We start from the raw sequence: 288358 nt of genomic DNA on the forward strand, positions 1-288358 counted from the left end.
TGAGCCTCCAAGTCCCTATCTGAAAATAGGAATGATATCTACTTCACAGGATTATGGAAAGGATGAAATAAGATTGTGTGAAAGAGCTTTTAAAATGTAGGAATACTATTTCAAGATTAATTATTTTTATTCTGTCTCTCTGTAGTTATGGCTGATTGGACTAGAGTACACACTGGAATCTGAGGTAGTAAGGAAAAATCAGGAAGTTATAGTTGCCAGAACCCAAATGCTGCAGTGAGCTAAGAGCAAATGGTAGAAAAATACCAGTGTGAATGTGTGCAAAGGGCAACAGGAGCTTATGGAATGGGACAAAAGAGAAGTTTATTCAAGAGAGATAGCTTTATAACAACAAGACAAAAATATGAAATGCTAGAGATGGCCAAAGAGTACTTGAAAGAACTGAGGAAGAACAGGCCATTATTTGTAGTGTATTCAATCAATGATATTTTGGGAGCATCTACTTTGTGCCATGAAGTGTTCCAGAAGCTCATTTAATGCTGACACGTGGGTCAAAATTCCTGCCCTCATCAAGCTCCTTCTTGTCAAATCTGCTCCTGCCCACAGCCGCTATGACCTCACCGTCACTGCCTCCCCACAACCCTGAGACCTGACCATGCCCCACCAGATCAAAGGTGAGCATCAGAAGCAAACCAGGCTAATCATGTCCCCTTCCCACATAACTAAAATAAGACTTCATGAAACCAAGTCAGGTGGTAACCATACAGAGGGGAAGCAGACTTTTATTACACTTGTCTGTATTTGTGAAGAATATGCTACCTCCATAGCTGTGTCATGTATATGGTAGAACCTAGACTGAAGAGAATGAACTTCTGTCACTCAAAGCCATGGATCTATCCAGTTTCTGCACTTGTTTTTTATCCTCACCCGAGGACATGATCATTGATTTTAGAGAAGGGGGAGAGAGGGAGAAATAGAAGGAGAGAAACATCTATGTGAGAAACATCAATCGATTGCCTCTTGTGTGCATCCCAACCAGGGACAAAACCTGCAACCCAGGCATGTGTCCTGACCAGGAGTTGAGTCTGCCATGACCTTTCAGTTCATGGGATGGCACTCCAACCACCTGAGCCATACCAGCCAGTGCTAGTTCCTACACTTTGTAAAGGCTGCCACTTCAGCTTTTCTTCGGGTTTGATGATACCTGAACCTTAAAACATCTTTTGACTTGAGCTGGCTCTGGTCACGTAGATGTTGAATAGTTTCCCCTAAAGTTTTATGTTCACCCAGAACCTCAGAATGTGACCTTATTTGGAAATGTGTTCTTTGCAAATGTAACTAGTTAAGAGGTCATACTGGGTGAGGGTTTAGATGTAGTAAATCTAAATACTGGTGTCTCTAACAGAAAAGGAAAGGACACCAAGTGACACACAGAAGGAAGATAGCCATGTGAAGACGGAGGCAGAAATTGGAGTTATGCTGCCACACACCAAGGGACACCTGGGCCACCAGGAGCCTGTAGAGGCAAGGAAGGATTCTTCTGTGGCATCAGAGGGATTCTACAGAAGGGATTTCAGAGGGAGCATGGCCCTTGAGACAGTGGTGAACATCTTGATTTCAGACTTCGAGTATCCAGAACTGTGAGAAAATAAATTTCTGTTGTTTTAAGCCACCTAGGTGAATTTCCATTTCTTGCAAGCAAGTATTTGTGACTAGGATGTATTTGTGATGATAGATTATATTTGAAAAGTCTAGACCAAGTCTAGACCTTGAAACTGGAAAAGTTGGCATTCGTGTTGCCTGTCACTGTCAGAACCAATAAGTAGAGACAAGGATTGAATCTTGATGGGCACTCTATTTAGATGCCAGCCATCTGAGAAGATGGCAGGTTATGTACCTTGAAAACCATCTTAACACCTCATCTCAAGCCAACCTTTTTATAAGGAGAAGAAAGGGTAGGTAAAGAATGGAGAAAAGGTTAATCAGTTAAGAGTTGCAGTCCAGAGGCGATTTTCCTAGTACTTCTTTATCTGTTCAACAATATTTTTTTATCTGTTCCCTCCTTGGAACACAATGGCTCACGTACCATCTCCATCGCTTGCAGACCCACCTTCCCTCCGCAGTACAGAAATGGTGAATTGCTTGTCAACTTCTTGGAGCCTTGTGGTCATGCATTCCAGTTCCTGGAATAACAACCTTCCACCTGTGTTAATCACTTAGGCCTATCAACTATGACTGAAGCTAAAATCTTTAACTCTTGAGTTCCAAGTTCCCCTATCACAATCACTCTCCCAATATCATCCATGGTGCACTGTTGGAACCCAAGGATCTTCTTATGGGCCATTAAATGATACAAGCAAGCAAGTCATTTCTTCAGTTCCCATGAAAAAATATGTAACTCACAATTTTATGTTTTTATTGTCACATAGAACTAAGGCTTGTGTATTAGGGAACTATGAAGTAAGATATTAGGGATTACTAATGTTTAGAATTCATAAATTAAAATTAGCACCTTTTTCAAGTTCATCAAGACTGATTATTCATAATTTCTATGCACAACATTGCAAAGCTCCTGTTATATATACTTGAAAATAATGAAATTTCTAATTTTGGGAGAAGGATGTTAATAGTGATAAAATAACAAGTTTTTTGAAAAATGTATAAGGTAGTATTTGGAATATAAAAATCATATGAATGAGATCAAATTCTTCCCTTGAAGGTAAGTTTAATAAGCAATTCCCAGTGTTCCTTTCCATTTATTTACTGTTACTGAGTTACTTTTTCCCTACCACCCTCCCCCCACAAAAAGGAGGGATTTGGGAATGAAATACATGTGACATGGTAGGTCTTTTGCAAACTCTTTGTCTTTAGCCAAAAGAGTGTGAGAACAAATTGCCTAGGTTTAATATTGAAGATTTTCAATCACAAGGTTTTTAATCAGAAAACCAGTGAATGCTATTAGAAGCAGTGACAACAACCATGTGATAAAAATACAAATCTGCAAGAATTATTTGAACCCTGGCTGGGTAGTTCAGTTGTCCTGATACACCAAGGTTCCAGGTTTGATCCCCAGTCAGGGCACATGCAGGAATCAAATGGTGAATGCATGGATAAGTGGAAATAGATTGATGTCTCTCTCTCTCTCTCTCTCTCTCTCTCTCTCTCTCTCTCTCTCTCTCTCTCTCTCTCTCTCTCTAAATCAATAAATAACATTGAAGAAAAAAATATATTTTAACTTGAAATGCAGAACCTCCCAAAGGCCACTCCACTTATGTTTCTTGAAACACTCAATAGATTACAGAAAAGGAAGTACCCAAAATGAGATTTTAAATTAGTGTACATTTCATTTTTTCTTATTTTTAAGGATTTTATTTATTCATTTTTAGAGAGGGGAAGAGAGAGAGAAAGAGAAAGAGAGAAACATCAATGTCAGAGAGAAACATAGATCAGTTGCCTCTTGAACCAGGGACTGAACCCACAAACCTGGCATGTGCCCTCACCAGGAATCGAACCAGCGACCCTTCACTTTGTGGGACGATGTCCAATCAACTGAACCACACGTCAGGGCAAATTGGTGTATATTTTTAAAGCTTAGATAACACATTCAATGCATATTGACGAAATACAACAAAATGTAATCATACCACTCATAAAGCTACTACAGGACTTATTTAAAATGTTAATGGATTTGAAAACTAAGATAGTATAGTCCAGTAATGGATATACATTTAAAGTTGTTTGATGTTCTTCTGTCTTAGGTCAGGTTCCTAGAAGTGAACCTTGGGATGAAAATTTGAGCACCAATGATCGACTAAGGAAGGGCTTCCTGGAGAAAGCTGCCAGGGAGGGAGAAGGTCAGGGAAGAGCGAGAGGCACTGCAGGGCTGTGCTTTGGAGGAAATGCCCACCCGCCCCAGCCTGATTCACAGGGAGCTGTGGAGTGGGTCAGGCTGGAGCCAAGGAGCTGAGCTTTCCCGCTCCTGTACCAGTGATGGTGGCAGAGAAGGGGAGGAGGGGCAATCACAGGCGCTTCTGGCTTTGAAGGGCTCAAAGCAGCAACCCTAGCCTCAGGCAACCTCAGAATAAACAATCACTGTGCAGGTAGTTAGAAGCAAAATGCATAGACACCAACAGAAGAGCACACACATATGGTTCAAGGACCCAGCGGGGTCTGGGCACAGCTGCAGTATCCCCCTACATCTGTGTTTGCCACCCTTTGATCTTGTCAGAGTATCTCTGCAGATGATATTAAACATCTACTTTTGAGGCTCTTCATGAAGGTGAGGGTTCATGCAGCTCCTCCAAGTGACCATGCCTAGTCCTAGCACTTTGGAAACTAGAACGACGAAGAGGATCCCACCACATTCTGTGCATTCAGGGAAACCGCCAAGAGTTAGTAAAGCAGCAATCTTCCTAAAAATCTTTTGACACATCCCAGTTTCACCACCAAACTTTTTTTAAATTAAAGTTTCTACTTTAAGAAAATTGTAGATTCACACGCAGTTATAAGAAATAATACATAGAAATCTCCTGTATGCTTTACCCAGCTTCTACCAATGATAACATCTTGAAAAACTGGTCCAAGATCACATCTAGGATATCCACATTGATGCAGTCAAGATTTGAAACAACCCCATCACGAAAGGACCCCTTGTGTTGCCCTTTTCTCATTGTATCCACTTCCCTCCTTCCTCCTACTCCCTCCTTAACCCCAATCTGTTCTCCATTTTTATAATTTTATCATTTCGACAATGTTATACAAATGTAGTTCTAGTCCTGACTGGTGTGACTCAGTTGGTTGGACATCGTCCTGCAAGCCAAAAGTTTGCAGGATTGACTCCTGGTCAGGGCACATGGTTGCCTTGTGGGTTTGGTCCCTGGTCAGGGCACATAGGAGGGGCAACCAATCAGTGTTTATTTCCCTCTCTCTCTCTTTCCCCCTTCCCATCTCCCCCTTCCCTCCCCCCCCAAAAAAAAGCAGTGAAAAAATGTCCTTGAGTGATGCAGACACTGGCCCACAGTGTCCGAGGCATTATGGATGAGATGAGATAAATTCACACAGACTATAGAAGTCCTGTGGAGAAACAGGGATGACACGGCGGCTCTCTCCGTGAAAGAGGGCTGGCCTTGTCCTTGTCTGGACAGGCTGTTATTGCTTTTCTGGGCACATTACATTGAGGACGGTCCTCATCTACTATGCATAGGTTCACTTTAGGTGGTTACCTATTACAGAAAATAAAGGAGAGGATGTTGCTAATTACATCAAAAAAGAAGGGGATTTGCAAATGTAAAGGGAAAAGTGGTTGAACTGGTTACACTCATCCTTGGAAGGTTTAGCACAGATTTTAGGAAGTTACTTTAAAGATACGCAGTAAATGTTTGCTGCCTCAATTCAGGGTGAGAGAGTTTTGGCAAAAAAGCAAGTCTCAAAGCAGCCTAGGTACAATGCAGGCCTGATTCCCCACAGGAGAACCTATCTGTGGGCGTGAGTCCTATGTGCCGGACCTCGCTCCCCACTGGCCTTTCCGAATGGGAGCTGGGCTACATTTCCCACGCGACGCAGAACAGTCTCCTATACTTAGGTGAGAGTAAAAAGATGTAGGTCGAAAGTATGTAAATTTTTAAGATTAGCATTTTTTGCTCTGCATAAATCTCTGGAGATTTGCCCAAGTTACTGGGTGTATCTGTATCTCATTCCTTTTTATTGCTGAGTAGTACTCCGCAGTATAGATGTACCACAGTTTGTTTAACCATTCACCTGGGAACATCTGGGTTGTTTCCAGTTTTAGGTAGTTAAAAACAAAGCTACCATGGACATTCCTGTAGAAGTTTTGTGTGAACATAAATTTCCACTTCTCTGTGATCAATGCCGGAAGTACAATTGCTTGGTTGAGTATTAGCTGCATGTGTAGCTTTGTAGTAAACCACCAAATTCCTTTCCAGAGTAGCTGTACTGTTTCACATTCTCACCAGGAATGTGTGTTTGATCCATTTACACCACATCCTAACCAGCAGTTAGTGTTGTTACTAATTTTTCATTCTATCCATTCCGATAGGTATGTAGTACTATCTCCTTGTGATTTTAATCTGCATCACCCTACTGGCTAAAGATGTTGAACATATTTTCCTGTGCTTATTTGCCATCTCTCTGTCTTCAGAGGAATGTCTGTGGGGTTTTTCTTTTTTTTTTTTTTGGTCCATTTTCTAATCAGACTTTCTACTCTTAAGTTTTAAAGTTTTTTTAATATATTCTAGATATTAGCCCTTATTCAGACATGTGGTTTGCAAGTATTCTCAGCCAGTCTATTGCTTGTCTTTCATCCTCTGAGCAATCTCTCATAGAGCAAAAATTTATCATTTTGATAAAGTGCAATATACCAATTTTTTTCCTCTTTTTTCCAGCTTTTTAAAAATAGATCATGTAAAGTCTAAGAACTCTTTGCCTAGCCCTATATCCTGAAGATATGTTTGGCCCCTATGTTTTTCTTTCTTAAAGTTTCATAGCTTTACATTTTACATTCAAGTCCATAATGCATTTGAGTTTGTGTTTATGCAAAGTGTGAGGTCCGTTTTTTTGCCCAGATGTCCAGTTGCTCCAGCACCATTTGCCCAATGGCCCGGCATCCCACTTTGGGAGCCGCCATGACTGGCTGAGTCCCTCCACCGTAGGCCGAGGCTCCGGAAAAGCAGCCCTTCCACACAGCTCGCTCACCTTCTGTTACTGTCCTCCTCTCACCCTTCACCGCCCGCACTGTGCCCTCCCCTGTGGTCTCCCACACTCTGCCCACACCTTTGCAAAACAGAGTCCCTTTATTAAAATATCAAGTTACTCAGTTTAAGGGAGCCATCTGTTTCCTGCCAGGACCCCGACACATCCTACAGATGACGAATTTTCCCAGTCCCAAACAGCAGACACGTACTGTCAATTGTCACAAAGTAATACTCATTTATTTTTTGAAAAGTCATTTACAGGTATTTATAGGCAAAACAATTTCCACTTGAAGACCAATGAAGATAAGAGTGTGTCATTAAAATAGCATGCAATCCAACAATTCCCTTGTTGTTTCTTTTTGTTCTAACTGGGTCTGTGGCATTTGTAAGTGCAGTATTTGCTCATCCAAGTACTGTACAATACAGCCAAATGCAGACTATCTGCATGTACTGCTCTCGGCATTTACACTCCCCGAATCTATTTGCATCAGGAATTCTTTCTTGCCCTCCAGTTTCCACCACTCAGCCAGACCAAGACCATAGCCTCTTCTGTCTCTGATAAAGGTGATTAGATCGCCCATGAGTTTCTATGATCTATTACTCTCCTAAAGTATATGGAAAATTGATGAAAAATACATTATTTCCTAGTTGTACAAAAGGAAACAGACCTGTCTAAGAAATTAATAGCAGAAGGAATAAAATCATAAACCTTTTCATAAAAATATTAGAGTTCAGTATGCTAGATTTCTGGTTACTCCTATCCAAAAGAATATTCCCATATCTTATTCAAAACGTAGCAAATATATCACAGTTACAAATGTTAAGTTGTGTCTACATAGCCAAAATGAAGTGGAGTTAAGGCTGTAGTCCAGGCAGCTCAGGATAAAAAAGCTCTCTACAGCAGTGGCCGTATCTCTGTATGCAAAGGCAAGTAAAGGGCTGAAGTGGTTTTCTGCTGCTCGAAACCACCAAACCCATGTCTACCATGTTTACTTATATTCTTCCAAAGTGTCAACGTTTTTGACCGAAAGACTTGGGGTGCCTGCTACCTGAATGTTGATCTCAGCTGTGCCCTTCATTTTGAGCACAGACACAGACTAAAGGAAAATACTCAAGTTTTCACCTCAACTATACAGACTGGTAATCAACACTGACCCCTACTGAACAGAAATTTTGCTGTTTACAGACTCTTACCACGTTAGGGCTGAAAGGGACCCCTGAATCCACCCAGCCCAGCTCTCTCTTCTGGTAGAGGAGGAAGCTGCAGTGCAGACAGCATCAGCTCCCTCCGCACGGGGACACTGCTGACAGCCAGCCCGGGGCTTCTCCCTGCACAACGCGGCACTGAGCCTCCTGCCGGTGTGTCTCCAGGTGGCGACCTTTCCAAATGTTTCATTTCCTGTTTCTCCCTCCTGCATTTTGTATGTTCATATTCTAGAGAAGGTGATACGGATTCATGTAGGTGAGGGAGTATCATTCCGTCGCAGCCAACCAGAAGGGGATCTCCACATATTTTCAAATAAATTCAGTAGTAATTTTTAATAGTAATGAACCAATTTGGATATTAAATATGAAGAACACTGGTTTGTTTTCCATCTTTTAAATGCCTGTACTCTAGCTATTTTTGGTGGGGAAGAGGGAAGAGGGAGAAATATGACGGAATCAGAAATGGCTGACAGATTTGGCCTCTTCAGCTGGTCACATGCTGCTTACAGTCCAAGGAGCAAAAACTGAGAAATACTGGGCCAGACAACTTGGGCCGCGACCGTTTAGCCAGCAGCAAATGGGACAGGCCAATGAAACAGACCAACGCTTTCAGTGGCTTCTGATTCGATTCCATTGGCAGACACAGTCCAAATTCAATGTTAAATTTATTTTAACATTGCAGTGAAAGTGCTACTGAACAGAAAATACAATAAAGTCAAGCAAATTGCTTCTAATTTTTGTAACAATGAAAAACATTTTTTGGCAAATGGTTCTGTAGTTATAGAACATGAAGACTCATAACTAATCTCCCCAATATGAAAATGTCCCCAAATTATCAAGTTAAAAGGCACATACCACTGCCCCAGCAGTTCGTCAAAGTTGTCTTTAGCATGTGAAATTTTAATTGTGCTTTTAGCTTGTTATTAATGCAATATGGCCTTAAAAAGTGACATCCGTGCACATGTATAATCTGTTTTCAAATGGACCAATCCTCTTCCCCTTTTCTGATGATCAAGTTTTGTTAGTCCATGATGGTCTCGAAGAGATGCACTTCAAAGTTTGTGTTCTATTTCATCTGGAAACCACGTTTGAATTATCCTTGTGTCCTACCACAAAACGGATTTTCTTGAATTATCAGCATGATGGTATTTTATGTTATCATTTGTTTAAATGCAAAAGTCCTGGAATATTATCTTTTCTCACTGGTTGTTTAAGGCTTACTTCACTTCCAGAAGAGATAATTGGCAAACTATTATCCATGTGGTATCTGATGAGGTGGCCAACGTTATCAAATACGTGATCCTTGGTCCTCACCTTGAAAAGGAAGATGAAAGGATTTAGGTTAAATGATAACAGTTCTCCTGACAGGGGAAAAACCAGGGGGGGAAAACAGACATATCCCTGAAGGAGACAAGGGAGATGAGAGAGGTGGGAGAGAGAGGGAGGGAGAGAGAGTGAGAGGAGGGAGAAGGAGAGAAACAGGGAAAGAGGAGGAGGAGAGGGAGAGATAGAGAGAGAGGAAGAGGGAGAGGGCAGGGAGAGGGAGGGAAGAAGAGAGGGAGGGAGGAGGAAAAGGTACTTCTTAACTTGGTATCTTCAGCAAACAATTTTTCATTCCCCCAAACCTTTTAAAGCTAGTATCCCTCCCAGTTGGGGAAATGATAAGCACTTGTCACCCAATCCAAATCTGCAGTCAACTTCTTTCCCACATTACTGTTGGACATATTTGTGTCACCATTCCTGTAAATATTTAAGTGGGTTGTATACAAGTATGAATCTCAGAATTACAATCAAATCCCATCAAGCAGAGTGCTTTCATAATATCCTGTCTGTGTAGGAAGGAGGCCCTTCTGGAAAATTCCCACCTCTCTGTGGAGACTCAACACAAACCCTGTGTCCTCCAAGAAGCCTCCTCAGACCTTTCTAATTGGTATCTATGTCTCTTTCTTGCAGACTTCCTGGTCGTAATTCATAAATATTTGTTACATAGAATTTCTGGTCTGTATGCCAAAGACACTCAGTTGCCATAGGCCTGGCTTCTCCTGAGAACTTTCCTCCCTAGGATTATTATATCCTCACCCTAGGCCTGGGCACAAGACATTGCTTTCCATTATGGCTCCACTGGCTCAGTAGCCTGGCCTAACACACTCCTGTTTGGAGGTGGCTGGGAACTGCCCAGGACAGGGAAGGCGTGCAGTCAGGTGTTCTACCACCTCCCGACAAGGGATTCTGAGTGCTGTCTAGATACTGGTTTTCAGAATGTTAAATACACACACTTATTGGAATAACTGGCCAGATTTCAGTATGGACTGTGAATAACAAAATGGTATTGTATCAATGTTTTAATTTCTTGATTTTGGTCAATGTACTATGGCTATGTAAGAGAACATCCCTATTCTTAGAAAACACACACTGGAGAATTCAAAGAAAAAGGGCACGATGTCTCCAACTTACTGTCGAAAGGCTCCACACCTGGCAGAGGTTCTGTCTCTTCCGTCTCATCCCCGACCCAAGTCAAATTAGTTGATCAGTCCTGCCAGTCTGCGTTGGCAGTACCGCAACCTGGCCTCTCCTCCGTATTTCCCCTGCCTCCATCTGGTTCAAACTTTCACTAGTTTTCACCTAGAATCCCCCAATTACTTCCTCCACCCCTGATCTTTCCCCTTCTCTCTCATTAATCCTGCATACAAATGCCAAATTAATTTTCCTACGTCAAGGATTATAAACTAACCACTCTGGCCAAACACCCCAGGAGATGTTTTAGTTTCCTGGGAAGTAAGGTGGAAGGTGCCCAATAAGTTCTTAAGTGAAAAATGGGGACATTCCATATACAATCTGGTTTTGGGGTTTCTTTGGAAAAACCAGATCTGGCTCTACTGGCCCCTACTCCAAGTGGCAGCAACTGACTGGAGCCGAGCTGTGACTGTCCCCCTTACACGGGACATGCACTTTCCAGTGCGTTACAGCCCTCCACCTGCTACACTCACCCCATGACTTGCCCAGCTTTATGCACTTAGTGTACTCTCCAGGCCCTGCAGGTATTAGCTGCTGTGACTCCAGACACACAGGCTTTATGGGTGTGTGTGGTGACAAACAGGTGACAGAATTACCTTCTTAACAAAATTGTAAGTGTACACTGTACAGAAACATCTCATTTTACTGCACTTCACTGAGCTTTACGCATATTGCATTTTTTATACATTGAAGTTTTGTGGCAATCCTGTGTCAAACAATTCTACCGCCACCATTTTTCCAACAGCATTTGCTCACTTCATATCTCTGTATAACATTTTGGGAATTCGCACAATATTTCAAACGTTTTGTTATTATTTTATCTGCTATGGTGACCTTTGATGTTACTTTTGTTGTCTGGGGGCAACATGAGCCAGACCCATATAAAACAGAGAACCTAATCGATAAATGTTGTGTGTGGTCTGTCTGCTCCCCGGAAAGGCCATTCCCCTGGGGAATGGGTAAATACCCAGAAATGGGATATTGGAATCATTTGGGAGTAGTATTTTTTTTTTATTTTTTGAGGAAACTAGACTGTTTTCCATAGCAGCTGCACCACTTTATACTCCCATTGACAGTGCACAAAGGCTCCAATTTCTGCCACTGACCCTTGTTCTTTCCTGGTTTTCAGCCAATGGCCATCCTAACAGATGTGAGATGATATTTTACCGTGAATTTGATTTACACTTCTCTAATGACAGTGTGGTTGATGATATACCTGTTGCCATTTGCACATCTTCTTTGGATAAATGTCTTACTCTAGTTGTCTGCTATTTTTAAATCAAGTTACTTGTGTTTTTGTTTTGCTTTTGCTATTGACTTGTAGGAGTTCCCTATATATTTTGAAAACTAATCCCTTATCAGATATATGGCTTGCAAATATTTTCTCTCATTCTGTAGGTTGCCTTTTCACTCTGTTGATTGTTTCCTGTGCTGTGTAGAAACTTTTTAGTGCCATTTGTTATTCTTTGTTTTTGCTTTTTGCAATTGTTTTCTGTGTTTTGGGTGTCATATCCAAGAAATCACTGCCAAGACCAATGTTATGAGACATTTCCCTTATGCTTTCTTGTCAGAATTTTAGAATTTCAGGTGTTACAGTTTAAGTCTTTGACCTATGTTAAGTTGATTTTTGTGTATGGCATAAAGATAAAGGCCTCATTTCATTCTTTTGCATGTGGATATCCAGGGTTTCCAACACCTTTACTGAAGAGACTGTCTTTTCTCCATTGTGTATTCTTGACAACCTTGCCAAAGATTATTTGACCACATATACATAGGTTCATTTCTCGGCTCTCTGTCCTGTTCCATTGGTCTATATGTCTGTCTTTATGCCGGTATGATACTGTTTTCATTTCTGTAGCTTTGTAATATGGTGTGAAATCAGTAAGTGTGATGTCTCCAGTTTTGGCCTCCTTTCAAGATTATTGTGGTTTGGGGAAGTCTTCTGTAGTTTAAAATGAATTTTAGCATTGCTTTTCTATTTCTGTAAAAAAATGTATTGGGGTTTTAATATAGACTGCATTAAATCTATAGATAGTTTTGGGTAGTACAGACATTTCAAGAATATTAAATCTTCCAATCCCAGATAACATGGGTCATCTTTCCATTTATTTGTATCTTCATTCATTTCTTTCAGCAATATTTTGTACTTTTCAGTGTATAAACCTGTTGTATCCTTGGTTAAATTCATTGTTAAGTATTTGATTCTTTTTCAGTGCTACTGTAAATGGGATTGTTTCCTTAGTTTCCTTTTATGATTGCTCTCCATGTACAGAAATCCAACTGGTTGTTGTATGCTGATTTTCTATTATGCAACTTTGCTGAAATTGCTTATTAGTTCTAAGTTTTTAATGGAAACTTTAGGGTTTTCTTCATACAATATCATGTCATCTAAGATCATTTTATTTTTCTTACCTAATTGCTCTGGGTAGTACTTCTAATACTATGATAAAAAAAAAAGAGGTAAGAGTGGGCATCCTTGCCTTGTTCCTGATATTAGAGGGAAAGCTTTTCGTTTTTCACCATTGAATATGATATTAGTTGTGTGTATTATGTTATGGCCTTTACTGGTCTTTGTCCGTTGAGTATTTTTTAATCATGAAAGGGTATTGAATTTTGTCAAGTGATTTTTCTTCATCTATTGAGGTCATCGTGTGATTTTTATCCTTCATTCTGTTAATGTGACGTGTCATGTTGATTTTTATATGTTAAGCCATCCTTGCAATCTAGGGATAAATCCCACTTGGTCATGGTGTATGATCCTCTAAGCACACTGTTGAATTGAGTTTGCTGGTGTTTTCTTGAGGATTTTTGCACCTATGTTTATCACAGATATTACCCTATAGTTTTCTTATCTTGTAGTATCTTTTTTTACTTTTTTAATATCAGGGTAATGCTAGCCCCATAAAAGGAGTTTGAAAGTGTTTCCTCCTCTTCCATTTTTTTGGAAAAGTTTAAGAAGGATTGGCATTAGGTCTTCCTTAAATGTTTGACAGAATCCACAAACATGCCATCTGGTCATGGACTTTCCATTATTGGAAAGTTTTTGATTACTGATTCAATCTCCTTCTTAGTAACTCATCTGTTCAGATTTTCTATTTCTTTAGAATTCCATCTCAGTGGGCAGTGTTTTTATGATTTATCTATTTCTTCTAAGTTATCCAATTTCTTGGCATATAATTCTTCTTGATAATCCTTCATAATGATTACATTTATATGGCATCATTTGTTTGTTCATTTGTTGCTTTTTGTTTTATAGCCCACACATAAGTTAAATCATCCAGTTCTTATTCTTTTCCATTTGACTTCTTTTACTTAATATGATACTCTCAAGATTCATCCATGCTGTTGCCAATTGCCATCAGCTGTAATGTTTCCTCTTTCAGTTCTGATTTTATTTGTTTGGGTCTTCCCTCTGGTTTTCTTAGCTAACTGAGCTAAAGGCTTGTCAATTTTGTTTGCCTTTCAAAAAACCAGCTCAAAGTTTTGTAGGTTCTTTTCTATTGTTTTGCTATTCTCTTTCATTTATTTCTGCTTGAATCTGAATTATTTTCTTTCTTCTGCTAATTTTAGGCTTAGTTTGCTCTTCTTTTTCTAGTTCCTTGATGTGTAAAATGAGGTTTTTTATTTGAGATCTTTGTTTTTTAATGTTGGCATTTATCACTATCAACTTTCCTTCATATTGCTTTTGCTGCATCCCATAGTTTTAATATCATGTGTTTTCATTTTAGTTTGTCTTCAGATATTTTCAAACTTCTCTTTTCACTTCTTCTTTGACTCATTGTTTGTTCAAGAGTATGCTGTTTAACTTAGACATATTTGTAAATATAAAAATTTTCTTTCCATCATTAATTTCTAGTTTCATCCCACTGTGATTGGAAAAGATAGTTTGTAGGATTTCAATCTTCTTAAACTTACTAAGACTTGCCCTAATCTGGTAGCTTAGTTGGTTACATTGTCCCAATACTCTAAGGTTGTGGGTTTTATCATGGTCAGGGCACATACAAGTGTCAACCAATGAATGTCTAAATAAGTGGAATAACACATCAGTGTTTCTCTTTCTCCTTTCCTCTCTCTCTCTAAAATCAATATTTTTTTAAATTTAGTAAGAATTATTTTGTGATCTAACATAGAATCTATCCCAGGTTTTGTGGCCTAACATTAATGTTCCAAGGGTGCTTGAGAAGAATGCGTATTTTGCTGCTTTGGGTAGAATGTTCTGTATATTAGTTTCATCTGGTCTATAGTGTTGTTCAAGTCTTTGGTTTCTTTGCTGATCTTCTATGTGTATGTTCTATCCATTATTGAAAGTGGGGTATTGAAATTCCCTACTAGTGTGATTTGTCCGTCTATTTCTCCCTTCAGTTGTGTTAATGTTTGTGTCGTACATTTGGGTGCTCTGATGTTAGGTGCATATATATTGATAAATGCCATATCTTCCTAGTGAATTAATTCTTTTATCATTATATAATGTCATTCTTTGTCTCATTTGACAGTTTTTGACTTAGAGTCTGTTTTGTCTGATATAAATATAGCCACCCCTGCTTTCTTTTGGTCATCATTTGCATGGAATGTCTTTATTCATCCTTTCATTTTCAACCTATGTGTGTCTTTAAATCTAAACTGAGCCTCTTATAGAAAGCATACAGTTAAGTCTTCTTTTTTATCCATTGAACTGTTCTACAGCTTTTGATTGGAGAGCTTAAACTATTTACACTTAAAGTAATTACTGATAAGAACTTACTATTACCATTTTGGGTGTTTTTTTTTTTTAGTCCAGGATCATTTCTGTCTACAGGCATCCTTTGCCCCAGTCACACATCTTTTATCGGCTTAATGCCATTCCACTGCTCTGTCTGCTCCTGTGGTTCCTTTCCTACACTCCAAATCTGTCCCCCTGTTGTAAGATTTTGCCCTCTTTCAAGGTTCATTTTACATGTCAGACCCTGCAAGAAGCATTTAATTTGTTTAATCTACAGCACTCCTCTATCCTGAGAAACACTGTTATGCTTTGGTTGAACCATCCTTATGTCATTCATTCATATAACTCTTTAAGCATCTATTTTATGAAATTATAAACACCCTGACAGCAAGGACGAAGTATGTAATACTGAGCAACAGTCAACTGTGAATCCCTGTACTTCCACGTAAGTATTTATTTAATTCACTGAATTGAATTGAGAGGAGCAGAAAGAGGTTGTACCCTACTTTACCCCCACAGGGTGGCTCCCACTCACACCCCTCTACTAACCTCTATTTAGGATTTGCTGCTCCAGTTGGAGGGTTCAAGAAAAAGTAAACCCTTAGCCTTGAACACTCTTTAACAAGATCAGATTTGGGGTCTATCATTCAGAGTAATCACAACACCCTGTAAAGACTCTAATGAGAAGTCAGTACCTTGCCTTCAGGATCCACCAGAAGAAGATGTTTGGCCTGGCCTCCCTGTAGTCCACTCAGCACATATTGGCCAGGAGATGTTGCACTCTCTCGAACCAAAAAGTCCCCATCCTTTACTAAGAGGCTCTCTGCCGCCTTCCTGCTCAACTTGCCATGGTAGCAGTCTTCATCCCGCAGCTGCTGATTAATGTGTGGCAAAGGAAGCGAGCTGGCAGGCTGCGCTGTGGCACCTGGCTGCACAGTTTCTGGTGCTTCTGAAGTCAAAATACAAAGAGACATCACCAAGTCACCTCCTCATCCATCCATTTATTCAATCACTTATTCACTCAGCAAATATAACTTGAGGCCCTACTATGTGCCAGGCACTATTTAAATAATACTGTTGCTGGAACAAATTGGGTTTTTGTTTTCTGAACTTCCAACAGCCTCTAATTTAACGGTACATCCAAACATTGCCTTTGGCTTCTGTTACCAGGAAATGAAAGGCTTATCCAGGTGCAGTAGTTTTTCTTTCAGATGAGACATGGAACTGACCCATGAGAACTGCTTTTATAACCATGGCCAGAGGCTCCTTATGTCCCAGGGGCTGTATGTTGAAGAGAACGAGGCTTATGCTTTATTTGGATTATAGATAACTTCTAAGACTTTCCCAAGCTCTTTGAAAATGCCTAATTTGGGCTGTGCCAATTTTTTAGCATTTAACTTTAAAAATAAACCAAATTACTAATCTGCTTCATAGATGCTTCTAACCAAATACTTCAAAGCTATGCTGAACTCCATAGTATTCCTAGTAAAGGACTACTCCGCTGTTTGTGTCATTCACTTGCCTGGACAAAACAGAGTCAATCAGGTAAAAGAAGGCAAAATGCAGGAAAGCATGGACTGAGCAGCTCCCCAAGGCTCTGCAAAGTAAATGTTACCCAGAGTTGAGAGCACTGGGGGATGACAAGGTACATCCAGGTAGCATTTAAGAATACTAATGATGCTCAGTGATGCTCATTGTTGTATACTTCCCCATTTATTGAGTATGACAAGTACTGCTCAATGCTTTCACATATTATTTTGTTTGACTCTCAAAATTAGATAGGCAAGGAAATGGATCTTTAAAAAAGATTAAATGACTTACCCAAAGCATAGGACTTGCTCCTATGTTGTAGATCTGAGATTTGAAATAAGATAGGACCTCAATGCCAGGTTATTAATCACTACATTCTAAGACCCTTCCTTACCTTGGATGTGAAAATCTTTCCATTTTTACAACTGGCCTAGCCACTCTACTTCTGTAGTACCCACAAAGGTCCTTAGAAGAGAATAAAGCTATCAGGATGACATACAGCATCTCCAGAAGTAAAAATAAAACTTTTATGTCTAAACCCAGGTAAAAGTCATATGTTTATCATGGAAAACTTACAAAAAAAAAACACAGAAATCGGACTTTGTCTTGTCAAATGCAAAGCACCTTTTCCAAAAAAATATTACCTTTCAACTTTATAAATTCAAAGGGCTGTTTACATGTCCTTATGCAAGGGTCTCACAGATGAAAAACCCATGGATTCTGAGTTTACAATTTACACATGACAGTTCTGCAAAGTCACCGACACTGGAAACCAATGCTCTGCAGACATAATCCAGTTCTCTTGTTAATATGTTATAGTTCTGTCCCTGCTTAAGAACTTCTTTCCACATAATACAATTATACTGCAGCATTCACAAATATATCTTTAAAAATATCTTTAGTCTATATTTAGTGTCTATAAATATTCTCCCCTACAATCAAGTCTTTCTATCAGTGCTGGAAAAAGCCTGCAATAATGTGTCTAGATTTGATAAATAACACTTGTGGTTGATCTTAGTGCTGCCTGCTTTCAGGCATAGTGGGGAGCTTCTGATGAGTGGCTGCGTGTGTGTTATGTACGGGAGAGAGAAAGTGTTTGCGTAAGTGTGAGGGAGAAACATGCATGTGTGTGGCACACACCTCTTAGTGCACGATGGCTTTTGGTTTATTCTGATATGATGATGGAGAGCTTTTGGACAAGGACACAACAAAAGAAGAGACAATATATCATCTTGAAAAGAGGTAACAGATCATGGGCCAGCCAAGGATCTGGACAATATTTTCCTAACACAGTTCCCCAAATTAGCAAAAGGACAAGATGCACTGTGCTAGATTTCAATCAACCAAAAATTGGCTGAAAATCTAATTCTACTAAGAGAGAATACCTCACAGGCTTGTGTAAATCTTTGTTTTCATTTAAAAAGTTACACAGGCTGATTCTTTTAAATCTTGGAAAAACAAAGAAAATTAATTACCTATGGTCCTATCACCAAAAATAACCACTCTTAACACGGTGGTGTGTTATCTATTATCTTGGTCCTTTCCTTACAAAAGGTTACTTGGGAAAAGATAATCATAACTGAAATATAGTTATTATATGTAATACCCATACAATATTTAATATCATAATTTGCAATGTATAATGTGCATGTTTTTGCCCAAATTTTTGAGGAAAAAATAAGGATAAACATTATACATGGTTAGTACTAATTCCATATCTATATAAATGTCTTAATTCTTTTATTTGCTTATGTGGTAAAAGTGTAACTCTAGAAAGCAATAATGATAATGATATCCATATGTTCAAAAATAAATGCTAAAATTCCTTTATAATGCAAAAAACAAGTATCTAAATATAAATAAATTATATTAAATTGAATTAAATAAATTGAATTAAAAATTAAAATGAAAGATTTTTTCCTAAAAGTTTGGGCAAAGATCATGGGTGAGCATTATACATGGCAAAATACAGTAAATTATTGACTTGACATTTTCTCAGAAGTAGAGAAGGTTAAAGAGGCAATAAGGAAAGCCACTCTAGATTTAACTAAGAGCCAAAAAGACAAAAGTGATAAGAATCATGGAAGAAAGTAATCATGTCATCTTAGAGTTCCCATTAGCAACTGAAGACAAATTGTTCATAAGGAAAACTGCAGGAAAGCACAAGATAGATATGAACATCCACACCCATATGCATCTGATGGGCAAAACCTCTGAGAAAGATAATATAGCTTAAGAAACAGAAAAAAATAAAATCTAGATTAAACTATTGCAAATAGTACCAATGAGAAAGGAAGGATGAGACAATTTAAAAAAGAAAACCAGTGTGAACTGTTAAGGCAGCATTCAGATCGAGTACATCCAAGGCGGCAGAAGAGTAAGTGGAAGCTACCACTAACCTCGTCCCAGGACCAATCTGCAATTACAAATAAATTGTAGAGAAGTCATCCTGGATAACCATCTGAACAATAGCTGGAGAGAAGCCTTATAACCACAGATAGATGGAAGAAAACACTTCACCACAATATGACTGGTACAGAGTGTGGAGCTGACGTGAGAGGGCTGGCCGGGTTCCCATGGCTGGCAGCTGAAGTGCCAGAAGAATATCTCAGTGGCTGGGGGTTTCCCTTTGAGAAATGTGGGGTCTAAACCCCAAGCTTGACTCTCTAGCCTATAGCACCAGAGCACAAAAGGAACCCAGAGAACCCAGAGAACATTCAGCTGTGAAAAGTGGAGGGCTTTCTGTCTGCCAAAGAGAGAGACAGAGAGCCTCCTTTTTTCTTCTTTTTTTAAAAGTATATTTTATTGATTGTGCTATTATAGTTCTCCCATTTTTTCTCCCCTTTATTCTCCTCCACCCTGTACCTCCCCTCCCACCATCATTCCCCCACCTTAGTTCATGTCCATGGGTCATACCTATAAGTTCTTTGGCTTCTCCATTTCCCATACTATTCTTAACCTCCCCCTGTCTATTTTGTGCCTACAATTTATGCTTCTTAGTTCCCTGTACCTTTTCCCCAATTCTCCCCCCTCCCCTTCCCTGCTGATAGCCTTCTATATAATCTCTATTTCTGTGAATCTGTTCCTGTTGTTCTAGTTGTTTGCTTAGTTCATTTTGTTTTTTTTAGGTTTGGTTGTTGATAGTTTTGAGTTTGTTGTCATTTTACTGTTCATATTTTTTATCATCTTATTTTTCTTAGATAAGTCCCTTTAACATTTCATATAATAAGAGCTTGGTGATGATGAACTCCTTTAACTTGACCTTATCTGGGAAGCACCTTATCTGCCCTTCAATTCTAAATGATAGCTTTGCTAGATAGAACAATCTTGGATGTAGGCTTTTGCCTTTCATGACTTCTAATTCTTCTTTTCAGCCCCTTCTTGCCTGCAAGATGTCTTTTGAGAAATCAGCTGATGGTCTTATGGGAACTCCTTTGGAGGTAACTCTTCTTTTTTCTTGCTGCTTTTAAGATTCTCTCCTTACCTTTAATCTTGGGTAATGTAATTATGATGTGCCTTTGTGTGTGCTTCCTTGGGTCCAACTTCTTTGGGACTCTCTGAGCTTCCTGGACTTCCTGGAAGTCTATTTCCTTTGCCAGATTGGGGAAGTTCTCTTTTGTGATTTTTTCAAGTAAGTTTTCAATTTCTTACTCTTCCTCTTCTTCTGCCACCCTGATGATTCAGATGTTGGAACGTTTATAGTTGTCCAAGAGGTTCCTAAGCCTCTCCTCATCTTTTTGAATTGTTTCTTCATTCAGTTCTGGTTGGTTGATTATTTCTTCCTTCTGCTCCAACTGTTGATTTGAGTCCCAGTTTCCTTCCCCTCACTGTTGGTTCCCTGTACATTTTTCTTTATTTCACTTTGTGTAGGCTTCACTCCTTCCTCTATTTTGTGACCATACTCAACCATTTTGGTAAGCATTATGATTCCCAGTCTTTTGAACTCTACATCTGATAGGTTGGCTATCTCTTCATTGCTTAGTTGCATTTTTTCTGGAGCTTTGATCTGTTCTTTCATTTGGGCCATATTTCTTTGTCTTGGCACACCTGTTATGTTGTAAGGGTCAGAGCCTTAGGTATTGGCCAGGGTGGGGCAACCCACTTGGTTATGTTGTAGTGCTGTATGTGGGGGGAGGGATCTGATAGGGAACAGTGCTGCTTGCTCAGCTCTTGCTGTCTTTCAGTCACTTCTCCCGATACACAAAAGCAAATTGGGCCCTTCTGGTACTGGTTCTCAGGTGGGTGGGTTTGTGTACATTCTAGGACCCTGTGGGTCTTTCCAATGAGCTCTCCTGTGAGGTTGGAAGTTTCTCCTGCCACCTCAACCCCCACAGGTTTTTTCAGTCAGAGGTTTTGAGGCTTATTTCCCCACGCTAGAACCCTAGGTTCCTCGGTCTGTCTCATTCCCTAGTTGTTCCTCCCAGTTTATCCACACACAATGTGGGACCACTAATTCCACCAGCGTCTCCCTTGCCATGTGTCCTCTCTACCCTAGCTACCTGTCTCTGTCTCTCCTACCTATCTGGATGAATATTTATTCTTTAACTCCTTGGTTGTTGGACTTCTATACAGTTTGATTTTCTGGCAGTTGCGGTTATTTTTTGTTTTTAAATGTGTGTTGTTCTTCTTTTGGTTGTGCAAGGAGGCAAAGTGTATCTATCTACACCTCCATCTTGGCCAGAAGTCTCAAAACCCATAATCAACTATATATTGTTCATCATTATAGATTACTGGGTGTGTGAAAATTATAAAATACTAATTTATTGCATTATTAAGGGGAAAATATGTTCACTCTATAAGATGTCTAGGTCTGGCTGGTAGGGCTCAGTGGATTAAGCACTAGCCTGCGAACCGAAAGGTCACCACTTCAATTCCCTGTTAGGGCACATGCCTGGGTTGCAGGCCAGGTTCCCTGTTGGGGGTGTGCGAGAGGCAACCAACTCATGTTTTTCCCACACATCACTGTTTCCCTACCTCTCTTTCTCCCTCCCTTCCCCTCTTTATGAAAATAAATAAATAATTTTTATAAAAACAAGATATCTAAAAGTTGGTAGTAAAAAATATTAACATAAAATGTTAGGCATAAATGAAGGGCTGACATGCTGCTCAGAAAAACTATCTATAATGTACAGGAAGAATTACATGTTTAGTAAGATATGTTACAAAGCCATACTAATTACTATACTATTATAGAACAAATGGGCCAATAGAAAAAATAGTGACATATACAAAAGGCTCAGAAACATATTTACATACCAGAGAAATCTAGTATAATAGAGATTGGCATTAAACAAAAAGGAGATTATGTAGTCAATTGTGTTTTGAAAATTAAATCCTTTACTCAGATAACATTGTTGGACCCCTGTCCACCTCATGTAAAATATAAAGCTCAAGTGGAATAAATATTTTATTATAGAAATAAGACAATAAAGCTGATAGAAGAAAATGTAGAAGTTGTATAAAGAACAAAAAATTTCATCCAAAACAAATAGAAGGGACATATAGTAAAAAATACAAGGAAGATATAGATAAAAATTGAAATCAATACAACAGAAAACAAGAAAAATGGAGAAAAAGGAAGCAAAACCTGGGTAACACTAGAAAGATAAATTAAATTAATAAATCTCAATGAACATTGACCAAGAAAAGAAGAGAGAAGATAGAAGATACCAATAACAACCAAGAAAGATGTCACCCTTCAGGCAATAGGGGATATATATTTTTTTAATTTTATTTTAATCATTGTTCAAGTACAGTTTTCTCCCTTTTACTCCCATTCCAGCCCACCCACCCAACCATCCCCAACCCCCTCCCATTACCGCCCTCCCCCTAGCTTTTGTCCATGTGTCCTTTAAATTTGTTGCTGTAAACCCTTCCCATTCTCCCCTGAAATTCCCTCTTCTCTCCCCTTTGGTCACTTTCAGCCTGTCCTCTATTTCAGTGTCTTTGGTTATATTTTGCTTGTTTCTTTGTTTTGTTGTTTAGGTTCCTGTTAAAGGTGAGATCATATGGTATTTGTCTTTCACTGCCTGGCTTGTTTCACTTAGCATAATGCGCAATGGGATATTAAGAAAATATTTTGGAAATTTCATGCAGAACTGACTCTTCAGTGAATAAAGCAAAATCCTACTAAGTTTTTTGGTAAACTTCATTGCCAAAAAAATAACAATTTCTTCTGGTCTCTGGCTGTTTGGCTTCCAAAGCAAACTCCAATCTTTCAAGCCCATACCAACAAGAAACAGGCTGTAAAAGTTGGGAAGCCCCCAGGAAAGACACATTCTCCAACATCTACTTTAAATGTACACATGCAGGATAACGGCAGGAACATCCCAGAAGGCACAGTTTCAGCCCACGGATAACAACAGACAAAGAGGTCTTCTCCCAAAGCAGAACCAGAGTCCAAGTAAATCACCTTCTCCTATTTCCAGCTTGGGGAGCCTGCACATTTACTGCCTGGCAGGATTTGGTAATCACCAGAAACCAGTGACCACTGTGTGTTCTGCATGCTTCCCTTTTGTAAATGTCAGTTTGTACTGCGTTTATCTTATTGGTTGTGGAGGAGGGCAGACAGCTTGTTAAATTATAAGAATCCCTATCCGATCTTGATGGAGAGGATTCACATCACTCAAATGTCATGAACTTTTAACCTGGATGCTGTAATCATATGGGGTATTTGCAATGTCTTCCTTTGGGAGAGGACAAATACGTTCTACATGAAAAAGAAGAGCTCATGAATATTTGGGTGGCAGAAAGGGAGCAGAGATAGTTGTTCACCAGTGTCTACTCTCCCTCTCATTACATGATAGTTTAGCTGGGTTCATGGCTATGCAGCTACAACAACTTTTTTAGCCCCTTTGAAGCTAGGTATGGCCACATGACTAAGTTCCATGATAAGAGAGGCTAAGTATGCCTAAAGAAGCTATAAAGGAATAGAAGGAACCATTAGGAGTTTATTTAAGATATTTTGCAGAAAAGTATGTACAAAGTTATCCCTACTTTATATATACTAAATTTTCTTAAGTCAACATCATTTATACTTTTGGAGCTAGATTTCAATTTTTGGAAGGAGTAATGATAGGTTAAAATTAACCTTGAGGTGGGTAGCAAGAAGCCCAGGAGAGCTACAGTATATTAAATCCTAGTAAGAAATAAAGACTGAAAGAGTACTAGAGACCTAAGTTATTAAACTTGTTTCTACTAAGTCAGGGAGAGGGAGAAGGATGACAAAGAAGGCTGGAGTCAGTGAAGGTACATGCTGACATTACTGTTTTGGACAGAGCAGGACTGACTTACTTTCCACCAATGGCAGGAATGATGTTATGGATTAATTTTGCCTTTTCACATTATTAAATTGTTTAAGACAAAAGGCAAAGCTCCTTTGCTTGAGTTATGAACATTTTTCACCTTCAAGACTTGATTATAAAGAAACAGCAGCTGAGAATGAAGGAGTAGATCAGATCACCTAATTTGGGCCATATTTCTTTTTTTAAATGTATTTTATTGATTATGCTATTACAGTTGTCCCATTTCCCCCCTTTATTCCCCTCTGCCATGCACACTCCCTTCCACCCACATTCCCCTGTTTTAGTTCATGTCCATGGGTTGTACATATAAGTTCTCTGGCTTCTACATTTCCTACACTATTCTTAACCTCACCTTGTCTATTTTGTACCTACCATTTATGCTACTTATTCTCTGTATCTTTTCCCCATCTCTCCCCGTCCCACTCCCCCACTAATAATCTTCCATGTGATCTCCATTCCTGTGATTCTGTTCCTGTTCTAGGAGGTCCTTGCCTGTCATGACTTGGAATACTTCTTTCCAGCCCCTTCTTGCCTGCAAGGTTTCTTTTGAGAAATCAGCTGATGGTCTTATGGGAACTCCTTTGGAGGCAACTGTTTCCTTTTCTCTTGCTGCTTTTAAGATTCTCTCCTTATCTTTAATCTTGGGTAATGTAATTATGATGTGCCTTTGTGTGTGCTTCCTTGGGTCCAACTTCTTTGGGACTCTTTCAGCTTCTGGACTTCCTGGAAGTCCTTTGCCAGACTGGGAAAGTGCTCCTTCATTATTTTTTCAAATAAGTTTTCAATTTCTTGCTCTTCTTCCTCTTTTGGCACCCCTGTGATTCAGATGTTGGAACATTTACAGTTGTCCAAGAGGTTCCTAAACCTGTCATCTTTTTGAATTCTTGTTTCTTCATTCAGTTCTGGTTGGTTGATTATTTCTTCCTTCTGCTCCAAACTGTTGATTTGAGTCCCTGTTTCCTTCCCTTCACTGTTGGTTCCCTGCATATTTTCCTCTATTTCACTTTGTGTAGGCTTCACTTCTTCTTCTATTTTGTGACCATACTCAACTATTTCTGTGAGCATTATGATTACCAGTGTTCTGAACTCTGCATCTGATAGGTTGGCTATCTCTTCATCACTTAGTTCTATTTTTGAAGATTTGATCTGTTCTTTCATTTGGGCCATATTTCTGTCTCAGTGCACCTGTTGAGCAGTAATGTGCGGAGCCTTAGGTATTCACCATGGTGGGGCCACCCATGTGGCTGCGTGGTGGCACTGTATATGGGGGAGGGGTCCTAGAGGGAGCAATGCTGCTTGCTTGGCTCTCAGTTGGCTTTCAGTCACTTTCCCTGCTACCCACAAGCAAATTGGGCCCTTCTGGTGCTGATTTCCAGGTGGGTAGGTTTGTGTACACTCTAGGACCTGATGGGTCTCTCCAACGAACTCTCCTCTGAGGCTGGGAGTTTCTCCCACTGCCACAACCCCTACATATTTTTTCAGCCAGAGGTTTTGAGGCTTTAGTTTCCTGAACTGGAACCCTGCGTCCCAATAAATATCTTGCAGGACAAGCCCCAACCCAGCATCTACTTCCAGAGAACCCTACGGGGATGTTTGGGAGCCAAAAGTGACCTCAGAACCCTGGCAAGAAGATAGCCCATTTGCCACCTGGCTGGCAATGAGGATCTTTGTTTCTTAGTCTGGACAGTTAGGGTGATCTGGCTAAGGCAAGGCTCAGCAAAATCTCTTTTTAAATTTCATCTTGCTGTCTGGCATGCTAGCTGTAAAGTTGCCCTTGGCAGTTCTGGAGAGGCTTCCTGGGCTAGTAAAAAGACTTGTTCAGTGATGGGTTCTCCATCTTTGTAATAAACCAAATTTGACATCTCAGCCAATCTCTGAATCCAACACGCTTCAATGTGTTATGAAAATCATGTTTTGTTTATTTATTTTTCAGTTGATTGTAGGCTTTGGCTTGTTTTTCCTTTTATTTACATTCCTGTTTCTGCATTTATACCTGGAAGCAATTTGGCAAGCAAGTGATATATTTTAAGATTAAGTAAGATCTTACTGTTTTTACTCACAGAATATGGTCTTTAAAAGGAGCTATCTTATTTTAGTCTATATGAAAGACTTATCAATGGGTTTTGAAATGAGTAAAATTAACACTCTCAATAAACAGAACCAAAATCATGGCCATTGGTCCTCATGCAAACAAATTCGAAAGTATCTCCTGGCTTTGACAGTCCTTCCTTCAGCAAGAGCACAGAGCAGGACCCAAAATCTGGGAGTCAATTTAAGGTATTTGCAAAGATTGTTCAAAGTCCAAGTTCCCAAACTCTGAAATCCATTAACATCACCACAAAGTTCTGTTAATAACTGTTAGTAACAGTTATTGTGGTGAAGGATTGAGGTAAGAAAAAATCCTTTCAGCTCCCTGAAAATGAGCTTTCTGTACAATGTAGTAAGTTGAATAGTAAACCCAAAAGGACAGGTTCAAATCCTAACTCCCCATATCTGTGAATGTGACCTAATTTGGGAAAAGGGTAATTTCAGATGTCATTAATGATCTTGAGATGAGCTCTACCTGGATTTAGGAGGACCCTAAATTCAGAGACTGTTGTCTTATACGAGAAAGAAAATGGCGATTTGAGACACTGGGGTGAAGCCCATGTGAAGACTGAGGCAGAGATTGGAGTGATATGTCTACAAGCCAAGGAACTAGGAAAGATATGGAACAGATTCTTCTTCAGAGCTTTCAGAAGGAACCAACCCAGCTAACACCTTGATTTAGGATTTCCAGCCTCCTAAACTGTGAACTAATAAATACTTGTTATTTTAAGACACCCAGTTTGCATTAATGGGTTTGTGGTAATTTGTTATAGCACCCACAAGAAACTAATATAGACAGAAAGTTGCTACTTACTTTCACGGTGCCACAGGCTGCCTGTTGGCTGAGCTGAGCTTTGATTTCGGGCAGGACTGAGTGTACTTTGAAGAGCCTGTGTATTAATGTAGCAGGGGTCATCGAAGAGATCCACTCGACATGTGTGCTTCAACAGTGAGGTGTCTATTTGGGACTGCACCCCTCTCTCATGGGCATTACCTGTAGCGATTGGTCATGATCAGTGCATGATGCTTTGCTTTATAAATAATAAATAAAATCATCTTTGAGTCTAGAATTGATAGGAAGCAAAAAGCCACCCCCACCCCCTAAAAGGATCAAATATTGACCTTTGGATTTGACCTGTAAAAATAAGATAAGCCCTGGTCTTTGAGGGAAAGCTCCCTCTCCTTGGTCTCCCTGCCCCACTGCTTCAACGACAGACAGAACAGGACCCAGAAGATCACAAAGAAGAACACCCTGGCAGGAAAAGGCCAACTGCCCAGCAAACAGCACCAACCTGCAGACACACTGCTCAGAGCTGCAACCCAGGAAGCAAGAAAGCACACATGCCACGTGGAACTTGAATATCAATTTACATTCCTTGTCAAAAAACTGAATACTTGATTTAAAATGATTAAGAGTGGGAAGTCTCTCTTCTCTCTATGCCCAAAGTTTTGTCCTGCCCAGCTCAGCCTTGCAGCAACTCCTGAGGTTCACTCTGTTATTTAACAAGGATTCAGTCTTCAGGTTATCTCCTCCTCCCACTTACTCTGTCCTCTCCTCCTCCACTTTCTACATATTATGGCCAAATGACTGTTTTACATTTTATTTTATTTTTTATTTTAGAGAGAGGGGAAGGGAGGAAAAGAGGGCAAGAAACACAGATGTTGAGAGAGAAACATCTATTGGTTGCCTTCCATACACACCCCCAGGATGTGACCTTTTTCAACAGAGGGGCAGGGAGGAAGAAAGAGAAGGAAACATCAACATGTGAGAGATACACTGACTGGTTGCCTCTTTCACGCCCCCAACTGGGGATCTGGTCCGCAACCAGATTTGTGCCCTGACTGGGAATTGAACTGGCGACCTTTTGGTTCACAGGGTAGTGTTCAGTCCACTGAGCCACAACAGCCAGGGTGAAAAATGACTATGTTAGAACTGAAAATTTGATCATATTTTTCAGAGGTTCAAAACCCTTTAATTCCTTTCCATTGCATCTTCAAATAAAGCTCAAAATCATCAACAAGCCCTAGGCCCTACTCCTGGCCACCTGCCTTCCCTTGTAACCCTTCTCCCCCCTAGTGTCTGCCAGGGCTCACATTGGTCTTCTTGCAGTATAATATTCACCTCAAGACCATCTTCTATGATTGACATGCTCTTCTCTCCCCTTCTCCATCATCCTCACCCTTCAGGTGTCAGTTTAAACATCACTTTCTCAAGAGAGCCTTCTCTCACCTTCTCAGATAAGACTAAGTCTCTCTGCTTTCTGAGAAGTTTGTACTTGACCTTTGAAGCCCATGTCACAAGTGTAGTAAGTTCTGTTGCTTATGTTATTATTTTTTAACATGTGTGCTACATCTACACTGCATGTTCCATGAAGAGAGGGATCCTGTCTCTCCTGTTCATGGCTGCAGACTCCTGCTCCTAGCTCATGCCTGCACAGAAAGTGGCATCAACAAATAGTTACTGGATGAATGGATATTAGCACCATATTTCACTACCTGATGGCAGGTAGTTAAAGTGCTTTGTACTATCCAGATGGTTCTGTCCTGAGAATGCCAGGATAGAATATTTTTGCTTTTCTGTTGTAACTAGTACATTTATAGTTGTGGCTGTCTGTGCTACAGGATGACCAGGAGGTTGCACATGAAGTGGTGGCATTGACATTCCATTATCTCACCATAAAGCAACATCTGTCCTTCTATTGTTTCAGTTACGAAACCCCTTCCATATGGTCCACACAGGACTGACCTCATATTGAATTTCACATGGTGCAATGACTCTTGTAACATATAGAATGGCAACCCGAGAGTACAGCCGCAAGGGGAAGCCCAATCAGAAGACAATAGTTCTTACTACCTGCTCCTCCTTCACACCTTGTCTGTCTATCAGCATTCTGTGTCACCTATGGCATGTCATAGTCTGTTTATGGGATATCCTGAGAAAGGACCGGGTTTTCTACTGAGGAAGGAGTTGAGTAGGCATCTCATTTTTGCAGGATTTTACAACATATGACAGTTTCCATTTGCTTGGTTAAGTTACTTCATGAAATGTATTATTTAATTTAAACTAAACTTACTTTCGCAAATAAATACATGATCACTGCAAAGAAATCAAGGACTGAAGATTATTTTTCTTAGTATGATCTCCTCCTTAGATGTATTAGAACATATAAATAAGAATAATCTAATCTGATCCAAACTTTGACCTACCAAAAGTTAAAATTATTAAGATTTGAATGTAGATTTATATCAATTTTCTTTATCGATAAATGCTTTAAATGTATATCAAGCCTTGAGATATTATCTAATGATAGTGTTCAGCCAATGTAATTAGCAAGACTTTAAAAAATGTTTATCATTAACTTTAACTTTGAAACTTTCTATTTTTGTGTTTTGTAATTCATGCATATATATTAGAATATGTATTGATAACTTATACATAATTGAATGATCACTTATTTAGGAGTGCCTGCTCATAAAAATTTACTGAAAGTGCTGCTATGAACATTGGGGTGCAAAGGTTCTTTTGTATTGGTGTTTTAGTGTTCTTAGGATATAGTCCCAACAGTGGAATTGCAGGGTCAAAAGGCAGATCCATATAGCTAGGTGCTGGAAGCAACCTAACTGCCCATCAGTACATGAATGGATCAAAAAACTATGGTACATTTACACAATGGAATTCTATGTAGCAGAAAGAAAGAAGGAGTTCCTACCCTTTGCAACAGCATGGATGGAGCTGGAAAGCATTATGCTAAGCAAAACAAGCCAGGCAGTGAAAGACAAATACTATATGATCTCACCTTTAACAGGAACCTAAACAACAAAACAAAGAAACAAGCAAAATATAACCAAAGACAATGAAATAGGGGACAGACTGACAGTGACCAGAGGGGAGAGAAGAGGGAATTTCAGGGGAGAATGGGAAGGGTTTACAGGAACAAATTTAAAGGACACATGGACAAAAGCTAGGGGGAGGGTGGTAATGGGAGGGAAGTGGGGAGGGTTGGGTGGGTGGGCTGGAATGGGAGTAAAAGGGAGAAAACTGTACTTGAACAATGATTAAAATAAAATTAAAAAAAATAAAAAATAAATAAAATGGCATTATGCCCTAAAAAAAATTTACTGAAAGTGGAATATGATCTAAAGGGTTTGCAAGCAGTGTGCATCTAAATTAACATGAACCTGACTTCAGATCCCTATGTTATTTGTGTGGCCTGAAGCATGTTACTTAACCTAAGTGTCAGTTTTCATCTATGTAAAATGGGGGTGCCTAGCTTAAAATACAGCTGTGAGGATTAAATGAAAGAATGTGGGTGAGACACCCACTAAGCATAGTGCAAGGGTGTCAAACTCATTTTCACCAGGGGCCACACCAGCCTCGTGGTTGCTTTCAAAGGGCTGGATGTAACTTTAGTACTGTATGAATGCAACTACTCCTTAACTAGGGGTAAGGAGCTCTACACGAGGCTGATGTAGCACCCGGTGAAGATGACTCTGATGTCCCTGGCATAGTGCCTGCCTCATAGCAGGCATTCAGTAACTACTTCCTATCAAAGCTCAGTTGTGTATTTATGCATTGATGCTGGACCTCTGCACCTGATGCGTATCTGTGACTGTCATATTCTCCCATTCCTTTCTTTACCTAACTTCAACTTATCTTCTAAGGTTCTGCTCTGCCCTGGCCAGGTGGCTTAGTTGGTAGGAGCACCGCCCTGTACACCAAAAGCTTGCAGGTTCCATTCCCAATCAGGGTACATATAGGTTGCAGGTTCAATCCCCAGACAGGGAGCATTTGGGAGGCAACCAATCAATGTCTGTCTGTCTCTCTTTCTCTCCCTTCTTCTCTCTTTAAAATCAATAAACATATCTTCAGGTAAGAATTTTTTTAAAAATATTCTTCTCTGACCCACCTCCTCCAGGAAGGCTTCCCCTAAGTTCCTCCTCCCCCCAGGCTGGTCAAGGTGCTGGTCTCTGACGTGCTGTAGGTATCTGTTTACTTGTCTGTCTTGCTCTTGAGATTACAAACTCCCTGAGTCCTTGAGGAGAGACTAGAATCGACTCACCCATGTATCTCCTTCATCTACAATGCCTGGTCAAAATCAGATGCCCAGAAGGAAAACATGTGCCAGCTGAGTGAACAGATGACGAGTGTCTCCCCATTTCGACCCCAGCATGTTTGTTCTAAACACCCCAAGCCAGCCTTCAGCACCGGGCGCTGACCCGCCTGCCCCTCTCGGGGCGCTGACATGAGCTGACCACATCAAGCCTGCCGTCCCACGGGGCTGCACAGAAGTGCCAATGTCAACACCTGGTCTGTCTTGAAAACTACCCTTCTTTTTTTTTTTTCCAAATGTGCCACTATATTTAAGTCAACAGTCTTGTCTTAAATTTAAAAAATAAAAAAGAGATATCTCACCCTGTACCCAAACTTAAAATCTTTCCAGGGTGAAGTGTGTGGTGGATGAGGCTTAACCACACACGCCACCCATTACGCATTCCAAAAGTTCTTTGTGCCAAGCATTACTCTGAGAACCCATCCAACCAGCCTACAAGAAGATTTGTGGCAGAAAATAAATACACGCACAGTGTATATATTGTAAGTACCAATGTTTTTAAGTGCCAGCCCTTAGGGTTTGTGGGAATTTAACATCTTTCTGATTAAAAATATCAACATTTCCATTTTAACTTGAAAGCTGGGAAACATTATTCTATTTTGCTAATTATTTTTTCCATAAGGGAATTTGTTACTAAGGATAGGTATATTTTTATATAGCTGGCAATAAATACCATTAACTCCTTCAACAACCAGAAGCCTATTGCTTCTGGAATTCAAGTGTGGGAGGAAATGTCTTGGGAGGAAAAAGCAAAACCTCATTGAAAATATTTGTATAGGTGTCTCTCAAATGCTTATGTATGAATCTCTGGGAAAAGACATAAAATATCTATTTGCTATTCTAGCAACTGCTATGAATTTGCTCATTGGTCAAGAGGTTCAGATCACTGTTTAAACATATGCCCAAGCAATCACAGGTGGGCCCCAAGGCAGGACACCTGGTTTCTGGGTGTCTGCAGATGAAAGGACATGGAGGTAGGAAAGTCCTTCCTGCCACAATGGGAAAAGCCACACAGGTGTCGTGGCCCCTGGAGCAGGGCCTCAGTCTTTCTATCCCTCAGAGCCTCAGTGACTGAGGTCAGGGAAAGGGTTTCCAGCATTCTGGTTCCCATTAGAAGTGGGGGACCTGCTTGTTTAAAGAAACAGTGTTGTAGCTCAGTGCTTGACCCACTGGACAACAGTCACTGGGTGAACTATTGAATAAATGAAGACTATAAAATGAGATAAAAACAAGGCATGGGGTCGACTCCAAGAGCGCTTCAGCACCTGCAGATGTTACGATACAATAAGGCACGTGTGCTGTGCTCCTGGCTGCTGGGTCCTTGGGTGAGGGATTCTGGAGTAAGGAAAAGGAGGGAGGGAGGGAGGGAGGGAGAAATGATGCCTCCTGGGGAGCATAGTTTTAAAAAGACATTTACATTTACCGTCAATTTACTTTGCTTTAGTCATATTATTAAGAATTAGTTTAAAATTGTATATGACTTTAAAGAATGGCATGAAGTTTTCACTCCATCAAAAGAAGCCATGTTTTTAAAGAATTTTAAATACTGCATTAGCTCACTACTCCTATTATTTTTGCAGGTTGGATGAAACTGGTAATTATAGCTGTACCAAAAAATAATAAATCCTCATGTTCCCCTACTGTATAAAAATTTAAAAAATTAATAGATTACATTGGCATAATTCCTTAAGAAATACAAAAGTATCCTTGGAAGCAGCTACCTTCTACATGGCCAGTTCCTGCTAGTTTAATTAGCATCCTTAAGTGTGGTTATCCAACTCTACCCTCCTCTGTATTATTTGCACTGCCCAGTTAACTCCCCCTGTAAAGCTGCAAAACTTTTCTTCCCGAATAAATAAATATTTCCAATGATTTATAAGACTGCAAGGACTCCTTGTCAGTATGCCTTGTTTTTATGAAAATATATTTCCAATCTGATAGTTGCTGCCTTGCATTGGGTGTTGCTGCCTTGCACTGTGGAAAAGCAAGCCTGAGGGGGGCGGGCGGAAACCATAATTGGGACTCTCACATTTCAGATTTCTTTTTGTTGCCTTTGCTAAGCAGAAATAAACGTTTTCTACTGATCCTAATGGCTTTGACAAGCATTAATTTTCACATTAGCCTACTGTCTCATTTTTGAAGTGGGGGGTCCCTGAAGTTTTGAGTAAAGAAAGCACCTTTTCAGTGAGAGCTTTCATGATGTGACGGCAGTGAAAGACCCCACAAGGCAGGAGAATGGTGTGGTAGAAGGAGGAACCCACGCCTCCAAGTGACACACATGTGGCATTCAGTGTCTCTCAGCACGTGGGAAGCCTGCTGCGGAAGTAGTGTGTGTTCAGTTACATGCACCTGCCTTTCCCATGAAGTGTTTAAAAGGAGGGTCCACATATGACCACGTGACTTAAAGGGAATAAGGAGATGCCCTGGCTGGTGTGGGTCGGTTGGTTGGAACACCATCCTGTAGACCAAAAGGTCATAGGTTCAATTCTCCATCAGACACACATCTAGGTTTCAGGTTCAGTCTCGGTCAGGGCACGTACAAGAAGGCAACCGATCAATGTTTCCCTTTCACATCTCTGTCTCTGTCTATCTGTCTCTCTCTCTCTCTCTCAGCAATGAAAACGAACAAGAAGGCACCAGTTGATGTTTCTCTTTCACATTTCTCTCTCTCAGCAATGAAAAGAAAAAAAAAATATCCTCAGGTGAGGATAAAAGAAAAGGAGTAAGGAGAGTGGCAGCCAGGGAGGAGTGACTGCACCTACCTGTTGCCCCGCTTTGTTCCAAACAGTTCTCATACACGCTGCTGCACTTGGAGTTCCCAGGCTGTGCAAACGACAGATCATGAAACATTTACAAACATAGCATATGTTCCTAAACTTCAAAAACAAACACAACTCCCAGCAGCATATAGCAGACAACTTCACTTTCTGATACAGGAAGTGTCTGATAATAAAAAAAAAAAAAAGGGAGGGTGAGGTTTGGGGTGGGGAAAGGGTAGACTCCTTTCAACAGTGCATTGTTTTGGAGCTGCGGAGAAGAGTCATCCAGGTTGCCACTGTAGGGCTCATGTCCTGAGGGACATTGCTTCTGCTTGGGAGGTCATATTCCAGGACACAATCCAAGCCTCAGCAAGAAAGTGTGACTTCCAGGACAGTTGTATAAGCACTGGACAGTTAGCAAACCTCTTTCCAACCATAAAGTGGCAGATTGGAGCTCTACTCTGTGGAGGTTTGTGCCAGGCTCACTCTTCATACTTAAAAATCTCATGCTCTTTTCAGTAATGGAATGGGATCCACTGATGCTTTTAAGAAGGAGTGTCTTTGCTTTGGAATGATTAATCTGACAGTTTTGTGCAGGACCATTTGGGGAAGTGAAATTAGACATAAGGAAGGGGCTTTCAGAATCATCTGGGCAAGTGAGGACCAAAACTTAGAAAGATGCAATAGGAATGCAAAAGGTTAGATATACTCAAAAGACATTTTCAGGATAGAACCCTAGGTCTGGAGGATTGTTGATATGGCGCTCAAAGTGGGAGAAACACAAAAGACTGTATAGATTACACAAAAAGCAGCAATGCTGTTATTTAACGTGAGTGAATCAGTAGAGAAATCTGGTTTGGAGGCAAGGACAAAATGCTCAGTTCAATACTGACATAAACAAGCAATGTAATGTTTGAGGCATGACAGCGGGAGAGAGAGGCAGCAGCTGGAAACAGAGAAGCTGCAGGAGTATACACATAGGTGGCAGGCCTCAGGAGAAGTCAGGGCCAAGGGCAGGGCACTGGAGTGTGCTTTCTTATTGGTGAAGCAGGGGCTTGGATTCCCAGAAGAGGGGTTGGATGCAAGAATACAAGATACAAAAAGAAAAGATGCAACATACTTTGAAACGCATCAAAAATAAGATGGACTGATGGATGATACATGACTACATAGGATAACATAGTAATTATAGTAAAATGTTCATTGTAGAATCTAGATGGTGAGTATATGAGTGTTCACTGTAAATTTTTTTCAACTTTTCTGTATGTTTGAAAATTTTCATAATAAAATTTGGAAAATATGACAAAAAAAGAAAAACAGCAACTTGAGATGCAAGATCAGTATCACACAATGAAAACATTTTAGAGGCTAACAGGAGAGGTCTAAAAAAAGAATAAGAAGAAAGCAACAGGTATCAAGTGCTGGAGATAAATTCAAAATATTGAGGAAAGAAATATATTTAGCAATTAAATCATTGATGATCACTGTCAAAGTAATTTCTATCAAGTTGTTAAGTAGAGTTCAGATCTTGAAAGTGTAACACAGATTTGAACACAGAGGTAAAGACAGTTTTTTTCTAGAAGTTTGTGGGTAGAAGACAGATGAGCGGGTGGGGCACTATTAGCTGGCTTGGAGGAGTCCAATTATTTGTAGACAGAAGGGAAAGAACTGGTAGACAGAGGGAGAACAAGGATTGAGACAGAGGTTGATGGACAGAACAAGAGCACAGAAGTGGCAGGAAGGGATGGGATTAGGAGCTCAGGGGAAAGAGTAGTTGTGGAGACAGTAACTAAGGAAAAGAAGCAAAGAGGACACAGGAAGACTTGGAGATGGGAAAGCGTGAAGTTGAGGATAACACGTTGGACTGCCCTATGGTTCCCAGTGAACTGAGCGGTGAGGTCAGCTGCTAGGGCTGAGGTTGGGGAATTAGGAGTCAAAATGATCTACTCCAGGCTTCATCAATGATTCACCCTCTGGCTCTGTACTGAGGAAGATGATACTTTCTCTAAACTAGCATTTGGAAACCCTCAAATTAAGCTCTCTAATGATAAAAACAGAATCTCATTGCTAGTTCCAATAATAATAAAACATTCACTTACCAAATAGCACAATTTTTCACACCGTATTGGGCAGTAAGCCATTTGTTCTGGGGCTTGAACTTTGATCCGCACATCTGAAATGCCACCCACAGGTGGCTGCTTTCCTGGTATTTCATTGTAATACTCATGATCTTCTCTCTCCTCCACATGGTCGTCAATATGCACCTCCTCGCTGTAAGGGAAAAAAAGAATCCCCAAGAGGCTGGGCGGGAATTCAAATGCTGTAGGGGATGCAGAGGGATCAGAACCATGCAAATCATCCTGAAAAACTAGGCATTCATGTTGTAAGTTTACAGATGTGCTTAAGTAATGTCGAACATCTGGGTGGAAGCAACCAGATGGCTGAATTGTTTAGATTTCTGCAGACAATTAAAGTGGGGTAAGCCAACCAAAATGCCAAGGGTGATGTTTTTGCGTTTTTCCCCCTCCAGTAACTAAAAAAATATATACATACACACATTTATGAACTCCTTGAATGTAAGGCATTTTGCCAATAGCATACAAAAATGCTAAGTTTTCCTGGGTATCTGCAGCATGCTTTGTACCATTGTATGAATGCTTTATTTAAAGGAAATGTAGATATTAGGCAGAGGACCTGGCTCAGTTTTTTAAACCAAGATGAAAAAAATTAAAAAGTTATGGCCAGCTATCTCGTCTGCGCAGATCTAGAGGAGAATACAGGATTCATGAAGAAGTACTACAACCATATGTGGCAAGAAGATAGATTTATGTAAACATGCATTGTTTTTAAAATTGAAACAGGGCAAAAAAATAAATGTACTTGTCGTCCAAACTGGAATTAGTAAAAGTTTCGTATGAAAAGGAGCAAATCAAGTCCTTTTGGCTCAACCGACTCGGCCGACGACACACGCAGTTTCGCTGGGCTCCTTACCCGCCCACGAAGGCGCAGCACTGAGATGTGAGCGCTGCCTGGGGGCGAGTCAATGACCAGTCCTCCCGGTAACCACCGCTCCTTCACTACGCCCGACCACCTCATAAAGGGCGCCTCCAAATCCAGTGTTTTTTGATACACAAAGTGACAAATTATTGGGAGAAATGTATTTAAAAGTGCCCAAGAGTTCAATTTCTCAGGTGTGAATTCTGCTAGCCAGGGGCCTCACTGCATCCCACTGGCCTGAAAGCGTCCAGCGGCAGCCCGTCTGCACCTCAGAACGACTGGGACCTCGGGCCGCACTGCTTGGGCCCACGGTTTGGCTGGGGCTGATCTGTTTACACTGCAAACCAGCAAACTAACGGGAATTCTTGAAATAGACTCATTATTTTGCTCTTCATTCTTGATTTTTTTTATTGCTATGCTAAGGATTTGGGGTTGAAATAAATCTGAGATATTTATTGATGCTTATTACTTTATGATGCTATTTAATGAATTCACAGTTCTGTATAACATGGCTGAAACATGGCTGACCCCTTCTCACTTTCAGTGTCTCTTTTAAATTTGTTACAGATCAAAAGGAACTATCTGGACAAATATGAATGGAACAAAAATATTAAATGTTATAATGACTTTGTACTGAAACTGCCTATTTATAAGAAAAAATTACTCATTTTGTTAGTCAACTTTAAAATGCCGTATTAATTTTAAAATTAAACAAAATATAGTAAGTCAAATAATTATAGAACTCTTGGCTGACCTTTCACAAGAAGCATTCAAAGAAGGATTTTTCAAATATTGTTTAAACCGGAGCTCAAAAGCCTGCCCTATGGTACTTATGACATCCTGGGCCATTCCGTTGTGGCACTCCAGTATGTGGCAGGCTGCAAAAGGACACACGAAAAAATTAAAACAGGTTTTTAGTGAGAGCAGATTATATGAAATCAAAATCCTTCCAGAGCATGAACTGGTGGTTGAAGAAAAGGGTGAGGTTTACAAGCTCTATTCAACAATTAAATGACATAATAGTACTTCACATTCCACATGCATCAAAGAGAAGACACACTCACATTTTATATCTAAATATCTCAAAACACAAATTTTGCTCTCACGGCAGGTATTTTGGGCCTATGTGTTTATAAAAGTAGGATGATTTTGACTAATACTCAAGTTCAGTGTTAGCTCTCAAATTCAATGCAAGAAATGCTTAGGACAGCAACCTTTAGGGAAGATCAGGTTTTCAGTCTGGTCCTTGCATGGTACTCTACAGAAGATTGAAAAAAGGTAACTTTCCATACCTCTCCTCTCCCCCCTAAAGGGGTGTGACCTGCTAGTGAAGACTGAGGCTTCAGAAGACCCCTCCTCTAGCCATCCCTCTGCCCTCTCACCACCGGCAGTGATGCGATGGTAATCCCCATCCTTGAAACCCTATGAAACATCTGTCTCCAATAAGCATCAAAATCAAGATTTTGTGATGCTGACATTACCAGAAGATACCACTATTTTATTAGACACTTTCTCTGAAAAGCAATTACTGGGAAGGGCTAGTTTTCACAAGCAAATGAGAGAAATAAATTGTGAAGGGGACAGCTGACAGAATATCACAAACAAATGAGCAGATCTGCTGTTGTATGTAAAACTGGGAGCTTGTGTTTGGGAACTGTGAGATAATCTCCCCACCATGAGGAATATCCTTCTTGCCTTGAACAGAGTGTGGGAGTATGGTGTCATGCTCAGGGCCTTGCAATATGAAGGTTTAGTTGTATCTGAGGTTTCATAACAATGACTTAGAAAGAGTCCTGAGGATGACTTCAAAGTAGAAGCAATGTCTCATGAGAGATGTTAAAAATATATACACAGGTTTGCATAGCCTGAGCAATTGTGGGATGAGGAAGAGCTTAATAATGCTCTTAACTAAGTGTGCCTCCCAAGAGAGGGATGAGAGAACAAGGATGTTTAAAAGAACTCTGTGAAAAGGCTCAGATCTAAGTTCAGGTTCCAATGACACCACAATCCGTGTGACCCCAAACAGGTTGCTCGACAGCAAGGTCCTCACCTGCCGAGACAGGGCACTGGATGATCTTTGAAGTGCCTTGTTTTATAGAAATCTTATCCTTCCTCTGTCACAGGACCTTAAACCCTCTGAGGAGCAGGGTCCCCCCTCTGAGGGACCTTAAACCCTCACAGGAGTGAATGAATCAACTAAGCCCACAGCTGTGGCTACCTCTCCTCATACACTCCTAATACGTTTTGTTTCTCTCAATTTTCCTGATTCTGATACTTGAGGTTTAGGTCCTGTACCTGGGGTGATGCCTCCAACATAATTTCCTGCGTTGTTTTGGATAACCTTGCTACAGCCATATTACTTTTTTGAAGACTAAACAGTAAGAAAAACAAGTGATGCCTGTCTCCACAAAAGAAACACCACTGGATGAAAGGCTGGCCCTGTGCAGATGTTCAGTGCAGCCTCCCCACCTGCAGAGGGCGCGAGCATCTGACAGTGCTGCTGCCGCTCACACGCTGCTCTGCCACGCGGCCTTGGTTCTTTTTTAAGGTTGTCAAGGGCCAGAATAGGACAGGCTCTAAATCACATACAAATATGCCTGTTTTCTTAACACACCTCCAAAAACTCAGATAAGCAGCCAGTTTGGCCAAGAATTGTCCAACCTTTAGCTAATGGAAAGGAAATGGAAAGACAAGTATATAAAAAGTCCCAGTTCCCAAAAGAATGTGACTTTCTAGTGATATAACAACTTTGCATGGGGGCCTGAGCTTTGACCTCCATGTCTAGAATCGGATGCACGTCTGAGTTCTTTTCGTTCATCCTGGTAGCCAGACAGATCCACACTTAAGCCCTTGGGTATCAGGCACTACTATACTAAGTAGGATTTAAGAGAACCTTAGATTCAAATTCTTCCATCTTTTACATTTGGTTTCCTAATGAGATAATCATGAACAAGAGGCGGAGACTATTCTTACAGGATAATAGGCTCTTCTTTACTGTTATATTTATTTTTTAAACTTTTAAAAAAGGTTTTATTTATTTTATGTTAGACAGAGGGGAAAGGAGGGAGGGAAACATCATTGTGTGGCCACCTCTTACACACCCCCTACTGATGACCTGGCCCACAACCCAGGCACACGCCCTGGCTGGGAATTGAAGTGGCCACGTTTTGATTCGCAGGCCAGCACTCAATTCTCTGAGCCACAGCAGCCAGGGCTGTTTTTTAATAGACTTTTTTTTTTTAATTTTGTTTCTGGTTTTGTTGTTAACGTTACTAGAAAATAAGAAATTTAAAAATGCAGTTCCGCAGATTAACCACCAGATGGTGCTGTGGGACCAAAGTATGGAGTCCACCACCCCTTAAAAAGTCAGTCCACAGTTAACTAATGTAACCAAGCACACTAGTTAATGTATTTTATAACTATAAACATAAATCTAAATAAATGGGCTAATTTAAATTGGTTTAACAGTATTTTATATTTATTTTTTAACTTTCTTCAGAGACTTAGAACCATGGCCTTCCTGTATCCAGGTAGTCCAGGTAAACCAGGTCCTCTTAACAGATTAGGTTCAGAGCAAACATTTAAACCTTTCTGGACTGCTACACATTTGGAGTAAGAGGTGAAGAGATTTCCTCATTTGTGGCAGTTACAGGGGCAGGCTGTATTAGTCACTAAGTAAACTCGAAACATTCTTACTGGAACTTACCCTTTTCTACAGAAAAGGCCTCTTATAAAGTGAGGAGCTCGCTAAAGGGTCCCAGCCAAAATGGAAAAAAGTGGCAACTGTGCTGACTTGAACGCACTAATGCTAAAAGTGAATCAGGCAAGCAGGAGACAGTGGGAACATTCAGGATCATCAGCACGAAGCCTGGTCTCCCCTGCCCGTCTTCACCTCCTGTGAGCCAGGCCTCCTCATCCCTGAGGTCCGGCTCCCGCCTCTACCAGTCCACTGACCACCTGCTTCCCAAGGTGACCGATAGCCTGTCAACTGCTGGACTGAATGGCATTTTCCACTTTCATTCCCCTTAACTCCTTTTCTAGTATGGGACATTCTAGGGTGTCTTCTAGAGAAACCTGCTCTTCTTCCTCCTTAGGTGCTCAATTCATCTCTTGGTTTTCTCCCCTCGCCCTGACTACCCCTCTGGCTCCACAGTCTCCCCTGACTTCTTCCGCTCCCTGAGCCCTCAGCCCTCTTCCTTCTGTGCTCCTCCTTAAGTTATCTCACTCACCCTAGGGCTAAGAAGTTATAGTTTTTCCAACACTGCCACAAAAGACCTGATCTAACATGTTTCCATTTGTTCATTCTCTCTCACTGCCTCTGCCTACCACCATCACCCTCTCACTCCCACACTTCTCCTGCCTGCTGAACATTTCCTCCTGAATAAATCAAACTCACCAAGGAGATTTTATACCATCGTCTTTCTGTTTTCATTATCTTTTGTATTTATTCAAAGATTTAGAATAACTTTCCTTTTAGAAATGTGACAGTTATTCATTGTAGGAGTTTTAGACAAAAAGACCCCAAGAAGAAATTAAAATTACACAAGTTTCACTCTCCACAGATAGCTACAACTAACATTTTGGCATGTGCCATTTCAGCCTTTATCCCATGTATACCTACTTTCAAAAAATTACCTGGGATCATACTACATATACTGTCTCATAATCTGCTGCCTGCATTTAATAATGCTGTGAATATTTTCCCCATGTCATTATTTATTCTTCTAGAATACTAGCTTCAATGGTTGTGTAGCATTGTACAGTCTATGGATTTATTTAAATACTTTGTTATTCATGAATATTGAATTAATTTTATTTTTCCATTACATAAATAATATATGACAATCATCTTTACTGCTTAATCTTTGTTCATGCCCTAATTATTTCCTTAAAAGTGAAATTGCTGGTCCAAAAGTATTTACTTTTTTTTAAAGTTTTGGTACAAATTGTCAGATTGCTCTCCAAAACATTTGGAGCACACTCCCACTAGAAGTGTTTGGAAATACTACTCTAAACCACATTTCACCTTTGTCCATGTTTGAGATTTGACAATGAAATATGATATCTAATTGTAATTTATATTTCTTTGAATGTGGTAAGGTTAAACTTTAAAAGAATGTAAATACTTCTCGGTGCCTTGTAATGCTCTTCTGTAAACGTGTGCGCAGGGTCTGGAGTGGGCCCAGGTGCTCACCGGCTGGACGAGCTTCGGAGAGCCACCTCATTGTTCCCAACTCCAGCATTTGCATCTGTAAAAAGGAACAATATTCATACCTACCCTCTAGGGCTGCTGTGAAGATGAAATGAGACAATGCAGACAAAATACTCTTGGCATGTAAGAGTATACAGTAAATGGTAGCTATTTCTTTTTTATGGGAATGGGGGGCTAGATTTCTATAGGGTTTTTGTCTTTTTCCTATTTGTAAAACTCCCTGTTCCAAATCACACAAGATAATAATAGCTACCACTCACTGAATACTTACTATAAGCCTGACACTGAGCTATTTGCACTGCATACAGTATCCCATTAAATACTCAGGACTGATTTCTATTTCTTCCCCAACCTTCATATCTAAGCAGTTCCCACGTACTGTTAGGTTACAAATTTGTCCAAACAGTCCCTTCCTCCCCCAAGGCAGTTCAGAACTAATGAGGTGTCCTCTGAACTGGACTGTATAATTCCAGACTCCTTCTCTGCCCAATTTCACTTTTACAGATACAAATGCCAGAAAAATGATCACTTTACAATTGCAATGGTATGACCAAAACCAGAATAATTTTTATGAAGTTCAGAATTTGCAAAGGTTCCCAATGACCATTTGACCAGCATTCAAAATGCTCCACAGTCCATTTCCGGCCTGTCTGGTCAGCCACAGCTCCCCTACTTCTACCCCCTCCCTCTACATAACCCCACTCTTACACACACACATGCATGCACACACACAGCACAGGCACACGTGCACATGCACATCGCCCACACAGCCTGGAACTTTCGTCACATGGCTCTGCGACCTGTGTCTTCCTTCATTTCTCCCACACATCCTGACAGCGCTGGCTGTGTCCCAGGCACAGTTCTCGGGGTTCCCCGTCCCTGTGCACATCCTATGGATCATGTTTCTCTCTGCTGCTAAATGATGAGCCCACGGTGGCCACCAGGAGTTGTTCTTTTTGCACAGCGATTAGCTCAGTTTCTTGTATACTGGTATGTAATTAATTGTTTGTAAACTTGAAAGCTGTGTCAGTACCTCTGTGCTGAAATTCAGGCTCAGAGGTTTGTAACAGGAAAGGATTTAAACCTAGAGGGGTGTGCAAGCAGGGGTATGTTGACAATAGAGTGGCTACTCACAGAGGTTTTAATAGACGAGATAAGAGAAGGGAGGAGGGGACAGGAAAAGGGGCAATAAGTAATAGGGAGGTACGAACTTTTTAATCCAAGAAAATTACGCCATGTCTTTAAGTCATCTGTCTGCTAGATAGACCTGCGTCCTTAAAGAAGAAAGATGAGATGAGAGAGGAAAGAAACTGATGCTTGCTGTGTTCTCTCAGTTACTCCTTCCAACGCCACCAGCAGGGAGTTGCTGTCAGTCCCACTTAAAGAAACTGGGGTTCAAGGATGGAAAACAACTTGACTCAGGCCGTATGGTGAGATGCTGGGAGAACTAGGATTCCTACCCAGTCTGTCTGGCTCCAGCATCTTTCTTATTTTCTCTTCGGTCTGAGGCTAGAGGGAAAAAAACCCTGAAACCTATTTGAACTATTTCTGTCTCTCAAATCCCATCCACAAACTCAGTCCACAGTTTTCATAAATGTTGTCTCAGGATCCCTGTGTCAGGTCCCCATGGATCCCATTTAAGCAGCTTAGCTCTGAAGAATTACTCTAACTCCAACACATGACCTTTCAAAGTGAATGAGCTACACCATTTTCTCTGCTTCTCGAGTTTCGCTTAAGCAAAGGGGATATTCGCAAGCATGCAGATCCTCTTTGGCCATTACCCTCAGCAACCTGCCTTAACTTTGAACTTCTCACCACCACTTACTGAAGGGCAATGACATGCCCAGAGATAGTCAGTGATTGGTGGCAGAGTTACTAAACATCTAGATTTCCTGATTTGTTCTTTTTACCTTGTCCTTTTCAGGATAAGATAAAAGACTTTGTTGTTCAGAGGCCTTCCTAAAAATAGCATGCAGTTATTCTTCGGGGAGGCTCAGGCTTATTTAAAAGAGGTTGCTTTTTTCTGGCATCCTTTGTTCCAGTCCCACACCCCCGCCCCCCCCTTCACTAGTTCCTGTCTCTCTACCCACTCTGACCATAACCCATTCTTAAGAGTGAGTCAATTTCAATGAAGTATTGCCTAGTAGTCACACCTGTTCCTTCCTCTCCACCTTGTCAGGGCCATGATCTTTTGGCAAGCATTTACTGGGCACCTAGTATGTGCCAGGTTCTGTGCAAGCAACTGGTCCTCATAATTTGATTTCCAGCCATCACCAGAGTTCCTGCTGTTGGATCTCCCAGTGTTAAGGCTTCCCTCTGAATCCATCTTCTGTATCCTGCTTTGTGAACAGATGCTCCACCCATTTGCGCACAGGATCATGTGCCCTCTAGATGCCTTTTGGACTCTGTCCTCTGCATGCAATCTGCACTCTACTACGTTCCACTCATTTGCTCCCCAGCATGCCATACACATTTCAACCTCTGTGTCTTACAGCTTTTTGAATTTCCAAACTCCACTCCATATATACTCAATAAATGTCCTGGGGCAAACTTTATTCCTGGGATGGCAGAGGAGGCTGCCCAGCTAATAGGTTCTAGTTAAGGAGGAGAATTGTCCTAACACTCATGCCTAAGAGGAGTCCAAATGACCCAGAATTAGGGATGAGAAGCAGTTATAACCATGTCTGTGCAGAGAAGTCCAATGACCTAAGAAACTTATGGTTCTTGACCCAAAGTGCTGCTAGGAGATGAGTTTCTTGGGCTACCTTGCTAAATCCTGAGATGAGAAATCCAATCAACTCACTCTCCCATTCATTCAGCCATTCAAAGGGATAGTTATTGGGTACCACCTACGTGCCAAGCATTGTGATGAGAGCCTGAGGAAAAATAGTGAAAAAGGTAAACACTTCCTGCCTTCCTGGAGCCTTTTAGTGAGTAAACACATCAATAAGTGAGCGGATAAAATAAAAACACGGGAGAAGTGTTAATAAAAAGAAAAACAAAGGGCTATGATGACGCAGAGTGGGATATGGAAATTGGAGATAGGAGGCGCTCTCAACCAAAGACGGTCTCTCTGGAGAAGAGACATTCACACTGAGATCAAAATGCCGAGAAGCCAAACACTCAAAGTGACATGCCAGGCCCTTGCAAGTGCATAAGCTACACCCCCGCCCCAGTGGAGGCCTATGCAGGCCAATAACCCCACACGCTTGCGTCTCATCCGTAGTTCATTTGTCCACTGAAAATGTCCAGCCCTTTCTATCAGAGCCAAAACAGGTTTCCTTTTGATTAAACAAACAGGTAAGACTTTTGGTTTATGGGCCTCTCGAGTGATTGGAATTTAAACCCCACCTATATATTTTTTCCACTGTGCTCTGTGATTTATTTCCAATTCAAATTTACATAATATTTCCAGAACCCAATACAGCACTCTGGTGATCTTTATCATTCTGTCTATTGAAAATAATTGTTTGTTACTTTTTAAAGTTGGTATATATCAGCTCTTAAGAAAATCTAGAAGTTGCTTTCCATACCTCGTTGATTAACTGGATCTTTAGCTACGTAGGCAACATAGTCTGTAGTATCCTATAAAAAAGGGAAAATGATTGCATTTAAAATGAATGGATTGTACTGTTGAAAGATAAGAGTACATTTGACATAATACTGAGGCAAGTGAGGCAAGGATTTAAATATTAATGTTAAGAGAAAAGAAAAGCATCTTAGGAGGAAACATAAACAAATATACACCATATAATTTAGTACTTGTGGGGTCCATGTTCTCTGCCCTTGAGCAGGGAATCTGAAGGTTAAAGATTAGAGGCAGACCATGTCATTAAGTTTAAAAGAGAACCCAGACAGGAAATATGTTAGGATATATGTGCTTTAAAAACTGTTAAGGGGCTGTGATTCTCTCCTGTGCTGAAAGGTGAAATACCAGGGGTTATGCCATCACAAAGGTTCATAAACAAGGATGTGGAATCATGATTTCCCAGTTGTCCAAGTAGACACCATGTACATCAGAAAGCAGAATAAAGAAAAACTTTTGGTTTTGTGGTAAATAGCTTGCTTTTATACAGTGCAAGTTAACTTAAGGAACAATAAAGCAAAAATACAAGCATTTATTTCATCAAGATAAAGAAAAATCATTTTTTTTAATAAACCCCCCCAAAACCTGAACAGTTAAAAAAAAGTACCCTGGCTGGTGTGGCCCAGTGGATTAAGTGCTGGCCTGTGAACCAAAAGGTCACTGGTTCGATTCCCAGTCAGGGCACAAGCCTGGGTTGTGGGCCAGGTCACCAGTGGGGTGTGTGAGAGGCAACCACATATTGATGTTTCTGTCCCTTTCTCCCTTCTCTCTAAAAAATAAATAAATAAAATCTTTTAAAAAATGTTTTTTAAAGACATTGTTTTTTTAAAAAACATTTTAACATTTTAAAAGAAATGTTTTTTTAAAAAACATTTAAAAAATGTTTTTTTTAAAAGATGTGTTGCTAACTTCGGAAAAACTAACAAATAAAAAGCCCCTTGGTAACTAATTTGTATTGAAAAGAGTAGGCTGATGGATGAATGATAAGATTTTAATAATTAAAGATGCTTTTTCTTATCTCAGTTCTCAGGAAAAAATACACACTGGCATTTGAAAATTAGAGTATAATTCTCCAGAGGGAAGGCACAATCAACTGGCAGGAAATAGAAGCCCATGTTCGTGACACCCTCAAAGACATCACTTAATAATCCACAACAAACCACACAGGAATGGGGACTCGGGATCAGCACAACTTCTCTTGACTTATTTAAAAAATAACACACATTTAAGTGAATTTCTGTTATGCAAAATGATAAAAGGTTTGAAATATCTTGTATATAATTAAGTTCATATCTATAGGCTTTGTTTTATATTAATTTAGAAGGAAAGCCACAATTTCTGGGGACTTGGTTGCTATTTTTAAAGTTACAGGAGTGGGGTGCTGCCCGCGATGTTGTCTGGTGTATTAGAGCCAGGAAAGAGGCCACGGGACCTCTCCAGACCTTGGTTTCCACATCTTCAAAGGAGTGTCCAACAGTCTTACAGTTCTAAAATTCTATTATCTGTAGATATCTGGGAGAGTTTAAAGAATGTTAAAAGTAAAGCACAAATAGTGGGGGAAACTCTATGAAAATGCATTTAATATGGTCATACTCATTAATGCATTTTGAGATGAACAAGGTGTATGTAGATACAGAAGCATTACCAAGAACTGTCTTCAGGGCTGATAGAAGGAAGACAAGTAAACTGTTTTTGAGAAGAGAGTAAAGGTGAGGATGAGTAAAGGTCATGAAAAGTAAGGAAGAATACCCAGCATTCTTTAGACTTTGGAGAAAATAGGGTAGAAAGAAGGGCTCTACATTAGGCCATGGAGACTTAGCTTCTGACCCCTTGTGCCCAGTTAGCTGTGAAGCTGCAAATCATCTCAGGGAGTGTCCTACAAATATATGGGCATGTGTTAGCAACACTGGTGATAGCTGTCCCTTATCACTCTGTGCCAGGCAGGATCAGTTTACACACATCATTTCACTCAATTCTCACAACACTGAGAGGCAAGGGTAATCCTTCCAAATTTTACAGGTGAGGACCCTGCAGCCTAGACAGGATAAATAAGTACAGTCTACTGGACTCCAAAGCTTGGCACTCTGCCCTACTACCTCCCTGACCTGAGAGTGAAACTTCACTGGGAGACCTCCACTGCTAAGGTTGTGGTGGCTCCAGTTTTAATTTCAAATCAGCAGGCTGTTGCCCCAGCTGTAGGAAGCACGGAAGTCCCACCCCATTCAGTATGAAAAACTTTCCCACAGGGACTACAAATTCTTTCCAGTTGTTTTTTGGTAGGGGCAATGCTTTTGTGGGTTGAAAGAACTGCAGAACTAAAGGCACATGAAGATAGTCTCAAAATAATTCAGATTCTGGGGAACTACGATAGACATCATGCAGGGCATACTTGTGAGAAATGCTTATGGTAAATAAAAGGATTTGCATACTAATCCTATGTATGACAGTAACCCTTGAAACTTGAAAGGGGAAATTTAAGGCAAACAGCAACAATTATTTTCCACACTACATTTATAGGACTCATTACTCGAAGTATCTTAAGGAAAATATTTTTGTTCCTTCATGGATGAATGAACCATAATGGGTTAGAAAGAGAAAAGAAAAGAAAATTCAGGCTGGATTCAGTCAGCTCTCTCTGCTACCAAACATGTCCCTTGGTGTCGCCGTGGGGCCCGATTACAGAGATGCAGGATTGGACGCAGATTCAGTCCTGGGCTCACACTGCAGCTGCTAACTGGCAGGCACCTTACATGTGCCATTTGCTAGTGAATTCACAATTAGTCATTTGTGAAATCTCTTAGAGAAAAGGTGGAACTCTAAAATTTGGTTTATTTTTAAGTGGTGGCACCATGAAACTAAAACATTCATTTGAAAATAACCATACCCAAAGCGGAAGGTGAGGAAGTAGTGAAGCCTAAAGGGAAAATTAAGTATCCATTAATAAAAGAAACAAAAAAAACAATGATTTAAAATCCTTTAAAGGTTGCTTCTCTCCCACAGTTTTCAAGGAAGCTCTAAAGGCAGGTTGTCAGGTTTGACGACATGGTTAAGTGCTGTGAGTCACTGGTAGCCAATAGAGAGGCCAGTACTTACTGAAATGTTTTAAAGAATGACTTGATTTAAATAGCGTTTAACTTCTTTTTTATATGTATTCCACATACATCCAAGTGGAGGAACTTGCTTAAACATTAGAAGCCAGTAAAGGAAGCAATGTTTACACAGAGAAACTTTAGAACTTTATTTGCTTTTAGGATACATTTATTTTTCCTTTAAATATTTAGCCTTGAGATCAAAATCAATCAAAACCCTGCAGTGACACCAGCTGCCAGATTTAGCTTTTACTACCATTCCATACCTCTCTTGGGATTCTAAGTTATGTGTCCTATCATTTATGACCCTAAATTTTATTCCTCATTTGGAAGAAAGAAACTAAATGTGGAGAGAAAAAATGAACTGTTAAAGTGAATTTCACTCCCTCATTTCTGAAGGACATACTCTTTAATAGTAAGTGCAGAGAAGGCAACAGGTTGTCCATAATGACAAGGACTTCCTTTGCTCCCCATGTTTTCCTGATGTTACTGATGTTTGATCGTTACAAAAGGCAGACCCTGCCCTCCTCTAACCTTCTCTATGTCCACGGGTACAAAGATATCACGATGTCACGATGTCATGGAGGAGCAAAGTCCTCCTTCTACTCCCTCAGTTTAAACAGGCTTCTCAGCTTTAACACCCCTCCGCTTTTGCTCTGGTCCAGAAACAATGCTGTACCAAATCAGGGAATGACCGTCCACTCTGCCAAGTAGGCTTGCAGAGAGAGTACCATTCATGGGAAATGAGTGCCACGTGGCCTCTTGGTAGAGACAAACCACTGTTCTCTCCCCACCTGAGTGTTACCTCCATGGGTTTCTGCAGACCTGCTAGCTCATTCTAGATTAGACTAAGTTGCCACATATGGTAGAGCAGCTTCCCCTCATATGCCAAATCCAACTGATCAGTAGCATCTGCCTGCAACTCCACATGGAGGAGAATTCTGAGCAAGGACTGGCAACACATGTATGACACACTTGTTTTTCCTGATTTTGATGTTATCTACAAAAAACTTCTCAGATTATAACTCTGTAGCTACTACCACAATGGAATATTATTAGCTTACCTACTAATCCAAATATTTTAAAAATCAGTGACAGGACATATTTTGTCAAAACCAAATTTTTGATTACCTGCTACATGTAACTTTTCACAAATTCTAATAAGAGATTTGGAAAGGACATGTAGTGGCTAATACACTTTACATGGAAGTTCTTTTACCTCTTATAAAAAGAACTTTTATGAATCCATACTTACAGGATCCCCTCCAGAGGCAAATGAAATAGACTGCATATGATGATTTGCAATAATCTGGAAAACATAACAAATTAAACATGTATGATGCTATAAATTAATTAGTCCTGGTTACACACAATCTAACAGTAACAGATGTACATGTTTCATTTTGGCTCGGACAGAGTCCTTTGAAACCCCTCCACCCACATTCTATAATCGACTCACTTTGACCCTGAGATGCAGGTGGGTTTGACATGCCCATCTCATTGGCCCTCTCCTTGCAGGTGGACACATGATCCAGCCCTAGCCAATTAGAAAATATTTGAATACATCACGGCCAATCAGTATCTTTGGGGAGAAACTGACAGGGACAAAAGGAAAGGATACCTCTCTCTCTGCCATTAAAGACCATGTAAGCCCAGAATTTCTGTGAGCCATCTTTTGCTGGCATGCGGAAAAACCTCACTGGAAAAATGATGCTTTACCTCTGGAGAAAATCAGCTGAGAATTAAAAATAGAATGAAGTCTGGTGGAAACATTGTTTCATCATTTCAACCAATATGATTCCTATCTTCCTTTATCTTTTTCTTTTTATTAACTAACTTATCTTTATATAAATTAGTTTGAATTGGGTTTCAGTCATTTGCCATGAGAAGTATCCTAGAGAACTAACATTAAGATTTCCAATATGAACTAACATTATGTAAGTGAACTGCATTACTTAGCCAAGAACACTATCTTTTTTACATGAGATTCTAGGATTACTTGTTTGCAATACCCACAGTGTAACAACCAATTTGCAGAGATGTATTTATCATACTGTATTTGTCATACAGTTGAAAGTTCATTGAAATACCAACTGTGTACCTATTAACTAATCTCATCTTCACAGGTGTTTAACAGAATATACTAAAGTAGCTTATAGAAAATGACCAGGCAATTCTACTCCTAAATGTATGTATATCCAACAGAACTGTGTATATATGTGCACCGAAGGCATGCTAAAGAAAGACAATCACTGCCCTCTTCATAATAGAGTGCAACTGTAATGATATTCAAACAATGAACTACCACATAGCAACACTGTTTCTTCAGCAAAAGTAGCCAGACACAGAAAAAAAATACAGGCTGTGTGGTTTCATTTACACAAAGTTCAAAAACAGGCAAAACTATTTTATTCTGCTTGAAGTCAGGACAGTGGTTACTTCCGGGCAAAGAAGAGACAGCAAGAGGTTTTCTGGGAAGAAATGGTGTTGCTTCGTCTGGGTAGTAGTTACACAAGTATGTTCACTTTGTGATAATCTTCACGTGTGCACTTTTCTCTATTTACATTTCAGTTAAATTGATTACTAAAAACAAATCAATACAGAAAGATCAATGTCATTCCTATATATGAGCAATAGCCTATTAGACACTGTATTTTGGAGGGTAGAGGGAGGCACATTTTACAAAAGTACCTATATATAAGTCTTGGAGGAATTGTTCAAACATTTTTGGAAAACCTCGTCAAAGGGTGTAAATATTACCTGAACAAGTAAAAAGATATATATCCCCTTTATGGATTAGAAGATAATATTGTAAAGATGTCAATTTTCCCCTAAATTAATGTGTAATTTCCATGCAATTCCAATAAAAATTCCACCAATGTCTTCAGGGAACTTTTCATGCTGTTCTAAAATTCACATGGAAGAATACATGTGCAAAAAAAGCTAAAGAAATTTTTTTTGAAGAACAAAAAGACTAGACTCTCCTTATTAGCAAAGCATATTATAAAACTAGAAATTCCTTAGAATATGAAGTCTAAAAACAGACTCACATAGTCATGGATTTTTAGTCTATGATAAATGTTGCACCAGACAAAAGTACAAGTGATTAAATTAGTGGAACTGGACACACACACACACACACACACACACACACACACAAATGGGAAAAAAATATAAATAAACCCTGTCTTCATATGATCTGTATAAATGTTTGATTCATAAAAGGTTTATAAATATACCAGGAGACTGATAAAAGATTATGCGTGTGATCTTTGAGACAGGAAAAACCCATCTTAGTAGACAGAAAAAGGCATACAAAAAACCTCTTAAATTAGATTATATAAAGACTCTTTTTAAAACTTTTTATAAGACCCCTAAAGAGGACAAACAACAGTAGAGTACATTTGCAACATGTAAAACAAAGTATTCATATAAGAGTTTATAAGAAATTTGTATGCATCAATAAGAAAAAAATAAACTCAATGTAAGACCAGTTAATTTTCAGAAGTAATACAAATGTTCAATAAATATATTGAAAAATAATCTCCAAGAAGTGAAGACTATTCAAAATAAAGCAAGATACATTAAATTGATAAAACTGTCGAGTTCAATGCAATCATGTGTGGCAAGGGTGTGGATATTCTCAAACACCGTTAGCTAGAACTTAAATTTGCACAGCAACTTTGGAAAGCAATTTGACGGTATTTACTACAACTAAAGTGTTTATACCCAGACTCTACCTTTCTGCTTCTAGGTATTTATTCTAGAGAAATACTGGCACACGTGGACATTCATTTAGCCAGTTTTAGTATCAGTAAATCAGAAATTATTTTTACACAGACAGGTCAACCATGGCATAGGTGTACAAAAGGAATGGTATGAAAAAATACATATACTAACAAAGCTAAATCTTCAAGACAATGCTGAGGTGTTTGTTTTACAAGTTGAAGACAGTTACATGAGACATAATAAAAAACCAAGATTTTTCAGTGAGAATTTAATATCCATGTAAATGCAAAGAAAAAGGATTTAAAGAATACACAACAAACTGATAATAATGGAAAATTGCCTCTTGCGAAAAGAAATGGAACCAAGTGTTTTCTCACTTTTTTTAAAAGAGCACAGATAATATGCTTAGAAATGAGTTTAACTTTTTCTAATGAGGATCCGTTCTTAACATGTTGATTTGTGGTTGAGAACACTGTGGGATTTGGAAGTGTGGACTTGGAAGCTACTACTACCAGACAACAGGTAGTTAAAATCGCGGAGCAGATCGCCAGACGTGGAGGGAGGAAGGAAACGGGAAGGAGGACAACATAGCGAGTTACAGCAAGCCCCTATTTCCCCGTTTTGTAGCATCGAGGGTTAAGGAAAAGGGAAACGAAGTGACGCTCTTCCATACACAGTCTTAAGATACGAATTCGATCGAACAAAATATACACCACCAAGCCAAGCTGACAATTTCCTGCGAAGGAGCAAGCCACTCCCCTCCCGAGCAGCACGCCGAGTGGGCGGTGGAATATGGGGGTCACGCAAACGCCGAGGGTCGCGCACGCTCTTTGCGCACACCGTTTGCGCACGCGCACAATCGCGAGGCAGCATCGCTCGGATCCTGCAGAAAACGCCTTGCAAGAGGTTGAGCCGCTGGTATCATGTCGGAAATGCAGCGGTTGTCCGAGCTCTATGAAGAAAGCAATGACCTGCAGATGGATGTGATGCCTGGCGAGAGTAACCTTCCACGGATGGAGGTAGGCCGTGCGAGCCGGGCGACGTCCGAGAACTCTTCCCGCAACCGGGCCCCGCCACAGCTCGAGGAGGACGGCCTAATGGAGGAGGAGGGGACCCTGCCAATGGCGAGGCCAGAGGGCGACCGAGGCCTTGCCAAGCGGCCCAGCCCCGGGGAGCAGCCAGGCCAGGCTGCTGGCCTTGACTTCGATGAGAGCGAGGGTGAGGAATTTGATGACTGGGAAGATGACTACGATTATCCAGAAGAGGAGCAGCTGAATGGTGCAGGTTACAGAGTATCCACGGCCCTTGAAGGAGCCAACAAGATGTTTCTGGGAACGTCCAGAGCAAGAGAAGCAGCTCTGGATGGTGGTTTTCAGATGCATCAAGAGAAGACCCCATTTGATCAGTTGGCTTTTATTGAAGAGCTTTTTTCACTTATGGTTGTCAATCGTCTGACCGAAGAACTGGGATGTGATGAGATTATTGATAGAGAATAGTTAAATGCAGTTAAAGAGGAGGAAACTACTTGAGGAAGGACCCAAAATTCCAGTGTCTCGGGTTTATTCCAGATAGTTCTGTGCCAACGAAAAAGTTGATCTTCAAAAAAAAATGTTTTTCTGTTTTGCAGAATAGACTGGGTAGTGACTGTACAGTTGTGGAAAAAAAAAACTGTTAAAGAAAAAGGATGTTAGGACTGTTGAAACTTGTTTTCAAGAATATCCTGAAACACCTATGGCTTTGACTTTGTTATTGATCCAGATTTTCTTTGCATTGGGGAAAATTCCATATATCACTGTAAGGAATGATTTTGCAAGAATAAGTCAAGACCAAGACAAATTGCCAGTACAAGAGCTAATTACTGATACTAAGTACAAGAGGAAAAGTAGTATGTCCAACTTAAAACACCAGATGTCTTTGAGTTACTTGGACAGGAAGCCTATTGAGAAAACTTTGAAGGTTCCACTTCGTGATCTGTCCAAGCTATAGTTATCAAAGGCTAAATTTTTAGTGTATGACAATTGAACCACCTTAGTATTGCAGAAGGGTAAGCAAACCCAGAAAGAAATATGTTTCATGTGTAATGTATCTTAACATGTTTCCAAGGGCATCTGAAATTGTATTTGTACATATATCTTGATCAATAATAAAGCTACTGTGATCTGTAATTCAAGAAAATTCATTATCTTGATCATTTTTTAAAAGTCAGAAATGAAATCTTAAATTTTCACATTCAGACATTAAAAATATGTGTAAAAGTACAAAGAAAACTATTTCTAATACTCTCATATCTTAGGGAAATTTTGTTTTATCTCTCTGGTTTTCATTGAACTTTACAGGGAAAAGACTGGTTGAACTTCATAATAAAAGAAGTATTAAGTGGAAGTTGTCAAGTAAAGGAAGGCCCTACATTGAAAAAAGATGTTATGAACAATTATGCCATCAACCTTTAAAGGTTTTAAACCTGTCCAGAAATTTCTGAAGTTTCCTTCTGTCTCCTCCTCTAATTAAGCTTGTTATTGGTTATGCACCAGCATTTGAGACAATAAAATTTCTTGGTCTGTGTATTTTATTTGCCTAATAGTTACTATTGTATACATACTTTATATACTATTTTTATTGTATCCTGCTTTTTAAGTGTTATTGCAACCACATTATGATTTAAATTTAACCACTATAAGGTAAAGTGTTCCAGCTTCAAATACATGATTTGCAACTTAATTTGTGGAAACTAAATTTAGTAAGTTCCTATAAGAGAATTTGCTAACCTGGGAAAATTAGTGAGCATATTGCTGTGGTTATTTTATTAGTGTTCTAAAGTTCTCTGATAATTATGTCATAAGGCTATGAGCAGTAAAACTGAGTATATCAGCAGGTCTTATGATCAATAAAAAGGTACTAGGTGTTCCTGCCCCATTATGGTAGCAAAAGACACATCTGATACAACACAACTTGGAACCTTACAGAGGGGATTTGTTTTCTGTAAAACATGAGGACTGACAAGGATGAGCATAATCACTAACACTAGTTTGGTGGGGAGGAAGAGAGAGATGGGGGGACTAGATAGGAAGTAACAAACTTAATCCTGTCTCACTTCTTTGGCTACACTTTCAGACAGCCTGTAACTGCAGTGACATGAGTCTGTGGATGAAGAGTCAGTTGCCTGTGTGATGTGAATTAATGGTACTCTGAGAAGAAAAAGAGGATGCCAGTATACAATGAACTGACCAGCTACATTTACCTCCAGATAAAGATGACAGGAAAGAGGCTCAGAAAAATCAGGTCTGCACACCTGGAGGTGGGACAGAAGCAAGAGAAGGGGAAAAGAAAACCACTCCCTGTTGGGTTTGAAGGCTTGTTTTGCAGAAAAAGAACTGCATTCTGCAATTGACACTGAATGGTTGATTGTTGGTCTTAAAAATAGGCAGTGAACTGAGAGACTACTGAAATTAATACTTGGTAATTTACTGAAGGTAGAAAATGGTAACATATTTAACACCCCTGTTAAGGGTATAAAATCACTTGTATTTCTATTATATATTAAAGTTATCACGGACTGGAACCAACCTACCTGATTCAAATCTAGGCTCCACTACTTACTAGCTTTGTAACTAGGTATATTACCTAATATTTCTTCCTTATGGTCCTGAATTGAAAACAGGGATAATTAGATATGTGTATATCTTCATTAAATGGGAACTAAGGAAAGGATTTTCAGGAAATTCTGTTTCTGATTTTGTGATGTGGGGAGAGGGAACTTAAAGAAGTTTATGAGTATGTCGTGATTTTGGGAGCATTTTCTGGATCTATTCATAAATATTACAGATGTTTGGTTAAATCAGATATCCTACATCAGCTGCCCTAAGGACACAAGTCTTTTGTTTGGCTCATACCTCTAATTTTAATTTTTTTTAAGATTTTATTTAGTTATTTTTAGAGAGAGGGGGAGGGAGGGAGAAAGGAGAGAAACACAGTGTGTGGATGCCTCTTGCACACCCCCTACTGGGTACCTGGCCTGCAACCCAGGCATTGCCCTGACTAGAATCAAATCGGCAACCCTTTGATTTGCAGGCCAGCACTCAATCCACTGAGCCACACCAGTGAGGGCTAATTTTAATTTTTTAATAATTTTTAATTATTTGTTATTTTATTGTTTATGCTATTATAGTTGTCCCACTTTTTGCCCCATTGCCCCCCTCCACCCTACCTGCCCTCACTTTCATAGTCAGTCCCCTCACCATTGTCCATGTCCATTCGTCCGTCATACATGTTCTTTGACTAGTCCCTTCACCTTCTTTCAGTCAGTCCCTGCTTCCCCCTTTTACTGCTGTCAGTCTGTTCCATAATTCTGTGCCTCTGGTTCTGTTTTGCTTATTAGATTCCTCTTACATGTGAGATCATATGGTATTTGTCTTTCACCAACTGACTTATTTCACTTAGCATAATAGTCTGCAGTTCTGTCCATGCTGTTGCAAAAGGCAGGAGTTCCTTTCTTTGTACTGCATATTATTCCATTGTGTAAATGTACCATTTTTTTTTATCTACTCATCTACTGATGGGCACTTAGGCTGTTTCAAAATCTTGGCTATTGTAAATAGTGCTGGCATGAACATTTGGATGCATATATTATTTTGAATCAATGTTTCAGGGTTCTTCAGGTATGTTCCCAGCAGTGGAATTACTAGATCAAAAGGCAGTTCCATCTTTAATTTTTTTTAGGAAATTCCATACTGTTCATCTTAGTGGCTGCACCAGTCTACATTCCCACCAACAGTGCACTAAGGTTCCCCTTTCTTCACAACCTCACCAACACTTGTTTGTTGATTTTTTTAACAATGGCCATTCTGACTGGTGTAAGGTGGTATCTCACTGTGGTTTTAATTTGCATCTCCCTGATGGCTAGTGATGTTTAGCATTTTTTTTTCATATGTCTCTGGGCCCTCTGTATGTCCTCCTTAGACAATGTCCTCCTCAGGTCCTTTGTCCACTTTTTAATTGTATTATTTGTCTTCCTGGTGTTGAGTCTTATAATTCTTTATATATTTTTGAGATTAAACCATTGTTCAATGTATCATTGGCCAATATGTTCTCCCGTGCAGTCAGTTCCTCTTTCATTTTGATGATGGCTTCTTTAGCTGTGCAGAAGCTTTTTAATTTGATGTAGTCCCATTCATTTATTTTTTTCCTTTTATTTCCCTTGCCCTAGGAGATATATTGGCAGAAATACTGCTACACAAGATATCTGAAATTTCACTGCCTATGTTTTTCTCTAGGATTTTTATGACATATTTAAATCTTTCATCCGTTTTGATAATTTTAATTTCTTAATTAAAAACCAACACTTAAGAAAGCAGTAAAACTCACAAGTTCCCATCTTTCCCCATCTTCTCCCCTGCCCCCAAAAGTGGAAGATCTGGCAGTGCTTGACCTATACTGACATGGGAAAAAGCATCTGATTCACTTTTACGTAGGGAAGGTCTGTTTGCCATGTTCCCCAACATTGTCTTGGTGGTATGGAGTCCAAGTGACACTCAGCATTTATCACTGCGCCTGCGCCACTGTTTTTTCTTGTACCTGAACACTGCATTACCTGCCTGGCCTCTGTAAATATGTGAGACTAAAGGATGTCTCTATTTTCTGCTTGTTTTACCCTCCTTATCTTCTCAGTTTCAGTAGCTGTTAGAGTTGGTGGTAGAAGATGTAGAAATGAATAAAGAAATAGTAACTGGAAGCTACTGAGACTGACAGTGTTGCTTAAGGCCCTAAAATACTATATTAAAGTATGTCAAGGAATCCTGTTACTTGAATTTTTATAACAAGGAGTATACAATAAGAAAAAAACCCTGTAGCTTTTCCAAAATGTATTTTGCCATCCCCAAATATAGTAAGTTTTTAAAACTGTAAGCATTAAGTGTTTAGTTTTATTTCCTGCCTCTGAGGTTCTATCAGACATTTTCTGGAAGTGAACGGTTACATTTTCAAAGTTTTCAGTGGCTGAAAATAAACATGAACCATCTGACCCATAAATCTAGATGGATACATTGATGATCCATATCATCAGTGTATCTATAAACTCGAACCTGTTTATGTTTTCAGTCCAGAGTATATCTTAGAAGTGAAAGGGCGGGAAGCATTAGTATATCTTTGTGTTTATCTTAGAACTTCAAAAGGTTGCTTTTTTAAAGAAGAATATAATTAATAAATCCTTTGCTCATGCTGCATCATAAAGTCGCCTTCATCCTTCAAACCCTTTGGTTGCCCTTTTGATGGAACATATAAAGCTTCTTGAGTTTAAGTATCTGGAGTGTGGCACATCGTTTTGTACGCCTCCCCACAAGCCATTTCTCCCAGGCCTGCAGAATACTTTCAAATTATTTGAACTATTAGGTATCAGTGAGATCCTAATTTTAGTCCCCATTCCATGCAGTGAGCTGATCACATCCCCATTCCATGCCACCAGTGAAGAAAAGGTGTGATCCACTCCCAGAGGCACCTCATTGTTACAACTATCGGTAGCAGAAGGCACCCAAGCCCACTGCCCCTCCTTCTGTCCTGCCAGAACGATTATGGGTTTGTGGCAATTCTACCTCCAATTGCAGTGACCTGGGGGGAAAAGGTAGTGGAGGAGAAAGAAATTCTGAAAGTAAACTATACCCACCACAACCCTATTATTCCTAAATTCCCGATTCTTCAAGCACACTGTGAAAAAAAGCCACTTTTTGGAATGCTCATTAGATTCTACATGTAAGGCTGTCACCATATTGGCTCCTGCTCTGCCTGCTTCCCTACAATACTCAAATAATTCAAGGGCTCCCATGTTCAATGACATCTCATAACTAAAAGCATTAAGCATGGCTGGAACCATATGCATGGATGAAAACTAAAAATAAATTTTAAATCTATGAATGACTTGAAGGTAAAGCATATGAAATACTGAAGGAATGTTTTACCTTCCACCCCGATATGTTGCATCTTTTAAGTACAGCCCAAATGTTCTGCTGTCAATATACCAATGGTATCCCCTCTCTGGAATAACCAATGAGGACCCAGCTGGACAGAAATCTATTTTGATCTGTTTCATGTTAAGCACTTTCCTCTATGATGATTTATACTACCGTGAAACCAATATATTTTATTCTGCTTTTGAAGTTAGAAAATAAAACAGCCCTCAAAACTGCAAATGAATTTTTTGGCAAAAAATGAAAGTTAAAATGTATATAACTATACTTATATGTTAAAGACAATTCTATAACTTTATATAGTATGTTTCCCTTGTTAAGTACTGAGTATATGAAAAGGTATCAAAGAATGTTGGGGTAAATAATAATAATAATGGGTATCATATGACTGGCACTGTGTTAAGTGATTCACATCCATGATCTTACCTCATCCCCTGAATAACCCTGTGAGACATACAGTTGCTAAATCCATCCCCTCAGAGACTCTATGAATAGGTCCTGTAGCCCTCGTTTCACTGATGAGGAAAATTCAGTGGTAGGGTAGCTTGCTCATTCATAGCAAAGCCAAGATTTCAACCCATGTATGACCTCAAAATCTCTTTAACTGTTTTATCACTGGCAAGTACACATTAAATCTTCCATGAGTCCCTGATTAACAGCACTCTGTACAGTAAAACTTAAATGTTAAAAATCTCAAATCACTACAAATTAGATAAAAACTGGACTAACCCACATAAGTAAGCTGATACAAGGAAGTTAGTTTCAAAAGTAAAAATCAAGTCAAAACATGTCCTATTTTAAGGTACACAGTTAGCCCAATGCCTGTATATTTCAGCAATGCTGTTCTTTGAGAAATAAGGTTAACAGTGAAAACTCAGGCACACCGTAGTATCATAAATCATCAAAGATAAGAAAATTATGTTTTTACAATAACATTTTAGAAAGCTTTCAACCTCAAGGGTTGTAGGAAAATGTTTTCTGCTTAAATTTCATTTAGCTAGAACATTAACCCTAATATCACTCCTCTTCTGTCCTTAATTCTGATAATGAAATTGCTTTTTCTTCAGAGAGGGTTGGTGGAGAGGAATAAATGACTGATTCAAGGACAGAAGTTACCAAATGCTGTTTGCTATATTCTTTGCACCTTGGTTCTTATTACAAAATTAGTTAGGTAAAGGGAAAGTATGCAAGCAGTCAAATGGCCCTGTGATGGGTTAGAAATGCTGTTCTAATTTTTGTTATGTATAAATCCTTCGCAGGTTTTTTCCCCTCTGCCTTAGTAAATTAGGTACAGTCTGTCTGAAACTTTATTTTCTTTATTATGCCCAGGCTCCCCCAGAGAAATAGATAATATGTTAATCTATAAATGACATCCATGATCTTACCTGTTGGTTGTCAAGATTCATCAGTGTGAGGCTGCATGTTGAGATGGTCAGTTTTATATTCATTCCCGAAAACTGAAGATTACTTTTGCCAAGAACTGTTGATAGGAACTTAACTGGAGGCTTTAAAAAGAACAAATGACACTCTTTAAGTTTGAATTTTTGTTACAGAATGAATGTTCTTTTGTTAAAAAAAGTGAAATGAGAGGAAATGATTATTTATTAAAAACATTTTAAAAATTAGAATACTGTAAATTCTTTAGTGAAATCTGAGCCCTCAGAACTTTTCTCATACATTCCTTTCTCCCCAAGTATTGGGACTAGGGATCTGGTTTACATAAAAGGAATTCCTGTGACAATTTGGACTAGCTGAACTCTCAAGTCCTTTTGGACACCACAAGTATTAGAAAAAGAAAAAGTTGCTGCCTAGGTTTCTTGTGATGACCAAGAATATGAAAAACAATATACAAAAACTTGTAGGATGCAGCAGTGCTTACGCAGAGAATTTATAGCTATAAACACATCAAAAAAGAAGAAAGATCCTAAATAAGCAACCTAGCTTTACAACTGAAAGAACTTGAAAAAATAAACCAAACCTAAAGCTAGCAGACGGAAAGAACAAAAATGGAGACTGGAGCACAAATGATAGAAAGATTAGAAAAAAAAAGAGAAAATCAACAAAACCAAAAGTTGGTCCTTCACAAAGGTCAAAATTGACAAAGCTTTAGTTAGATGGACTAATAAAAAGAGAAGATTTACATAACCAAGATCAGAAATGAAAGTGGGGATTTTACTGCTGATTCAACAGAAATAAAAAGAATTAAGAGTATTATAAACAATTGGATGCCAACAAGTTGGATTACCTAGATGAGATGAACATATTCCTAGAAACATTAAACCTACCAAGACTAAATCATGAACACACAGAAAATCTGGATAGACCTATAACTGGTCAAAACAAACAAGTGTTGACAAGGAGATGGGCAAACAGAAATCCTGTGCACTATTGGTATGAATGTAAAATGGTGCAACCACTATAGAAAACGATATGGCAGTTCCTCAAAAAAACTAAAAACAGAATTACTATATGACCTAGCAATTGCACCTCTTGTTATACACCCCAAAAACTGAAAGCAGAGACTTGAACCAATATTTGGATCTCTGTATTCCTAGCAGCATGATTCATATTAGCTAAAATGTAGAAGCAACCCAAGTGTGCATCAATAAATAAATGTATAAACAAAATGCATTATGTACATACAATGGTATATTCAGTCTTAAAAAGAAATTCTGATACATGCTACAACATGGATGAACTCTGAGGACATTATGCTAAGTGAAAAAGATAAATACAGTGTGAGTCCACTTACATGAAGTACTCATAGTCAAAATCACAGAGACAGGAAGTAGAATGGTGGATGAAGTGCAATTCCTATTGCCTGTTTTCTTTATCCCAATAAAGCAGAGTTCCTTTCTCTCTCATTCTCTCCTCCCTCCCCCCCAACACATGCACACGCACGGTGGAATGGAGAAGAGAGGAATGGGAAGTTATTGTTTACTGGGCATAGAGTTGTGGTTTTACAAGATGAAAAGAGGTCTGGAGATGGTGATGTTGATTGTGCAACAACATGAAAGTACTTTATGTCACTAAACTGTACACTTAAAAATGGTTAATAGGTAAACTTTATATTACATATATTTTAGCACAGTTTAGACCCAGGCCTGGGTTTTTATTTTCCTTTGAACATGGTCTTTCCTCTCTCTGAGACTCCATTCTTGTTCCTGTAGGTACGGTGCTGAACCAGATGGGCAGTTCGGTGCAAAAGAAAGTATAAAAAATAAAAAGTGATTGGAAGAGTCTGTGGCATGTATTATTCAATAAATGATAGCTTATAAAAATTAAAAATTTTTTTTATTCTTTAAAGGTGTACTTTTTGGAACAGTAACAGCTTGGTTTGTTTTGTCTTATGTTTTGGCGTGTAGGCTCCCTACTCCTGAAGTGAGAAAGTCTTAAATGAATGAGCTTGTTTCTTGGGATCATCCAGTTGACGCGTCCTGTTCATAGAGGTTCTGAGAAGAAGGAGGATGCTGAAGGCTACTTGGTGGCCATGGGTTCCATCAAAGAAACTAGCAATAGGCAGTTCTAATTCAAAGGACATCTGTCAGAGTTTTCCATACCATGTGGCTCATCTGAGTCATTCTGAGTTACTCTAGGTTCAGCTCTATGCAAAATGATGAGGAATGATGATGAACGAGGCAGGGTGGCATGGAGATAGAGCACAAAGATGGGAATCTGAAGACCTGGCTCTACCGCACGCTCTGATCTTCATCATCCTGTGGCACAAGGCAAATCCCTGCTCGGGACCACAGCTTAGAAGCTGCCAAAATGAGACGGTTGGACTGGAAAATACCTAAAAATTCTTCCCTCTTAAACAGTTCACATTTCTATGATTTATATAGTTATCTTAAGAGCCTTTACATCCCTTTTGGACTTTTCAAAGCAACTAAACATTCTAGGTTTAAGAGCTTAATGACAATAATTCTAATTACCATTGCTGTTGAAAGTCTAAAATGTGTCAGACACTGTGTTAGGTACTCTGTAGACATCATTTCATTGAACTCTTACACAACTCTATAAAGTAAGTGCTATTTCCCCCAATTTTACAGATGAGGAAACCAAGGACCCAAAGCGTAAAGTGACGAAGTGACTTATCCAAGTTCACACAGTTAGTTAGTAGTGTTAAAGAGAAAAACCACAGGCCCCAAATGGAGTCACTTGTGCTAAAGCCCATGACACTGAACCTAAAGGTAATGCCTGGCCTCACTGCAGTTTCAGCTTCTCCAGGAATGCAGTCTTAACCTGTCAATCTGGAATTTTCTGGTCAGAACCAATGAGATAATCTCTCATATGGGCCCTCAGCATCCTGAAAAGGAAACTGAGGCAATCTGCCTGATGAGAGCCCCACTTTTCCCTAATGGAAGGTAACCTTGCCTAAAATAGTACTTTCTTTTGGTCTTTTTTGCTAATAACTTTCTCGTCCGGCACAGTTTCTGTCTATAAAATCCTTCTAAATTGCACAGCTTCTTGGAGCATCTCTCTGTTTATCAGATGGGGTGCTGCCCGACTCATGAATCACTCAGTAAGGCCAATTTGATCTTCAAATTTACTTGATTGAGTTTTTGTTCTTTAAAAGGAGGAGGCAGAGGCAGGATTTAAACCCAAGTCTAACTTCAAAACTTGTGCTCTTTTGTCATGAAAAGCTCCTTCTATGTGTGTCTTATCATCTCACCTGTACCAGCACCCAAGTTTCCATTTGAAAATAGGACAAGGAACTGAAAAGTCTAAAATGTGAAAATGCAGAATACATACATTATGTAATACTCAAATTGGAAGGCACCGAACTGGCCATCTGATTCAGCACCGTAGCTACAGGAACAAGAATGGAGTCTCAGAGAGAGGAAAGACCATGTTCAAAGGAAAATAAAGACCCAGGCCTGGACCCCAGATTTTCTGGTTCGAAACCCAAGTGCTTCCTCCGCTGCCACTCTAGGCACCACCATTTAAGACAGTGTCAGGCACATCAGGAAGATTGTAGGGAGGAGCGCAACTTTGAGTTGCATCTCTAAGATTACGCCAACTAATGAAGGCCATCCTGGACCTTACCTCATATGGTGGAATGGACTAACAACTATTTTGATATCATCTTTCCCATAGTTGGGAGAATATAAAATAAGAAACCCACACCAATATTTACCTTTCGCTTTTTTATGGCTCCATGTGCCCCAGGGACAGCTTCACACAGGCGACTTATTGCTTCCCTATGGGACGAAAACCATATAAAGACTTAGCGCACTATCTGTCGTGCAGTAAATGTTCAGTAAATGTTAGCAAGCATTATGAATAAAATGTACACACATATAACGGTGATCCTGAAGTAAACAATTTTCCCCTGCCCTCATAGGAGATAATAATCATGCTTAGTACTTCTGCAGTTCAAACCTAAGAAAACCCAGCAATGCCCTAATACTGAAAAATTGCTTTACAAGAAGCAGTTCCACCATTCACCTTCATCTCTTGTTTTTCCCTTATATTTTCAGGTTTGGTTTTAGTGTTGTTGATTTGTAAACAAAAAGGAAGGGCAGGATTTGACTGGGAATATTTTGCAGTTTACCTTTAGCATCATCCTCTCTGTGGCATTATGAATAAAAAGCTTCACAGTATCTCAGCACCAAAGACAATTAAATAGAAAAGAACCTGACACTAGAGGAAGTTGGAAAGGATAGGGAGAGAGGTGAACTTCTAGGTGGTCTCAAATGGAGCCTTATTGACTAAATTACTACAACAAGCCATTGAGCTTTCATGTAATTTCACAGAAGAAAAGAAAATCAATAACAAATTTCCTCCTTTGCTTATTTTTCTGCCTTACTATATATTGGACTTCCTGAGAGAAAGGCACCACTAAAATAAGCAGTCGTTCCTTAATGGAGGTGGTGAACGAGCTGGCGCCCTCCTCTCCAGAAATGCAGTTAGGACTAAGAGCTTTTGTCTCTGGGACTCAGCATTCATAACCACCCGAGCTTTCACTCGCGTAACACGAACCCTCATCATGTGGCTTTCAATGCATATATTAAACTTTTCACAAAACAAATGGAAATCTCTAAGCTCTTTTCCAGATCCCCTAGAGGTCATTGTTTAAATTAGTAAACTATATTAACACACACACTATGTTTTTATATATATATATATTGTATTTCATCAAAATATTTTCTATGAGATGTTTTAGAAGGGAGGAGCAGTCAGAGGAGAGAGAGAGACAGAGGTAGAGATAGAGGTAGAGAGACAGAGATGAGCAGAATTCCCAAAAATTCTAGGCATCATTCTGATTTCTAATGTATGTTTTAGTTCCAATTCTTTTTTTTTTCTGGATAAATGAAACTCTTCTCAAGGTATTATCTTGTCAGCTTTTTTCAAAAGTACCTGCAACCAAAAGATAGAATAACTTTATGGTTTAGCATATGTTCTTGGGATTTTATATTTATTGTTTCTCTAGAATTCCAAACTTTGTCTCTGCAGTCAAACAGAAAGATAATAGACAGGGTTGGACTGTTTTCTATGGTTGGTTGATGTTTTCAGTCATCTTAATGATTAATCAATAATGGATGAGGCATATATAATTGATCCAAATTGAGCTCTGGTAGTACCAAAGTAACTAGTGCAGGCACCCCACTACGTTTTTGGTGTTTAATAAAGAAGTATTTATAAGAATGGTATTATCGGGCCCTTTACTCCACGAGAGCCTACTGGTCTACTGGAGTGCTTTGGTCTAAAAGGCTCCTTATAAATGGTTTGCAATAAAGGTAGAAACAAAGGTGGACATTGATGCTGCTAAGTATAATAATAGTTATTATTAGAAGTTGTTACTTTTTACTTTTTATATAGTACCCTGTGGTTTTATAGAGTGCTTCCCAGACATTGTTTTTTTTAATTCTCATACCAATAGTCAATATGCTCTAACAAAAAGTAAAGCTGAGAATTTGAATTAAAGCGAGTGCTTTATAGCATGAGTAGCTCTCGAGTGTTTGGAAGGATGGACCTTCCTGGCAGAGTGGAGTTTGGGAATTCTGCACAGAAGGAAGATTCTGTGCAAGGATACCAAAACATAATGATCACAATACGAGGGAAACTACAAGTCCTCTGTGACTTGCTAGAGCATAAAGTGAGGTAGAGCGAGAGTGAATAAGGGCTCACTGGAGTCTGAAAACTTCTTTGGTAAAGGACGAGACAGGATGTATTTTAGAGTTTACTTGTTGCAGCTACTCATCTCTGCCATCATAACTCAAATTCTCTTGATAGACAACTTTGCTCAGAAGAAAAAAGGAAACTTGTGCTTATGAACTTGCTTTTAAAAAATGGTTACAGTGTACACCATGTTCCTAACAGCACTATTCACAATAGCTAAAACATAGAAGCAGCCCAAGTGTCCATGTGTAGATGAATGGATAAGCAAATTGTGGTACCGTACATATAGACAGTGGAATATTACTCAGCCTTAAAAAGGAAGGATATTCTGCAATATGCTACAATGTGGATAAACCTTGAGGACACTATGTTAAGTGAAAAAAGCCTGTCACAAAAGGACAAACTGCACATGATTCCACTTACAGGAGGTATGTGGAGTGGTCGAAATCATAAAGACAGAGAGGAGACTGGTGGTGCTGGGGCCGGGGGGGAGGGGAGAATTGGGAGTTACTGTTGAATGGGTACAGGCTTTCAGTTTTATAAGGTGAAGAGAATGATGGGGTTGGATGATAATGATGGCTGCAAAACAATAAGAATTTATTTAATAGCACTGACTATACACTTACAAATGTGTTAAGATGGTAAATTTTACATTGTGTGTATTTTACCACAATGAACAAAGAAAAAATATCAAAAAGTAGTTATTAATTTGAGACTCTGAAGAGAGTCACAAACTCTCTCTCCAGTAAAAGGCCTGTTCGTACAAACTTTTCGATCAGAGGGCCCAGCCCCCACCCCCCCACCATCACCCCCAGAAAACCATTTGTGGGCCTCTCGGGAATCTACAGATCCCTGGTTAAGAACCACCGCTTTAAAATAACTTCTCAAATTCTGCTTTCTTTGCTGATATCAGTGTTAACACATCTCCTGAAACTCCAGCCGGGAAGACAGATACATGCCTGCATTTTGTTGCCTTTCTTTACAAAGGTCTTTTCTTCCCCTGACACCAGGACCAAGAGGTTGACTGTAATATTTTCAAGAACAAACAGTACTTTCAATGCTTTTATGAAGTTTCAGCTACCCCCTCCGACCTAAAGCACTGACTTTACAAATGCTGAGGAAAAAGAAAACAGAGAACCCCACGCACGGATTTCTCGCAGTACTGGGGGTGCCCCCGCCACCCCCAGCTGCCCAAGCAGCCTGCATTTCTGCATCACCCTTTTTCGGAGCTGACCTACTCTGAAATATTCTCCAGCTAGCAAACCTGCAGCAAACATCTTCCCTTAGAGGAGCAGAACTTTTGGAGTTTAAAGGACTAAAGATTTCCACCCTGGGAGCCTGTGCTGGAGGGAAGGCGGGAGGAACGCCCACGGCACCAACAGTGGCCACTTTGTTTATTGTTTTGCCACAGGAGCGGGAAGGGAAAAAGTGGGCTGATGTAAGAGAATGAGAATGCAATTGAAGATTGGCTTTTAAGCATATAAAACCCGGCCTACGCCATAAGACCAAAAAAAGATATTTTGTCTGTCTTAACAGAGTCCAAACTAATCATGCAAACAAAGCCACCTTTCTTCATCAACCCACGGTCGCTACAGTACTGAAGTTACAATTTTTCTGTGTCTTTAACCCTTAAACAGTTAAGCTCCTGTGGAAGCAATGGTGCCTAAATCCTCCCCCCTCCCCTTTATTTTTAAGTTTGGAAGGCAGTATCACAATCCAAGACAAAGTGGAGCATTTACTGGGGGGTGGGGCTGTGGGACAAATTGTTTCTAGTGAATGTCAAAATGCACTTCTTCAGTAAATAGGAAAGCCAGAAAATGTGTAACACGAAACCAGGCAAATAGCCCACTGGAGTGGTTACAGGCAGCTCTCCCACCTTCCACCACACACATACACACACACACACACACACACACACACACCCGAGTGAAGGAGCAGCTTCAGTTTTGTCCAGGCCAACAGAAATGAGAATAAATTTTAATTATAGTCAGACCCTTTCCAAAACAAGGATCAAAAAGACTTAGGCAGACAAAGCCTAAATTTTCCCAATTTCACCCGTATTTCCCAGGGCACTTTCCTTTCCTTATCATTCCAACGTGAATCCTTAAGGAAATCGGTGACCAATATGGAAGGGACAACTGTCACTTGAAGGCCTCAAACAGCCTTCATATTGATAAATGAGGGGATGTGTAATTCAGACTGCACATCAGTGTGGTATTATGTTGTTCTGATTGTTCTAGGGAAACTAGGACCTTTTTAAAAAATCTCTGCCTTTAGAACATGAAGGCTCAGTGATCCACGTGTTCAATTTCATTCAGCTTGGTGAAACTGAAGTCGCCCCAGAACTTGTGCGAGCCCTCAGACAGGACACTTTAGAACAGGAGCCGGCCTCCATGGCGATAAGCACACAATGAATTCAGTCAATGCCCAGAGAACAGCTGAAAACCGAAAGCTTCAAACTCCCTTTGTGGTGCTATCAAAGGCATCGCCCAGGCACTCTAGGAGGGTAGACTCAGCCCATAAAGTACATCCTCTCACTTTAGAAAGGGGTGCTTCGGTCCCAGGGTGGTCAAATAAAACCCTCCAGTATGGCCCACAGCATCTATTCTCACACTGACTTATCACACTGCTCCATTCAGCCTGAATCATATTTAAAATCTGATTCTAAAGTACATTTGCAATTCTACCCTGCTCCAGCAACCACAAAACACAGGTTGCTCTGTCCACTCCGTCATTCTGCCCTTTGGCTCTGATGCAAATGTTGACGCATCTATTGCACTTTAACGAAGCAAAAAGACCATCCTGTCCCCACCATGGCACCTCCCCTACAAGTCTCCCCTTAGTGAACAGAAGTCATTTTCTCCTATCCTGACAACGATTTCCTGTTGTCACATATTTCAAAATGCAAACACATGTAACTGCAAACTGATGACTTACACACCTTCAAACTATTTAAGCCCTATGAAAATGACGCCAGAGAAATGGGGTTGATTTCATATGAAACACACTGGAATTTGTAAATCCAAAAGACTCTTCTCCTTTACCTTAAGATAAACTGGATTTTTCTAAAACTACTCTGTCTTAGATAAAGCATTCAAAATGCTATGAAAGGACATCTTTTGGAGCTGGAGAATGTACTAATCATTCAGTGTGGTCACTTAAGAATCAAAGCTCATTTTTTGGTTTGCAGGCCGGTGCTCAATCCACTGAGCTACACCAGCCAGGGCTTCTAATTTTTCAAAGCTCATTTTTTGAAAAAACAAAACTGGTCCAAGTTAGTCACTCACTGTATACACCACATTTCACTACAAATAATGTTGATCAACTTACAAAAATTAGGCCTATTGTCAAAAAAGAAAGACTGGAGCTATTTGGATATTTAAAACAGTTTTCCATGGAGGTATAATACTGAGGAAGGCAGAAGTCAGTGGAATGAGTGTACAACTGCCACCAGTGTTTAAAAAAAAAAACTTCTTAAGGGCCTTTTGGCATACACACACACACACGACTTTATTTGAGAATTCCATCATTTTTTAATGTTTGTGTGCACCTCGGGAAGGAATCAGTAACAGGCCTACCCAGCTGCGTCCACTGAGGGAAATAACGGTCCGACAGCTGCGGCCCACACACCTGCTAGGCATTCACTGGTGTAAGCACTTAGGTAAGTGGTGATCAAACTTTAAAGTTCTGAAGAATCAACTAGGATGCTGGTTAAAATGCAGATTCCTGGAATTGATTCTACAGATTCTAATTCTATACATCTGGGTTGGGGCCTAAGAATCTGTAGTTTAACAAGCCTCCCAGGTGACGCTGAAGCTGATCAATTCATGGACCACACAGCTGATGAAAACGTCTACTTGGACTCATTGCCCAGGAGGCCTGGTGCTGTGCTCTACAGCTCCAGCCAGATGGTTGCTTTAGTGGGTGCTAAAGAATTAGGTCACCTGTTTCTAGTGGCTAGGGTAAGGGAGGAAGGCCACACCACCCATATATTGGATGATGTTCCATTTGGGCACAAATCTGTCTTCAACTTAGTCACTCAATATGCTGGGATAAATATTTGATATAATCCACCCTTTCCTCTTCCCTTGGTTCCCTTCGTCCCTGCCATCTCCTCATTGGGAAGATTAACCATCTGGAGGTCTTGAACCTCTTTGCTCACATCACCCCCCAGCACACTCAGGTCGTGATGAGTGACCTGCATTTTCTCTCCCATCTGGCAGCCTGGATGGTGAGAGGCCTAGTCCATCTGCCCCTCAAAATACATTTATGCTCTAGGCAGTGGCTCTGGACCTTGGCTGGACACTGGGGAAACATGGAGGAGATTTAACAAACCCTGAAGACTAGGTCTCATCTCTGCACACACTGACTTAACTGTTACAGGGTGGGGCTTGGGGACTGGGAGTTCTAAAAGCTCCCGCAAGTGTTTCCAACAGAGCTAAGGCTGTGAACCACTCAACAGCAGCACTCGACAAGCCTTTGTTGTAAAGGGCTAGGTAGCAAAAATGTTAGGCTTTGTGCGCCATACAGTCTCCATTGCAGCTATTCAACTCTGCAGTTGTAGTTCCAAAAGCAGCCACAAACAATATATAAATGGGTGTACTTGTGTGCCAATAACACGTATAGATACTGACGTTTGAATTTCATATAATTTCCACATTCACAAAATATTCTCCTTTTGATTTTTTCCCCAACAATTAAAAAACATCAAGAGCCATTCTTGGCTCAAAAGGTGGCAAAACAAAAAATCAGGCAGCAGGCCGGATTTGGCCGGCAGGTTGTGGCTTGCTGGCTCTTCTTCTGGAAAGACGAGAAATGAATGTAAGAGGCTTTGGGGTCAGGTCTGCTGTTCGCTTGTGCATGGCAGGAAACCTGTTAGAATGCAACCTTCCAGTCTTTACAGGTGAAGGTTATTCACACGTCTTTTGGACGTGGTCTTGTTCAGTTTCTTGGTACAGGAAGCTAGACTGTATAAGAGATGAGTCTTGTACTGTGCAAATAGAAGGGTTATGGAACTCCTTTTACAAACTGTAAATTATTATCTTTCTTTCTTTTTCCCTCCTACCAGCATGCAGTGGAAGGAGAGAGGGGGGAGCTAAACTTCTTTTTTTAAAACATCAAATAAGGTTCATTATGTGACACGATGTGCATAATCCAGTACAAAGTGCTTGGGGAAATACAAAATAAACAAAAGTGCAAAATTACAGGAAATGATAAAAGGAAAGAAGTCAGGGGCTTTAATTTATCTGTAACTCCTCTAGAATAATAGAGAGCAGGAAAGCTGGTTAAGTGCCTCTGCCATCGAACAGCCATTGTTAAAAATCTAGCTGTTTCTTATAAACTCTGTGAGCTTGAGCAAGTTTTTGAAGCTCTTTATGTCTCCATTTCTTTAATATATAAAGTAGCAATAATAATAGTGCTTTAAACAAGGCCTCCATAAATGCTAGCCATTATCATTGCTTTATCCTTATAATTTCTGCCTGCTTAAGAACTGGGTCTAGGGGTGGGGGGAGGTAGAAGAAGGTAAGGCGGGGATTAGTGATGATGGAAGGAGACTTCACCTTGGGTGGTGAACACACAATACAACATACAGATGATGTATTATAGAATTGCACACCAGAAACCTCTATAATTTTATCAACCAATGTCACCCCAATACATTCAATAAAAAAGTAGAGAAAATAATAACTTTGTCTAACCTGCTTTTTACAACACCTCATACCCAGCAGAGTATTCTTATGTGTTATAACCGGAATGCTTCAGATACTATGTTGTACAAGAGGCCTGACTCTGTCTGTTGTACAAATGGTAGTGGGTAGTACAAGTTTCAAGAAAGGTAGAAGGCCTATCTGATTTTCTTTAGGTAACCTGTGGCATGCAGCAGGCTTCCTTGGACATACCATGTGTTCAGTACATAAATGTTTAGACAGCTCTATGGCATGAAAATCCATACGATCCTTGTCCTCCTATATAACCCACACTTCACTCAGAAGAGAGGTTCTCATTCCCAGTTGTTGGAGTGTTCAGTGCTAGCAGCTCACAGCTGAGTTCCTGGAAAGTGTCCTCTCTCTGAGGCAGTTACCTTGTCTACAGATATGTCCCCTTCCCAGAGGCAGGAGGCAACCAGTGGCTAGTCAATACGGGGTTCTAAGGCCTGGTCTGTTTGCCCACCAGATCTGCTGAAGCCTTTGTTGAGTCAGCATCACCATTCGACCTGCCCCCTGCCCAGTCTTGCACCCCTCACTCCCGAGGGATTTTGAGAGCCCTCCCAGTAAACTTTTTGCATTTAACTCTCCATCTAAAGTCTGTTTCTAGGTCCAGCCTAACTCTTGCTAATGAGCTGCTGCCTGAATTATGCTACTTCACATTGGCACATACGCTTAATTAAAGGACATCTTTTTTTTTGTAGTTCAACTTCAGCAGGTAAGTTTAATGATCAAAACTTTCTTTTTAAGAATCTGTGTTGTCACAGATGACAGTGTAAAAATCATTTGCAGAGAAATTTCATAAGCGGTTCAAATGATCTGGATCAAAAAGATCCACCTTCTTACTATGCAAACATATGTGAACATACACATTTTCCTAGAGTAGGTGCAGCTCTCACAAGGCACAACTCATGTGTAATTAAAGGAGTCAGAGCTGAGCATTACTCCATCAGGCCTTCCTCAGCTTTGCTAAGGAGAATGCCAACAGGAAACGAAACATCTGCGTGGCAGGTGAAGACACGCACCAATTGTCCTACATTTTTCTTTGGCCACAAAGCTCTCTTTTTATCGAAGGCTCTCTCAGGCTGAGATTAGCCTTTAATAAATTTTGAGTGCCTTCCATCTAGCTCGCTCTTCCCCAAAAAAACTGTATCCTGATTTTTCTGGCTACATATACATATACATATACATATACATATACATATACATATAGCAAAATTAAAACTCGCTGCTCTGGGATTCCCTAGGCTTCACCCTTGTCCTCTCAAAAACAAAATAAAAACCTTGTGCTGTTTGGGATTTTCTGGGGAACCACCTTTCCAAAACTAGGGGTTTCCATATGATTTGTGGTCCAACTGGAAACCTCATTTTGAAACCACAAGGTGGGCTTCCCTTACACCTGGGGCCTCAAAGTGTGGCAACATCTGGGAACTTGTCAGACATACAAATTCTTGAAACAAAAACTGGGAGTGGGGCCCAACATTCCACTTTAACGAGCCCTCCAAGTGACTGATTTTCTTGCAGGCCAAAATTTGAGAACCACCGTCTGACATGATCTCTTTTTTTCCTCAGCAGAGATCAGAAAAGGACACTGACAGTACCCACACCTACAGATTTATGAGCCTCTGTATGAGAAGTCTCCCAGAGGGAACTCACAAACCAGGAATCTGGCTTCTTGAATCAGGCCAATTTCCTGCCTGAGGAATGAGTGTTTCCTTATTCTGTCTCTTCTGGCTTTCAGCATTTCCCTGAATTTTGTCCCTTAGTATTCTCATTCTGATTGAGGCATAATACACGAGGGTCAGATGGATATGATTTCTGGTTCCACCACGTATTAACTTGCTAGGTGACCTTGGTGCGTTCTGCAATGTCTCAGTATCCTCAGGGGCACAATACGTTTAATAGGAACATCTATTTTATAAATGTTAACTTCTGTGATGATGACTATGCTGATGATGGTAGCTATTAATTAATAATAAACTTCTCTATACAGTTTTTGCTAATAACTGCAAATCATGTTTGAGTCCCTGAACTAGAAAGTAGTAGAAGTTTAGCCAGTTCTATGTGAATTGAGAAATCCTACTCTTCATCTGAATCAACTCCTTGGACCCCCAAGGCTCTCTGAACTAAAATGAGCATCTTCAGTGAATTTAATTTTAGTCCTTTGTTCAGTAATATATACAAATGGTACCCATGTGCCAGACAGTCTATCATGGAACCAGGGACCTGACCCAGTTGCCTAAGAGCTCCTTATTCTGGAATTTGGCCTAATTAAGGATACCAGATTCCATGTTTATTGATTGTCTAGTTCTTTTCTCTGACTACCAGCAGTGACCATGGAGCCTTCAAAACCCATGGGTCATGTCAATATCTGGGAGAAGCCCTGAAGCCTCTCTGTTAATAAATATTTATTAATCTGACTATGCCCCAGGGACTGTGGCTCTGACAACTGCCAGACCATGGACTAGGCCCACAGATCAGGGAACCTTCAAGCCCAAAGATGATGCATGATGGAGCCCTCATGATTGCTCCATTGAAACAGAACCACAGGGGACCCAAACCCTTCTCGGCCAAACACAATCTGGGAAACACTCTCTGAGTTTCCTCAAGAGGATCCCATGCAACTGCAGCATGAGCATCTCCAGAACAATGCTTCCAAAGGCCTATTCTTCTTGCACTGTAAAATGAATCTGACCAGAAGGTGAGCACTGGCAAAATCAAAATTAGAAATTCACTTTCTTGCTCCTGGAGAATGTTTTCAGGGTACAATTGAGACTGCTTGATGTGCTACAAATATTCAGTACTAACTCCCAAACAAAGCCAAAATAGACCATGAAAGGGAGAGAGATACTTGAATGCATTCTCATCCGGCTCTACATGTTATAAAGACGGTCTGGGCCGGGGGGGGTAGTGGAGGGAATCACTGGATAAAGCTATTTCATTCTGCAGTCAGATCTAAAAATAATGAGGTTTCCCCAAAATGCATAGGCTTTAACATTCATGCATTTTAAGCACTGAGTTAATTTGCTTCTCCTCAAACACTTGAGGCCATTCACTGCCATCCATACTTGGACAGGGACAGGCAGCTAACTATTCTCACTTGGGTCAGCGAATGTATGTGTGTATATCATCTATTTGAGAATGTGTGTTTGTAGCATATGCATATGTGTGGTAATATCTACACATCTGTGAGTTTTTATATATTCATATGGATAAAATAGCAGGCCCTGATTTTAGCTGCAACATATTTTTAGAAACCATTCCATAAAGTACATCATATTTTCCATGGAAAAGATGCTATAATTGGGAATTTCATTCTTGACCAATGGCTTTTTGGCAAATAAAATATAGAAACTGTAAACAGTCTGTCATGGAACAAAAAATAATAACCATTTTACAAACCTATATAAATAACTCAAATATTAAAACAGTGCCCTACATCCTAAAAAAAGGGTGAGAACAAATACAATGCCTACCCATGTGGTCTCAAAGTGTTCTTCACCACAGAGAACACGGCTCCTTCGAATCATGTTCTAACATTAGTGCACTAGCTATAATAAAATGAGACATTTGATTAACAACTTTACCAACTTTAAATTTTAGTCCCAGTCCCAATGACTGGGGATGATTTAAAGAGTCCCAGTCCCAATGACTGGGGATGACTTAAATAGTCCCAGTCCCAATATCTCCCCACTCCCACTCTCTATCTTTCTCTTGTCCAAAGAAATTGATCTAATGCCTTCATTTCCCTTTGAGGTAGAAATCCATTTTGAACTGCATCTACTACCTCCACTTGACAAGCTTCTTTTTCCTCCTGCTTTTTCCCTCTCCCCCACCTCCTTCTCCCTCAGCCAGTCCCCTTCTTAGGACATGACTTAGGGAATTACCATATTCCCGCAGTGCAATTCTGTCCTGGCCAAAGATGACTGACCCAGGATTAAACCTGATCAACAGTTACCTGATCATTTGATATTTGGAGCTGAGAAAACCAGAGATGGGGAGTCTCTGTGCTCTGGCTGCTGAGGCCTCAGGGAGCCCAGACCCCTGTCCTTCCACAGGATCCCATAAGCCTCCCCAATATCCTTCCAAGAAATCCCCCTTTTGGTGTAAGCTAGTCTTCAAGATTTGCTATGATCTGAATGTTTGAGTCTCCCCAAAACTTGTATGTTGAAATATGAACCCCAAAAGGAATTAGTTGGTGGGTCTTAGGAGCTCATGAATGAGACTAGTGCTCTCATAAAACAGAACTCCTCAGCCCCCTCTGCCACATGAGAACACGACCAGACAAGACGTGTGCAGCTGGGGCAAGGGCAGCTCAATCACAGACATTCTGGCTTCCAGAACTGTGAGAAATAAATTCTGCTGTTTGTAAGCCACCCGGTCTGTGGCATTTTGTTGTAGCAGCACAAACGGAGTAAGACAACAAGGTTCATCCATACTGTAGCAGGTGTCAGGATTTCCTTCCCCCTTTCCCCAGCTTTATTGAGGAATATTTGACAAAACTGAAAAATATTTAAAATGTACAAGGTGATGACTTGATGTACATACACATTATGAAAAAATTCCCACAAGTCAGGTTAATTAACAAACACCATCGCCTTTTTACCGTTTTTTTGTGTGAAAACACTTAAGATTTAGCATCTTAGCAACTTTCAGTTATACAACACAAATTACCAACCACAGTCACCACGCTTCACATGGGCTCCTCAGACCTCCACTACCATGTCACTGAAAGTCATGCCATTCTACCAACGTCTCCCCGTTTCCCCCCACCCTCAGCCCTGGCAACTGCCATGCAACTCTGTTGCTACATGTTAAACTTTATTGTTTTCTTGTCCAGTGTTTTTTTTAGATTCCACATGTAAGTAATACCATGCATTGTCTGGCTTACTTCACTTAGCATAATACCCTACAGTTTCACTCATGTCACAATTGGCATAATTTCCTTTTTTAAGGCTAATATTCCAGTACATGTGTATGTGTGTCCACCACATTTTCTTTTCTTTTTTTTTTTAAGATTTTATTTATTTATTTTTAGAGAAGGGAGGGAGGGAGGGAGGGGAGAGAGAGAGAGAGAGAGAGAGAGAGAGAGAGAAACATCAATGTGCGGTTGCTGGGGGTTATGGTCTGCAACCCAGGAATGTACCCTGGCTGGGAATCGAACGTGGGACACTTTGGTTCCCAGCCCGCGCTCAATCCACTGAGCTGTGCCAGCCAGGGCTCACATTTTCTTTTTTATATATATATTTTTATTTATTTTTAGAAGGGAGGGGAGGCAGAAAGAGAGGGAGAGAAACATCAATGTGTGGTTGCCTCCCCTGTGTCCCACACTGGGAATCTGGCCTGCAATCCAGGCATGCACCCTGACTGGGAATCGAACTGACAACCCCTTGGTTCACAGGCCTACACTCAATCCACTGAGCTACACCAGCCAGGGCCACCACATTTTATTCATCCATTCATTTGCCAATCAGTACTTAGGCTGTTTCCATCTATGATTGTTGTGAATAATGCTTTTATTGTATGAACATAGGTATACAAATATCTAATCAAGTTCTTGTTTTCAATTCTTTTAGGTATATACCCAGAAGCAGAATTTCTGGATAATACAGCAATTCTATTTTTAATTTTTTGAGGAAATCCCATACTGTTTTTCACAGTGGCTATACCATTTTACATTGCTACCAGTAATGCTCAAGAGTTCCCAGCACCTCCACATCCTCTTAAACATTTGTTATTTTCTGTTTCTTTTTTTAAATAGCCATTCTAATGAGTGTGAAATCCTATCTCATTGTGGTTTTGACTTGCATTTCCCTGATGATTAGTGATGTTGAGCATCTTATCATGTACTTATTGCCCATGTGTATGTCGTCTTTAGAGAAATGTCCATACAAGTCCTTTGCTCAATTTTTAATAGGGTTTTTGTTTTTGTTGCTGAGTAGTAATAATTCCTTATATATTCTGCATACTAATTCTTGATCATATATATGGTTTGCAAATATTTTTCACATTCTATGCGTTGCTTTAGGAACTATACTCTTGGCCTTAGACCTGTCCATTCACACAGTAACTGTGCACTACCTGTATGTGAAACGTGTGCGAAGTGACTGAAGAGAAGGGTACTGTTGATGTTCATGCCCTCTCTTTCTTCACCTGACTCTGTCATGCTCTTGAAACTCTTCCCAATTGCTTGGAAATATTTGTTACTACTAGATCTTTGAAGTCTTCTAAAAGGACTTTAATTGGCAATTTCACCTCAGATATGTAAGAAGTGAGAACCCAGTCCTAAACACATGGTGAGGAACTGCGGAGCAGCAGAGCATGAAGCTAGGAGAGGTGGTTATTGTACACACACACACACACACACACACACACACACACACACAAAACCTCCAGCAAGGGCTTCCTGACATCTACTCTCATGTGAAAGGAAGTTCTTCCACTAACACCGGTGTTTGCTTAGGAGTATTTGACTATTACGTTTTGTTGTACGAGGGGAGAGCCCCCAAAACTGGAATTTATTATAAAAAATTGTGTTTTTATTCTTACATATTTAAACTTCAGTCACCTTCAAAGTACTCTCCATTTGAGGCAATATACCTATCAAGATGTTGTTTCCACTGCTCAAAACAGTTTTCCAACTTGTCAATTTTGATGCCTCTTCATGCTTCTGCCATTTTTTGTTTCACTTCTTCCACACTGGCAAAACTTTTCCCTTTGAGGACTTTTTTAATCCAGGGAAACAAAAAACAATGTCACTCAGGGTGAGACCAGGTGAACAGGGAGGGTGGGGCGTGAGGGTCATGCTGTTTTTGGTCAAAAACTGCTGAACACCCAGCACAATGTGGGCAGGTGTGCTTGAATATCACCCATCATGAAATGGGCAAATGCACTGAAAGATTCTTCAAAAAACATTCACTGAAGCTGAACGCAGCCTCTCACAACAGCACCAACTGGTAAACTGATATAGATGGTTTCCTAGAACACTCATGTAGTTGGAGAAGCCTGTATTACAAGGACCTGCCTTCCAGGAGGTAATTCTGTTTTTTTTGGGGGGTCCCCCTTTTTCATTTGTTCTCACTAGCTGATAAAGGTCATAAACCTTGACCCCAGAACACAAGACCTTTACTGGTGTCTTAACATTCTTTCCTGACCAATCAACAGTGAAACTTTTTTTCATCCAACCAGGTATATCCCGTCTCAGCCAGAGTACATGTTTTTCCATCCTTAGCATGAATACTATGAATTAGAACTTTAAAACTCCTCAGCTTTTTTATCCTTACCACTCTTGTCAGTAAAGTTTTCACTGGGGAGCTTTCCCCTGCCTGGCAAGTTAACAGACTCAGTCTTTTATCCCCACTCTGATGGTCTTCATTTTGCAGGCCATGTGGGCAGCAATCCTACTCCCATCTCCGTGGCCTCCTCACAAGTCAACACACACACCAGACCCCATACAGTTCCTCCAAGTTTAAGGTACACTTACCTATGTGTAGCTGCGACTAATCCCATTACTACAATTCTCAGGTTTAGATAAATACCAGCCTGTACTCAAATGATTTATTAATGTAGCTAACTTACACGAACATATTTGACCTCTATAGAATACTTTCTAATGTTCACATATCTTAGAAACCACAGGCACAGGTCTTTGGGTAAACATTTAGCTGCATCCTGGACCTGCTTTGCATCTATCTAATGGTTGTTCATACACACACAGAAGTAATACGCATTTGTCTCTGAAGTACTGCCTTTAATGTCCTGTTGAAGCCAAAGAATCACAACTTCAAGCTCATAAACTAAATTTGCAGAATCACTGCTCAGGAGCAATAACATTTCAAACAGGAAATTAGTCCAATTACAATATCCTCTGAATTATGGTCTCTGAGTCCTTGCTGTTTTACCTAGTACAAAATCGCCTAAACAGCTTGCGGCATCTACAGCAGCAGTACAAAAAAACGCTAGCCAGGATTTTTGTCCCCCATGGAATGGATGCAATAAATGGTCCATGCAGTCCCTGAAGATCAGCTAGAGAAAATGAATCTTACGCCAGGACTCCGAAAATGAGCATTCACTACCCATTCTCTAACTGCTCTCCATTTTTCTTCAGAGATGTCTGGGGACAATCGCAGGAGGTGAGTCCCGTGCCAGCTGCATCTTCCCAGCTATCCTGCAGCATGGTGTGGACATGGTGAGGCACCCTGTGGTGGATGCCTCACACTTTGCCTGATTTTTTTTTACCTAATAAGAGTTACAGATATAAGGCAAAAAATGCAGGAGGATGATAGAGTAGTAAGCTGGTGACCTGGAGGCCCCTCCCACCAGCAGTGTGCTTTACCCCTTGTGGCATACAGAGTGGGGCGAAAGGAGGTTCAGTTGTGAGTACGCAGAACACAGAGTTTATTTTTGTATTATTTTATTGTTTAGTATTATTTATTAGCCATTGTATTATTTTCCCTACAAGCAACCAGAAACCAATTTTTGCCCCATCCTGTGTAATGCCCTGTGGTGATGAACTAAACGTCCCCATTGACAGTTTGCTATGAAGTTATGTTCTTCAAGGTTGGAAGCCAAGCCTATCCTACCAGCTCCACCTACAGTGTTTGCCTTTGATGGGTTTATTCCTCCTTCAGTACCTGAGGCAGGTCCCCACATAAACACAAAGAAGGAGGCATCCTTAGGGGGAGGGAGACTTCTTCCTTGCATGACATGGATGCTTACTCAAGGGAGGGTAGTCAGGCTTTAGGTTTTAGACACCTGATGTCTTGCACATGTGCATGTTTCAGATCAAATGAGGGGGTTTCTTTTTGTTTTCTTTAGCTTTGTTTTTAAACTCACGATGAGATTTTTATAGGAGAGTACAAATGACTGTATCATCCTTAGCATGATTTTCATCTTCCCCCTTTCCTCATTTCCTTTCAGTATTGTTTTCCAGTCATTTTGAAGACAACTGCGGCTGTGAACCTTTGCTTTCCTAATGTTTCTTGCTTCTCTTTACTATCAAGAAAAACCTCCTGCTTTGCCCTTTTGCATGAATACTCAGTTACTAAAAATTGAGATCTGGTCCTAAGTCAGTCAAGAAGATAAACGCCTGGGAGAGAATCGAGGGCAGAATGACAGTAACGGCCACTCCAGGGCTGTCCCAGGACTAAATCTGGACTGAGGTACGAAAGTGCAGTGGGAGCTTTGACAGTGAGTGGCCTCTTGTCTTTTTTATTTCCTGTGCTGCTCTGTTGGAGTGCTTTCTGTGTCCTAGATGCTGCGGATCCAGCCCTCAAACCAGTGGCAGACAGGTCCCTTGTGAAGACAATAACTGTACTCTACCCTTCTGCTCTGCTTCCCACGCTGAGTCACCTTGGCGGGTCTTAGTCATAGCTCCTCCCCTCTTATCGAGAACTTCACGCTGTGTCTCCCTGTTATCTGGAAAAATGTGTGAACTAGGATAGGGATGGTAAGACCATTTACCAGTGTGTGACACTGGCCTGAATAAGTTGTTTGAATGTTAGAGTGGCAATTCATTACACAGTTTTATCAGCATCGACGCCTGACCGACCTTATGTTGAACAGTAAATGTCAGGAGATACCTGTGGTCACATGGAACAAAGTTCCTTCTCTCAGAACTCTAGTCCCCTGAAATGTTTTTTTCTTGCACTAAGTAAAATTATGAGCAAAATGAAACCTAGTCAATATGTGAAAATTAAACTTGAAATCACTTGAAATTTGATTCAACAGTAATGTTTTAATGGTAACATTTAAGATAACTGGTAATCAAGCAACTTGAGTAGTGGGTAAATGTCAAAATACATAAAAGTTGAGAGAGGAAAGGAAAACGAGATAAAGAAGGAAACATTAAAAGACAGAAGAAGAATAAATACTTGGGAAGCAGGGTAGAAATGAGAAGTTTGGGGGAAATTGAACCATTTTCTTACACTGATCACATTGTTCTCACACATATGGCAACACACACACGGCTTTGAGGCACATCCGTCACTGACCGCACCAGTCTAGTATCGAGAGGCGAGGGGGGCCTAAAGAAAAGATCCTGATCCCCCAAAATGTTCCCACCCGGGTAACATATAGGAAGGCTAATTGTTGTGCACTAACACCTAAGCTTATACCCACTTGTAGAAGGTCCTACAAGACCTAGAGTCTCCAAGACTTTCAAAGATCACTCCCAATGTCAGCAGTATGTGTGTGAGCTCCTGTGGGAAAAAAGTATAAAACTTTCTTTTGTACGTTGAATTTTCTGTGAAATACCAGCATGGAATTTATTACTTAAAGAAACTCAGAGGTGAATTCTGCATGATCACTGTTCTGCTCAGTAAGTTTCCATTTTTGTTAATTCCTTAAAGTGGGTCATACTTATTTTATATCTTCTTTGTCTTCTCTCTTTCCTTGGTGGTTTTTCTCCTTCCCCCATCTGGGTCAGGGAATCTTAGGTCTGCTACTGAGTCCAAGTAGCTACCAGATACAGTACCTCAGACTCAGCCTGCTCCAGAGAAGGGGGTCAGGAGCTGAGAGTGGATCACCTAGAACATACTATTCTGAAGCAGGGAGACTGACGTTTAGCCCTGATATGTGGAAATCAGCTTCACTGCTTTCTAGCCCTGCCAGAGACAAGGCCCCTGGGCTAATGGGGCTGGAGTCTGCTGACTTTAGGTCAAGCCACTTGCACCACAGGGCATCTTGACCTATGAATCTCCCATCTAGACAGCCTCTCCCTCCTCTGACTTGGAGCCAAACTGGACATTTTTTTGTATCCATTCCTGGGAGAAAATGTGCGTTCTTCACACTTTTACCAAACCGCCTGCCCAGGTTTGAGGCCACGTCAGTGCTGATGCTATGGACCAATGGGGCATGTGGCTGTCTCTCCTCTGCCTGCCCTCTGTTCTCCAAACACTGCTGTGGCTGGATCCGTCACTGTATTCAGGGATTAGGTCAAACGGCTTCTCCTCAGAGAGGCCTTCCCCACCACCAAATTAAAAAAAGAGACCACCAACCTCAGGCTTCTACAAACCTGACCAGAGCACAGTCAGCAGAGCCCAAATCACGTATAGACACATCTACAAAGAACAATATCCAGAAACAACGCCAGACGCCTTCCCTCGGGTGTGAACCTACTTCACACACTGAAAATTCATGGCATAGAAAGCGCCTTTCACCATTTACTAAACCATATGAAAATGCAGACTTAAAAGTTTATAACGATAAAAAAAATGGATCCTAACAAAAATAAGTGCATGGCTGGGAGCGGGGAGAATCCTCTAGTACAGTTCTTCTGTAGAACAACCTAGCGGTATACATCAACAGGCTTCAAAATATTCATATTGTTTGGCTCAATGGTGAGCACTGAGGCCATTATGCTATGTGAAATAAGCCAATCAAAACAGACAAATGTTGTATGATTCCACCTCCATGAGGTACCTAGAGTAGTCAAACTCACAGACATAAAGTAGAATGGTGGTTGCCAGGCGCTGGAGATGGGGCAGGGAATGGGGAGTTATTGTTAAATTAATGTCATTTTCAAAATGGGAAGATGAGAAACAGTTCTGCGCTTCTTGTCAGCTATTTCTTCAACAGGTCAACAGGACCTTCTGTAAAGTCCAATCTCTAGGCCTAATTTTAAATACTTTTAAAATCTCAGAGTTCCTAATTTTAAATACTTTTGGTATCTGGGAAAGCAGCTGTTTCTATGACTATACCATCTTATCAGTTCTCACATAAAATTCAGGTGCTCTGCCACAGAACTGGAAAATCTTTCACATTACGAGATACAGCCACTTATCCAAAGTCACTGGACTATGTTCTACCTTCCAGTCACTCTTGTGACTTTAATAAAAAAAATAGTGTTCTTCTGACTCTGTAACTTGCTTTCCTGAGCCCACACAGCCCAGCTAGCTCACTTTTTCTATCTCTGTGACTTTCTAAATAAACTTTCTCCTATAATTAAAAATAAAAATAAAAAACAGTCCTTAAAGTCTCTCCCATTTTTGTTCTCTTACCTTGTAACTTGAGTTCTCTTCCCAAAATCCAGTGACCTCATTGACTGCAGCACTTCAATACAGCCCATGTACTGGAATAAGAAAAAAAGAGACCAGGTGAGGGGAAAGTAGCACAAAGATGTCTCAGCTTTAGAGCTATTTCCTGAGAAATACCTTTAATCAGTTCCTGCTATCAAGTTACATTTACAAACCCTGCCTACCATCGATATTTCTGACCATTCATGGGCATGTCTTAAACTTCAGCTCAGTTATACAACATCAGCAAAAGCCAAACTATGATATTAAGAATGCAGGTAACAACGACAAATATGAATGCAATGGTTAAGATATTGAGCTCCGGGGTCCAACCCTGTGAATTAGAAACCAGGCTCTGCCACTTGTTATGGAACCTCAGTAAGGTATTCTACATCTCTGTATCTCAGCTCTGTCACCAGTAAAATGCAGATACAATTAGAATATTTGTGAGAGTAAATTATTTCTTACAGGGGTCCTAAGAGCGGCGCCTGGTATGTAAAACTATTAGAGGAAGTAAAAATAAATGTGAGACTAATAACACAGAAACATTGCATCTTCTAAGGAGATAAAACAAGCATATAAATGCAGATAATATAGGATTTAGTAACATAAGATTTTTTTTTTGCAAAATCATGTTCAAGAAAAGATAAACATTATATCCTACACCAGGAATGAGTGAATTGAACTTGAACATGAAGTATTAGAAAAAGAATGGTCACTTATAAAGCTCAAAGACGGTTGATACTTAATGCAGCAGCAGTGGGAGGCACATCAGGCTGCTGGTAAGGGAAGGGTGTGATCAGTCGGGGTTGGAGGAGCCTGATGCGCACAGTGTGAAGGTGGGTGAGTAGCGAGGGAGTAAGTGAGGACATGCCTGCCCAGAGGGAAGAAGTACTGGCAGCCCGCACCGAAAGGGGCTGGCGGCAGTAGGAAGGAGGGGACAGATTCAAGCGGCATCTCGGAAATAGATACTACGTGATTCGGTAGTTGATTTGATGTAGAGAGTAAGAGAAGGATGAGTCAAGGATGACTCAGACATTTCCAGCCAGGGTAGCAGAGGGAACAGTGATTCCACTAACAGAGACAGGAAAGTCAGGGCAGGGGAAGATGAGCTGGTTTGGGACCCATTGACTGAAAGACACTGGTGGAGTATCCAGGAAGTAACAAGCTGGCGGTTTAAAATTGGATTCTGGGCTGGTGGAGAGGACTTAAGCCTGGGGATGCAGACTTAGTCGCCTGTGCAGCTTTGCCAGGTGAGGCTGTGGGCGGAAATCCTCTTAGCAGATCCTTGGTTGATGAGGAAGAGCGTTTCTCAGAGAATGAGCTCAGAAGCATTATGAGAGCCAAGCTGTCTGATTGAAAGTGATCTGTTGGCTCCTTGAAAATTACATATTTACTGTTTGGAAGCCGTCCAGCCTCCCTCTGCTTGGAATGGCAGAAGCACTGTGAAAAGATGGCAGGAGCCAGGGGGCGCCTCCCCAGACACTTGGTGTAGTATTTCTGAACAAATTCCGTAGATTTAGCAAACTAAGAGCCCACTGGTCCCCCAAGGACTGGCTGGAGCCTAGGGCTGGGGAGAGTTCACTGGCCAGGACAACCACCTGGTGATTCTCAGCCAGGTTCCTGTTCATCACACTCCTCTTGGGTCTCTGGTATTGACACAAAAAAGTTGTTTGAATGTCCTGTTCTGTCTTCCTTGAGTAACTCAGGGAAGTAAGTGACGCATGGAGATTTCTGTTCAGGGAAGCATAAGACTTAGTAGGGCAGGAAAGTTAGATTTAGGGGCTATGGTAGAACTCCTGTCTCAAAATTGTCAAGATATGAGATTCCAATGGCCCAAGCTCCATGTCAAGGTGGATTGAAAGGATGGTTTTCCTAACCTCCCCGGCTGCTCTGGCTTTTCCTGTCTTTCAGTGTCTTCTTCCATTCCAGCATTTACCTCCTGCTTCCCTATTTCTGTGCCCCTCCTGCTGGAAAGAATGGGCTTCCCGCACGGGTGGGGATACAGGTCTCAGCTACACCTCCAAGTCCTTGTCAGTGCACAGAAGGCTGTCATTTTTTCCCTTCAGTGTAAATCATCGATTTAAGATGAGGTGACTCAGCCTACCAGGGCACATTTTTTGAAAATGTGACCAAGCACCTGCATTTTTCATACTCTGCCAGAGTGCTTTTTCCAAAATGAATACCAGAATGTGCTCTCATTGCTTAAAATTCCTGGCATGTATCAAAACAAATACAATACTATAAACCTAGGCCCTATGTTTCCTGGCCCCTGCTCGCCCCCTTCCACTCCCTCTGTGTCACTCTCCCCCATGCACTTTGCTGCCACATGGGCCTTCTTTCTACTCTTCGAATATTTCCAGCTCTTTCCAAACACAGGACCTTTGTACTTGCTGCTCCTCTCCCCCCACTGCCGGCTCTGCCTAGCTCTTCCCCTGCTGCTCTGCAGAACTGACTCCTCTTCATCCTTCAGGTTTTAATTCAAATGTCACTGCCTCAGAATCTCCCCACTGTCACCTTCATCGCCACTGACAGATTATCAGGTTTGCTTGTTAATTTGCTGTTACCTGTATTCTTTCCTTAGCTGTAAGCACTATTAGGGTAAAGACCATGATCACCCCTGTTTTCCCATCACTTGGGACAGTGCCTGGGTCATGGAAATCTAATGAAAGAATGAATACAGCTTCTATGGTTCAACTCTGACAGTATCTTTTAAAGAGCAGAGGAAGGGAGAAGAAACAAAGGGAAGGGCAGGTTGGACTGGGAATAAGTGAGAAGTACAGAACTGGGGACTCAGAGGGAGACTCAGGAATTACAGACCAGGAAGGTAACTTTCGGAAGGTTTCTAGATTTCTTTGTTATTTCCTCCATGTTTATTGTTTTCCCATCTTAGAGACTGGCAACAAACGACCTAAACAGAGAGGGCTTTGCAGTCAAATGGGCAGAGGGAAAAACACCGCACTACTCCTCTAGTGCTGTGGGGAGAAGCCCAGAATGACAACGAACCCTCCCACGTGAGGGGCAGTGTCTAAGCCGGGCGATTCTCAGCCCACTCAGTGACTCCCAAAGGTGGGATTTTCAGTGGAGAGTGAGCGGAGGACTGAGAGAGAGGGGATCTTCCAAAGGTTTTGTTCTCAATCACATTTCATGGTGCTAACCCCCTCACGCCTTTCCTTCTAAGGCAGAATGCAGCATTGCCTCTGATCCCCCCTTCCCTTCCCTGAAACCTCTGTTTTGCTTCACATGCTTGTCTGTCAGGCACAGGTCACAGCCTCATGAGAAAAACTGAAGTTTCTGAAGAAACATGAGTCGTGAGGTGGTGAACGGGAAGGTTGTCTGAGCACTGTGCCTCTGCTTTCTCACCCTGCCACCCGTAGCAAAGCCTGAGGTCATGGTGACAATGCATACATGTCCCCTTCCACCCTGTGCATGCCTGATGAAGCCACTCTGAGCAGACTGAAGTGGGGGGATCAAGGCCTGCCCGTTGCCACAATTACCCCCAATACCAGAATCAGCATGGCCTCCCCGTCGACTCACACAGTCCACTTCGCTCAGAAACCACTGCTATGAGGAGGCAGGGACCGGGCAACATATAACAACAATCTGTCCACTTCTTCCCACCTGCAAGAGCGGGCAGTGGCTGAATGTCAAGGCCTGAGGGAGAAGTCGGGTTTGTTGATTTAGATATAAACTGGGGGTGACAATACCTTTCATTCATTTACTAAACACAGATCTATGTAAGACATGGTCTGTGTTCTTAAACAGCCCATCCCCATAAGGACAAGGCAACTGTGAAAGAGATGACTTTTCTCTCTGTGGGGTTAGTCATTGTTGTTAATTCCATTTAATAGATGAGGAAATTAAGGCCTATTAAAGGAAGGATGCCTGGCTCAGTTTTGTTTCTTCAGTGAGACTAACTCAGGGTTTATTCTAGAGTCCATAGTGCATCTGGGAGGCTCAGTGTGGAAGTCTTGAATAACAGAAACATCAAAAACAGAAGGGGCCATCCAGCTGGCTCCCAGTGGCTCTCCTTTGTGCCACCTGGGGGGCTAAGAGGGCAGCGGGCTTGAGGGCTACCTGGTAAGAACAGACATCCACGCAGGCTCTTCTGGGGATGGCGGGAGGTGGCACATGAGACAGCCAACACTCCCTAATTCCTTACCATGGGACAAGGAGAGGACACTGGAGATTCTCATTAGAGACACACGCGGTGGTGAGAAAGTGGCGGAGCTCCGAAGTGCTCACACAACCTCCCCATTCAGCACCGGGCGGCGCACTTCACACTCCCTCATGCCCCAAGGCAGTAATAATATTTTTGTGCTGTCTGAGCGCCAAGCACTTGCTCCCAGGGAGAGGTGAACGCCTATATTCATGGCCAAACGTATTGTGAGCTTTGCATTCCAGAAAAGAAATTACTGGAGGTTTTCAGAGAAAAGGAGTGACGTGGAAACTTCTCATTCTGACTCTTATACAGAATGATATATTCTTACATCCTCAGAAAGAATGTCTGAAGGATACAGAAGGATACATGTTAATGGTGGCTACCTCTGGGGATGGGAGAGAAGCAGACTTTCACTTTCTACTTCACATTTTGTATTGTTTATATTTTTAAAAATAAGTAGGTAGTATTATTTAGAGTTAAAAATTAAATAAAGCCTACCACTTAACCTCTAAGAACCACAGTTCATTATTCACTAAGTAGGGTTAGTTCCCTTTTTCTTCAAGGCATATGGCCTCCCTGAGAATGTGCCTGGCTCTGCACCAAGAGAACGAAGAAGTTGTTCAGGAGGCGGTGTGAGGCACAAGCCCTGCGCATGCTCAGACAAGGAGGAACCGCGCTTTGAAACAATCAGAACGCTGAGAACGGTCTGTGAGCAAAGACGGAATGACGAGGGCCTGACCTTCAAGCAATAACGCTCAACAATGATAGAGGCCACCAAGGTGGCCTGAAGACACTGCAAGATTTTTCTGCCACCTTTAAATAACTTTCAGTCTTTCCCATATTAAAAAAAAAAAAAGGCAGGGAGAAGGAAGAGAACATTCTTCATAATTTTGAGACATGGTCACTACGTTCTACTCATGCTTGAACTTACGACAGTGGTGTCTGGACTCTGGGCTCCACTGAAACTGCCCGAGCAAACCAGCCACCTCCTCACAGTCCACTCCAGCGAACCAGCCGCTCCCCCAACGAGGGCGTCCGCCACTGCCAGCCTCCAGCCACCTTCTCTTCACTTTGAACCTCTCTTTCCTTGGCTTTCCTGAGAGCGTTTTCTCATTCCTCATGCTTACCCTCTGGCTATTCTGTCTCAGTCTCCTTTGCTGAGAGAAAAAATTTGCAAATTACATATCTGAAAAAGGACTTTCACCTAGAATATATAAAAACACTTTTACAACTCAATAATAAAGACAAATAACCTAATTTTTCAATGGGCAAATGATCTGAATAGACATTCTCCAAAGAAGATATACAAATAGCCAATAAGCACATAAAAAACCTGTTCAATACTGTTCATCACTAGGGCATTGCACATCAAAACCACAGGGAGATATTAATTCACACCCTGTGGGTGGCTATAATTTAAAAAACAAACAAACGAACTGAAAATAGCAAGTGTTGGCAAAAATGTGGAGGAACTACAACCCTCATAGATTGCTGATGGGAATGTAAAATGGTGCGGTCACTGGGAAAAACAGGTTGGCAGTTCCTCAAAAGGTGAAACTCGGAATTCTGCTCCTATATATACACCCATGACAACTGAAAACATAGGCCCAACCCAAAACTTGCATGCACATGTTCATAGCAGCATTATTCATAGTAGCCAAAAAGTAGAAACAACCCAAATATCCACCAACTGATAGATGGATCAATAAAAAGTGGTACATCACACAATGGAATAGTATTTGCCAACAGAAAGAAATGAAGTACTGATACATGCTATCACATGGATGACTCCTGAAAATATTATTCTAAGGGAAAGAAGGCAGTCACAAAATGCCACATATTGTACGATTTCATTTATATAAGTGCCCACAATCAACAAATCTATAGAACTAGAAAGGAGGGCAGGAAAGTTGCGGGGATGAGGTAAGACTGCTAAAGGGTACAGGACTGCTTTGGGCATTGATAAAAGTATTCTAATATTGGGGGCGGTCGCGCAACTCTGTGAATACACTAAAAGGCATTGAATTGTACACTTTCAATGGGCAAATTGTATGGTACGTGAATTATCTCTCAATAGAGTTATTACCAAGCACCCATGAAAGCAACAATAACAGGTCACACAAACAATATCTGCTGGCGGTGTGTGGCCCTGATGGAAATGATTCAGGAAATACGTGTGAGTGGATGAGTGATGAATACATGAGTAAGACATCAGAAATCATCACAGTTGTGTGAAATCTCCTTCAGCACCCTTGGGGCAGAGCTCATTGCTCTTCCTTTGGGCTCCCAGAGCGCCTCTGTCATACCCCAAGGTGGCACTCACCCAGTGGTGCTGCTTTTTATCTGTTTAAATGTCTACACCCACTGCTGGACTGTGTGGGCTTCTCAAGGGCAGGGAGTGAGACTTAGTCATCATTATCCCCAGAACCTCCTTCAGGGCAATAAATGATTTATTTGAATGAAGTAGCCAAGAAATGATGTTCAGGAAGTCTTAAAATAACCCGCATCCTAACTGGACCATCTGTAATGTGTTCCTTTTTAAAGGGTATATTGCCAGTTGAAATGGCCCTGACGTTAAGTTGGTCAAAGCTCTCCTTATGCTAGGTTTGAGTCAAAAGATGCATCATGGGGGAAAGGAATGGAAAGTCCTTTCCCCTTTTAGTGCAGCACCAGTCTAATGAAGACCTGGGCAGGCAGACACTGGGGATGAGGGACCCCGCCTCTGGAATGGGAGGTCTCTGGGAGAGTGGGTTTAGAGGGAGTTCAGGGAGACAGGTCTCAGTGGAAGAGGCACAGATGATCTTGCGAAACGCTGACTTTCCTTAGAGTGATTTTATAGCACCTTTGAAAGTTCCATCCAAATGCCCAAGGCTGCTGACACCTTCCCTCTGTCCGCTATTCTCTGCCCTCTTGTGTTTTTCTTCAGAGCTCTCAATGCTGGCAGTACCGTGTGTGTGTGTGTGTGTGTGTGTGTGTGTGTGTGTGTGTGGTCTCCCCTGCGAGAAGTTTAGCAGCAGTGAGCTGGATTGCTCTATCCCCATCACATAGAATACTGTGTGACACACAGTAGCCCCTCAAAATAAACTTTGGTTGATTGAATTCAACATTTCTTTAAAAAATCCAAACATCTACTCTGCTGAAAGCTCCTTCTTCTGTTCCAGGTTCAAAAGCCTGAAAATCTGGATTCGTTCATTCATTCATAGTTGAGGTCTTGGCAACCTTTTGAGTCCTTAATGTTCACAAAGATGGAATCTTCTAAAAGTAAGTTGGGCATTCTGCTTGTTCTTCCAAAAGCAAGATCTCCCCCTTCCAATTTCCTGACTGAACCAAAGCAGGGCTGTGCAGGGAGCAAAGCCTGTCGCTCGCGCCCAAACCCGCACCTTGCTGTGCTTTCCCTGCTAAGCAGACTCCATCGCCCACAGCAGATGGAGAGAGTGCCCCCTTTTTTTTGAAGTCCATTCCTAGTCCCTGCAAGGCAAACAGAACTAATAACATCTGAGTATAACATCCTGAGGGATTTTGATATTAAAGAAGGTAAATTTTAAGTTGACTTGGAAGAAAGGTTTCTTTTTGACAATGAGCGCCTCAGGATCTTGCACATAGAATGTCTTGAGGGCCAGAAGCCCAGATAAACAATAAAAATCTTGGTCTGGTTGACACCTTAGTGGCACTCCAATATACTACAGGTGTCTGAAACAACCTTCTAATTCATCCGAAAAAAAGTACTGGGTGTCTGTGGGCACAGAAACTATGACAACCATCTGCGTCACATGAGGCGGTCCTGTGGCAGCTCATACCAACAGTCCTATTCCCACTGAGAGAGGCTTCTTCTCCACCTGCAGCCCTGAGCAGACCCACAGGCACTCAGACGGAGGTCATTTCCTTGGCAAAAACCACCCTGAAAGCATTTGGAAGACTGTGACCTCTCCTAGGAATAACTTTACACCTTTGTGTTGGGAGACAAGAGTGGCTCTTGCTGTCGCTGGGCACAGCCAGAGAGGCAATCCTCTGTGACCCTGTGCTTCTGCACAGAGATTTACACTGTGCCTATTCTCATCAGTGTTGGCACAGTACGGTACCCCTTTCACAGACAGGAAAACTGATTCTCGAGATGCTGTGGTCTGCTCAGTGGCCTGCTCAGGGGCCACAGGGCTGGCTGATGGAGAAGAACACAGATGGTTTTGAGGCTGACACTTATGCTCTTCAGTGTCGTCTGCCTGGCCTGGAGAAGTTCACCATCTAGGGGAGATGCCAAGTCCTGCCTCTATGAAGAATACAAGATAGGAGACAGAGATGCTGAACCCTGGCTTAGCAGATTCAAGTGTGTTTCATCCTATGGATGGGACATCTGCTGACAGCAATTCCCTCACGGTACCTGGGTCAGTAGAAGTCTCCCCATGATGCTTACACCCTGCAGTGCCTTATACTCCACAATGGGTAGGGATGGTAGAGATATTTAAAATGAAAATAAGCCCTGACCAGTGTGGTTCAGTGGGTTAGGTGTCATCCCACATAGCGAAAGGTCTCCAGTTCAATTCCCAGTCAGGGCGCAGGCCTGGGTTGTGGATTTGATCCCCAGTCAGGGTGCATACAAGAGGCAAGGAATCAACGTTTCTCTCTCACATCAATGTTTCTCTCCTTCTCTTTCTCCCTTCCTTCCCCTCACTCTAAAATTTTTTTAAAAATCTTCTTTTAAATAAAGAATTCAAGAAAATAAAAACTTCTGCACTGAATATACTACACTGTATCTCTCCTCCATCCACCCAATCTCTCTCTCCCCTCCATATATAAAACTATTTGTCCATGAAGGGAAGGAACAGCAGCGTGGTAAAGCCAGGCACCCTCCCTAGGCAGCAGATGTCTTCTATTCTGTATGAACTGGGAGTGACCTGAAGAATGACTGCTGCCCCCACCACCTCAGACAGTAAGTACTGCACTCATTCCACACCATGTCTATCACCCTTCGTGTTCTCGAAAAACAGGAATCGTGTGGTACAAGGGTCAATTCTCCTTGTCCAGGTGTGCTTTTTGCAGAAACTCCTTGAGGGCCTTGTATCTTATATTCAATTTTAATGTTGAGTTTCAAAAGCCACAGCCAACAGCTTCAAGCTAAGCCCTTGGTGAGAAGCAGCAAGTGTAGGCAGTACATCCCAGCCTACTGAGAAACGTGTAAGAGATTTTCGTCCCTCTGTAGGCATAACCCCAGAAGACCAGCAATGCTGCTTTGTGTTGCTCTTGGAGAAAGCCTCTGACCGGGTGGAACTGGCTCCCCAAAATGGAAGTGAGAACTGGAAGACAGGCCTACTCAGATTAAGCTGCATTTGTAATAGCAATGGACTACTCTCTCCTGATGGAGCTAGCAAAATCTCAGGTTGTGTCAGAGCATTAATGCATTCCGGGGAGGGGAAGCCTTAACACTGCTGCTTACAGGAAGAGCAACTGAATAATTGATCCCAACAACTGTTTAACTAGACACCTAGGAGTCAAAGGGCAAGTTTTCTCTTATTCCCCAGAAGGCCCTCCTTCCTCTATACACTTTATTTTTCTCTTTTGTTTTCATTTGCATACTTCTCCTAGTCCTATATTTATATAATACAATGTGGGCATTTTTAGTGCTGTTCCACAAATATTTCCAATGTTTCACCTTCCCACCACATGGTAAGACTGCACTTCTATTGTCCATTTGAGGTTGGGAGTGGCTCCTGATTTATCAGGGATACTCAAGTGGACTCTCGCAGTGGGGGAGTGGTTTTTCACATTTCTTTTCTCTTGCAACTGGGAAGCATAGAGACAGAACCTCCCTCAGCTCACTCCGAAGGGAGAATGACACAGATTAGACACCCCCAGACAATTTGCTGTGGGCAGATAGCATAAACAAGAAATAAGCCTTATTTGTCTAAGCCACTGAGCTGCTGGGGGACCTAGTCCACCCTGACTGATACAGCCACCATGAAAGGGAAGAAAGACGATGCCACAATCTAGCAGCGCAGGCTCTGAGAGGCAGGCCTGGCTCTGAATCTCTGCTTTGCCTGCCCCAGCTGAGAAACCCTGGGCAAATAACTTGACATCTCAAGGCCTCAGTGCCCTCATCTATAAAATAGGAACGATAACTTATCTGCTTCATTAGGGCTATTATGAGGCTCAAAAAAGTCAATGTGTGTGTGGTGCTGAGCACAGCACTGGCACATGGGAAGGGCTCAGCCAATGGCAGTGACGACACTGAGATGACAATGTTTCTCTCCCAATCCTCTTCAGTTTCACCTGGCTCCCAGTTTGGAGAGCTGATAGATAAGCCTCTACTGTGAAGGGACCAGAATCCAGAGCACTATATAGGAGCGTGATAAACCCTGGGATGCGAGGTGTATAGAAGGGTCTCTGACCCAGCCTCTGGGAATCAGTTAAGATTTTTCAGAAGAAGGGATGCTGCTGTGAGTCATAAAGGGCAACTAAGGAGAGACTGGGGTGGGGGAGAGGGGGCAGGGTACTTCCAGGCAATGAGCACAGCATGTGCAAGAGGTAAGGGCAAGAATAAAGGGTGCTCCAAAAACACCCAGTTCTTCAACATGACTGGAGTCCAAAGACATAGCTGGGGTTATAGGCAGCAGTTACAGTTCATCAGTTACCTAGTTAATTGTCTGCCCACACAATTCAAAGGGCTCTTGGGGGGCTGGAAGCTGGGTGCCATTTACTTTGCATCCTTAGAGTTGGCACAGTATGTGGCACACAGTAGGCTCTCAATAAATGTTCACAGAATGTCATATGACTATAACCACATTTCAGGGTACCTCAGCTTAAGTATGATGCCAATTTCTCCTCATCTTTCCATAAGTTTCCAAACAACACTTCCATCCAGCCCACTTCTCAGACCCAAATAAATACAAGCTAAAAATATAGCCCAGGTCATGAATCATAAATGAGATGGAAAAGCAGTGACTCACAGAAGTTAATCTGCTTCCCAAGAGAGTGTTGCTGGATGTCCTTTGCTCTGGAAGGTGAGGCAAAACGCCAGCACCATTGCTGTGCAGATAAAGTTAATGCCATTCCCAGGCCTGCCATTGGGTGCCCACCTGGCATTCTAAGGCTCCCATTCAGAGGGGCCAAGAGGCAGCAGCCCTGTGCATCCCCACAGAAGCTAACAAGGGTGTGTTGGGTGTGTGCTCAAGATTATGGCATAGGACCCTCCCTACTGTCTCAGTGGTCCAACGTATCCACCATCTTGTTAACTATGGCCTTAATTAGGTTGCTGCTGTAGCCAAGGCAACACCTTTGCAGAATGGCTTAGCAGATGACCTACCAATTATATTTTGTATCCTTGTCCAATTAAGTTGGAAAAGTGAGCCAACCTTATAGCTATGGGGTGTGTATGTGGTCTCTCCTACCAACCCGTAACGCAATTAAAATCTTACATCTTTGGGTTTTCATGATTTTATTTCTCAGTTCTGATCTCCTCAAAAATATTAAATAAATTATACCCTCCACCCCAAAATAACATAAATCTGACCCAGCCTTCGGTGCCTAGAGTATTTGGTTGTACCAGGACCTCGAGTTTTTGGTTGAATCAAACACTATTGGAGGAACAATACACACCACAAATGAGGGCACGTGCAAGCACTAACACAAGGGAAACAACCTTTAGCAGCTCCATCAACCTGTGTCTTCTATTCCCTTTTCCCCACCCAGCAGTGTCTGCACCCACCCCACTTTAGAAATGGAAATACCCTTAAACATTTGCTCCTATCCCTGTCCATCAAATTAAACCCTGTCCTCAGGGAATAACGTGAAATCTTGAATAGTACTACATATAAGTAAATTATTAAAGACTGGGTGCTATTTAACTGTCACTGAAATAGCTCAATGGAAAAGGTCAACATCTTTGTCATCAGTTGCCATGCTTAGTCAAACATTATATCCCAGTAGAAGCACTGTGTGATGATGGTTTCAGCCTCCCCAGCTCTCTGGGACTATAACTATGCCCAGTGTGTGGTCGTGTCTGGAGGTCATGGTGGCCAAAGAACCTCATTCACACCAGCCCCCTCCAAGTCACAGTGCTGAAGTTGGACATGAATGGTCAGTTGTTCTGTTATGCTGAAACCACAACTCGCATTAGTCAGTCTCCCACATGGTGATAAACTGCTGAGTGATGTCGTACTGGTTTTCAGCTTTTATGACTTCTCTGAAAGAATCCGCCAACAATATGCCTCTGCAGAATCGCAGCCCAAATGTTAATCATCTCTCATTACACTTCTTTTTACATGAAACACAAGAGTTTTCTGTAGCTAAAGTCAGTGAATTCCGACTCCTGATAATATGGCTTAAAAGGATATCAGAGCTTGGAGGGACCTTAAGAGATTATCCGTTCCAACCTCTCAACTTTTCATAGATAAAAAAAAAATCAAGTGGCTTATCGGATGTCACTTAGCATTTAAAGGACACATGGAGTAGACCCCACTAAAGACATTAAACGGGAGTCAGAATGTACAAGGAGAACCAGAAGACTATGATGCGATGAAAGTCAAGGGCACACACGGCTTCCTGGAGGAACAGGCTGTTAACTAAGTTGAGGGCAACAGACAGGACCAATATACTGAGGGGCTACAAGATGTCCGCTGGAATGTGGCAACTGCTGGCTTTACCTGTTGGCATCAGTGGAGCAGTAAGAGTAGATCAGGGCAGCAGAAGCCAGAGAAGAGGGGATTTAGCATGTGCTACAGAGGTGAGGAGGTAAACCAGTGAGCACAGTGATTTTGTTTTTATTTTTCTTCTGAGAGATTTATATTTTAACAAAAGATGAAAGATAAGCTAAGGGAAGGAGGTTATTTAAAGGATGGAACAGACTTGCACTTTCTATAGGGCAGAAAGGTTGACAATGGCAGGGGGGAGAGAACGGAAAGATCGCAGAGGAAGCAGAGGTGGACACTGTCCATGAAGTATGAAGGCCTGATTTCAAATAAATTCTTTTAATCATGAGTCAGATACTCCCAAGCACCCAAATCAAAAAACCTTCAACACTGGAAGAAATTTTTGCCCTCTTCATATGTCTGGATAATATTTGGAAATTCCTAAATATTTGTAAAAATAATCAGTTTGTGTAAATGGAAATGTTATGGTGGAATGGCAACAAAATCCAATGGTTTCAGGAACCCACAGGGTTGGTTGCTTCAGAACTAAATCACAGAAGCATAATGATCAGAGCTAGAAAGAAGTGACCTGTTAGTCAATATTTCAAAAGAAAACCCTAGATATATAAAATCTTTGCGTTGAGAAAGGCAGTCTGCCCCAACCCCCTTATTTTTGAAGCATTTACATCACTTCAACAAGTTCATGCAACATTACAAAGCTCTAAACAAGTATAGAAAATTGCTAACCTGTTCCCTCTATCACAGATATAAGTTCTCAACAAATTCTAATGCAGATTTGTGAATCAAACTCAAATGATGACTGTAGATTACTTAAAGTGATACCTTCAGAAAACAACTCAAATAGAATCTCAAGTTTATTTTTCTTATTTTGTAGCTTGAACTTTTTTCAAAATCTCAGCAGTTTTAGTTGACTACAAAGAAAAGAATACAAAGAAGACCTCTATTTTCTTTAGAGTCTATTTGCTTGAGGTAGATTATTAGTATTCTTGGTTAAGTAATAACTTTCCACAAGGACATGTAGTTCAGTGTAAGCACTCAGAAAGATAGGAATGTGAAGAAAGCTTCTAGAGGTAGGAAGAGGTCAATTGGTGGTAATAGCTAATAATGGGAGTATAGTTAGATTTGAGATTCTATGGAAATCAATAAGCTTCTTTCCTGTCCTAGCCACTGCCTACACTCCGAACTTCCAACCACTGCCCTGAATACCCCTGACTGATGGCATTCAGTGAGTACGCAAATGGAAACCAAGAATAGGCGGCACCATGCAGATGGCTCTAGACCAGCCATTCCCATCAGGTCTGTGTTCATAGCATCATTCCCTTTAACATCCTTCTGAAATTCCACATCCTCCAGAAAGTCCTCTGCTACTCCCACTGAAGAAATGAGATGGACAATTCAACCATCACCAAAAATCATCTTTTTCAACAACCTAGGCCCACAGACCTTGAAGTGGTCCAGGGACAGGCTGTTGTAAAGCTCTGCACAGCCCTGGGCACCACACTGTGCGATGGCCTGCGTTTATCTCATCCATCTTGAACCATGAGCTCCTAGGAGCTCAGAGCAGAGACTCTGGACTGCCTGTCTATATCCTTTCTCTGTTTTTCCTTGCCTCTTTTCTTCCTTACTAACAGAACCCCCAATATACCTAGCCTAAAAACCACCATTTCCCAGCTTCCCTTAAAGCCAAGAGCCCAATGAGATGTAAGAGAATGTCATGGGGTTCAAGGAAAGCTGCTTAAAAGGGCCATCTCAGTCCTGAGGGGCACCATTTTTGTTCTTGCCCTTACTTCCTGCTGTCTGAGAAACGAGTGTGATGGGCATGCAGTCTGAGTGAGCCCAAGGGTGGGATCCATGTGTTCCGGGTGGCCAGACAAAAGGGTGGAAGGGGCCTGAGTTACTGAAGACCGCGGGACCACGACGTAGCCCTGGCCTACCTACCTACAGCCTTCTTGAATGTGTGCCAAAAAGTAAGCCTCTGTCTTGTGTGAACTCCAGTTATTTGAGTCTTTATAATAACCTAATCCGCAGTCACCCAGAGGTCCTTTAACCTGTTCTGCAGATGGCAGCCCAGGAGTCAGGGTTCCCCTGCAGCTTCCTTCCTACCACACAAGGGTTTTGTGAAAAGGTTTGGGCCTGGAATCAGTTCAGCAGTCCTGAAATTGGTTTTCCTATGTTCTGGCAAAAATTATATTTTAAAAGTAACAATCAAGCCCTAGCTGGCGTAGCTCAGTGGATTGAGCGCAGGCTGCGAACCAAAGTGTCGCAGGTTTGATTCCCAGTCAGGGTACATGCCTGGGTTGCAGGCCATAACCCCCAGCAACTGCACATTGATGTTTCTCTCTCTCTCTCTTTCTCCCTCCCTTCCCTCTCTAAAAATAAATAAATAAAATCTTTTTTAAAAAGTAGCAATCAAAGGTAATAATCCCTATTATCTGAAAGTGGAGACTTGATACAATAACACCTTAACCGGACGTTCCATATTTGACAACTTCAAGTGTCCTAAACATGACTGAGAGTACAGAAGTAGCTTCCCAAATAGAATTTTTTAATTAAGTCAACACTAAAGCTTGTGCATGTGTTTTTTCCCTCAGAAGAGCACCTCAATACTTCATTCAGAGTCCATTTACTCTCGACTTAGCTACATTTTTAATAGGTTGTCTGCTCTGGAGCTCAGAAGCCCAAATTAAACCTTTGGGTTCTCCTGGAGACAGGCTCAGTGTCAAAAGCAAAGAGTGACAGCTGACTAAGCAGAGGAAAACCTGAAAAATTGTAAAAATATAGACATATAAGTTTTAAAGTCTCCTCTATCTGAGGACTTGGAGTTCAGGGGCAGCTAACCCACGGCCCTCTTTCACTTCCGAGAGTGCTCCCAGGCCCTGGCACAGGACGATACCATATGGATCGGAAGCTCCTCCCAGCTGTGTCCACTCACAGGTGGTTCTCGGACCCAAGAAAGTTTAGAAAACACACGTCCCCACGAAAACGTATACCTGAACGTTCATAGCAGCACAATTTATAAAAACCAAACAGGGGAAACAACTGAAATGTCTATCAACTAATGAATGGATCAACAAAACGTGGTGTATCCACGCGATGGAATATTATTTGGCTACCAAAAGAAATGAAGCACTGGCATGTGCTACAACACATAAATCTTGACAAGATTGTGCTAAGTGAAAGAAGCTAGACACAAAGGACGACATATTATATAATTCCATTTACATAAATGTCCCAAATGGGAGAATCCATAGAGACAAAAGGTTGATCAGTGGCTGCCAGGGGCTGGAGGGGGTCATAGGGAGTGACTGCTAATAGGCACATGGTTTCTTTTTGGAGTGATGAAAACATTCTGTAATTAGCGGTATGGTTGCACTATTGTAACAAATACTTAAAACCAGTAAACTGTACACTTAAAGTGTGAATTTTATGATATGTGAATTATATCTCAATAAAAGTTACAAAAACAGCCCTGGCTGGTGTGGCTCAGTGGACTGAGTGCCAGCCTGTGAACCAAAAGGTTGCTGGTTCAATTCCCAGTCAGGGCACATGACTGGGTTTCAGGTCAGGTCTCCTGTGTGGGGTGTGCAAGAGGCAACCACACATTGATGTTTCTCTCCCTTTCTTTCTCCCTCCCTTCCCCTCTCTAAAGTAAATAAATAAAATCTTTTTTTAAGTTACAAAAATAAAACATATATCTAGAGAAAAATATGGCATTTCTCTCTCAAAGGAATTTTTTTCAATCAGTTATCAAGCAGCTTGGAAGAGAAAGAAGTATATCATCCTCATTATACATTGGTTTCCATGTAAAATATTTTAAGCTGAAGAAGACTTCTAAAGGGAGAAGTTTCCATTACCTGAAAAATTCAATAATTTCCTGGCGATGTCAACTAAACAGGCTTGACTGTCTCAGGATTCCTACCAGAGGATGCTGACAGCAACTGTGGGCATCTCATTCAGAGAAAACAGCCCCCACCTTAGCTCACTTAAACAGGCGGGCAATGACTCAGAGAGTTTCTGCCCTTTCACTTTCCCAGAGTTGCTCAGTGTGTGTAGGAAGCATTAACTCACTAGTAGGTGAGCCACATCGAAAGCTTTCTGGAAGTCAGCAGGCTATAAATCATAAATAAATATATTATCCGTGAGTGTGCACATTGCGCTTCCTGGAGGCCTCCAGGATCAATACTCACTCCCTGCCAAGGCCCAAGGGCCTTCGTGGCAGAGCTGACATCCCACCTCAGCCATCCTCCCTCCTCCTTCTCCTGCCATTCCCTCTCCTCCCCCTTTCCTCCTCAGAATCGCTTTCCTTTGTTCCACCTTGGGGTTCGCTGCCTGGCTCTCTCCCCCTCCTTAGTGATCATCGTTGCTCTCTGTTCGAAATGTTCTGAACGTTCCCTCCTCAAACTCCCATCACTGAACACTGATAGGGTGGTTGCAGTCTGTCTTTATGTTCACAGAACTTTGCAACTAATTACTGTTTGACATAAGAGATAAAGAATTGAAGATCTGGTACTGAATAAGGATATTTTTGTTTTTGAGTGAACAGCTTGTAGCTGCTCCTGATAGGTTAACATATTTTTAAAAACTCATCTCTGTATTTGAAGGGATTGAGAAGACACCCTTGAAATAACTGAGGTTCCCAGAGTGCAGCATGATGCAGGTGGCATGTGTTGGCTCCCGGGGGCTGTGTATCCGTAATGCGTACGGTGGGGAGTTGGGGTGCAGAGAAGTTAAAACTGCTCTAAGAAGTTTTAGTATTTGTTTCAAACTTTCAGCACTTCTAAGATATATTCAAATCAAAAACTCTTTCCAAGCATCTCTTCATCTAGCCAGAATGAGTATCTTTAGCATCATTTCAGAAACCAAAAGAAAACTAGAATAAAAATAGATGAGCCTCTGGTCAGAGTTCTCCTCCATCCCACCCACGGATTCCATTCTTGGCTGAAGCATGAAGCCTGCATCCTCTCCAGCAAAGCCACTCAGGTCAGTGGGCAGGAAACAGAGCACCCCGCCAGCCTGGGAATATTCTTCCTCGGTCTGCACCTTCTCTCATTTGTTCAAGGGGGAGTTCTATTCACATATGACTAGTTTTGACTTCTAGAACCTGAGCTGAAGTGTAATAGTGAAAGAGAAACCCAGAGCCTAAAAAGATGCCATCCTTCCTGGCCCTAAATAAGCTAGTCTGTACACTAGACTGAACCAGTCAGCAGCCAAAAATGCACACCAGAATGCATTTAATTCCAGTGCTGTTCTCCAATAGAAACACATCAGACAAAAGTATAGGTTGTGTTTTCTGAAATCACAAACATGCTCACATTTATAGACCGGCACCCACTCATAAGGTGGCTAATCTTAGTTGAGATTCCCTTACCTTCCTTGAGGAAATGGTCTGTCTTGCTGGACCTCAGCCACTTGAGGCTACCCAATAAGTGGGAGAGCATGCTCCCAGACTGAGGACCAGGAGCCCCTTGTTCTGTTGGCAACAGTGGGGGGAACTCAAACACCACCCGCTTTGGGTTCTCTTTGTAAAGGAAAAGGATTAGGGGCATAGATGAGTTTCTAAATTTAAACCTCCATCCCCAGAGATACCGTTCTATTTGCAGATTTAGTTTCATCTTCTGAAAACAGGATCTTAGACAGGATTCTGCAGGGCAGCCAGGATATCTGTTGTATCCCTAGTTGTGTTTTTCATTTTCTGGTTTGCCTTGGGACACCCTGTGTATCACTCTCCTGGAACAGACACTGTGTGGAGACGAAGCACAACAGCATTCCTTCAACACTGTCTGCTCTTCAAGGACAGACTGTTGTTGTTGAGTTAAGTATTGGGGAACTTGCAGAATGTAAAAATACCCACTGATTGCAGTTATGCAACAGTGTTTAAAAGCATTTATATGCGATGACAAAACTCCATGTATTGTGAGCCGTATCAACAAATCAACTTGGTGAGCTGTTAACACACAGTACTACAATAAAACTGCTAAGGGGTGGCCACTTAACCAATTTGCTGTGGCCACCAGTGACCAGGCTGCTAGAATGTCCACACCTTCTGCTGCCACCATTTGAATTGTGGACTTACCAAGAATTCCATTGCATTGGTGCCACACCTATAAATGGCAATTGTAATAGCCAGTGAAATCACATCATTTAAGTAGATATTAAGCATACTGATAAAAATAAGAGGAAGGACCAGAAAAAAAAAACGCCAAGGAATTATCTTTTGCAGGCTGGGTCACCTGTAGTACAGGCTTCCCTGGCTAGGTGAGTGTTCTAGGAACCCATCTGTACCACTGTACCAGCTGGCGTTTTTGTGAGAGTCTGTGTGTGAATTTGTTTAAAGGTAGTCATTTCTATGAAAATTAAGTCAAAAGCTTTGGAAAGACTTTATGAAGGTAAGTTGCTTTTAAAAAATAATGTTAGATGTGCATAAGACAACTCTAAATGATTTTTAAATAAAACTGATTCTGCACTCAGGTTGCGTTGAAGATGTCTCTAAGATTTCACTTTAAAGAAACTAAAAGGAGGAAGGTGGAGAAGAAACTATGGGGAGAATTCATGCGAAAAACAGTGAAGGGGGATATTAATCATTGTATTTATAAAACTGAGAGTAAAACCTTGACTCCACAAAACAAAAGCACATTTATGTAAGTTTAACTTAAGTGTCAAAAGAACATATGAAACATTTTCATCAGAAAAGAGGACTTCTACAATGTAATATTAAGAAACACTCTGTTCTTCCACCCTCAAAAATCACCTAAAATCTGTCTGCTGTAAGATGCCAATTGTCCAGTAAGGAAGGACGCCCGGTCACCTGGCTTGATCCACAAAGTGCACACAAGGCCCGAGGCTTTCCCTACCTCTGCCCACCTGCTGGACACCATGCTCTCTTCTAGATGACTTTCAGTGACTTCAAGTTCAATGTCACAGAAATCAAACCTCTTGCCTTCTCAATACTGTCCCCCTCCTGTGTTCCTTCGTCTCTTTAACTGGCAAGTCTTTTCAACCCACCCCAGGCCTTGCTACCCCAAAACGTCAGGTGTGCTGTGCTGGAATCTGCCAGCACATCCTTAACTTCACGTCCTCTATTAAGACTCTGATATGGACACTTCTCTCTGTGGCCATTGCTAGAACAGCCTTTGAACAGGGTCCCCCACCTCCAGCCACTCCCTTCTCTACACAGATGAATCTTGGTGCCTCTGCTCAAACATCTCTTCATAGCCTGATATATAAGGCCTGCTCTAACCTGCCTTAAATCTCAGTTTATCCACCAGTTTTTTCCAAGCAGCTTCTATTCTAACCAAACTGACACCAGTGCTCTCCCCTGTATCTAACCCATATTTCCTCACCTATGCCCCATCCATTTGTAATCCCCTCTTTAAAATTTACATTTCCTGTGGTTAAGCTTCTATCCATTCTTAGGGACCATCTCAAATGCCACAATCTTCCCTAGAAGCCTTTTATGATCACCCACCTAGAAGTTGTCTCTGCCTCTCAGAGTTTGTTACACTAATGTATTTGACTATTTTCTGTGGGTATATAGCATTTTCTACCATGTGTTATGACTAGTCACCTCCTGGTTTCAACTGAGAGTTTCACAAACTGTGTTTGACTAGAGTAGTTCCAGAAAGAAGCTGAACAAAAAGTTTGAAAATGTATATTGTAATCCCCACCTTAGGAATCCCAGTGTGGATGGAGAAAAATGAATGTCTGTGACCAATGTCATAAAGGAGGAATTGACCGGAGACCACATGGAGTAAGACAGAGACAGTGGTCTAGAATGACTGGGATTTCTGACTTGAACAACTGGCGGAAGCCACTCACTGAGAATGCAAGAGGAGAGAGTGGGGGTGCCAGTATCCAATAATGTTTGGTTTGTGACCATTGTATTTAATGTCTTAGTGGAGACAGGCAGTAAGAAAGCCAAATCCATGGCTCTCGGTTCTCATCTCCCTTGAATTCCCCATGGGTCCTAACATAGTTTGGTCCCATCTTTCTCCTTGAAACCCTCCTCCTTCCCTCCCTCCCTAGATGACTGTCCTCTCTCCATCCTGCTCCTCACGCTGCAAGTTCTGTCACTGATGCCTTTCCTTCCTCTGCCTCTAAAAAATATCTACATGGCTCTCTCAAAGCCCTCTCCTCTTCTTGCTCCACACTCTCCTTTTGGTAGCCTCGTCCATTCCTTGTGTCTTGATGATACCAGCAGCAAAAATAATTTCTCCTCAGTTCTAACATTTCTATTTTCTGCTGGAGAGTCCTACCTACATGCTTTGAGGTCACCTTGAATGCAGCACATGCAAAATGGAATATACCCCAAATGCTTCCTGCTTCCCCACTTCCTCTGCTAATGGGTCCTACATCTTTCCTTATTTCTATTCCCACTGCCTTTGTTCCCAAACTGCTGCTCACCTGAGCTCCCTTTTTCCAGTCCCCCTTCTTTTGGATCCTCTCTGAGCATTGCAGCCTATATAATCTTTCTAAAACATGCCTCTGAGTTTGTCACTCCCCTATTTAAAAAATATTCAATGGTTTTCTGTTGGAAAACCCAACTTTTCAGATATTATACAACTTTGTCGTAGTATCAGTCCATCTTATTTTCCCTCAGAGCTCCTAGATATACTTCACACCCTCTCCAAACAAATCAAATTTCTATTTCCCAAATGCATCCTCCACTTTTGCAGCTCCATGCCTCCCCTCCTGCCATTCTCTCTTTAGCTTTAACCTTTGGAATTTTAATAATGATGTGTCTTGGAGTGGGCCTCTTTGCATCCATCTTTTTGGGACTCTCTGTGCTTCCTGGACTTGTATGTCTATTCCCTTTACCAAATTAATCCTAGTACATGCACAGCATTTTAATCAAGTAGACACATTTGGCATAGCACATTCAGTTTGGGCCGTGAGGGACAGTAAAGCAAGATACAGGTAGAAAATAGAGCATTGTCACAGAACTTGGAGTTCTCGTCTGGGTTCCACCACTAAATTGCTGTGTGGCATGGGACAAGTCACTTCACATCTCTGAGCCTCTGTTTTCTCAACTGTAAATAAAGTATTGAACTTAGTCATCTCTAAGGCTCTTTCTTCTGGTTAATGCTCTAGTGAACACGGTGGTCAAGGACTAGACAGACGAGCCATGTGTGAGGGTTTAAAGAGAATAACAGGAACAACCAATCAAATCTGCCAGGATTTTCTTAAGCTCTAGCAGAATCTTCTTCTACATCTACTCCGAGAAACAAACAGGAAGGAAAATATAATACCTTCAATGCCAAATTGTCAGTTTGAGCAGGAATTATTTCCTCTCACCCATTCTACCTCCTTTTTAACCACCAATAACTCAGAAAACAGGTGAAGTGTCAGAGGCAGAAAGCCACCTCTGTTAGCTGTGAGTACCTGGCCTCCACCTCTCAGGTCCACCTTTATTTTGCGTAAACATTGGGACTATCTTTTCAGGAGTTTCCTGGAGAGTTACCAGACTCTTTATGTGAGTGACAAGGCCTTTCCTCTTAGCACTTTGTAGGAAATAGAAAAGAATTAACTAATTCTGCTGGCCCTACAGTCCTCGGCTTGGACAACAAGCTGCAGCCTGGCCTGGCTAGACTAGACCACATGATGGAGGCCAAGTTCTCAGTATCCCAACCACCATCATTCACCCTGGCCTACCCTGTCGACCAGCCTGCCTTCTGCCCTCCTACAACCCTACCTTCACCTGCTGTTCCACACCCTAACTCCCCTCTCCCATATTAAGGAAACCTGGAAAAGGAGACCTGGAGTCTCAAAATCTCAGACAGCATTTTGTTCAAATTTCTAGTTTTAAATCTGAGAAAATGAGGACCAGAGAAATAAAGTGACTTGCTCAGTTTCACAGAGCTATTTAATGTGAGAGCAGTGACTCTAGCCCAGATCTAACCACTCCTAGACCTGTGCTGTCCTGCAGAAAAGATACTTGGGGCAGACAGAACATTGCAACTCTGTGGACCGAGTTTAATCTAGATAATAGAGAATGCTAATCTATTGGCTTGATATTAAGACATGGCATTAGACACGGGAGGATAGACAGTAAGAGTACACTGTGAGATTTACAAAGGAAGCAAAGAAAACACCTCAACACAAATTCATACATGCATAAAAAGCTGAGGAGCCCAATACCCAAGAATGTCTATGTGGGCAAATTCATGGCAATAAATGTTCTGGAGGGTTATTATGGATTGAATTACATTGCCCAGAAAGGCAGGTTAAAGTCTTAACCCCCAGAACCTATGAATGTGACCTTATTAGGAGGTAGAGTCTTTGCAGATATAATCAAGTTAAGATGTAGTCACACTGAATTAATATGGGCCCTAATCCAGTGACTAGTGTCCTCATAAGAAGAGGGAAATTTGAACATGGACACACAGGAAAGTAAGCCATGAAGATGGAGACAGAGATTAGTCAAGTGTCTACCAGGCAAGGAATGCCAAGGACTGCTGGCACCCACAGGAAGCTAGAAGAGGCAAAAAAAGATCCTCTCCTAGAGCCTTCAGAGAGAGCATGGCCGTGCAAATAGCTTGATATCAGAGTTCTAGTCTCCAGAATTGCAAGAGAAGAAATATCTGCTGTCATAAGCCACCCAGTTTGTGGTGTTTGTTACAGCAGCCCTAGGAAACTCATACAGTCTGAGCAAGTGGTTGGGCTGGGATGGGATGAAGTGAGGAGACCAAAATCATGCAAGTGAATGCAACACAGCAAGTTCTGGGCTGTCCTGTCATAAAGCTATCCTGTACAGCATGGTCCTGTGTGTGCACTACTCCATTCACAAACTTCAGGACTGCCTGGAAGAAGATGAGCAGTGGAGGGAGACGAACCTGGACTTGAATTCCGTCTGCTACTTACATGGTAAAGTGCAGGGTAGATAACCGATTTTTGAGGGTCTCAATGTCTTCATGTGGAGAACACAGCCTCCCTCAGAGGGTTAGTGTGAGAACTACTACATCTACCTGTCGCAGCAGCTCGGTCAGGGTAAATTTCTTTGTCTCTGCTTTATTTAGTCTTTGAACTACATCACAGACAATTTGGGGATAGGAAAGTTTAAATACTTCCCATGTGGAGAAAGGAGTCATTAAATGCTTCTCATTTTAGAGACGAGCACACCGGTCACACGGTACGTTTTCCACACTCACTGCAGGCTGTGTGGGGCACCTGGGAGACGTCCAAGTGGGTGTCTGTTGATGGATGAAGTGACTTGGGAAGACCTCATAAAGAAACAAGCCTTAATCTTATGGCGATAATAAACCATTTGGCATTACTGAACAGACTTCATCCACCTCACGACTTTGCTCAGGCCTGGCTGTCCATTTCTGGCCCAGTATGTATCAAAGAACGAGTAGCTAGCCCACCTTCCCTGAGACCTTCAGGGGGTTCAAAGCCTGAGCTTAAATGAAAGTGACTCAAAAATAGGTGCTCAGGATTCATGAAGTGTCTTCAGCTGGACCCAAAGAAGAGTCATTGTAAAATAGCATGTTTAACTCAAAGCCAATGCTAAGTTAGAGTAGATGACAAACACAGTTGCTATTGTGAAGGTAAAACAAGCAAGAAAACAAAATGAACCATGCCATTTTTAAGTCCCCAAAATATAACACCCACCACTGCCTTCCTGACTCCCCCTGCTGTACGGCTCTCCTAGCACTTCCCACACATGGCATGTTAAACTGGCTCGTTTATTCCGTCAGAGCCCGTCTCTGCTCACTGGGGTGCACGTTCCATCAGGGCTCAGGCCTGGTCTCTGTTATTCACTTACGCATCCCCAGGGCCTGGAACAGCTCCTGTCATGTGATCGGTTCACAATACATGGTTGTTGAACAAATGAGTGAATGAATGAACAAGTTCGGGCAGGGAGGGGAGCAGTCATATGATGTGGGTAAGAAAGTAGAATATGCGGCTGCCTTTTGCCCACAAAGTTTTGCCCTTATGCTCTGCCCACCCCCGGCCCCACCATTAAGGACATCTCTCTCCCTTCTCTGCCCTGATTCCATCATCACCAAGTAACCTTTGGTTTCAGTCTTGCTGTGTGTGCGTTCCTATACAGGATCACAATTTTGGTTCGGTGGTTTTTTTTCCCACTGTAAATTACTGGGTTGGCATTTCAGTTTTTAAAAAATTGGTTCACCTCTCAAGTCTGAGGAAGAGAATCTCAGCCAGGATGAAAGCTTGTGGTGAAAGAGCAAAGAATGGCACGAAGGGGCTTGGGCTCTAGATCTAACTGTCCTCTGGGCTTCTGTGTGGCCTTAAAAAATCACTTGTCTGGGCTTCAGTTTCCCCACAGAGGCATTGAACTTGATCACTTCTGAGACCCTTCCATCCTTCAAAATTAGCATTCTATGAGAATTGCCAAAGTAGGCTCCTCCGTGTATTCCGACATCCTGAGAGAGCTGTTATCTGCTATCTTGTGTCACTAACAGCAAAATGGTGTGGTTCACTTGGGTCATGGGTCAGGGGTCAGTTAGCACCGCCGGGAAAAGACAGATGGGATTCTCATTACACACGTAAAATGCCAGTGGAGGCATTCCCCAGGGACAGTGGGGATCACAGAGCAACTCTCTCCACATTTGAAATTGTGCAGGTGCATGGGTGTGGGGTGGTGGAAAGCGGTACAGGAGAGAAGGAGATGCAGAACAGAAGGCAGAGGATGGTCTAGGTGATGGGAAGGCAGGCGCAGAGACCACGGGTTTGGAGAGTCACTCATTTTCCTGTTAGGACCTAGCAGACACTGAAGCTTGACCAACAATAACGTGCCCATGAACTTTCTTTTTAGTAGATACATAAAACTATTTCCACTATGAGCCATGTCATTGTGGTGGAGGGCAAGAGCTGAGTGTGCCATAAATGTATCTTCCTTAGAGGTTTTAGTTCTCCATTTGCCAAGGCTGCTCCAAGCCTGCTTTCTTTGTAAACCTTCCAATGTTCATTATTGGTCTTCCTAGAGATCTTGATTGCCTGTCTGTAATACAGTTATTGGGCCAGCTCTCAAATTTACACCTTCAGATGAGACTTCTCACCTGAGTGCTAGTCTTATATGACTGCCAACCTACAGATGAGTACCACTTAGATATCATTGCTTTAAATGTAACATGTCAAGAGCAAACAGCACAAGTCTCCCCCAATTCACTCAGTTTCTATCACTGGCATCACTAATCTTGTTCTGAGGCTTAAGGTTGAAGGTACTTTTTAATTCTTCACAACCTCCTTCATCAGTAGTCATCCACAACTTCCATAAACAGCACTAACAAACTCACCAGTCTGCCCACTGCTGCATCAGTGTTGTCTCTTCTGTCATTTGTATTATGACCTGAAATGACTGAACCATCCCCACAAACTGTGAGCCTTCTCAGAGTCTCTCTTGTTCATCTCCTTTCTTGCACCTCCACCTTCATCCATGTCTTCATTCTTCTTGCCCAAATTTCCAGAGCATCTTTCTTACTGGCCTTCCAATCTCTAATGTTTCCTTGCTTCAGTCCATCTCAAACAAATCCACAGGTTGATCTCTTTTTTTAAGATTTTATTTATTTATTTTTAGAGAGGGGAAGAGAGAGAGAGAAATATTGATGTGCCAGAGGTACATCGACTGGTTGCTTCTCCCTCGACCCCAGCTGGGGACTTATTCAGCAACCCAGGCCTATATCCTGACCAGGAGGGACTCAAACCTGCAATTCTTTGGTCCATAGGCCGGTACTCAGTCCAGGAGCCACACCAGCCACAGTAGGTTGATCTTTTTGAAACCACTTTCATCAAGTCACAGTTTGCCAATCAGTATTTAAAAACTCATAAGCATTTAAGAGCTTCCATCAAGCAGTCCCTCCTCCCCAAGGCCTATCCATGGTTTTATTCAACTCGTATTTGTTTGAGCACCAACTATGAACCAGCCACTCTCTCTCTCTGCCACCCCCAGCATTCCCCCTTCTCTTCAGTTAAGCCCAGCTTAAGTGATGTTCTCCTACAGCCACCACAGTGATATCTGCCCTTTGGGCTGTGCTCAAACCCTTGCCCTGCCTGGAATCTCTGCCTTTCTGCCAACCCATTTTTGTTCTCTCTTCCAAGATGCACCTTCTCCTAAGGGTTTCTAGTGTGAATGAATGCCAGACCACAACATTTCCCTGTTTCTGAATTTCTAGATATCTATTGCTAAGTATATTTCTCTCATTATTTCACACGCATTCATTGGTTTCAACATAACAATTGATACGTGAGCTCCAGAAGGGCAGGGGCCAAATCTTCTTCTTTTCTTTTACCAGGAACTGGGATGGGCAAGACCAGATGCAAAGCCTGCAAGGACCTTGATTTTGCACACAGCTCATGGACAAGGCCTACTTGTCACAAATAGGCACCAAAGACCTCGGACTAGCTCCTCATACAAGGCTACAGACTTGGCCTTGAGAAGCATTTGTTAAATGCTGAATTAACATTTTTAAATAATTCAGGTTCCTTACACACCATGTATTCCTCTAGCACAAAAATACAATGGCCGGTATTACCTACCAGTTCTCAGTCACTACTCAGATTTGAAATTCTTGACCCTTTCTGGCCAGAATGCTAGGTCCAGGGTGAACAAGAAGGCCCCAACTCTGCTGTCCTTATAAGAAGTTGCCCCTATACCTGGCAACTACCCACAAGTTAACACCAGTTCATGCCCTTGAACCAAAGTTGTCCGACCCAGTACAAGCCAGGCATTTGCAGAACCTGAAGGCCCAGCTCCCCTCCTTCCTTCCGTCCAGCTGCACAGCGTCTTGTCCAAAGCTAGTCCATAGCCTAATGATGAGCAGCCCGTGCAGAAAGCAGAGAAGCTGCCCCTTTCCCCAGGAGTTCTTAGGAGTGCGGAGAAAGGAATAGAAATGGACTTACCTTCACATAGTAGTTCATGCCCATGCCCAACAGGTGCTGCAGGAAGTGCTTGTCCTGCTTGCTCCCCGGGGTTGGCGCCCCAGGGCCCGGAAGGGGGCGAGCATCGGGAGTCACAGCGGTTGCCCTGTGCCTCACCACGTCCTGCTGCGGTGGGGGTGCAGACCCGGACCTATTTAGACTGGTTTCGGGGGAAGCCGGGCTGCTGGGAGCCGGATCTTGGCTTTCCTGGAGCTTCAGGCGGGGTACCTCTTTGGTACCCAAGCAAAAGTTTTTCAGACTCAGCAAGGTAGCTGGGTTGGCTAGCTTCACGCTGGCCATACGCGGGATCAAGGTGCACAGTGGGGTGGGGCTCTCTTGGGACGCCAAGGTGGCATCTTCAGTCGGCAAGTGAGGTGCCAGAGCGGGGTAAGGAGGCTGAGGCGATCCCTTGCTCCCGACGGAGCCTCCGGAACTGCCTTCGTCCAAGGACGTGATGGACTCGTTCCGAAAGCGGCTGTATTTGGCCCTGTGCAGCATCCCTGGGTGCCCGAAGAGTCCTACATACAGCACGAGACCTGCCAAGCTGTCCTGACCGCGTTCTCGCATAGCCTTGGCAGTGTTGAAACAGGATACTGTTGCATAAATCGTCTCGTAGTCTGCTAGATAAACGGTCCAGAAAACAAATGCCTCAACGCCCCATGCAACTCTCGGAGGCCACCTCTCCAGCGCTGCTCCCGAGCCCTTCGGGATGACAGCGGAGAGGGAAAACGCCTCCCCAGCCTTCAGTCCCTCCCTGGCCCAGGCAGCAGCACCCGGTGTTCTCGCCTCGGATTCCTTCCTGGGAGAGCCTGTGTCCAGGCTCGTGGAGGCGGGGATCACCCAAGGCCAACTCTTAGGCACAGAACTGGCCGAGCACCGGCCACCCGGTCCCGCCGCATCTCCAGTGGTGCGGGAGCGAGCACAATTATTTAGCGCCCCCCACCTCCAGCCACCCCTCTGCGCACAGGAACTTTCAAACCTGCTCCCTCCGGTTCCCACAGGGCGGGGCAATGACTGGCCTATTAACCCTTTATTTGTTCCAACGATTGTTCATTTGAAAAAAAAAATGAAAGAAAAGATGTACAGGAGCCGAGGGCCTTCTGCCTGAGTTCGTTGATTCTGATGGCTGCCCTCTCTTGAAAGATTTCGTCTTGCATCCTGTCCAGGCCACAAGCCAGCAATACTAGTGACCGGAGCTGCTCGGCATTATTTCAAGGACTTGCGACAGCTCGGTGTTCCTCAGACCCCCTCCCAGCCCGCCCGCCCTCGCTCAGAGCGCCCCTCCTTCCTGCACAGTCTCAGAGCCTCTGTCAGCAGCGGGAGCGCTTTGGCAGCAGAAGGCTGAGATGTGCGGGATGATACGCAGAGTGTTGAAATTTTTATGAATGAACCTTGCTGAATGAATTTCTGTCTGTGTGTGCAAGCTAATAAATCTGTGAATGAAGCTGAGAATAGCTGTAATTGACTGATGGGCTCAGGGGTGCTTGGTTTTTATCCAATCAGGCAGCAGCGTGGTGACTCATGCACCATAAATACACTAAGCTAGTAGCCAGGAGAAATAAAGCTGGAGGGAGAGGAGGGAGAGATTCTGTTTTGTGATATCCGATGAAGGGGTTAAAAGGAAAGGCGAACATTTACTATAAATCATCAGTCAGCTGGGCAGCAGCAGGTTAAAAGGTCTATTTCCTTCTTTGCGGAGATGGCCAGGAAAGCCAAGCAGAAGAGCTGAAAATTAGATCCATTGTTCTACAGATATTAGGACATATGGTACATAACTCCTGTGGGAAGCCAGTGATGCATTTTTCTTAGAAACATAGTTCTTTTTTTATTGATTGCTGGTTTCATCTCCCATCTGGTGCAACTTCCTGTACCTATCAAATGCATTCTGAAGACGTGATGACAACTGCAAGAGGCTTAGCACACAGGAAGCCAGGAAGGAAGCCAGGAGGGGGAAATGCAGGTTCTTTCAGGAATGAAAGAGGAAACTGCTGAATTCTGGGAGGATGTGCAGATCGCTTATCGGAAGAAACAAGAAAAATCTCTGCTGAAGGTTACATTTCTTGGTGGGCCAAGGCCCTTGTGTCTGAAATTGTTCAATGAAAAATTGACCACCACAGGAATCAGGGATGCCACCTTCATTGTCTTATTGCCCATAAGGCTCCAATCAGCTCCTGTGTATTCATGACATTCGTGGCCTGAGCTCCTTTGGGATCCAAACACAGGTTCTGGATTAAGTGGTTGCTTATGACCGGCCAAAAAGGCGTCCACGCTGGCTTCCTGCTCCCCCACAGAAATGACGTGCCTCTTCACATCTTGTCTGCCAAACCTGTCAGGATGTGTTTTCCCTTGGGCAGGCCCTTTTGCATCTTCAGAAACCTTGCCTTTAATCCTTGCTGACCTCCTCTCCCAGCCCCAACACCTCCTCCTGGCAAAGCTGAGGGGTGTAGTTAAATCTGCTGTAAGTCACATCCTCGGGGTTAAACAGACAGGCTCTGGACAAGGTTGGGAAGTGATCTTCCTCTTTTTCGTTTTTCCCCTTCTCTCTCCTCCCCTCCCAGGGACCCTTTCCTTGCTATCACAAGCCCCACACTATGCTGCTTGAGAAAGTTACTTTACCACTCTGCTCCTGAATGCCCTCATGTGTTAGGAGTAGCTCTCTATTGGACATATTATGAGGGTTCACGAGCTCATTCCAATTCTGGTAAAGCACTTGGCACCATGCTCCACATAGTGCCTGGCTCATAAGTACCTGTCAGGCAGTGTAAAGGAAGGCCATTTGAATGAGGGCCACCTGCCCCGGAAGCTGGTACTCTTACCCCCTACAGTCTATGTACACCTGTCTAGGCTATTAAGAGAGAAATCTGCACAAATTAGAACCCAAGAATGTCAACACTGTCCAAAACAGAAATTTTTTTGTAAAATTTTGTGGGCCTGGAACAATAGAAGCCCACCTGGCTGGTGTAAATCCTTGCTGAGGTCTTTATGGCTGGAGGGGAGGGCGTCTGATGGGTGAGGGTGCCCAAGGGAGCCGGGTACCCAAGTGCGCACCTCACCAGCCACATTCCAGGGGCTCTGACCGGCCCACATTCCTCAGGTGGAGTAAGTCCTAGGAGGGTGGGAGCGGAGGGGAACCAGGTGGGGCCAGATAAGTTAAGAAAGCAGCCACAGCCACCACCACAGGCTGCTGCTGTCCCTGGGAAAACTAGAGACCTTGGCTGTCCTAGGCAGCTCTGCCAGGGCCTTTTATGGGGGTGAGAGAACCCAGAGCTGCAACTGGGGAGCTGGGAAACAGCCTCAAGGCCACGCCAGCCCAGCAGAGCAGCTATCAGCACAAAGGCCGGGGCTAAAACGCTGCCCGCAGTCCAGGAAAAGGCTCCTTCATTGTGTGGATTTTTATTCCAGGTAGGTGGGTGGGCAAAGCAAAAGGTTCTCTTTTTTCCAGGACATTAGAATATCGTTTTCAAATAGTAATGATGAAAATAACATTAATAAAAGCTACTAGTTATGGAGTGCAAGTCAGTTTACCTGTGTTCAAAAAAATTCAGCCAAATAATCTGAAGATCTGATTGATTTTATTAAACAATTTGGTCAGCATCCCAACCTGCAGCTAGCAAGGTCTCCCACGGGTTGTACAAAATGGAGGTCTTTCCGGGAAGCAGGGTGAGACAAGGGATTTATCAGCCAGGAAGAAAAGAAAGGATTGTTTGGGGACAGGGACATATTTTCTTGGAGGAAATGGAAGGGGATGGGTTTTTATTATGTAGGTTGCCCCTTCTTTCTGTGGGGGATGGAGAAGGCCAGTGAGACCGATTTCTTTACTAGGGCTTGACCAGAAAATTCTGTACTGGTTGATTAAGATTCTGTTTCTGGGAAAGGTTGAAACTGCAAATAGATCAGGTATGAAATCTAGGTTTGGTATCATGGGCTTTTACACAAGTGATGCTATTTGGGGCCTGTGGGGGGTTTTTTCTTTAACACCTGCATTCTTGTTTAATAACCATTATAATCGCTTTTGGAGGCTGGGACTGTTTTCATCACGGCCTTACACGTGTGGAAAGAGACTCAGAGCAAGTTCAGTGACTTGGCCCAAGTCCCCTGGTGGCTGAGCGATGATGCTGGGGCCCCTCCAGCAGCTCTGCCTGGCTGCCAAGCCTGAGCTGCAACCACTGTGCTCTGCTGCCTCCCAGGGCACCAAAGAGGTCAAGTCCAGATCCCAGGACTGTCCTCTCCACGCTGCAGGATAGCCCACAGTTGAGGCTGAGTTCACAGTAAGCCACCAGGTTTACTGGCTTGTCTCAGCCCCACAGCCAGTCAGGGGCGGGTCTAGGGTAGAACCAAGCGTCGATTCACTCTAACCACATGTCCTGTCCACTGGGATACCAGCCAGCACATGCAAGAACCTAACTCACACTTGGCGCTCACTAACTGTTAGTGCTTGCTCTCTCTCAGACTCCTTGGAGATCATATCTATACCATTCACCCTAAATACCTTACAGGATTGCCAGGAGTAAGAGCATGAATAATTGATAAGAAAAGCATTATTGTCATTAAACCATCAGAGCCCCATTAACCCCCTCACATCATTTCCTTGGAAGCAAGGCTCTGTTTAGACCATTGTGGTATATGCCTCCTTTGCTTCGAGACATCCCTACTCCAAGGACACCTGCTATGAACCAAAATGCCAATTTTTAAGGACCAGCCGGCTGTGACCAGGCTTCCTGGAAGGAATGGGCAGGTTCAAGGAAGACCTGGGTCAGGCTGGGACATAACACAATAGTATTAGCCGGGTCCCGCCAGGATCCCTTAGAGGAGTTGGGGAGAAGGGGACCTAGGCAAAAACGCCTGCCCAACTTTGGAAGATAACCCAATGTGGGATTTGGGGTGGAGGAAGGGTGTGCTAGGGAGCATAGGGAAGTGGAAACAGAACAAGACAGAAATAACTCTGGGGGAATGTAGGCCGATTGCTACTTTGGAACAAAAATGGAGCAGGTGGCATCAGAGTGCCACAGCACCAGACACCGAATACCATTTCTATCACAAAGCAGAGCTACTCCTGAAGAAGTTTCCTGAGGATGAGTCCAACAGCCCGTCAGTGAGGGTGGAAAACACTGTGGAAGCTGTATTTCAGGAAAAAAAATCTACAAGACAATATGTATATGAAGCTCTTATCAGAGAACAAAATAGCATTTTGAGGATGGGAGAGTGACAAGTATGGAAGGGGTGAGTCTCTGAGAGTCAGAGCTGCGCATCATAGCAATGGAGGCAGCTCCATGTCCCCGAGCGCTGCCATTAAAGCAACACTTCCCTTTCCCTTCTGATCGAAACATTTATGGTTGTTTCAGTCTTCCACCTTTGCAGGTAAACAGCTCTCTGATGGCTGCTGTTGGTCTGAACTGGCTCTCCTGGAACCAGGACCAGCTAGAAATAGATGTTTTCCCATCTGGGAAAATGAGATAATGTCCTAGGAAGTGCTATGTAAAGAGTTAGACATCATGTGGATAAAGAGTAGATGAGTTACTTTGGGTTAGGTTCAGTTGCAAATAACATAAAAATTCAAAAGAACAGTGGTTTAAACAAAAAATTTACTTCCCTGGAAGTGGAAAGTTTAGTCATAGTATCAGCTCTTGGCCATCCTTAAAGTATCTCTCTTCTCCTCATAGTCCAAAAGGGCTGATGGAGCTCCAGCCATTTAAGCTGCATTCCAGGCAGCACAAAGGATGAAAGGACACAGAAGGACATGCCTACTCTCTTTAAAGCAACATCCTGGAAGCCCAACAGAATGTTTCCAGTGACAACACATTAGCCAGAACTTACTCATATGGCTGCACCAAGCTGTAGGTGAAAACAAAGTGTTCATCTGAGGGTCGAGCTTTTCGTCTGAGTACATGGCTGCCGCACATCAAACCAGAGTCTGTTACTAGGGAAGGAGCAAGGAATGGGCACTATGGGAGACAACAGCATCTCTGCTGTCATATTATTTTCAGAAGACCATCCACCTAGATGGATTGTAACACTAGGATAGGATATTGCTTCTCAGCTTTTTGGCTAAGCTCAAGTGTGGTAAAGGTAGCACAGGAGAAAAATATTCTTGGTCAGTGTGGCCCATTCTTCTCTTTTATTATACACACACACATGAAGCTTAAAAATGAGCCATGGAGCCCTGGCTGGTGTTGACCAGTGGACTGAGTGCTGGCCTGCAAACAGAGAGGTTGAGGGTTCAATTCCCTATCTGGGTATATGCTTGGGTTGCCGGCCAGGTCCCCTGTTAGGACGTGGGATAGGCAGCCAATTGATGGACCTCTTGAGCATCGATGTTTCTATCCCTCTCTTTCTCCCTCCCTTCCCGTCTCTCTAAAAACAAACAAACAAACAAACATTTTTTTAAAAATGAACCATGGGAAAACATGAGCTGTCAGAACAGAAGCTTTCCTCTGCATGAGACTGGTAGGGTGTATAGGCCTCTGAGAAGTGACCAGGTGCTTCTTCGGCCAGCATCAGGCAGCGACAGGAAGTGCATCCGGGCCGCCGCTGATGGCAGTCTGAGTGGTTCATGGGCTCGGGGTACCTCACAGGAAAAAGTGAGTGGGTGCTGAACATGGGGTCAAAGTACAGTCATCAGGGGGCGTCTGACTCAGGAGTGGGATCCAATTCTAATTACGGACTGGCAAGAGAAAAAGGCAGAGGCCAGGCCCTGGACAGATTTAAACTCTTATGAGTTGGCTAACCCAAACTTCATTTCCAACCCTTCTTTTTCCTTTGCCCACCTCTACTAGGAAAAACTAAACACTTAATTTCTCAGGCTTCCTTGCAACTGCAGGGAGAAGTAAAATGTGAGAGGAAAGAGAGAAACTGAGGAAACAACCATTGCACAAAAAAAGAACCAGGGTTTGATAGTTTTGAAAACTCTCAGACTATCTGGATTTCAAAAGATGCTAAAATTAAGATTCGCTGTCAGGAATACGTGTTCTGCAGGAAAAGCCAAGGGCACGACACCTCTGACAGATCAGAAGGTTGGAGTATAAAATCATTATGAAGGGCTCTTAGACGAAGTGTGTGCCTCACAAATACCCTCCGTCACACTCGAGAGCTTAAGGCCTGTTCTCTCAGCCATGGCAGCAAAAGCCAAAAATAGAGGTGGGATTATCTCTCAAAGGTCTGGGAATGAGACTCTTGTCTAATGAAGTAAATCCCCATGACATAAATGAGGGACACACCAGGTTCTTGAGAATGTCCTGCCAGCAGAAACACTGCCCAGGGGATGGAGCCACAGGTCCAAAGGATTATTCCAAGACCTTTAAACCTAGTGGAATTTGTTCAGCTGTATTCAGAAATTACTTGAGAAGAATGTCTCTTTTTTTGCTTTCAATTTTCTTCCTGTTTGAACTGTAATACCTCTAACTGTTATCCTATGCCTGCCCCACCATTATATTTTGCGAGCAGACAGTTTGTTCCCTCAGTTCACAGGTCCCCAGGATGGCTCCTTCCCAGAACTTCACCCACACCTGATATAGTCGATGGATTTGGGTCTTTTCAGCTGATGAGATTTTGGACTCTGAGTTGATGCTATAATAGGTTGACACCTTGGGGACCTTGGCATGAGGTGAATGTATTTTTGCATGTGGGACAGATGTGAACCTAAGTGGCCTGAGGATGGACTTACCTAAAGGAAGTTAAAATATTAAATCTGTGCTGTTTAATCTACTAAGTTTGTGGTTTTATTTTTGTTTGTTTTTGGCAGCCACAGAAACAAATACAGATACTTTGTACTGAGTGGGAGGGGGAAGAATTTTTGCACCCTGAGATAAATAAGCCTCAGCGGCAACCAAAATAAATCAGTAAATATATAAACGGGAAGAAAGCTTGCCCCCCTTTAACTCTAGCCCCCCAAATAAATGATATCTGAAGCCCGTCTTGCACCTTACGGACTCCCTAACCAGACGGTTGTGCAGGCTGTGGAGTGAAGCTGTGGGCCGGCCTCTGCGCAGGCGACGCTCAGGGCGGAGCAGCGTTGCTGTTCCTCCTCCGCGAACAGACTAACTGCAGACTCGGCGATCTTGCGTTTCTCCGTTTCAGTAGCGCTGTATTTTACATTTTGCACGCCAGTCTTTCTAAAGCTTGGGTTCCCTGCAGAACCTCCTTATACAGTAAACAATTTTTCCATTCAAAATGTGTCTCTGAATGTTCTTTTCACACAGTCTACGCCATTTGGGCAGATGACTTCACCTCGCAAAGCCCTGGTCTCTCTTCAACTGCTCAAAAATTATAATAATGCTACCTGATACGTGGCATTACCATAAGGACTAAATGGATGTGTGGCACACAGCAGGCCATCATATGAGATAATCATTATTACTGTATTAGAGCAGAGGCCCAAAGGAGGAGCAGAACTAAATAATAGCGAGGTTGAATGGATAATGAGCCCATACGTTCTAATCTGGAGCTCTTAAAAATTTCTCTAAATTAGTCCTGGCTGGTGTGGCTCCGCGGATTGAGTACCAGCTTGCAAACCAAAGGGTCACTGGTTCTATTCTTAGGGCACATGTCTGGGTTTCAGGCCAGGGTCCCCGTTGGGGGCGTGTGAGAGGCAACTACACATTGATGTTTCTCTCCCTCTCTTTCTCCCTCCCTTCCCCTCTGTCTAAAAATAAATAAGTAAAATCTTAAAAAAATTTTTTCTAAATTGTGTTTTCAAAAGAGTTCTTCTCTTTTAGAGATACATATGGAAATACTGAATGAAGCAGTAATATGAGTATTGAAATCTACTTTAAAATAATCTGGCAGAGAAGAAAAAGTGGCGGACGTGGGGCGCGAATGAAGCAAAATTGGCTGCATGTTGGTAATGGTTGAAGCCGGGTGATGGATACATGGGGATTAACGGCACTCTACATTTGCAGAGCCTGGAATAACGTTGCTCCTACAGCTGAAGCACGGATGTCCCTGCAAAAAGCGGGGCTGGGGAAGGGCACAAAAGAGGGTAGACAAACTATCCCATACTCTCTGCTCACATGGGGCTTCTCAGGAGAGAGCAGGACATGAGCACTGTGAAGTGTGGGCCAGGTCATCTGTGCTTCTCAGGACTGTAGGGTTAATGCTAGGAGGTGTTTCCAGTCTGATGTTCCACTCCTGAAACAGGTATTTAAGAAATGTGCTGCCCTGGCTGGTGTGGCTCAGTGGATGGAGCACCAGCCTGTGAACCAAAGGGTCAGTGGTTCAATTCCCAATCAGGGCACATGCCTGGGTTGTGGGCCAGGTTCTTGGTTGGGAGGGTGTGAGAAGCAACCAGTCAATACACCTCTTATACATTGATGTTCTTCTGCCTCTCTTTCTCCCTCCCTTCCCATCTCTCTAAAAATAAAATCCTAAAATCTTTAAAAAAGAAAAATTAAAAAAACAAGAAATTTGCTTTATCTTCCTGATCCTCCATTTCTACAAAGTAAAATAAGTGTGAGGAATGTATATTCTTTGCCATAGTCTTGGGCAGTTGGCCGTTCACGGCTCTAAAAAGCCATGGCCCGCTCACTGCTCTGTGGGCTGCTCGTGGCAGTGGCATATTGTAATTGAAGAGGGGGCCTGCGGGTGAACCACACCGTTGTGCTCTAGACTACAACGTAAAGGAGAGGTTTCCCAATGCATGTTTTTCTTCAACAATCATACACATGTCCATAAATTCTATTAATAACCAACGCACTGCCAAACCTCAGTTTTTCTTGCTAGCCCAAACTCAGAGTTCCAGATTCAACCTTCTTCAAGACAGTCTTCAAACTCAACAGGTCAGAACGACAGTCTTTCTATCTCGATCACCAGCAGCATCTTCCAGTCCGTCCCCCTGTCATCCCAGACCCCACATCTCATCACCAAGTCTGTCCATTGAACTGGCTTTTGACATTACACTTCATTTTCCATTCACACAACTTCACATAAGGGTCAAGCCCTGGTCATCTTTCCCCGAGACTCTCCTTCCATCCATCTAATACACGCTTATCTGAATTATCTTTCTTTCTAGTTAAAAAATATGATCACATCAGTTCCTAGGTTAAAATCGTTTATGACTACTATGATTCACAGGATCAAATTCCAATCCTTCACCATGGCTAATCCCAACCAACTTTTCAACCTCTTCTCCAATCATTATTCCTTATAAATCCTATTTCTAGTAAACCATGCTACTGGCTAATATTAAGGGACAAAGAAATTACATGACAAAATGAAGGTATTCTGGGACAACTGTCTTGAGAATTTTGGTTAATCCCTCTACCCCTTGCACTCTCTCCCTCATCTTCCTCAGATTTCAAATATTGAGTTTTCCAACTTCTCAAAACCTGTTCAGATTGTTCGAGCACACTGAAGGAGACGACTGATAACATCTTATAGTGGTATTGGCGGTGACCACCTTTAAATAGATTTTATTCAGCTCATCAAAGAGGGAATGAACCAGCCACAGGGTAAATAAAGGTGGTTCAGATCAGATTTTACAGTCTACCAGGAAAGGCGATATAAAGTACTTTTGCCAAGTTAGAGATGAAACCATAACCTTTGTGGTTATTGTTTCTACCAGATAAAAAGTATTTGCCTCTATTCCAGACGAGCTCCACCAGGTAACATGTAACTTTATAGTCTGAGTCCTTAGTTAACAGTCAAAAGTAAAATAAAGACACTACTTTCCCCTGGGTCATTAAATAATTCTTGACTGACCCTGTTAAACAATGCTTCAGTATAAAATTGAAAAGACCTACGGTCTGTCTTCTTACCTTATTTCCAAATTTTTAATGATTTTTTTTCAAACACATCAACTGATGAGATAAAACTGGAGGAATTTCAGGAATCAATTGGTAGATAGATGAGAGTAGATAGGGATTCAAAAATATGCTCTTCCCTTTAAAATCACTAGTAACAATAGCTTTGCTGGTAAAGCAAACTGAAACTAGGGAGGAATCTCACTGAAAGGTTAATCCCCTCTTATGAGTTCAATGATTTTTAGATCAAAGATACAATTCGAGCCCCGGAGTTTACTCTGGCAACTCAAGTTTAGCCAAGACTTTGAAAAGCAACTATTTCCTAGAAGAACCACAAAGGTAACCTGGGTACACAGATGCAGTCTGGACGAGGGGAACCCCTGGTTCTGGAGAAGACAGGCTTGAATGTGAGTCCTAGTTCAACCACTTCTCAGCTGACAGCCCGAAACTCTTCCCACACAGGCAAGTGGGCGATCATGGGGGTCAAAAACAGTAGAGAAAGGTTCCCAAATGTCGGTTCCCAAACCAATGCTTGTCTATGAAAAGGTTTTGTCGGTTTATATAAAAATAGTGGTAATTTTAAATTACCCTAGGGGGAGAGGTGGACCTTATTGTAAGAGTTTTTATAAAATTAAATGTAAATACTGTATTTTCAAAAACAAATTCATAGATACAGATAACAAACAGATTGGTGGTTATCAGAGGGGCAGGGAGTGGGGGGAAATGAAATGGGTAAAGGGGGTAGACTATGTGCTGACGGATGGAAACTAGACTTTTGGTGGTGAGCATACAATAATAATAGAGTACACAGATACGGAATTATAAAGTTGTATACCTGGAATTTATACAATGTTATTAACCCATTTTACCTCAATTTAAAACACCTGTTTTGTATTTTGAAATTGTCTTTTCTATTCTTTGTGTGTAGCAAAAATGCCTATTTTATTATAAAATAATGGTAATCATAAACAGTAGTTTCTTTTAGATGGTTTTACAGTCAAAATTGACAACTCTGCCCTGGCTGGTATAGCTCAGTGGATTCAGCGTGGGCTGCGAACCAAAAGGTCAAAAGTGAAAGGTTTTCTTAGGCTCTGCCAAGGAATAAATGCCAATCAGTCACAAAGTCAGGCAGTATAGAGCTTTATTGGAGTTTGCGCACTGGGCGAGGTTCCCCTGTCCGCCAGGTGGGGCCGACAAGCTGCGCCCAAACGGGGAATAGGGCGTGGTTTTATTTTGGGTTGGCTCTCTCCGTGGGAGCTGGGGATTGGTCCCTTTTGAACAAAGTGGCAATATATTATTGGTGGTTCTCTTTGGGCTCAGGTTGCCCTGCGGATATCTGCTTTGGCAAAGCCCGCCCTTTCGGCTCCCTGGGTTGATCTCAGGGGTCTTTTCTGGGTTGTAGTTCGGCCACCATTTTGTCCTGCCCTGCCCATCCTGACAGCAAGTTCAATTCCCAGTCTAGGGCATACGCCGGGGGTGTGAGCCAGGTCCCCAGTGGGGGGCTCAAGAGAGGCAACCACACATTGATGTTTCTCTCCCTCTCTTTCTCCCTCCCTTCCTCTCTCTCTAAAAATAAATAAATAAAATCTTTCAAAAACAAGTTGGCAACTCCATGTTTATCTCCAACTCTTTGATACTGCTCTGGGAACCACTGCAAGAGTCTGTGAATCTACTTCGTGACTAAAAGTATGGCACAAAATGAGCTGTTATTTACTGTGATCTCTGAAAGTGCCACCGCTTGAGTGGTGATGAAAACGTCATCCAGCTGGTCCTAAAGGTTCCCAAGGAGTCCACCCTGAAGCAGCCGTCCCCTGGGAGTAGCTGGGCCAGGCCTCTCACAGAGAAAGACCTCTGGGCCAAGGGGCAGCAGAGCGCCTCTGGGTTAACCCCTGGCCCTCTCTTTAAGGAGGGTAATTTCACCCCTGAAGACCTCTACTTCCAGTGGGGAAAAAAGTGTATAGTATGATAGGACTCTCCTGCTTTAGTGGCTAAGGAACCAACCACCCTGGCCTAAGTATCAGTGATGAAAGAGAAAAATCTAGTTTGCTGCAGGAAAGTGGGGAGAGCAGAGAAAAGGAGGGCTTGGTGCTCCTATTTGGAAAACTTTGTGGGGTTGAAAGAGCTATGAATTGCCAGGACAGCATGATACAGCAGTGTGTCCAGAAAAGCTGGGACAGCCCAGGACTTTGGTCAGGATAAGTGGAGCTGCCCTGGCTGGCATGGCTCAGTGGATTGGGTACCAGTCTGCAAACCGAAGGGTCCACCGTATGATACTGGGTCCCTGGTCGGGGCGGGGCGTGTGGGAGGCAGCCTCGCACATCGATGTTTCTCTTCTTCTTTTTCTCCTTTCCTAAATAAAATCTTAAAAAAGAAAAGATAAATGGTGCTAGAATAATACCCACCCATCTCTTGAACTGACCACACGTTTTAAATCCCCCTTTTCCCTTTACACAGAAGCATTTCATGGAAAGAAATAAAATAAGCCAGCTGAAAATTAAATCCACCCACATCCTAATTTAGTGGCAATCCTACTAACATTTTAAAATATAACCTTAGGGTGCTTTTTTTTTTCCTATGCATAAACATTTTTTTTTCAAACAAAAATAACAGTATTGTGCATACAGTTTTCTACTTATTTTTTCTATTTAACATTAAAACACCACATTTTTTCCATGTCACTAAATATACTATATTATTTTAATTGCTAGGTAGTACCATTGTGCAGATGTGCCATAATTTAACCAGGGGAGAGGGTGGGAGCATTTAGGTTTCTACACACACACTACCAGGCTGTGCTAGCTCTTGTAACTGAATCCTTCAATACAAAATGTGAATTGCACACTCTAGATAATGAGGATATGAGTATCCACTGTGCCATTCTTTCAAACTTCTCTGCATGTTTGCATTTTTTTAACAGTGAAAAAAACCTGATACTCTGGTATACACAATGAGTTCCTAGAAGTAGCACTGCTGGGTCAAAGTGCATGCCTGTTTTCAACCGGACGATCAGTTTCCCGGATGGACTGGGGCAGGCGCGGGCTCCTCCCCCCGCCTACCCAGCGGTTCCCTGGAGCGCCGCAGCAGCTGCTCCCGGCTGGGCTCCGCGCTGCCCGCGGCTGTGCGCGTCTCCCGGGGAGCCCCGAGGTCTCAAGAGCGCCCTGTCCCCGCTTTCGCACGGCCTCCCTGAAAAAGACCAGCTGAGTGCCAGGCTGCCAGGCGCGCAGCATCAAAGCTGCAGGCGCCCTGAGAAGAAAAGGGCCAGTGTGCGTTCGCGAAACTCAAAAGCCCTTCTCCAGGCACAGCGACTCACGCGGGAGGGGGTGAGGGCGCTGAAGCTGCGCATTAACAGAGTGGGTAGTCAGGCTGTGGGTGCCCCGCCAGGACAAAAGGGCCTCAGTGCCGGAGAGGAGACCGCCTGGGGCCTTGGTGGGAGCATAAAGGAAAGCTGTGTCCCTGCAGCACTCAAGTTCACCTTTGTCTTCAGAGTCCAAGTCAAAGGAAGGTTACAGAAGGAGCCTGCAGGCTCTCCTCCCTCGTCAGGGTTCTGGTCTGCAGGAATGGTCAAGTTCTTTTTCCAAGATGCTGGGAATTCAGATGAAAATAGAACTGTGCTTGCCTGCTAGCGGGACAGCGGTCAGTGTTTGTATCAATAGCTTCGTCCTCTGACCAGGGCCAAGGAGGAGGGGGAAGCCAGTGCCAGTTACTGGAAGGGGTGGCCGGGAAGGAGACCCAGACAAACAAGTTACACAGCATTAAGAATTTGCCATTGTTAGGGCGTGGGGGAGGGGCGCAGGTAGGACAGGAATGCGAGGTGATCAGCTTTCTTTCCCCCAGACCCTGCCCAGTTTTCCGCAGCGCAGGTGCTGCACTGCCTCTGTCGAAGAGATGCCCCGCGGTGTTCGGACCTAATAACTGTCGCCCGTTGATCAGCAGGGAAAGTCGGCGGTGGAAGACGGTTAAAGGCTGCCTTTCTTATACCTGACCTTTGCTGAGTCTTCTCCTGGAGTTGGCACAAGATCAGCCATCTGTTGACACGTGAAGGGAAAAAATGTTCTTGGCTGAATCACCTAATTCTCCTGGCTTGAAGCAGAGGGAGCAGTAGCTGTAATGCAGAGCAATTCACAAGGCTCCCCCGCCACATCCACACATCCCAGCTGTGAAACTTTTGTAATCTTCCTTTTTGCTATGAGAGGTGAAACAGTTAAAAACCAGATAACAAATAAAGCAGCCAACACACAAACTTTGAATCCCACCTGAGTTTCATTCCTAGCTTTGCCACTTACTGTCTGACTTCGGACAACTAACAACCTCATTCAGTTGCCTCATCTGTCAAATGGGCATACAATATCTGCCTTATAGAGTTGCTGTTAGAATTAAAAGATCTGTGAATGTATCCGGCATCGTAGTAAGCCTTCAAATAAAGTTTGCTGTTTGATTTTAAAAACTTCGTTATTCTTAGTATTGTTTCAAAGGGATTTGAGGCTGTTTGCACAAATAGAGTACTACACCATGGATACTTTCAAGTTTTGTTCTGTATAATTCTGAGTTCTTTTCATCTTTACAACAAGAATGTATTCCTCCAGTAACTTGTGAAATAAGTACAGGGGTGGGCCAAGTAGGTTTACAGTTGTGAGTACATAAAACGGTATATTCTTTCTTTATTTATTTATTTTATTATTTCCACACAAACAACTGTAAAGTTACTCTTTTGCCCTGTACACTGAAGAACCAAGTGAAGATGACAAACAGGAGGGAAATCCAGGTGACAACAATGACTGAGTACAGTGTTTGCCAGAAGGGCGAGAAGGCTGTCAATGTAAGACGGAGCTCCCAAGCAGCCAAGACAAAGGGCAACCATGATCATTTTAATAATTTGCAGTGTTCACTAATGAAAACAAACCTGCTTCTCAGGATCACAAGCTATTTCTTTAGAAATTTCTTTATCCTTGGCCAGGCAGCTCAGTTGGTTAGAGTGTCATCCTGATATGCCAAGGTTGCAGCTTCAATCTCTAGACAGGGCACATACAAGAATCAACCAATGAATGCATAAATAAGTTGAACAACTTATTGATGTTTCTCTCTCTCTCTTCCTCTCTTTAAAACCAATAAATAAAATTTAGAAAAAATTTCTTGAGGAAGTTTTTGTGAAAGTAAACACTGCACTTTTGTGGACATCAGCCATGCTTTTCTTTACCAGCACAGTGAATTTCGTAGGCTGCTCTTCACAAAGCTCCTTGGTGATGGCCTAATGTCAGTGTGAAACTCGGTGGGGGCACCTCTCTGGGCAGCTCACTTAAACTCCTTCGCCACGAACCATTGCAATGGCACCATTCACTTGATTAGCACTTTACAACTGGCACATCCCTTTCACACACACTAGTTCATTTACTCTCCAACAATCCTGTGGGCTTGATCAAGGCTCCTACTAGAAGATGGCAGAGCTGAGACTCCAAGTCAGACATTTCTACACCTGTACACTGGCTCCACCGATACTGAGTAATTAACTCATGGGCAACGGTAATAGAATCAGAGAATAAAGAGACCTATTGTCTTAAAGTAGTATCTAATGGGCCAGAGAAGAGCTGATGAGACATGGAGTAACAGAGGACAGCCAAATTAGTCAAGCTAACTGGAAGGTGAGAGATTTGAACTGAGAAGGTGAGAAACAAGGGACAGAAGAGCATAAGCAGTGATGGGGAAAAGGCAGGATGATAATCACTTGGGTAAATCACCCAGACTCAGTGCCTTAAGGTGGAGGTGGAGGACAGACATTTAGGTCATGGCAGCTGTAAGAGTGTGCTTGGGTTGCCATAACAAAACACCACAGACTGGGTGGCTTAAACAATGGACTTTTATTTTCATACAAGTCCAAGATCAAGATGCCGGTGAGGCCTCTCTTCCTGGCTGCAGATGGGTGCCTTCTCACTGCGTCCTCACATGGCCTTTCTTTTGTACATGCATGGAGAGAGAGAACTTGCTGATGCCTCTTCCTCTTCTTATAGGGACACCAGCCCTGTCCAGTTAGCACTCCACCCTTATGTCCTCATTAAACCTTTATCACCTCCTAATGCTCCATCTCCAATACAATCACATTGGTGGTTAGGGCTTCAATATATGAAATATGGGGAGCACAATTCAGTCCATAACAGGAGCCAAAGATGGGGTGGGGGGAGTGTCCCTGGAATATAGAAAAGGAGAACTCTGCCAATGAGAACCTTACTCCTTCAGGCCTGATGGGGGTTCCACCGAGTAAAGAATGTAAAGCTAAGAGGCTCTTCGGTAAGGGCAGAACCTGTGCAGGGACTGACAAGGGATTAACACAAGACATCGAAGTATTTTAGCACAAGAATCTTACACACCCCTTCTGGCTCAGCGGTGTATGAGCTGTGAACTTGAGCAAGTCACTTACACATTCACAGATGCAGTTTCCTTATCTAAAATGGGGCTACTAACACTGACCCAGTCTACCTCAGAAGGCAGAAAATAGAGTGAGAGGAGTAGCAACAGGGAGGAGCCATTCCCACCCTCCCCCTGCCACACCCACACCTCAGCTGCACATCAACATTGTGTGAAATGGTGGATAAAAAGAGCAAGGTAAACTAGAAGATGCTGTATAAGTGACACAAAGGATAACAACAACAGTGATGACGGCGGAAGCAGGAGCCCCACTCACCCATCTCACAGCCTCAGTGTGAGAGGCCGCTGCTCACATCCAGGGCTCGTCACAGTGGCAGCCATGGGAGGCCCATCGAGGGGCTGCCCTGTGCATGCAGGGCTAAACAGGGACTGGCCACCCACTTCGTTCAATAAGCTTCCCAATTACTTCCTCCTCTGTTCCTCTTCCCTCCAGCCTTTCCCCAAAACCTAGACAGATGTTGCAGAGGCAAGAACAGACAGAGATGGAGCCTCATCTCCTCTTGAATTGGGTTTGTACTTGGTCTAGCATGCCTCCTTCTTTTCATTATCACAACTGCGGGTGAATCAGTGAGTGTGCATTGAGGCTTGGTGGTCTGTCTCCTCACAGGAGAAGGAGCTCTAGGGAGCTAGAGCTGCCTGTTTGCTCCTGCTTTCACCCAGGCCCAGCCCAGTGGCCTGGATATAGCAGGAGTCTGTATAGGCTGAAGAGCAAGCAGTAAATATTGCCCCGGAAATGCCCCAGTCCCCTGATGTTCTGATCTTAGTGACTCTCCTATCTGGGGAGCCAGATGATAAGAGGAGGATGAGAAGGGAGTTTCTATTTCTGCCTCTTCCTTGGGAGAAATTCTCCAAGCCTAGATTTCCTTCTGTGACAAGTGTGTGGGACTTCCAATCAAGATGGTGGCATAGGCAGACATGGCTCATCTCTTCACACAACCACATCAAAAAATACAACTAAAATCTAGAACAACCATCACTCAGAACCATCAGAAATCAAATTGAATGGAAGTCTGACAACTACGGTACTAGCAGCAATTTCAGATTGTTTTATAGCTCAGGCAGGGTAACCCAGGCAAAACACAGGTGGGGGCTGGCCTTTGGCCTACACCACCAGGGAAACCCCAGGGACACTGCACCTTGTGGACAACTACAGACCACATCAGAGCACCATTACCCTGTCCCTGCACAGCTGATCCTCCCAGGAGGGTAGAGGGTGGTGGTCAGTGCCCACAGCCAGTCCGTGCAGCTGACTGGCCTGGGTAAATCCCTCTCATTGATTTACTAAAAGCAACCAATGCTCAACTACAAGAGGAGGATATACTCAGCCCACAAGAAGGGCACACCTCGAGTATCCAGTTGGGTGATAGGGGAGGCTGTGCCACTGGACGCTACGGTATACCTACTATATTAGGCCACACTACCAAGACACAGAGTCATGGCAGCTTTACCTAATCCATAGAAATAAACACAGAGAGGCTGCCAAATGAAGAGACAAAGAAACATGGCCCAAATGAAAGAACAGATCAAAACTCCAGAAAAAGAACTAAATAAAATGGAGATAAGCAATCTATCAGAGGCAGAGTTCAAAACACTGTTTATAAAGAATCTCAAGGAACTTAGCAAGGACCCCAACAGTATAAAAAAGACCCAGTCAGAAATGAAGGATACACTAATTGAAATAAAGAACAATTTACAAGTAAACAACAGTAGAGTGGATGAAGCTGAGAATCAGATCAATGATTTGGAACACAAGGAAGCAAAAAACAACCAATCAGAACAACAAGTAGAAAAAATAATCCAAAAACTGAGGATAGTATATGCATCCTATGGGACAACTTCAAGAGGTCCAACATTCACATCATAGGGATGCCAGAAGGAGAAGAGAAAGAGCAAGAAATTGGAAATCTGTTTGAAAGAATAATGAAAGAAAACTTTCCCAGTTTGGTAAAGGAAATAGACATGCAAGTTCAAGAAGTACAGAGAGTCCCAAACAAGATGGACACAAAGAGGCCCACTCCAAGAGACATCATAATTAAACAGCCAAAGGTTAAAGATGAAGAGAGACTCTTAAAAGCTGCAAAAGAAAATGTTAGTTACCTGGGGGAGTACCCATAAGACTGTCAGCTGATTTCTCAAAAGAACTTTTGTAGGCTTTAAGGAATTGGCAAGAAATATTCAAAGTCATGAAAAGCAGGGGCCTACAGCCAAGATTGCTCTACTCGGCAAAACTCTCATTTAGAATCGAAGGGAAGATAAAGGGCTTACCACTCCCCTGTTGCTAACCCTCCATGTGAACAGGGGAGTGGGAGGAGAGAGGGGGAAAAGGTACAGAGAATAAATAGCATAGATGGTAGGTAGAAAATAGACAGGGGGAGGGCAAGAATAGTATGGGAAATGTAGAAGCTAAAGAACTTATGACACATGGACATGAACTAAAGTGGGGGAATGTGGGTGGGAGAGGGTGTGCAGGGTGGAGGGGAGAGAAGGGGGGAAATGGGACAACTGTAATAACATAATCAATAAAATATGTTAAAAAATAAATAAAATAAATTTTAAAAATGACCTTACCAGAGAAGAAAAAACTAAAGGATTAATCATCAGCAAACCATTATTATATGAAATGTTAAAGGGACTTATTTAGGAAAAAGAAGAAAATCAAAACTATAAACAATAAAATGGCAATAAAACACACATCTATCAGCAATTGAATCTAAAAACAAACTAAGAAAACAAGAACAGAGGCAGAATCATGGATACGGAGAGCGTTTTGATGGTTGCCAGATGGGAGGCAGGTGGGGGAGAGTGGGTGAAAAGGTGAGGGGATTAAGAAATACAAACAGGTAGTTACAGAATAGCCATGGGGATGTGAAGTACAGTGTAGGAGATGGAGTAGCCGAAGAACTTATACCCATGACCCATGGATGTGGACAATGTTGGGGGGATTGCCTGAGGGAGTGGGGGGGGGGGGTGCTGGGTGGAGGGGGGCTAAGAAGGGAAAATAAGGACAACTGTAATAGCATAATTGATAAAATATAATAAAATAAAAAAATACATAAAAAGAAGGGAGTAATGCCATCCTCACAGGGAGGCTGTGAGCACTGAGACACAGGTGAAATGCCAGCGACAGGGCTGGCACGTGGTGATCCCAAGGGAAGGGGATACAATTGTGGTTCTGGTGACAGTGCGATGCTTACCCTCTCCCTGTGCTGCCTTCCAGGTACCTGTGGCACCCGGTATACATTCCTGCTATGGCATTTATTCATATATAAAATTAGATGTTGTAATTACTAAAATCACTCTTTATTAAATGTCTATCATAAGCCAGGTAGTGTTTTAAGTGCTGCATATTATTTCACTTAATCCTCACAACTCTGTATCATTAATCCTGTCTTATAGACAAGGAAGTTCAGGCAAGTAAAATAACTTGTCCAAGGTGGGATTTGAACCCCAGATCCAGCACATCCCCCTTCTTTTCACTATCACGTCTGTGAATTAATCACACTAAGGCTTGCTGGCCTGTCCTCCCAAAGGAATTCTCAAGTTTGAATCTAAGGCCTATGTTCTTACCCTCTGCATGAACTGCTTACTACCCATTCTGCTGTACTATAGTTTGTTTGCTTACATCTCCTTCTACCACTTTATTTTTTAAAAGATTTTATTTATTTATTTTTAGAGAGAGGAAGGGAGGTAGAAAGAGAGAAAGAGAAACATCAGTGTGTAGTTGCCTCTCAAGCGCCCCCTACCAGGGACCTGGCCTGCAGCCCAGGCATGTGCGCTAGACTGAGAATTGAACCAGCAACCCTTCGGTTCGCAGGCCCACACTCAATCCACTGAACTATGCCAGCCAGGGCAGGGCCACCTATTTTAAATTCTAAGCACTTTAAGGGCCAACAGTCCCTTTTATTCATCTTCTTTCTCTTGTACCTAGCACAGTGTCTGACACATACTAGGCATGCAGGAAATTGTCCCCATTTATTAAACACAAGTATTATGTACTAAACATGTTATGCACACTTTCTTACCTATGTGTTATGAGTTATTGTGTCCATTTGTCAGATGAGAAGTCTTCTGACTCAGAAAGGTTATGTCACCTGCAAGGGATCAGTGCCAGTTCTGCCCTGGACCGCCCTGACTCGGAGTGGGGGGGATGCACTTTACTGAAGGATGGAATGCCCTCCCCTGACCACTTGAGCAACACTGACCCCTATGTGAGGCAGCTGCGCATGCCAAAGTGGAAAATACAAATTTATGTGAATAAAAGCTCTCTCAATTCTATTTACATGCTCACACATGTGCATAGATTAATTATGGGAGGCTGTGTCTCTAGGGAATTGCTTTTGTGGGGAGCTGATAAGCAGGGAGGAGACTTACCTTTCACTGTTCACTCTTTTTAAATCTCTTTGGACTTTGAATGATGAGTAGGTATTGTCTATTTAGAAGAAATTAGACTTTTTAAAAAGACTTCTACATTTTTGGTGGAAAGATACTGGATCCAGAGACCCACATTCTAATCTCATCTCTGCCACTGGATAAATTTGAAGAATCAAAATTATGTTCAGTTTCTTGTCCATAAAATAGGGATATCTGGCCTACCTGTCACAGGGCCCAACGCAAAAGCATCTCGCAAGGTGCTACAGCCCTGCACAATCAATGTGTTGCTGTATCGTAGTTGCACACCCAGGGCACACCCACCCGCCCTAGAAGCCCGAGGACCTTGGATGAAGCAGTGTGGCCTTAAGGGAGACACCTGGCACTTTGAGGTTAGAAAAGAGTCTGGGACACTCAGCAGACATCTCTGGCTGGAGCAGTGTGAAGCGCCAGAATAAAATCTTTCTGCAAAGCATTTGTATTTCCTCTTCCAGCTCTTGTCACACACCACAGGGAGCAGTCCCATGGCTCTTGGGGGTTTAAGAACATTTGCAGGGGTAAGAAGATGGCCAGGAGCAAGGCAGCCCTCTCGAACTGGTGCAGGTAAGTGTGGTGACGATGGTAGAAGAGGCTGCTGGTTGGCAGTGCTGCCCTGCTGCTGTTTTCTGTTTGGTAGGAGGAAGATTCCAGATGCAGAGGAGGTGCGGTGTCTGCGGTGTCACTGGGTAGCACGGTCCTGCATGCTCTGCCTCAGGAGTTCTATGATCCCAATTTAGCAAGCATAGCTATTTTGGCCAGAACATAAAGCTTTCCTTAGAAAATCTATTTTCAAAAGTAGAATTGGGGGTGGCAGAGAACCCCGGAGAATTTTCTAGTTTCTGAAGCAGAGGATGCAGTAGCAAAAGCCTGGGGATTGGAAAATCTGGGTTCCCCTAACAAGCCTCTGAAAGTCTAAGTGACCTTGGGCTGGTCCCTTCACTTCCCTAAGCCTCAGTTTCCTCACCTGCAAATGAGGGAATTGAACTGAATCATCTCTTGGTTCTCGCCTTACCAAACACCCTATGTCCTGGAAACTGCGTGGGGATCAGCTCTCGTCACCCTTACCCACATGCTGCCATCCCTGGGCCTCCATTCCACAGACTCTGAAAGTCTGCTGTGTTCCCTCGTCTCTGCTGTCAGCATCTGGTGGCCACAGAGAGGAGAGTGTCCATCCTGAGAGATACACAGCCCGGGAGAGCAAAGACGACTGGCTTGACATCACGCCAGGGCACTTTGATTCTCACTATCCCACTGGGGTGGGAGTTTGGATAAGAAACAGACCGTGTATGTGTGCTCGTGCACACACGTGTGTGCACACATGCATGCACACATGCATGTGTCCACTTGCCTGTGTTGTTGGTAGGAGGGGCCAGGAAATTGTGCCTGTGTACCTATTAGCCTGACCTATGCAGTTTCTCCAAGGAAAAAGGGGAAAGCACAACCCCAGTTTCAATCCACGTAGCAGAAACACTACATTTGCAAAAGCATTGCTTCCTGTAGTTGCGTGTGTGTGTGTTGGGGAGGAGGGGATTCTATCATTTCAATTCCAGTATGATTTACATTTAGGGCTTCCAGGGTTTAGCTTGGGAGTATCATCGGCAGTTTAAAATGGTTTGTCTGGGAAAATGGTCTGAGCTCCGTACACTCAACTGCGTGTGAGTCAGGACTGCCTGTACTTCTCTCAGTCCACCGGGCACCTAACTCAGTCATGGGCACATAAGCAGCAATGATCAAGTAATTCAATTAAAATGTAATAAAGGGTGCTCCTTTCATGACCTGTCTACTTATGTCTTTGAACAGTAGGGTGACCACTCTTCACAAATGATCTGGGACTGTCTTTGTTTTAAAATGAAGTCCCCCATTTGAGGAACCCCTGACTCTGGCGAGAACCAGGACATGATGATTTTAACAAGAGAGTGAATCCTTTGTAGTCTGGCATGGGCTTTGTGCTCCATTCTCCTCTCCAGGAAGACAGAGGCTGCACAGTCGCTTCCTAGACTCTGTCTGGGGACCCTCCCGAGGGGCGTGGTTCCTTGAGGAGTGGTTGGAGCAGCCTACAGAGACTGTAATGCATCTGCTTCGGGGATGTTGCTCCCAGGGCAAGTGGTTGGATTCCACTTCATGGTGTCCTACAAGGCGGTCCCCACCACTCTTGCTAGTAGAGTGAATTGTGTGGTCAGGGCTAAAGTGCTCATTGTCCAGGCCTCTGCTGGCACTAGACTCACGCTTTTCTTGGAGCTTTCTCTCACAGCCTCCTTTGCCAGAGGTGCATCCCTGCCTTTTTGCTTACACACACCCACACGCCTCCACATGTGATGGGAGAAAACAAGTGGGGGGTGTGGGATGAGGTGCTGGCATGTGATCAGAAGCTCCGGGTGAACTCTTCTCATCCTCTTCCCCAGGAAGCAGGGTGGGGGGAGGCCTGTTCTGTCCAGATCTGAATGTGTCTGGCTAAGTCCACTCTGGAACAATAGAGAATGTCTAAACATGTGCCAGAAGCAGAAGTCAAGAGCATTTGACTGCACCATGTGAGCACATGCCCACTGACTTGGGACCCTGAACCCATTCAGGGCTAATCCGGCATCTTGGTGTTAAGTTAGCCCAGTTTTTCAACCTCTGCACTGCTGACATTTTGGGCCGAATAATTCTTTGTTGTGGGGAGAGAGAAGACACTGTCCTGTGCATTGTATGATGCTTAGCAGCTTCTCTGGTCTCCACCTAAGAGATGCTAGTGGGATGCTCTCCAGCTGTGGTAATCAAAAATACTTCCAGACTTGCCAAAAGTTCCTTTGGGGAGAAACTGCCCATGGCTGAGAACCTCTGAGCGCCAGTGGCCCCACCCTCCTGGATCTTGGCAATTTAGGCAGCGTGTTTTGACGCTCGGCACAGTACGTGAAAGCTAGTTCCCCAGGATGGTCACAGTGTCTGCATGGAGAGAGCTCTCCGTGTCCGAGTAGATATGGAGAACTTGTGTGCCACAGTCCAGCGCACCAGAAAAATGCTGCCCGACTTAACCATAACGCTTTCCCCTCATGGAGAGTCAAAGGCCTTAGGGTATTGGAGGCTGTGAAACTCCGCAGGGTCAGAAAGTTTGCTCAACACCGACCCAGACTTTGTTTTTCCATGGCCACTGATGGCACTGGATGGCACTGTCATAAAAGCCAAGCACCCAAAACCAACTGACCGAATCCTAAAATCCCAAGAATGAGACCCATTGGCCCAGACTGGATTAACTGTTTCAGGATTCCAGACCAATCAATGGCTTCAAAATCAGTTAACTGTTTCTGCTGCAATTAAGAAATTACACCTGTGTGGTGGGGGTGGGGCGGGGGTGGCACCATTCTGCAAAGAAGGGACTTATAAAGCAGGTGAAATAACAGATGCCTGGTTCTAGTTCTTTAACAGTGATTTGCTTTCAAAGTTCTTCTATTTTTTTTTCTTTGTGCTTTTCCTAAAAGTTGGGCAACCTCATCATCTTGCTTCTTGCTCAGATTACATGAAAACTGGTGGCAGCATACCCATATTGCTATTAAAGTTACAAGAACATAGAACAATGTTCTTAAATTCCTAAGTTAAAAGACTTTGTTCAACATTTCCAGGGCCACTGGCAAGAGTGAGTTGGCTATGGACACAGGTCCAGAGCTCTTGCTATGATTTTATTCCAGGCAGTTATCCCTTTAGAGGTCTGCACCCACGAATAGCCAGGTGAGGAAGTCTTTGGAAGTTAAAGCAGCCCTGAGCAGATCTGGGGCACCAGGTTCAAGCTTATTCAATTTCTATTCTGAGCAAGAGTTGCCGTCACTTTAAATACTGCGCTCTGGTTACTAAGGAAACCAGATAAGTAGGTCGCCAACACAATCTTCAATCTTTCTATGAAGATTAAAGCACCTTGCTCCAGCGAGGGAGCAGATGGGAGAGTCATAGGTGTGAGCCACATTTCTCATCACTGCGGGGAGGTGTAGGCCAGGTGATGGATGAAGTGGCACAATTTCTGGTTCATGGGAAAAAGATAAAATTTGTAGCTACTGGCTATTTATCACATCATAACTTTGCTAAATCAATCAAGACAGAGGTTTCAGACTGACTTCTAGTTTCATTTCTACCACCAGCTTTCTTTGTCAGTGTTCTGAAGTCAGTACAAAGTCTGGGAAGTGAGTTAGTTATGGGAGAGGCAATGGCTGTGTTTCAGTTGGCCGTTCCTTTTGGTTATTTTCATTAGATACCTCAAGCGTATAAAAATATAACAATATACCGCATTCTCACATCCTACTCATACAACCTAAAAATAAAACATTATAAACACTGGAAGGGGCTCATGCATTCCTGCCCCCTTCCCACTTAATCTCATAGGAATGTCGGGCAACTTGTCACCTCCCTCCACATAGAAATCGTTAGTTACTAAATTTACCATGTATTCTGAGCTATAAGCAACATAGGACCATTAAATATGGAGAAGCTCAAGGAATCCCCTATTCTAGGGCGAGGCTTTTCTGTTTGAGATTCAGGATAGTTTTTCCTGCGATCCCAAACTCTGAACAAATGTGAGAAAACAAGAGTGGTTGGGGAGTCAGCAAGTACGAGTGTAAATGCCGCACAGCACGCGGCTGCATTGCAGAGGCCAATTTCCTTACGTCATGCAGCCTTCTCTCATGCATTCATTCAACAAAGATCTACTGAATGCCCATTTCATGTCTGGCATTGTGCTAAACACAGAGGCTAAACCAGTAACAGTTCAAAGTCTCTGCCCACAGAGCTTAGTAGCGGGGAGAGACGGGGGGACAAGATAACTCAATAGAAAGTTAGAGCTTGATAAGTGCAAACGTGGGGAAGAGGGAGAGAACAGGTTTGGGGACAAGTGCAAATGAGGAAGGAGCAGGATTGGGGAATCAGTTGATGGAGAGTGTTATAATTTTGGACAGGGTGGACCCCGACTCCCCTGAGACCTTACTGTGAAGGTGCACTTGAGCAAAGACCCAAAGGAGGTGCAGGAGGGGGTAAATGAACCTCTCAGCAGGGGGAACAGACAGTGCAAAGGCCTGGAGGCAGCAGCATGCTTGGCACATTCCAGATCTAGCAAGGGTGCCAGTAGAGAGAGCAAGGGTGGGGTGGGGGGAGGTGTGGTTGATTAGGCCAAAGGGGTAACTAAGGGTGTGCGTGCACAGGCTTGTGAGCCACTGCAGACAGGAAAAGGTTTTCCTCTGGGTGAGGTGGGAGCCACTGCAGGGTTCAGAACAGACATGATCTGTTCAGATGTTTAACAGAATCATTCGTTAGGGCCGTTGTGTGGAGAACAACCACAGGACAAGAATGAAACAATGGGGGAGGGTGAAAAGAGAGGGGGAGATGACTGCAACAATCCAGACGGGAGAGTGAGGAGAGGAAGGAGAGAAAAGTCACTGGATTCTGGATACATTTCGCTGTGAAAGTGGCAGAATTTCCTGACAGGTAAGAGGGAAAGGGGTCAAGGGTGATCTCAAAGCTTTGGTTCATGTGGGTCGGGACATCCTATACAGGTGTGATGGTGCTGGTGGCATTGGAGCTGCTGAAGGGCTTCTGCACCTGCAGCCCTGCCTGGAGGAAGTGCTCTTCCTCACCCAGCCTGTGTCCCAGCTGCGGGCATCCCCCCTGCCGGCCTGGGGCCACTCCTTTACGCACCCAGCTCCCACCCTGACACAATGCAGACTCCTGGCACATGTCACCACAAAGTGGCATGTTCTTAATTCATTTATGATGAGCCCTCTCTCCACACAGCCAGCACATTTAGGTCACCTATGTAGGACTCTGTTGGTTGTCCAAAGCAGACAAGCTCTCCGTAACTGAGAAAAAACAGTGTGGATCAAAGGCCTGGGAACAGACAAAACCCACAAAGCTGTCAGGATATAAGGCAGCTCCTTTCTCTGTTGTTCTCATGGCCTCTCTACCATCTCAGCATACCTATTCCACTCTCTTTCTGAGGTTCCAGTTCAGATTTTTTAAGGGAACTAGGGCTATTGGCCTAATTACCATGGAGCATTCTGGGTTCCAGCCCACTTTGTGGGGGGGGGGGGGGTGCTGGCAGTCTTTGGTTGTGGTGGCCTTTGCAAAGTGCCCAGCCCTGGCCCAACTCATCACCCTTCTTGACCAAAGAACAGCCTCAGTTTCCCCATGGAGGATCCACATTTCAGGGTTCCGTAACAAACTTAACCAGTACATCCCTCACTCGCTGGTAGAGGAGAAGCTAAGAATGAGATGATCAGGGGACTTGCCTGATATGGTAGAATTGTGGAAAACGGAGAAATGAGCCTGAGCCGCCCAAGCCTCTGTGCGATCAGAGAGCACAGGGCTTGTTTCTGATGGTGTCCCTCCCAGGCATCCACACGCCTTCTGCCACTGGGCGAAGCGTAAAGCATTTTTAAAGTATGTAAATACATACCAGATGTATCCTTCTCAGAAATAAAAGGACGCCCTGGGAGAAAAATCACACAGAATGAAGTGCAGTTGGACACCCTCTCGGTTTCAGAGGCAGGCAGCCTTCCTGTGCAGGACCTGGCCCAGCCAACATGTGAGGCTTCGCAGGCAGCCACAGTCAGTGTGTCAATGCAGGGCTATGTCTGTGTTCCCACGAAACTTTATTTACCAAAACAGGCTGCAGCCCATTTGGTCCACAGGCGGTCTCTTTATCTAAACGAGTATGAAACCTTTTAAATGGAGTATCTTAAGTATTAGGGAAAGAGTTAAAGACATAGTTGTAACCTTTTTCTTGCCCATCACTGTGTTTGAATATTTGTAAGGTAGCCACAGAGATCTCTCTTCCATTTCCAATTATAAGTGTTACAGAACTTGCCAGGAACTCACCATTTGCCTCAGCACGAGGGTTTTAGGAAAGCGAGGAAAAAAACAGGGATGATGGTTCTTAACACTTAACCCTCGACTGAGAAACCAGTAATTTTGAAACGTTGCTCATTCCTCCCTAATCAGAGCTTACAAAATTAACTGCTTACATTTTAATTTGTTATCCCATTCTCAAGCTGAAGGTGTGCAAAGCAAGAAAGCACTTTAACTCAGGTAAACACGGAGAAAACTGGGAAGTGATGGCAACAAAGGGGATCTGTGCACACCTCAGCAGGGACCACGTTTGCTGACATCTCTTACTTGTCATCAGAGTCCCACTAGAGGAAGGCTGGGGTCGTTACATGTTTCCTCTGAGTAACTCAAGGCCATGGCCAAACCCAATGTTTCTGAGATGAAGCACTCATTTCTTCTACAGGAAAGCTTTCTACTCCAGACTCCAAACCATAGCTAACCAACTCAAAATCGGGTTGTTTGGTGCCTCAGACCATCAAGCTGGGCTGAGAGCTCCAAATCTTATGCAGCTCAGTACTTACGTGTGCTAGCCCCCTGCTTCCACGCTATATATACCCTTAGACGAAGGTAGCCAGGGTATAGCCAGGCAGTTCGTCAACCCATTTCTGCAAGAGTCTACTTGCCATAGGGTTGCCAAACAATTACTTGGTGTCGGAAAGATGGGAGTGGAGTGGAGAGAAATACAAGGGTTGAGACCAGGTCCAGAACTGAAGCATTTCCCTTTTGGAAATCCCGCACTGCGGGAAATCCAGCAGAGCATGCTTTGGCCCTGCAGTCCACAAGGCTGCCCTTAATACGTATCCTGTCAGCAGGTGTCACCCTTTATACATGTCAGAAGAATCCAAGAACATCAGAACCCAAGACAACCTAAAATATTGCTAATTTAGAAATTTCAAATTGAACTACATAACATGCAGTCAAATCTTTTGACAGTGCGTTTTTCCTAAAAGGGAACGGTACTTACGGATATGGTCCCTGAGCTCTCAGCTTAGGCTCAGAGCCTTCTGTTAGCAAAACCCACAGTTCAGGATTATTTCTCTTCCCTCTCTCCCCATTTAAAAAACTATTACATGGTAACCGTTTTCAGGGGCCATGGACACCCTCTTCTGGTCAGTTAGAAGAAAACTGACCATTTTTAGGATTTACCAGAAGTGGTGCAAACATCGGTCAAAAAATAGAAAAGGAAATATTCTGATGTAACTGAGAGGGCATTTGCTTTTCTCTGCAATCACCAAAAATTCATTTCTTCTCATTATGAAAATTAATGACCTATTTTCTAGCAGACCAGGCTATTCTTTTCAGATTCCCTACATTTGTGACCTAGTGACAAGGTCTGGGACTACTTTAGGGAGAGTGATTAGGTGAGGCTCAGGAAATGAGGCAACCAGGTCAGTCCCAGCGCACGCAGGAGGTGAAGGAAAGCACTGTTTGCTTTGGATATCCTGAGTGTTTTGTGAAGCTGCAGAGCCCAGTTAAGACCATGGACTTGGCCATGGGACTGAGTCTGAATCCCAGTTCGGCCATGTACCAGCGGCGGGATCTCAGGTAAGTTACCTAACACCTCTATGACTGTTTCATCAAAAATGTGATTCACAGTATTCCCTCAAAGGGCTGTTGAGAGGATGAAAGGAGTTAATACTGGGAAAAGGCTTAGAACAATGCTTGTCACAAAGCAACCGGCACTAAAAGGAAGCAGTGGGCGCCTTCTCCCAACACTAGGACGGTCTCTGGCTCCATGGTGAGGCTCTGCCCCAGATCACACCACCAGTCCCAAGTGGAGATTTTTACTAATAACTCCTTCCTGCAGATTCTCCAACCTTCCTTGGCAAACCCATGAGAACACCAAGCAACACTAGGGGCTTGGCTTTTTTTCTTTCTCCTACGTGTTGGGCAAGTCATGAATTCCTTATACACTTATTCTCAAATGAGAGACAGCATTTCAATAATCATTTTATTAGTTACAGAAGAATCTTCACTAGTATTTACATAGTGCAAAAAAGCTGTTATTACCCCTAAAATGTGAAATAACAATTATCCTTCATACAGCAAAAGAACAAGATGATAATCCCTTTATGTTATAGTTCATACTAATTTTGCTAGTTTTTTATTAGAGCATTACAATTAACACATTAAATTATAAATTTATGTGGTATATTTAGAAATTAAATTACAAAAGAATACAAATACTTTGAAGGTATGGTGTGCCAACCAAGTTTAAAATTTATGATTACTTAAGATTCAGGTATTAGAATCAACCAAACAGTTTGGTTGATTCTGTGATGTGTATAAAGGTTGGAAGGGGTGAGGGAGAAGATGCCTGTAAATAACTTATTTCACAGAAAAAAATTTTTAAATCAAAAAATGATAAAGTTTTTAAACAGAAAAGTTAATATTCTAACCTGTTGGCACAACATACAGGAAATACTTAAATGACAGGTTTTTAAAGCAAACAGCAGCTTTACAAACAGTAATACTTATTTATACACATATTAAAGTAACAATGTGTTAAGATTTAACAGTTTTATGTTAAACAGCTGAAAAATGAATGTAGAGTTCACTATTCATTTGCACATTACAATTACCACCCAACCCACCTCCCCCAGCTTATTAAGAAATCAGACAAGTACATTATTTGGATATTAATTTCTCAATATTTAAACTATGTAAATTCCTTTTGACTAATTCTTTTCCAAATACTGAAAGCATATAAAATACCATCTCTGCAAAAAATGACCTCCACTCAAAGCCATTAAAAACTTCTCAATGTATAACAGATTATTTTTCCCATGTTTAGTCAAAAGAAATATATTACATCATTTACAAATATACTGAAACCAAAACTTAAGCTAATATGAACCTTTTTGTCTTTTGAGAAGTGATCCTCACAGTAAACAAACCTAATGAAGCAGAAATCTAGCTCTGGGAGTGCAATTCATATTGTAATTCAGATACTTATGTACTGAATGAAAATCTAGTATTAATTATTGCCAGGAAGACCACCTCCACACTAAGAAAAAAGTCACTATGGTTTTTATTTTTTGCGATGATGAACCCTACTCTTACCATTAGATCTCTCTCTAGGTCCAAAGAGGCACTGACCTCAGACCAAAGCCCTAAAGACAAAAAAACACCCACTTCCTTAATCTTCACACTTTCTCCTGTATATAATATACACACATTCCAGAATTTCTCTAAAGGAAACAAATTATAAAGACATTATTAATATTTGCTTAGTGTATTTCAACACAGTAACATTTCCTTTAATAAATTTTGGGCTTTCCTCTGGAGGTGACCTGTCTCATATAAAAGCCTGTGGTCCCTTGGGTTTGCTGGCAGGGGTACTGCCCGTGCAAGAGCGTTTATTGAACACGTAATTAAACACTTCTAAAGTCTATAGCAAAAAGGAAAGTTATGTGTGTTTCGAAGATTTCCTCAACTTCTCTTTTGATACAAATGTCAAAAATCTAAAATGACAATTCTCATTCAGAAGAGATATAAAATATAAGAAACCTTTGAAAAGCCACTGCCTTGATCAAGAGTTACTGAATCACTGACATCAAAGGAAATTTACACCATTAAAAAGTATGAAAAGCTTTTAAGTTTACTTTTAAGACTGTCAGTAGTTCAAAAACTCTATCATTTCTTTAAAACAACTAACATTTCCAAATGCATAGAGTCAGAAAGATCTGCCACTTACAAACCCATGATTGTTAAGTCTGAGGCTTCATTCTCTCACGCTGGGTTCCTGTCGTACTGGACGCTTTGCGCCCATGGCGCCTGCTCCAGAGAACAGGTCAGACAGGACAGCACAGCTACGTCCCCTTTCAGCACACTAATCAAGTTGGCAGACTGATGTGTTCTACACAGCAATGCTCAAACTTCCACAATTCACAAATACTAAATCATCTATCAAGGATCTGATCTCTCCAGTAATTAAATGCCAAGATTATAAAACATCAAAAATAGCACAGTAGTCTGAATGAGTTCAGTAAAGAATCCGCCCAATTCTTCCCTCCTGCCTCTGTGAGGCAAAGCCTGCCCTATAAAACCAGGGCAGGGAAAATACCCCTCCCTCCTCGGTTCTGTGCCTGCTGATGGGAGCTTGTAAGCGTAAGGCTGGAGTGTCTGTGTGTGTGTTGGTCAGTTGGGGGTGGAGCTGGAGAGAAGACAGGAAAACAGGTAGTTTGTAATTTTCCCACAGTTACGTACACTGGTAAAGGCCGCTCACTACCAGGTGGTGACTGACTAGTGAATAAAACACTGAGCTCAGTATTTCTCCCAAGCAGGTATACACATTCCTCGAGAAGGGCAGGGATAAGTAATTAGTGATCAAGTATCAATACCTGTGTACAGCTGCATACTCTAAATAATATGATAGTTTCAGCACAATTAGAACAACTTGCCCTTTTCTTCAAAACTTCCTCTTCCAGCCCTTGATTACCTGGATACCATTACACGTTACATGAGGTTCCTTCCCCTGACCTCCTATCAGTAACTATGATTAGTGCTACATGGCAAGTGCTTGAGGCGAGGGGCAAAATATATATATATTTTTTAAAAAGTGAAATGGTTTCCCACTCAGGACAAATTTGGATACCCCATCAAATCCACGTCTCAAAGTGAAAGTCCTGAATCAGAAGCATGCAAGAGAATACACCAGTATAAGATTTTGTTTCTGGATCAGTTACATGTAAGAGCTGCAGTCATACAATCAGTTATTTAATGTCAAAAACCTGCCTAACTTTATGCAAATATGAGTATATACAAAAGCATTCCTGAGGTAAGAAGCAAATGTGAGACAAAACCTGGAAGGTCCCACCATGGGTGACGTTTCACTGTCCAAACACCACCTGTCACGCCGCACTAGAAAGGCCGCTCTCATCGTGGACGCCCCTTTGCTCACCTAAGTATCAGAGGTTCCATTTTAGCCCATCCCAATTTCGGTCGATCACAATGACCAGCAACTTCTGAAAGGTGCATTTGTGGGCCAAAAAAAGTTGCATCAATCCTTAACACAAAACACCTTGTGAACTTAAGTTTTGCTCAGACACTTTTTTAATTTTCTAGCTCTACCGCCAGTTCTTTGGAAGAAGCCCAAACGTCTTGGCCAGACCGGTTAGAGCAAAAGCAGTCTTGAAGCAAATACTGGTAACTGCTCCTATCCTTAGAACCTTGATCTTTAACTTTCAAAATGACTCTAAGTCAGTATTTTAAACTTGTTTTCTTTAAAACTCGGTCTTGTTCTTTTTTTAAATCATTACTTCCCATAATAATATAAGCTGAAACAATTCTGAATTTTCCACACAGTTCTCAGAAAGACACTGAGATGCTAATTAAAAGCTAAGCTGGAGGTCATAACAAATCAAGTAAAAGACAGCTACAAAAATATTTCTGTCGGGAATTAAATACATATATTAAATATTGGACAGTGCAAAATGTTGAGATGAAGCATATAAGATAATGGCTGTAACCCTTACACAGCTGGAGACAGAAAGCTGGCATTTCCTGAGTTAAAGATTTGGGGGCGCATAATTTGAGTTGGAGTGCTGGCTGTCCAGAGGGCTACAGCTGCTGGGCTTCTGCTGCTCCAGACTTACTTGGTGGTCAGTAGTCCAGGCCTCATTGTCCATCCCTGGCTCCAGCACGTCAGGCACCTCTGCTTCCTCTTCCCCACTCTCCTCTACGTTGTCTTCCTCAGAACCGTTAAGGGTTTTCCCAAGCTGAAGAGTTTCCATCGTTCTCTGGGTCTCAGAAACCCAAGACTCAATTCTACTATTGAGCTGTACTTCTACAGATATGGGTTCATGAGTATAATCTTCCTCCTCCTCCTCATCTTCATCCTCCTCTTCTTCAAGCATGCCAGGTACAAGAGTGCTGGTGGTGCTAGTGATGGAGGAATTCAGAATATCTCGGCAACTGCCATCCAGAGAGCCAGTTTCGGTGCTCTGCTGGGAGGCCCATTCCAGGTCATCTGGCTTCACGTCCTCTTTATCACTCACTGCCGATTTCCCAGGGTTCGGAGCTGAGGTAGTGCTGCCCGCAGCCACTATCGGGGACTGCTTACCGACAGGGCCTGTGTCAAATGGAAGTTTACTGGACTTTTCAGATGAGCTGTGTTTACAGGGAACCTCTCTCTCATTTTCTGATGTTTCCAGTCCATCTGAAGTTTCCACCATGTTTCTCCAATTCGTTTCTGCAAATATCAAAAAGATTTCTAAAAAACCAGAACACCGTTTTATAATCATGCAACAGGTAAGGGAGGGAGGAAATTTACCAGCCCATCAACTGACTGGAAAAACTATAAACTTAAAGTTGTTCAGTATTAGTTTAAATGTTATAAAGAGAAAACAATTCTTTATTTTTTAAAAGATTGTACTTATTTTTAGAGAAAGGGAAAGAAAGGAAGAAAGAAAGACAAAAAAACAATGATGTGCAAGAGATACATCGATCAGTTGTCTTTTGCATGCCCTAGACTGGGGACCTGGGCCACAACCCAGGCATGTGCCCAGACTAGGAATAGAACCAGCGACCTTTTGGTTCACAGGCCAGTGCTCAATCCACTGAGCCACACCAGCCAGGGCAAGAAAACAATTCTCAAAAATGTACATTGAAGATAAAAAACAAGGAGGCAAAAATCAAGTATATTAATGTTTGAGAATGCAGAAGATCTTATATTAATAGTTCACCGATGCTCATGTATCATATTCATGTATTCATGAAAATCAATGAATGCCTACCTTATTTTTTGGCCTTGAAGTATACTGGGCTCAAGGATCCACAAGTCATAGATGGCAGAGCCAAGATGTCCAGCTGAAATAGTTCTGATCTGACAGACTTGTACTGTGCTCCCTTAGCAAGCTATCTAAGAACTATCTTTTGGCCTGAAACTAGACTAGTGTTTCCACTTACAAGCACAGAAGCCATCCATGCATTTCTAACATGTGTAAAAATTTGTTTCATATTAGATGGGGCTTGACTTACCAAGTGACTGAGAAACAAAAAAAAAAGTATTATTATATGTAATACAGTGGTATAAGTCTAAATTATTTTTAATGACAGCAAGTCAAGTTTAGAACTAAAAATGTATGTACTAGGAATCAGAAGACACAGGACAACTCTCCTAACCCTCTTTATTTTTTATCCCATTTTATATCTTTCCATTTTATTTATTATTGAAATATAATTGATATATAACATTATATTAGTTTCAGGTGTACATTATGATTTGATATTTGTATGGACTGCAAAATGATCACCATAGTAAGTCCTGTTAACTTCTATCACCAGACATAATTACAAAATTGTCTTTCTTATGATGAGGGCTTTTAAAAATCTACTCTTAGCAACTTGCAAACATGCAACGTGGTATTATTAGCTATACTCACCATGCTATAAATTACATCCCCACAACTCGTTTCTCACTGCAAGTCTGTGCTTCTGGACCCCCTTTATACACTTCACCCAACCCCCTTCTCTCGTGGGGTTATTTTTTTGGTTTTTTTTTGTTTTTTTTTTTTTAGATTCAACATATAAGTGAGATCTTATAGTATTTATCTTTTTCTGTCTGGCTTATTTCACTTAGCACAATGTTCTCCAGGTCCATCCATGTTGTTGCAAATAGCAAAGCTTCATTTTGGCCATTCTTTTTTATGGCCGGATATCCCATTGTATATATAACATATGGGAATATATACTACATCTTCTTCATCAGTTCACCCAAAGATGGACACTAAGGTTGTTTCTTTATCTTGACTATGTAAATAGTGAAGCAATGAACATGGGGGTGCATATATCATTTTAAGTTAGTTTTTTGTTTTCTTTGGATGAGTACTCAGAAGTGGAATAGCTGGATCATATGACAGTTCTTTTTTTAATATTTTGAGGAACCTCCATACTATTTTCTATACTGGATGTACAAATTTACCTTGATTACAATTTACAAAGGATTCCCTGTGCTCCACATCCTCGCCAACATTTGTTATTTTTTGTCTTTTTGATAATACCCATTCTGATAGGTATGAGGTGATAATCTCATTGTGGTTTTGATTTGCATTTCCCTGATGATTAATGATGGTACATTTTTTTAAAGATTTTATTTATTTTTAGAGAGAGGATAGAGGGGAAGGGAGGGAGAAAGAGAGGGAGAGAAACATCAATGTGTGGTTGCCTCTCAAATGCTCCCTACTGGGGACCTAGCCTGCAACCCAGGCATGTGCCCTGACTGGGATAGAGCCAGGGACCCTTTGCTTCACAGTCCTACGCTCAATCCACTGAGCCACACATGGTGAGCATCTAGGATGTACCTGTTAACCATCTGTATGTCCTTTCTTGAAAAATGTCTATTCAGATCCTCTACGCATTTTTAAAATTTGTTTTTGCAATTGAATTGCTTATGAGATTTTTTTATTTTTTGAGTATTAACCTCTTACTGGAGATATGATTTGCAAATATTTCCTCCCATTCAGTAGGTTGCCTTTTCATTGTGTAGGTGGATGATTTCTTTTGCTGTATAGCTTTTTGCAGTTCCACTTACTTATTTTAGTTTTCCACTTATTTTTATTTTTTTTAATAAAAATCCCCTTCTGTTTGAATTATAACTGCTCTTACATTTTATAGGCATAGTGATCCAGCTATAGTGATAAAGCAAGCCCATTCATATGAATTAATATATTCAACTTGATTGTCCCCTACCAACTATTTAACAACATACTTTCTGTACTTGAAATCAGGTGCGTGGTTTGGAACATCCTTTTTTGCAGCTACTTCAAAGTGTAAAACTGATCCTTTCCATTCTCTCTCCTACCTCATGAAAAAAAAAATCTCCTCCTATATGTTCACTTTCAATTAATAACATTATATTTTTCACAGTCTCAAAGCAGAAGAAATCTTACAGTAATCCTTCATCCTACCTTTCTCGCTTACGATATGCCTTCATTCCACTGAACTCATAACTGTCCGTGTCACGTCTAGCTCAAAAATTACTAAACTTAGTTACTTCTGCCTTAGCTTAAGTCTTCTTTACCTTGCTGTACATCTACAGTATCTTTCTAATTGGTTTTGTGAATTGATCACATCACTGTCTCACCAGCTTTCTTTTACCCTAGTAATCCAAACTCCTTCACTGGCTGTAGCCAAGTCCTTCATGTGTGACCCTTATCTATCTTTGTGGCCCCATTCATTCTGGCCCCCAGCCATGCATTCCATGCTTAGGATCACACTGATCTCTCTCTATTCCCAGAAGTCATACTCTTTCTATTTACAATTCTCTGCTTTGTATAAGCTGCTCTTTCCATATGACACATTTTTCCTCCTTTACCTTTCAGAGGTAAGTAGTTCCACTCAACCTTGACAGCCACACTTAAATGTCAGTTCCTTTGTGAAGCCTTTCCTACGAGAGACAGTCACTACCCTTGAACTCGGACAACAGTTTTCACACATACAGTTCAAGGCACTTGTTTTGTGTTTGCTGTCTGCCCCTTCATCCCTTCTCATTCCTACTCCTGCTCATCGGTGTGTCCCCATGGTTGGCATATAGTAAGTGCTGGGACGGGTGGGGAAGACTGAAAATTTTCACACATGCATCATGCAAAAAAAAAATTAAAAGACATAATATTTTTAAAAACTTCAGTTGCACATTTATATATCCTTCCAACAATTTTTTCCTCCTCCAAAAGTACTGCAAGAGTTCCCTTGTCATCTTGGAAAAGTCCCACCTCTTCCCTGACAATGAGTCAAGGAACAGGTCAGTAGACAGAGCAGGGCTACCCCTCCCAAGACTTAGTTTTGGGCATTTACCTACTAGGTAAGTTAAGCAGAAAGCCACCTTTGGAGAGGAAAGGGAGATACAGCCTAAGAAGCAGAGATAAGGAACCCGGCAATTAGCCATCAAGAGTCTTGTCCCAGTAATCAAAGAGCCACTGAGATTACATATCCACAGGGGAAAGCCAAGGCTCCCACCTTAAAGTGTTAGGTGAAGCTTGATCAACAGTTGAACATGCAAACATATAAACACAGTAGGGAGAAACATGGCAGGTGTAAGAGTGCCATCTTTCTCCAGGGGATGGAAGCAATCTGACTGGAGGATGGAGATGGAGGCGCAAAGTAGTGCTGAATGCAGGCAGTGTAAAGCCAGAATAGAACATCTAGAAGTTCCTCTTTGAAGAAGAGACTAGGAAGCACGTTAAAGGCAGAATCGACAATCTCAATAAATCTGGAAATAGTACTGATTCAAACCAACCCTGCTTCTGAATGTTTTATTTTAGCAAAACTTATTCAGTAAAGCTCTTCTTTATTAACCCCTTCTATGCTTTTCTGTTCTTTTTATTGGTGCTTTGTCATATTATCTTTTTTAAACCTTTCCAGTCATTAGTGGGTCTGTCAGAGGAGAAGGTGTGTGTATTTCTCCCTTCAGTCAGCACGCACAAGCAAGCTGTCCATGCTAAATAACTGTATACAGCAGAGGAACAAGCGAGTGAGTTCAAGAGTCTACAGAGGAAGAAGTGGTGGCAGAGAATGAGCAGGAAACTCAGGATGAATGGACCTGACATTGAGGTTGTCCTCCCCTCATAACTGCTTACTGAATACCTACTGCTTGGTCCTACTGAGAATTCATTCAACAGGCAGGAAATGAACATCACAGTGGCTAACAGTGCAGGTTCCAGAGTCAGACTTACTACTCTGACAAGCTATTCATCTCCCTTTGTCTCTGCTTCCTCGTCTATCCAGTGTGATACAATATTTATTTCATAAGGTTGTTCAGAGGATTAAATGCCTTAATAATTGTGAAGTGCTGACTGACAAGTGCCTAGCACATAGTAAGAATTCAGTATGTGAGCTATTATTATACAAGGTCTGTCTGGAAAAAGTCCAGCCATTGTTAATGTAACAAGAATGATTTGTGTGACATCAGTGTAACCTGGCAGCCAAGGACAGTGGACTGGAATGCACTTGTGTGAACAATGGCAACTTCATGTGTACTAGTCAGTGGGGGTGGTAGATGCCATTGAATGAGCATATGTACTGTGTGGCCGTCACATTCAAAATGACTGAGTGAGAACAATGAATCTGCATCAAATTTTGCATTAAGCTTGAACATTCCTCTGAGGAAACTATTCAGATGATTCAGAAGGCCGCAGCTATGGGCATCTGATGACTGGCAGCTTCATCATGACAGCGTGCCTGCTCACGCATTGAGTCTTATGCAGAATTTTTTGGTAAAACATCAAATCCCCCAAGTAACTTAGCCTCACTACAGCACAGATTTGGTGTAATTGTGGTGTAATTGCAGTGTAATTGCAGCGTCTGCCTTTTCCCAAAACTAAAATCACCTTTGAAAGGGAAGAGATTTCAGACTGTCAATGAGATTCAGGAAAATATGATGGGGAAGCTGGCAGCAACTGGGAGAAAACTGTGTGAGGTCCCAAGATGTCCACTTTGAAGGGGACTGAGGTGTCACTGTCCTATGTACAATGTTTCTTATATCTTCTTCAATAAGTAACTCTATTTTTCATATTGCATGGATGAATACCTTCTGGACAGACCTCGTATATCAAGTGCCTATTATGTACCAAGTTCCTGTTCTCAAAGAACTCAGTTTATTTGGGATTTATGTTTGACACTTTGTTTCACATAAGTAAACTCAACTCAGGTGGAAGGAAAAGATAAGTGAAGAAAGCCAGGGGTACACAATGGACAACAAGACTGGACTATCATAGAGGCCTTTCTATTCTACAAAGATTAGCACCTCTTCCCCAGATTTTTTACTTTAAAATGTGGATATCAAAAGAAAATATTTTAGAAATTTTGCACCAGGACGACAAGAAGACACTGCCTGCTATATACCAAACAGTTATTACCCATTTTCTTCCTGGCTAACAGAACTCCCAAATTTAAAATGGACTTGAACCCAGCTCCCGGGAATGAATTAAAATAGTTCCTATACCATCATGGTTGTCCCATTCCCCTTTGCCAAATATTCTCTTGCCCAAGTCTCCCTTGCTGCAGTTAAAAGTAAGGACAGGATTAGCTCTAGACAAATAAAACAATAGGAAGTCTTTTGTAAATTTCTCCTTCGCTGATATTAGGAGCACACTGCCTGAACCTCCTGCTTTTGACTACTGTTGTGCTGCCCAGAGCCACAGCAGCTATTTTGAGCATGAGATGATAAGCGTAAGAACCCACAGACTGAGAATGAAAGAACAGAAGGAAGGAAAGACCCAGAGATCTTGACAACATTGCAACATAATTAAATATTCTAATTTAAGCCACATTAATGGGTTTTGTTTGTTGCTGAATGCTTTCAATACAGATAGAATAACTGTATGCTTTGTTCCAAACATTATTATGATTACTTTCACTCAATTTTGTTAGTGTCCTGATAAATCCGCTCATCTTTAAGGTTCTAAATCCTTTCTTAGGATTCAACCATTAGCTCAGAGAGTTTTCACTTTGAATGGAATTTTATAGATGACCTAGACAAAACTTTCTTCATTTTACTAAAAAGGAATCTGAGGCTCAGAAATTAGTCAATTATACCTAGCCCCCCAGGGAAAGTGTGAAAAAGCCAAGGCTTCAATTATTAAACACTTAAAATCTGGTGTTTTTTGAAAATATCTTCTAAATCTCTGAGAATTTTCATAACTTTTCTAAGTGCCCAAATGAAAATCACTACCATTTACCCAAAACCATAGCTTTATGAATTTATCTTGCAGACTGTCCTTGAGATACTGTCCTCTGGCATATCACTATATAAAGTGACCTCATTTAAAAAGTTGGCACTTTACCTTCTTTATTTTCAACTAGCATCACTCCACCCAAAGAAACATAGCTGCCTCTAAGCCAGTCCCACCCACTGTTGGACCAACAGTTTCCTAGGGGCCCGCAATAACTCGCTATATTGCCTGCAGCCTGCGGTGTCGTCGAAGCATCCCAAACACTTCCCTACAGTGACAGACAGACCAGGAAGGAGAGTGTGAGAGGAAAGGAGGAAAATGAGGACTCAGTTTTCTACATGTTAAATTTTAGGTGTGAATAAGCTATTTGGTAAATTCTCAGATAGATTAAATAGTGAAAAGAAGAAATGACAAAAAACCAAGTTGAGGGAGGAGGCTGTATTATTTTTTAAAAGAAAAAAACCCAAACTGGTTCAAGAAAGAGAATTTAAGAGTTCAAAGTATGATAGAAACGAAGTATTATAGTTCAAAGGCAAGGGAACTGCTAAGACACAGAGGGCAGTTAATAATGCTACTTTAAATATATCACGTAAGTGTTTTTTAGTTTCTTTCTGACTACAGTAAGATTTAACACGAGTGTCATATGTCTAGGTTTTGTGAGCTCAGATTGAATAGTGTTCAGGTCTTTTGTTTATTTAGTAAAAATAAAATTTTAGTAACAGAGTATAAAATATTACAATAAAATATCCCAGAATTTACTAAATTATAGGTCATAAGTATGGTATATTTTGCTTTTTAAATCCTTTGGGATTTTTCTTTTCTTTCTTTTTGAAGATTATGGAAATATGACTAATTTTCAGAGTTTCACAGAAAGGCTCAGCCCTAAACAGTCTCCCAATTTAAAGGCTGGGTTTACTGCAATTCTGTAAACTAAAATTTTAAGCAAAATTTGAATAATCACTAAGATAAAGACAAAAGACAACATGAAAGTCATTTTCAAATGATCTTAATGAAAAAAATTATTTCAAAATTTAACTTATTTAAAGCAGTATGTAACAACTTACCGTATTCCTTTTCATTTACTTCAGAGATGGGTTCAGAAATGACACTGCAGAAAGAAATGGCGCTTGCTGCTGAGGGGTTCCGGGAGTGCCCCATGTGGTGGGGCACCTTTTTCACATTCTTTAAGGCTTCCTCTGCCTGCTCTTGTTCCATTGCTGCAACCATATCTTTATATGCTTTCCTGGCTTCCTCAGTGAGTTCTACCAACTTACTGAACAGGCTCTGAAAAAGAAAGATTTTGACTAGTCCATTTTTTGTTACAATTTCTATTCCTATTATTAGCAATATGTATCTCCGCTGTTTCAGAATTAGATACACTTCCAATCAGCACAGATTCCAAACAGTATGGCAACCACAGAACCTTATGAAATACTCTGCAACTTACATATAGTATTTATTTAATTCTCACAAGACTGACGAAATTTCCTGACTCAATACTGGTTACTAAATGTGATATTAAAAGTTCTTGCAGAGTTTATCAATAGTCAATCAGTGTTTTCACAAAATACTGTAGAATCAACTTCATAAAAAAGTCTTAAAATATTGTATGTTAATAAGCTAAATAAATGATCAAGTATTATATAGTTGTACCCAGAAGAAAAAAACACTGTGGAGAAATAGCAGCCAAAATTTAAAAAGATATACTGTAGGATTAATTTATGTAAAGGTTTCAACACTAAAAAATAAAGTATAATACTCAAGAATTTTCTGCTTATTCTTGGAGAGTCATTATCTCACTTCTTCAAATGCTTAACCAGAGCACTGGCACGTGTCAACAGAAAATGTACTGTCTGGGGGCAGGGCCAGGGAGCGAAGAAGGGTGTGCCTTCCAAAGTCTTACCTCAGCACCGAAGTAGTTGAAAATTCCTACTACACTGACAGGAACCAGCTTGTTCACACAGCGTCCTAGAGCTTTCCTTCCCAGGGCAAACACAAAAGGGATTTCTTGTTCCCGTGCCATGGCTATAACATTATAGAGAGCCTCATCCAGGCCACCTGAAAAAGTCAGTGCACACGTAGGGGTTTTAATACTTCCCAAACAGTGGTGTTTTGGCACTCAATAGTTAAAGTATAAAACACAGCAGCAAAGGATTCTATGAAGGCCTGTGGCACTTATGCCATTCTATACCTTTTCCTATTTAAATTTGTACCACGTATGGTCATATGTACATATTTTCTTTCTCCCCAGTTAAATTCCAAATTCCTAGTATTTTTGTCTCTCCATAGGATTTAGTGTAGAAGGAATCAAATTTCAATACAATAAACACTTGTTAAAAGAAGTTAATGAGAATTGTTAACAGTGGCTGATTCCTTTAGCCAATCTCTCAGTGGAAGTAGCAACCTATCATATGTATTAATATTGCATGTTACTGTTTTTACTGGTATTGCTTCCCTATGGAGAATATGCCTGGTACCGCTACTTGATGCATCTGCCTACCCACAGTGGCTGCTTCATGAAAAAGGACAAATAAGGGTATACAACATAGTACAAAGCACTTATTTGCCAGCTCACACAAGAAGCTCTGTATTAACTGCTGGTTTCTGAAGGGCAAATCACCATAACCAAGAAAAGAGAGCCCTCAAAGAAAGGTAACATAAAAATTTTAAAAGAAGACTATATTTGCAGAGATAAAGAAATGCACTCTCACTGGTCTCCACTCTCATTACAACAGAGGGCACATGCAGTGGCCCAACTGACCTCCTTCACCAGTGTTCGCAGGTGGGGGTTTCTTTACAATCCAATCTCAATTTTATTACTTAATTCTCGTACTGAAATAGATTTTCTTCCTTCATGCTCAATATTATGTTTTATACCTACACTCTGCTAAATCATATGAATTCCACTTCAAAACTCATTGTGTGGATTTTGAATTCAATTATACTAAGTAAGTATCAAAACACTTCAAGTAAAAATTTCATACCTTTGGACTGGATTTTTTCACAGTTAGGAGAAATTATAACACACTTGATCTTGTTTAACTTCATATGTTTGGTAACCTCCCTCAGCCCCATAACCAGCCGTCTCCTTGCTTTTGCTCTTACTGGGTCTTTTTGATAGATGCGTTCCTGGAAACTGACCAGCTCTTGAAGAAGAAGAGTCACACATTCATCAATCTCTTTACAAAGAACCTGATTACAATACCTATAAAGGAAACCAAAAATAAGTCAGTTTGTCCTAACTGACTTTTCTGTAATTATAAAATTACTTTGGGAGAAAATAGATCTAGTAAGAGGTTTTCATAAAAAATTAAATCTTTAAAATCTCTTATGTCTTTAGTCAATTAGAAAAACAAGAGTTTTTCTGAATTACAACAAATTGGCTTTTACATAACAGATAGATCAACCTCAGGGAAATACTATTCAAACTCCCAATTATTAAATTCCAAAGGATATAAATCAAATGTTAGCCTGCTGAGCTAGATAAAAAGACAAGTAATGTTTTTGCTAAGGAGATATAAGGTTATTTCATTTCAATGAGTATTAAAGATGCTTCTAGTAGGAAAGAAATGTAACTTTGTGGAAGCTTACTGAATACCCTAACGCCAACAATTCATCCTCTACTCTTGGATAAGCCACAATCTCCGGGCATTGTCCTCCTCAACCATAATTACAGAGTTAACTAAGATGGCCTCAAAGGTCCCTCTAACTCCAAAAATCTACAGCTATGGAGGAGAAACTCAGTAATTAAATTCAAGCCAAAACATATGAGGCAAAGCAACCAAATGAAGCTCTTTGTGATATATTACAGCTACAATGCAAAAAAATAGAAAGGAAATAAGTGTGAGACCACTATAGCACTTAATTTCAGGAATAAGGAAGTCATTCAAGTTTGTTTATATATTTTTTAAAAACTTTTCTGTATTTATTTTTAGAGAGAGAGGGGCAGGGAAGCAGAAAAAGAGGTAGAAAACATCAATGTGAGAGAGAAACATCAATCAGTTGCTTCATATGCACTCTGACCAGGGACCAAAACTGCAATCCAGTTGTGTGCCCTGTCCAAGAATCCAGTCAGCGACCTTTCGGTTTTCTGGACAATGCCCAACCAACTGAACCACCCTGCTCACAGCTACTTATTCTTAATATACTCTACTTTTCTAGTTCTAATCCCTAATCTCTACCATTAGCAAGTACTTAACAAGGAAAATTGGTATAATTTTTAATCTAGGAATAACCAGGTAACCAAATTTCTACTTCTAAATTACACTACAGAGTGGAAAACTCCAGGCCTTCCCTTTCTGTGTACATGTGTTGGGGGGGAGCTCTGCTGCTTTGGGATTATTTTTTTATGTTTATGTGAAAGATATTTAAATAAGTACAAGTATGACACTACTTCAGAAGGGAAGATAAGACAGACTGAGGAAAGATTAACTACTTAAAGTATGCAAAATTAAAGAACAGAAGATCAAAAAATGCAATTTTCTTCATTCTGTTTTTAAGTTGTTTATAGCATTTTATTCTGAGAGTTTCCTTTGCTTCACATCTATTACTTGACATTTATTAACTCCCCAAATCAAGACAAGAAGTATTTGCTTAAAAGAACAGTATAAAGAAAAGGACTGAACAAAGCAATGTGCTTTGGATTCACACAGATTTTACTTTCACCCTGAGATTTGTTCATATGTCATTTTTAAGGGTAAAATTAATTCATCTGCACAAATGTTAAAATCCCAAAATCCTTCAGAGCAGTAACTGTTAGTTCAAGATTATTCACCGATGGGCAATTGAAAACTTAAGAAATATCTGCTCAAAAACAAATAGCTTTGTGTAATAGGTTAACTTCATGTAACAGGGTCTTAGAAACTTGGTATAAATTGGTTATAGGATTTTTTTCTGAAGTGCCCATAATATAAACAAAACAGTGGAAGCACTTGGAGAGAGAAAAACCTCACAGTTTGGCATTTTATATATAAGATGTAAGAGGCCAAATTTCCAGGCTATAAACACTATCTGACATAAAAAGTCTATTTACAGTCCACTCATCACGAACACTGATGGCTGACGGAAGGCAAATGTTTTAAATATCATGAAACCAGTTATTAAAGAGAATCTTAAACAACTTAAAGGTCTTTTAGTGTTTTGTCTACTGAACCTACCAAGTAATAATGACAATACTATATTCAGAACTACAACCAAGGTATTTAAACTATTCAACCTCAATAACGAGACTAATACTTACTCTCTAAATCTTTTGCTGTGGATTTTGGTTATTGTTGAAGATGCCATCGGACTGCCTATCCCAGAACTAGCTGGAGAGCCTTGTGACACAGGTGTCATACAGTATGGAGAGTTCTGACTTGCTGGAGAGAGTGAAGTGTCACTGGGCATGCTCAGTCCAGTATCTGCAGAGATGTAGGGTGAGAATAAAAACTTAAGAAATTTCCAATGCTGAAAAACTCTATTAAAATCAATATAATCAGTACAACTTAGAATGGCAATTGTCTTTTGTATCACTCTGAAATTCTCCACAAGCTAACATTGTTCATACCGCAAGTAAACATCTCTTGTTTACTCTAATAACATACTCTACAAAAATGAATTCTTCCTATTATCTTCTCAAAATTTACTAAAAAAAAAATAATAAATAAAAGTCAAGCATGACCTACAGGTCTCCACAGAAGAGAGAAGGCCAAATTATCTAAAACATATATTCCTAGAGGATTTAAATGGAAAAACAAGGCATTAGCTTCTATACTAGATGATCCTATTACCTATCTGCTTCACTTCTATTCCCCCCTATTTCTTAGAAATCACTGTTAAAACTGTATAAAAACTTGCTTCTGGCAACGATGGTTCTACCTCACTCATCCTCCCCACACCACTCCAGGCACCATCCCTGTTCCTCTTCCTTGGTCTTTGCTTCTGTGCTCAGGCAGCCGCATTTTTAGATGCCACCTCTTAACTCAACTGCCTCTCCTTCAGTTACTACTTCATTTCCGAACACCTGAAGTCAGGATATGAGTTTGTAATTGTATATTCATTCCATTAATTAGCAGTTATACATACAGTTTTTTATCTCCATACATGATAAGCTTCTTGTAGCAAGACCAGTCTACCATATTTTCTGACCTTCCCATTCCCACCCCAGTAACTGAAGTACACATAGCAAGTATTCAATAAACACCTTCTGAATGAACAGATGGGTAAATATGGCTAAATACAAAAGCAATGATGTTTAATTTGGAGTAAAGGGGAATCCTAACCAAATATGTCTCAGCTGAACAATCCTCAGAAGTAAATTCATTTTTCTAAACCCAATGGAACACTGTTACTTAATCTACATATAAATCAGATTTAAATGGTTGGAAAATGTTGAGGAATAAATATGTAACAGCAAAAAAAGGGATCTGCCAGGTCCTCTCTAAAATCTTTCTTCCACAGTAGTGTAACTTTAGAAGGAATCTATAGTTTTGCTAAGGTCCCAACTGGAATCATAAATGCTGGCAACTGTATGGGGCTGAATCTCAGTGACCAATTGGATTGTGCACTATGACAGGATTTGCAATTCTCTACTCACTGTGGCTCACGCATTAACTCATGAAAGCCAAGAAAAACAATCAAGAAAACAATTCACTTAAAAATAGTCCTGTGAAGAAGGAGAGCTAGTGTTCTAGATATAAAAGACAAGATGAAAAGAACTGAAACAGTTGCAGAGGATGCATAGGTGAGATTATAATTATGAAGTTTCACAACAAATTCAGGATTTAAATCTCAAAAATGCCAAAAACCTACCATATAACACTGTTCCCTGCTTTTTACATATAGCCCTACAGAAGCATCTTTAAGAGAAACCACTCTCAAAACTAAATATAAAGCAAATCCTCCAATTAGGAGAATAACTAGTAATGGCTTACCTATCAAGTAAAATACTCTACACCATTCCATGAAAAGGGGGAAAGGGGTAATCTTACCTTCCTGGGAAACAATCTCCTGTGGCAAATCATCAATAAAATCTAAGTGCATTTCTATTGGTTCCTCAGATCCCAAAAGATTGTGGTCCACAGTTAAACGGCCCTTCTTTTCCTCTCTCTCTTTCAAAATAACCTAAAAGTCATTACCATTCTTTAATTACTGATCACTCTTTAAGTATTTACTGAATAATTAAAATGTTTACTATTACATAGGCACAGTGGTTCACTTAAAAATGGACATGAGGATTTTGGATGGCTATGTGTTTAGCTGGCTACATAAAAACTGACTAGCAAAAAGTTAAATGTAATTTTAGTCACCATAGCTAAAGGAGGTACTATATTCAAAATAAAGAGAGGCAATTATGCTCTGTAATACTACAGCTATCTACCACATCTACTTCAATCTTTATACTGGTTCGCAAAACCTAGAATTTACCTGAAAATAGATGAAATAAAAAGCATGGAAACTGGGTGATACAGTTCCCTTAGATTTACATTTGCCAGTCTTCAATTACTTGGACAGGATTACCTCCCTTTAATAACAACACTGAGTTAAACAGAGCAGTGCTGTTATTTATCACCTTAGATGAAGATGATGAGGGTAAGGTTTGCCTAAAATTACATAACAAGCACTGAAGTTAGTATTAGAAACCATAACTTCTCATTCCTAGTGTCTGATGTTTTGGGGTGCTAAATGTTTTAACTTTTTAAAAGATCCTCCTATAGAAAAAATTCATTCTCTAGAGTCCTGTTCAACATAGAAAGATATGCAAGATGCTGATGACACATCCCCAATCTCAAATTAACTACTTATGGCCTTTACGATGATGCCTATGAACATTTCACAATAATCTGTTGGCTAAAGCATGACATTACTTTTGCAAAACAGACTGAAACCTTTATTTATCCTGTAAAATAAACATCCCAGATTTTGCTTTACCTTTTTAAGTGCAGTGGGCCGTTTTAGTTTTACAATTTCCTTCTCTTTTCCTTTTTTTGCTTTAGAGGAAGTAATGTCCAGAGAATTAAAGGATGTCAAACAAGGTTGACTTTTGGTTAAAGGTTGTCTGTTAGTAGAGTCTTTAGTGTGAAAAGAAGCTGCAGTGACCACTAAAAACAAACAAGAACATTAGTTTTACTACTACAGCCAACTCTCCATACTTAGAAATTTTCTAATGCTAAATCTAAAACATGAGGACATCTTCTTCTTGTGGAAAAACAGACATCAAATTGTCAGAGCAGCACATGCCCATGTGGTGTCCCTCAGTACAGTTTTGACCCATTCTTTTAGTTCCATGTGATAAAGACAAAGACAATGCAATTAATTAATTCAGCAATCCAAAGTAGGGATATTTAAATTGTTAGTTCTACTCTACTGCAGCAACCATCAAGGATCTCAATTCTTGCAACTGGTTTCCAATCAGAATCGCTACATCTCTGACATTTGAGAACCCTGCATGTCCCCTCATTTTACTGAATCTGCCTTATGTAAGAGTCACCCTTACATGTAGTCTCTCACTCCTCTCCTCATTTCAGTCTGTCAGAGAACAATGAGCCCCTCTCCCCCTACGACATTCTCCAGTGACTACCCCCAAATCCTTTAGCAGTCTTAAACCTTTAATCTCAAACCTCTCACTCTAACACACAAGCTTTCCTGCTACTGCTCTGAGAAGATACTGGGTTGGCCAAAAAGTCTGTTATGTTTTATCCATACGATGACTCTAGTAGTGCTTAGTTGTCTTTAACTTCATTGGAAACAATTTTATGAGACTGTACTGTGACAGCTGTCATGTCAGCATGCATTTAAAAAACATCAAAATTGTTGAATTTTTGTGCAGCCATTTTAATACTGAAAATGGAAGATACACAATATTTTCTGCATATTACACTTTATTATTTCAAGAAAGGTAAACACAACTTAAACACACACAAAAAAGATTTATGCAGTTTATGGAGAAGGTGCTGTGACTGGTAAAACGCATCAAAAGTGGTTTGTGAAATTTCTCAGTACCACTGACCTTTTGGCCAAATAATTCTTTGCTATGGGGCTGTCTGATGCATTGGAAGATGTTTAACAGCACCCCTGGCTTCTACCCACTAGAAGCCAATAGCGGGAGAGAGTCAACATACTCGAAATATCCAAATCAATAGTTATCCATGAAAATAAAAAATGTGTCTTTTATTTTACAGAAAAAATGTAATGGACTTTTAGGTCAACCCAATACTATCCAATATAAACTCACAAGCCACCTGAGAGGAAGCAGCAGACATCCTTACCCCTGTCCAAAGCTCACCAACCATCTCTGAGTTTATAATCCCATTTTAGGATTAACTCCTCGAGGATGTTGCTCCATCCCTTTTCCCTTACATCTTCCAAGTTCCTTATTAATTCCCAACTCTTTTCCCTAACTCCCAACAAAATGAAAATCTCCTCTATCTCCTCCTCCCTGACTAGTATGACTCAGTGGGCTGGGTGTCCTTCCACAAACTCAAAGGTTGCCAGTTCAATTCCTGGCATTGAGGTGAGGGCATGTGCCTGGGTTGTTGGCCAGGTCCCTGGGTTAGGTGCATACAGGAGGCAATCAATCAATGTTTCTCTACCTCTCTTTCTCCTTCTCTTCCCCTCGATCTAAAAATAAATAAATAACATCTTTAAAAAAATAAAGAATAAAATCTCTTTTATCTAAAAAAAAAACAAAAAAAACACCCCAAAAACGAACAGGCAAATCAATAAAACCCTTCCACTGACTGGCTTCCCCTCAAGCTAAGGTACCATCACTCCCCTTTCCTTCCTTGTTAAAGTTCTCAATAGTCTGTGTTCTCTTCACTGCTTCCCAAATTACTGCAGTCTGGCCTCTGTCCTACCCAATTTCTTGAAACTGCTAATGTCAAGATCACATATAACCTTGCCGTTGCTAAACCTCATTCTCCTGAGTCTTCATTCTATTCTTGTTTTTTTCACCACTTGGTACCCAAAACCACATCCTCTTCCCCAAAATTCTAAATCTGCCTTCTGTAACTTAACACTCTCCTATTTTCAATGTGTGGTTGCCTCTTGAGCACCCCCTACTGAAGACCTGGCCCAAAACCCAGGCGTGTGTCCTGACTGGGAATCCAACCAGCAATCCTTTGGTTCACAGGCTGGGGATCAGTTCAATAAGCCACACCAGCCAGGGCTCACTCTCCCACTTTCTTACTCTTTCTCAAACCTATTTCTCTGATTCTTCTTCCTTTTGTCCTTTAAATCTAAGCATTCCACAAGGCTTTATCCCTGAAGATATTTTTTTCTAACTTATGTTTCCCCAACAATCTTATGTATCAATATCTCCACAGCTACAACTGTCTCTATTTGAAATGCACTGACTTCTAATCTAAACTGCACACACATACATACATAACTAAAAGTTACATGGGAACCAGCAGGATCTCTTTAATTAGCACTTCAAATACAACGAAGCCAGAGTCTGTTGTTCCCAATAGAATTCTAGCTTCACGATCCTTCTTTTGTTACCTAACAAAAGACTATCTAACACAAGACTACCTAACACAAGACTATCTAATTGTGATAGTCTTTACCACTATCACAATTCTTCAAGCCAGAGAGTCTGCAGTCATCTTTGATATGCTTGTGCATTCCATCAGGAAAAAAAAATCAAACCCAAAAAACCTATCGATGACTTACAATCCTTTCACATCTCTAACATCATCTCATCCTGATTTTCGGCTTCCCAAGAAAGTTGTCTTCTTTGTAATTAACACTTCCCAATTTAAACACTGGTGACAGATTAGAGATTAACTTCATTTCTATTGTTCAAGAATCCTCCTCCCCTTTCAAAGACCAGTCCAAATGGTATCATATACGAAGTCATTTATGTTTTTTTATTATTTTTGAATATAGCATTTCTTATTTATTTATTTATTTATTTATTTATTTATTTATTTATAGAGAGAAGGGAAGGAAAGGAGAAAGAGAGGGAGAGAAACATCAATGTAGTTGCCTCTCATATTCCCCCAACTGGGGACCTGGCCCACAACCCAGGTATGTGCCCTGACTGGGAATCAAACCAGCAACCCTTTGGTTCGCAGGTTGGTGCTCAATCCACTGAGTCACACCAGCCAGGGCTGAGGTCATTTAATGTAACATCCTCCCAATACCTTCCTATTGACATAAGTCACTTTCTCTTCTAAAAGTTCATAAAACTTTGCTGGTTATCTTTTCTTAGGTGCTAGTTTTTATTAGTCATTTTTGTATGTCTCACTGACAAGAATATAAACATATTTTAATATCTGTAATCTCAGTTTCTGACCCCATGCTTGCATGTAGATCTTTACATCTGTATATATTAACATTTACTAAGTGAATCAAAGCTGTAACAGTAAGCCATTCGAAGAATCACAGGTCAACAATCTCATCTTCATAATAATCAGTTAACATTTACTGAGTGATTATAATCCACACACACTTCTAAGCACTTTACATATGTCATCTCATTTACTCCTCAAAACAATCCTGAAGCAGGTACTATCATTGCTTTCATTTTAATGTGAGGAAATTGAAGTATAGGAAGGTTAAATAACTTGCCAAGGGAATAGATGGAAAAACAAAATTTAAACCCAGGCAGCTCAACTTCAAGCCCTGCTTACAGCCACTAGGCACACTACCTCCAGAGCACTGCTAACTCAGTTCCATCCCCTACAGTACTTTCTCTTAGTGAGATATTAATACCACTCCCTAAAGCTTAGTATGCATTTAATACTATTTTTACTAATAGTTACTAAAAGCTAAGTTTTAACCTGGATAGGTGAGGAACTATAGATTTAAGCATTTTGCAAATAGGATTAAAGTCATACACTGCTACTTATCTTTTTATCTAAGACCAATAGATCCTTTTCAAAGAAACAGAAACTTTAATCATGCCTCTCCACATCTGTGCTGTTTGGTTGGTGCCTTTACCTTCCCTTTATCTTATACCTCATATTCTAAAACAAAGACTATTGAAAAAAATGAGGAAGCACATCGAGCTGCTAAGCTCTAAATCTGACAAGGTTTGCTGAAATATAAACTACTGTTTCAGGAGCAAGCTAGATCATACTCATTCATTCATATTCTCTCTCTCTCTGTCTCTGTCTCTCTCCCCCCACTCCCCCCCACACACAATTTAAAACTTAGAGAACCAAATTACTTTTGTTATTTCAACCTTTAAAAATGAAAAAAAAAAAACTTGGCTGGTTGGTTCAAAATGTACATCAACTGACATCTGAACAGAGGCCTGGAATACTGAAGGGAACAAACTATACTGATATCCGAGGAGAGAGAGTTCCAGGTAAATAAAATAGCACTCACAAAGATACTGAGCAAGGAGCATGCTGAGCATGCTGGGTGTGTCTATGGAACAGTGAGAGAGCTAACAGGACTAGAACAGTGTACCAGGAGAGAATGGTGATGAGGGTAGAAAACTAATAGGATAAACTAAGACATGGACTTAGCAGGGCTCTGGCTTTACTCCAAGTGAGATGAAGAGTAGTGGGGTGATATAATCCTGTGTCTATGTGTGTATGTGTATAATATATATGCAGTATACTCACCTGATGACATGTTTATTGATTTTAGAGAGAGGAGAGGAGGGAGAGAAACATCAATGTAAGAGAGAAACATCGATCAGCTGCCTCTCGTAAACACCTCTACGAGGGACAGAATTTGCAACCTGGACCTGTGCCCTGACTGGGAATTGAAGCAGCGACCTCTGGGTTTACAGGATGACATTCCAATTCACCCATAACGGCCAGGGAAAATCCAGTTTATATTTAAAAAGATCACTCCTAGTAAAAGAGACTGGGATTGGGGGTAAGGTAAGGTTGGTGATAAGTAAGAAGCTACTATAGTGTGGTACAATGGGGCTACCAGGGTAACAGGAGAGGAACTGGTGATAGGACTCTGGATTTTTTTACATACATATGATTTAGATTAACAATATCCAAAAATAAATTACCAAAGCCAAATAGCAAACTGCTCAGACTAACGGTATCACCTGTATATGACAGAGGTCTGGTGTTAGTAATCTGTCGTGCTTTCATAGCTTGTTGTTGTTTTTCCAGAGCTGCTAACATGTCCCCCAAGTCTAGCTGCACAGGTGTCTTACTCTTTTTTCCAGCTGCCTTTGATAAAGCTTCCTGCAAGGTAAACGAACAAAATTTTTTTTATTTTTTTCTGTATGAAAGTGTGGCAATTTCAGATGATTGCATTGTCACTACTCTCCACCACTGCAAGCCTACTGAATAAACTAATACATTTGTTCGTAAATATGAATATATGTACCTGTAATTTTTTTTGCTCCATACTTATTTCTGAATATTCTTGAGCTGTGGCAAGGGCTGCAGCTAAAGCTTTCTTCTTCTGACTTTTTGCACGTTTAGGAACGGAGGTTGTAATGGGAATTGGAGTCTGAACTATATTGATTGGTGAGTTTTCTGGTAAGTCATCCAACTGTAATAACCAGAAAAAATCATTTGTCAGTGATTCCATGAAAATCTAATAACAAGAAAAGACAATCAAGAATGTGGGATATTCTACAGAATAACCAGACTAGACTCTTCAAAGAACAATGTTATAAAGAACAGAGTGAGATGGTGGGTCCACTGTAGACTGAGAAATAAAGACAAAACAGCTCAATGCAGTAAGTAAGTGATGCTCGTCTGCACCCAGGAATGAAAACAAAGTAACTCCAAAGTGAACTTTTGCAACAATTGGGGAAGTTTCAGTATGGACTGTGTGTCGTATGATGTTATTTAATTAATGGTATTTTCTCATGCATAATGAAACATGACTTTCCTAGGAAAGTGTCTTTGTTCTGGCTATGTTGAAAAGAAATATTAACCGTTGTATACTATGCTGCCCCACATCCTTATACTTACCTGTAACATTTTTTTCAACATAGCCACAATTCAAAAGATGTTCACATATTTTGCTTATATTTTTTGAAAAAAGAGTCACTCACTACTTTTGAAGAAAGTTTCTGTTGAATATTCTCTTCTTTAGCATTTCCATTCTCATTTAGTTCTCGAAATTCATCTTCATCCTGAAGGTTTCACATTTCAAATAAAAACAGTTCAAAGAAATAAACTCTTAAGACTTTTTAAAATGCTGAAGAGTAATGAAAAATGAGGAAGTAACTTTTTTAGTACTAATATTAAACTATTTACAGTCTTAAACAGCTAATTTAGTTATTCAAGGATGGGTACATATCCACACAGATCCATCCTTTGGATTTCTTCATCTACTATTCAACTTTTATTAGTAATAATTCTACATTGATATGGTAGCATAATAGAAAAGAAGTTCAAAAAGGGTCTTATCACATTTCAGATAATTTGGAAAAAATTTAAACACATGCCTTAATACCAAGTTCAGCAATATATTACCTGTCCTGTATTACTATACATACCCATCACAGTTTAAAGTTAAAAAAATGAAAAATTCAAATTTCCCATTCAAAGTAATTTCTTAACCAATATCCTCCTTTACATTGAAGATTATTTCTAGTATCTTTAACTAAATGTTAAGTTTGGGACTAATCACATGGTTAAATGCAAATAATAAATCTGCCGCATGTACTGTTTTTGATAAAATACTTATGATGCATTCTCAAGTCTTTTAGGTCAATTATCAAGCTTATCCAATATAACATTCATCTCTAGCACCTGGGCTCAAGCATGTTTCCAGCTTAATCTTCATCTATTCACCTATTTTGCAGAAACTATGATTAAAAACGATTTACTCAAATGAGTTACCTGGATGTTACCAAGATGTTGTTTAGCATCTTGACACAACTCATTCTTTCAAATCTATTCCAAATGCTTTTCTTACCCTGCCGTGAGTCCAAAGGGACTTGTGTCTCCTTTGAATTCCAACCACACTCAAGCAAATATTTAACAGTATACATATCTACATTCTACTACAAAGCAACTTCCATAGGGTAGTACGTTTATTCACTTCAATGTATTGTTCCAAGTACCTTACTTTGACACACATAAATAGGCCTTCAACTAGATGAATAAATAGAATACTATAATTAGAATATAAACTTCCTGCCTGTTAGAGAAAACAAAATTACTTTTCTTCTTTCTCCAAGACTCTCCTAAGAAGCAGCACAAATGAACTAGATCGACTTATTCAAATCTGAAAAACCTGACAAAAAGATTGAACAAAAAACAAAAACTATGAAGAAAGTTTCATATTAGGTGAAATCCACATAAAATCAAGTCCTACCCTACATGTTATCTCAAAATGATGAATACCCATGCAAAATTTTATAGAAATTAATGAAGTCAATGTTAGACTAACTATACAGGGTAGGGCAAATACAGGTTTATAGCTGTTTGTATGAAAAACAATACAATAATATATCATAATACAAGAATAAACCACTTTACTTACTAATAACTATAAACCTACTTTTGCCCAACCCTGTATATAACCAAGACAAAAAAATCTAACTTTTAGTCCTGGCTGGTGTGGCTCAGTGGATTGAGTGCTGGCCTGAAAACTGAAGGGTCACCCGTTCAATTCCCAGCCAGGGCACATGCCTGGGTTGTGGGCCAGGTCCCCAGTTGGGGGCATATGAGAGGCAACAACACATTGATGTTTCTCTCCCTCTCTTTCTCCTTCCCTTCCCCTCTCTCTAAAAATAATAAATAAAAAATAAATAAATAAATAAATAAAGTCAATACTTCTAAGTAGTTTATAATCTAACAGAGTTACATGTTAAGACATAAAAGGTATTATAATAGAAGATAATTAATTTTGTAAAGGGAACCTCTGCTATAACAGATTTCAAAAAGAGTGTGAAAAAATACCTCAAAATATAAAGACTCAGAATTTGGGTCATTTCTATGAGACTGACTGGGGTTTAACTGCTTATCTTGTCTCTTCTGCAAATTCTGTCTTCTTTCTGAGGAAGTACTATGTCCTCGGCATCTGAATCCAACCTAAGTAAAAAACCATGGGAAAAAAACCCATGTCTTATTATTTTTAAGTAAATATTTTACTGAAGTATATATATCATACAGAAAAGTATACAACTCAGTGAATTTTCATAAAAGTGCATAATCTATTATAAAACGTTGAAAGTTTTGAGAAATAAGGTCTTTATAAGGAGAATATGAAAATGTGATAATGCATGTCACTCCCCCTACCTCCAAACATGAAATGTTTACATTAGTTTTATTCAGAATGGCCAACACTGGGAAACAACTCAGATGTCCTTCATTGGGAAAAAGTGAAACTCACTGTGGTTCACTGACCCTATGAAAACACAGTCAGCCACAAAAAGGGATGAACTACTGATATATCCAACAACCTGGATAAATCTCTAGAGAACCGTGCAAGTGAAAGAAAGCCAATCCTAAAAGACTATATGAGTTCATTTATACAACATTCTTTTCTTAAAAATGATTTTATTTATTTTTAGAGAGGAAAAGTGAGGGAGAAAGAGACAGAGAGAAACATCGACATGTGAGGGAAACATCAACCAACCAGAGACCTGGACTGGGAATCAAACCAACCTTTCGATTTGCAGGATGCTCAATCCACTAAGCCACACCAGTCAGGGCTATACAACATTCTTGAAATGGCAAAACTATAGCAAGTGGAGACATGTTAGTGGATTTTAATATCCACTAATAAGGAGAGGCTGGTAGGTTTGGGGAACGGAAGGGAGTGTGACTACGAAAGGGCAACATAAGCGATGAATCTGTTCTGTATCTTGACTAGATCAGTATCTGGGTTGTGATACTATTAACCTTAGATTTTAAAAAAGTCTTGAAACATCAGTCTATAAAAACATAGCAGAAAATACAAGCGAGTATTTGGTTTCTCAAAGATGTTTTAAGTCTAAAAATAATCAGAAATTTTAAAAGGGAGAATATTTTGACTTAAAAAGATTCTACACGTCAAAAATGAAACAAATACATGCTTAAAAAATGTAATGGTCCTGGCTGGTGTGGTTCAGTGGATTGAGCACAGGCCTGTCAATCAAAGGGTCACCAGTTCGATTCCCAGTCTAGGGCGCATGCCTGGGTTCCGGCCAGGTCCTCGGTGGGGGGCACACAAGAGGTAACCACACATTGATGTTTCTCTCTCTCTCTTTCTACCTCCCTCCTTCTCTCTAAAAATAAATAAATAAAATCTTTAAATTTTTATATTTTGAAAATATAACAAAATAATATAATTTTTTTTAAATATAAAAATATAACAAAGCATCAGAAGTAGAAAAGAAAGCAAACACTTTATACAACATCTGTGTCTAGGTCTTATGGAATGGAGAGTTACAAAATAAACAAAACTTAACATACTACATGTATTTCCATAGTTTTTTTGTTGTTGTTGTTCTTTCACCATTTCTCACCACTTTTAAGGCAGAGAGAAAATATTTTTCTATATCAGTATTACTTCCTCTCCAGTGGGCTACTGATACCAAAAGTAATGGTACTGAGGCTGCAAAACTGGGTCTAAGCAGATACAATTTGAACATAAAATTCCAGTACTTACCCAAACATTTTATAGATTTTGTTTAATCTTTTTAAACAATTCTTGTTTTAGCTCTTTTGCTTTTGATCAAATAAAGCTACACTGCCTCACAAGCCTGCAAGTAACGATGACTTATTTCTGCAACAACCACAGGGAAGAGGGCGTTATTCCACTTTTTTTCCTGACACCCTAATTAACATTAGGGTACATCTGAAGTACAACTTCACTTTAGGGAGGAAAAATAGGCAAGTATTTGGTCTATTAATCTGTTAATAACTTTCTCTTATTTCAGTTTATCCACAGATCTATTCATATAACCTTAATTCCTTGACTAGATTTAAGGAAACCCGCAACCTATCTACAAGTTGAAAAGGAAAAATACTGACCAATATACAACTTCCTGATTTCATAGGCAACCAATGCAGGAAGACAGTTACTGGAGGTTTGTGACAGTATATAACTTGCTCTGCCCTACTGCAGCCAGACCTCGCTACCCCAAGGTCAGGAAGCGGCCCAATCTGGCCACGGCATGGAGAGGCAGTCATCACTATGGCACTGCAACAAGCAGAGTGTGGCTCATGTTTATAGTCGAGTAAAGTCACACAGGCAAGGCTGCAGTCCTGAGTTCAAAGAATTGATATTTAAGGCATTAAAATTCTTTATTTGGATAAGTCAGCAAAGTGAAGCAAGATTGAAGGGCATTCTATTTTACAATTATGAAGTATTCAAATATATTTCTTAAATTAAAAAAGTAGGAAATGGTACAATATGCAGCCATATATACACCACTTACTTTCAACATTTTGTCATTTTGTTTCATTACTTAAATAATACTTTAACTGGCTAAGCCATTTTAAAGTTACAGATATATTTTACTTTTAAGTAATTCAATATGCATCTCTAAAAGTTAAGAATACTGACCTTTAAAACCATTATATCATTTATAGTAATTCTTATCACATTACTCAAATTTGTCCAACCTAATTCAAATTACCTGTGAATTATTTCTTTGTTCAGTCTGCCTTCCACCTCTAGAAAATGTCTGATTTTTTTCCATCCAAGGTTTTTTCTGAGTTGCCTGGCAAGTTACATTGGACCAATTTACACCACCTGTAACAAATGAGATTTAAAATATGATTTCCTTATATAAGATGCCCAAACCTACATAGCTCCTTAACTTTATGTGCTGAAGTCCAGCCACTATAAACATAATAGTACACATGTTTCTATAAACTTTAAGTGGTACTCCAGTTCTTAGTAATGTAAGTGTTATACCTCTGAATTCCTCTAGGAGGCATTTTTTCAATTTTATGAGCAAGACTATACTTTCAATTTAACTTGAATCTCTTTAGAAGATTTCTAATTTTTTGTAACATCAGCAAACTTCATGCTTAAAAGCAAAGCTTTGACATGGACAAAGAAGAAAGTATAGCAAAAACACTATGCAGAAAAATAAGTACCTGTACATACAGATGATTCCACATTCTAAAAATAGAAACAAAAACAACAATTATTTTCCCCTTCAAAATCAAAACCATATACTTTGCAAATATTTCATAATTTAGTCTACTATGAAGGATGCTTATTACAATCTTAGATAAAAATATACGTCTCCATAAATGAGTATTTTTCATATTAATAAAACATACAAAATGTTTGTAACCATCACACTACCACAGGAATTATTAATGAAAATAGATACTTAAACTTCAGCAGAGGCTACAAGAATAATACTGACACAGAGGACTGATAAAGAAATCAAAGCAACGGTACATACATTCATGGGGCCAGACTCAGTTCGTGAAGCCCCCGTGGCGGGTTGGTTGTTGCTGTGTTTGGGACTGCAGTAGCCACTGTCACTGTCAATGTCAGCTTCACTCGCTCCCTGCTCACTGGAGGATTCAGCGGTAGGGTGGGATGCTCTCCTCCTCCTGCCTTTGGACTTCCAAAGCACCGTGGCAGAGCTCTCTGAGAGAGACTTGTTAGCGATATCTGATGGGAAATCTACAAGGCAAGAAAAATGTGACAATTCTTTTGTGAGGGCCAAATTGATAAATTCTTGTCAAATTAACATTAAGGTTGTAAGAAAATAAAGATTCAACTTTGTAAATGGTGAACACTTTCTGAAAAGATCAGAAGATATTCCTGACAAGTTGGTTTATAATATGCATTTATTATGAAGAGAATAAAATATTAGTATAATTAAAATAAAACGAACCTCTATTACCCACTTAAGAAAGAGAACATCACCGGTCCTGAGGTCCACTGCGTGCCCTCTCCACCACTGCATGCTCTTCCTCCCTCAGAGGTTACTTCTATTCTGAATTCTATGCTTATTAATCCTTCACTTTTTAAAATAGATTTACCATGAATTTTTGTATTTCTAAAACATAAATCATGTAAAATTGCAATTTTAACTCTATAAAAATAAAATTATACTGCCTATATTTGGGTCATGCTTCCCATCTGACCATCCCCTCAACACTGGGTTTGCAATTCTAATGCATGTGGCTGTAATTCATTACTGCCACTGGAATCTAGAATACCCATGTATGACTACACAGTAATGTGCTTATCCTTTGTACCACTGATGGACGCTTAGGCTGTTTCGGGGTTTTGCTATTATTAAGAACAATAACGCTATAAACATTCTCACACAGACAAATGAATGTATGTGTGTTTCTCTAAGGTAAATACTTCTGGGCCTAGGAGATACAGTACATATATCCAACTTTTCCTGGAAATGCCAAATCATTTTCAAAGGTGGTTAAAATATTTTACACTTCAACAGCAGGATATAAATATTCCCCACTGATCTACATATTCACCAAATACTTGATACTGTCTTCTATGCTATAATTTTCACCAACTGGTATAAAAAGATAGCTCACTGTACGTAAGTTTTAATTTGGATTTTCCTGCTTAAAAGAGGTCGCGATCTCTACTGATGCTTTTAGCCACTATGTTTTCCCTTCTGTGAAATATCTTTTAATTTTACTTTAGCATTGCTTTGACTTCTGCCTATTTTTCTACTGAGTTGTCTTTTTCTTGTTTTTGTATTTCACAAATTGTAATCAAGAGAGCTAAAAAAAAAAAAAAAAGCCTAACAATCTCCTACCAGTACAACAAATTATAAATTTTCTTTCCCCCCACATTTCCACCCTTACATAATTTCTATACAGCCTCAATTATTATTTTGAGTTGTGCTGTTTAACATAAAGTATATGTTCTTCATAATTATAATGTAAGAAGGCTCCATATTATTCCACTCAGTGGATATCCTGAGCTTCTCTTGACTTGTCAGCTGTTACTGGACATTGGGAAGTGTTTAGTGTTTTTGTTGTTCCTTTTCTTTCTAAGGGGGAGATTCTGTTTGGATACATTCACTGGAGTGGAAAAATTGGGTCAAAAAAGTCCCTTTTCTTTCTAGGGGGAGATTCTATTTGGACACATTCACAGGAGTGGGATAATTAGGTCAAAGGAAAAATTCCAATAGTTCTGACAAATTATTTTAGCCCCTTGGCACTGTGTCCTAGGGGCCCTGAGGGCAAGGTAGGATAACTTTCTTATCCATTCATATGGACTCTTTACAGGTCCTCATACTGATTCTTTGTCAGTTATATACACAGTAAAAACCTTTTCCAAGTTTGTAGCTTGTTCTTTCACTCACTTTTGATAAACAGAAATTCTGAATATTACTCACAGTTTCCTCCCTGTAACCATAAAGATACCTGCCTATATTTTTTTTCTGCATGTGGTTTTCCCATTTAAATCCTTAATCCATCTGGAACAGATCTGCATGGGGTACAGGTTAAAAATCTGTAATGCTATTTCTGACATTTCTCATACTCAAGAATGTGTTTCCACATATATGTGAGTCTGGGGGCACTGTGTTTTAATTTTTATATATTATATTTTTGTATAATCATTAAGAATTAAAATGGTTTATTAGGTCTTGACATCTAGAGAAAAAGTTCTTTTCCAGGGATGCCTTAGGTCTTCTTAGACCAGTACTCTTTAATTTTATAATTAGTTTGTCAAGTTCCCCAAAAATTTCTATTGGAATTTTGATTGGAACTGCTCTGAATCTACAGACTAACTTAGGGAAAAAATTACATTTACAACATCAAATCATCCTGCATGAACCTAATACTTATATCTTTTTAACATTTTATAATAAAATTATAGACTCCTGCATAAATGTTTTCTACATCTAAGGTTCATTGCCAGAAACTATATTTTTGTTGCTATTGTAAATGGCATCTTTTCTTAAATTTGTTTATTGGTAGCACACTTAAATGCAATTCACTTTTTAATATTATATCTGCCTCACTTACTCAACTCTTATTAAGTAATAAAAGCTTGTGGTTAAGAGTAAAAATCTGTTACAAATTCCTTTATAGTATTTCATTCTACCTTTGACCTATACCAATTAATCCTAAGAAAACAAAAACAAACTAAAGAATACAAACATAAATAGAATGCACAATCCTCAGAATTCCAAAATAAACTAAAAAATAACAATATAAATAAAAGATAAAACCTATTCAAATTATACCTTCATCTTTTCATTTTCTAATTCATATACTTCAGAAGGCTGACTTTGTGGTCACAATGATTAAACTAAGTAACTACACAAACTTTTCAAATGCAGTCCCAAGGTTGAAAGCATGTACAAATAAGTCACTATGGTTAGGGACAACCAAAACACACAAAACTTCGTGATAGAATACACTGCGATTCTTTTCCATAGCACCCCAAGCATTTGCAAGTCCATTGATCTCACTGCTTTATGCCCTATGAACAACACAATGACTGTACTGTCAGCAAGACTGTTTAACTGATTCCCAGATCCTTTCTTGCCCTTAATGTATCTAAGTAGTCGTAAAAGGATAACTGAATAGAAGTCCAAAAGAAAAGGTACATCCCAAAGGAAAGAAAGTATGCACCACCTTATTCATTTTAAGCCAGACTACTTTTGAGTGGAGGCTGCTGAGGTGTAAAAAGCAAATGTGCCTTTGAACAGATCTAATTTTTGGCCTTGGATCACTAACAAGGATTTTTTTCTTACTAGTGTCAATGACAATGGGTGTGAGGTGATAGATATCTATCTACTCTATAGCAATCAGGTGGAATTTTATGATGTAAACGAGAAAATAGAATATTTTAAGACTATTAATTCTTATCTATTACTAGGATAAAGCTTTTTTATTTGATGCTTAGACCATCCTCTAAAAATCTTTTTTACTTGTTTGAATTCATAGGTCTGGTTCAGATCTATGCTACAATATGCACTGAAAACTTGTTAATTTCCTCTTAAAAAGTATTATACAATGTTGAGTATTTTATAAAAGCTTTTAATCTAGTTATAAAAACATGTACAATTATTTGATTTCTACCGAAATGACTTTCATATGTCTACAATTTCTGAAAAATTCTATCTCTGATTTCTAAGCTGCTCCACTACTTTATAAGGAAACCTCAAACCCTGCTCAATAAGCCAGGGTTTGTGTATAAGTCAGCAAGCAAGTTGAAAGAACATTAACAACATGGACTGTTTTATCCTTCCTAGAGAATTTCAACAAAGTGGCAGGATAATGGAAGGATGGAAGTCTAGAATCATAGGAAGTGGTATAATCCACAATTATAAAGTCAATGCAAGACAACAGATAAAGATCAGTGATGTACATTGTATATAAGAACCCCTGCCTTACCGGTCTGCTGTGAAGCATCTACCAGAAGCACGATTTTTGACCGATGATCAGGACCTGCTGCATTTGTCTCTTTCTGAGTAGCTACATTTTTCACCAGTGGCCTTTTGCTTTTTATGTGATGTTGTAAAAGCTGTTGCTGATTTAAGTTAAAAAAAATTAAGATTCTACTCAATATATTCAACATTATAAAATACACATCCACTATACAATATACCTAATGTGTGCTCCAACTTAGTGGCTCCCTCCTCATGGGAAAACACAGCTAGTGTGTTAGGATTTCATGAAATTATCTACAGCCAATCATAACAGGCTAAATAAGGTATTGCACACACATCTTAAACATTATTTTTCATATAACCATTAACACTACTACAGATAAAATATAAATTCATTTTGTTACTTGCATTTTTAATTTTCTCAATTAATAAATTATAGATATATAGTCATGTCATAAAGGGATTATAAATTATTATTTAAAAGGATAAATTAAAGGGTAGTAACTTATACAAAGACTAAATTTTGGTTTCATGATAGGCATGAAGTATAAAAAATTCCTGATTTGGAGTTTCCAAAGAAAATATTAAAAGCTGATCCTTTCCTTCATTTTTAAAAAATATGAGTATTTATCACTAATCATAATTTATAAAATAGAACTCTGAATTTAACATTCCAAGTGCTGGGAATGCATTCTAAGAATCATGTCTCTTCAACATCTGAAAGGTATATACTACCATCTTATTCCCAACATTTATTTCTTTTCATCTTTAGAGGTCCCTCAAAACTTCCCTTGACCCAGGGTGTTCCCATTAATGAAGGCTAAAAGCCTTTCGAAAGAACCTCTGCTGCTTGTTTGTACTTTAATTTGTAAAGAGTATGCCAGAGGACAACAAAAACTTTTCAATTAACAATCTGGACTAGAGGAATCTAGCAAAGCACCAACTCCTTGATGACACAGAAGTAAGATACATCTAAGAAGTAACACTGCCTTTTATTAGCTCAAAAGTTCTAAGAAAGATGATTTTTCCTATTTGCTTTGACAGTAAGGCCTCAATAGAAAAGCAACCTTTTGAATAACAAAATGGTATTCCTCCTAAAAATTCACAAAAACAATAAAAGTTGAAGAGATATAAAGAATAACAAAAGTTCTTTTCCATAACTACCTCCTGCTAATTTCTGGAGACTGAAATCTCTTGAAATGCATTAGTCCTTCAACATTGCCAGCAAGGGATCCACATTAAGCACTTACTAATACCGGTGACACTATGCAATTTTTATCACTAAATTAAAATAACTTGGAAATATTTGTGCATTGTGTTTATGTAAAACTCTCTGAAGGAACTTGAAGACTATAAATCATATCACCAATTGAGAATGAGGAAACAAAATAATAAATAATTTTTTATAAATTTTATAAATATTATACCCTTAACTATTTTTTAATAGTGAGTGAAATGTTTTATAGTAAATTCAATATAAAAAGCTAATCAATACAAGTGCAAATCACTTACACTATTATTAACAGCAGAAATATCAAACATAAAAGCCAATCAAAATCAGTCACTTACTTTTGGTACCACTGGTCCTCTGTTACTGTTTCTGCTTCGATAACTGGACAATGGGAAGACTTGTCCAAGCTGATTTGGACGCTCAGTGCATTCTGTGGTTATAGTATTTACAGTACTTGCAGCTTGAAAGGTGTTGGAATAAGGTATAGGAAAAGGATGATAGAAACCCATAACTTGGGCACATGGTGCTGGCATCAGCTGATAATATGTATACTCTGTAGAAACAGGTGGCTGAGCAGATATAATGGGGTAGGCGAGGTATGGTCCAGCTGGGTTCGGATTGGGCTGTTGCCATCGTATATCATTGTTATATAATGGAAACTGTCTGTAAAACCAAATCAAAAGAGAATAATTCTATTGACAATTCTGAGAGTAATGCTAAAGCAAACTCTCAACTCATTTTATTTTTATCCTCACCTGAGGACATTCTTTCATTGCTTTTTAGAGAGACAGGAAAGGAGAAGAAAGGGGACAGAAACATCCATGTGAGATTGATTTATTGCCTCCTACATGCACCCGGACTGGGGATCATATGCACCCAAACCAGGGATTGAACCTGCAACCTAGACATGCACCCTGAATGGAAATTGAACCCACAACCCTTTGGTTACAGGACGATACTCCAACCAACAAAGCCACACTGGCAATGGCTCAACTCATTCATTTTAATAAAGAAAACACAGAACAGTGGCTTCATAGTAATTCTGAAAAACGAGATAAAATTATGATCTTATCAATTTCTGTGCTATTGAGCGGGGGCATCAAACTCATTTTCATTGGGGGCCACATCAGCCTTGCCGTTACCTTCAAAGGGCCGAATGTAATTTTAGGAGTGTATAAATGTAACTACTCCTTAACTAGGGGCAAGGAGCTCAGCGCTGCCCCTGGGTAGAAACAAGGTGCCAAGCCAGATAAAGCAAGGTAGAGGGCCAGAATTGGCCCTCAGGTCTTGAGTTTGCCACCTGTGCTACAGAGATTATTATATATGTAATAACAATTTAAATGATAGTATACAGGAATTCAACCTGATAGTTTTACTATATTCCAAACTTTTAAAAGTATATACCACTGTTATTTGTAACTATCCCTTCAACATCCTCAAGACATTGCTGACTGAAAGTTAAACACCTACCTGCTGGATCTGCCAAGAGTCCTAAGTTCCTATCCAATGCTAGTAACTGTGACGGCCTTCTGCAAAGAGCAGGGTAAGATGATCATTGTGTAAGGTGATCATTACAATGGGTGATTTGATTCCTCCACATCTCATTCTTTAGCTCAGTCCCAGGGTCTCCTACTCCTCTCCCATACTCCCCTAAACACTTGGCCAAGTCCAGCTCTTTTCCTGGCTTCCCTCCTTGGCAATGGAAGCAGGCTTCAGGTCCAAGGGAAAGAAGAGAAAAGGCACGCCTGTTCCCTGCCATCTTATTCCTAGCATTAGAGCTTCCTCTAGCACAGTTCCTATAAAGCACCAGCAAGATTCTTGTCTCAGCAGTCCTCCTCACAAAAGGTTGCTGCTGACGAATGAGGGGTTATAGGGAACTGGAGCGTAGAGCTTTTCCTCACTATTCCTATGACAAAGCAAAATGGAAAAATGTTCACTGCCATGATTCTAAAAATACTTTTAAATAATCAGCTAGCTTACTCATGAATTCCCAAAAGATTGTCTGGTAAGGAAAGTAAAATTAAATTTACCATACTATACACACTTAGCCATTTTGTCCCATACAAAAATACTATTATTAGTTTACAAATCACTTTGGACACAGTCCATATAACTCAAAGAGGTTTTAACTGAGGCAGATCCCTTAGCTTCTACTACTTGCCCAATCCCCAAAAAACTGTTAAGAGTTTCAGATTACAGAGTGCACAACCACCAAAAAGGATGAAGTCCATGAGCCTGTACTGTAGCCTGAGTGATGATGAATATGATGCAAAAATGTCCCTTTCTGGAATATTATCCAGCAAGAAAAAGAAATGAGGTCTCACGTCACGAAAATATATGCAAGAATTCTAAATGCATATTGCCGAGTGAAAGCCAATCTGAAAAGGCTACACACTATATGATTCCAACCATGTCACAACATGAGAGAGGCAAAACTACGTACTGGGGTCAGTAAAAAGTTCAGTGGTCTCAAGGGTCTGGGAGGGGAGGATGAATGACTAGCCAGAACAGAGGATTTTTAGGACAGTGCAACGATTTCATGTGATACTGTAACTCTAATGGTGGACATATGTCATTATATACATTTGTCCAAACCCACAGGATGTACAAGGGGGGACCCAAAATAAGACCAAAATTATCTTCTGAAGGGTAGGCCCCTTGCAGTACAGGCTACCCCTGCTAGGTGAGTGTTCTAGGAACCCACCTGTATCAGTGTACCAGCTAGCGTTGTTGTGAGAGGCTGCATTTGGCTTTAGTGAATGTTTTTGAAGACTCTTTGAACACATTTGTCCATTTCGTAATGGGTGATTTACAAGTACACCTGCCCACACCACACTGTGTTCAGCAGTTTTTGACCAAAAATGGCACAACCCCCATGCCCCACCCTAGCTCTTAAAGGGAAATTTTGCCAATGTGGAAGAGGTGAAACAACACACAGCAGGAGGACTAAAGCACATCAAAGCAATGAGTTGAAAACCTATTTTAAGCAGTGGAAAAAACATCTTGATAGGTATACTGCATCAAATGGAGTACTTTAAGGGTGACTGAAACATGCGAGGATACACAATTTTTTATGAATAAAGTCCAAGGTCTTTTTGGGTCTCCCCTTGTACAACACCAAACATGAACCCTAATGTGGACTACCAACTTTAGTTATTAATGAATCAATTTTGGTTCATCAGTTGTAACAAATGTACCACTCAACCAAGGTGTTAATAACAGATGAAACTATTTGGAGGGGGTGGGGAACATATGGGAACTTTCTGTTATTGTCTGCTCAATTTTCTGTAAACTAAAACTTCTCTAAAAAATAACATCTATTCGTTTTTTTAAGTTTCAGATTATTATCTTGAATATTTAATTTCTGAAAAAGTTGTTTAGCAGTCTCATATCTCATATGTCCAGAATTTTTCAAAGAATGTGCCTCAGCACCAGTGTGTCACAATGGGTCAAAGACATGAAGAAACACTGATTGCCTTAGCACTGAGGGGTGGCTGGGTAGAGGCCTCAGCCGTTTCTTCCACGGTGCTAGGGAAGAAGTACAATTTTCTGTGTGTGATATAACTTGAAAGAGTCTAAGATTACTTTTATACAGCCATAAAATGAAGTATACCAATGAAGTGCTAGTCAGCCAGACAATCTAAGCAGGGTTAGAAAGGCTGTCATGACTATCTCAAGCTACACCCTAGTGGTTACTAGGTCACACACTACCTGAATTGCAATAATTTTGCTGAATCATCCTACAGACTATAGCACAGAAGCTAAGTTTAGAACTAGAATCTGAGTTTAGAGTTATATGCTAACCAAGCATAAAAGCTTCAAAGTTAAGGACTGATCCCTTGGTATTTTCTTCTTATGCTAGACTATCTTAGCAAGTATGATTAGATGCTTGATCTCAAAAAGGGGTTTCTGTTTACCTCTTTCTGAGTAATTCATTCCTCCATTTAAGTCAATTTATTTCAAACAAATTTCAGTTACTTATTATGAGATACTGTTTTTTGCAGTGTGTAATGCGCACTTTTTGCCCAAATCTTTGAGGAAAAAATAAGGACGTGCACTATACCTGGGTACAGTGATTACACACCACGGGCAGAACAACCCCATGCATAATGGGCACAAAACATGGGTGTGCGTCATGCATGGCAAATATGGTATATCCAAAGAACTCCATATCCTTTTAAAGAGTGACAAAATAAACTATGCTAATAAATTTTGAAATTCCACATCATTTGATTTTACTTACTCTTAAAAAAACAGAGAAATGGTTCATGTTTACAAGTTACAAAAGGAAAAAAATTAAGTAGTGTGTTTCATCAACTTCTATATTTCCTACCCTTTGCTCCCCCAACCAGAAAAGAAAATAATCAACAAATTACCTGTTGGACTGGTTTTCCTGTACAAATGGATAACAGGTAATCAAGTAGCTGGGAATTGGAGTTGGTTCTACACCAGAAACACTTCCATTATCATTTGGGAGTGCCATAGGGATCATAAACGTATCAGGATTCTTCTTCTGGGGAATAAATGGCTCCACCTCAGCTGACAGCTTGACATTCTTCAAAGAGAAAGTAAAACACATGATTAACAAAAGAGCAAAATACTTAAATAACATAAATTCATGATACAACAATATGAGTCAGTTTTTACAAACACTAGTCAGGTCTCCTCAGTACTCACAAAACATCCAAGGGAATGTAACAACAAATTAAAATAAATAAATGTGATTAGACAAAGTCATTAAATAAAACAGGGAAAAAAACTTATCAAAGGCTACTACGTTTCTATGAAATTCACATGTTATGTAATCAAAGCTGTTAAAACAATCAAGAGTACAAGGAAATCAGTCATACCTCAAAGTCCCAAAATAAAGCTGATGGTACGAAATCTAGCCCTTCAGATATGAAACAGTGTGTTTTAAACTAATTTTGTTATGGGGGGGAAATCATTAAACAGCATTCTGAAGGATAATTATATTTGTTAGAATAGTCTAAAAAAGTCTCTTTCTGACCATTTCAGAAAATTACATTAGTATGGTTAAATTAAAAGGAAGGAAAATGTCTAAGATGAATTTTTTTAAAAAGACTTAAGGGGAAGAAAACTTCTGGTTCACACTTAAACTAGGGGAAAAAATAAGTACTTTGGTTTCCTAGGAGATAAACTGAGCAAACTAAAATAATTCAGAATATGTACTCCATTTTAGTTTATTTTGTATTTCTTTTTTAAAATTGATTTTAAGAGACAGAGGGAAGGAGGAAGCGAGGGACGAAAACCAATTTGTTGTTCCACTTATTTATGCATTTATTGGTTGATTCTAATATGTGCTGTGACCAGGGGTCCCAACTGCAACCTTAGCATATCAAGATAACGCTCTGCCACCTGAAGCTACCAGGCCAGGGCCCATTTTGTATCTTATAATTAATCTAGAGATTTAAAAGACATATTTAAAAAACTAAAGTATTTAAGGATGCACATATGGGTGACAAAACAATTCAGAAAAGTAAGTAAGATCCATAAATTGGGATAGGAATTAGTTAGGAAAGCAGGAGCTATGATTGGGAGGAGGTTCCTGGAGAGCTTCTGGGGTACTTGGCAAAGTTCTATATACTAACTTAGGTGACAGTTACAAAGTATTTATCTTACAATAATTCACTTAGCTGTACATTGGGTTTAGGAGGTTTTCTTCTGCATCTGTTATATTTATAACAACAAATTTAAAAAATGTCATCATTAAAAAGAACTTTTCTCCAACAAACACACTAGGATGGCATTTATTAGATGCTCTCACCAAGACACAGTTCTCAGAATAAATTTCAGGCATGTTTCCCAGAAAAAAAATCCAAGAAAATCTAAAAATAAGACTTGATATACTTGCTATATAGCCTTAATTGAAAAAATTTTTTTCTAAAAAGATTCCACTATAAATTCAGAAGTGCTTGTAAAAAGGGAGAGGAGAAAATCATTTGAACTGTATCACAGTATTAACTCACTATTCTTTCTCCCATCTAATTGAACTTTGAAGTCTACTTTTATCTGAAGTAGATGCAGTAATTTTACTTACAAATAGCTGTGAACTAAATTCAATTTCTTGCATGTCAACACAGGAGGCAAAAACTTCAAATAATAATAGAATAAGTCAGTAATTTTCACTATGATAGTCGCTAGAACACCGAACTTGTTTGTATGAGGCATAAAATAATCAAGATAATAAAAGTTTCCTTAATAAGGAAAAAAGCTGATGTTCAACAACAAGGCACAGATCATTGAAACTCACTTTATGTAGTTCATACATATACATAAGAAAACTTAAATCACACTTAAACTGTACTAAAACGTAACTTTTTAGGATTTTTTAAAACAAAAAGTCCTTCTGAATATATGAGAACTCTGAACAGTTTTATAAATCTGGACAAGAAGAAACTGATTTGTTTTAAAGTAAGGAATATGGTTACATCAAGTTCTTTGTCTAATGTGAAAAAAGAAGCAACATTAATTATAAAGAAATAAAAAATTTTAAATAGCACTTTTCTTGATACCCCCCAAAAATACTAAATCATAAATTACTTTTGAAACAACAAATTGGAATTCTTGCTCAAGTCAAAAGTTCCAAGTTTTTAATACCTAGTTTCATCTGTACTTTTATTTAATACTTTGAGGAACTTAGGGAAGCCACTGTTCTAAAAGTGTCATGCATAAATTATAACTACTGTCTACAAATACACAGTATACAGGAGTGGGCAAAAACAGGTTAATAAAAAATAATACAATAATGAGTAAGTAAATACTAATACAATAATAAACTGTTCTGTGTACTCACAAACTGTAATCCTACTTTTGCCCACCCCTCTATACCCTTAAATATTAAAGTTTGTATTGGTTTCTATTCTAAGTGCAATTCTAGATACCAGAGTTCAACAATAAAATTCACAAACACTAAAATGATCCTTTGTGTTCAGCAAAAAAGAGAAGCTGCTGTACAGTCAACAGCTGTACAAACAGAAGATGTCACTAGCAGGAACAGACTGGCAAACTGTCCTCTAGAGTTACAACTCTATGGTTTTTAAAAGTTGTTTACTGTGACTTTAGGGCCTTCAGTTTCATACACCAAAATGTGCATTTGCTGATCTTGGGCCTGAAAAGTACTGTTAAGACTCCAAGCTATTCTTAAAATTTCACATAATAAAGCCCATATAGATAATATGTTAAGTAAGCAACAGATTTTGGCAGTATTTGTATAAAATCAAAGAAAAATGTCTTATACAGTGGAAAACAAAAACATTATGAGAAAATTAGACTAGTTACTTCATACAATGTTCTTCAGTTTGAATTTCGGTGTCTGGTCTCTCTACTTTTGCCAAAATCTATTTTTTAGAAATCACAAATTTTATAGCACAGAGCTGTCTTCTTAAAGCAAAAAAAATACAGATATGGTTTAATTTTAAACTACAAAGAACAAACTGCTGTACTACTTGCTTTAAAAAACTATGTAGTAAAATTATCTTTCTCAGAAATTGATTTTTCCAAATTAATGAAAAATCTTAATTTCCCAGAAACATGTATTTGAAAACAGTCCTACGCTAATTAAAATTTTGCATATATTAAAACCAATGTTAATAAAACCTCTTTGATGTGAATAATCTAGAAAATCCAAGAATTTATTCAAACATGAAACTATAAAAATCTTGTTTAAAAGAGGTTTTTAAAAATATGTCATTTATTTATTTTAGAGAGAGGGGAAGGGAGGGAGAAAGGAAGGGAGAGAAATACCGACGTGTGAGAGATACAGTGATAGGTTGCCTCTTGCATGCCCCTATCTGGGGACCAGGTCCACACCCAGGCATGTGCCCTGACTGGGAACAGAACCAGCAACCTTTCGGTTCCCAGGATGGCACTCAATCCACTCAGCCACACCAGCTGAGGCTAAAACACTTTCTCATTAAACAAATACATTCGGATCACTGACAGCCTATGTAATTCAATAAGTATGCATTGAGCACATATTCTGGAAAGAGCACTGTATGACAGGTTTAGTGAAAACGTGCAAATACTCCTACTAAGCTCCTATCAGCAGGAAATGCATACTAAACTGCTCTAAGACAGAACCTCCAAAAGAGGGCAAATAATTTTCCTAGATTAAGCAACAGAAGAATGACACCCACTTAATACAAAAAACTGAAACTAGAACAAAGTAACACACTCTCCTACAGTGAAATTCCAATATGTACCACACACCTACAGAAAAAATATGACCATGGAAACCTTCCACATTCTATGTGAAGGTAGAAATATATCAAATATTAAGGTATTTTTTCTCCCATGGCCAAAGGTAAAACAAATGTCTGCTGAATGAAAAAAAATTTAATACTTAAAAAAATACCTGCTGGCTGTATTGTTTTCTTATTGGAATAGCTTATACTGAAAGTAAACCACTTGCCAAAATAAACTGCAATAGTTATATGTACGTTTTACAAGACTTCAAAGTATTTAACTTAAGGTCTGTCCAGCTGCTTTACTATCCAGACATTTACCCCTTTCTTAAAACAGACTGTATGTATCTAATCCTATTAAAATATGATGACACTTTTCTAAAAAAGTTCTTAAATTTAATATTAGGTTTTGGATTATCTACTTTATTGTTTTTACATTTATTTCCTCTTTTGCTTTTGTGGGGTTTTCCCCCTAACTCCTTGCCTTCGATGCTTAGTTTTTATTTTCCCTTTAAAATGTTTCACACTATACATTTGCCTCAGAGTATAGCTTCAGCCACATCCCATAGGTTTTCACATGTAGTATGTTATTACCTTTTTGAAAGCATATAGTTCTATTTTTTAAATTCCTCTTTGAACTAAGGGTTTAGGGGAAAATATCTTTTAAATTTTCCAAATGGTATTTTCACTAAATGAGAATTATTGTTTTTTTAAAATTATAAAAGTATTATTTTAAAAATCTGTTAAGACAGATCACTAGCTTATGTCTATAAAGGCAAACTATAAGCATTATGTATTACATTATGTAGTAACTTATTTTGAATATGTTTAAGTTGCAGTGCTATTTGAAGTTTACACATTAAAGGAAAGAATTATAAGCCAGATAATTTTCTATTTATTGGTAAATTGTACTTTGTGTGAAGTCATATCTATTTGTTACACATTTGCTTTTATAACAATTAAAGACATTGGAAATCAATAATTTTGTAAATTTTTAAAAAAACCTATTCAATGTTGATATACTAAAAATTAAGCCAATGTTTACACTATTTGATAATACAAAAGAGGCCATAAACCTCAAGTGTTTCGTCACTTCTAAAGCCATTATCTATATCTTTTTAATCTCAGAACACTCTTAGGTTTCCTAAAAATAGAAACACTAAAGACTTTATAAACCAAATGAACTCCATGATTTATTCTTCACATCCCTTTATACCAGCATTTTTTTTTTGAAGGACAAAAAACTGTATTACACCAAGTCATATCTGTTCTTAGAACATCTAATTCTGGCAGTTAAAATTCAGCTACTTGTTTTTATTTAAAACAGTCTTGCTAAAGGAGATTATTGCTGAAATTCTCCTTTAGTTATAAGATTCTTTCACATAGTCATTATTGCAATTAGGACTATTATCTAGAATGTATTCTTAGTAACTTAGTTTTTATAATTTTGATCAACTTTTTATTATAATCTTGACCAAATATACACAATTTATCCTTTTAATCACAAATTTTTATATATTGTTTAAAATAAGAGGTAATCCAAAACAGCAACATGAATACTTTCAGGAAAAACACACTTAGATTTTTTAAGAAGTTACACTGTGCAATATTCCAGGGGTTTCAATCAGATTAAGATGAAATGCAGAAAGTCTGTATTAAATACTTTTAAAAAAACCCTAATTTATATTAATTGCTAACCACTTCAGTATCATAATAAGTTATAATGCCATAGGCAGTCCCAGGAATTCTGAATATAAACCAACGCTGGTGAAAAAGAAACGTTTTTGTGAGCAAAAATGGAAATTTCACACATTATCACATATTTTTCATGATTTTTACTTATCTAAATTCACCTCATTAGTAAAAAAATATAAAAGTATACCCCTAATAACCTGGGAAAACCATTACATTACTCTGGTGTAGTGGAAACAATCGAGAACTCCAAAGTTGAGAAATCTCAGTTCTAACCCCAATCTACCATTAAGTCAATGGTTCTTACCCTTTTTCAATGATGGATCCCTTTGAGAATATTATGAAAATACCAGAATCTTGCCCCAGAAAAATGCTAATATAAAATGAAGCACCAGCTTTCCAGGCCATCCAGAGACCCTTTGAAGTAACTTAACTGCCTACAGCATGAACTAAGTGAAGTAGCACCGCTCCTTTGGATCTCAGTATCCTGAGAGTGTGTGTGAACGGAAGACAAGGTTCGGTTTCATAAACTCATTTGAAATTTTTCTGTTACCTGGCATTAGGCTGAGGAAGAGGCAGGAAGTACGGGGGGGGGGGGGGGGAATTCTTCAAAGGAAAACTACATTTTTTATAAATTCTTAAATTTCTACAGGATTTTAAATAGGTGTGGACTTTGGAAAACATAGAATGAAAAAGGAAGAGGCTATCTAGTTCAGATAATCTGCTCACAGCACTTGCTGTTAAGATAATCACACACAGGTTACCATCTAAATAGTTAATTACATTTCCTCTAGGATGAAAGAAACCATAAGTATACAGGTGGTAGTTTTACTGGTTATAGTTCTGGCATCATGGTAAAATGCTGAACCCTTTCATTAGTGACATGCATACAAGAAAATCATTCAAGAAAACTTCCTATTCACTTGTCAGGCTTTGAAATCTCAGGCATTTTAAATAGATGCCCTAAAATTTTGGTTTTCATTAAATTAGATATAGGCTTTATATAGGATACTCTGAGTAACAGGAAAAGTCTGTATGTATTTGCCAAGAGGCTCCAATCAATTTTGCTTTGGTAAGTACATGTATTGTTTCATAAACTTACTTGTGTTTTCAGAGTCATATTCACATAAAGCTTTTTTATTATTAAAATTTTTGTAAAAACAAATATACACAAATAGGAAACTGTGCTTTGCCTGCAGGAGCCCAATTTCAAAATCAAAACGAGCTCTGATTAGCAACATACAATCAATCATACAGAAGAATTTGGTAAACCCTGTATCATTTATTAAGGTGCTAATTATCCATTTGTAAAATAATTAGGCAAATCACAAATCTCTCCCTTTCCTTCATCTGTTAGCCTAGTTCATCACTGGGCAAGGCCTTCCTCTGTAGAGGGGAATGTAGTGAAAAAACTTCGACCTCAATTTATGTCATTTCACAAAGGTTTCAAGAATGGAAAATACTTAAAACTTTTGGGGGGAAATAAAACATTATTTTAGATTACTTTTTATGTTGTGATGACAACGTAAAAGCCCTAATTTTCAGCACCTATTAACATGGATAATCAAGAATTAGGTGGTGCAATTAAAAACAGAACACTAATGGGACTACTTTGGGATCGGAAATGAATTTATGCTTTGAGCCCTATACCCTTAAGATTTAAACTTACTTTTTAAAAATCACTAATTCTTGCAAAGTGGTTAGGTAGGAAAGCAAGGAGAAATGGTAGTATTTCATATCTTAAAAAGGACACCTCCCCAAAACCATTGTAAAAACAATGCTTCGCTCAATGGAACGTACACCTAAAAAGTCCATAACCCCCTTTTTCTCGGTAATTGTCACACGTTCGGACAGTCTCTCTGGGTGAGAAGCCCTCAAAAGCCTTTCCACCTTCAAAAACACATTCCAAAACTGAAGAGAATGGAGAGGGGCTGGGGGTAGATTCCCTAGAAGTTATAAACCCTCTTGGGAGAGCACGGACAACTCGGGAGTCCTCTGGCCCCTTTCACCAATCCAGGGAGGAGGGGCAAAAGCGAGTTCCCAGCCTGGAGTGGGGGCTGCTAACCAGGGATGGAAAACGTCCCCAAGCCCGAGGCGGCATCTGGAACAATGCAGGAGATCGGAGCGCCTCCAGGCTCCCAGGCGAAGCAGGTCTGCGCCCTCGAGAACCCCAAGGCTCCGGCAGTCTGGGCCCGCACTCGGAGTCAGGGGCCCGCCTGGGAAGAAGCGGCGACCCCCAGCCCCCGGCCCGTACCTGGTCTGCTGGGGCTCGGTCCATGGCGCCTGCAGCCGCAACGGGCCCTCTCAGTCAGTTTGGAGAGCGCCTCGGGCCGCTTTCTCCATGGCCCCCCCGCTCGGGTCTACACCAGGCTGCGGACCTCCGCCCCTAGGTGCCTGGCACTGACTCAGAGTCCGGCTACGCCACTGGCCGAGGAAGAGGCTCCAGCTCCGAGAGATGGAGGAGGCGGTGGCACCCTTGGGGTGGGATCATCTGGGACGGAAGCCGAGAAGAGTCTAAATGTGCGGGAGGCGTAGCCGAAAATGGCGGCGCGAAGGAGGACAAGTAGCGGGGGGGGGGGGCTCCCCAGAGGGGCAGTGGGCGGGGCCACTACTGACGGCCTGCGCGGACTCTCGTGGAGCCCCGAGTGGCTCACCTGGAGACTGAGGCCAGGGGCACAGTCCTAGGAGCAGGTGCCCTTGCAACTCAGCGCTTCGTATTGGACATAACTGCCCCTGTGGACTGTTAAACTGGAGGGGTACCGGATCACTTGGGACCCAGGACACCCGGGCTCCAGCTTCAGGGACCTCAGAGACCACGTCATTATCCCAAACCACCTCTTTAGTAAAGTTGTAAGAGTTTTTATCTGCCCGCTGGACATATGATCCTTATGTTACCCAGCTAAAAGTCAGCCGAGACTGTAAAGGAAAAGACGACAGAACAGCCACCCGAGAGACACTAGTCAGAAGGCTCCACAAATACTTACAAATTAGATCATTCATTGCCCAGGTCCAGGTCCTAGGCTCACCTCCAGACGGATCCCGCCTATCTCACAATCCCTAATTTTACCCAGAGTCGGTATCCTACCTCCCGGTAGATAATTATGTAAGGTCTGGGATGTTATTTTTTTCCACTGTACTTACTCATTGCTCCTTTTAGCTCCAGTTCCTTAGCCCCTTGAGGAAGGGGACTTCCCTGAACCCGCGCACTCGCTGCGCCTGGCAGATGCCCCGCGCTCACCTCCTCGGGCACACCCTCCACCGGGTGCCCCTGCCCGGAAGCGTTCTCGCCCGCGGGTCAGCTCCGGGGTGAGGAAGGTAAGTAAGAACCTGCATAAGCTAAATTACACTGAAGTGAAAGAAGACAGGATAGGTGACTCCTGTTTGGGGGAGTGATGAACGTGGAAATTCAAGCTGGGAAAGAGGATTTTTAAGAAGTTTGCTTTGTCATGTTCAGGGGACATCGGTCAAGACTTGAATTGCCTTTTTGGCTAGTCTAGGTTGTTAGTTTTATTTGGATAGAACTCCAGAAAAAGGCTGGTCTGTAAAACCCCTAACTGTACTTGGGTTGATAATGTACTTTGACCTCATGACAGATGCTCTAGTTGGTCAACAAGACTTACATCAACTCTGGCAGTAGAAACTGTTTGTAAGGAGATCTCTCATTTTAAAATAAATTTTTAACTCTTCTGCCTCCTCAAATTATATATGTAGGTATATACATATTTATGTGTTTAAATGGCACATGTGTGTATGAGTGTTACATACATGAGCATTCATGTAATGTTAGGTCCCTCGTGCCTATAAATGAATACTGAGTGAGTTTAGGTTTGCCAAGAAAAACTAAGCTTTTAACACGATTTAGTCATGTAAAGTAACTGATGATCATCCTCCTTCACAATTTTCAGATAGAAAGAACTCTGAATTTTTAGAATGTCTCCCCACAGGGGGTCTCTAAACATAAGTACATAAATAATAATAATGCACTAGTAATTCAGTCTAAAAATGCTGCAGTAGTTGGGTTTTCTTCCTGAGGAAATTGAAATACAGAATCTCTAAGGATTTTTCCATAGGGCAGGATTTTTATGATTGTGGAATAGTTCTTATTGAGAATCTTCTATGTACAGGACATTTATTTAAATTTTAAGAGCAAGCCTTGGCTGGGTGCCTCAGCTGGTCAGAGCGTCATCCAGATACATCAAGGTTGTAGGTTCAATTCCCCATCAGGGCACTTACAAGAATCAACCAGTTAATGCATGAGTAAGTGGAGCAACAAATCGATGTTTCTCTCTCTCTCTAAAAATCAGTAAGTAAAAATTTAAAGAATAAATAATAAATTTAAAGAACAGAATTATAAGAACAAAATGCTATAGTGCCCTTCTTTTTTAATGCAATCCCAGAAAAGATTGCAATAGCTATTAGGATAAAAAAAAATTAAAATCTATGAAGAAAAAGAAGACATTTTAAAAAATACTACATGGTACAGATGATATGATTAAATTTTCATTAATTATTTTCTTCAGCAATAAATATTTATTTTTGAAAAGATTTTATTTACTTTAGAGGGATGGTGAGGGAGGGAAAGAGGGAGAAATATTGATGTATAAGAGCTACATCAATCGGTTGCCTCTCACACATGTGAAACTGGGGACCTGGCCTGCAACCCAGGCATGTGCCCTGACTGGGAATTGAACCAGCCATCTTTTGGTTCGCAGGCCAGGACTCAATCCATTGAGCCACACCAGTCAGGGAACAGCAATAAGTATTTAATATGCCAGGTTTAAAGCTAAGTACTGGAAGTATAGCAGTTAACAAGACAGTGTTTGTCTTGTGGGCAAGTCATACATAAAACAAGAAATTATAGGTGAGCTGAGTGTCATGAAAAAGAAAGTTCAGTAGGTTCTACTATGCTGTGGGAGAGATGGTCAGGGAAGTCACATCTAAATAAATAGCATTCAAGCAAAGACCTGAAGGGTGAGTGAGAATTATAATACATGAAGTAGCAAAGTATTTCCAAGAAAAAGAAATGGTGTGTGTAAGGACTCTGAGGTAAGAGAGAGAATCCAGCTCATTCCTTGACATGTGAGTTCAGGATGAGAGGGATGATCCAATAGAGCAAGGTCTCTGAGAAGGTTGAAGGGGATAGGATATAAAAACCAGGGGCAGAAACTGGCCTCCAGTGGGAGTAGGAGCATGCTGCCCACAATAACAGAAGAAAAGGAAGAAAGGATAATATGACTGCACATACATTTGTAAGTTGAGGGAAGGCCTGTCTTGTGACTTGCATTTTCTCAGTGAAGTAGGAGGCAAGGTTATCTGCTGACAATGGAAGGAGGCAGAGCTGTGACGATCATGCATTTGTCAATACTCAGCAAACATGTATTTAATATGTGTTCATGTCATTATATGTAAGTTGTACATCAAAAGAGAAAACTGTAAATAAATATTGAATTCTGACTTTCATAAATGCATGCACCTATGTAACTCAAATCTTAAGATGTAGAATGTTACCATTACCCTCTGTGTCTTTTAAAACTTCACTATTTATATCAAATGTTTATCTGATTCACTATTATATCCTCACTATCTATACCAATGCCTGGCACATAGCAAGTACTCAATAAGTATTTATGGAATAAATGGGCATGTGATGTGACCATAAATCAGGATTCTTTCATCCAGGGGTGGGTTTTTTTAGGCATGTGCATGTTACTGAATAAGCAGGTTTGAGTAGGATGCGAGCACAAGATTTATTGTATATTTAATCCACTGTCTCTTCAAATTCTCTGAGGACACTTCTTTTTTTATCCTGAGTAAAATTTCATGCATGCCATGCCAACTTTATTCTAAGGTAAAGCTTTTCCTTTTCCCAAGCTCAGTCCTGCTTCAGGCAGAAGGCTGCAAAGGGGTATGAGGCACAGACCACTTTTTTAATATTTTCCCTTTTTCATCTCCACCTCCTCCACCTTAACTACTCACTGATTCAGCATTTAGATTCCCACAGGTCTGGGTTTTGGTGGGAAGGGCAGTGCAGATTCTCAGTTGTCTCAGATGCATGACATGCGTGAAGGCCATTCTGGGCAAACCACCTATGGCTCTGGCCCTCAGCTCTTGGGCTCTGAGGGTTCAATTCTCTGCTTGATCCCTTGGGTGCCCTACCGCCTTCTTAGCTAGACTCCCTTTTAAATAGCTTTGGGGTCCTGACTGGTGTGGCTCAGTGGGTTGAATGCCTGCCTGCAAACCAGGACATCACTGGTTCAATTCCCGGTCGGGGTACATGCCTGAGTTGTGGGCCAGGTCCCTGGTTGGGAGTTTGTGAAAGGTAGCCACACGTTAATGTTTCTTTCTCTTTCTCCTCCCCTTCCCCTTTCTCTACAAATAAATAAATAAAATCTTTTACAAAATAAAATACTTCAGGAAGAATTCTCTCCCACCACCCCTGGGAACATTTAGCCAGTTTCCACACTTGATTTATCACATATCTATCCATCCCTCTATCAGCCCACTAATCTATCTTATTTGTGGTGCATAACAAAGTAAATTGCCAACATCAGTATACCTTCCCCTGGGAAAAATTTATGTATCCACAGTTGGTAAAAATGCAACCTATTTCCAGTGTCTCTTTCTCTCTCTAGTTTACCTTTGATTTCTCAGGAAGTATCAGATCCCAGGTGCCTGTATTCCCCCAGGCCCTAGGTGACTTGTATCAAGTTCTCCAAGTGTTTCCCTGAAAGCTCCTCTCACTGTAGCTTGAGGTAAGGGGAAGCATCTCTTTTTCCCCATTGGAGGTGTAGGTAGGTATCAGGTGTCTCCAAAGCAATACTCTTCATGAGTCATCAGTCCCCTCACCCCAGTTCTGCCCACCCTGTATGGCCAAAGAGATGAGTGATGATTAATGCTGAGCCACAATTTCTCAGCATGTCTTAGATATATCCCTTACAGGCCATGGGCCTTTGGAAGTCACTTAAGCCTCTCTGAGCCTTAGTTTCTCCAACTCCACATTGCACAGGGTATTTGTGAGACTCAAGTTAAAGTACTGAATGTGAGAACACTGCATGCTCTAGAGCAGTGGTTCTCAGTCTGGCACACTTTAAAATCTAAGGCCCTTCCTTAAACCAGTTGAGTCAGAATCTCTAGAGTAAAAAATTGTTCAGCCAGCCAGAGTAGCCATAACATTTTAAATCAGATCAAGTCGCTTCTCTTTTCAAACCCTCCAAAAAAACCTTCCCATCTTAGAGTTCCCTCCCTGGAACACAATGGCTCAGATACCATCTCCATCACTTGCAGACCCCCTGGGCACAAAGGTTGAATTGTCAACCTCCTGGAGTCACAGAGGTAGGTCATGCATTCCAGTTCCTGGAATAACAACCTTCTACATGCACTAATCACTGAAGCCTATCAACTAAGACTGAAGCTAAAATCTTTAACTCTTGAATTCCCTTATCAATTCCAAATGAATGCTCTGAGCATGCACCTTACTCAGCACAAAAACTTCAACTATGGCTCACCGTATTCTGTGCTTTTCTTCCTTCTGACTTTGTTCATATGGTTCCTCATACTTAGCATATTCTTCCCATCTTGCAACTCATTTCCTGGATGAAAAGAATCCTCTTCAAGATTCCTCTAGCTTGTGCCACATCCTGCCTTAAATCGTTTGTGTACTGTGTATAATTATTTATGAAATTATTTCCTTTCTCAGTGTATACTCCTCAGGAACAGTGTTACTCAATAATGTTTGTTGAATGAATGAATGAGCTTGCCATTGTAGCTGACAGACGTTTATCAGAAGAAGAAAGAGAGGTAATTAAATGGGAGAATTAAATAGCAAACTCGCAGCTCCAGTGAGAATACAGGTTGCACATGAGTGAAATAGAAATAGAAGATGATAACATCCAAAGATAATTTGTGGGTGGTAAGATCAACTCCATGAAAGATCAACAACTATAAACATCCTTGTGAATAATCTGGTTTAGGTAAGAGTGTGTTGAAGAGGAATGAGTTTATAGCATAAATGGACTCTGAGAGCCAGATAAAAAGCTAGACATCACATTTTTATGGCAGGGAGGACTTCAGGCCAAGCCAGCTAAAAACAGGAAATAACTTCCCATCTTTATTATGATGTCCTTCAGATTATTTTCATGAACTATTCCAATTATTCATCTGTTTTGGAGGACACTATCTTATTATTGTAAAAACAATAAATCTTTGCTACTTCCATTCAGAAGTGCCATATAATCTGAAATTGAAAAATTTCCTTCAACTCAATGTTTTTTTGTCCTGCTCTTAAGAAGTTTTGTTTATAAGCTATCTGGATTTTTCAAGTTAGTGACTCATGTCCTCAGTTCCCCAAACCTAGGTTCTTTCTGGAATGTCCTTTTTGAACCAGCAGGAGCTCACTTTATCAGCAGGGCCTGATTTTGGGAGCCAGGAGTTTATGAAGCTCAGCCTGTGTAGCTCTTGTTACCAAATTTCCCTAATGCCTTCAATCAGCTTGACAGAGCGAGGTGTGCATCACCAGTCTCAGAAGGGAAGATAAGAAGTTTAAGTTAACTAAAGCTGACAGAAATATAGTCTCTGGAAAAAATTCCTGTTCCAAAGAACACCATCAGAAGAAGCATATGTTGCAGATGAGAGAATCTGGTTTTATCCCTTTTCTTGAGTTTTAAATGTTTCTTTTTTCATAAATAATATCATAGCAAGAAGAGCAAAGTAAAAAGAAAGAAAATCATCCACAAAATGAACTTTCTAACTTATGAAGGGATTTTCTCCTAGTCTCTGTTCATCTGTATGCATAGATATCTCTCTATATAGTTTATATTTAGGTAACCTGGGGGCCCTCAGACCCATTATACAACCGAGTGTTAAGGGCCCATTCTAGAAATGAGGTAGAAAGAGATCACTGCCCTCCACTCTCCTGCTCCTGCCCCCAGCCTGTAGAAATGAGATCTGGGAGCGTGGGAGGAGCCTGATGCAGAATGGAGGGAGCTGAGAGATGAGGCCTCAGCACCACTGCGATGCCAAGGCATGCCTCAGTCAGCCTGATGCATGCGTGACCCAGAAGGCCAGCGACCCATCATTGACCCTAGAACACCACAGGGTTTCTCCATAAGACCTGGCAAACCATTTCCCACCTCTTTAAACAATAGCTGGAATCTTCAGGCTGATGATTATACCAAATCCACACTCTCCTGCCAAACTATCTAGGCCCTGCATTATGTCAGCTTGTGGGTGGAAGGCAGTATTAGATAAATATTGACAGAAGAAAAGATAATATATACTACATTTTAGGATATATAAAATCTTAAAATTGTGTTGGAGATAGAGATGGCATTAATACTTCCCTGTTTTTATTTTCTCCCAGAAGACCCATCAACACCAAAGTCAATAAGAAAGTACACAAACAAGTGTTTTTATTGTCTTACCTGGTTATAAAACCCCAGGCTCTTACACAGTGCTTTCACAATCTGAACTGGCAGAACTCTTAAGGAAAACAACTGTAGCAATCCTGGCTTGCTGCTTTTGGCTGGTAACAGACCAACCCTTCACCTATCAGTGGACCTTGGGGTCTCTAGACTCTCAGCTGTGCTGAGTCCTAACAGGTTACATTTCTGGGGCTTTAACCTGGTTCAAGTCCCTGGAAGAGAAACAACAGAAACTACACTCACCCTTCTGCAGGCAAGAATACTGCTCTGTGAAGGTTGTTCACAATGATCCTCTACTGAGTAGTACAATAATAATAACTCACATTGTGCCAGAAGTAGCACTGAGCCCTTTACAGAAAGTATACCATTTAATCTTCACAACAATCCTTGAGGAAGGAATTATTGACTTTTTTTCCCCCAGAAGGGGAAACTGAGATTTAATTAGCATACCTAAGATCCGCCCAGTAAGAAAGTGGTGGAACTGGAATTTGCATACAGTAAACCAAGGAGCTCATCCTTAAGGACAGCAATTGCCTGATGGTGAGAGAATGCATGCAGGAGACACGTCACAGTTTGCCTTGGATCTCAGTCCTCTCTGGTGCTCTAGTTACACTGTTTGCCTTGCATTCCAGCCCAAAATGCCCTGGGATAGAAAACAAACAAAACTCAAACCTAATGAAGCAGAAGGCTGAGAAAGGCTGAGAAAGGCTGAGACGGAAAGAGGAACTAAAGGTCTGGGGTAAAAGGTCTTTCTGGTAAGTTTAGGCGTCTATCACAGGGAAGTGGTTTTGGCCGTCCCACCCAGCCTCCTGGGAGGAAAGAAGAGCGGCAGCTGTTGCGGCAGAGTGGCTCCAGAGAGAGACTCAGATGTCCATCCCGTGTGTTAATACATTTTTCCAGGGTGCAAAAAAATACATGGTCTTCTCTGCAGGCATTCCAAATGACAGAAAACCCCAGTGTGTTTGTGAAGAGGAAAGGGGGAGGGGAAAAGGAATATACAGAGAGGAAACAAAAGAAGAGAGGAGAAATAAGAACATCAATTAGGGTGAAGACAAAAATTGTCTCAGGAAGCCCCTTGGACACCATGGGCATGGCCTGAAGTTCTCCTGCTTCTCAACCTGCCCAGCCGGGGCCATCCACAGGACAAGGGAGCGGGTGGGGAGAGTTGGAGGTGGAGGGGAGTTCTGATAGAATCCCACATACACCTACTATTCCCCGTCTCGTCTCTATCCCATCTCATCAAGTTTCCCTGTCTTGCTTTCCTGCTCTTCCTTTCCCATTCTGCCACCCCCTCTCCCTTTTCCATCTCTCCACCCTTTACTTTTTCCTTCAGTGCTTATTTTCTCACCTTGTAAATGCACGCAGCCCTATAACAGTTGCTAGTCCTGGCTCTGGAGTGTGACTCTTTACTCCCTTGTTATGAATTGAGTGAGTTGTTGAATCCAAAGCATCCAGTGTCCCTGCTCTCACTGAGGTCAGGACCTGTGGGGAGCAGTTGGTAGCATCCCAGCACTTTCAAAGGTGTAACTCGATTCTGAGTATTTGCCTGTTCCACTCAGGACCCCTGGAAGCCTTGAAGTGTATCACGTGGAACATCTTGTAATTCTGCTGCTGCAGGGGAAAGATGTTTGCATTCTTTGGGAATCTATGACTCAGTGTTATTACTCTCATTCCTTCTGGGATCATGGAGTTAGTGGTTCTGTGCCTTCATGTTTTTTTTTTTTAAGTCAACACAAGGTGAAGTTTTTTTCAATAAAAAACCTGGCCCAATATGAGGTCTCATTCTATAAAGATGTATTATTTCCAAGTTCCTTTCACACTGAAAGGAACTTGGATAATTTACCAATTTTTTTTTCACTATGTGCCTTAGATATATCTCACTAAAAACTGGTATTGGACACAACAAAATAACATTTGCAGAAGGTAATACTGTAGTGACAGCACTGAGATTGATTGTTATGCCCTTTGAGTACTTAAGTGGTTACATCCTAATTATGTAGAACATTGGTCCACTAACAAAATAGAGGACAGCAGCTGGGCATTTATGTCATTCAATGTTCAGAGATAAAGTCGGCCATCCTTTTCCATTATTTTCTGCAGTTAAGATTTTATATTGAAATCTGACAGCGGTATTTTTCAAGCTACTGTATGAAGAGGATGCTGAAGCCCATCACTCTATAGCACACTGCAATGGAAGGCCTCTTCTGTTCCCTAGTTCCAGCGCACTTCCAAAGTACACCCAGCAATCCAGCTTTATTTCTGTCCAGGAGGCTGGGTGTCAAGGATGGGATATAAGCACAAGTATGTATAAGGAGCAAGATTACAGTCAACAGACTCTGAAAGTTGAAAATGGCAGACATAGTGAAGCCCAATGTTCTTGAAATTGTATGTTAGTGTGATTAGTTTGGACTTAGTTTCCAAAGCATACATTCTTTTTACTGCCAGGGAAAGTGTGTCTGAGGGAGATATACTGTATGCAGAGGGAAAGGATGCAATGTCATAGAAAGTTGGACAACTTCAGATGGTAAAATTCACTCTCTAGTGTTGTTAGTAAGGGTGCTAGACCATTCATTTCTCCATTCAACACATATTTAAATATGTCAGAAGTGATCCATGCTGTAAATAAAGTTTGGTAAAAGGATGAGGAATGTAGGAAGGCTATGTCAGATGCGTTGGTCAGGGAATGCCTCACTGAAAAAGGTGACATGTAAGCAGAGCCCTGAAAGAAATAAGAGTGAGCCAGGCAAACGTCTGGGGAAGGATGTTCCAGGTAGAAAGGACAACACACGCCATGGCCCTGAGATGAAAATGTGCTCGGCGAGCTTGAAGAAGAATGAGAGGCCAGTCAAATTAGAATAGACTCACGAGGACTGCAGTGTGGTTGCAGAGGTATGCAGTCTTCCAGGCCATAATAAATATTTTTGACAGGATTATCAGTGTGATGAGAAATTGTTGGAAGGATTTGAGCAAGAGGTGACAAGATCTGATTTTATCATCATTAGTATTATTTTATTTGTTTTCAGAAAGAACACTCTGGCCTCTAGTTATGTAATAGGCCAAGAGAGCAAGGGTAGAAGCACGAAAGCGAGTTAGAAGGCTATTAGAAGAGCCAAAGTAAGAGGCTGAGGGCTCTCAGGTTTGGGATATATTTTGTAGACAGAGATAAGGTGATTTAGTGATGGATTTGGATGTGGGTTGTGAGTGAAAGACAGGATTCAAGATCACCTTTGGGTTTTTGCCCTGAGCAATGGGTGAATGGTAGAGGCATTTACCGAAATTGGGAAAGTCTAGGAGGAAAGTAGTAAATCCAGTGTTCAGTTCTGCACATAGTAAATCTGAGTTGCCTAAACACTGAAATGGACGTACCACGTAGGCAGTTGTGAAGCAAGTCTGGAGCACATCGAGAGGTGCTGTTCACCATGATGTCGACTGAGACACGCTTCTTACCCTCACTATTAGTCAGTAGTCGGATTTGAATTTCACTAAAGGAACTCACTTCCTGTGAGGGCGTTGCACTCCTTCGTGCAGGGCCCTGCTCTCTTGCTGTTTCAGTGCTGCACATGGGGGTATTCAAGGAGATGGGAGGGGATCACCTGGCTTACGGAGTTCCCAATCAAATCCTCCCATCATGCCTCTTGAGCAGTTGACATTTAATATTTCAAAAGGCCCCAACTAGTGAGACTGTGTGTTCCTTTAAATATTATCCATAATCTAGGCAGAACCTCTGGCCAACAGAAGCAGTTGAGTACAAGGAATAGATGCATGTTCCATGATATGTGCAGATTATTTTCAGACCTACTGACAACTTTTGGAGGATGCAGGGAATCACAGATTAAAGGTGTGGAGCATAGATTTTGCATGTGAAAAGTTCCCCTTGAAAGAGCATACTATTTTAATGCTCTGGATGGAAGCCCAGAGCTCATGCCGTAGGGTCACATCACCTGCCATCAGGTGGTGTGGACTATTCGAGAACACTGAGGCCCAAGGCTTGCACCACATTCAGCAGCTGAAGGATATATGCCTCAGGACACATCAGAGTACACAACAGTATTAATAAACAGCCATATACACAAATATGGAAGATTTTTCTCAGGCACAGTATTTCAAAAATCAATAAAGACTTTGCCCACAATATAATCTCATAAGGCGTTTTGCCAGAATTGTCCAATGAGCAAGGGCTTCTTCAATATAATGATGTACACACAGCTGATCTTGCCAGGGATTTCTTTCTGGAGAGTGTATCACTTGTCTTTTTTAGAGAAGTTTCTAGGGACCTAGGTACAGAGCATCTATGCCATTTAAAAAATCTGATTGCAAAAGATGTCAGCAGAATTCTCACCGTGTTTCCCAAGAGACCCAGAGCTTGTAAGGCTCATTCTGGCTATGATCCCTTTAACAGGGTCAACTCTGCCATCCCCTCCTTCAAGGGAGTTGCTCACCAATGAGACCCTGTTTTTATACTCATTCACTTGACAACTAGACAGGTATACTTTTGCTATTAGAAAAACATGTAAAGAGTTTGGTTATCTTGTCAATCAAGGTCTCTTCAAATCAATTGCTCACACCACCCTGGGCTGTATCAGTTGTGTTCCCAGAGTCCATTACCAATGGGCAGAGACTTCGCCCAGGCCAGGGCAGTTTTGAGCCCTGCTTTGCTACCTGCTGCTCCGGTGGGCAAACTAGAGCCTATGCAAGAGTGGAATAATGACAGGACCTACCTCACCGTGAGAATTAAGAGCACCTAGAACATAATAACCACACAATAAATGCTAACTATTATTAACATTGTTATTTTTAAAGCCTATCAGCCAAGAGATTTTTTAAAACTATACAATTCATATAACAAAGTGTACAGTTGGGTGGCATTAAGTGAATTCACCATAGTGTAAAATGGTCCCCTCTATTTAATTCCAAGCCATCTTCATTACCCCCAAAGGAGACCCCTACTCATTAAATAATTGCTCCCCATTCCCCAGAGCCGTCCCCCCTCCTCCAGGCCTTGGCAACCACAAAACTTTTCTGTCTGGAGGCATTTATATAGTCTGGATATTTCATCCTACAATATGTGACCTATTGTGTCTGGTTTCTTTCACTTAGAGTGACTTACTATTGAAACTGAAACCGCAGATCCCCCAGGAATCACCGTCTTATCACACGTCTCTGATAGACTTGGGATTTTCCAGCGCCTGATGGACACCCCATTCTTAAGGATTTTGGATTCTGTCCTCTCTAAAGAAATGCTCGAATCAGCAGTAGCAGATAGATTCTTGGGAAAACTTATGGAAGTTCTAAATCATTTAAACAAATCAAGTATCTTAGGCAAATAATCCCCTGTACGTCTGGAGACTTTGGCCACGGTGCAGTTCAATCCTGTCATTTTATAGGAAAGGACTCTTAAGGCCTAGTATTGTTTTCTTTGGCTACTCTAACACACATACAATCCTTGATGCACTCATTACAAAAACAGTCCCTCTGAGGAGAGTGTATAATGTGCTAGGACCTAATGAAAGACACAGTCCCTGACTCCAACCTGCTCACGGTCTCCTGGAGAAAAAGAACAAATGATCAGACATTGACATTCAATATAGTAAGTGCTGTGACTGAATTCAGCACCGGGTGCCATCGCAGCAGATTTGAAAGTACCTAGCTCTATGGAGGCATTACTGGGGTAGTCCTTATACTCTATCTTTCTCTCACAAAGGGCTGAGTCATTGCGTTGCTGGTGGAAAAGCAAGTTTTACCCATTACAAGGCAATACTTTTTAGAATATGAACTGGTTGTTGACTTTGCAGCCTGTGCTAATTTATTATCACAATGAAAGAGCACTGTTACCATAAGTGCTTCTTACATTACTGGTGTTCTGTTTGGTCAATGATGCCAGGTGGTGTTAAGGTATAGATTGCAACCTTATTACTTGGAACCAGTTGTTTATTGGTTAGGAAATCCTTTCTGGTATTGAGGAGGGTGTATTCTCCTTAAATTATTTAACAGTTTGGCAGGGCTCTATTCTGAGAATAAGAATATTCTCTTATTTATGTTCTCTTTCACCCCTCTTCTACAGCACGACTCTGTCCCCATAATTTACGACATTGCCACACTTGGCCTTGTTGTCTGTGCTCAGTGTGGGTCCCTGGCTGCATATCAGCTGATGGTTATCACCAGCCCTCCAGCTTTATGGCCACACCCACTTTAATCATATTTAAATAAAAATATCTATCTCTTGTCGTTCCTTCTCCCCAGGGACACCCGGGCTTCCATGGCTCCTAGTCACCTCTGATTTTTATGTCCTGCTTTTGCTAAATGCTCAGTCCTTCCTTGTCCTGGATCTCACCCTCTGTACATACTCTCCCTTTCCTGTGCCATGTCACCCGGCATTGAATACATCAGATCCCTTCACTCCTCAAAGTGCTATTGAACAAAACAATATCAAAAGGTTCAAAGACAATTCAAAGTGTTCAAATGCAGGATAGTAGAGCAAATAACTAAAATGAAATATTTAAGTTTGTTCCAAAGTCTCTTTGGCCCTTTCTCTTTAGCTATTTTTCCCCACCTCTTTTTTTCCTCTGCCCTAATTTCCCTCAGAACTCAAATTTTCTCCCACTTTATTATTATGCAGAGCCCTCTAGGTCATTCTCATACATGCTGAAGTTTGAAAGCCTTGATTTAAGCAAACATTGAGTATATATTTGTAACACGCACATATGGGCAGATCTAATTCATCATTTTTAAAAGTTGTGTTCTTAAGGGTTCCGTCCTGACATGCATTTAGGTTGCTTCTAATTTTAATGTATAAACATACATTAATAAAAGATCTAGCTATTTTAGATGACATTTTTTTCTTAGAAGTTCCTTCAGTGTCATAATACTGCTTAACAAAAAACACCAGTTGGAAGAGAGCAGAGTGCTGGACTATTCACAGGGGTAGGGGGAGCATACTGTGCTAGTCTAGAAGCCCCATAAGGCCAGGGGTCATGTCTGATTTGTTTACTTCTCTATGCCCAGTGCCTTGAACAGTGTCTGGCACAGAAGAGGTGCTTAGTGCATATTTAATGAATGAGTGGATTAAGTAAGTGTGGCTGAGTTTGGCCACAGGTCAACCTCTGGGACTTGAACTTTTGGACCAGCCAGGACTGTAATTGTGACCCTACTTTGTGCCCAGGACTTGTCTGCTTTGGGGAGATGCCCCTAACAGTATGGCAGTGAGGGGTCAGATGTGCATTTCAGCACAAATCCTCCTTTGCTACTTTCTTCCAAAAGGCTCCACCTGGGGTCAACAGTCTGATTCTCTACCAACTGAATACTGGAAGAAATTAAGGAATCACTATTAATTTTCATTTAATTTCAATATGTATTATAATGACTGATATGTACATATGTAAACCATCAGGCTGGGAGAGTTGAAGAGTGGGGGTACAGTAGAAACAAAGTGGTCCCATCAGTGATAATTGCTTAAGGTATGCGGTAAGTACATGTGGACTCATAATGAATATATTAAACATATATTCACATATATGACAACATATTCTTAAACATATATTCATAAACATATATTCTTTATATTTTATAAAGAATAGTATAATGATTGCATTATTCTCTCTTTTTAAAAGAAGTTCTTCAAGTCATTAGCAGGTGCTGTCCCCACGGCCACAGCATGGGTGTCTCGCCTGTACACCAGATGCTGGGTCCCTGTCCCACACAGCAGAGAGCACTCGGGATCCCAGGCCTTCGCCCAAGTCAATGCACATAGTGCCCTCGGTCGTCTCTTTTCTCTTGTACCCTCAATCTCTACCTTTTTATCTGGGTATTTACTTTCAGTGTTTAAACATAGCTCAAATATCTCCCATGTTAAAAATCAAGCAAACACATCTCAATATGTCCCATACAGAACAGATTGCCCCACACAGTATGTCCCATCTCCTTAGCAGAAGGAGATGCTGGGGGTGTCCACACAGCTGCGTGTTAAGGGCTCTAAATGTGCAGGATGTGGCAGGCCACGGGAAAGGCTGGGAAGGCTCTGTTTGGGCTCTAGCCCAGAGAGGTTAGGGCTGGGGCAGTCAGGTCTGCCCATGAAACCAGAACATGGGGCGGGCATTCTGCGTCCATGGTAGCTACAACACCTGCATGTCGGGGATGGTCCTTAATGGCACCCTGGAGCCCCAAACATTCCTCCAGATACCTTGCCTCTGGTTTATGTCACTTTCAGTTGAGTTCTTTGTTCCTTGAGACTCAACACATCCTGACTGATATTGCCCTCTTTCCTTCTCCTGCGTTTCTTTCAGTCAATCACACCGTACTTTACCCAAATCTGTCTGCTGTCTCTACGCATCTGCTACTGCCCTACAGCAGGCCACTGGGATCTATTTACTGTGGTTCCGCTCAGAATGCAGCAGCTAAGTACATCTTTCCTGCATCGCTGATTTCTAATCCCAGCTTGCTTCCTACCAGATCAGTGACTTCTCTGTCCCTCAATTAAAAGACCTTTACTGCCAAGATTGTTGTGGGAGTTAAATACAATAAAATATGTGGAGCACAGTTCTTGGTTTTTGGAAAAAAAAAGTCAATTACCTTTTTTTTAACATCCAGGTAATTGCTTGTATTATTTGCTTTTCTTAGAAAACTTTCCCCAGATATTGCCAAATTGTTAAATCCTACTTGTTTTTCAATTTCAGTTGAGGTGCCCTCTCCATCAGGAAGGGTTTCTTTCTTTCTTTTTTTTCAGAGAGAGGGGAAGGGTGGGAGAGAAACATCAATGTGTGGTTGCCTCTCGAGCGTCTCCCACTGGGGACCTGGCCCACAACCCAGGCATGTGCCCCCACTGGGAATCAGACCAGAGACCCCCTTGGTTCACAGGCTGGCACTCAATTCACTGAGCCACACCAGCCAGGGCAGGAAGGGCTTCTTGATTAACTGACCCTTTTACTTTCCTTGCCAGGGAACAGCTCCTTCACCTTGCTGCAGTATCTATTACAATGCTTATCATACTTTATGGCTGTTATTGTTGTTATTATTATTATTATTTTCCGAATCCTGCACTATTTAATGATGAACTCTTTGAAGGCAAGTATGGTGTCCTTAAGCACTGAAAAAAGTTTATTGGCATGAAGTCTCAGGAGGAGATGAGTGCTAGTTAAAACTAAAAGTCCGACATACTATATGATTCCACCTGTAGACGTTCTGGAAAAGGCAAAGCTATGGAGACAGGAAAATGATCAGTGGTTGCCCATGGCTTGCGGGGGGGGTGACTAGGAAGAGCAGAGCAGAGCAGATTTTTAGGACAGGCAGTGGAACTACCCAAGAGCAGTGTGTGAATGGATGCATGCCATTATACATTTGTCGAAATCCATGGAAGGTGCAATGCCAAGAATGACCTTAAGGCAAACTACAAACTTTGGATGATTATGCTGTGTTAATGTAGGTTCATCAGTTGTGATAAATGTACCACCCTGGTGCCTAGTTGGGGAGCCTATGCATCTGTCGGGGGAGGGGATACATGGGACCCCTATGCACTTTCTGCTCAGTTGTGCTGTGAACCCAAAACTGCTCTAAAAAATAAAACATATATATGTGTATATACATATATAATAAAGTATATAATAAAATGTGCTAGCTAGAATCTCCAAAGCTGGCTCTCTCGCATGCCTGTGATTGATGCTAGCTGAGGGCTGCAACTCTCTGTCTACTGTTCCATTGCTGCGCTCACACAAGACGGCCGTGTACTTGCTCCTGTGTGCAGTTCTCTGCTGGACTTTGTGCTCTTCCGATTCATAAAACATATCTTATTTATCTTTGTATCATCTCTGTTTGGGGCACCATCCACACAATGGGTGCTCTATAAAATTCATTAAATAATGAAGAAATGAATGAATTCTGATCCTCACCAGTAGAATGTTTTCCTTTACCAAATCCTTATAGGAAATGACCCATCCCCTGTTTGAGCACTCCTAGTGACTGGATTTTTGTAACTTTTTTGTAAGGGTAAAATTTTTTAGGAAGTTTTTCTTTATGCTTAAACAAAATTTACTTTTGTGTAACTTTTACTTGGCAGATCTAGTTAGGACTTGTAGAACACCACAGAACGACTTGAAGCTACCTTCCTTCAGACATCCAGCTCCTCAATGGTGACTATGAAATCACATCTAAATCCTAAATTCAACACCTCAGTTCCTATCATTGTTCTTTATGTGTATGGTTGCCATAGTTACCTCACTTTTGATTCATTCTTAGATAGCCATGTGGTTCACAGAGATAAAGGACAAAATGCCTGGAGAAATATTAATGGTGAGCCTGTGAACACACAGGAATGAAGTGGAAGAGAAAACTCTTCTGAGACCATCAAAAGCAAGTAGGCTACAAAAGGAGGTGCAGCATGGGACTGAGGGGTGAGGACAGGAGATGGGAGTTGGGGACTACGCCCTATCATGGGCCTTTCTTGCATAGGCTGATCTTGGTGAGGAGCAGATGGAGAGCATCTGGGAAGGTAATCCAAGGCACTGGCAGATTGGAAATGGAGAAGGAAAAACGGGAAAAGCAAAGGGCTCAGCTGAAACTCAATGGCTCACCTCTAATTTAAAATAGTGTTTCTTGAAGTAAAGTTTATTGATCTTCATAATAATCTCACATCCTGCTGGTGAATACACACTCTCTGAGCTCAGTCCCACACCTACTGAATGAGTGTGTTCTTCACAAACTCCAAGGCAATTCTCAGTTTCACAGAGAATCTTGTCTGAAGGGCTGGGGTAAGATGGGAACTGCTCATATTCATATTTAGAAGAATGTTTTTCAAATTGTTTCACAAAGCTAAAGAATCTCATGTTCTTCAGAAATTTCTTTGAAATATAAAAATTCCCAGATAAAGTGTTTAGTGTGCATGCATTTCATCCCCGTAGGTCCTCATCCCAACCCATATGGGCCTGAGAAACAATGAAAAAGAGCTGCCTTTGTCAAAAGATCCTATCACAATAACTCTTACAGAAAGGCCTCCTAACCCACAACCCCCTACTTCCAGGAAAAAAGGAGTTGAAGAATTCAAACCCATTATACATTCTTTCCATTCCCGGTGCCCAACTTTACTGAAATATTAAATCCTTTCCTCTTCTCTGCAGATAGCTTTTAATATAGATTTCCAGTAAATTTTTAGTTAAGTAATGAATGGAAATGTCATATTTAGTTGTAGCAAACATAAACTTTTGTTTCCTTAGAATAACAGAGAAACTAAAATGGGATTTATCTAAAAATGTTTTTTGCTCTTTTAAGAAAATGTTTCAAGAACACGGAGTGTCATGAGGAAATATCAGCACACTTTTTTAAAATAAAGTTGTAATAGGTGAAAATCTAACATTACTACACAAAAATAGAAGGGCCAATTTTTCACATGCCAAAAGATTCTTGCTTTAGTAAAATGATTTTGCAATAACATTTCTTTGAATAGAAGCTTTTGCCTTTTAGCCTGTCTCCCCCAACTATTAAAGCATTTATTGACAGAAAGAAGATCAATGAGAAATGGATTCTTTAGAGTTCATCATCACCAAGCCCTTATTATACAAAATCTTAAAGGTACTTATCTAAGAAGATCAAAAACTAAACAGTAAAATGGCAACAAACTCACAACTATCTGCAACTGAATGTAAAAAAAAACAACAGCAATTAAGCAAACAACTACAACAGGAACAGAATCACAGAAATGGAGATCCCATGGAGGGTTATCAGTGGGGAGGGGGAGGAAGAGAGGGAGAGAGGGGGAAAAATGTACAGGGAATAAGAAGCATAAATGGTAGGCACAAAATAGATGGTGGGGGGGGGGGTGTTAAGAATAGTGTAGGAAAGGGAGAAGCCAAAGAACTTGTATGTATGACCCACGGACATGAACTAAGGGGGTGGGGGATGTTGGAGGGAAAAGGGGTTGCAGGGTGGAGGGGGATAAAGGGGAGAAAAAATGGAGACAACTGTAATAGCATAATCAATAAACTATATTTTTTTAAAAAAAGAAATGGATTCTTTAATGAGATAGTGCCAAGTGAAGAGCCATCTGAAATGGGAAGAAAATATTAATGATAATTTCCCCATCAGTCATGAGCATCAGAAAGAGAAAATAATGAACTCAAAGTGGATTCACCTAGAACCTTTCAGAAGCACTGCTTAAAGAGAAACACAGGCTAGGTAGCTCACTCACTGACTTCTCGAATATTTTTTGAGATCACCTCTAACGCATCACCTGGGGATTAAGGCATAGCCTGGACAGGCACAATCTCTCCCTTCAAGGCAGAGGTCGAAAACTGTCAGGGCCCAAGGCATTTAATTACAATTGTGATTTATCATCATGTGAATATCAAATTATGGTCAACTTAAAAGAAGGGACAAACTTAAAAACTGTTTTTCCCCCCTAAACTTCAGTTTGGATTTTCTTCTTGGCTCCCAAATTTTGGAAGTTATTTGGGAATGAAATTTCTAAAAACATGTTCTGTGTGCCAGTACATGTGTGTAATTTCCCGTCAGGTCCTTCTTCTAGGGCGAGGAAATTCACATTAGCTGAGTGCCGACTGACTCTGTCAGATGAATTGGACCCATTTTGCCCAACAATCCGAGATGTGTGTCGCTTTGTTCCTCTTGCAAAGGAGAAAACTGAGGCTTGGAGAGATGAAATAATTTGTTTTGAGTCAGCAGACTCTGTCCTGGCCACTGCACTTAGCTAGAAATTAGAGGAAGGGAGAGGATGGCAGATAAAAGGCTAATTTTACTGACAACGAGTCTATTGTTAGTGTCTTTGGTTGAGCCAATGTAATTAGAGCCAACAAAATGCTGCCTTTTTATCGAGAGTAAATGCAGGGTCTGTAGATGAAAGAACAGCGGGAGGTTCTTGAGAAAGAAATAGCAGTTGAGATTTTATGTGCACTGCAGTTTGTACTAATAACATTAGATTGTACTAAAATGTATGACGGAGACTGAGCATTGCAGTTGACGCACTTTACTGAGATGGTTGTTTTACCTTTAGCAAAGTTTGTAATAGATAACAAAGTAAGATTACAGAGAACTCCTTTTGTGAAACAAAAAAATTGCACAATGTCAATTTACATGTCTTAAAGCTTTTACTTGTAAGCAAGAAGTGAAGGAAAGAGCTAAAGTAATCAGATCCGAGACATAGAAAACCAGAGTTAAGGTTTGTCCACAAATAGTAATGTGGAAAATCAAGATTTGCTTCCTCCTCAAGAATTGTCAGTTGAGAAGAGAATGTAATGATAATCACCAAGATTAGTAAACTCTAGTCTTAACTCTATTACATCTGCCCAGTGAGGTCCAGACTCAAAAGAATCTGAAGATTTTATTAAAGCTTCAAAGCACCTGGTGGAGAGTAAACATATAATTTATTTTAAATTCAAATGTGCTGGGGCCTAAACATCTGAGATGGCTGGCAGGAAGGTGGAAACCTAGAGCTAAGGGATGTGGCAGAGACTGAGATTTGCCTTGAGTTTTTATTCTCCACCAAACTCTCACCCTGTTTATTTAACTTGAGGCCCATTTATCAACATAAACAAGAAGATTGTAATGATTATATGAGTGCATGGGAATGTTAGCTGTGAATTGCACTGCATGTTAGACCTCAGTTCTTGAATTTTGGCTAATGAAGAATTCAGAGCCAAGACTCAAGATACAAACAGAAGTTTATTTAGAAAGTCACAGAGGTAGAAGTGAGCTGTGGAGGAAGTGAGTCAGTTGGGGTATATGGGCCCAGGAACCAAATTACAGAGGCTAAAGGAGGGCCCCTGGAGCCTAGGAGAAAGAAAAGCAAAGAGAACACACCTGTGGGGAAAGAGAGGGAAAAGGTGTGGGCAGGGAAAGAAAGGGAGGAAAGGTGCGGTGTGCTCCACAGGCAGAGAGCACCACATTGAGTCCTTCTTAAGGACTTTATCTGGAGGTCTCAGGGGAGGATCTCAATGGCATATGCATCAGCTTTCCAGGTGTGTCTCCCCAGGGCAGTGGTCTCTACTGATTAGTCAATGCCAAGGCAGGGGATCATTGGTCAGTGCAGCTGGGCCTGATGTCAGTGGTGGCCTCTGTTCAGTCTGATTTTGCTGCTTTTCTGACCTGAAACTGAAACACACTTGAGGCCCAGATGTCATCTCTAGTTTGACCCAAATTCCTGTCTCTGAGATCAACAGCCCCAGGTTTTTTTCCCAAGATTATTTGATGTGGGTCAGGACCTCATTGTCTTGAGGGCTTAATGCTTAAGGGAGTAGTCATGCAAGGGCTTGTGTGGGAGTCATAAGAGGCTGCTCTCTACCCTTGTCCCTCCTCTTTGGGCGTCTATTGTGTGACTAGTGACGAGCCTGGGGAGGAGAGGTCAGGGGAGGGTCTGAACAGAATGACTAGCCATATGGAAGGTCGGGGGGAGTCCAAACCGCATGACCAGTGATATGCTAGGGGAGGAAAGGTCACTCTGGGGGTGAGGTGCCCCCCTACTATATTTGTTCTCTCAATTTTGCCTGTTGCTAGGCAGGCACCTGGGTCTTTCTGCTCTGGCGACCTTCTGTACCTGGCCTGTCATCTGTACTCTGCTCCTGTCTGTCTGACTGCCTACTGTGTCAGAAACATGTATTACAAATAACATTACAGGTAACATTCAATACTGCTATTCCATAATTGGGTTATCAACATTCTCTTCAACAATAATTTTAGTAGCAATCATCTTACAAAAGCATTCCTTTTCCATAATAAACATGTCTAATCTAGATGAACTCTTCATTGTTCCTTATTCTACCTCGAAGAAGTAATGATTGTTTGGTTACTCTTCCCCCTTCCTCTACTAAACGTTTCAGTCACTTCCTAACCCAAAGCAAATCTGAACATTTAAAATACCCACCAACAAAATAATATCTTAAAAAGTCCAGACAGTTAAAGGAGGAAATTATATTAAATTGTATATAGGATATAACCTACTTTCTTTTGTGCATAAAAGATAATTTAATATTTTTATTTATTTACTAGATATTGTATCAAGTCTATTTAGCCTCTAATTCTTGTTAACTTATAGAAGAATTCTAGCAAACTGACAGAATGATAGAATCTTAGTTCAGTAAAAAAAAATGCTTTAAATATACATGAGTTATATTTATGAATAAACTCATATTTGACTTTGCATGTGTAATGTTCTCTTTTCTTTCCTTTTTAATATTGTCTTTTCATTGTTTTAAAATAAATTCAATTTTGTATGTCTGAGACTCTCTTTTCCTTCTAATAACCTTTTCAATCCTCCTACAAAATCAGGGATGGTGTACACATTGGGGGCAGATCATTCCCCATTGTCAGCTCACAGAAATCAACAGCCATTATAACTTTTAAAGAAATGCTCATGGATAAGAATAGTTCTTCAAGATGTGATCAGTTAGAACTCCTTCTACTCAATATGGAATGATAAATTAATTTAAAATTATTTATTGACTTACAACTTTAGAAAAAATTTAAGCAGCTTACAAATATATGTAAAATACCCACAACAGAATTGTAACAAAGACATATGTGAAAAAATAAGATGTGGCCCCTCATGAAATTGGTGCCCATGCTTTGAATTCCTACATACTTGCTAGCAGTGGGCCCTCACCGTGGTTCTGATCTTTCTGGCAGTGATGAGACCTGGTCAAGAACAAGATTCACAGGGCGTGTGACAGAAAAACTGGTCTTGCATTCGGGTGAAGCGCAGGCACTCAGGCCTGCTTGGAAGGCTGTCACCTCACTTCAGACAGACATGACAGGTTGACAGAGGAGATCAGTGTCAACACTGGGACAAATCAATGATCAAAGGCCTTACATTCTGTGCCAGGGCAGCTCAGCTAATGTAGCATGATGGAGAACATTTTAAAAACAGGCTTCACTAAGAACACAAAAGTGAACACAAAAATCAGCTCTCCATCAACACCCATAGAAGTCCAACTTTGAGCAATACCTTCTGGATAGAGTTGTCTGCCAAAGGTAGAATGAGGTGGGCATCTGAATGAAATCACTTGCTGAATGAGTTGTTAAGTTTAAGCTTGTTATATTTTGAGAGGTATTAACCAAAATAGATGGCTTCTGCTTCGGAATGGTTATGTGCTGGTATGACCCCCCCCCCCCATGGGATTAGAGAAGACTTATCTTCTGTCTTCCATCGTTCCACTGACGCTGAAGGAACAATGCCTTCCACTCTGAGAGATGGGCCCAGGAAGGCGTGTGTGGTTTCCGGGTATGTCCTTGTTAACCCTGCTCTCAGAAGAGACAACGTGTACAAACTGCAGGCCTGAAGAATGGAGAGGCATGAAGCTGAGGAGGAAAGTTACAATCACAGGCATTGTGTTGGGTTCGGTGCTCTGTGTGACTGTGTGGTGCTTGGTGTAACAGATTTTGTGGGGGTGCTATGAAAAAGCTTTTCATCCTCCGAAATAATTAAATAAGAATGAGGATGCTCTGGAACGCTGCATAACTCTGAGGAATTTGTCTGTTCTGGGAAAAAAGAAGATTGAAAATAGGACATTTGATATGATATGAATTATGCAATGTTGAAGATTTTATTAACTTCCATTTGAAGGAATTTACAAAACCCTCAGTCTATAGTTTTCAACAACGCATCTGAGTAGGATGGTCACATGCCTTTAAAGTGGTGGCACATGGGAACAGAGTTAGAAATACCTGAATTCCATAGGACAGCGATCTTCAACCGGTGTGCAGCAAGAATATTTAAAGTTTGCAATACCTGACTATTTAGTGAGGGCCATGACCTCTTTTCCCTTAGATTGTCAAGGAAAAAAATGACCAAAGCCAGCACAACAATAGCGTCTACTGTGAATGAATCAAAATTATATGTTTTTGTCTTTCAGATAGGCAAAAAATATAACATTTTTTGGTGTGCCACAGAATTTTAGTAATTAGTTTGGGTGTGCCAGTAGACGAAAAAGGTTGAAAATTGCTGCCATAGGGTAAAGAACTCAAGGAACAAGAAAGAATTATGTTTAAATAAGGTAATTTATATGTAATCATTATATATAACAATAGGTAAAAAAGAGAGTGGTTGAATACATGACAGTTTCTATGTTGTTTGCTGATTTCAATATACAAATAAATATGTAGTGATGATCCCTGAATGCTCTAGATGGAAGGGTACTGGAACTTTACTTTTTTGTATTACTTCTTATTTTACTTAATTTTTCCTACATTTATATTTGAAGTAGCATGGATGTACATATTTATTAATGAACCTATATTACTTTTCTCTCCTGCATGGAATGCTTTTAAAGAACTCAAACTGATAATCTGCAAGAGTAAAAATATCATCCCTAGTGCATGATGCGATGCTTTGGGGCGACTGGTTTCTCCGATGTGTTAACCCCAGTCTGGCTTTGTTGTGAATTACTCTTGGAGGCGTTTTCTATACACAGGCTTTTATTGAATCACCAACATACAATCTAAAGTTTGAAATAATGTAGGTAAGTAAAAGTCAGTTTTTTTCAGTATTAAAAGAAATGCTTACAAAGTTTTAAAAAGATCATAAGTGTTTGATCTTTTTTTTGTTAAAAAGACTTCTCAGATTAACTATATACTTTGATTTTAATTTGTTATATCTCTACAGTTTTACCAACATGTAGCAATATGACTTAGACCATATTTAGGAATTTACTTCTTTAAAAATATTCCGAGGCAGCTATTTCTCAGCCTTCAGATGTAACTGAAAAAAATTGTTTCTCATTATGACCAATATTTATTTCCCACTCTTTTCCTAGCTCAAACTTCTGGAGAAGGGCCCGTTTTCCTTTCTCTGAATATGTGTTAAGCATTTAAAAATAACTTTCATCCTCCTTAGTCTTTTCTTGTCTAAGCTAAAAATTCTAAGTGATGCAACTTTTTTAAAATTCAAGTATAAGACTTTATATAAATCCCTGCTAAATTTTGCTTTATAACATTCATTAATTAGTTTACTCTAAGAGGACATCTAAATATTTTTCTGGGGTCCAGTGCATTAACACTGCTCCCAAGTTTATGTCTTCCTGACTTGGAAATACACTGAAAAAATATTTCAGAATTATAAAAGCAGAAATCACCTTTATTTTCCAACTTATGAGTAATTAAAGAGGACGGTGAAGACAAAATTATTGAAACCATATTTAAAAATTTCTCATGTGGATCCATTAAAAAGTATGTAATTTGCCCTGCTGGTGTGGCTCAGTTGGTTGGAGCATTGCCCTGTGTGCTGAAAGGTTGCAGGTTCGATTCCCAGTCAGAACACATACCTGAGCTGCTGGTTTGTCCCCAGGCAAGGTACATGTGATGGATTAGGGTGGCAAAACATTGTTTCATTCCCATAAGATAACCAGTGACAGATGTACTGTGCAAAAATATTTCCTGAAAAATCAGATTAAGCTCATAAATTAGAGATGATTTCTTGTAACTTTATAAATACTACTTTGGTAATTCAGAGTAATGAAAAAATTTAATTTTCTGGTGACACAAATTTAATTTTAAATAGCCAGGCTATATTCATGGCTTCACACTTGATCTTAGACAAATGGCCAAGAAGCGATATATGTATTTATAGCTTTAAAATAAGACCTTCATCTATCTTTAAGTTGTGAAGGTATGTTCTAGGGTTTTGTGCCCCCCCCAAATACTATTATACTTTTTGCAGAAATAGTTTATTTAGATTGAATGTTCTATTTTTAAAAAGCATTTTAAAAATAAGGGGGCTAGGTTAAGTACTCTCTAAAGATCACTTCTTTATTTAATTTTTAAATTAAATTTGTTGATTTAAAAAAAATCTTGTTTATTTTTAGAGAAAGGGGAAGGGAAGGAGAGAAACATTGATCGCTTGCTTCTTGCATGCATCCCAAATGGGGTTGAGGCCCACAACTCAGGCATGTGCCCTGACCAGGAACTGAACCGGCCACCCTTAGCTTTGCAGTGTGACGCCCAACCAACTGAGCCACACCGGTGAGGGCTAGTTTGTTGATTCTATTTAAATACAGTGGAGGAATATCCTCTTACCCATTGAACGACACCTTTAGAAGACAGTTGGGGTACCGTACCCATTAAAGATAATGCTTTTAAATGATGATTCCTTGATTTCAACATGAAAACACTTCTATTTAGACATGGATGATAATTCATCAGTTATCTATTGTTATTTACTTGAACCTTGGCAAAAGATCAGAAGATCTGCTAATACTCTTCAGTGGAATACACAGCCTTGCTGATCCTCAGAAAGAAAACAGACAAAAACAGTTTGATTTTTTTGTTGTTATTGGATTTTGATTTTGAGCTGCAGGACACACCTCCTGTGCTGGAAAAAATATTGTTGACCTTGTAGAACACTTTGCAGTTCTCAGCCTGATGAATAGCAGGAAGAAGAGAGAGGAGACTGTAAGTGCATCGGCCCCTTTTTCTTTCGCAGACTCTTCACTGGTGCACCCTTGGCTCTCGAGAGAAGCCATCCAGGCATTCCTCAGGCACACTGCCATTTTTCTTCTACTTCCAGCTACCACACAGGCCCCCTTTGTCTTCCCTGAACTAATGCTTCCCTCTTTGGATCTCCCCCACGACACAAAGCTGTCAAAGACTGGGCCAGGGTCTTCCCCAGTCCTGTCTCTCAAATAAACAGTCTGTTTGTATTAATAATCCTAACAGTGATTCTTGGGGCCACTAGTTTTATGCTTACAACCTAGCATTTCATGTTTACTACTTTCAAAGGTGGATCAGCGTTTTGGACCCCTGAAAACTGAAATGCAGAATGATCCAATGACTATTTAGCTAGCCGGGTCTGCCCAAACACGGAACCCACCAGGGCCTTCCTTTTTCAATGCTCAGATCTGGCCTGGCTCCAGAGGGTCAGGCCTGAGTGTGGCTCTCCTCTGAATCAAGTAAGTCCAGATTTGGACTTACTCCAGATTTGGAACAGGTTTGTTTCCCAAGAATCAAGAGGAGATGAGGACAGGGCCCTTCAGGCCCTCTCTACCCTGGCCTGGCACTGGGTCACAGAACATTGTTTCTCTGGGCATTAGTTTGCTCATTTGCAAAATAAAAGTTCGTCTGGGTAATTTTTGAGACCGTTCCAATTTACCACCTGCTCATTTTCAGCAGACATGAAACCACTGGTCAGTCCCAGAACCAAATAATCTGCCTCGCATCACCTCATACCTTTCCCAGTGTGGACCAAATGTCTAGCAAGCTAGGGCATAAGATGGCACTTGTCTTCGCATCAGGCTACTTATGGTGTCTGGATGAAGGATTTTATTTGTGTTTGTATTATTTGTATTTGTATGATCTTGCTATTCTCATTGCGGATAAGACACAGTTGAATTCACTGTAGATCATTTAAAGTTATTTTTTAAAAGAAATGAGAGCAGCAGCCGGTACTTGGATTTAAGAGGAAAGAGATTAGCAGCCAGATTTACCTTCACACAGAAAATATTTCGAAGTAGAAGACAAGACGAGAAAAGCTAAATCAGGTTGTCCTGCATAGTTATAATCTCAAATTGATTTTTTTGCATATGATCAAAAGAAATGAAAACTCCAAACAACAACAACAAAAAGTAACTTTATTTGTTCCCCTTCCCTCTGCTGCGTCTTTTCTTCTCTCTTTGCCCTCAGAGGACTCAGAGTTTCCATATTTCCCTGGACTCCTTTTGTTACAGAAAAAAAGCGGGTCTCATGGAGCAAGTTCTTTGAGCAGAAACAGAGGTGGTATTGACTCTCCCAGAGTAATGCATCACTAAAGACTGAACTATTATTCCTTGATAGTCAAGGAAACATTAGAAAGCAAATTGTTAGAGAAAAATTGCTTTCATTCTCACCTTCTTCTCTCACTGCTGTTAGCATACTAATTTAATTTATTCTAAACTTGTTTCCTTTGCATAAGTTTTTCACATGTGGCTGTAATGATATAACATATGGAATCCACATATTGTTCGTTTGTTCTTGCAAAGCCTTGAATGGCTATGAGCTTATCCCCTGTGGCAAGTGGTAGAGTTTTGTCAACCATCATTTTGGTTTTCTTTGCCACTGTTTATTTATTTATTTTTCCATTACCATTTAGTCTCATTATACTCCCCTCCCCACCAATCACCACACTGTTGTCCATGTCATGAGTTCTTTTTCATTTCTGCTCAATCCCTCTTTCCCTAACTTCCCCCACCCTTAGCTGTCATCCTGCTCTCCATCTATGAGTCTGTCTCTGTTTTCCTTGTTAGTTCAGTTTGTTCATTAGATTCCACATATGAATGTAATCATATGGTATTTGTCTTTCTCTGACTGGCTTATTTCACTTAGCTTAATGTTCTCCAGGTCCTTCCCAAGCTGTTGCAAAGGGTAACATTTTCTTCTTTTTTTTTTACGGCCAGGTAGTATTCCATTGTGTAAATATCCCATAGTTGTTCTATCCATTCATCTATTGATGGACACTTGGGCTGTTTCCATATCTTGGCAATTGTAAATAACACTGCATTGAACAGAGAGGTGTTTATGTTCTTCTGAATTGGTGTTTTGGGTTCCTTCAGATATATTCCCAGAAGTGGGATCACTGGGTCAAAAGGCGGATACATTTTTAATTTTTTGAGGTATCTCCATATTATTGCTTTCCACAGTGGCTGCACCAATCTGCTTTCCCAGCAACAGTGCAAAGGGTTCCCCTTTCTCCACATCCCCACCAGCACTTGTTTGTTGATAACCATAATTTCTCTCAGTCAGGTCTCTTCTCATTCTCTGAGGCTTGGATGGAGCAATGAAATGACACAGAAGGATCAGTTCTCAGTGTCAAATCTTTGAGTACTCTGGGAAGAAACTGGGGTAGAGATTTTGAACATGAGTAAAAGTTCATGGGCTCCATCTTCTTGATGTTAAGAGGAGCCCATTATGGTCAATTTCCTTTTAAAAAAATCTAAACCGCTTTACTGAGATATGATTCATCTATTGAAACTGTGCAGTTCTATAGTTTTTAATATATTCATTTGCACAACCATCATCATAGTCAATTAAAGATCATTTACGGTCAGTTTCTATGAAGGATGAGAAAGCAAATGTCTTCATTTCACATAGTATTTAAATTGTGTCCCTTTGTTATTAGTTTTACAATTACTTATTTAAAATGATTTCTCAAAACCAGGCAGTGGGTCAGTGATGCCCCATAACTGTAATACTGCAACCCTGGGACAGGCACCAGTGTTACCGGTGGGGTCCTATCTGCTTGCACTCACAATTCTCTGTTGGTCAGTGTGTGCAAGAGCAGACAGCAAACACTCCTTGCCCTAGGGCCAGGCTCACTGCTGGATGCCTATTGTTGGTGCTGTGTTTTGCTCTACCTTAAGTTTGTCCTGGGTTGGGAAAGCTGAAGATTTCTTACAACGTGGATCTCTATCAGGCCCTAGACACCTACCTGCCCTGACCCCCTCCCAGACTCCTGAGTCCAGGTAACCCATGGGCCCCTAGGCTGCTGCTCACAACTTCGACCTCCAGGCTGGAGCTCTTGTTCTTGCTCCTGACCTCTTGCCGTGCTGGACACCTCACCCTCTGGACGCAAATGCCTGCTCCTGACACCAGCTTGGCTCATTCCCCTGCCTCAGGTGCGGCCAGCTGATCTGCCTCATTCTGTTGTTGCCCTGCCCTGTTCTGAAATGATAAGTGATTCTCCGCCATTGAGCTGGGCTTTCTTCACCTACTGAATGTAAAGAAGCCCTATTTCAAAGGCCATATTTCCAAATTCAAAACTTATAAAATATATTACTAAGACTAGGGATAAACTAGATGGAAATATAAGCCTTAGTGTGTTTTCTTTTGTTACAAAGATATTAAAAGTGTTATTTATAAAATTGAAATATCCAGCAATGGAGGGTAGTTGAGTGAATTATGAGATATCTCTATGAAATATTACTCAGCTATTGATATTGATGTTTATTAAAAGGCTTTAATGATGAGCTTCAATGATTATAATATAATGTTTGGTCAGAAAATCAGGATTTAAAATTACATGTAAAGAATGATATCAATTAGGTAAAACAAACATACACATAAGGAAATGAGCAAAATGTTATTGGTTGATAAATACTGATTTTTTTCTACGCTTTTCTGTACTTTCTGAAATGAGTATGTATTCCTTTTATAATCAGAAAAAGGTACTTTAAAAACAACTTCACTGAAATATATTTTACATATCATAAAATTTACTTATGTTGAGTCACATGACTGCTTTATGTTTAATTTTTGAAGAAACTGTTTGTTTTCAAAAGTGGCTACATTAACTTTTATAAACCCCACCACAGGATTTAAAGTCACTTCTTAGCATGTGGATGTGTGCCTGGATCTGGCTCTTCCATCCTCTATTCGGCAGATCTAGCTGGTGACTGAGGAGATAATGTTATAAAAGCTGTAATCATACATACGCATATTGCCCTGTGATATCATTTTAGAAATTACTGAAGATTCCTAAGCAGCCACCAATATTTCTTCAAGCCTCGATAAACAACAGACTTTCTACTTGGCTCTTCTGAGGTGTGGAAATTTCTACCACAAAGAATTTGAGTACTCAAGAACAAAGTACATCATTTGCTGAGTTGCCTGGCCCCTTTAGAAATTTTTTTATGGTTATTCAACAGGCAGGCTCACCCTGAAAGAATCTGGCTCACTGTCGATAGAATCTAATCATCAAGAATCTAACACATTGACTATGCGCCCAGTACTCTGCTAGGTGCTGTAGATTATACAAGTGAAACTCTATGTTGTCTTTGCCTTCAGGAAAATCTCAGCTTAGCTGGAAAGATAAAACAAAACACATTAAACAGAACAATTGAGGACTTGACAGACTGAGGGTGACAGTAGTGTGGGTTGGGATAATGACCTAGAAAAATTAAAGCAGACAGGAAAAGTAAGGCAGAGGCTCTGTGATTCCTTGTTGTTGAGCACTTACTGTGTGTCAGGCACTGTTCTTGTTAGTGGAGATAATAGCAATGAGCAAAACTGACAAAATACTTACATTCAGCGAGTTTATATTCTAGAACATGACAATAAACAAAAAGAATAAGTGAAACACATAGTATGTTAGATTGTGGCAGTGGAGAAATAAAGCAATAAAGTGAGATATGGAGTTGGGTGCATGCAAATTAAAGCAGGGTGGCCAAGGACCCTCTCTCTCTCTCCTTTTTAAGATTTTATTTATTTATTTTTAGAGAGGGGAAGGGAGGGAGAAAGAGAGGGAGAGAAACATCAGTATGTGGTTGCCTCTTGCATGCCCCTCACTTGGGACCTGGCCTACAACCCAGGCATGTGCCCTGACTGGGAATCAAACCGGCGACCCTTTGGATTGCAGGCTGGCACTCAATCCACTGAGCCACACCAGCCAGGGCAGGGACCACATCTCTTAAAGGGTTATATATATATATATATATATATATATATATATATATATATATATATATATGTATGTGTGTGTGTGTGTGTGTGTGTGGAAATAAAGGGATCAGTCATGTGGCTATCCAAGGGAAGTACTGTTCCAGGCACAGGAAACTGCAGGTGCAAAGGCCTGAGGAGGGATGTGCCTGGCAAGTTTGAGAAGCAGCAATGAGACCAGTGGTGCTGGAGTGAAGTGAGGAAGGGAGTGAATAGCAGGTGATCAGGTCAGAAAGACAATGGGGAAGGACCTCGGCAGGGTCCTGGAGAACACTTAAGAAGATGTCTTCTACCATGAGTAAGATGGAAATCCAATAGAAGGTTTTGAGCAAAGGAGATAACTGGACATGCTTTAACAGAACCTCTCTTGGCAGTTGTGCTAAGAGTAGACTGAGGATAAACTGAAGAGGAAGGCAAGGAGACAAATGATGAGTCAGTTGAAATACTCTCTCAGGAGATAATGGGTGTTTGAACTGGATGGTTGCAGTGGATGTGGTGAGTGGTGTTTTTCATGGTGGTATTTTGAAGCGAGGACTCGCCACGGACAAAAGACATGGATGTTCAGAGATGATTGAAGAACCATATTTGACGAGTGTAGAGAGTGCTAGGCAGGGAGAAGTTGAAGATGTGGCTGAGTAATTTACAGCAGGACTGAATTTGGTGGGGGGTGTAAAGGAATTTGGGATCAGAAAAACATGGACTTACTCCAGTACATTAGCTTGCTCGGACTGCCATAACCAAGTACCACAGATTGGGTGACTTAAACAACAGAAATTTATTTTCTCACAGTTCTGGAGCCTGGAAGGCCCATATCAAGGTGCTGGTCAATTGGCTTTACGGTGAGAAATCCCTTTCTGGGTTGTAGGCAGCCACCTTCTCACTGTATCCTCACCTGGTCTTTCTTCTGTGCTGATGTGGGAAGAAAATGCTCAGATTTCTCATTCTCATAATGGTGCCAATACTATTGGATTAGAGCCCAACCCTTATGGACTTATTTCACCTTAATGACCTTAGAGATTGCCTGTCTCCAAATGCAGCCACATTAAGGGTTAGGGCTTCAACATGCGGATTTGGAGGGGGTCACAGTCCAGTCTAGAGCAACATGGTTCTCATGTGAAGAGTTTTAGGGAGTCGAATCTGACATTGGCTACTAGTACAAGTGGGAAGATAAAAGTCTAGGAGACGAGTTTAGAGGTTACATTGCAAGTGTCAAGACAAAGGAAGTTGCAGGCCTTGCCTGGGGCACAGAGAAGTTACTAGCCAAGTGGAGGGAGCTTGAGTGGAACTTCCTAACCGTGTTTTTGTTACAGAAAAGGAATTTTGCATTCTTATTCTTATTTAGTTATCATATTATTGAATATATACCAGAGCATATGTCACAGTGTACTAGGTACACATTTACACATCCATATATATACACACCCAGATACTCTACTATATGTACTTTCACTGAACCATACCCACTTGCATGTACCTGTATTTATCTATGAAACAGTAATTCAAGGGTGCAAATGAAGAAGAAAAAGCTTGAGCTAACAATATGAGTTTATGAGAGAAAATGACTGGGTAGGTAGAAGAGGGAGAGACAAGAGTCTGCAAGTTAAGGAAGAAGGAAGTCAAGATTCCCGAAGCCCAGAAGAAGACTCATGTCTATATACAATTAACTTTGCTTAAACCTATTCTGGGAGCCAAGTTACACACATTTTCAACTACTCCATGGATACACGTCATACTAAAAACCATTGTTCCATAAACAGGCATATATGGCATAGAGAGTTGATGTGTCATCTTTGTTCAGGTTTACACAAAGAGGCCCCTTGGTCAAGGTGAATTCCTGGCTTTTACTCTGATGGGCAGTGTCTGCCGGCCCCTCTTCTTGTAGAAAGGTCTGGGCTGAGTGAGGTCAGAGCTTTCTGGAAGGGAGACCCAAAAGAAACAAATACAAGGTAGAATAGACAATGCATTATTGAAGCTAACACTGCACATAGGCTGATTGGGCTGCACCAATGAGTAGGACCAGGGCAGTAAGTGGAAAGAGAAGACAAGCCTTGCATACGAGTGGAAATTAGGTAGCACAAAGGTTAGCTTATGGCCTCTGGAGTCAGACTGGCCTGGGTTTAAATCTTAGCTTCCTCTCTTGGCAGTTTGACTGCGAACATATTATTTAGTCTTTGTGTGCCTCCGGTTTGTTAACTAAAAGGAACCTGAATAAGAACAGTTGCTGGGAGGATTAAATGAGATAAAGGATTTAGCATAGCCTGGCACATAGTAGGCATTCAAATAATTAATGGGTGGAAGTTGTCTTTTTTAAAAGCCAAAAGAGAAACTATTTGCAGTGCTAAAAATAAGTGTTAAGCTTTCCGTGGAGTTCATTTTAAAAATTCTAACTAGCTTTTGGTCTTGAGAATGGTGGGAGTATCTTAGTCAAAAAAATTTCATCAAACATCCCACTGGTAAAAGGAGTTTTCTCATAATTCCATTCTTTGTGACTTTGAATATGGAATGCAGTAGAACTAGACAGGAATCCCTCCCTAAGTTTGCTGACCACCAGATGCATGATGACATTTTCCCAAGCTATTTGCTGGGGTTTTTTCTTCAAATAATGAGTCATTATTGTGAGATATTGTTTATTGTAAAACTCTTGTGTCCCTGCCATACATACCAAAACAAAAGGTCACTTTACAGGGACTTTATGCTACAAGAAGACAAAAGAAAATAACACAATGCCATGAAATGTAATACTGTATGTAGCATGGTGGACACTATCTTGCTGTGCTTTTTAAACATTGGCTTAACAGATACATTAGGAAGAAAACAAATAGAAAAACATGTTGTGGGACCCCATTTATGCAAAAATTATATACCTTTATATGCAGATAATTTCTGGAAGAACAGATAATAATTTTTTGATAGTGACTATATCTAAGGTCAGGATTCTTTTATGTTTCATTATATACCCTTGTGTACTCCTGAGTTTAATTTTTAAACAATAAACATATAGAATTTGCAGACTAATTTTCTAAGCCATATAAAGATTTTACACTGCCAGATTAAAAATAGGTCTCAGTGTTTTAGATATAATGTAGGGAGAAGCAATAAAAATGGTCTTTTGAAATTGTCTTTCAAGATAAAAGACAAACATAAAAGGCAGAGATAAATATGTGTGTGTGTGTGTGTGTGTGTGAGTGCACAAGTGCTTGCATACCCACGCACATGCATTATTATAATATTCTGGCAGTTACAGACAAATTCATGTTGAGAACAAGGAGCTCCCATTAAGGATTACCTCCAAGCACTCCCATGCTTACTCTGTATATCTGGGGTGTTGAACCCCAGCGTCTTCACAAAAATGAGGTGACTTCATAAGAGTTCAATCCAGAATAAATTCTTCTGACTCACAGGGACCACGGTCTGGTTCTCCTACCTAGCTGTCCACCTGGGTATATCTTGGCTGCCTTGCCCAGTTCTGCTCAACACTTCACGGAGTCAGAATAACAATTCTAAGGGCTGCAGCTGTGTCATAAGGGGAATGGGCCCCCTGGCCCTGCATTAGTTAGGTACTTTGCTTTTTATCCTGCAACTTCACCTCAACTCTTGGATATTATGATACGTCAGAAAGAGGATCATTTGCTTCGGGTGATCCTGAGTCATCTAGCCATGTTGATGTCAATGGCTGGATGGAAGGAGCAGGCCATGTCAATGTTTGGTGAAAAGTAACCTTTTTTGACCAAGTTGACTGTGAATAACTGAAACTACAGATAAGGGGGCACTGCTGTATGGTGCTGCAGCTTCATAAGTGAAATTACATCAAGTCTCTCCTCATTGTGAGTTTCCTAATGGAAGATTAAAGCATGCCTGGATCTAGTTCTACAGTTGATTTTCATTATTTGAAGGGTCCATCTGTATGAATTCACTCACTTGCTAAAATTTATTTGTAACTTGAAAATCAACACTCACAGCCCTTTTGTGGTCATTCATGGACACGTGTGCATGCAGTGATGCGAAATTTGAGTCACCAGGGAGCACATTTCCAGCTGAAGTTAAACTAAGTGGCACTTGGCCCTCTTGTTTCAGTTCTCATACTGTAAACAAGTGTCCTTTTTGAGGTCTGTCTAGTGCCATGTTTTTCATATTTTTGTGGGTTTTCAGTGACTTTGTTGTTTAAAATGGCCCTCAGGCGCAGTACTGAAGTACTATCTAGTGCTCCTAAGTGCAAGATGGCTGCGATGTACCTTGTTGAGAAATCCTGTATGTTAGATAAGATTTGCTCAGGCATGAGTTAGTGTTAGTGGACATGAGTCAGTGTTAATGAATCAATAATGTATGTTCAAAAATGTGTGTTAAATAAGGTGACTTTAAACAAAACCGCACATAATATAAGGATATGTATTGATCATTTGATGAATTGGCTCACAGGAACTTAGCCATGTATTTCCCCAAGTTGTTCTTTACAGAATAATTTAATGGATGGGAGTATTAGTTTCTTAGGACTGCTGCAACAAATCATCACAAACTCAGTGCCTTATGACAACAGATATTTGTTCTCTCAGCTCCGAAGCCGGAAGTCTAAGATCAAGGCATTGGCAGGGCCACACTTTCTCCAAAGCCTTTAGGGGACTTTTGTCCTTGCCCTTCTCCATCTTCTAATGGCTCTTGGCATTTCTCAGAGTGTGGCAGCATAATTCCATCGTCTGCCTCTGTCTTCACACTGCCTTCATCTTTGTCTGTTTCTATGTCCAAAAGTCCCTCTTCTTTCACTAATAAAGACACCAGTTACTGGGTTTAGGACCATTTTAAGTTGAGGGTATTTTCTTGTTGAGATTTTTAACTAGTCATGCCTTGCTTAATGACGGAGATGTGTTCTGAGAAATGTGTTCTTAGGCAATTTCATCATTGTGCGAACATTAGAGAGTTCACCTAAACAAACCTCGATGGTATAGCCTACTATACACGCAGGCTATATGGCATAGACTGTTAATCCTAGGCTAGAAACCTGTGTAGCATGTTACTATTCTGGACACTCATGGTATAACACAATGGTAAGAATTTGTGTTTTTGTAAACATCAGAAAGGTACAGTAAAAATATGGCATAAAAGATAAAAAATGGTACTTCTGTATAAGGTACTTACCATGAGGAGCTTGTGAGGCTGGAAGTTGCTCTGGATGAATGAGTGAGTGGTGAGTGGATGTGAAGGCCTGGGACATTGCCTTACACTACTGCTGATGTTATAAACACTGCACACTCAGGCCACACCAAGTTAATTTTTTTCTTTCTTCAATAATTAACCTTAGCTTCCTGTAACATTTTCCCTTTTTAAACTTAAAATTTTAAAACTTTTTAGCTTATGTAATAACACTGAGCTTAAAACAAATGTTATACAGCTGTATAAAACACTTTCTTTTAAAAAATATTTTTTTATTGTTTATGCTGTTACAATATTAGTTTTTCCCCCTTTGCCCCCTCTACCCAACACTCCTCCTCCCTCAGGCAATTCCCAACCCATTGTCCATTTTCATGGGTTGTGCATATGTATGTTCTTTGGCTACTCTATTCCCTATGCTGTACTTTACATCCCCATGACTATTTTGTAACAAGTTGTACTTGATCCCTTCACCTTTTTCACCCATCTCTCTGAAACTGTTTCCCAACAGGCAACCATCAAAATGTTCTGTGTATCTATAATTCTGTTTCTCTTGTTTGATTTTGCTTTTTAGAATCAGTTATTGATAGACATGAATTTATTGCCATTTTATTGTTCATATTTTTTTCGTATTAAAGGAAAGCCTTTAACATTTCATATAAGATTGGTTTGCTAATGATGAACTCCTTTAGCTTTTACTTGTGTGGGAACCTGTTTATCTGTCCTTCAAGTCTAAATGATAGATTTGCTGGGTAGAGCAATCTTGGTTGGGTGTTGTTGCTTTTCATCACCTAGAATATTTCTTGTCAATCCTTTCTAGCCTGCAAATTCTCTTTTGAGAAGTCAACTGACAGCTTGACGGGAGTATCCTTGTAGGTGACTAACTGCTTTTGCTCTTGCTGCTTTTAAGATTCTATCTTTAACCTTTGGCATTTTAATTGTGCTGTGTCTTATTGTGGGCCTCTTTGGGTTCATCTTGTTTGGGACTCTCTGCATTTTCTGGACTTGTATGTCTATTTCTTCACCAAGTTAGGAAAGTTTTCTTTCTTTCCTTTTTTTTTCAAATAGGTTTCCAGTTTCTTGATCTCTCTCTCCTTTTTCTCGCAACCCAAATGATCTGAATGTTGGTATAATTGAAGTTGTACTAGAGCCTCCTTACTCTCTCTTTTTTGTATTCTTTTTTCTTCTTGCTGTTCTGATTGGTTGTTTTTTTGCTTCTTTATATTCTAAATCACTGACTTGATCCTCAACTTCATTCCCACTGTACTGTTGATTCCCTGTAAATTGTTCTTATTTCAATTAGTGTATCCTTTGTTTCTGATTGGATTTTCTTTTTTTATGCTATTAAGTTACTCACTAAGTTCTTTGAGCATCCTTATAACCAGTGTTTTGAACTCTGCATCTAGTAGATTGTCTTCATTTTGTTTAGTTCTTTTTTTTAAATGTTTTTTTAAAAAGATTTTATTTATTTTTAGAGAGGGAAGTGAGGGAGATAGAGAGAAACGTCAGTGTGCAGTTGCTGGGGGTTGTGGCCTGCAACCCAAGCATGTACCCTGGCTGAGAATCGAACCTGCGACACTTTGGTTCGCAGCCCACGCTCAATCCACTGAGCTACGCCAGCCAGGGCTCATTTTGTTTAGTTCTTTTTCTGAAGTTTTGTCCTTTTTTTTTTTTCATTTAGACCATGTATCTTTGTCTCCTCATTTTGGCATCCTCCCTGTGTTTGTTTCTATGTGTTAGGTGGTAGAGCTGCTACGTCTCCCAGGATTGGTAGAGTGGCCTAATGTAGTAGGTGTTCTATAGAGTCCAATGGCACAGTCTCCCTTAAGACTAAGATGGGACCTCAAGGCGTGTTCATCATGTGGGCTGTGTATACCTTCCTGTCTTAGTTGAGCCTTGATAGCTACTGAGACGTCCAAGGTCAGCCAGCAACTGTGGTCTGTCTGGGGTCACATAGTGTAAGCTACAAAGTAATCTGCATATGGCTGCAACTTGTACTGGGTTTGGAGATGCCTAGGTGAGGCCGAGCTGTGAACCATAGCTGGCTGCTGCTAGTGCTAAGCCTGGAGCAAGTTAGCAAGAGGTATTGGGTTCGCTGAAGTTAGATGCTGCTGCTTTGAGAGAATTTAGGAAAATCTGAAGCATGGGCCAAGACAAGCCATTCACATGGAAAAGCCTCTGGAAACAGCTTCGGTGGGCCTGAAACCTGGGTGGAGTAGGGCCTCAGGGAATCACCAGAGTGGGGCAAACAGTGTGAGCCAGGTTGATGAGAGTCTCAGGTATAGACCCGCCTGCTGGCTCTGTGGCAGGAGGGTTCAGAAAAGGAACAATGGCATCTGTCAGCACTTCTGTCTGATCCCTAGCTTCACCCTAATGCTGGACAGTTCAGTTCCTCCCCATATGTGTCTCATGCCTTTCAATCTGAGGCTTCCTGTGCTGGAGCTCAGAGGGAGCAAGTCTAAGTAAGTCTGTGCATGGGCCCTTTAAGAGGAACTGCCTGAGGCTGCAGCAGTTTCTCTCTTCTGCAGCTTCAATCTCCCTGCTGGTTTTTACAGGCACAAGCTATAGGAACTTCTCTTCCTGGCACTGGAGCTTTGGGCTGGTGGCCTGGTATGGGGCTGGGACTCTTTGCTCCTAATGTCCCTTCTGTTTTTTACCCACCACATGAGTGTGGGACCAGCTTGCTTCATGTCTTCACCTCTGCCAGTCTTGATGTGGTTTTTTCTTTAATTCCATAGTTGTAGGCCTTCCATTCAGCTTGATTTTTGATGTGTCTGATGATGGTTGTGGTATAGCTTAATTGAAATTTTGATGTGGTTGTGTGAGGAGGCAGCTCCTCACACAACCAGCTCCAGATGGTTTACCTACACCACCATCTGGACCAAGTTTCCCATTTTCTTTTTTTATATCCTTATCCTATAAGCTTTTTGCTGTTTTTTATTTAAGTAAGAGTGGTGAAAGTGGACATCCCTGTCATATTCACGATCTTAAGAGAAATGCTTGTAGCTTTTGCCCATTGAGTATGATGTTGGCTGTGGGTTTATCATAGCCTTTATTATGTTAAGGTATATTCCCTCTATTCCCAGTTGCTGAGTTTTTATCATAAATGGGTGCTGAATTTTATTGTTTTTTTCTGCATCTATTGATATGATCAGTGGTCTTTCTCCTTCATTTTTTTGTGGTGTATCTTTCTTGATTTGTGAATATTATACCAACTTTGCATCCTCAGAATAAATCCCACTTGATCATGGTGTGTAATCTTTTTTATGTATTGCTGAATCACTAATATTTTGTTGAGGATTTTGCATCTATATTTATCAGGGATATTGGCCTATAATTTTCTTTCTTGGTAGTCTATCTGGTTTTGGAATTAGGAGAATGCTAGCCTTTTAAAATGAGCTTGGGAATCTCTTCTCCACTTCAATTTTTTTGAAGAGTTTTTTTTTTTGAGGTGAGGTGTTAGTTCTCCTTTGAATGTCTGGCAATATCTACCTGTGAAGTCAATCTGGTCCAGGACTTTCGATTATTGGGCATTTTTTGATTAGTGCTTCAATTTCACTAAATATACTCTGTCTGTCCAGATTCTCTTGATTCCTCCTGATTCAGTTTTGAAAGACTGTATGTTTATGCATTTATCCATGTCAAACAGGCTGTCCAATTGTTTGCATATAGTTGTTCATAATATTTTCTTAAAACCCTTTGTGGTTTTTTTTTTATGTCAAGTGTTCTCTTTTATTTTCTATTTGGGTCCTCTATTTCTTCCTTGATGAGTCTGCTTACAACTTGGACAGCTTTTGTAGAGGTATAAAGTTGGGTAAAGCCATGGATATTACGCAACCTCATAGTTAATGGATGTCAAAGACAAAAAAATTTTAAGTTAAATGCTTATATAGGGTGAGAAAGGGAAAATGGGTATTAAAATTTTATAGGAAGAGACAATTTGTAGGAGGCTCTTTATTATTAATGTCTGGAGTTAAATTCTGCTGTTTCAAACTTTGCTGTTATTCTGCTTAACATTTGGAAAATATAAAAAAAGATATTGTAAAAAACCTTCAATTTATGAGACATTAAGGACAGTAACTGTTTAAAGAAGTTTCTCATAGTCAAATCGAAGAACTAGAACACCCCCATCTTTCCAATGAAAATGCTCATTAGTATCTCCAAAGACTTGTTTCTTGCTAAATCCTAGGGCTCTTCTCTGTCAACTTATTTAACCTCTCAGCATGATTCAGTTGATCATTCCATTTAAAAAGACCTAGCTTCTGCTATACTGCTGTTTATTTTCAAGCCTGTAGTCCACTTGTCTCTTTCGCTGGTTCTGCCTTTGCTACAAATAGGCTTTCCCAGTTCCCATTTCTTTTAGCGATACCACTCTCTACCAATTGTTCAGTAAGAAACTTAGAAACCCTCCTTTTCTCCTTTACAACCCTTTATTCTAATTCATAAGCAAATCCCATTGGCCTATCACAATACTGTGCCCTTCTTTCCAAATCCTAGTCTGAAAGCCTCTATCATCTTTCAGCCAGACCTCTGCAAAGGGCTCCTGCTGGTCTCCCTGATCACACTATTGTTCCATATAATTATTTCACCACAGTATTCAGAACCATCTTTTAAAATACCAGTAAGTCAGAATTTAAATTTCCAATGGCTTCCCATTGTATTTAGAATAATCATCTCAACTCATTACCTCAAACTATAAACTATTGGTTGTCTGGCCCCTGACCACTTCCCCAATCTTGTTTAACATCACTCTATCTCACTTGATTTCATCCAATTTCAGGTACACTTAAACTCTGCCTGGGCTGTGTTCCCTAGACTTGCGTGGCCCATTCTTTTTGATCATGCATGTGTGAAATTAACTTTCACAGCCTCAGAGATGCCTCCCCCACCTTCACTCATTGTTAGATTTTTCTCTATATGAAATTATTTTATTCATCTGCCTTTCCACAGAGAATTAAGCACTTTGAGCACAGGGATAATTTGTTCCTCATGGTATCCTTCAACCTTAGCACACATTATGCACAATAAATGTTAAACAGATATTTAATGAAGGGGTTACAGAAAGAGTATATTCCTTTTAGATTCCGGCACCTCTAGATTTCTTTCCTGCCTTTTGGTGGTGAAGACAATAATGGGAAAGGGGAGAGACCCATGTTTTAATTAAGTATGACCCCTATCCTACCTAGTGAAGTACATCAGTTTGTAGTCTATACCTGTTCACAATACAACTCGCTTTTAACAGGTAGGTCCAAGATAGCTACCCTTCCTCAGTTAAAAGCCACTAATCTACAGAGGATCAATCATTACCCAATAAAAAACAAAATAGGTTTCTAGAAAGAAAACTATATTATTTCTACTCATTACTCTAAAAATTGAGTTGGGGCCATAAAACTATTAAATACAACAAATACAGTGCTCAAGATACTGGGCAGACATTGCTTACGTGGTTCCTTGCTGGGTTAATGCTACCAACATACCACCCACCACTGCTGGTTGAAGGTGGCTGAAGTAGAAGGCAACCTGCCTCACTCCTCTCCTGCTTCACAAGCATGGAGCACGGAGCTACATTCAGAATATTCAGAAACAAATTCTGAGATATTGCAAACCTTGAATTAGAATTCATTTTAAAGACTCTTAAAAGGGATTTGGGAGAGTACATTTCTTCCTTCATTTTATACTCAAGGGATAATTCTGGAGACATTTGTTTGCAACATGAATTGTTCCAGGATGAATCATCAAACAGGGTTTAGGAGAGTCCAACTTCTCCATGAATGCTTCAAAGCAGAACATGAAGATAACTGTAAGTGAAAAATAACTAAATCCTGATTATCAACCCAAATGAACAAAATGTACTGATTTCTGAGAAGCATTTTAAAAACATTTTACTTAAGTATACACTATTGAATTGCTTGATCAAATATATTAAGTGTACTGTTCAAAACTACTGTGCTGGCCTTGTGCTAACTGAAACTAATATTTACACAGGAAATATTTAAGAGGTAGATTATGTAAGTTTTATTACTGATAAAGAATGTGTACTTCCAGTAAAAAATCCTTCAGTACTACGTCTTAAAGCACTTTGTGACCCAGCCCATCTGCATCAGCTGATTCTCAAGCACTACCTTGTGGGACTTCCTACACATCCTGTCACATTCCTAGTCACCTGCTTTTTATCACCTTGTGTTATTTCAAGTAACTTGTCATATTTCATACTAATAAGCTAGTATTTTGAGAAAATTGAGGAAACTCATAAATCAGCTATGTAGTAAGTTGAGACATAAAACTATTTTGTATTTTCTATTGCCCCATTTCTTGATTGACATACAAAAAAAACTTTTTAAACAAAAATGAGATATTCAACACAGCATTCATATGCTACTGTAACAGTAACTAAGCATGTCAGAAACTTTTTACTTTATGGGATGATTAATACTTCAAGTTTACTTTAAAAAATCTGTAAACTTCGTAAGATAAATAATGTCCAATAAAACAAACCTTTATCAATTGAGTTAAAGATGCCCTATTTTAGAATATTAAAAATTCAATCTAATGAATTATGTAAATTTAACACCATCTTCCATGTGAAACCCCATCATAATATAAAAGTTATTGGTACACTGGACATTCCTTTTATGGCATATACCTGAGTCAGAAATATGTGATATTAAACAATAGAAACTGGAAAAGCTACTGTGGTGAACTTGGTAGTGAACTTTTGTCATATTTTAAATTTTTCAATTACAGTCTACTTTCAATATTATTTTGTACTCCCAAGTATACATGTACACACAGACAAAAACTCTGGCCAACCATTATTGTGCAAATTCTGACCAAGTTTAAAATTTAAAGTCCTGGACAATAGGAAACCAATTTAACCAGTAGATAAGTATTTAAAAAGCAATTTTTTGTCTATCACAAGGTTTGGAGTTGGCATATACCTTTAATGCTATAAGAGTGGGTGACATAAGATTGATTTTTAATTATTCTAGCAGAGTTTTAAATACTCCAAACTGCATTACTATTCTAACTTTCCTTGAAATTATAAGAGTTAAACCTTTTCCAATCTTATCTAGTGATTCAAAGTGTACAAAATTTTTGAAATGTCTGATCCATGCCATGAAGGGCACACATTACCTAGCATATACATAGCAAAAATTTAATAATCTTGAATTAAAAGTAGCCTCTGATATGCTTACACTAAAAAAAAATATCTTTGACAAATCTACATTAAGGAAGTTCTTACAAATCATTCCTATTTATCATTTTATTAAGACAAATATAGGATGCTGCTGGGGTGAGAGAGTTGGGATGGGGACACCCAATGCAAGAACAAAACAGGTAAAACCTCTTAAAAAAGGAAAAAAAATTTGATTTTGGTCACACAAAGATCTTGAGCTTCCAGTTCTGAGGCCTAACATCACCTCTTGTTCTAAAGTAAACAGACAATATTCAACACTTTGAAACAAAATAGCTGAAGGCCAAATTACTGTATTTTTGGACTATAAGACGCACCTCCCCCAACTTGGGGGGAAGGGGAGGGTCGCGTCTTATAGCCCGAATGCAGCTTACTTGGCTTGCTGTGGAGACGGTGGGCAGTGGAGCAGGGTCACGAGTTATTAAATATTTTACCACATTTTTTTGCTTCAAAATTTTTTTCCTATTTTCCTCCTCTAAAACCTAGGTGCATCTTATGGTCCAGTGGGTCTTAATAGTCCTAAAAATACAGTATATTACATGGGAGATCAAAAGGCTAATAAACAGGTAGACAAAATAAATCCAATCAAACCCAAAAGTACTTTACTATAGAATGATTACTAGCTACAATTTATGCAATATCTACATCAGATAAAAAAAAAGTCAATTCCTTATGTCAATTTTATCTCCAAAAATCTTGACAAAGCCAATTCCTTTATTTCTTGTTACATATCTCAGTTTATAACATCTTCTTCAAGATGTTATAATCCCATATAAAGAAAACTATCTTTACTAAGTTTTATATGCTCAAGTTTCACTTTAAAGACCTAAATCAAATGATTATTTTTTAGGTTTATTTAAAGAAGTACTAAAATAACAGTATTATTTTTAAAAAGCAGCCTTGGTAAATAAATGGGTAGAGTATCTGAGTCCCTTAAAAAAGTAAGGGAATCCATTAAGCAGGCAAATACCTTTTAATCCTTGGACTAAACTGACTAAATTCTGTTCCAACGTAATTTGCTTCACATGCTGACACCCTCAACCTCATCTATCTTCCCAAACAAAAGTGTACTCACCTGTGTTTACTGAAGAATCAGAAAAACCACCGGTAAGAAAATCTTTTTAAAAGTTTTTACCATCACGGAGCCCTGGCTGGTGTGGCTCAGTGGATTGAGTACCCGCCTGCAGACCAAAGGGTTGTGGGCCAGGTCCTCAGTAGGTGGTGTCTGAGGGGCAACCACACATTGATGTTTCTCCCCCTCTTTCCTTTTCCCTCTCTCTAAAAATAAATAAAATCTTCAAAAAAACCACAACAACCCCAAAACAAAAAAACAACAAAAACCAAAAAATCCATTTTTTTTGCCATCATGGATGTTTTGAATATTAAAACAGCTGTTTTTCCATCTGTAACAAACCGATGCTTTTTATTATAACACTAACATCCTGCCCAAGGTGTAGCCTATTTAAAATAGGCTTCGCTAAAACCATAACCCCAATGTAAAATCAAATTTGCAGTCCTCTTTAACAACAGTATTAACCTTTGGTTAGAAGGGACTCATGTAATGAAAGTAGTACTATTACATACAGTCATCTCATGTTTAAAAAAAGTTATGCTACATTAAGATGTGGAGAAAAAAATTTAATCAACAATTTAAAAATTAATGTAAAAGCTAGAATGAGTAATGGAAATCCAGGTTTTGTAGCAGATAGTATCTGTGTGGCAGCCAAAGTTTGCTGCAGAGTAAGTTTATCCAGGTTTAGGGATAAAAAGTAAAAGGAGATAAACACATTATATACTGATGCAAAACTACTTGTTATTACAGTTTTCACAAAAGAGGTAAAGACTTAACCAGCAATTTAAGTGCTAAGAATTTGCCAAGTTTTTACTCGTCCTCAACTTAGTTATATTTTATAAGCAATCTCTGATTGCAACTCTAAGATTTGATGCACAAGCACACAGAAATGTTTAAATGGAAAAATAATTGTTAAGTTAGTCAGACTCTAAAGCTGTATCAAAAACCTGTGTTCTAGAACAAATGTGGCAAATGACTTAAAAAAAAGATCAAATCTGTTTCTAAGGAATATTAAACAAAGCCTATGTAATACATACAATTACATTAAAGATTATGATATAACTGGATGTTATACATTTAGCCCAGCTCCCTAAGGAAGAACAAGTATATGCTTTCCCTCTAGAAAGAGGGAAAACTCACTGCTGAACACTGCAAAAACATCACAGGGGAACTGGGCATTGTAAGAGTCAGAAAATCATGTCATTTAAATCTTTTGAACTGTAATTCCATCAACTCAGAGTTGAGCAGGGTTAAGCAGGGCTTTTTCCCCAGAGTTACCACATATACATCTCAATACAGGCAAAGAAATTGTCATTTTTTATTTGGGTAACAAAGGGTCTCCAAATTATACTAAAAAAAGAAATCTTAATTATTATGACTCCTGTAAAAAAAATTTAGCACTTTTCACAAATTATTTATGTAAAAGAGAAGAAAATACACATAATTTTGTATCTTAAACTTTTTTATTCCCTACCAAAGACATTTTGTCTTTTGTTTTCTACAATTTCCAACTTGTACCTGTTATTTAATACTGCTTTAATCTGAAGACATTAACTGATTGCTTTCCTAAATCTAAGGATTATATAGTTTTAGTATAAATATATATCACATATTTTCGTAAAATTTTGACAAAACCGAATAAGCATGCCTTGTTTTAAGTCCATGCTCCTTCCACTGTTTATAAAATTTGATTTAATGATCGAAAATTCTTGGTTGCCATTCTTCAGTTACAACAAACAGTCTTCCTTCTGAACTGCCACTCACTTCTTTTTACATAATAACAAGCAATAGAAAAACCAAAGAAATTATCTTAATCTTAGTTCTTCCTTTTGACACTATAAAATAATGTGAACTTTTTTTTTAAATGAAACAAATACATCCAAAACTCAATACATTCAAATGAGCTGCGTCTCCTTTAAGGTTGTCACCTTGGAAGGCCACACACAGTTCATTTTCTTAACTATGCTACCACTGCTCAAAGTATCTTTAAAAACTCTTTTGGGATTGCCTCCAAAGCCAACTGTACCCTTTGTGGATTACCTCAAAGATGGATTTATTTTTTTGCAAACTGTTAAAAGTCATTTGGTGCCAAATAATGGTAACTATAAGACAATCAAGCTTGGGAGTACTTTTCTTTTAAAACAATGTGTAACCATAAAGTTAATAGCTTGTGTGACTTAAATTAGCTATGAATGCAATTCTAAAAGAGCAAAACCCAAGATTTTGAGCAGTGATAAATTGCTGGAATTAGGAAATAATTTTCCAGCATAATCACTATGCAGTGTAACATTCATTTAGCTGTCTATGTTCTGGCATATTTGTTTAAAGTGAACATTCTGAGAGTTAGAATTTATTATTTTAAAAAGGATTATCATTCCTAAAACAAATTTATTCCTTTAAAGCATCAAAGTTAAAAGTAATATGGAAGTATTTTGTTAGAAACTAGTTTTACTTACTTTATCAATAAAGACTTATTTTAAAAACTTGAAAGCAAATAACTAACTTATTTGCTCCCAGGCTTTTAAAAATTGTTAACTAAAGATAAAATTTGAAAGTTCTAAGGTACTAAAAAACAAAACAAAAACCCCAAGTGTAATAAAAACACATCAAGAACCAAACTACAATTTCTGAGCTGCACTGTTTATTTTGCTGCTTGAAACCTAAGTGACAGTATGCCACTATAATTATGGGGTTTCATCTAAACCTTTACTACACTGCAGGTACAGAAATATACGGACACATTTGTGGAGAATTGACATTTTGCAAAATGCAGCAAACGTTTTAATTTATACATGAGAAAAGGAAGTGTTCAAAAGGGTATGCATTTCAAGTTATTGCAGGTTATTTGTGAGAGAATTTCTGTAGGTAAAACATGTTTAAATTTAACCAACAGTAGCGTGTCAGTGTATTTAAAATCATGACAAAAATCTTCTCTCTGGTCATGTTGCCCATGACAAATTACTATGATGTTGTATGTTTAGGGCAAGATGTCAATACAGCATAAATCCCATGGCATTTTGGTTTTCTTCTGGAGATTAAAGCTGTTTTTCTTGGGATAAATGCAGCAGCAAAACACAAACCAGTTGATCAAAAAAAGCACTTCTGCCATTAACTCCAATAATTTTCAGGACACATCAACCGACAGTAGTTTTGCCATTCCCAGTTCTTTTAAGAATTACATCTCTGCACTGTTGCCTTAAGTATGTCTGTAAAAGCTTGTTCTCTGTTAAGCCAGTTTACTGACTACAGCCTGGTTGAGAGAATTTAGTTGGTTGGTCCATTTATCTAGTGCAGTATATCGGGCACCACCCCTCTTCTGATGATCTAGTTCAAGGAGTTGGTTGACTTGATCAATTCGGCCATGAATAGTGCTGGAAATAAATAAAAGAAGACATGTCTACAAACTGTTTTCACTAAGCATATCTGCTAGACTAATATTGCATCAACACCCACGATATCAATAAACGCAAAAGAAAAAAACTGCTGCCTACATTAAATGATGGAGTTCAGGATTAATTATAACATTAATTACCTTATTCAAACTATAGAAAGAAAGCAGATTTCAGCTGTCATCAATTTCACTGAAAGAACCAAAAGGCATAGACTCACCCAATCAATCAAGAGAAAATATAATTTGTGAAGCTTTAAACAACATACTGCTTTTAAAAAAGATAAGTTCAAAACTACTGTATACCATTCCTTATAGAGGAAAAAATACTACTCGTTAAATAATTCTCTAGCTGTATATGCGTCATAATACTGAATGAGAAATTCTTCTGAAAAACTCTTTAGAACTTTTTCAGAGACCATGTGCTTAATATCCTCATTCACTTATAAAAAACCATTACATTACATATGTAGCTCTTTTAACAGAAAGTTATAGACAAAGGGTGTTTTTTATAAAAAAATTAAGAATTCACCTGCTATCTTTGCCATCATTAGTCAAACTTTATGGTCCTAAACATTTTGTGATAAAAAATAGCTAAATACTTACTTATCCAATATGCACTGCACCAGCAAGCTCTCCACGTCAGCTACATCTATGTTTAACTCCTAAGACAAAAGACTCATTATAATTCTCCCAATTAACTTTTTTAAAAGTCAAAATTTTATACAATTATTCTGATTTTAAATAACAAATTTCATTATCACTTCAATATATTTCTAAGAACACAGGTATGATAAAATTTAACTTTGCAACATTTAAAGTATACTCTTAAAACAATTTCATTATGATTGGGGTTAAACCTTCATTAATTATATTCTTTAGCTCCCCTCTCTTCTATAATACTCTTTGAGGCTTAGGAAATCTTTAAAATTTCACAATCTTTATTTCTCTCTTCTGTTAACTCAATTTAAACCAAGAAAACAGAGAAAAATGCACATTAAAAGCAAAGTTTTTAAGTTACTGTGTTTAAGAAATGTAATGCTACCAAAACTTATCAAGTTGGAATTATTCTTCTAAATGGAAGACAGGTATACTGCTTTTATAACTACAAATTATAAATATTAAAATCTATGCATCTAAGTACCTTAGAAATAAAAGGAATATGTATTCTTGTGTAAGGCTTAATTAATTTTATGAGCACTTGTGTTCTGATATTTCTCAAAAGCTCTGAAAAAAAAAAAAAAGACAAAAATTAAGATAATACATTTGCATTTAATGGTTTGTATATCTTTATGTATCATATGTTTTTAAATCATATCAACTGTATCATGTATCTTTTCTTTACCTTCTGTCTGGCAAGGACATAAGGTATTTGGATCTAAGGATATTTGGGTCCAATAGATGCACAGTATAATTAGAGGCTTCTCCCATAATTTTTTGTTACCACCTCCCTAATTTTGCTCATGTGTTACTATCTAAAATATCTCCCTGCATTCTCAACAATACTGCACTGCTCACCATTTCCTCTATAGTTAACGTCTTTCAAGAAGCCCTGATTTACACCAGCCAAGTTCTTTATGCTCTCTCATAAAACTTAATAGTATTATATTTTATACAGAGATTTTATAATTTTCCCCAGTTTCTTCATGTTCAAGTGTCTTTTCCAAAAAGACTAGATTGAAGTTCATGCGTAAGGCTTCTACATTTCTCTATATCCAGAAAGTACAGTATCATCCTAGGTTCACAGAAGAACTTTAAAAATGTCTGTTGAATGAAAGAGAAAAAGAAGGAGGGGAACAAAAAACATTACTTCCAAAGTAGTCTTCAGATTTTCCTGATGCATCTGGAATTTTCAAGTATTTAAATAAGTAGTTCCAAATGGTCATTTAAAAACCCTCAAATAGCTTCATAACAGGTGGGAACACTGGAGGTATAAAAGAGGTCCCAGAACAAAGGAATGTTTTTTTTTGTTTCTGTGAGTCCAACAGAACTTACTAAAAATCTCATATACTTACAGTTACAATGTTAGTCTACCCTTCAAAGTAAAAGCATCTCACTATTTTCTATAGCAGGCTGTTTTCACAGCTTTTGTTACTTGTCAAAAATAAATCTCAAGAATTAACTTTGAACTTAAGCATCAGTAAAAATGCAACAATATCTAAGACAAAAAAGGTGAAAGGGACAGCCAATGATGTACATTCTTATATGAAATGGTCATCATGTAAGTACCTGATTATGTTAGTAACATGAAACTGGGTAATTTTAGAGAGTATTCTATCCAATGACAATATTTACAAATACTTCTACACTTTGCAATAAACAGAAGAGATACAGCTTAGCTCTGTTCAGCTCCATTAAGTAGGACTGTTTAGACAGTGACAAAGAAAGTGCCAGAACTGAGGTAGTCAAAAGAATATACCTTCAATGTGTTCCCTTATGAAAGGATCATCCATGATGTTGCTGTGATTTGTTTTCAGAATCTTTTCAAATTCAGTGATGTCATTATTCTGATAGGCACTAATAGAAAAAGAAAAGCACATATTGTCAAACATGAAATAGCCATGTACTTAAAGTCTGTTTTTCAATTTTTATATGTAAAAACCTAAATCATATAGTTTTGTTCATAGGAATCAGAGTTAAACACAAACACACACACATCCTTCTGCAAATAAAATGAATGTTTGAATGCTTTTGATTTTTTAAAAGATAGATTAGATAATCTTTTGGGATTATATGTTTATATATAGTTAATTTAAATCTTCTGAAAATCTTGGTATTGTCAGAAATGACAATAGTTCATTGACTGTTTAATGCTTAGTGCTTTCAAATTATATTACGCATTTAATACCTAAGAAACCAAGTTTCATGCATACTACTGTATGGAGCAGTTTGGCCTCATCTTTCAAATATGACAGTATATCCTTCTGAAGCTTATTCAGAAATGCAGCTTCCTAATTTTTTTCTTCTAGAAAGCTACCAGCAACTGCCAAAACTTTCCAAAGGGATCACTGGATTCCCAATTCTGTAGCTGAACATTTTACTCAGCTATACAGCAGAAAATGATATCAGTGGTGGATCATTAGTGCCAAATGGAACACACACACAAAGTAGACAGTGATGGACCCTGCTGCAGAAGGCCAAAGGCTGATTTATATTTGTGATTCTCTGAGGTATCTACTCTCTAGTCCTGAAATAATTCTGTGAGGCACTATGGGAATTGCTAAAGGTGCTGAGAAGGAAGGAGCCAACCTTCTGGATATGGCACCACTGTCTGCTTTATATGTAAGACATATCATCAGCCATTCTGCACGCCCTCTGCTGTGCTTCCATCTGTTGGGTCGCAATGTAACTTCATGTTAGGGGCAGGTGATTCAAGTGCTTCAACAGGAATTATTTTCCTCTAGTCTGCTGGCAACTGACTAGGAAGATAAAATTAGGAAGCATTACTTTCTCACCTACTTCAAGTATACTATTATAATATACTACAGGAGGATATATTCAAGAAGTGAAAACACTTACACATACGTTACATTTTAACCAAAAGATACTCTTCCACTATTTAAGTGGCTTAAAAAAAATCTTGTGCAAAATGTGGGACACTATAGGCCACTTGTTTGGTTCAAAATTTACCTTTAAAATAAGTTCCCAACTTCCAAAATAGAAGCTTTACTGAAGTAAATTGTAAGATATAGTAAAAGTACAAATATAGCTATTGCTTTGTAAAGGTCTCATAAATCAGTTTTTTAATCCATTTTAATAGATTTAACCAATTTAATTTAGATAAAATATTAAGGTAAGGCAAAACTTTCCCTCAATATTTAAGAGTTTTAAAAGTTTAAATTGTTGTATTAGCAATTGGACTTTAAAAACAATTTTAAAAAAGTATTATGAGGTTAATTAATTTCTAACAAAATCACCTCTTAGTTAATATGGCCAAATGTAGATGGAATAAACTATTTGAAACACAGACGGAGAACTTTCCTTTTATAATGAAAATCAACTTAGTGTTTATTAAAATAGACTAAAGAAATACACAATTAAAGAAATTAATTTTTTTAATGTTGCAATTTAAAAATTTAGAGTTTTATCCTTTAACTGTTCTTAGTTCCCTTAAAATATGCCCTGGCTGGTGTGGCTCAGTGGATTGAGTGCCAGCCTATGAACCAAAAGGGTTGCCGGTTTGATTCCCAGTTAGGGCACATGCGTGGGTTGTTGCCCAGGTCCCCAGTAGGGGGTGCGTGACAGGCAACCACACATTTTTCTCCCTTCCTTCCCCTCTCTAAAAATACAAAATCTTAAAAAAAAAACCATTATTTTACAGCTAAAATTAAGGTTTCCCTAAAAAAGAAAACCTAGTAACTTATAAAAAGCATTGACAAGTAAAAACAACAAAAAAAATGAGAACATTTTATGTAAGAATTTAAACAATATCATGAAATAGCTCTTTTTCCAAGTATATAAAGTTTATTTGCAGGTGACTGAATTTATAGTCTAACAGTAATTTTTTTGAATGAAAAAGACCATTGAAGAGAATGTCTGATCATCTAAATTACCTATGTGTATCTGCAAAACCCCCCTGCCTTATGTTCCTGACTTCATTCTCCATGCCTTAGTAAACTAAGCCATGCAATCTAAAATGAAGAACTTGAAATCTAGTAAATTTCTCATACTTTTCTACCAAAGAAGCCCATTAAAGCTTGGGATCCATTTATTCCTGGCATAGAGGGAAATTATTCTTGCTCACTAATTTCTTTGGCAAAACCAGGCCTTTTTTTCTAGGCTTTTGCTAGGTTTTTAATTTCTATAATTTTAATATTAATTACGGCTGTTTTTTCAGTTGGTAAACATCATTAGTCATATACATTTCCATAGAAGCTATTAATAAATCTTTAGGTATCTTACCAGTATGACTCCCCTCTTCCTCACCTTAGAAAATTATGTGAGGTAAACTTTTAAAAAATTATTTATCTTGTCAACTGAGAAAATATCCGAGTAAAGTAATTGTCTTATTAAAAATTCTTGACTTATGTAGACCAATTCAAAACTTCATTTGGTATTAAGGCAGGTAAAAACAGTAAATATTGTGAAATTGTTTTAAAACATCTACCATCAGTTTCTATGAAAAACAGCATACATACAGGTGAGCAAAGCAGCAAATACTTTATAAAATCTCATGCCTAACAAAATCAGCATAATAAATGACTTCAGAACATAAAAATTTCACAAGCTTTGGCATATTTCAAGTCAAAATACAAAAGTAATTGTTCAGAATTAACTGAATTCTGAAAAGTTCTCTCCTTTCTCCCTCCTTTATTCACTGTTTTAAAAAAAATTTACCTTAATTGAAATATAAAATCTTACCTTACTAAATTCGTCATTGCAAGAATTTCTGGATCATTTTTGTATGGTTTGGCCTAAATACAGTAAAAAAGAATTAACTATGTATACGTACAAAGTTTATTTCCAGAAAGACAGTTGATAAGAATTTAACACACATACCTCCTGGGAGTCAAATGGATTTATTCCTGATTTCATTAGCATATTTGCTAAGACCAAATATTTTAAGCAAGTAGTTCGCCTTGGACTTCCTGATTCATCATAATTCTTGAAGGCTTCAAAAAAATCAGTGTGTGCCTTTTCAAATTCACCTTCTCTCAAGTGCATTTTACCACCACATTCTGTAAAGAATGAAACAGGAGAAGAGAGGACATTTACAGTTGTCATAACAGCACTGACCACTTTATAGAAATCGAATGAAAACTGTTTCAATGGTTTCCAGTCTTTTAATTCTGCAACAAGAACAGCACTAGCCCCAGGGTACACACTTGAACTCTAAAAAGTAAGCTTTCATTAAATATCGGTCAAGTCAGCATTTGCACGACTATCTTCTCAACTGAAGTAGAAAGTAATTTTATACACATCATTACATCATTATAATTCTAGAATTGAACTTACGATGATAAATTTTCTATTAATATCTCCACTGATACAAATTTTACAGGACAAAAGTTGATCCTAATTTCTAAGACTGTTATCATTTCATTGATTTCACTACTTTCCCTATTACGTTCATTAAAACAGAAACAACTTTCAGAGTCATTCAGTTATTTGCAATTACACCTTGGTATCTTTCACGACACTGCCCACTCTTTCCCAACCACTTGCCTCTGATGACGCCCATGATCAGTGGATGTGGGATGGCAGACTTGATGTGAAGTGACTGTTCATAGAGTGCTTTAAGTTTTTTGTTATTTTTCTGTGCTGTGTACATTTGAATTTCCAAAGCATATATTTCTAATAACTGTGTACCCTTTTTCAGGTCATCTTCTCCATCATCAGTCTAGGAAAACAAATAATAAACTTTAGTCAGAGTAAGCCTAGTAATTTTTATTTGAGTGAGCCTAAAAACCTTACATTTATAAGTATTTGTAAAAGTTTACAAATTCTCTGTGAAAATGCACTAAAAATTTTAATTGGGACCTAGAGTCCTAAAAATACTGCCTTAAATGGCCAAAAAGGAACCCACACATTTTTGTACTTTCTAGTCATTTAGTTAGACAAAAGTGGCCACCCTCGCTGGTGTGGCTCAGTGGCTTGAGTGCTGGCCTGCAAATCAAAGGTTGCTGGTTCAATTCCCAGTCAGGGCACATGCCTGGGTTGTGGGCCAGGTCCCCAGTTGCGGGTGTGCAAGAGCAACCGATTGATGTATCTCTTGAACACTGATGTTTCTCTCCCTCTTTTTCTCCCTCCCTTCCCCTCTCTCTAAAAATAAATAAATAAAATCTTTAAAAAAAAAGTCATCAGAGGTATATTATTATACATAAAATATTAAGGTATATTATTACATATAAAATGTTATATTGTTTTTTAGCTAGCAGGTTATTTATGGTCTTCCTGAAATCTTCATGACTTTAGATCCACTGATTCAATGAAAAACACTCTCTGAGTGCCTTCTTTGTGCAGGGTACTGGGTCTGCCTTGGGGAATAAGTTAAATGAGCCAATGTACCTGGCCTAAAAACATACACAATTTAGTAGATTAATCTGCCAAGAGATAAATTACATTATAAATGATAACAATTCTGGTTTAAGCATGAATCAAGCACCTAGAAGAATGGAAGAGAAAGGGACTAATTCTCCTGGGAGATGTCAAAGGAGTAATAAGAGTGGTGACATTTGAGTTCAACTTTGAAAGAAGACCAACAACCACAAAATGCAGACCATGAAAAATAGCATGTGTTCAACAGTCAGATAATCATAAATATCAAATACCAATTTACACAAAGCCAAAATTTATTGTGTTGGCCAGAAAGTTTGTTTTTTTCTCATAAGATGGCTCTAATAGTGCTCAGTTGTCTTTAGCTTCATTTGAAACAGTTTTGTTAGATTGTACTGTGACAACTGTCACATCCAGTGTGCATTAACCAAATTTGATAAAATTTTACATAGCCATTTTAATATTGAAGAAAATACGCAACTTTTTGGCCTATTATGCTTTATTATTTCAAGAAAGGTAAATGTGCAAAATTCAAAAAAAGATGTATGCAGTATACGGAGAAGGTGCTGTGCGACCATTTAACGTGTCAAAAGTGGTGTGTGAAGTTTCGTGCTGGAGATTTCTTGCTGGGTAACGCTGCACAGTAGGGTAGACCTGTTGAAGTTGACAGCGATCAAATCAAGACATTAATGGAGAGCAATCAACATTATACAATATGGGAGATAGCCAACATACGCAAAATTTCCAAATCAATAGTTATTGGTGAAAATGAAAAATATGTCTTTTATGGAAAAAAACTAAATGGACTTTTTGGCCAACCCAATATTATTTATTTTGGTTTATTATTTAAGTTGGAAGCAACTTAAAACTTCTGTTATTCATTGGTAAATCACAACAGAGTAAAAAATATGACCTGCAAGACAATGTGTATATTCAGATTATCATGCATTTCTCCAACTACGTTATTTACAATCCAGACAGCATTTTCCTTATGCACTAAAATAAACCAAGCAAAATTTTCACATTCCTTATGAATACACTGAAAGACCCTTCTCCATTCAGCTATGGCTACTCTATCATTTTCATTTCATGTGAAACTGAACTCACAGTTGTTTATGCATCAGACTAAGAATGTATAGACTCTCCAAGAATGTATAGACTCGTGGTCTCCAAGAATGTATAGACAAAAAAAAATTCATAAATGACTAGTCCACTTTGTAAAGCAAAACTACTATGAAATACAAATATTTTTCTTGTTTTAAAAACTAAAAAAGCAAAAGAAGTAAATAAAAATACCTGTAGGTGATTTAGAACTCTTTCCTGATCAACTTTTCTTCCATTCACAAAAATAATATATGTAATTAAAATAATATTATATGGCTTTGGAAGAGCTTAAGTTTTTAAAACAGTATTTCTACACAAAACTTAAACTAATATCAAATAACTTATTGATCAAGATAAAAGAAGGAAATAGAAAATTATACCCCATAACTAAAAGTTAGAGGCACACTGTCCAGACCATATAGCTAGTCAAATTTAAATTAATTAATGAAATATAAAACAACACCTCTTGTCACACTAACCACATTTCAAATGCCTAATGACATGCAGCTATTGCTACCATGTCAGAAAGCACAGATATAGAGTATTTCTAGTATCACATGAACTTTTCTACTGGAAGTACTTTTATAGGGTATTCATACATTATAAACCAGAATATAAAGTATCTTTATTACATATGTCTACAATATCCTTTCTGATTTTCACAGGGTGCATAATTAAATATGAAAGGCTTACTCTTGGTAAGTAGTAATGACTGGCCTATTCATTTATTAAAACCTGTGCTTTATCCCACAAACATAAGGGCTGAAATTAGGTTTGGAATAGGAAGAAATATAAGACTCAGGAAAAAATGAGTGTTTTGGTCACTTATTTTCCAAATTCTATTTTTGGGATGATGCTTAAACAAAAACACCTCTAACCAATGTTTCAAACACAAATTTTTCTTATGCTCTTTTCAATATGAAGAAATGTTAATAAAAAATGAAGAGAGTGCTACCTGGCAGGACTGATGTAACTGGCGTAAAATTTTTTGAAGCTTTCCATATTCCTCCCGTTCTAAATATAGTTTTCCAAGCTGTAAACAAAGAAACATTAAAATCAAAAGATTTCAACAGGCCAAGGGATGCATCTTTAGGAAAGTTTACTAAGGACACCCGCCCACTCTTCAAAAGAAAACCAATATAAGTAATTATAATCGTTACCTTTGTGTTTGTCTTAAACCACAGTCTATCATTCTTAGCATCTTTTAAAGCTTCCAGTGTTGTTTCATAGAATTCCTGCAGTAAATCCATCTGACATAAAAAATCAGAATTCTATAATTGTAAACAGCAAATTTGTACCTGTTAATAAAGTTAATTTGAGCAAACTAAAAGTGCATCTTTGAACTTTAATACACATAAGATACACTATCATCTGCATCTTACCAAAAGTCTGCAACAGTCCACAAAATACATAAGACAGACCAAATTTACTAAAGACAAGTGTCAAGATCTGTTTTTATGTGAGTTTTAAAAATAAAACCCAGAAAATACCTAATATTTTCTCTAATACTACAGGTTTACCTCTTTCAATCTAATAAATCACTTTATATTTTAACCAAAGTACATGACTCATACACAGAACTAGTTGTACCGTTATTAATAGTGTTATCTTATTCACTTAACTCTAATTTGGTATACATTATGTGGCAAACACTATCTCTACTTAACAGGACCAAAAAGTAACAGGGTTATAAGAACAGGAAAGTCTGATACTTTCAGAAAAGTTGCCTATTTTTTCATGGCCACTGATGGCTTACTGAGTAAGTCAATTGCCACCCACTGAGTATCCATTCTTACTTTCAAAAGATAAATAGATTATGTATAATAGCCTGATTCAACACACAACCTTAAAGTTTTATAATGACATACCCCTCTGACACACACACCTGGCATAACATTTACAAATAGTTTACCAAAAGCGTTTTGATGATTCTTGTCTGTAGAACTAAGAAAACATTTTCCCACTTAAGACAGCCCCCTTGATATATAACACTTTTAGAATTAGTACCATTAAGTACAAATGTTCTAACAAAACATTTGAGTTTATCCTCCTCTACTTCCATTACATATATTTTAGATATAGAGTAAAAACAGTAAACTACCTTAAGAAATTAAAGTGATTATTAAAGAAATTAAAGAAAAGACAGAATGAAAGAAGCTGATTCTGCGATGAACATTTTTTATTATGAATATAAAAAGTATCAAGTACTAAAAAAAGTAAGAAATACTAAATGATATAGAGAATACTTCTTATGCTCAAATACCACAGTGCAAGAAAGCTGAAACTTAGGACTATGTTGCTTAAAGGAATATGAACAAACAATCCAGTTAAAAATATCTTAGCAATAAAATAAAATCATCACTGCTTTTCTTAATAACCAAAATCTAGAATAATGAAGGCACATCACCCCAACGGTCACTGTAGTTTCTTTATCATCAGCCCTTCCTGTCATCATCCATCATTCACCCATTCTTTATAGAAGTGATTTTTGAATAAATACCTAATGAGCAACACCAGGAACTAACTATATTAGTACAGGTTCTCCCCTTAAGGATCTTTAACTCATCAAATCTACACAAATCACCTATGATTCACTGTTACGTATTTAAATAGCTCAGGATGGCTAGCTGAAGTGGTGACAGAAATCAGAAGGAGCCATGATAGTACCTGGTAACGGGAATGTAATACAAGCTGGTAAAAACTGTGTGCAGATTATACCAGTATTTGAAGACATCATTTAAATAGATTAAGCTAGAATTAATAATATTTTTTAATATATATTTTTAAATCATTGTTCAAGTACAGTTTTCTCCCTTGTACTCCCAATCCAGCCCACTCACCTAACCCTCAATATCTTTTAATATTACATAATTAATACTATAATTAAGAAAACAGTATACATTATTTTAAAAGCATAGTAATAACTAGAGTAAATGCTTAAATAGAACTTCTAGCCTTAAAAATAAACCCCACAAAGCCCTCAATATAAATAATAAACACACTGATAAGTACCAAAAGGAAAACCAGAATCTAACCTGTTTAGAAGTGGAGATATAATCAAGAATAGAATTAATGGATTTTTCAGAATAATTTCTTGTGACTGCACTTCGAATATAGGTCAATAGTTGTTTATATCTGTTCATCATTTCTGGAAAGTTTGTCTGTGAGGGAAGAAAAATGCATATTAGTTTCACATATTTATGTACTAAAGTATGTATACATGGTTAAAATTATAGTACATATTACAGCATAATTGAAAAATAATAGTTTTATGTAAAGAAATATGACAGAAACACCATAAACACTTTAACTTAAATTTGAAATTATTAGATTACTCAGAAACATGAGCCAAACTTATGAAGGTAGACTATGCAAAACTACAACTTTTAGATTTTCAATATTTCAGATGCTGTTCCTCACTGCACAACGTATTTATTTAAGTCATAAAAACTACTGATATATTCACAAACAAAAAATATAAATAAATCCAACTTTTTAAATGCCTTGGGTACTAGCTCTACAGATCAGCTGTATCCTCTTCTGAACATCTGATCCCTTATTAGGAAGCTTTCTAGCAACAGTTACATGTTTCCTTCTCCCTGTTATTTGCTGACTGTTAAAATGCAAAGGAAAAGAATCTCTTCAAGTCCAGGTATTCATCCCACTATCAAGAAAAGCCCTCCACTTAAGACTCTACTAAAAAGGAGATGTAAGTAATGCTGCCATTCCTTGCCACACCATTTGCAATACTATGGTTATTCCAGGAAATATAAAAGATCTAAGGAAATAAAGGACTACAAGTGCAATTTCCAGCACAAATACTTTAGTGGAGGGTCTATCACTCCTCCAACTATATCATGTAAGCCAACTTAAGAGTACAGCCTTGTAATTCGCATTCACTGTCCCCATGATCTCCAACTGCAGTTATTTCCCCTTTTTACTGGGTTCTCTACTTTTAATCAAGTAGATGGAACACTGGCAGATACAATATTTTTCTTCTTGACTAATTAAAAAGAGCATTTATTAGGGAGGAGAATAAACTAATGAGACTATTGTTTTCTTGCTTATGACTGTGTCCTGCTCTGGGATACAGCATGAGAGACAAAGAAAACATAACGGACTCCCTAAAAATCTTCAAAGCAAGAGTTAAATTATAAAAATGAAAACAGTAGTAGGGGTGAGTGGAAAAAATGGGTAGAAATGGAAAACGCTTTAGCATTATATATCCAACTGCTTTTGTTTCTGAGTATGCCAGTAGCTTATGGGGATAAAGAATAGGTACCATCCTATCACTAAGTTGCTAAAACCCAAGTTACAGAATGTATCTTGTGGGAAAAGAAAAATAAGAAATATGACTATCCCAATTTTGAGATTACACCCTGAGAGTGAAATAGGAATTTAACAAAAAGGTTGTTTTGAATTCATTTTTTTAGTTTGAAAACAATACAAAATATTATTTTAATTTTTAGACTGATTACATGCTTATTTTTTAAGTATATTTTATTCATTATGGTATTACAGTTGTCCCCTTTTTATCTCCCCTTTATCCTCCTCTCTCCACTCCCTCCAGCATTTCTCCACCTTAGTTCATGTCCATGGTTGTACATGTAAGTTCTTTGGCTTCTCCATTTCCTACACTATTCTTAACCTCCCCTTGTCTGTTTTGTACCTAACATTTATGCTTCTTATTCCCTGTACCTCTTCCCCTATCCTCCCTCTTCCCCATCCTCACTGATAACCCTCCATGTGATCTCCATTTCTGTGATTCTGTTCCTATCTAGTTGTTTGCCTTATTTTATTTAGGTTCAGTTGTTGATAGTTGTGAGTTTGCTGTCACTTTACTGTTCATACTTTTGATCTTCTTTTTCTTAAATAAATCCCTTTAACATTTCACATAATAAGGGTTTGGTAATGATGATGAACTCCTTTAACTTGACCTTATCTGGGAAGCACTTTATCTGCCCTTCCATTCTAAATGATAGCTTTGCTGGATAGAGTAATCTAGGTTGTAGGTCCTTGCTTTTCATGACTTTTGAAGACTTCTTTCCAGGCCCTTCTTGCCTGCAAGATTTCTTTTGAGAAATCAGTTGATAGTCTTATGGGAACTCCTTTGTAGGTAACTGTATCCTTTTTTCTCAGGGCTTTGAAGATTCTCTCCTTATCTTTAATGTTGGGTAATGTAATTATGATGTGTCTTGGTGTGTTTCTCCTTGGATCTAACTTCTTTGGGACTCTCTGAGCTTCCTAGACTTGCATGTCTAATGCCTTCACCTAAGTTTTCAATTTCTTGCTTTTCCTCTTATCCTTCTGGCACCCCTATGATTTGGATACTGGAACATTTAAAGTTGTCCCAGAGGTTTCTAAGCCTCTCCTCATGTTTTTGAATTATTGTTTCTTCATTCTGTTCTGGCTGAATGTTTATTTCTTCCTTCTGCTCCAACCTGTTGATTTGAGTCCTGGTTCCCTCCCTTTACAACAGTATTCCCTGTATTTTCCTTTATTTCATTTTGCATAGCCTTCACTTCTTCCTCTATTTTGCATCCATATTAAATCATTTCTTGAGCATCCTGATGACCAATGTTTTGGACTCTGCATCTGATAGCTTGGCTATCTCCTTGTTGCTTAGTTTTTTTTTTCTGGAGTTTTGATTTGTTCTTCATTTTATTTTTTTTAGAGAGAGGGGAAGGGGGGAGAAAGAGAGGGAGAAAAACATCAATGTGTGGTTACCGCTTATATCCCCCACTGGGGACCTGGCCCGCAATCCCAACATATGCCCTGACTGGGAATCAAAGTGGCGATCCTTTGGCCTGCAGGCCGGCACTAAATCCACTGAGCCATACCAGCCGGGGTTGACCTATTCTTTCATTTGGGCCACATTTCTTTGTGTCAGTGCACCTGTTACATTGTAACACGTGGAGCCTCAGGTACTCCCCAGGGTAGTGTACCCCACTCTGTGCACTGTGGCACTGTACATGGTGTTGGGGTCAGAGAGGGAACAATGCTGCTTGCCCAGCTCTTGCCCTGCTTTCGGTCACTTCGCTCACTTCCCACAAATGGACTGTGCCCTTTCAGGTGCTGATTTCCACATCAGTATGGGATCTCCTGGTCCAACAGCTGCTGCCTTGTCTTGCATCTTCTTTGCCCCAGCCTCCTGCCTCCGTCCCTCCTACCAGTCTGAATGAATGTTTCTTCTTTAAGTCCTTGGTTGTCGCACTTCTTTACAGTTCAATTTTCTGGCAGTTCAGGTTGTTTTTGTTTTGAAATTGGCTGTTAACCTTCTTTTGGTTTTGCAAGAAAGCGAAGTGTATCTATGCTATGCCTCCATCTTGCTGAATTCATTTTCTTAGGCTATAATAACTCTGAATGAAATTCAATGTTCAAAAATTGTTACTATAATTAAATATTGAGGAAAGATTAGGTAAATTGATTTTTTTCTGCAGTGGTGAACACACAGAGCAGTGGATAACAAACCCTTCCAATTTTACACTGCCCCAAACCTACAGGGCAACATGGACCCTGCTCTGAACCAAATAGAAAATGAGGGGGCAGGAGTGGAAGCTGAAACTACCCTTGTAAACAATAACATGTGCACAGATACTGCTAGAACAAATTAAATGTAGAGAAGGAATGTAGGCAAAATAATAAAATAAAAATAATTCTTTCCCTTACTTGCTTCATATCTTGGCCCAAGGTAAAATAGTAAAACAAAGCCCTGTGGGTAGCATATGATTACACAAGTTAAAAAAAAAACACACAACTCTTAGTATGTTAAGATAGCAGATTTCTGCAATTACAGCAACACAATTTCTCTAGAGTTTCTGAGTATCATTTCAAATCACAGAATCCTGAGTTAAACCTGGCCCTCTAATCTCATTATAATTATTTAATCAAAATCTCTATCTTTTGAGACATCTGATGCTTCTTCAATAATAGTCTAAGTTATTAATTTAAATACAGTGAATATATTCACAAATACATGGAAAGAAAGCACAGGGGCTTTGTAGAACACAGAGATTCTCTGAGAATATCAGAGCAGCAGAACTAGAAAGGGTAAATGCAATACAGATATTCTTCCTTAACTATATTTAAATGCAATATACAATATACTTAATAACATTTAACATGTTTTGAATAGTCCTGATATTTTGGGGGGAAGAAATGAGCTAAAATATTTTGTGGGCAACTTTTGTAGATATCACAGAGGGCCCTTCCTACTGCAGGTGGTGAGGATGCCATAGTGAGGGTACACAAAGAAGAGCAGGATGCAAAATTAGTGAAGTTAACTGGATAAAGGCACTAATCAATTCAGGGAGTTCAATTTCTGACAGATGGAATAGAGAAGCTAACAGGGAGAGAGAGGAGGCATATGATAAAAACAGAGATGGGAAGAAAAAGAAAGCAATAACTGATTATTAGCTATCCTTCCACTTGTCCTAGAGGCAAGTGCTTACCTGTGCTTGCTAATCTAAGCTCCACTTTTATCTTTTCCTCAAAAGTTCCCCTACCTTTAGTGATCTTAAGATGCATGTCTGTACCTAGTCCTCTTGTCTACTAACTGCTTCTTTTTACTCTGCATTCTTGAAGATTGGCGATCTAGGAGAGTACAATGTCATGACAAAGCTAGCTTATCTATGAATTCATTCAACAAAATATTTGAGCATCTACTGAATGCCAGCTACTATGATAGGCGTTAGGAATATAATAATAAATAAAACAAGGTCCTGCTCTCATAGGACTTTCAACCTATGGGTTGGGTTGAGGGTGGCAGAAAGGCAATAAATAAGTAAACAGATCAAATGGCGATACATGCGAAGAAGGAAAACAGCAGGGTAAGATTGACAGTAAGTAATGATGGGAAGGATGCTATTTTACATAGGGTAGTCAGGGGAAGGACATCCCCATAAATGGTGACATTTGAATAAAGACTTAACCAAATGAGGAAAATAGCAATATGATTATCTGTAAGGAGCATTTGGGGCGGAGAAAATAGCAAGTACAAGCATTTACATAGGAATGTGCTCAGGTAGCATGAGTAACAGCAAAGAGGCCAGTTAGGGACAGAAAAGAAAATGAAATACATTTTGAAAAGCCATAAAGCTGCCTATATTTACCAATTAATTATTTGTGGGGTGAGAGATACAGAGAGGAGTCAAAAATGATGCTAAGATTCTGGTTCTAATCAGTGGAAAAGGAACTCTTTGTAGTAGAAAGTACAATGTTAAAACTCCAAATAAACACTAATAATTTGTGGGAAAGTTACTTTATTAATAATATAGCCAAATACTGTCCATGTACCTAAGAATAAGTTTTCTTAAATACCTCTGTTGAAAAAAAAAACCCCAAAACTTTGTATATTATGCTTCTTAGTATTACTGCAGTCACAAATGAAAGTAGTCTGAATATGAAAACATATAAATAGTCATTTTAGAGAAGTAGATATAATAGAATTTTGTTGCATGAGGTTTTTACCTACAGAACTTATTTTAAAAATTACTAGTTTAATTCCCCTTAAAACAAATCTTACCAACTTGAAGTTAATCTTAATCATTTGTTTCAGTGCTTTAAATCCCCATTCTCCCTTTTCACCTTCAAGTTCCAAAACCTAAAAACAGAGAAGAAATGCTTAGTTTAACTTAATACTGTTATTTTTCTAATGACATTCAATATCTCAGCTTTAAATTTATTTTACATCAAATGTATGAAAAATAGTTCCCCAAGAATTTCATTTCTCAATGTCATTTTTAAAAGCTTAAAAAAAGAAACAAGTCTTAAATACTTATTTAAGTATAAGTGAGCTTACTTTGAAGGTTGTTCATCAAAAGACAATATAAGATCCACTTCTTGATAATTATACAGTTCCAGAAGTACTTTTTCCCTCTGAATAATCCATTAGTGAGAATAATCCAAATTTGTATCAATAGTCAAGAAATCACAGTATTTAACAGTGAAACCACATCTTTGTAATCTGTCTCTCAAAGAAGAACAAGACTGCAGGGATAATACCTATTAACTATCATCTTGGTTCCCCTACCAGATTCATACTAGCTTTTCAGGATAATAGCCATGGGTCTATAGATAGCTTGATTGGGAAAAAAACAACAGCAGGATAGCCCTTTAGAAATACATGCTTGTACTGCATAATGCAAACTTATTTTGTAGGATCATCACTAAATATCCAGTATACACTTCTGAGAAAAAAAAAAAATCACTTGGAACATATTTGATCTAAGACATCATTAAAAATATAAACTTTAAGACACAAAATCAACCAGAAAAAATATGAACCTTCTGGAAACTGCTTAATGCTGCTTTTGGGTCATCTTCCTTTAATGCTTTGGAATTATAGTATTGATTTTCCAAATCCACATTTGGCTCGGAGTTACTATCTTCAGAGTATTCCTGTGTGTTGGGAAAAAAACAGATGTTAAAATGAAAAAAGAAACCCACACATTGCACAGTAAAAACTAAATATTGTTAAGATAGAAAAAATCATACATTTATACAAAACAAAACAACCCTGAATACATAGGTAAAATGTGCCATACTTAACCCTTATTTAAAAAACTAGGGGAAAGTCAAAACCATGTGTAAAGTATAATAAAATAATTTCTTTCTTTCATATCAAAACTACAGTATGATTTCCACAGAACTACCACAAAACAAAGTGCAAAGAAATAATACCGGTTGGTGATTCCCAATTCTGTAAAATGACCTTCTGTTAGTCATGAAAACTGATAAAAATCTATGTACTAATTATTCATCTTTAGTTCCACAATCAAATTTTCTTTACTATCTAAAACTAAATTTTATCATTTTAACACATACCAACTACCTAGGAGAAAGTGTATATGATGGAATAGTCTATTGCTAAATATGTTAATATTTGCCTTATGTACATTCCATATTACTAAGAGCTGTTCAGTTGTGCAAACATATTTTAACTACTTTTATAACAAACCAAAATATGTACAAGAAAACAAATTTATATAATTTTATGACTTTCATCACACAAATTTAGTTCCTAGTACTTAAAAAATAAAGTAGAAAGGAAAATTGGAATGAAACAACTATTTTGTAGAGCAGTATAAACCTAAGTTTAAAAACAGTTCCCAGCCCTGGCTGGTGTGGCTCAGTGGACTGAGCGCTGGCCTGTGAAATGAAAGGTTGCCAGTTTGATTGCCAGTCAGGGCACATGACCAGGTTGGGGGCCAGGTCCTGGGTTGGGGGTGTGCAAGAGGCAACTGATCAACACACTGATATCTCTCTCCCTCTCTATCTCCCTCCCTTCCTCTCTCTCTAAAAATAAATAAAATCTTAAAAAATAATAAAACAGTTCTCAGATATTCAATTTAATGATGAGATCATAAAATACACATAGATTAGTATAATAAAAATTACTATTTCGGGATAACACAGGATTATTTTCTTCAGGTACAAGTCATTACAAAGGGCAAGTTTATAACAAATTAAGAATAGTGCCTGCATGTAAACACAAAAAGACAAGAACGGTGTTCAGAGTTATTCCTAAATCCAAATGCAGTTAATAGATTTTTTAAAAGAGATATTTATGGAAAATTCTGTAATGTTTCAAAAGGCACAAGAAAGAAAAAGTATATACTGAGTGTAGTGTTAAAAAGCTGAAAAATACATAAACATAAGGTGAATTTTTCCTATGACCAGTAGATGGAGGGGCATCCTTGATGTCAGTTACAAAACCAGTTTTATCTGACCACAGTGACTTTGTAATGTGCGCCCTCTGGAGGATAATTATTTCTTTCTGTGAGGACCCAAAGCTCTGGCAGTCAACCTCACAGATTTAAGAACAATTTAGTTATGTTTAACATATGAAAATCCTTTGGAATACTTAAGAGATGAAATCAGATTTTGGGTAGCAAATAATTTCATAATCAGTCATTCACTTCTTAACCCTGTAATCTAGGTCTGACTACAGTGAAAGTGATCAAACTAAAAAGTAATAAATAATGAAAAGTCAACTTGTACATCAAGTGATTGCTTCTGAGCTAGGTTTTGAAAGATAAATGGGAGTTTGCCTCCTAGACAAAATAGCAGAGGGAGAAAACAGCAGACACAAAACAGGGTAATAGGAGGTAACTAAAGAAATAAAAGCAGTCATATTGTTGGAACATAGAAAGTCTAAAGACTTCTGCCTTCATTATAATCTATCCACTCCCCACCATTCTTGCCTACCACGCCACTTTCATCTCCCCAGAGATTATAATAACCTTCCTGTTCTCCTGTTAACCTTTAAATTTCAATCTAGCCATGTTAAGCAGCCAGAATAATCTTCATAAAATGTAAATGATCATATTCCTCTTCTAAAAAATGGTTTTCCATTACTCTTAAAATCAGGTTTAAAAATCGTCATCAATGTGACTCTTGACTATACATCCAACCGTATCTCCTATCAAACTCTTTCTTCATTCACTTTGCTGCAACCACTCTGGCCTTATATCATAAGTGACCCACTCTTTCCCACCTTTACATGCCATTCCCTTCTCTTTCTACCCCTCTTCATCTGGTTAACTACTGCATATCATTACAGCTTCAGTGTCACCTCCTCAAGGAAGACTTGGAGTAAAGAATCAGCTATAAAACCTACTCTACATCTTTGGAAATCATTTCTTCTCTAGTTAACTGTTTCAATAACATGTAGCAGTAAGTAGCTCAGCCAGAAGATGACTTTTCTACAATCCAAATCTTCAGAGTCCACCTCTAAAAATTTTTTTATTTACATCTATTTCAAAGTCTAAGAACCTGAACTCTCACTCAAAACCCACGTATTTTTGGTGTTCTTATCCCATAACAGATTACAAAAAAACAACTAGGCCAGGGTATGAGAAGAGGGAAATAGAAGTTGAGAGATACACATGATGGTAGTAGGCTGTGGAGCTGCAAACAAAAAAGAAACTGAAAATAACATTTTAGGAATTAAAAAGGTTAACGTCAATTACCTAGTGGTTAGTGAGATGACTGTAACATTACTGAAGACCAGAACCTTTCCATTTCCTACTGTGTCTGCCAGAGTGCCTTTCTGCCATTCAATCACTGAATGCCTGCCTCTTCAGTACAAGGTTAGCTACCTAAACTTCTGGGACCTGACTGGCTCCAGACTAATGATACTTCTAAACTTTAGATGTTGTAACTCCCCAATCACAATGATCAAGTGAAGACTTGCTCCAATATTTTGTGAATATATTCTTTTGTTTTTTTATATTATATAGATTAAGAAGTGGAATATGTAATTTTTTTTTGTATAACTGCAATTCAACTCTTAGATGCTATTGCTTCAATGTATAAATAAATGAAAATTGACATAACTGATAAGTTACTGACTGGCTTCTTATAATTGAGCAAATTCTTGTTTTGATCTGCAACAACCATGTTCATATGGTTTGAACCAGCCTCCATGACATCATCAACCTGTCATTGGTGGTTTAGTGAATCACACCATCAATACAAACTGTGTAGCCCAGCAAATTATTTTCAGTTATTATACTATCATGATTTTTAAACTGATGACATTTTGGAAAGTCTTTAATTCTGTTCAGATTTCTATTATTTATACTCAATGATAATGATCTTTAGTATATACTAACAATTAAGTACTGCTTAAAAATGCAAATTATTTCCCTTAAAGCTACTCATGGACTGAGACAGATATGCAAATGAAACAGCAATATAACACAATAAAAATAATAGAGACACATATTAGGTACAGTGGCAACTCAAAAAAAAAAAAAAAAGTAACCAACTACTCTTGAGTAAGTAAGATAGAGGAAGGAAAAGTTTTACCTGAAGCAGCTCTAAAAATGTGAATAGGAGCCCTGGCCAGTGTGGCTCTGTTGGATGGAACATTACTGAAAGGTCGAGGGTTTGATTCTGGTCAGGGTTTGATTCTGGTCTCAGTTTGGAGCACGTGCAACTCTCTCACATGGATGTCTGTCTGTCTCTTTCTCCCCCTCCTCCTCCCTTACCCTTTCTCTAAAAATCAATACGCATATCCTTGGGTGAGGATTAAAAAAAAAGGTATGAATAGGAGTTGCTAGGAATGAGGGAGGGCATTTGAAACATAGCAATCAATGTGTGCAAATGCATGGAAGCTTTAAATAGTATTGCGTATTTGGAAGAACCATGAATTGGGCCGAAACACAAGCTGAGTGGAATGAGATGATGTGAGATAAACTAGTAAGGACAGAGCAACAGGAGTATAGAAGTCTAGCAAGGAGTTTAGATCAAATGGAGTGATTAAAAGGTTTTACAGAGAAATAATCATATTTGTGTTTTAGGAAGAGAACTCTGGTAGCAATGAAGCAGCCCACTGGATACTCTTACGATAGTCTGGCCAAGAGATAATGGAGGCCTGATTTCAAGTGGTAGAATATGGAGAAAAGGAAGGGGATAGAATTAACATAGAAGATGTAAAGTGATGTTGAAAGTGTAAAATAGGAAGCACCTAGCACATGGGAACAAGATAAAGGAAAATACATCTATCTCTAATGACTACAGTGCCATTAGTCAGAATAGGGAATATAAGTATTAAATAAATATTGCTAAAAAGAATTCCCATATGTGAGATGAATGGGAGACACACCTAATTTGTAAATGTTAACACTTTTTTTCAGCCCTGGTTGGTGTGGCTTAGTGGATTGAGCTAGACCTGCAAACCAAAGGGTTGCTGGCTGGATCCTAATCAGGGAACATGCCTGGGTTGCAGACTAGGTCCCCAGTTGGGGGTGTGTGAGAGGCAGCTGCCAATTGATGTTTCTTTTGCACACTGATGTTTCTCTCCTTTTTTCTTCCTCCCTTCCCCTCTCTCTAAAGATAAATAAAATCTAAAAAAACCAAACTTTTAAAAGTAATTCTTATCTGAGGATATGTTTATTGATATTAGATAGACAAAGAGAGAGAGACATTGATGTGAGAGAAAAACGTTGATTGGTTGCTTCCTGTACACACACCGACAGGGATTGAACCCACAACCTTTTGGTGTACAGGATGACGCTCCAACCAGCTAAGCCACCTGGCCAGGGCTAATTCGTAAAAGGTCAACTAAGGTATTTTTTAAAAGAGAAACTGAAACTTTAATAAATATATTAAGAGTAATTTAAAATACAATGAAGAATTTAAGCAATTATTTGAAAAAGAAACAAGTACTTGAACATTGTTAAAGGTATTTAAAAAAACCTACTAATAGTTCCAACCTACTTATATAATAACTCATGTCCGGAGGGCTCCCCAAAGCAATCTGTGAACCATCCACACCACTCAAATCTATTCTTCCTTTCTCGAAAATGTCACACAATTTAAAGTCTCTGTTTTGGCATAAACTGTTCTCTCTCCTACAAATTCTAACTGCCTTCTCTCCTAAGAAACTTCCCACGTTTCTCCCATGATGCTCCTCTGTCCTAACATTCCTCAGCAACATATTCATCAAGGCTTACTTTGTGATTCTTTCTCCAACTCTTCTTAGCAAAATAAATTTTAGCCAAGCTTTTACATGACATGCATCTCTCTAATACAGACCTTGTGTTTATGTTCTCTCCTCTCAGCTGCCCTGCCATGAACTTCTCAAAAGCAGGGAACTTTTTCTTCCTCACCTGGTATCCCCAGAGCCTGATATACTACAAAGTGCTCATAAGTGTTTGCTTAATTGAAATGAAAACAGCTGAATGTTCCAAAATAACATGACACACAGTAGCCAGCAGGCAATTCTGACTCTATGTCAGAAGGTATCTAGTTACTACTGAACAGAGTTGGATCTAGAGTTCATCTACTTATTCCTGTGTCTGCTGCCAATAGAGGTCTTAAGTAATGTGCTCCAGGGAAACTTCTGGTCAAGAAAGAGGTATAAACATGCTTTTGCTTCCTTGTGCAACCACAGAAAGAATTACAATTAGGCCTCAAAACAACACCCAGAACCATCAGAAAATCGAGCTGTATGGTAGCCCAACTACCAAGGATTTAAAGAAGCCACATTCATCCACACGGGCAGGTGGGGTGGACACAGGCAGAGAAGCACAGGGATGCTGTATGGCGTGGAAAGGCAGCAGCCTATGGGATGGTCCCACATTCGTGTATGGTGGATAAAAATCGGGAGGGATACCTTGGGAACAAGTGATCCCAGCCCCAGGCCAGAACACACAGCCCAGGGTCCCAGTGCCAGGAAGATAAAGTCCCATAACTTCTGATTGTAAAAACCAGTAGAGGTTAGGGCAATGGAAGAAACTGTCAAATTTTCAGGAGACTCCGCTTTAAGGGCCTGCATGCACTTAAAATGTAGGCAGATCCACCCCCACTGGGATTCAGCACGCGGGCAACAGCTGGAAGGGCACCAGTCACACAGGGCAAAGTGCCAGGCAAACCTCCAGAAGCCAGACAGAAGCACTCTCCCCTCTCTGAGCCCCCCACCACCCCTACAGAGCCACAAAGCAGGTTGCCCTGCCCTTGTGGCTCTACCCCACACAATTTACAGGTGCCTTTTCTACAACAGGCCACGCTACTAAGACAGGGAGTCAAAGCAGCTCTACCTGATACACAGAAACAAATACACAGGGAGGCTACCAAATTGAGGAGACAAATATGGCCCAAATGAAAGAACAAAACTCCAGAAAAAGAACTAAATGAAACATAGACAACCTATCAGATGCAGAGTTCAAAACACTGGTGATCAGGATGCTCAAAGAACTCACTGAGTATGGCAACAAAATAAAAAAGACCCAGGAAGAAATGAAGTTATACTAATAAAGAAAAATCTACAGGGAACCAACAGTGGAGGGGATGAAGCCGGGGTTCAAATTAATGATTTGGAACATAAGGAAGAAATAAGCATTCAACCAGAATAGCAAGAAGGAAAAAAGAATTAAACAACAACAACAACAACAACAACAAAACGAGGACAATATAAGGTGCCCTGGGACATCTCCAAACATGTCAGCTGATTTCTCAAAAGAAACCTTGCAGGCAAGAAGGGATTGGCAAGAAATATTCAAAGTCATGAAAAGCAAGGACTTGTGACCAAGATTACTCTATCCAGCAAAGCTAGCATTTAGAACAGAAGGGCAGATAAAGTGCTTCTCAGATAAGGTAAAACTAAAGGAATTCATCATCACCAAGCCATTATTAAAGGGACTTATTTAATAAAAAGGAGATCAAAACTATGAACACTAAAAAGCCACAAATTTACAACGATCTACAACTGAATCTAAAGAACCACCAAAACCCAAAAACCAAAAAAAAACAAAGCTAACAACCAGAACAGAAAAGAATCACAGGTATGGGGATCACTTGGAGGGTTATCAGTTGGCTGGGGAAAGGGGGAGAATGTGTAGGGATTAAGAAGCATAATTGGTAGGTATAGCCCTGGCTGGTGTGGCTCACTGGATTGACTGCTGGCCTGCGAACCAAAGGGTCCCTGGTTTGATTCCCAGTCAGAGTTGTTTCTGGGTTGTGGACCCAGTCCCCACTGGGGAATGTGTGAGAGCCGACCACACATTGATGTTTCTTTCCCTCTTCCTTCCTCCCTTCCCCTCTCTCTAAAAATAAAATCTTAAAAAAAATTTTTAAAGCATAATTGGTAGGTACAAAATAGATGGGGGGATGTTAAGAATAGTATAGGAAATGGAGAAACCAAAGAACTTATATGCACGGCCCATGGACATGAACTATGGGTGCACAAATTGCTGGAGGGAATGGGTGTACTGGGTGGAGAGGGGCAAAGGGTGAAAACTGGGACAACTTTTCAATAATCAATAAAATATACTCATAATCAATAAGATATATTTTAAAAAAGCAATGTGCTCTAGGGAAACAAGATTCACTATTAACAATGCCTCCCAAGCCTTGACCATGGCTAGAAGCTATACTGGATGCTAGGCACACAGGTAAAGGGCAATGTTCCATTATCTTTGTGATTCAGGCATTCATAAACTTATTCAAACTTTGAAAAATTTCACTCAAGTTAATGGGTCTTAATTTGTTATCAGTGATATAAATTAGAACATTCTTTCATCTTAAACTTTCAGTCTTCAAATTAAATGTTCCAAAGACAGACATCATAAGAGTCATTAGACCTGGCCTCTAGTTTTGACTCTCCCACTAATCTGTTGTGTAAACATAGGTAAGTTACTTCATGATTTAGTTCCTCTCCTGTCAAATGTGGGGGTGGAGCCCTATAGGAAGTTCCTAATTCCTGCTGAGTTCTGTATGTTCATTTTGAGATATAATTTACAATTGTAAATTTACTTTGTTGGGTACTCACAGTTTACAGATCTATGTTAGAAGTGAAAAGCCTTAAATTTATCTTATTCTTAGCATATAAAAGCTGTCTTCCCCCACTACTTATCTTTTTAGTTATCCTTGTTTGAATCTCTCTAATTCGTTATACAGGGTACACTTATGAAGTGTTGCAAAAATGCACCCAAAGTTCTATGTCCAACTAATACTTTCCTTTGAAGTAGTAACTTTAAGAGGTAGTGAAATTATACCAATTATACTGACATGATGATTAAATAACACTTCTGAAACTCTCAAGAAAACAAACTTAATTAGATGTTTTTAACCTAAAACAGAATCATTCAGTTCGATGGCCCAACTTATCAAAAATGACTCCGAATATAATCTTTCACACCTACGAAAAGGACAAGACCTGGCTACAGCTGAAGTTTAAACAGGAAGGAAGGAAGGAAGGAAGGAAGGAAGGAAGGAAGGAAGGAAGGAGAGAAGAGAAGAAGAGAAGAGGGAAGAGGAGAGACGCCACGCCACGCCACTGGTCAGTTATTTCAGTTGGATAGAGTGTCATTCTGATACACCAAAGTTGTGGGTTTGATCACTGGTGAGGGCGCATATAAAGAAGCAACCAATGAATGCATAAATGAGTGGAATAACAAACTGATGTTTCTTTTTCTCTCCCTCTCTAAAATTATAAGAAAGAAAGGGGGGAAAAGGCTGCATATTGTTTGTAACAGCAAACCAGGCAAATTCTTATCAAAAGGAAACTAATAGGTTAAAGTATGGCACATCCATTCAATCAATGCAGCTGAAAAAAAAATGAGCAAGTTCTTTAGATACTTACATGGAATAATTTCTAAGATAAATTAAAAAGTGACATGTAAAACAATGCAAATGATATACTACATCCCGGTTTAAAAAAAGGGAGGGGGGTAAATAAAATCTTTGGAGGGAGGAAAAAAGCCCTGGCTGGTGTGGCTCAGTGGATTGAGCACAGGCCTGAGAACCAAAAGGTCACTGGTTCAATTCCTAGTCAAGGCACATGCCTGGGTTGCAGGTCAGGTCCCTGGTTGGGGTGCATGCGAGAGGCAACCGACTGATGTTTCTCTGGTACATCGATCTTTCTCTCCCTCTCTGTCTTCCTTCCCCCCTCTCTAAAAATAAACAAATACGTTCTTAGAAAGAAAAAGGGAGAGAGATAAAAATGTATGGAGAGGAATGGGATTGGGCAAATGAGGAACAAAAATGGAAAGTTTATTTTTGTATTTTATATTCTTGAGCCATGTGCATGAAATATCTATTTTGAAAAGCTAGATTCCTCAGATTTAGAAGACAATTTCTAAGAGAAACTCTAAAAAATTTTGAGCAATGACAAAAATCACTGCCTGGCCTCCCAAGATTGAAGTAAAATTTTTGTTCATTTGTACCCTGTAACCTACTCTCTTTCCTCCAGCAATAAAGGTAATATAGATTCACTGTGAAAGGTTTGCAAGAAACAAATTTTAATTTCCTGACACTTTTCAGATTTTCCAGACATTTTTCTCTATTTTTCTGCACTCAACAAAATAAAATTTATTCCCACCCAATAACACTGTAATATAAATTACATATTTATAGTGGAGATGTACTCACTGTGTATGCAGCATTAGGGACAAACCTTTCCTCTACCAGGTGAGGGTTTTCAATTACAGCACTCCTCCTACAGAAGAGGCAAGCAACCCCATCTCCCTGTCTACAGTGAAAGTGGTTCACAGAAGGACACAGATACTTAAGTTGTCCTTTCCTGAGATTTCCCTGTTGGAGCTAGCAGAGAAGACCCTCTCTCCTTTGGGGTTATGATACTAGGAAGATGCTGCATTATATCTTAGATAATGTAAAGGCAGTTAAGAGAACATATTGAAGAAAGCAGTCCAGGAAGAGAGACAGACATAGTAAAAAATGTAGCACCATCATCTTAGCCAATGAATTCAGCCATACTTATACTTCCTGGTGATATGAGCCAAATACACAGTCTTTTTAGTTTAAACTAATTTGACATGCATTCCTGTCCCTTATTCAAGAGCCCTGACCAATACAATTTACAAAACATTTTTCTTTCCTTTTTTAAAAAATGATTTTGTTTATTTCTTTTTAGAGAGGGGGGAAGGGAGGGAGAAGGAGAGGGACAGAAACATCAATGTGTGGTTGCTTCTCATGTGCCCCCTACCGGGGACTCAGCCCACAATCCAGGCATGTGTCCTGTCTGGGAATTGAACCCGCAACCCTTCAGTTTGCAGGCTGGTGCTCAATCCGCTGAGCCACCCAGGGCTCATAAGTTTTTCATATCATTGAATATTCTTTAGAAGCATGGTTTGAAATGCTGATATAGCTACTCCATCACATGAATATACCATAATTTATCTATCATTACCTTATTTGTATTAATATTATTAGTATTTTCCTATTATTGATAATTTGGGCCATTTTCTAATAACTTACAATTAAACAGTTTTAGAAGCCTCAACTGTACAAATTTCATCTTTATGAAGACTATATGCAGAATACCAAATGTGTGTACAGCATAGAAAACAATGCCTCTCAGACTTATAAAAGGTATACTGTTTGAAAATCTAGTCTTAGGGATCCCCAACATTTATTTTTTCAAGCAGTCAGTTACTGGGACAACAATCTCAGAAAAATAGCCTACAACCTCCTTGTTCCTCTTATACGCCCAATGAATGACAAAGTGAGACTCTTTATACTAAACACAGGAATCCCTAAAAAGCTATTCTCCTGTTCTTGCCCTACATTAATCTAACAGTTCTTTTTCAAATGAGATTATATATTCTGTACACACTGATTCGAAATCTTTTTAAAAGAGAGTAGTGTTCATTTTAATTTGCTAAATCATGTTCTAAGGTTCTTTATAATATGAGCAACTAAAGTGCAAGCCATCATTTGTCTGCAGATCTTATTAAAATGGTGACAAACAAGAGATTCTGTAAGGTAGGTATCCTATAGTTAAGACTCATCTCTACCCTCCCAAAAAAGTAGACAAAAAAAAAGAAGTAAATTTTTAGGGCATTAAAACAGCTATATATTAAAAGAAGAAACAATGCTAGTAAACATTCATTCACTAATCATAACTATGAGCTTGACTAGGGCATATGAGGCTCACAGCTGGAAATATATTTAACCAAGTGGAATTTTTCTACCTTTTTAACAAAATTTTTTCCTTGTAATACATTTAAATGCAAATGTACAATGCTGTACATATCACAGGACCTACTGAAGAATAACTTTTGGTATGAAGTCAATCTGTTTTAAACCCTTTTTAAATGATTAGAAATACTAAGCAATTTCATGCTAGAATGTCTGGACTGTGGAATTATCATATAATGAACTTATCAAAAACATTATCAACTTAATGAATGGCACTATAGTTGTTATTTAGTATTAGTATACCAGGAAATAATCTATAAATCTGTAAAATTAGCACTGGATTAAAAGACATTTACCTGTACCATCTCCTATCTCTGCATTCCCTGCCACATAAATTCCTCTGCTTAGAAAATGCCTGCTTCTGCCTAAAATAAAAATCTTAAGGTATTAGAAGAGGTCAAGAGTACTAATTTCATCTTCACGAATGTTGCTCAGTTGGTTGAGCACTGTCCCGCAAATCGAAAGGTTGCCGCCAGTTCAGTTCCTGTGCAGGGGAAATGGGTTTTGGATTTGGTATGAGAAGTAACCAGTTGATGTTTCTCACCTATCTCCCTCCATTTCCCTCTCTCTAAAAATAAATAAAGTAAAAAACCCAAACTGGATTTATTTTATGTTTGTTTCTTTTTAAACCAAGTTTGTTTGCTTTGAGATCTTGGGAACAAATTGTTATTTACTTTCTTGGATTAAAACTATAATTTTAAGCCCTGGCTGGCGTAGCTCAGTGGATTGAGCGCAGGCTGTGAACCAAAGTGTCGCAGGTTCGATTCCCAGCCAGGGTACATGCCTGGGTTGCAGGCCATAACCCCCAGCAACCGCACACTGATGTTCCTCTCTCACTCTCTCCCTCCCTCCCTTCCTCCTCTATAAAATAAATAAATAAAATCTTAAAAAACACACACAAAAAACTATAGTTTTAGAAACAGATTTTCACTTTTTCCAATGGTAGTCTACCTACTCATTTCTACTACCTTGGGCAAAACCAAAAAGTACCCCATCGTGTTAACATTTATCAGGAGACAACCTACAAAAGGCTGAATACATATATGTGGTCAGAAATTCTCATGCTTTTAGTTTTAACATTTTGACTAAAATGAGGTGATGGGAAAATTTCCAACACACAACACATTTTTAAATAAAAAATAAGTTTCCCTAGAACAGCGAGTCAATTCTGTAGATGCTAAATCTTAAACTAACAAACAAAACAACCCAGGCAAATAACTATTAAAAACAAACAAACCTAAAACTTTTAGTAACATGTAAGCATGAAATAGCGACCAAACCCTTAATCTTTTTTTTTTAAAACATAGTAGTTTAAGGAAATTAACTAAGGCAGTAAAAAATAAAATATTAAATAAATATTGTGCCACACAAAAAGAGTTTAACTAATAGTAAACAAAGCATAAAAGCTTTCACCACTTGACATCTATCTGGGAATCCAGAATGGTATCCATGCAAGAGATATGGGGAGACGGACAATTATTTAACAGAATGCTGAGGGAAAAAATTTCATTTAATTATGTAGTAGTGTAAGATCTTTTTTTGGTTAAGAACTTTTCAAACAAGACGAACCACCTATATATTCAACTTTATATTGTACATGAGGTATAACAGGCCCTAAAAGGTGGCGGAAAGTCAAATTAAACAACTGAATGAATATTCAATTAAAATTCTTGCACAAATTAATATAATGATGACCTTCAAGTTAATCATAGTGCTAATGAGTCATGTATGTATTGAAAGCTATTGCTTAGGAAAAACAGGAGCAGAAAGACTTAAAAACACAAACTAAAAATACAAACATATTTAAAAGAAACACTTGCATTGTTACAAAAATATCTGTAATACAAGCATGTAATAAATAAAAACGCCTAAGATGTCACAAGTAACTTATTCTTAATAAAGTGAAGGCACTGCCTACAACTGATTTAGTTTGCACAAACATAAAACATAAGGCAGAAATCATAATTATTAGCAAAGTTTTACATCTGACTTTAAGGATGCTCAAAACCTCTACCATGACTTTCACATAATAGCAATCATCTTCCTTGCCCTTTTGCAAATATGCCTTCTTTTAAAATGGAAAGCTTCATTGGAAGTGACTTTACAAAGTAGTTTTACACTAATTCAAAAACGATTATTAATATTTGAGAGCCTCTGGCACTTAAAATATAAGAATTCCCAAGCATTCATAACTTTATGATAATGCAGCATCACTACAGTGTACATGAACCATGCAGAAAAACGCAACTCCATTTTTTAAAAAGCGAAGTTGATGTTGATTCTTGGTCTAGATACTTTTTTACTTCCCACACAGATCATATTTTTGAGCAGCAACCTGAAATGTCAGTGAATTTTTTAAAAACCTGTAAATCTGTTCATGAATTAAAACGTAAATGTTTTGAAATTATCATTCAGCTGCATAAATTCATTTATTTTTTCATCGTTGATATTTTCAACTTTAAATAGTGGGTCATTTCTAAGCCAAGAAAAAATACCACTGGGTCAACACCCTTGTTACCTGTCTCTGCTCACCAAAACAAACAAAAAGCAGAACCTCCTTCCCAGCTTTTCTCTTTACACACAAGTAGTTCACCTACTTTTCCCATCTATCTTTGCTCTGAATTCTCCACAACACCTTCACCTTAAACCAAAACGAACCCTGGGCAAGATTAATTAAGCTATGTTTCCAGGAGACCCGTTTCATGGCCCGGCCTGGGAGCAGAAAGGCTTCCCGCCCCCTCTTCGCCCCCAGTTTTCAGACCCTTCTCCCAGCATTTCGCACCAGCTCAGTACAAGTATGAATAAGGGGGCCCCCCCGCAATGCTGGGGCCGAAAGGGCAGAGCCGGGGCCTAGACCACTACACAGCCCCAGAAGCGGCTCGCGCGATAGGGAGGTGGTAGCGGCACCGAGAACCGGACGCCGGACGCCAGGGTTGCCTAAATAAATGGAGGAGGCGCTCCGACTTGGAGCGTAAGGCTCGGGACCCCCTTTGCTGCCTCGTTTACCCTCCCCTCCCCCATGCTGGAGAAGCAGGGCGCCAGCCGGTGCGGGAATGGGGAGGAGGTAAACCCGTCCTGTCACTGCACCGGGAGAAGTTGGAAGGAGCACATGTTCTACGGAGGGAGGCCGCGGCCGCCCCTGCCCTGGCCCCTAAAGCCAGACACCACTTCCAGCCCTCCAGGTTCGTCCCCTGCGCCTCACCAGGTCGTAGTCCTCTTCATCATCGCACATGAAATCATCTTCCATGTCAGACATCTTGGCCGGGAAAGGGGGAGGGGGAGGAGAAATTGGAGACAACCTCCTCCCACAATCCTCCGCGGCTGAGGCGTCACTCCCAGCTTCTCCTTCCCTTCCCGTCTCTCTTAGAGGAGCTAAATGTTTCCACCCGGAACAAATACGCTCGGCACGGGGAGGATTCACTACGACTCCAAAAGGGAGTGCACTGCTCTTTCTTCCTGCGAGACGGTTGGTGCCTTAGCAACTAAACCTAGCAACCGGGGAATTGTCAAGTGCTGGGGAACTCAGCTAAAGGGCCTTGGAAACCTTGTGCTCACATCAAGCAGTTTCCAGCCTCCTAGGCAAGGGAACAGTCTCCTCCCTTGCCTGGGACTCTGGAACCATCTCATTCTGGTGAAAATTAGAGTCAGACTAGAACCAGAAGCCTTTTGCGGAGTAAAGGCTGACATGCCCGTATTGAATGACAGGTAGTGTTACTTCTACCATCATTATCTACATGCTTTTAGCCTACTCATTGCGGTGAGTGTTCCTGTGGTGTTTGGAGACCTTTACAACAGTACGGTTTTACACGTAATGTTTGTTATATTTGTAGTCGGCAAAATGATTCTGTGGATTTCCCAAATTAGTTGAGCATCAACCAGTTGAGGCGCCCAAAGTCTTACTCAGTTGTTCAACAAATTTTAAACTGACATGTTCTGCTCTTAGGACCATATTAAGGTGGCAGTTAACAGCCGGTTTTTAAAAATGTATGGTTGCACAAAATCATCAGCATAATTCGAAACAAGAAAATGAAATAAAGGGGAAAACTACTTAACATTTTTATATAATGCTAAGTGTGGACTCAGTTCTGCCCACTTGAGTCCACAAATTTTATATAGTTATAGCACAGATATAATTTCACATTCTTTTTGTATCTAGTTATGTAACAGCATAGGATATGTGTACAATATATTCTTGACAATGATGATTTTAATAGTTGTTTAATAATCCCTCCTTTGAATGAACCAATATACCTTAATTTACATTAGCATGCCATTTTGATACATTTAGAATGTTGCAAAAATAACACTATTTTAAACAATTTTGCAGTGAATATCTTTGTCACTTTGTCTCTGGAAAAAGTCAAAGGAGCATTACAGGCTGGATTTTTTTAGTAATGAATTGATTATTTGATTTAGTAATCACATTTTAGTAATTTGTTGATTTACTAATCACATTTTTGGTCATAGTTCTTTTTTTAAGATTTTATTTATGTATTTATTTTTTTTTTAGAGAGGGAAGGGAGGGAGAAAGAGAGAGAGAAACATCCATGTGCGGTTGCTGGGGGTCATGGCCTGCAACCCACGCGTGTACCCTACTGGGAATCGAACCTGCGACGCTTTGGTTCGAAGCCTGGGCTCAATCCACTGAGCTATGCCAGCCAGGGCTGGTCATAGTTCTTAAAAGTCATATAACAATATTGCATACGTATAAACAAATTTTCCCTAATAGTTTTTTCTCCCATTATTTTATTATGAGAAATTTCAAACATACAGTCAAATTGAGAGAATAGTCCACTCAACATGTGTATATCCACAATCAGCCTTATTTGTGTTTGTATGTATTTCTTCAAAGTAAGATGCAGATATGAAATCACTCTTAAATGCAGCTATGTGTATTTCCTAAAAATAAAGACATTTTCTTGTGTAATTATATCATTGTTACACTAAGAAAATTAATCATTCCTCAATATCATCTAATAGCCAGTGCATGTTCAAAATTTCCTTATTAAACATATAATTTTAGAATTGGAAGAGCCTTAAGTGATACCATGTTAGAGTCCAAGGCTTCCCAGTCATAGCAGCTCATTAAATTACAGCTTCCCAAACTCCACACCAGAGATTTGAATCAGTAGATCTGGGGTAGAGCTCAGGAATCAGTACTTGAAACCTTGCAACAAAACAAAATCTCCCTATGCTGGGATGATTATCCATCTCAGTTTGCTCAGGACAGCCCTGGTTTAGTACTGTTTTCCCAGAATAATAATTATCAGCATCTATCATTCTCAGAAGTTTAGACAATAGGTCACATGGTTACTCTACCAGAAATTAATAATTCTTCAAGAGAAAGTTGAATCTTAAGATGGTCAAAGATTTATCTGCTCAGAGTGATCAGAGCTATATAGTTTTGCTTCCTAATTAATGAAACAATTTTGAAATCATCAACCATGTATGTACTGATCACATGTATAAAAATCATTTTATTGAATGTATTTATATAATTTACTGCTTTTTAATGTAATTATTCACTCCTACAATGAAGAAAGAATTGTTCAAGTAAATTATTGACTAGGAACATTAGGAAAAATGTAGCTAAATTTTGAGCATAATATCCTGGTCATCTCCAAATTTCATAAACCCAGTCTGGAAATTTGCTAAGAGCAGTTAAAGTGGTCTGCATTGTGCTTAGCATATTCCTTGAGTACACAAGTGTAATAAATGTTTGTTGAATAAACAAGCATGTTAATTAATCTTTCTGCGCTGGGAATGCCCTTATATGTATCACTACACATCAAAATCTTTTTTGTCCTTGAAAGTTCATTTGAATGTCACCTCATTCACACAGCATATTCTGAATACTTTGTGCAGGTATGAAATCCTTTTTCTTGATATCAGTTTTACTGAGTGGTAAATAATAAACAAATTTTTATTTTAATTAACTGATGTGACAATTAATTGGTGCCCTTGTTGAAGTGGATGCAATGTTTTTAAAAAACAGAAAAAGCTTTGTTGAGGTACATTAAACTGTACATAACATGTATAATTTGATGAAGTTTCATGTGGGGGAGCTTTGCCCGCAGAGCCCCCAGTCTACCATGGATGAGAATAAGTCTACCAAGGCATGATCTGCTTGGGGAGGAAAGGTGGCTGAACTCTCAAAGGAGAAGGGGCAGGAGCTTTTTCCTCAGTGGGCTTTTATTGGGTTCAGTTTGCACAGGAATACAGGTAAAACTCATCAATCATTGTCAGGCAGTAAGGATCAAACAATAAATAACACACAAAAAACTATAAGGGCTTATTCTGAGTCAGGGTCAGTTAGCTAAAGGGCCATGAAACTTCGGGAAACAAAACTCATTTCAAGCTTGGATCCTTATCAGAAAACTGAGGACATTCTTAGCAAAGCAGGTTTCACAGGATTTTGTATATTCTTTCTTAGGCCTGATTGCCTAGGGAACCCGTCTTTCGGGCACAGGGCCACACCCACCTCCAGCATTGTTTCAGGCTTAAGTCAGGCAGGGGAAGTAAGGCAGCCCAGAGATTAGGAGACTTTTCGCAGACTGAATGAGCATTTAGGCTACGTCAAAGCCGAGGGCTGAGGGTCCATCATCCCCTTTTTCTATAGCCCCCCAAGTCCTTCCCTGAGGGCTCCTTTGTGACCATGCCTGTCTTAGGTCACCCCTCCCTTCTGGAATCTTACCAGTCATTCCCTAACCGGTCATCCACCCGGGGGGCCAAGCAGGGGCAGAGGCAGGGCCCTTGGCAGGAAGATAAGCTTTGTCTCCTGAGTGGCTTAGGGTCCCAAGGTTTCTTACTCATCCTTAGCCATGGTGGGTTACAGCTTCTGAAATGAGGCAGGGTGGTTCCCAACATTTTGACTTATGTGTAAATCTGTGAAACCATCACCACGATGAAGATAATAAACATATTTATCACTATAGAATTTTCTCATCACCTTTCGGTAATTTGTCTCCTCCCTTCAATTTTTCCAGGAAATCACTGGTCTGTTTGTTTTGTCACAATAGATTAGTTTACTTTTCTGGAGTTTGATGTAAATAAAGCATCTAGTATGTACTCTCTTTTGCCTGGCTTCTTTCACTCAGTAAAATTATTTTGAGATTCATCCATGTTGATGCCTGTATCAGTTGGTTGTTTCTTTTTATTGCTGGATATTCCATTGTATGGATATACTACAGTTTATCCTGTTGATGGGTATTTGACTCTTTTTAGTTTTTGACGAATACAAATAAAGCTGCTAAGAACATTTGTCTACAGGTTTTTGTACAGACATGTGTTTTATTTCTCTTGTGTAATGTGGTGGATGGACTCCAAGGTGGTCTCATTACTCATGCTTTTGAATAATACTTTCCCTCAGGGGTGACCAACCTTTTGGCATCTCTGGGCCACACTGGAATAAGAAGAGTTGTCTTGGGCCACATATTAAATACATTGCAACACATGATCACAAAAAAGAAATCTCATAACGTATTAAGTAAATGTACAATTTTGTGTTGGACCACATTCATAGCCATCCTGAGTTGCTGTGGCTGGGGGGCTGTGGGTTGGACACCACTGCTCCCTTTTCAGTATGGGTGAAATCTGACTTGCCTTTTAAAAAAAGAAACTTTGTTGGGGTATAATTGACAAATAAATGTCAATTGCTTTTAACTACAAGATACAGCAAAGGTGATGTACATGATGACATTACACAAGATTGTAAACCCATCTTGCTAGGACAGACTCTGTCTCCTTTTCTGGCTTTTAAAAAGCAAATGGCCTGTGCTTTTAAAAAGCACATGGTCCTTCATGTGGCAAAGAGCTGAGGGTGGCATTGAGCCAACAGCTAGCAAGAAACTGTGGCCTTCATGCTGACAACCTAATAAGAACCGAATTCTGCTCACAGCTGTGTGATCTTGGAAATGAATCCTTCCCCAGCTGAACCTCAGATAATACTTTGTGAGACTATAGAGCAGGGGTGTCAAACTCATTTTCACTGGGGGCCTCATCAGCCTTGCGGCTGCCTGTAAAGAGCCTAATGTAATTTTAGGACTGTATAAATGTAACTACTCCATAACAGTAAAGCGAGAGCTTGGTGCTGCTGCTGGGTAGAAACAAGGTGGAAGACTGAATTCGGCCCACAGGCCTTGTGTTTGCCACCTCTGCCCTAGAGAGAGGAGCCAGCTAAGCTGTGCCCTGACTCTGAACCATAGAAACAGGTAATCAATGTGTATTGTTTTATACTAAATTTGTGGTAATATTGTTATACAGCAGTAGAAATGAATGACAGGTAAATACCTAGTAGTAGAATGGTTGGATTATATGGTATGTATATGTTTACCTTTTTAAGAAACTGTCAAATTGTTTTCTTAACTGTTTTTGCAATTTTGTGTATCTATCAGCAGTGTATAAGAGTTCAAATTGTATCCCATCCTTGTCAACATGTGTGGTCATGTGTTTTAAAGTTAACCCTCTAGCAAGAGTGTAGTGGTATATCATTGTGGGTTTAATTTTCATTTCTGTAATGACTAATGTTGAACATCTTTTCATGTGCTTATTTGTCATCCATGCATCTTCGTTGGCAAAGTAGCTCTTCAGTTCTTTTGTCTATTTTTAAATTGGGTTATTTGTCTTATTACCATCAAGTTGTAAGAGTTCTTTGTGCTTTTTGTGTGTGTGGTATTTAAGGAATATTTGCCCCACCCAAAAGATTTTCTCTTATGTTTTCTTCTAGAAGTTTTATTTAGTTTTAACTTTTACATTTAGGTCTATGCCTATTTCAAGTTTAATTTTTATGTATAGTGTGAGGTGAAGGTAGAGGTTTGCTTTTGTCCGCATATGGAAATTAAATTGTTCCGGTGTTATTAAAAAGATGACCCTTTTCCTATTGAATTGTCTTGGCACCTTTGTCAAAAATAATTGGCCATTTAATTCTCAACATAAATCAATTCTTTAGAAGTATATTTTTGATAATTTTAGGTAACCTGTATTATGATTATTCTAAAATTGACAAAGGAAGAATACTTTCCTACTTCATGAGGATTGTTGGGAAGATTCAGAGAGGTAATGATAAATGGAAAGTGCTTATATAGCGAGAGGCCCGGCATACGAAAGATAGCATAAAAAAGTCATGTGAGTTTTGTTTTTTGGTTTCCAGTTGGGGGTCTTCAGTAGTTGGAGAACAAGTTATTTTAAAAGTAATGTTTTATAAAAATAATAATGTATAAATTTTGGAGACAAAGTTACTAATTATTTCAATAATTTTTCTTGAAGCATACTTCACTGAGGTCCCATCAAAACTCGCACACATTCAGAAGTAGGCTGGGCTAGGAGTCTAGAGACCTGGGTTTTAATTCCAGCCCCACTATATTCTTACTCTTTCACTTTGGCTCAATTATTCCAAAAAGGGAGTTTTACTTTTTATTCTATATGATGCTTTCTAGTCTTCATCAGTTTTATTGCAACTGCAATAGAAATGTATCCAAGATTCAAACTAATGTTTTGGCATCAGGTTTCATTTAGCAAAGTTAATATTTAGTCATCAAATACACATTCAATAGAAAATATTATTTTATGAAACAGAGTTTTCAATAGTCATTGAATTCACTTAAAAATACTGTATAGAATGAGGTTGTTTAGGGACTATTAACAATATGCAAAGCTTCAAAATTTATTTTTCAGTGACTGTAAAAGGATATATTAGAAACATATCTGATTTAAAAATGATCTTTCCTTTTCCATATTTACTGGTATTCCTAGAAAATTTACATTTTTTCTCACTAGGTTCTCTCTCCATTCAAACAGATTTATAGAAGTGATGAAATGCCTCCCCTTACTCAAGAGTGAACCACAATAAGCATCATACTAGGATTTATTGGTGTTCAAAAAAGATATAATCTCACTTCATCTGATGGTGATAAGGAGGGAGTGAAATAATAGAAAGTAGTCCTGGACCAGAATAACTTAATTTCAGTGATGTTCCATTTACAGTAACAATGCAAGCAGGTGCCAAGGGGCTACACACCTTTAGCTACGCTTTGATACTGTCAGTTCACACTTTAGCCTTCACCTCCAACTTCCCCTTCCCCATGAACACATGATAGAAATTCTGGAGTGGCAACTTACCAAATCTGTCTGGTTATGCCACTACCTCTAGTGAGTTGGTCATGTTGGTCCACACTTCCTCAACTTGGAAACCTTGGGATAAGTGTGTTACTAACTGGCTTTGCCCAGGTTAAATCCCAGCGTTCTGGGGTACAAAGTACACTAGAGAGTTAATAGACTTGAAGTTTAATTCAAGTTTTGCTACCAATTAGCAGTCTGTCTTTAGGCAAGTCACTCCACCTTTTGGTCATTCATTCAGTTCATCTTACCTATTGATTGAAAAACCAATCTGTCCAGTTCTGTTCTGGGTGCTGGGGATACATAGTTCCTACGCTTAAGTTGCTAAATTTGTAATGGTATTGATGATGGAGGTAGTAGCAGACAAAAAATGCATAGAGAAAATAAATATGCAGAACTTGTGAGAACTATGAAGACAAGAACACGAAAATATGGTAGAGTGATGGAGTGGGGATGGTATGTTTCTTGGTATAGGGCATCTGAAATTTCTCTAGGTAACTGAAAAAATGAAGAGGTTGAACTGGACGCCAAGGACTCTTGAAGTTTGAAAGACATGTATTTTCTTCTTCTCACTATTAACTGTATTCTAGGAAGGTCCACCAATGCACCTATTTGGGAATAAATGCAAATATGTCAAGTCAGGTGCTGCATCAATTTTATATTGCCTGATTTTTCAATAACCCACACGAGAGGCAATGACTAAACATTTTAGTGTTATTTGGGAGAGTAGTTGCTGGTCATTAATGAAAAAATTCCTAACTAAAAAAAAAAAGGAAAAAAAAAAGCGCAACCTCAGGCTCCACGTTTTAACTCTCTACTCAGATCTATCCCCAGGGCACAGAAAAAAACCCTTCCAAAATCAGCTTTGCAGGCGCTTGACACAGGGGCTCCAGTGAGTTCCCGGTTCCCTCTAAGCTCCGAGCTGCGAGTCGGCTGCACCTGACAGCTTCTGGGCGAGCTTGGAGCCCCGGGGCTCAGGGAGGAGGAGCCAGAGGAGGGGCAGAGGAGCGGCGGCCAGCTCAGCTAAGCGGCAGGATTTCCGCAGGGTGGGGGCCCGTGGCTCCCGGAAGAAAGGGCTCCTACGGGCTCCTGCTGCAGTTGTCTCGGGATTCTGGATTCGACCGTTGAATCTACAGAAGAAAGATCATCTCGAAATATGGCTACGGAGAGCCCTCCCACGTGTCGAGTCCAGGTGGCAGAACATCCCAGGTGGGGGAGAGGAGATGCCGCGGTTTGGGACCACCGGGGTTGGCTAGGTGCAAATGGTGTCTGGGGCTTTTGGTTCTTCACTAGGGCGCTGCTTTTGCCCCTAGGAGCGAACAGAATCCTTGGGATTTTATAAGGCCTCGCGGCTGGGTTTGCAAGAAAGACCACACCGCACTTTCCACCTTGACTCCCACCCGGAATGTGTGTTTTGCTTCATCCATTCAGATCCTTCTTTTTCCTTTCTTGCTGAAGGTAGTACACTCTTCTGCAGGGCTCTAGCAGAAGTGCCCATATTAACTTTGAACACCATCTATCTTTGTCTTGCTGTCAGCCAATAGTGCTTTTTGAGGCCCCCTTTCTAAGATAGTAATTGAAAACACACACACACACACACACACACACACACACACGAAGAAGAAGAAGAGGAAGAAGAAGAGGAAGAGGAAGAGGAAGAAGAAGAAGAAGAAGAAGAAGAAGAAGAAGAAGAAGAAGAAGAAGAAGAAGAAGAAGAAGAAGAAAAGCGCCTCACCCCAAACAACCCGTCCCCAACCCCAAATCCCTTGGTGTCTGCATACTTCTAAACAAATCATGGAATCTATGAATTGGCACCTGCTGCCAGTACCTAACTACAGAAAAACGAAGAGTTTAGTGATACCTAGTGGATGAGCTTTTCATTTTAGTGCATCTTGCAGATAACTTTGCAGAAATACTTCATTCTGATACAGAACCGAAATCTCATAGAATGAAGTCTAATCTGCAGTTTTAGCCCTACAGATTTTCTAAGGTTGGCTTTGCTACCCCTATGCTGTTCCTAATTTTTACTCACCCCCTGCCCTGTGAGCTTTTCTCTCTAATATTAAGTCCTCAAGCTCTCCCTATTTCCAGGTATATGATTGTCATGTGACAGTTGACAATGTAACTTACTAAAACTTAAAAGTGCTTTTTCACTTTTAAGCCAGCAGTGGGTCTGTAGTCACCAGAAATAAACAGTTTTTGATTACGGAGACTAGCACTGCTTTAGACTACTTGTGAATGTCTTTGGATGTCAGGATATTCTGAGGTCCTTCCACAGTACCATTGCCTTTAAACATTTGAATGAATTAGGACACTGTTAAAGACACGCTTCCAATAAGATTCATGAAAAACTTGTTACATGAAAATAATCTGGTACCACGTAGTTTAGTCTTTTACATAAAACATATCTATGTATAAATTTGTCTTTCCATTTTGTATGATTTTAATAATACTCAGTATTTCTATAGTTATCCTGTTGGGAAGGGGGAATAGTGGTAAGGTACTAGAAATGAAGAATTGTTTACAAAATGTTCTTAGAGATTTTTTGCCTTTTTTGACTTTCACAGTGTTCATTCATGCAACAAATATTTATTCTGTGCTAACTGAATAAGAGATCATAATAGCAGTCAGATAAGTTTGCGCTCTGCCATTTTCTTGTGCATGCAGTATGATTATTAGCTTCAAGCAATGTTTCAGCCATGTATTTGTTTTAGGAGGGGTGACTTAAGTTAAATCTAGCTAGTATATCTATAAATCCACCTGGCTGGTCATGTGCTGCAGTTGCTGGAAGGGAAAAAAGGGCACGAGAGTGCCAAGATTAGACTGTCTTCTTGTGAAATGCCTTTCTTAGGGATGATTCTTCCACTTCACAGCAACATGATCCTCTGAATAAAGGCATTGGTCAGCCAAATCACACATTTTAGTAAACTTAATTTCTGTACTTTTCATACAAAAATCAAATAGCAATAGGAGCTCTGTTATTTTTTCCTGCATCCCGATCATGCGCGACCCCCATGTTGCAAGACTGCTTTGACTTCTGCTCGCTCTCTCAGCGGTGCTGTCTCTTCTTTTCTCCTTCTCTTTGGGATTAAGTTTTAAATTGCTGGATTATTATTTTGTAACAGTTTTATTGATACATAATTCGCATACCAAACACTTCACCTATTTAAAGTTTACGATGAAATGTTTTCTGGTGTAATTCACAGGATTGTGCATCTATCGCCATAATCAAAGTTAGAACCTTTTCATCACTCCCAAAAGAATCCTGCATCCTCCAGTCCTAAGCAATCACTAATGTGCTGGCACTTGCTATCTCTATATGTTTAGTTATTCTGGAAGTTTCAAATAAATGGAATTACATAATATATAGTTTTTGTGACTGCCTCCTTCCACTTATTATATTTCTCTGGTTCATCCATGAAACATCAGTATGTCATTCCTTTTTATGGTTGAATAATATTCCATTGTATGGATATAGCACATTTTGTTCATCCATTCATCAGTTGGTGGGTTGTTTCCCACCTTTTGTCTTTATGATAATGGTGCTTGCTGTACGATTGCATTCTCAGTAGGAAAGATCTGGATTGTTTAAAAGTATACTTAGTAAGGCCTGGAAACCCCCTGTTCCTTTCTTCACTATAGTGTCCGATTCCTATCCTGTGCTGCCAGTTCTTCCCTTCTTAGGAGTTATCAGTTTGGTTTGTGTCCTTGTAATATCATTTTATCTTGATAGTACCCTTATAATATCATTGTAACCATTTTTAAATAAAAGTGTTATTGTTATGTTCATATAAGTAGAATTATATTTGTTTTTCTGTTACTTTTTTTTTTTTTTGCTTAACAGTTTTCTTGGAGATTATGCCATATCACTCTATACAGATTTATTTCACTGTGTTTTTTAAAAGTTTCACTTTTAAAAAAAGATTTTATTTATTTATCTTTAAAGGGGAAGGGAAGGAGAGAGGGAGAGAAACATCAATGTATGGTTGTCTCTCATGTGCCCCCTGCTGGGAACTGGCCTGCAACCCAGGCATGTGCCTTCACTGGGAATTGAACCACAACCTTTTGGTTCACAGGCCCGAGCTCTATCCACTGAGCTACACCAACCAGGGGCTAAGATGAATTGTGATGGAAGGAGCAAAGTAGGGATTAAATTTCCTTCTCCCCCAAGGCCAATTATCCATACTTTGAAATGCTATTTTTTAGCATATGTTAAATTCTCAAACAATTTTTATAATGATAACTAATAATTATTGCATGCTTATAAAACCTCATAACAAGCCTTTGCAGGAACTTCTATTATTATCCTTAATTTGTAGTTGAGGAAAGTGAAGGATTGAACAACTCATTAAAATTATGATTTTAAATGAGGAAAAATTTTTCCTCTACCCTCTTAGATTTAGTAGCTGTCACTTGTGAATTAAATTGACAAAAGATAGATTATCAGGAGACAAGGCTTATTTCCTATGCACATGGGGACTTCACAGAAAAGAAATGAAACCCGAAGAGGTGGTGAGGGTTGGGAGATAATATACTATTTTAACAAAGGAAAATACATTGTAAGAAGTGAGTAGACGAAGGGAAGGGGCTTGGACTTCTAGGGATGACAAGTTGTAGGAAGCTGAATATATGGGGGGGAACTAATGAAAATGATAGGGGTTATTTTAATAAGGTTTCTTTATGCAGACTCCAGTCAGTGAAGTGTCCAGTGATGTTGGGAACCGCCCTGACTGGTATCAGAAGCTGAAACCCCCGCCTAGGCTAAGGCTAAGGGAACGCCCTTGGAACTGTAAGCCAGCAAGGAGACAAAAAGCTTATCTTCCTGGCAGGAATGCTGCTTCTGCTGCTTTATTCATGACTGAACCCCAAAAAGCTTGGTCAGTTAGCCAAAGACGGGTAAGATTCCCCATGGGGAGAACGACCTAAGACAGGCACGATCACTTTGGGAGGCCCCCCAAAAGAAAGACTTGGGGGGCTGCAGCAAAAGGGGGTGATGGACCCTCACTCCTCGGCTTTGACATAGCCTGAGTTCTCAGCATCTGGGAAAAAACCTCCTTGTCTCTCGGTCGCCTTAGTTCCCTGCTCCACCTAAGCCTGAAACAATGACAGGGTGGTGCAGCTCTGTACTGAGAAGTGGGGATTCCCTAGGGTGATCAGGCCTAAGAAAGAACATGTAAATTACTGTGAAACCTTCTTTGTTTAGAATGCTCTCAGTTGAATGAGAAGGGTCTTAGGAGGAAGTTATTTTGTTCCTCAGTCTTACAGCTCTTTGACCCCGACTCAATAGACCGGCAGAGTTCTTTGTTTTCTATGATTCCTTACTTCCCCCTAATGAGTACTGTACTTTACCTGAATTATTATGCAAAATGAGCCCAATAAAAGCAGGTATGGATGGTAAATGGGCACGCTCCCCACTGGGGGGGGGGGTGGCCAATACGTCCCTACTTCTCCACAGAAACTAGTTTGTCTCTGTGCATGTTTTTTCTCGCGTGTTTATCGTCGAGCCATCCACAGCGTTCCGTGGTCACTGCTGGCCGGTGACCCACGCGCAACACAGTGATAAGAGTATTTCTTGGTATGAGAGATGGGTTGAGACAACTTCAAAATGGGAAATTTATGCCTTGACCCGTAGGGCCCAGTTGGTTGTACAGGGTGAGGGTTTGCTCATTCAGTTCCGGGTCAGGGCACATGCCTGTGCTGCAGGTTCCATCCTGGTCGGTGCGGTAGGAAGAAACCACTGATCGATGTTTCTTTCTCACATTGTTTCTCTCCTCTTTCTCCCTCCCTTTGCCCTGTCTCTAAACATAAATAAACAAAATCTTTTTTTTAAAAAGGGAAATTTATATCATGCTTTTAGGTAGCTGGAGGGTAGACAGCTCCTCCTGTGTTTGCTATTTCTTAATGGCCTTCAGCTCAAAATAATTTTCATGTCAAGTGACATATTTTGGAGTGGCATGTCCTGACTCCTTTCACCATAAAAATACATATTAACAACCAACTATTCTTAAATTAGTGTTAAAAATTCATATTTTGTATAGTGCCATTACTGGGTATCCTGATGTTGAAGAGAAACCAGAAGCACAGACAGTATAGGAGACTTATCTAAGGTCCTATTGGCACATCAAAGATACATGTCTTATTTCCTAAAATTTTAATGCATTCTTCTTTGCACTTAGCCATTTGGCCACCTGAGGGTTCTTGGAAAACAGTCTGTATATTGAAATCTATTTCACTCACTACAGTCATAGTTTTGTTGTTCAAGTTCTGTTACTAAAACTCCTGTTAAAAAAGATTTCAAGTCAAAAGAGCATTCAGGCCACCAGATTCAACAATTTGTGCACTGATAATGTGGCCGTTTCTGCCTTTAACAGTGTGATCTTTGTAGGAGCTTTTATTTTCAGATCAAAAATGCTCATTGCACTCTTTTTGGAGGCATGCCTTAAGTGACTACATTTTAAGAGATGGAGTCTTGCTGGTGACGAATCCAGTGGGGTAAAAATGCAGCCTCTCCCCCAGTTACAGCCATCATGCTTCATTCTTAGAAGGTTAGGTGTGAGGTTTAGAAAAACACGTACACCTCAGTTCTTTCTATTTTTAGAGAAAGTACCTTCCTTGATTGCTTTGATAACCTCTGTGCATTTGGGTTTCAAAGGCAGGAATGTTGTATGGTAAGCTTCTTGGTGATGGGGTAGTTATAGAAAGGCATGAACAGGCTGCCTTCCTGAGGTAGTCTGAGAAAATAATACAAAATTTAGTAACTCAAAATCATTTTATTAAAACACATTTTAGGAGTCTTATTCTAACACTGCTGTTAGTACTTCATCTTGTTTGTGCTTGCAGTGCTTATAAAAAAAGCAAATTAATAAGGATTCAAGTTCAGCAGAACTTGACTTTTGTCAGTATATGATTTTCACAAGCAGAAATAACAGTCCCTTTTGAGGATAGTGGAATTACGAAAGCTGGAAAATTCCTGCAACGCTACATCTCCCTTTTCCCCACGCCTAATTGGTCACTAATCCCTATTGATTAGACTTTCTTTTTTTTTTTTAAGGATTTTAAGATTTTATTTATTTATTTTTGGAGAGGGAAGGGAGGGAGATAGACAGAGAGAGAAACATCAATGTGCAGTTGCTGGGGGTTATGGCCTGCAACCCAGGCACGTACCCTGGCTGGGAATCGAACCTGGGACACTTTGGTTCCCAGCCCGCGCTCAATCCACTGAGCTACGCCAGCCAGGGCTGTCCAGCTTGATTAGACTTTCTTATATCAATTTAATTTTCACCCTTCTCTATCTCCACTACTAATGTATTGGAAGCATTTCTCACTACAATGGCCTCCTATTGGATTTCTTTGTTTCTGCCTTGACTTCCTATGACCCATGTTCTGTACATTTGCTAGTGAGCTTTGTCAAGTGTGAAATCGATACACTTCATCCTTAAACATCTCTTCACATCCACTGTCTGTGTTAAAAGCTAGGTTCCCCAACTTGTCATCTGAGGCCTTTTAAGATCTGTTTGATTATCACCACCCTCCTCTCCTGCTTTTCTCTTTTGATGTATTTAAAGGTCTAATTATAATTTTCTGAATGCAGCATGCTGGGTCTTTTAATTCTATTTACCTAGACTGCTGCACAACACCCCACTTGTCTGACATCCTTTACAATTAATTTTAACTGTTACCTCTTTGGAAAGCCTTCTCTATCTTATTCTCCCAATTTTGGGTTTATCTTCATCTACATTTTCCCATAGTAGGGGCTAAATAGCTTTTTTCTGCTTCCACAGGGCTGTATTTGTCTGGCTTATCACTTTATTATCATGCTGTATTGTACTTTTTAGCTTACTTTTATATTCTTAGAGGCCAACATCTATTATTAATCTCCTTTTTAAGTATAGTACTTGGTAAAGCATCGTAAGTGCTTTTTAAAAAGTTTTTATTTTGAAATAATTTGATTTACAGAAAAGTCAAATATAGTTAAAAAAATACTACTGTGTTCTCTTCTCCCAGATTCTCCAACTGTTAACATAGTTCTATATTTTCTTTATTGTTCTCTCTGTCTCTTTTTCTGCTATATTTTACTAAATGGCCTGAGATTATGTTGAGGATATGACGCCTCTTTAGAACGTGTTTCCCAGAAATGAGACATTTTCTAACATAACCAGAATAGAATGATCAAAATCAGGAAATTAGCATTGATACATTATCTAATTGAGTGATGTCAAGTGCTACTGATTATTCCACTAATGTCTTTTATAGCAAAAAAATAACAATTTTGGGGGTTCATTTCAACAAATGGCACATGTTGCATTTCATTTTTTTAAAAATCTTTTATTTTGAGGGGTAGGGATTTCCTCAGTCTTTCTTTGTATTTCATGACCAATTATTTTATAGAATATCCCTCAATTTGGGTTGCAGTAAAAAATTGTGAAAAACTTTGAAATGGACCAAAAAAATGACTGGGTATCTCTAAGGAGAACCAGAAGTTGCTTGGCATACCTATCTTTCAAGTTACCTGATTTCTCTGTGGCTCTGAGCTTTTTGTTCTAGTCAAGCTACTTCATAGTGCTGTAGGTCATAGGAAACTGACCGCAATGCAAACGATTCTTGTCCGTAGAAATTGCACATTCTGTCTGGCAGAATGCAGTTAGGTAATTGTTGCTATAAACTAGTTTCAGTAGTTTTTGTGTTTATTTGTAAACTAGTTTCAACATTCTTTATTTGACAGTATATTAGCGGTACTTTGGATTCTCCTTCTAACTGGTTATAACATTTTACTGGTTTTGTCGTTAGTTAATGAGATAAAAATTTTTAACACATGTTTATTTTATACCTATATAAGAGTCACAATTATACTTTTAAAAATTTCTCCTCTAACAGAGTTTATTTAATATTTCTTCATGATTATACTCACTGTATTTATTTTTAGTAAGAATACTACAAAAATGTGATTTTGTTTCCTCAGTACATTGTCTCAGGAGGTACCTGGTGTCTGTTTGCCGTGGTGCCAGTGCTGTTTACTTGGATCACTTGGTTAAGAGACAGCTGCCTAGTTTTTCCACTGTAAAGTTACTATTTTCTCTTCTCTAATTAGCATCTTTTGGTGAAATACTTTAAGAATATGTTAGTATTCTGTCTCATATCAAACTTTTATTTACTGGTTTTAGCTTCCATTGATGATCCTTGCCTGAATCAGTTATTACTGTGATAGTCACCAAATGAAGATTTTTCTAGTTTTTTTAATGTTTTTTTTATATTTATTATTTGGCATTCTAATATAAGGAAGTGTTTTTTCTTTTCTTCTATTTATTTATGAATGTGTGGACACAGTGACTTCTATTTTATCTTACGGGTTATAACATGTTACTTTTATTACTATGTTGGTGGTCACCTTGTTTCAGATTTGGGCAGTGGGACTCTCTCTGTGGGCTCCTGTGTTATGGTCCTTGTTTCAGCGCTTCCTTACTTTCTGGCACAACAGGATGGGCCAGGTCTGTGTCTGCAGAAGAAGGTCTAAACCTATAGAACATTTAATAGTTTATTTAAATTTTTAAAACTTTTGTGTGCTTAGCTATACTCTTGTGTTGCTTATGGGGGATTATAATATTTTTGTTCCTGGGGTTTTTAAGGAGGAATGTCAGTGAAACATTTTGCTTTTTTATTTTTTAGGGGTAATTCATGATGGTAGATATATGAAATATGTTTCAGTGTGTATGTCTTATGGACTTTTCCATTATGTGGATATTCTGACATATTTTACTCTTGTTTTCAGATTGCTAAAGCTAAAGGAGATGTTTAACTCTAAGTTCGGATCCATTCCCAAGTTTTATGTTCGAGCACCGGGAAGGGTCAACATAATAGGTATTTCAAAACTTCCTTCTCTAAGTTTTTCTTGCTTTGGTAAGATCCAAATTTTTGTTAATACATTATTTCCTTAATTTTTTCCAGAACTGAAAAAAAATAGGATATTTTATATATATCTACTATAGTAAGATACACTTTTGCATAAGGAACCACAGTATATTTTCATATTTCCCAATGTATGTTATTAATGTTAATTTTGCCCATTCATTAAAAATTTATAAATAATTGAAACTAGTTATTAATATTATTTCATAAGAGATGAAAATATTGTTCTGTGCTGCAGGTTAAATTTTTAGGCTGTGGTGAGTAATTTTGATGATTTTTACATTTACTCACTGGATTAGAAGAATACTGGGAAACCCTATAATCCCTCACTTTTAATAATAGTATAGTGACATGAAGAATGATTTTTTGTGTGTGTTATTTATTATTTTTAAAATTTTTATAATAGTTCATTTGAGCCAAACATGTGCTGGGGAACAAGATCACAAATGCTCTGGAGGGGAAGTTTTGCAGCCCTTGTATGCATTTGAGATTAAGGAGGGACGATAAGGCAGATTAAATGAAGGTGGGAGAAAATAATTCAGGAACTGGAATACAGGATAGTTAAACTAATGCTTTAGAAGGAGGGTTTTGAAAGGGGGCATTTCAAAGGTGTGTTAACCTAGATTCACAGAAACAATGGACAGAGCTTGCTTAAGGCAAAGGTAAGCCTTTTACTAAAGAAGTTATATGCCTGGGACATGACTACCAACCATAACCTGCCCAGTTAGGAATTTATGATCAGATTACCCTATGAGGTTACTTTCCATACAAGCCCTCTTACTTTCTATAGAATCCCTTTTTCTGTCCAAAACAGGAAACTTGTGTAGCTCTTTATCCAGTTACAATGATAGTTAAGCACTGTGGCATGACGTGTGATTATATCTGTTCCACCGATATTTATTAAACACCTAACATGTGCTGGCACGGGGATGGCATAATGTATACAATTTAAACAGCCCCAGTCTTTATGTGAGAATGGTTTGTTTTTATCAAGAGAAAATGGGATGTAGAACTGAGAAAAATCTAGGACTCAAAGGAGGATTAAAAAGAAAACTTTTTACTATGGAAAATGTCAGCATACAAAAAAGTAGTTGGAATAATATAATTACTCCCATGTACCCAAGAGCTTCAATTATTACCAACTCAGGCAATCTTATGCTATTTTGAAGCAAATAATGGAGGATTTAAAAAATATGAAAGGCTTGAGTGTGGTTAAATAAGGAGGGAGGGGAATGGAGTAAGTCCGTTGAGGAGAGAGATGGAAGACATCCAAGAAGGGAGGAACTGATGGAGCAGAATTCCCTAGAAGGCAAGAGGGCTGGCATCTAGAGCATGTGCTGAGGGCCACTTTGACTCTTTTTAGTGGAAGGCAAGGAAGAAAAGGATGCAGGTTGATGTAGGTAAATTTTTAATTTTTGTATAGAAAGTTGAGGGAGTTTTCATGGGGGAGAGTAGGAAGGGTTGAACGTTTAAGGAGGAAGCAGAAGATTTGGAATAGCCTTGTAAAGAAGGATGGGAGAGGAGATGACTGGGAAAACAAAAGGTTTGCTGGGTAATATCGAGGACTGGTTAGAGCTGGAGACAAAGAGTTACAGCAATAGCAGTCTGCAAAGTTTTCGTTTTTTCCTTCTCAGCTAGTCAAAGTTGCCTGTGTTCTGTATTTGGGGTTTTGTTTTGGATGGAGATTACGGGAGAATGACAGTGGCATCAAGAAGATGACGATAAGAACCCAGGAATCTGTGCAGGGTAGAAAAAGAGAGAAAGGCATGGGGAGCTTAAAGGGTAAAAAGGGCGAAGAACTGAGTCTGAAAAACAGGGAA

At 39.8% G+C, this 288358-nt stretch overlaps 6 protein-coding genes across 9 annotated transcripts in view; 2 read left to right on the plus strand and 4 right to left on the minus strand.

The window, feature by feature from the left end:
- Positions 1-6883: 6883 nt before the first annotated feature.
- SHC4 (SHC adaptor protein 4) lies at positions 6884-112892 on the minus strand. Its single transcript, XM_045823414.1, has 12 exons — positions 111950-112892; positions 84275-84345; positions 64586-64649; positions 60834-60953; positions 50019-50072; positions 45622-45673; positions 37631-37754; positions 35979-36150; positions 33883-33943; positions 26824-27003; positions 15783-16036; positions 6884-9188 (listed from the first exon to the last, which is right to left on the minus strand). The coding sequence occupies exons 1-12, from the start codon at positions 112532-112534 to the stop codon at positions 9033-9035; spliced, it is 1893 nt and encodes a 630-aa protein (XP_045679370.1). The 5' UTR covers positions 112535-112892; the 3' UTR covers positions 6884-9032.
- On the plus strand, positions 53339-55056 carry EID1 (EP300 interacting inhibitor of differentiation 1). Its single transcript, XM_045823415.1, has one exon. The coding sequence runs from the start codon at positions 53416-53418 to the stop codon at positions 53986-53988; it is 573 nt and encodes a 190-aa protein (XP_045679371.1). The 5' UTR covers positions 53339-53415; the 3' UTR covers positions 53989-55056.
- Positions 112893-142304: 29412 nt separating the features above from the next.
- On the minus strand, positions 142305-190639 carry SECISBP2L (SECIS binding protein 2 like). 3 transcript variants are annotated; one of them, XM_045822518.1, is made up of 18 exons: positions 190513-190639; positions 181852-182030; positions 177814-178138; positions 176249-176384; positions 172312-172538; positions 171995-172019; positions 171529-171644; positions 168863-168994; positions 167005-167085; positions 166326-166493; positions 166039-166180; positions 160950-161119; positions 160010-160142; positions 158278-158440; positions 156023-156243; positions 154942-155096; positions 154103-154322; positions 142305-146560 (listed from the first exon to the last, which is right to left on the minus strand). In XM_045822518.1, exons 2-18 carry the CDS (start codon positions 181965-181967, stop codon positions 145878-145880), a joined length of 3213 nt encoding a protein of 1070 aa, XP_045678474.1. In that variant the 5' UTR covers positions 181968-182030; positions 190513-190639; the 3' UTR covers positions 142305-145877. The 3 variants fall into 3 exon arrangements, with proteins under 3 accessions (XP_045678474.1, XP_045678473.1, XP_045678475.1); XM_045822517.1 differs by lacking the exon at positions 190513-190639 and adding an exon at positions 189626-189858; XM_045822519.1 differs by lacking the exons at positions 168863-168994; positions 190513-190639 and adding an exon at positions 189626-189858.
- Positions 190640-198931: 8292 nt separating this feature from the next.
- LOC123808864 (protein kish-A-like) lies at positions 198932-199150 on the minus strand. Its single transcript, XM_045823755.1, has one exon. It carries the CDS (start codon positions 199148-199150, stop codon positions 198932-198934), a length of 219 nt encoding a protein of 72 aa, XP_045679711.1.
- A 36880-nt stretch (positions 199151-236030) lies between these two features.
- On the minus strand, positions 236031-269844 carry COPS2 (COP9 signalosome subunit 2). Of its 2 annotated transcripts, none has more exons than XM_045823374.1 (13): positions 269725-269844; positions 255360-255473; positions 254599-254676; positions 249110-249235; positions 247235-247324; positions 247030-247107; positions 244140-244314; positions 243474-243652; positions 243336-243388; positions 240394-240491; positions 239119-239201; positions 238581-238639; positions 236031-237957 (listed from the first exon to the last, which is right to left on the minus strand). In XM_045823374.1, exons 1-13 carry the CDS (start codon positions 269776-269778, stop codon positions 237813-237815), a joined length of 1332 nt encoding a protein of 443 aa, XP_045679330.1. In that variant the 5' UTR covers positions 269779-269844; the 3' UTR covers positions 236031-237812. The 2 variants fall into 2 exon arrangements, with proteins under 2 accessions (XP_045679330.1, XP_045679329.1); XM_045823373.1 differs by having other exon boundaries at positions 247235-247345.
- A 7815-nt stretch (positions 269845-277659) lies between these two features.
- Positions 277660-288358, plus strand: part of GALK2 (galactokinase 2) — a 120228-nt gene continuing 109529 nt past the window's right edge. Inside the window, exons 1-2 of the mRNA XM_045822329.1 lie at positions 277660-277844; positions 286402-286490. Of these exons, the coding sequence (XP_045678285.1) occupies positions 277792-277844; positions 286402-286490 (142 nt within the window). The 5' untranslated portion in view covers positions 277660-277791. The remainder of the gene's footprint in view (positions 277845-286401; positions 286491-288358) is intronic.

The sequence above is a fragment of the Phyllostomus hastatus genome, unplaced genomic scaffold (assembly GCF_019186645.2).
Source record: "Phyllostomus hastatus isolate PE091 unplaced genomic scaffold, TTU_PhHast_1.1 phas_scaffold_501, whole genome shotgun sequence".
Classification (NCBI taxonomy): Eukaryota; Metazoa; Chordata; class Mammalia; order Chiroptera; family Phyllostomidae; genus Phyllostomus; species Phyllostomus hastatus.

Excerpts from the sequence above, each read along its gene's own strand:
- LOC123808864 (XM_045823755.1), bottom strand. The coding sequence starts at position 199,150 with ATGTCTGCCATTTTCAACTTTCAGAGTCTGTTGACTGTAATCTTGCTC.
- SHC4 (XM_045823414.1), bottom strand. The coding sequence starts at position 112,534 with ATGCGAGAACGCGGTCAGGACAGCTTGGCAGGTCTCGTGCTGTATGTA. Across the intron at positions 64,650-84,274 it reads AAGAGAACTCAAGTTACAAG|GGAAGCAATAAGTCGCCTGT; the intron begins GTAAGAGAACAA and ends TTCGTCCCATAG. Across the intron at positions 60,954-64,585 it reads GAGCCATAAAAAAGCGAAAG|CCTCCAGTTAAGTTCCTATC; the intron begins GTAAATATTGGT and ends TTCTTTTTAAAG.
- SECISBP2L (XM_045822517.1), bottom strand. The coding sequence starts at position 189,649 with ATGGACCGAGCCCCAGCAGACCAG. Across the intron at positions 182,031-189,625 it reads ACCGAGCCCCAGCAGACCAG|AATGTCAAGCTGTCAGCTGA; the intron begins GTACGGGCCGGG and ends TTCTCTTTGAAG. Across the intron at positions 154,323-154,941 it reads TCAACTACTTCGGTGCTGAG|AGCCTGTTCAGTAAGTTGGT; the intron begins GTAAGACTTTGG and ends TTTCTTTTTCAG.
- EID1 (XM_045823415.1), top strand. The coding sequence starts at position 53,416 with ATGTCGGAAATGCAGCGGTTGTCCGAGCTCTATGAAGAAAGCAATGAC.
- COPS2 (XM_045823373.1), bottom strand. The coding sequence starts at position 269,778 with ATGTCTGACATGGAAGATGATTTCATGTGCGATGATGAAGAGGACTAC. Across the intron at positions 247,108-247,234 it reads GGTTTAAGACAAACACAAAG|CTTGGAAAACTATATTTAGA; the intron begins GTAACGATTATA and ends CTTTGTTTACAG. Across the intron at positions 243,389-243,473 it reads ATCCATTTGACTCCCAGGAG|GCCAAACCATACAAAAATGA; the intron begins GTATGTGTGTTA and ends TACTGTATTTAG.